Raw genomic sequence first — 274,817 nt, 5'->3', positions numbered from 1 at the left:
CATTTTTTGTGCTGTTTCTATTTTTTTATTAGCACCATGTGTCAGCTAGCCCAACAACAAGCTTGCTTAACATCACCTTTGTGTTTGTACTTTAAATGCCCCAAAAATGCACATGTCAGCCAATGTGTGTTTGCCAGCATTTCAGCTACATCAATTTGTTTTCTAACTAACACTGCCATCTACGTGCCTCCTAATGTTACCGCTATCATTAATCTAAGGGCTAGAACAGTTTCAAAAACAATCTTTTTCTCAGTTAGTTATCTTCACTTTTCCGTATCAGGTGTGTGTTTCTAGCCTCTTTCATTGGCCGATCCCAGAGATAGTGCAGTCTGAAAATGTGGACCATTCCCATGGGATCGTGCACTCTAAAATGTGGGCCAATCCTCAAGATATCGCAGTAAAAAAAAAATTCACCGACCATTCTCCCTAGCGTAAAATTTTAGCTCAGCTGTATACATGTTTTCATTTCGCAATATACTGGTTGGTGCGAACGATCTCCCTCGCTAATCGGGAGATCATGAGAGGCAGTGCATGGGTGACGCATGGGTGCAATTCACAGCAGCCGCCACAGACAGACTTCCGCTCATGCAGCGCTTTGTTTTTATACAGACGACACCCGCTGCTCTGGCGTAATCTTGTAACCATTGTCGCCACAAAGCACGCCTTGCGCGGCACTATGCTTTTCTTCTCACACTTTCGCCGTACCCTGCTCCTCCGCTTTCCTCTTCACGCTCTCTATGCTGTCGCCGTCTTTCATCTCCCGCTGCACTCCACGTTCGCTTCCAACCTTCACTGTGTTCATTCGCTCAATTACGAAAGCAAATGCCAATGCTTGCCACAGGAACGGCCACCAAAAAGCTGCGCTCTAAAAATTTGGGCAGTCCATTGCTCTTGCTACTCCCCTCACACAAGGGGCGACAAGATAGAGTGCTGTACTTAATGACTCCACCCTATTCTCACTCCTAACTCACTCGGGAACATATTTTCTTTGACCAACGTCGGCTAGACATTAAATCACCTTCCAACTTTTTCCTGTGTTGCATTTTCTGTTTTCGTTTTTGTCTCTTGAGATGCAGGGTCCCACACCACGGCAGCCGATTCCACGCTCCAAGAAGCAACCCTGGCTCCGCAGCCCTCCACAGTTCTGCTACCGGTCACTGCTCGGCGGCTCGCCCGAGATACTGCTCTGCCCACAGCGCCTAGACCCAGAGCGAGCCATTGGCAGCCTTCGTGTGCCACCCCAGCCGCGTGAAGTCCGGTGGACCCAAAGGCCATTCACATTCCGCGAGAGCAATTCGAGTGATGGTGACGTGGACTCGGCTGACGAGGATGCCTCCGCGCGGTTCCGCACTTGCCGAACATTTCTGGGCCGTCCACATGGACCAGAGACTCAGCTTTGACACCTGTCACTGGTGGTGAGAGCAACCACGTTGAACTCCAGTGCCTCATGTGCTTTTTGTACATGGAACGTTATGTGAATATTTATTGCCCAAGAAAAATTCCTGTGGAAATACTCCGTAGACACTGTGCTGCGAGAAGTAGACGTTATTGCTGTCACACTGTGCAGTTATCCCGCATCGAAACATTGTGCCTTTTTTTTTTCTGTTTCATACAATGTTATACTTGCTAAAATTAGAACTTCAGCAGTTTATGGGCAGCCTCTGAGTTGTGCCAATGTCTTACATCTTGGGTCCACCTATGCATGACCTTGCCACAAGCACAGTTTGTGTTAATTGACTACAGCTGTATAAATCAAATGACATCAAGGTTCGAGTAGATGTGATTCTGGCTAACTTTACAGTTTTCTTTTCTTGTAAGAGCAATGCAATGTCACAGTCACTAAGCAGAGCCTTGTAATTCACACTGATTATACACAAACTTGGCACTAGCTATATCCTGCGATCATTTTAGAATTGAGATTTTATGTTAACCTAGTGCCAGAAATACAGACGAATACGGGTCACCTTGTAACTACTGAAGCAAGGTTTGGGTACAGGCTAGCTGGTTTTGCATTGTTTCAAACATCACTTACAGTGCGTACAGGGACAAGGGACCAAAAGAACAACGAACAGCACTTGTCTTTGGCGTTGTTTTGGTCCCTTGTCCCTGTGAGTGATGTTTATGCGCTGTAAGTGATGTTTGTAACCACTGTCAGTGACAATTGCAAGCTTGCTGGAGAGGCTCCTCTCGCAAATGTGTGCTGTGTCGTCTTTCCATGCTTCCATGCTGCTGGATATTTCTCTTATGCATCGAACAGGTATTGAGAGAGTGCCCCCGGGACAGTAGCAGCAAAAGCACCACGGTCACAAACCATGTGCACAAATAGCAAAGACTGGCTGTTGTAGGGATGAAGGAGACAGCTTACAGAACAAACACTCGTAAACATTAATACCACTCGGTGCTTCAAAGTTCTTGAGAGGGACCATCCTGACCACTTGTGCAAGGAAGCTCTTCACCCATCCTCAAAGACCTGAAGAGCTTGTTGTTACGACGAGCTTCACTACAGGTACAAGATGTAGATGCTTTTGCATCACATACGATAACTCTGTGCACCTTCCGAATTAACGCATTTAAGAACTTGAATGCATTCAGTTTTCTGTAGTTCAATGTAGTATAAGGCCGCTGTTCCTAAGATGTCAACACCAACACCAAGGACTTTTAACATTACGACATGCTTAGTTCTTTTTGATATCTAAACCTAGGCTGGTTGTATAACGTAATCAGTTAGTCGTGTGCCACACCATGTGCAGTTCCATACCATGATTGCTGAACTATGCCTGAACTATGTGCGTACTTGATGAACCTTTAACTGATCGATCCAGCTGTGGCACCTTTCATGCATCAGTTTGCTGTTTGCAGAGGTAAATGGTCACTCCTGGACACCCGCTTCTGGTGGCATGACAGACGGATAAAGATCTTGCAGCGCCCCTGCGTGTTGCCTTTCGTGTATTGTCCTTTATCATTCTCACTCTGCAAACTCATTTCACCATCACCCACAAGTAACTAGCCCACCGACAAGCCATTAAAAGGGATAAACCTGGCAGCTGGGCTCATCCTCTAATTTTCCTGCTACCCTACACAAAGGATTGAAGTTGGTGTAGCCGTCAGATTTGAAGAATAGCTACAAAGTGTGTTTGCACTGTCAATACCTGTACTACACCCAACGATCTGATTTATAAAAACTTTGTCTTGTTCTGCAGACCTGACTGGCGTGCGATCATGTTGTTCTAACTCTGAAGAGCTACAGTAAATCAGTTTACAGTAGCAAAATATTTCGAAACCAGAATTTTATTCATTTGGCTAAAATGGGTCAATTACTACTGGAGAAAGTGAAGGTAGTATACTTCGTTTTCAATTTTGCACTGGTAATCAATTTGTGATCACAAATAGGAAACCATTTCTTTATTTTAGTCATTCCCATGTAGAAAATGTTACTGAAACTTGCTAGGTTGAATTTTTGGTTCCTTTAAAATGAAGCATAATGCTACTTTAATCACAAGCAGTTATCTAGACCCAAACAGACACTGCCAATATTCACGATACATACCTGTGAACTTTTTGATTTTATAGTAAAAAGTAGAACGTTATCTAGTGAGGCCAGTCTAGCAGTGCTATTGGAGGAATTAGAGGGCAGTAAATGGTATATAATAGGGCTCAGTGAAGTTAGGAGGACAAGAAGCATATAACGTGGGCATATAAAAGCGGGCACGTCCTGTGCTACAGGTGCTTAGCGGAGAAACGAAAACTAGGAGTCGGATTCCTGAATAATAAGAATATAGCTGGTGACATACAGGAATTCTATAGCATTAATGAGACGGTGGCAGGTCTTGTTGTGAAACTTAATAAGAGGTACAAATTGAAGGTCGTACAGGTATACGCCCCTACATTCAGTCATGATGACCAGGAAGTCGAAAGCTTCTATGAAGACGTGGAATCGGCGATGGGTAAAGTCAAAACAAAATACACTATACTGATGGGCGACTTCAATGCCAGGGTAGGCAAGAAGCAGGCTGGATGCAAGTCAGTGGGTGAATATGGCATAGGCTCTAGGAATAGCAGGGGAGAGTTATTAGTAGAGTTTGCAGAACAGAATAATATGCGGATAATGAATACATTCTTCCGCAAGCGGGATAGCCGAAAGTGGACGTGGAGGAGCCCGAATGGCGAGACTAGACATGAAATAGACATTATACTCTGCGTTAACCTTGGCATCATACAAGATGTGGACGTGCTCGGCAAGGTGCTCTGCAGTGACCATAGTATGGTAAGAACTCGAATTCGCCTAGGATTGAGGAGGGAACGGAAGAAACTGGTACATAACAAGCCGATCAATGAGTTAGCGGTAAAAGGGAAAATAGAGGAATTCCGGATCAAGCTACAGAACAGGTATTCGTCTTTAATGCAGGAAGAGGACCTTAGCGTTCAAGCAATGAACGACAATCTTATGGGCATCATTAAGGAGTGTGCATTAGAAGTCAGTGGTAACTCCGTTAGGCAGGATACCAGTAAGCTATCGCAGGAGACGAAAGATCTCATTAAGAAACGCGAATGTATGAAAGCCTCTAACCCTACAACTAGAATAGAACTGGCAGAACTTTCGAAGTTAATCAACAAGCGTAAGACAGCTGACATAAGGAAGTATATGGATAGAATTGAACATGCTCTCAGGAATGGAGGAAGCCTAAAAGCAGTGAAGAAGAAACTAGGAATTGACAAGAATCAGATGTGTGCGTTACGAGACAAAGCCAGCAATATCATTAGTAATATCGATGAGATAGTTCTAGTGGCAGAGGAGTTATATAGAGATTTATACAGTACCAGTGGCACCCACGACGATAATGGAAGAGAGAATAGTCTAGAGGAATTCGAAATCCCACAAGTAATGCCTGAAGAAGTAAGGAAAGCCTTGGGAGCTATGCAAAGGGGGAAGGCAGCTGGGGAGGATCAGGTAACAGCAGATTTGTTGAAGGATGGTGGGCAGATTGTTCTAGAGAAATTGGCCACCCTGTATACGCAATGCCTCATGACTACGAGCGTACCGGTATCTTGGAAGAACGCTAACATAATTCATAAGAAACGGGACGCCAACGACTTGATAAATTATAGACCGATCAGCTTACTGTCTGTTGCCTACAAAGTATTTACTAAGGTAACCGCAAATAGAATCACGAACACCTTAGACTTCTGTCAACCAAAGGACCAGGCAGGATCCCGTAAAGGCTACTCAACAATAGACCATATTCACACTATCAATCAGGTGATAGAGAAATGTGCGGAATATAACGAAGCATTATATATAGCTTTCATTGATTACGTGTAAGTGTTTGATTCAGTCGAAACCTCAGCCGTCATGGAGGCATTACAGAATCAGGGTGTAGACGAACCGTATGTAAAAATACTGAAAGATATCTAAAGCGGCTCCACAGCCACCGTAGTCCTCCATAAAGAAAGCAACAAAATCCCAATAAAGAAAGGAGTCAGGCAGGGAGATACGATCTCTCTAATGCTATTTAAAGCGTGTTTACTGGAGGTATTCAGAGACCTGGATTGGCAGGAATTGGGGATAAGAGTTAATGGATAATACCTTAGTAACTTACAATTCGCTGATGATATTGCCTTGCTTAGTAACTCAGGGTACCAATTGCAATGCATGCTCACTGACCTGGAGAGGCAAAGCAGAAGGGTGGGTCGAAAAATTAATCTGCACAAACTAAAGTAATGTTTAACAGTCTCGGAAGAGAACATCAGTTTACGATACGTAGCGAGGAACTGGAAGTGGTAAGGGAATATATCTACTTAGGACAGGTAGAGGCTGCGGATCCGGATCATGAGACAAATAATCAGAAGAATAGGAATGGGCTGGGGTGTGTTTGGCAAGCATTCTCAGATAATAAACAGCAGGTTGCCATTATCCCTCAAAAGAAAAGTGTATAACAGCTGTGCCTTACCAGTACTCACGTACAGGGCAGAAACCTGTAGGCTTACGAAAAGGGTTCTATTTAAATTGAGGACGACGCAACAAGGTATGGAAAGAAGAATGATGGGTGTAACATTAAGAGATAAGAAAAGATCAGATTGGGTGAGGGAACAAACGCGAGTTAATGACGTCTTAGTTGAAGTCAATAAAAATAGATGGGCATGGGCAGGACATGTAATGAGGAGGGCAGATAACCGATGGTGTTTAAGGGTTACAGACTGGATTCTAAGGGAAGGGAAGTGTAGCAGGGGGCGGCAGAAAGTTAGGCGGGCGGATGAGATTAAGAAGTTTGCAGGGACGACATGGCCACAATTAGTACATGACTGGGGTTGTTGGAGAAGCATGGGAGAGGCGTTTGCCCTGCAGTGGGCGTAACAAGGCTGATGATGATGAGTAAAATGGCTGATATTTAGAGCTTGCTTAAATTTGTCATATTGGCACCCGCAACCTTAGCATTTTTCATTTGCGTCTAGTTTAGAGCAAAACTTATCGTAAAAAATTTTAATAGCTGGAATACTGGACCTGTTGATTATATGCAGACACCTGGGGTGTGATCAGAGATGGTTGTTCGGCGCATTCGTTCGGTTACCGGCGCGCGCGATTGGCATACTCTGCGCCGACGTCGCCAGCCGCGGGGCGCGGCCACGTTTTTGGTGACGTCACAATGACGACACGCTTCTGTCAATCATCCTCCCACCGAGCATTACGTCTGCTAGGCGCCGAACCCGACGGGAGCTGGGAAGTTTGGAGCGATCCTACGGCTTCACATGGCTCGTCTGGTGGATTGGATCCAACCGGCGGCTGTGGCATGGCACGTTTGGATCCAATTCATAGTTTAATTCGAGAAAGTGGTGCTTCCGTTGGCAACTTAGGTTGTTGCGCTGGCGTTTCTAGAGGAAGGAGGAGAGCGGGTGGCGGTGCGAAACGCATTTGAAGAAATGGCAGAAAGTTAATTCCGGCGTCATTTTTGTTTCTCGAAACAAATAATTCATTGGTTGTACAGCGAAATCGACTCCATCATCGGTGCCAGCGAGCGACTGGAATGTTGTCACTGCCTCTTGAAAAGTGCACTACTCTTCCCGTCGTTTCTTTTTCTTTTTTCTTCTCGCTGTGCGCGACACCACCTAGGGACGACGCAAAGAAACTAATGGTTATAAATCGCAGTAGTCACACGTACTACTATTTGAAAACGTGTTTGGGCTTGAGAAGAAAAAATACATTTTTTTAGATAAAGATTTCATTCATTTGGAAGACGAGAAACATTTCGTTTCGTAGTATACTGTCTGCAAGCAGACGACAAACAACGGATGTAAACTTCCGGGGAGGTCACCGCTTCCTGATTGGCTGCTCTCTCCACCCAATTGTCATAAATTTTGCATACTGCCACTTAGTGACGTTGCAGCAACCGAACAGAACGCGTATCGAACAAAATATCTCCGATCGCACCCCTGTGCTGCACTGACACCAATTTATAGAACCAGTGTATCACTGAAGCGGAAATTCATCCTCTGCTTCACAACTGCAGTCAATGTCTGATTTTTCGGACTCATTAGGATTCCCAAACTGTCGAAAAATTGGGCAGGCCCAAGAAATGAATACATGCATGAAACTGCACCATTTAATAGGTATTTCTTGAATGGAGAGGCTCAAGGACAGAGTACCAGACTTGTGCAACTCTTCCAATGCATCGATGAGATGGATCCGAAAATAGCCGATAATTTATAAAGAAATTGCAGTTTCACTCAAGATATGCAGCATTGATAGCGATAGCGAAGTGCTAGAATTTGTTATAGAGAACTACACATAGTAAGGGTCATAGTTTTATCGGCCGAATGCAGACTCTCACTGTCATAATGCTAGCGTGATGAAGAGCAGAAGCAGTGGCGAGTGAACACTTCGTGCTGCCTCTTGCTTGATTACGCCACCTCCAACACTAGGCCCACGGGAGCACAGTACACAAAGCCACCAGCCATCTCTCCTAAACTTTGCACCCACCACAGATTACCTCCAAGGTTGGGCACACGCAGCCACACCATGTGTAAAAGTCAGGCTAAAAAAGGATGTGCGAACTTGCCAGCACCCTCCTCTCCTTTAGCATTTGCTAGAGCACATTACTGCACACACGGCACGCATCAAGTCGCCATACTTCTCTGCTCACCCGAAAAATATATCTTACAGGTACCGTAGAGCATGTAACCTAGATCAGGTATCCAATCCAGATCACATGCGAGGCGACACATCGCCAGGTTGAAGAGCAGAGGCAATATTATCGCTCCTTGAGGTGTTCCTTTGCTAGGCATTTTAAATGTCTCCAATGTGATTTGGCCACTACGGATGCGTGCCTCCCGGTTATCGTGCTGTGGGCATGCAGAGGTTCCCTAGGGGATAAAGAATATACGCTCCAAAGCGCAGTACTAGCGGCTGAAAAATTTTCCAGAAGAAGCGGGCTGAAGTGTGCACCCGAAAAATTTGAGGTCATCCGGATACACGCGAAAGGCTATAAATCCAGAGGGTCGATTAACATTGTGGTTGAGGGCCACATGGTCCGAGAGGTACCCAGGATGCGAAGCCTGGTCTGTGGTGTCAGCGACGGGAGAGCAGCACAGACGCTCAAAACCCTCAAATCCGCAACCGACAACATAGGCCAAATGATACGTCGAGTGACATACCGAAAGGTGGGCATGCGAGAAGACGATACCCTGAGGCTCATACAGGCCTTAGTAATTAGTCGAATCATGTATGACTTACCTTACCAAATCCTGAACAGAGAAGAGGAAAGGCACGGCAACACGATAATTTGAACCGCTTTGAAGGCAGCTCTGGGCCTGCCTAAATGTACCTCCACGGAGCACATTGGGAGTATGTAATACTTTCGGTAAACTCAGGCAGGTGACTCTCGTGCAACAGGGGGAACGCCTCCGCCTCACAAAAACTGATAGGGCAATATTGGCTCAACTCAATATTCCAGCATACTCCATTTATTTCACTGAACAGGCCGTGCTTCTCCCGCCTTCGGTGAGATCCAAAATTACAGTAGCTCCAATTCCCAAGAATATGCATCCCTTGTACAACAAGGAAAGGCACAAGGCACATGCACAACATACTCAATCTATGTACTCTAATAACCCTAGGTACTATGCGTGCTACACGGACGCAGCTGCGTATGGAGAGGCGGCCGGGCAGCGCTACCAAAAGAGGTACGCCCTGGCAGTCGTGAATGCGATCTGCCAGCAGCAAATAACCGTGTCGGCCATGGCGGGATCACCCAACTTGGCCGAAATGTTAGCAGTGGCGATCACCCTCGCTCACGCAGAGCGCTTGCAAAGAGACTCGGTTGTGGTTATGGACTCCTGGAAGACATGTCACATGTTTCTCAAGGAGCACGTGACTGCGGCTAGCATCGCGATAATTTCCAAATCTTTCAATCACCATCATCGCCCACTCTGGTGCCCGGGACACACGGGGGCACAAAGGAATGAACGCATTAGCTCTAGGGTGTACCAACCGAGTGACGGCAGCCTCTTCTAACCCAAACCACTCACACTATCCCTCTCAATATCTCATCAATTTAATTGCCAAAAACATCCTTGCTCATCAGTGCGAAGTCTGCAGAAAATACCTGCTGCCTCACTCACAACTTAGCGGAGAAACGGCTGTCAATTGGCGCAAAATACAGACTGGAGTATTCACCCATCTAAAATTGCTAAACGCCATGTATCCCACTCGCTATAGGGCCAACTGCCCTTGGTGCGGTGGCATACCTGCCCTAATACATGTAACGTGGAAGGGCGCTAAGCATCCTCATAGGCCAAATAGCAATGACGCAATAGAACAGTGGGAGGCGCAACTCGCCCGTTCAGACTTGGCAGGACAAAAGTCCTTAATTAGCCAGGTCAGGCAGGCGGCAGAGGTTAGTGGGGCCCTGGACTGGGGGGCTCCAACCACCTCTCCTTCAAATCTCTGCCTGACAAATAAAGTGTTTATATATATATATATATATATATATATACACAGGCACTGTGCAGTCATTGTACAGCACCACCGGTGATTCCCCATCAATGCGGAATTCATGGCATGTAAAGCAGCATGCAAGATAAATGCAGGGTGCATTGCACATTCAGAATCTTGTGCTGTTCTCATAAAAAAGCTTAGAGTTCTTAGTGAATTTTCCTAACGTGAAACATTAAAAGGCTGCTATCTACACGGTCAATTCATTTACAGTTTGCATAGCACACATGGAGAAATTGCAAGTAACGGTCACTTTCTAGCATAGGTCGGCAGAATAAGTGGATGCTCACTTGGCAATATTTTGGCACTCGCTCACTTACCTTCATGCTCATGAATACTCGCTCAAGTTCATAGTTGCTTCCATTCATACTTGCCAGCACTCCACCAACAGTCACTCACGTTGGTACTTGCTTCTTCTAAAACTCACATTAACCAACGCTCACTCCCGTTTATACTCAGTTTCACAAGCGCACCGGCACTCAGTCCCGTTCATACCCCTGTCCACTCACACCCTTTGTCATTCGCTAATGCTTTATCTCACGCCTGCTAAATGAGCGTGGTGTGAGCACGGCTCAACACACTCTTCAGTGAGCATGTCACCCTATGCGTTCTAATGATAGTGAAGAACCATACACTGCCAAACCTGTGACTTAAAAACGAGCAACACTCGTATGACAATGATAGTGATAAGCACAGTTATTGGCCATTAAATCTAATCACCAGAGTGACTGCTGGTGCTCACATGCATCCAATGCACTACAACACTATTTATGACCTGCAGAATCTGATCAGACATGCCTCCTCTGCTTTAAAATTTGCAATGTTTGCAAACATTTAAACAATAGGTACAATTGCACCTAGTGAGAACTTGACAGCAATGATAGTGTGGTGAAAACAAATACCGACAAAATATAGAACGATGCGTGGCAGTATAGCGCACTGCTGCCAGCGGTTTTTCCTTACTGCTAGATGTCTGTTGCAAGAACACTGTGAAGTATACTTAATCTCGTCCGAGCACTGGACTAAGAAGTTTTTAAAATATACACGAACCTACTTTTACCAGCAAGTGATGCTTATCCGAGGGAAAGACACAGCTGTGAAACTGCTCCTGAAAAATGCAGCTTCTTTAGCAAGAAATGGTTAGCATAGCAGTTAGCACATTGGAAATTAGTGAAACTCAGCACTACCATTCTTCTTCCTGTGTTTCCATAGTAGCTCTTGCATCCCATGATGCAAGAAATTGGCTGAGACCTAGTACAGGAAAGGTCCAAAAGTATATAGGACGCGGTATTTGAATACTGACACTGACACTTTCACTCTTTCCACTCTTTCATGGAACCAGCATCTTGTAAACTTTTTACCGTGCTTGTACATAAATATGTACAGGTGAGACACAAGAGATTGCAGCCTCACCAGAACATGGCAGGCCTACCATCTGCTGAAGGTGTTGTGAGTACGCAACTTTGATCATCACGAACTTGGGATTGTGCTTCGTGTTTTTCACTGACAGTGTCCTATAATTTTAATCTTATAAACAGACACTGAATTATGCCCACTTGAGCCTTTTTTTTGTTTAAGAGCTCAGAAAGTCAATAAGTGCGAACGAACACTTATTGACATTCTGATAGTAGCCAACTCAAATTTGGAAACCTAGGTGTCATGCCATTGTACAAGGGCCATACCTAAAGTAATAGTTAATTTGTTTTTGCACACAAGTCTGAGAGTGCACAGGAATGAATGTTTGGTAGCATGTGACACTGATCATATCTGCATTCATGAATGGCCATTTGGCATCAATACGTGGCACTGTGTATCCACCAGTACACTAAACAAGATGGCAGCACATGATGCCACAACATGAAAGTATTACCCAGATCGAAATCTCATGTTGCGGTACTGTTGTATGCATGGGAATACCAGGATGTGGTTTCAAGTTCGCATCCTTCGTGGGTGTAGAGAACACCTTGGAGATTCGCCTGGCTAGCACTGTACTGTCCTTCACAATAGTTCTGTGCTAAAACAGCATGTAAAATTCAGTTTCTTTCTTTAATATTAGGCAAAAATATTTTTTGTTCTGTCTTGAAAACTTGCGCTGGGACATCGGTGGCCATGCTAAGTGAGCTCTGAGGGGCCAGATGCAGTCACCATGTATCACAATGGCTCTCGCTTGACTTGTAAACAGTAATGCATCCACTCAGCATCCCTAGCACCCACTGGTTTCACAAAAAGTGCCGACAGCCATTTGCCCAGAGCGTTGCATTTCAATTGCTGTGCACTGTGCAATTATACCAAATGTAAACAGTATCAATGGGCTACTGAAATTGAAGGACAAACGGCAAGGTCTGCACTTGCTGTGCAATAGTTTCAGTTGTCTGTTTTTGTTTCTCTCACGTGCTTACGTGCTATACATAAGTAAACATTATTGAAAGATGTAGTGCAGTCAAATCTACACTTTGTTATGAGTATTTTCTTTAGGGCTTTGTCTGTTCAGCCATGACCATGTTGTATACCAAGCCACATTCAGAACAAAGCCCCGCACACCCACATCTAGGCATTCCCAAGGCAACTCAGTGAAAATTGGTAAACTTGCATAGACAGTGGGGCCAAATTTCCCTCCAAGTAATATTATAAGGAGCTCTCTACATGACGCCTTATTTGGCCAACTTGTGGTGGCATGATTTCTGTTTAAGAACAAAATTCAGCCCCAAAAATTAATCATTGATGTATGGCAATTCGTGATGAACCTGGAGTGGTGTGTGGAGCTAGGTCAGGCATTATAAAAATGACCAGAAAGCATTAATATCAGCCTCGGAGTAGTCACTCTGAGACAACCACGACTGAAGCCAGTAATGAGGCCATTGATGCACTTAATACAGAAGACAGGAAAGTAACAATAGATGAAATAATGAGAACGATTGAAATAGGAATAGCGCAGTTGAAAAGACAATTGAACACTTAGGTTACCAGAAAATAAATGCTGCTGGATATTTTGAGAAACTGTAGAAGCTCCATTGCTCATTGCACAATAAGCAACTTAAAAGCAAAGTGACCATACAGCACAAAAATGTGTGCCTTCACACTTCTAACTTAATAGTGAAGACAATTGTCAGAATGAGAAGGGAAATGCTTCCCTACCCACTTCAAATATGATTAAATGCAAAGCCCGTGATACAAGACACCAGAAGCAATGCTCACCCCAGTGCATCACTGTCTGTACCAAACTAGAATGGAGTTCTATTGGAGGAGTATCTTCAAGCTTCCCGATTGATGGGCCACATGCTTGCAGAGAATGATGACTCAGTGAAGAAAGGAACAAAAGTCTTTAAAGTAATGTTGCAAAGTTTCACTTTCAATAATGCAACATAATCATTTGTGAAAGGTTGTTGCTTTTTACTTTCACTATGATCCTTTTAACTAATGCACATGCAGGTTCAGTAGTGGGCTAGTATGAACACGTTGCATGTGGCTTGCCCCTAATGTCACAGCTCCAATAGTGTAGCCACAAGTTTGATGGAAAACTATTTGGCCAGGTAAAGCCATTGTACAGCAATTACAAATCTTGTCACCAACAAGTAAAGCGACAAAACTGATGTTTCAGTGCTCGTCCGGGAACCTTCACAAAACAAGTAGAAAATGGTCGTCGCTGGAACAGTTTATGTATGCTTAAATATGTAACAAAGTGACTTCGCATAAATGGGATGAAAATTACAGTCCATTCTGTTATAAGGGTGCTGTCAGTAGGTTGAATGGCGAGTGATTCTAGATGAAGCCATGACGACACATTTCGGTCTGTCACCAAGATGCTTGCACCGTCCCTAGTCGGTGGCTGCAATGCAAAAACATCTTTGTGCTGTGCATTAGATGCGCGTTAAAGAACCCCAGGTTGTCAAAATTAACCCGGAGTCCCCCACTATGGTATGCCTCGTGATTGGATTGTGGTTTTGGCACGTAAAACCACAGAATTTAGTTTTAATTTATGCTTGGGTAGTAATTATGTCAGCATAATGTTGCAACTCTTGAGACATGTAAGACTGACAAGAATGACTAAATGTGCAGTGACGCCACCAAGAGCTCGCTTTCACAGTTTCTGATTAAACTGGTGATTTTTAATAGTGAAAGCCACTGTTTTACACCGAGAAAGCCATCAAAATAACAATAATAAAGAGCTTTTACTGCAACTGCAATAAGGGACTCATCAAACTTGCTTGTCAATGGCGTTTGGATAGCAGTGTGGCTGCCATCACCTTTCTGTTTCCATGTGAGATAAATATGTGTTCTGCAAGATGGCAAACTGTACAAGTTGTGGTTTCATGATTAGTAAAGCTCAAAGGGACAAGGAAGAACACAGGATGAGCATTTACTGTCAAGCTAAAGGGTTTTAAGTTTTGTCAGAGACTGACATGCTTGTATGGACCTCAATGTGTGTACGTGCTGAAATAGAAGCTTGTTAGTGCACTCAATAAGATGAGGTTGCATCCTCAATTTATTCTCCACTGTACAGAACAGGCCTCAGGAATTAATCTCACTGTGGTGCAAGCTCACGAAAGCTTGGCTCACACACGTGCATTTGTCATCTTCAATAAAACATGCTTCAACAATTTCACGTGCTAGCGCATACGCGCATAGAAGAATCTGGGTCTTTGGGGCTGAGCAATGTTGTGGCTGTACCGAAGCCGTCGGGCATTGTTGATGTGTTCACATTATAATTTTGAGCCATCCATATCACATCTAACTTGCATAAACCTGTGCTGTGCATGAACCCAAAATGCCATCCATGGTGTAGAACCAAATTTGAGAATCACTACACTGCATGGTTTGTACTATTACAGTGGGTTGCTAACGTCATGCAGAATGCACCAAAAAATCCAGTGAGGTGGTGTAAGTAGCAGGTCCCAGGAGCTTTACAAACAGCCTTAAATGGGATCGAAATACTGCGCTATATGACTGTCCAAGGGTGTGGCCATTTTTATTGCTGATGTCCAGCCACACCTGTTTCAGAGGTTGATAAGCAGCCCATGTTTTTCATCACTTACTTTGGCAAAGTACTGTTGCATATTTCTGTGGCGTCAGGTGGGTGTAAATGCTGCGATGCGTGGTGGGACTCTGGAGAGGAGGGTAGCAGGCGATAAGGTGGGGAACGTTGGTGCATCGCTAAGCGGAGGGAGAAGTAATGGCCCATGCCCTGATTAGTTCGTGCAAGTGATGACATCTTTGGGGGATGGGAGGCCACTGCGCCAGTTGGCTCAAGTGATGGCTCTTGTATTGAGGTCATTGCAATAGAGTGGAAACAGCGTGTGCATCTACCATGGCCGTGGCGGCTGCAGGATCTGATTTTTTTCTAGTAGCTTAGGATAATATTGTTGCACTGTTGAATGGTGAAGGAGCCAGGCAAACCACAAACAAGCAATGAAATGCCCTAGAGCAGCCTGTCTGTGACCAGGAAAAAGAACGCACCTAAATGGCTGACGCAGTTGTGTGCCAGCTGAAGCATGAGATTCAAGCTAACGAGGCTGTTGGGATCGGGGCTATAGTGCATGTAGACTTTAAAAACAGTTTACACCCTCTCATGTGTTTCCTGCGACCTTCTGAGGTGTGCCCTGTCACAATATAATCATTATCTGTCTTGCTTGTGTTTCGTTTCTTAAAAAACACTTGCTACTATCCTGTCAAGAATGCTACGTTGCACTGATAATGCACACGCCATGCATGACCTGAAAGTATCAGGCATGCCGTGTTAAAGAAAGGAGAGACACACAGTATAGATGATGATTATTGTTGTGAGACAAAGATGCACCCCTAATGGCATAAACTGCTTTTAAAGTGCATCTAAAATGCCCATAGAGCTTGGTGACACAATTGGGTTAGAATAAAGCAAAGTGCAGGGTTGAAGAGCAGCTCCATGGATGTGTAACCAAGGTTTTGCTTGATTGTAGCCAATATTCTGACATGGACAAAGGGCAAAAAGAAGACTCATTCAGTGGGTGATGTCACATTGACCTCTCAGTGACATGTTTCAGGAGCCATGAAGATGCTCAGCCATGTCATTTTTGATAGAATGGTGTGCTATGATATGAAAATTATTTATTTTAGAGTACTGCAGGCCAGGAAGTGGCCGAAGCAGGAGTAGTTATGTTACATTAGAAACTTGTTAAAAGTAATTCACACAGAGGAATCAGTAGCAACCCAGTGAAAACATCTTGTGGGACATCCGAATCACGTCCCAATGTCCATGCATCATTTCCCATTTTGGAGCCGAATAGGACACCCACATACCGTTAGGCTTCAAATATCCTACCGCAGATGTCCCAAAGATATCGCACGTGGACGTGTTTCGAATATCCTACCACGGATGTCCCAAGGTTAACCCATATGAACCTTTTTTCGGCACAGATGTGAATATTTGTCCTCCAATTGAGGCTTTGTCTTTCGGTTTCCTCATAACAAAATTATGTTTCTCGCACGTTCGAATTACAATTTGAAGCGGTCGTGTCTGCAGCTCGTGTGTACATCGTACATTACGAATTTTATGACGCAATTTTGAAAACTTCAGTTAGTTGAATAAGCGACTTGCACTTGGCGGAAGGCCTAGAAGAATGAGGAGTATGCTGCCCTTCTGCACACGTCGTTGTGCGCGTATCTCTTGATGCGTGGGCGCTATGGCCATTACATATATCATACAGCATGTGCTGCAAATGTAAATGGCAAACACTGTGCAAAAAGCTTACTGTGTTTTTCCGCTTACTTCAGATGCTTGCGAGAGAGAGAGGACTAAACTTTTATTTTCTGAAACGGCAGTCCGAGTCAGAACCCGTTTCACCTTAGGCGGGAGGATTCGTTATTCTAAGAACCCTCTGGCTTGGGCTGCCTCCTTGGCCCAGGCGATGAGACTTCATTGGTCGTCTAGGTCACCAGAGGAAAGCTTGGCCTCCCATGTTTCAGTTGTATGGATCTGCGGTGAGTTGGGGCGCTCTTCTTGTGCTTCTATGGGGCGGCCTTCTTTGGAGTCGTCTTGTGGAGCTTGTGAGTTAGGGTCTGCGGATGTGTCACGCAGTGGGCAATCCTGTACCATGTGTTGCAGGGTGTCTGGAACATCGCAATGGGGGCATGTGTACGAGTACTGCATGGGATACAGTCTGTGCATGATTATTCCGTGTACATAGGTGTTGGTCTGTAGGTGGCGCAGGATGACTTCTTCCTCTTTGCTCAGGTTCTTGTGTGGCGAAGCGTACATTCTTCTGCTGAGTCGGTGGTGTTGCAGAAGCTCCAAGTACTTTAGGGCAATGTCATCAACGTTGGTGGCCGGCCTAGTGTGGGATGGCAGGAAAGCCGAGCTCGCGGTATGCTCGCGGGCAGCGGCATGTGCCGCCTCATTTTCTGTCATGCCCTGATGGCCTTGGAACCCAGTTGATGTGGGTGTCAGGGAGCGGGCTGCATGCGATGTGATTTCTCAGTATGTTGAGTGCGGTTTCTGATATGCATCCTTTTTGATAGTTGCGAGCTGCTGCTTGGGAGTCTGTTAGGATTACTGCTACTTCGGGGCAAGTTATTGCCAGAGCGATTGCCGTTTCCGCTGCAGTCTCGGGGGCTCTTGCTCGGATGGTGACAGCTGTAAGTTCTTTGCCTTGGTTATCCGTGATGCTTAGGGCAAAGGCATTTCGTTTACAGAGCCTTTGCGTTTACAGAGCCTAAGGTTACGGGGCAGCGCCGACATTTTTGTGTTGGTGCACTCGAGCGGCAATCTACCTGGCTGGGCGTCCTTTTCTTCTTTTCGTCATGTCGCCAAGGCCATGGATATACGTGGGTAGGTTGCTCTTCACGCGATTTGTGTTACCCCCCCCCCCTCCCCGTATTCTGAATGTGCCATGAGTCCAGTAGTGGTCTTTTTCGCGAGTTCGTCTCTGTTTGAAGAATTTGAGTTTCCTGGAAAGCAATTTTGTGGTCGGCGTCTTCAGAGTGTTCGGCGACGACGCTGCGTATATGGTTGAATGTTCTGACGTCGTTCTCGTGCTGCCTGATCCTTTCTTTTAGATTTTAGCGGCACTCTCGCGGGTCAAGCTCCCCAGCACCGGTCATCCCTGCCGCCCAACGCCACGGCAGTCGTCTCACCCTTTCGTTCGCCCGCGCGCCCCCTTCCCGTCTCCCCACCTTCCGTTCTCTCCCCTCCTTTCTATACAAAAGACCCTTCAAAAGCTGTACACCGCCATCCGCGAAGGACAACCCCTGAAGAAGGAGCCGGATGGGCTCCGAAACGTCGGGCTAATAAAATTGAATTATTTCGTTGGAGTAAGTTTGAAAGTCCTAATCAATTTCCCAACCAGACAGGCAATTCTGTCGAAATGTTTAGCTTCAAAGACCACAAGGCATCGAATTTAGGGCGCGCTATTAACATGTCGTTTAATTTCAACAGATCGAAAAGGGCAGACAAGCTCTCGAAACAAAGAAACACAGCCTTACGTGCTCTTCCATATGAATGCTAGAAAAGATAGGCTCCAATACCATAAATAATACGTGCGATTTACGTGTAAATGTGTCCGTAGAACACGAAAATCTGCACGCGGGAAATGTCCGTTTCTTGGGAACAAGAAGTGCAGCGCCACAGAAACAGTGCGCAGCACGAACAGCCACCACCTACGCGACCGCCTCATGCCGTTCCTTTCCTGTGAACGCTGCCTGACACGACTGCCACAGACGGTTGAGGCAATCGAGTCTTTATACCCTCCGCCCACTCCAGTGCGCACATCGGCACCGGCAGGCGCCGACTAGGCGGCGGCGGCACCCCACATGATCGGCAAGCGGTGTCGGGCCAGCGTGAAGCCGACGTCTGTGTCCAGCCAAAACATTCCCGCTCGGCATTGTGCAGCCCTACGCGTCCGTGCCGGCATCCGTGACCGAGCCAGCGCCGACGGGGCCGGCAACATAAGTCCCCACGAAACACAGAACCTCTTAAAAACTTCTTGAAACGGCTACAAACGGCTATAGACGTCTTGGTCTACGATAAGACTGAAAATAGAATTTCTTCTAAACATAACCTCAGCACTTGGAATATGCTAGTATATATTCTATCTGCGGCAAAACCCACTACTGGTGTCACTAGAGTCTATTTTGGTAAACACATTCAGAATGTCTAACTCAAGAACTTTTCTAGATCTTTTTGTCTAAAAGTGCATAAAATGCCAAACGACGTGTTAAAGTGCGGTTACCGTCGGCCGTCGGCGTTAGCGAATAAAAAACGCCACAGACACATCGAACTCGTTGGAAGCAACATAAGTTAATTGGCTTTAATGTTAAATAATTTCACACCAGAACTTCAACAATCAAGGGCGTGTTATTGTTTTCCATACGGGGCGAGCACACGACGCCTGGAAACCATTCTATGCTCGCGCAGCAGGTATACTGACAGCAGCAGGAGCGAAACGCCGGCGTTGCACAGCGGTGTCGCAGAGCCACCGCGCTGCGATCACTTCGGCGGCATAATCCAAATTGGTCGGATATCTCATTCTGTGCTGAAAACACTGGGAGGCAGGAAGTTTGAAAAAACGGCCACTGCCGCCCGCAATGTCTCGTACGTGGGTTCGTTATGCCAGTTGTGCGTCATTCTAAGCCGTTCTGTACATTTATACTGGATATTAACTGGAGTCATTTAGCTGTGCTGATGCTGTTTGCCGTGTGTTTTACATCAGTGCTTCGTGACATCGGCTGTATTGCCTGTTTTCGCCGACGGCTTACTACCACAATGGCGGGATCTGCGTTCGCCGCCTTCGTGTCTCGGTGTGTCTTTGTACGTACGTCGCACGTTCGGATAACACTTTTTCCGGTAAGTGAAATACATTGCACTTCGTTTTTCGTCAAAATGTGAATATTTTTAGATGTTACCCGCGACAATTCTTGATAGATGGGCTCTTCTGCCCTGCGAGTTTTCGTCATCACTTTTATACGAGGGTTCTGCTTGTGTTCAGCCGTTCAGCACTACCGCGCTCCACGACTTCCTCAACACCAGTCAGAACTTTGCCCTGCTTGTTAGTCTTTGTGGTTAACGTAGCACGAACCTACCGAAGGAGTGCATTCGAAGACGACGCGCTGGCTGTAATGCTGAATCAGACTGAACTCGCCCTATTTTGTGTTCTTTTGTTCTTGCGTGTGCGCGCGTGTGTGTCAGTGACTATGCAGTTTGTAGCGTTCCCACTTTATAGCAAAACAAAAATATAACTGCAGTGTTTACTTCATCTATACAATTCCAAATTAAATCGTCTGCTGATGTACAAATTTCACGTGTGTTTTGTTCTAAATAAGCAGCAAAACCTTTAACCTAGTAGGTGCTTCATCTGGGAGTGAAATCACGACAGCTTGGCATTTGTTAATGAATGATTGTGACTGGGTCACCTTATTTGTAATTGTAAATCTGCCTTTCAACTGACTTGATGCTCTCTTATTTTGTTCCTTTCACTCTATAGATGGCTGGACATCCTTCTTGTACCTTGGCGCTAGCTGGATGACGGGACCTCATCGTGATCAGTGTAAGCCAATGTACTGTACCCTCTCTGGTCCTCCCAGTGCATTTTATATGGGTTAAGGCCAGGGAGCGCTTCGTGGTAAAATAGCTAGTTGGTGTCTCAAAACAGGCATTTTTTGCACTGGTCCTTTATAAGCTGCCACTATTATAACCAATTTCTCAGTGCCAGTGTACATACACAGTTCTACTATTAAGTATTTTCCCCCTAAGCCTTACAAAATTTAACTGTAGGTAGTCAGTCCTATGTAAGAACTCGCAAATTAACTCTATTGTGTCATATGAGTATTCCATACATGAGTAAAAATTTGCTACGACAGTGTACATTACACCTTGCTTCCCGAATGCACAAATGTATTCAAGCCAATATTTGATTAGTTTGGTATTCTAAATGCTTTCTGTGTGATTTAGTTTCTTCGCAGGAATTTACTGTACATCATCAGCAAGCAGTCTAATTTAGGATTTACGTGTGCTGTAAAAGGTGTGCTTTGCCGCTAGAATTGATAAAACATGGGCCGAGGCTTCCATACAAGGACAAACTTCAATTTCGCTCTACCACCGTCAGCACTTGGCTGGCGCTTGCAAAATGAATCACATCAGGTAGCTTGTGCCAGACTGTTTTTTAACTTTATTGTGAGGAGATCACAAAGTGATGTGTGGAGGCGCCTGCGTCTGAGATGTAGATTGTGCTGCAACAGATGTGCGTGTAGAACAGGCATGATGCTGAGGGTTCCAGCAGTTTGCAGAGGTGCCTTTAAAATTTTCTCATAACTGCAATTGTACCTGTGCTGTTTTTTGTCACCTGTTTCAATGATATAATTGGAGGTGTTGTCAGAATTCAGCAATTTATTTGCCCTGGCCCAATAGCCTGCCACATTTGACTTTTTACTAGGTGGGCAATTATTCAGCATGGACCATTACTTGAATACACCTTTTTGTGTGCAGTCGCTTCTCAATTGCGGGTCAACGTAGATGCTCAGAATTACCTCAGGCTATAGATGCACTGATGAATTTGCTACCTATACGTATCACTTTGCGCTTTCTCGCGCAAACAGCATGTTAACACTTCCAAGACAGTGGACAATGTTATCGTTTGATCACATCATGAGATACTTTCAATTTTGTATGACGCATCATTTGTCTGAGGTATTGCCGTAAGCCAATTAGGGTCACATGAAAATATATCAACAAAAATGATTGATCCAGCTAGGAGTGTTGCTTTGGAACACTACTTTATCACCAGTCCTCCTTTGCATGCTACCTGCTTACTCTGTACTGCGTCATGTTTAAGTTTGAAAGAAAGGCAACAGCTAGGCACTGCAAAATGCCAAACTTGCTTTTAGTTCAACAATATAAAACGCTGTTTAACTTTTTAATTAAGCTAGTACATCATTTACCTGCAGAGTGGATTACTGTTTTAATCTGATTATATTGTGCAGGAAGCTTCTCAGACTTGTTTGACAGGTTGATAAGTGGCTTTTCAGCCATGAAACACCATATATTAATTTAAAGGCTGACTTTGACTCTGCTATGCAATTTAATGACTATATGCCAGGAAATATATTTGTCATTTTAAACATCATCGCGTACATACCTTAAGATACCCGTAATTTAAGAGAAAGGAGTGCTTAAACTTATTTTTAATGTGAGGCAAACTTCTTACTTAGCAGATATTTCTAATTGAAGTTCCAATTTCAATATTCCCATTTCCTCGCTCGCCTTTTTTTACCCTCTTCTGTGCAGGTATTCCTTGCCTATGTCTACAAGAACCATCACGTGTGGCCTGTGACAGCAAGCTTTTGTGGGCAGCAAGTGCTCTCCTACAAAGGCTGGCCTGCTCCGGCAGTGGCGGCAATCATCTTCAAGATTTATCTATGATCACCTTTGCTGCTATTTGTCACTCTTGTTAGTTACACTTTCTGCATCTTTTCTCATTTATTAGGTAATAAAGTATGAGTATGTGACGTGGTGTGAAGTTGATGTCTTGCTGCATTTTCGCTTGCAATCATCTTTTATGCATGAAGAGCTCATCGTACACTTTATGAAAAAAAATAACAGCATATTATGATTTATCTTTCAGTTCTGGTAACGTGCAATGTACAAGGAATTCACTAATGGACGATATGCCGAAGAACTGGCCATTATTTCTGCGTGATGCTGTGCAAGCATGTGGCATTGCCTTACAAGAGGCACCCACAAAGTAAGTTACAATTTACTTTTAAATGAAGCGTGGACATCAGAAAAAATATATTTATACTGCTAGTTAGAGTGGTTCACAGAGTTTTTCCAGATGTGTACTATCCTTTATTTCTTAACTCATTGCAGCACAGCGTTTTGTTTCATATACTGGTGTAAGGCTATTGTGCCCCCTGTAGCTGAAAACAGGATGTAATTTTTGCCTGAACTGCAGCATCACTCACAAAATTTTTCTTTGCTAGAAACTATTTCAATTTGGTGGAGACCCAGCAGGGCAAAGTTTTGTCAATAATGACGTGTTTCATGCAGAGGTGTTCCTATTTATGTCAGTGGGTGAACATTGGAATGATATCAGCATACAATACAGATCTTTTATTTGCAAAATAATTCTGACAGGCGGCATGCAATTGATTGGTTTAATTAAAAAGCACTGATTGACCAATGAGGCTGTACTACACTATTCCCATGGTTCATATCTGGAAAAACTACCTGTGTCCTATCCTCTATCCGACAATATAAATTTTTTTTTCTGATGTCCATGCCTCGTTTAAAATAAATTGTAACTGTGGGCAAACGTCGGGTTACTGTAACAGCTGCCGCAAAAATTTGAGGGAATGTCTAATAAAAGTCTTCAGTTGTTCTTGTCAAGCTGTCCATTAGCCAACTTTTAGCGTAACGTTAGCAGGGCTTACTGAAGTACTTCTAGACGTCCATGGCTACAAAATGTCTTGATCAAGACAGCTACTAGGCTTTTGAATTAGCCGTTCAAGACATCTTTTAGACATCAAATAGCTGCTTGCGTGTTTCGTGGGTCGGCCTTTTTACGGTGGAAGCTCTTTATGGCAGCATGATTGGCTCCCAGCGTTCCGCCGAAGAACGCCTGATGGTCGGCCCTCGGCCAGTTTTGCTTGGGAGTGGCCAAAGCTTACTTCTCACCCGGTGGCATAGCCACACTTTTTCATCTCTTTTAGGGGGGGGGGGGGGGGGCACCACTTGACCAGGGACGGGATAGGATGAGAGAGGAGGGGGGCCACGTGCCGGCGTTCCCCCCCCCCCCTGGCTATATGTTCCTTCCGCACCAGCCGATGAGTGGCCATTTCAAGGCAATACAGTTGTTTGTGACCTGGGTGGATCCTTCATTATTCAATACCACTCCAGTAAAAGCACTTCGTCTGTAGGAAGTCTGAATCATGTCCCCATCTCCATGCACCGTTTCGAATACAAATGGAACATCCACCGGAGCGTCCAGTTTAAGATAACGCACCGTGGATGCCGCAAAGGTATCGCACGTGGACCTTTTCTGACATACACGTCAATATCTGTCTTGCAATGGCTTCGTCTTTCAATTTCCTCGCAATAGAATTATGTTTTCTCGCATGTTTGAATTACACTTTTAAGTTATGGCTGCAGCTCGTGTGCACGTCGTAGTTTGCGAATTCTTTCCCGTAATTTATTTTGAAAAGTTTAGTTATAGTTCGATGCGCCACTTGCGCGGGGTGGAAATCCTAGAAGAATTAGAAGAATACTGCGCTTCCACTCCCGTGCGTGCGCGCGTAACGTGCGCACGTGATCAACCTGTTTTGACGCGTTGGTGCTCTGCCCGTTGCATCTGTCACGCAGCGTGTGCTGCGAACGTCCGGTGGCAGAACATCCGGATGTAGGATATCCGAAACAGGTCCACGAGCAATATCTTTGAAGCTTGCGTTGTAAGATATTCGAAACTTGACGTCCGGCGGATGTCCTATTTGCCTCAGAAATAGCGCATGGGCAGTGGGACAGGATTCAGATGCCCTACGGACGAAGTTATTTAAGTGAGGCTTTAAAAATATCTGCACGGCACCCTCAGTAAATTTTTTTGTGTGTGTGTGAACAGCGCCGTCGCACGTTGCCTGGTTATTGCTTCAGACGTCAGCAAATTTTACTGTGTGTCACGACATCATATATGACAATGATGTGAGGTCCACAATATCGAAACATCAAAGTGGAATATTTTTTGTGTTTCTCAACCTTCATACTTTCTAAATAACATCCTTTCATGTCATCATTTCAAAATAGATTTGACCAATCGTTGAGCTTTAATGTATAAGCATTTTTTGGCGAGTACCCCTGCAAAATCTGTCCATCATACAAAAAGTACAATCTGCTGTATCTGCGCAAGAATGCGTAATTTGCAAAGACATTTAGTCGTTATAATAGTGTAAATTTAGGTTATTGGTCGCTTTATCAGTGATAATGGAGAATTGAAACCCTCCAAAAAATGATCAGCGAGAATACGCGTATGATCAGATTTACGCATACCCATAGGGATACATAGGGTTCTATAGGGTTCCATAGAAAATGCATGGGGAAGCCTATATAGTAAGGGTGGGCCAGCTGAAATTTGAGCTTGGGTCAACTTAAATTTGGAGTTTGACCAACTGAAATTTGGGGGTGGGCCAACTGAAATTTGGCAGTCGGCTGGGAGGGCCGACTTAAAATTTTGGGTTGGGAACTTGAAACTTGGGGTATGCATCTAATTATGTGTAAGCATACGTTAGGCAACTCCGGTGGAGTTACTGCATACTAATAGTGGTAAACTTGTCAGAAGCTTTTTTACGTATCCACAGTAAGTTGTAGTCATGATCGATAGATGTATATGTTAAAAAAAATCAAGAAAAGATAAGGTTGTTTTGATATCTTCAAAGGAAGTTGCAAACTAATCTGCTTTGCTTTCCAACCTAACATAATTCCTGTTCCTTCATCATCATGAAATTAAAAGTATGCTCCGCATTTTCACGCACGTGTCTTGTTTTGCTGCCTTCTCTTATGAACATCGGAAGTTCACTTCAGGGTACAGGAGAGAAGTGCCTTATGTTTAGAAAGGGTGGCATACACAGCTTGCTGTCTGTGTCAACATAATCTGTTCTTCCGGTGTTCTTTTTATTGCGACAGCAACTATATTGACACTTGAGGCGCATCACCGTCGGCGTAGCCGTGATGTTCCGTATAAAGTCCAAGGGCGATAACATCGTCGCCATTCGCCGTATGCTGCATGTGTGAGGGAAAGCGTGCGAGGATGAGCCGGCGATGATGGCTGTCTCGTGCGCGCAAGGGAGGAAGCGCGCCGTCTTCCGTCGCGCGCAAGGCACCGGATGAAGGAGAGGTAGCAGAGCGTTCTACACTGGCAGCAACTGCGTACGGCGCGGTCACTATCTTGAAAGCGATCTGCGACGTGGGGCAGAGTCTAGGTGCGCCGACGGCTCATAGCTTTGTAGGTGCTGTGTTCTCGCCGCTCAGTTTGCGTTCAAGCGATGGACAGCACGAAGGTCGCTTTGCTCAGTGCTGCTGCCGCGCTTCATCACGCCAGCGTTTTGAGAGCGAGTGTCCGCGGTCATCGAGTGTTATGTGCTCACGTGAGCACGCTGACACCATGCTTATTAAAGTAGTTTGTAAGCGAATGCTCACGAGTTTATACGGCCGGTAAAACTACTATCCTTACTTTGTATAGCTGTCTAGTAATTTGCTATCGCAATCGATGCTTCGTCTTTCGGGCGAAACTGCTATTTTTTTATGGCGAATAGCTTTCTTTGTCTGTTTCGCCCGTTTTCGTGATTGTCGGTGGTGGGAGTTGCGATACAAAGGCGTCGAGGGAAAGGGAGCATGCTCTCGCACAACCGAGTTGCGGGTAGGTTAAGACCCAAGAGAAAGGGATGATTGTGAAGACGAAGAGGCGCTATTTTCTGCAACGGTGCCTTTAGGGAGCACGACTCAGCATCTTGAGGAAATGAAGGGGGTATGAAGAAGAAAAAGAGAGAGAGAAGGTCAAGGCGTTTACAGAGCCTTTGGCTGTCAGCGGTAGCCAGGCGACGTATTCACAAGTTGCACGACAGCCCCGTGTCCTCCAGGAACGTGAGAAGGTGCCTGAAGGCGGAGCTGTGGTACTGGCCGGAGAACAGTAGTTGCGATGCCGAGATCGCAGGGGATCCCAGGCGTTGCAATGACGCGTAAAGAGAAGCCCTCTCTTTGGAGAAAGCGGGGCACAAACAAAGATGCTCGATTGTTTCAGCCTCGCCGCATGCTGAGAAAGTCAGGCCTTTGCTGTACCTTCGGGATGCCGCCCCAGGAGCAGCCAATCCGGAGGCGTAGCAGGAGAGGCTAAGTTACTGTACAGACTTCCTCTCCCGAAAGGGAGAGAGAAAACTTCATTAAATGTCCTTGGTAGGGTCAAGGGGGGCGGGAGACGGGAGCTCCTGCTTTGTGAGGCCGCTATCATGAAGGGGACGGTAGGTCGAGGGCAGGACCAAATTTATAGTAGACTGCCTCGCTACCAAGCTGCGAGGAGGAAATAGGACTGTCTCATGAGCTTTGTGGAGCCCAAGAATGCTCCATCAAGTGGGCCCTGCGCCTGAACAAGGCTGCCGCAACATCGTCCCTGTTGTATGCACTGCCGCTGGTTTCCCTGACGCATGCCAGGAAAGGACAACTAGAGGTCCTGCACAGGACGGCCATAAGAAATGTCCTGAGGTTTCCAAGGCACTCCAAGATCGGCGCAACCTTGGCAGAGGCCGGTGAATGGCCACTGTCACTGCTCATGTTGCAGCGGGGACTGGGGCATACTGACAGGCTACACCGCGCACCAGATGGCCAAGATCTCCTAGCCCGATTCCGGAACCTGCTGGCTTCACGCATGGGCAGCCTGTGCCGCCTCTATGAGGAGGCAGTTCCCCATATATATAGCAGTGGCTCTTCCTCCTCCCCATCACCGACCTTCGTACGTGCACCTCTCCCTCAAGGGGATAGCCAAGCGGAGTGCACCAGCCGACCTACCGAACCCGTATGTCTTATAATTCCATCGTGCACCTTTGTTTTTTTATATATTTTGCTTTTCGTTGAACAGCTTGGCTAACGTTAGCTCGGACACACCGTATATATAACATATATGTGAATGCGCTCAAACTGTTCAGTCAGTCATTCTTATTAAGTCGTCGCATATATACTGGGTGTCTCAGTTCACTTGGACCAAGATTTAAAAAAAGAACCCAAGAGCTCTAGAGAAATTGTACCTACTGCATAGTAGCGGCAGTTATGTGTACTTACAGTCAGTATTTTTTTTTCACCACGAAGTGGTAATTAATTGTATTTAATTAGTGAACTTCTTTATTATTGCTTGAATCGCAAACATGTCAATTACAACGATGTAAGGCACCTTAAATAACCTCTGAACCAAGCATTTATTTCGTGCTGAAGTGTGCCTGGTTGTTTTTTCCAAGGAAAAACAAAAGCCCGCGAAATAAATGCGCGCTCGCACGCCGCTACTCAAGCGCCTCAAGCAACATTCGAAAGATATAATGCTGCATTTGTTTATCCCCGCGTAGAGGACGCTACCGGGTTCGCTTGGCGACAGGTCCATTTGATAACAGTGCGGTAATTGTCGAGGTCTTCAACCCTGTGCACCAGAATTGAATCGTCCATTCGAGCGTATAGGTTATCCTAGCATTCTTCTGCTGCAGGAGACCAAGGAAACGTCTCCGGGTCTTCATCACTCCTAGCATAACGCATGCTCATTATGGACAGGAGAAAATACAAGTCGCCATTTTTGTACACAAAGACACCGCATGCGCAGCTGGACACCGCCACCTTTTGCACGCCACATCAAGAAATTGTAACAGTGAGAATACGTTACAATAACAAGCACATAGTCATCGCTAGTGCATACTACAGACCATCGGCAAAATCACAGGACACAAATTATGATTGGTTATGGCAGCTGAAACACGCCTACCCAAGAGATACCACTCTGGTAGGTGGGGACTTCAATGCGCCGCATGAATCATGGGGATACCGAAACTCAAGCTCAAAACGAACAAGACAATGCAGCCAGCGAAAAAGCGGGGCTTTTGTTTGCCAGTGATCTCGACTATCCCACGCGACGCGGTTTGCAACCTGGACAACGTGACACGATTCCAGAACTGACTTGGTACTCTGGCAACATCATTAAGGATTAGCGTTGCGGCCGTGAGACGATGGGTAGTGATCATTACGCAATTTGGATTGAGCTGAACTCAACTCTGAGAAAAGTTCAGAGAGGCGCTCGATGAACATCTAGAACTTCCTCTTGAGGACCTCCTGCGAAGGGCCAAAGAACAAGTCACCACTACCGCACTGGTTACAACAGATGTCCTCACACCAGATACCCACCTCCTCAGCCTCTGGGAGAGCAGGAAGCAGGCAGAGCAAGAATACCTATTATCAAGAAAGGATTATAAGAAATTGTTGACTTTGCGCAAAAAAAAAAAAAACAGCGGAGGCGAGAAGATGCGCTAAGCAGCTCAGCCGGGAGAGATGGCTAGACTTCTGTAGCACTCTGTCACACCGTTCCTGTCCAGGGCGCTCGTGGCGCACTTTCCGAGCTATGAATGGTCAAAAGAGGACTAGGTATAACATAGACAACATACTGATCCACACCTACCACCAGTCAGACCGTCGAGGAAGTAGAACATAAGGCAGCATGCATCTTTTTCCCGCAGCCAGTTTATTTGCCACCATCCGATATCTACGCCCCTCCGCCCTCTGAGAACGTAGATGGCATCAGTGCACCATTCAGCCTGCTTGAGTTAGAGCTAGCACTTTCGAAAGCGAAGCGGAACAGTGCCCAAGGACAAGACAGGATCTACTGGAGCACGCTCCGCAACGCAAACACAAGCTCCTAGAGTTGATCAACAAGCTCACAGGATAACCCCTATCTTCTGCATACCACCATCAACCGCGAGAGGAAATTTTGCAGAGGACGACCAGACATTCTAGTAGCAGTTGACTTGAAGAACTCTTTTGATACCATTGGCCGCCCTGCTATTATCAAAGCAGTCGAAAGCACCCAAGCAGGTACCAGAATTGTAAACTTCGTGAAGGCATTCTTAAGAGACAGGACATACGAATTTAAGCTATCTCCCGGTCATTTAGCCAGGCACTTCACCAACTCTGTAGAGTCCCACACTATTTAATGTCGCCATGGCCAAGATGGCGCAGCTGAAAACCTTTGGTTTACAATGTACGCTGATAATATCACCCTGAGGACGACCTATAGGCTGAGTTCAGCTGAACAAGTAATAATGCTACAAAATGCACTGGACATAATTGATCAGGCGCTGAAGCCAACAGGCATGAGGCCCTCGCTGGAGAAGACGCACTACATAGCAATGCATGACAAACATGGAAGGTCCGACATAACCCTTTACTTAGAGGGATACCTCAGAATACTGGGCATCCCTATCAACAAAGACGGCACGGCAAGCACAAGGCTGCAACATTTGAAGCAGCAGTGGCGCACCTTATCAAGAGGCTAACCCACCACAATAGAGGGGCAGGAACAGAGGTTGCAAGACGACTTACGGTAGCTGTTCTCATCGCCAAGATAAGGTACGGAGCTCCACATTACGACCTGACGGCTGCAAACTATAAGCAACTTGACAAGCTACATAACATGGCTACGAGGACAATCACGGCCTACCGATACACGCAAAAACAGAATAGCTGTACAGATATTCCTGCCTCCCGACGGTGAAAGCACTGGTTAAAACCCACAAGCATAACCACGAAACGAGGCTGAAGAACACGCGGAATGGTCAGCGACTGCTATCTACATTGCATGGCACGAACCTGCACCTTCAAGAGCTGGATCACCTCCTTGCGCCCTGGGGTGAAATAAAGGTTACGGAACACAGACGAATAACCACGAAAACCAAAAATGAAGGCAGGGCATACCGACAACAAAAAGTATTAGAGGCGCAAGAAAATCACAAAGGAACAAAAATATATACTGATGCTGCCTCACAATACGATGAACATTCACGCAAAATGTATGCCGCTACCGCTTCTTACAGAGAAAGCGGGCAAGTACAAGCCGTGAGCCACAGCGGCTATGCTCACTGGACAGCCACCAATCTTGAACTACCAGCCATCGAAGAAGCCATTCAACTCTGTGATGGGCGCACAGAAGACACGGTTCACATCTACACTGACAGTTAAGAGGCCCTCAAGCCACTTAACTCCCGATCCTACACAACCATCATAACGCACCGCATAAAACAAGCCTGCCGCCACCTGCGTGATAATAGACATGCACGCATCTTCCTACACTGGACACCAGGTCACAACATGAGGGGAGCGGGGAACAAGGTGGCCCATGGGGCTGCAGGCAGAGAAGACTGCCATTGCAGCCCTGAAGTGAGCCCATCACTGTTGGCCCACACCTATAGCTCCCCGCCATTCGTGGTTGTACCAGATCACCAGATTGCTCGGCTGAGACACGAAAGGAAGGCTCTACTACGGGAGTCCATTCCTAGCATCCTTCCTCCCATTCTCGCCTTCCCAGAACAGCCAAGTTCTCATCCACAAGGCAACAGCTAAGGCATCCATTACATCGGATGTTCTGAGCAAGTGGAGAGGAACACAAGTGGAATGCCCCAACTGCCCTTCGATCAACGTCGATCTCAAACATCTGATGTGGTCCTGTTCTGCCACAGCCAGCCTCAGGGACAAGCACACCCGACTTCTAAAGGTGGCATCGTACGAAAGCTGGCTCACACCGCAAGCAGATGCCACCAGAAGAATTCTGTCCTTTGTTAAGGAGGCAGGCGTCCTTCCTTTCACCTGATCTCTTAGGCCAAATGCCATCCTTTCTAATAAAAGCGTTAATCAATATATCTAGCACCGCTTAGTATAAGGATTCGTCATGTAGGATTGCTCGAGAGGTTTCGCGACCTAACTGGCGTGGTGCGATAAACGTCAGCATCTGCGGAAGCAAGAATGTTGTGCTCGATCATGAGGTACTCGGGATAGCTTTAACCTTCGCGTATCGTGAAGCAAAGCTACAAAAGAAATTCACCCAATGTTATAAAAAACAGGGCGCGGAAGAGCACGAAAAAAGAAAAAGAAATGCAGCTCTCGGAAGAACAGAAAATACCTACTCAGGAGTTTATTTCAATAAAAAATGAACCAAGAGCACGTAAGGCTTCTCAGTCGTCCACAAAGAAACATCCAAAGGTGCAACTGGTTTAGCCGTTTACCCTTTCTGTCTCATGAACTCCGGTAAAGAGGCAAAACAAAGCGAGTTTTTACCTAATTCTATCTTTGTCGCAAGCTTTTTTTTATGTAAGGATAAGGTGACATCATGAAGGTGCGTTAAAGAGTGACGTTTTGCACAAGCTTTGAGCGGTTATTTTCCACTGGCACGTAAAGCACGTGCTCAAACAGGTCACCGTCTGAACCAATACAGTAATTGCTTCTTTTCAACACTTGTGCTGTTGCAGCTTTTTGACCAACTACGTTGGAATCTCGCGGCGTACTCTGCTTGGCTTTGCCTTTGGGGCGTTCCGTGCGGCAGTTTCGCTGCTATACACGCGATCTTTCACGTAGCCCCACAAGGAGAAGTCCAGCAGTGCCATGTCCGGCGAGCTTGCAGGCCATGGTACAGGTCCGTGCCGGCCAATCCTCTGTCCAGGAAAAAGCTTGTTGAGCCACGCTCGAGACTTACTACTACTATGCGCAGGAGCACCGTCGTGTTGAAACCAGATGTTCGGAAGATGCACAAGTGGAACGTTGCAACAGAGGTCGTTCACGGAACCCTCGAGGGTGTCGTTGATGTAGCGTTGCGTCGTTGTGTTGTCAAAAAATATGGGTCCGATGATGTTGCCATAAAAAAATACCGCACTACACATCAGGCACGTACCCAAGGGGGGGCCCGGGGGGGCCCGGCCCCCCCCCCCCCCGAAATCAAGTGGCATACCCTCCCCCCCCTCCCCACCCACGCCACCACTCCTCAAACATTCCTAAAACGCCGCCAGGTCAATGTTGGGACTTGGCAGCTGTTCATCGGTCAGCATTATGCTGCCTTTTTCACTCCTTTTAGATGGCGGTAGTTATCGGCATCTCTTGTAATGTGAAGGACGGTTTTCTCATAGATTCCGCACCCGCGCGATTAACTCGAGATGCGTTCAGTTGTCACCATCTATTTAACCGTCACGCGCATAGCTGTTGCTTTTGTTAGTTCAACCTTCTTTGTTTAGGCTGATCCTGGGACCAGGAGAGGGATGCGGCTGTTACTCAGCTGGTCTGTACTCTCATGGAACGAATTGCGCCCGGAGAAAACGCCAGTTGCGTTTAACTTATCCCTTTGCTTCATTATTTCCTCGAGTTACGGCTCGCCGCGACGCTGGCAGATGCGCCGGAAGCGCTGCCCGGAACCATATACACGTGATATGGGTTAGATATGGTGGGAAATAAAATAATGTGAAAGAGCGTCCATCATGAAACCCTGCAATAACCCTTAAACCCATAAGCAAGATGACTGTCGCCCGTTACCTCGTCTGTTTTTCCCTAATTGTATAGCACTTTTCGTGCAAAATTGGCAACTGGAAACAAAAATCGCAAGGAGTTGAGAAATTAAGCGATCTACTAAAGGAGAGAGCCAAGGCAACAACCAAACTGCGAGCAAAAGCGAATAATAAAAAAGTTAACCGTTGTTTATGAGAATATTTATGGATCAACATCTTTTTATTTAAAAAGGAAATAGAGAAAACGCCGCCGGAAGTAGAGAACAATTGCTTGTTTTGAATGACGCTTCTACAGTTATCGGTCGAACCGCCTCACATAGCCGCTTCTCTGCTGTGCTTATGTGGGTGTTTTTCTAACCTTTCGCGGTGAGCGCAGTACGTCTAGAATCGCAGAGTCCTGCGCTCTACGCGGTTGTATGGGAGTGGCGGCCGCACAGCGTTACGCAATTCGCGGAACTGTCAAAACTGATCAACAAGGCGAAAATAACTGATATTCGAAACTATAACATGAGAAAGACTGAAGAAGCCGTAAAAAATGAACGCAGCCTGAAATCAGTAAAAAAAGAAACCTGGCATAGGACAAACCATGATGTATGCACTAAAAGATAAGAAGGATAATATCATCAGCAATCTCGAAGATATAGTAAAAGCAGCGGAAAAATTCTAAGCTGACCTGTATACAGTACCCTGAGGAGTCACGATACCTCACTTAGGCACAGTAATGAACAGGATACAGAAACTCTCCTACAACTAGCGATGAGGTCAGAAGGGCCCTGCAAGACATGAAACGATGAAGAGCGGGAGGATAAGGTGGAATAACAGTCGATTTAATCAAAGATGGAGGAGACATAATGATCGGAAAACTGGCGGCTCTTTATACGAAGTGTCTATCGACTGCAAGAGTCCCAGAAAATTGGAAGAATGCAGACATTATACTAATCTACAAAAAAGCAGACGTTAAAGAATTGAAAAATTATAGGACCATTAGCTTGCTCCCAGTATTATATAAGATATTTACCAAAATAATCTCCAATAGAATTAGGGCAACACTGGATTTTGTCAACCAAGGGAACAGGCTGGCTTCAGGAAGAGATACTTTACAATGGATCACATCCATGTCATCAATCAGGTTATCGCGAAATCTGCAGAGTACAATAAGCCTCTCTATGTGGCTTATATAGATTACGAAAAGGCATTTGATTCAGTAGAGATACCAGCAATCGTAGAGGCACTACGTAATCAAGGAGTACAGAACGCTTACGTAAAAAGCTTGGAAAATATTGCTACATGCGTGTGGTATTTGTTTGTTTGAACGAGGCGCATAGGCGCCATCACTCCAGAAAAGAGGAGGAAGAACGAACTGGGCTCGCGCTGTGAATCTAACCGGTCAGCGCTGCAACCGTTGTTGTAAATATAATCTGTAAATAGTTTCTCGTCTTACTGACTCGTCCTTCGCGTAAGAATATCTACAGAGGTTCTACAGCTACCTTAATTCTACACAAGAAAAGCAGGGAGATACCTATAGAGATAGGGGTCAGACAGGGAGACACAATTTCTCCAAAGCTATTCGCTGCGTGCTTAGAATTCAAGCTATGAAACTGGGAAGGCTTAGGAGTGAAGATCGACGGCGAATATCTCAGCAACCTTCGGTTTGCCGATGACATTGTTCTATTCAACAACAATGCAGACGAGTTACAACAAATGATTGGCGACCTTAACAAAGAGAGTGTAAGAGTGGGGTTGAATATTAATATGCAGAAGATTAAGATAATGATAAATAGCCGGGCAAAGGAACAAGAGATCAGGATCGCCAGTCAGCCACTAGAGACTGTGAAGGAGTACGTTTACCTAGGTCACTTAATCACAGGGAACCCTGATCATGAGAAGGAAATTCACAGAAGAATAGAAATAGGTTGGATCGCATACGGCAGACATTGCCAGCTGTTGACTGGAAGCTTACCATTATCATTGAAAAGGAAGGTGTACAATCAGTGCATTTTGCCAGTGCTGACATATGGGACAGAGACTTCACAGCAAGTTAAGGACCGCGCAAAGAGCGATCGAACGAAGATTGCTAGGCATAACGTTGAGAGAGAAAGAGAGCGGTTTGGATCAGAGAGCGAACGGGTATAGACGATATTCTAATTGACATCAAGAGGAAAAAATGTAGCTGGGCAGCTCATGTAATGCGCCGGTTAGATAACCGTTGGACCATTAGGGTTACAGAATGGGTACCAAGAGAAGGGAAACGCAATCGAGGACGACAAAACACTAGGTGGAGCGATGAAATCAGGAAATTCGCGGGCGCTAGTTGGAATCGGTTGGCGCAGGACAGGGGTAATTGGAGATCGCAGGGAGAGGCCTTCGTCCTGCAGTGGACAAAGAACAGGCTGATGATGATGATGATGATGATGATGATGATGGAGGTGGTGGGCCCCCCCCCCCCCCCCCCCGAAAAAAAATCCTGGGTACGTGCCTGCTACACATTAAACGTCCACTGGCATTGGCGTCGAGTTTGTGCTAGCCAGTGGGGATTCCTATCACTCAAGTATTGTGCGTTGTGAAGATTAACCTGTGCGTTTCTGAAGAAATTAGCCTCATCCGTCCAAACACGATAGTGAGAAAGTCCGGCTCTTCTTCCCATTTCGTGAAAATCCAATTGGCAAAGTCAAGCCCGTTTCCAAAATCTCGGTCTTCCAAGTTTTTGATGAAGATGTACATGGTACGGGTGTATACATATGACCTTTTTTTAACATCCTCCACACTGATTACCTTGAGGTTCCGGCCTCCGCACTGGCGTCGCGCACACTAGGGCTAGCAGCAAAGAATGCCAAAACATCCGTTTCCGCTTTTTGAACTGCTGCCGCAGTCCTGTGTCGCTTTCTTGTGAAGCTACACGCCTCGCAAAGGACTTCGTACGTCCTAAGTATTGTTGACGGCCTAGGGCGTTCTCTACAATGTCACATCCGGAATAGTTTAATTGGCTGTCTCATCTTGTCGCCGTGCGCTGCCCCCAGAGGTAGGATAATTTTAGCCTTCTGATCATTTGTGAAGGACATGACTGTCTTCTTGAAGAGCAGGTCACTGGCGCGGTACCGTTGGGATCTCCAGTTATTATCTACGCACTGACACGTCAAGCAAAAATGATTTATGTGATCGACAACAGCATATGCTAGCCGTGCAGATCCTCCAAAACGCATTATATCGACATAGCCTGCGCAAGGTTTGTTTCTATTGCTAAAGGTAACAAAAGGAACATACGTTCAGGGCATGCCTATCTACAGAACAAGGTGGGTGCGCAAAATTACATTCCCAAGTTCGCCGTCACGGTTTCCCGGCTTCGAAATCCCCCCTGCTGATCCCAGCAGAGTGCAGGATGTATAAGTGATCAGTAGGGTAAAAATCAGTTATCATAGGTTAGTGAGGACTAGGATTCACCTCAATTTGAAGAGAGAAAGAGTAAAATTGGACAAGAAGAAACAGGTCAACCTAGAGGCAGTAAGGGTAGAAGCAGACAAATTCCGGCTGGTACTTGCAAACAAATATGCAGCCTTAGACCAGAGAGATGAAGATGACATAGAGGTAGTGAATGAAACCGTAACAAGGCCGGCTTCAGAGGCAGCACTTGAAGTAGGAGGCAAGGCACCAAGGCAACCAGTAGGCAACTTTCCCAAGTTACAAGGGACCTAACAAAGAAACGACAAACAATGAAAGTGCATAACTGAAAAAGATAAGATAGAATAGACGGAACTGTCAAAACTGATCAACAAGGCGAAAATAAGTGATATTAGAAATTATAACGTGAGAAATACTGAAGAAGCCGTAAAATATGGACGCAGCCTGAAATCAGTGAGAACGAAACTTGGCATAGGACAAACCAAGATGTATGCACTGAAAGATAAGCAGGGTAATATCATCAGCAATCTCGAAGATATAGTAAAAGAAGCAGAAGAATTCTATACTGACTTGTACAGTACACAGAGGAGCCAGGATACCTCCATTAGAAAGAGTAATGAACAGGATACAGAAACTCCTCCTATAACTAGCGATGAGGTCAGAAGGGCCCTGCAAGACATGAAACGAGGAAGAGCGGCAAGAGAAGATGTAATAACAGTCGATTTAATCAAAGATGGAGGAGACATAATGCTTGAAAAATTGGCGGCTCTTTATACGAAGGGTCTATCGACTGCAAGGGTCCCAGAAAACTGGAAGAATGCAAACATTATACTAATCCACAAAAAAGGGAGACGTTAGAGAATTAAAAAATTATAGGCCCATTAGCTTATTCCCAGTATTATATAAAATATTTACCAAAATAATCTGCAATTGGATAAGGGCAACACTGGACTTTAGTCAGCCAAGGGAACAGGCTGGCTTCAGGAAGGGATACTGTACAATCGATCACATCCATGTGATTAATCAGGTAATCGACAAATCCGCAGAGTACAATAAGCCTTTCTATGTGGATTTCATAGATTACGAAAAGGCATTTGATTGAGCAGAGATGCCAGCAGTCATAAGGGCATTACGTAATCGAGGAGTACAGAACGCTTGCGTAAATACCTTGGAAAATATCTACAGAGGTTCTACAGCTACCTTAATTCTACACAAGAAAAACGGAAAGATACTTATAAAGAAAAGATTCAGACAGGGAGACACAATCTCTCCAATGCTATTCACTGCGTGCTTGGAAGAAGTATTCGAGCTATTAAACTGGGAAGGCTTAGGAGTAATGATCTACGGCGAATATCTCAGCAACCTTCGGTTTGCCGATGACATTGTTCTATTCAGCAACAATGCAAACGAGAGACAACAAATGATTGAGGACCTTAACAGAGAGAGTGTAAGAGTGGGGTTGAAGATTGATATGCATAAGACAAAGATAATGATAAATAGCCGGACAAAGGAACAAGAGTTCAAGATCGCCAGTCATCCCGTAGCGTCTTTGAAGGAGTACGTTTACCTATAGGTCAATTAATCACAGGGAACCCTGATCATGAGAAGGAAACTTATAGAATAAAAATGGGTTGGATCGCATACGGCAGACTTTGTCAGCTTCTGACTGGAAGCTTAACATTATAATTGAAAAGGAGGGTGTACAATCAGTGAATTTTACCAGTGCTGACATATGGGGCAGATACTTGGAGACTGACAAAGAAACTTCAGAACAAGTTAAGGACCGCGCAAAAAGCAATGGAACGAATATTACTAGGCATAACGTTAAGAAACAGAAAGAGAGCGGTTTGTATCACAGACCAAACGGACCGGTACAGACGATATTCTAATTGACATCAATAGAAAAAAATATGGAGCTGGGCAAGTCATGTAATGCGGCGGTTAGATAACCGTTGGACCATTAGGGTTACAGAATGGGTACCAAGAGAAGGGAAACGCAGTCGAGAACGGGAGAAGACTAGGTGGAGCGGTGAAATTAGGAAATTCGCAGGTGCTAGTTGGAATCGCTTGGCGCAGGACAGGGGTAATTGGAGATCGTAGGGAGAGGTTTTCGTCCTGCAGTGGATATAAAACAGGCTGATGGCGATTAGATTAGATTAGATTATGGGGTTTTACGTGCCAAAACCACTTTCTGATTATGAGGCACGCCGTAGTGGGATAGCAGCGATGAAGCTGTTTCAGAAAGATCCCAAAGCCGCGCTTGTTGCCAGACTGTAGAGCATGCTAGGCTAAATCCGCAGCATTCGACCCCCAAAATCCGGATGCGAAAAATAGCTCGGCATTTTCCGTCCGTGGGGGTCGCGGACGACGCGCGGACGGCACAAATCCGTGACGCGTAGTCACGTGATGCGCAGTCCGTCGCGAAAAAGGCGGATTTCGTCCGTCGTGTGGATCCACCATTAACGTGCACCTAAATCTAAGTACACGGGTGTTTTCGCATTTCGCCCTCATCGAAATGCGGCCGCCGTGGCCGGGATTCGATCCCGTGACCTCGTGCTCAGCAGCCCAACACCATAGCCACTGAGCAACCACGGCGGGTGCTGATGGCGATGATGGTGCTGGTGGTGTGCTTGTCCTGTGCTTTTGTGTCTATCTTCTCTCCCGTCTTGGAATTGCGCTTACCAGTATTCAGTTGTTAAGCATGAACCAACTAGCCCAGCAACAAATTTTGTTAATTGACAAAAGCCTCCATCTCTGTACCTGTCTAATGATGTCATGTAGCAAATGTGTATTATTTATCTGTTTTGTCAATTTGTATGCCTACCGCCATGCATGTCTTATGAACTGTTGCCAGAGATGAATTGTTATTTTAGTTTAAATTGCATAGTTGCAGCAAAATATTTGAGTGATGCGCACTTAAGTGCTTAGCTGGGAGGTCAGTCGTCGAGTAGCAGGATAATTTTAATACTTCTTGCTCAAGCATATGACGTACGTGCAAACATTTACGCAGTATTGCTTCTTACCTCAAGTAAATTAACGGTTCCCTTATTTTGAATGTATGCTGCAAGGTAACTTCTATCTCTTGAATTTTGTCGGCAGCGAGCTCTATGTAAAACTATGGCATCTGTAATAACCTTTAAGCTTACTTTGATCATTTTTGTGATAACCTGCCGTGATGGTGTATTGGCTATGGCGTTTTGCTGCCAAGTCCGAGGGCACTGGATCAGATCCCAGTCACGGCGGCCACATCTCGATGGGGGTGAAATCCAAAAACGCGTAACTTGCATTGGGTTCACGTTAAAGAACATCAGGCGGTCAAAATTTATTCCGGTGCCCCCGCGCTGCAGTGTGCGTCATAATCGTATAATGGTGTCGGCCCGTGAAAACCTCAGAATAGCGGTCATTTTCACATATTCGTGTTATTTAGTCAAGGTGTCGAAAATATATTATGCTACTCGCGTTTATTATCTAATTTATACCGTGTTTGCTGTCCAGTGATCGTCCTCGAGTAAGATATATTGTGCCACGTCGTACTATTCATGCTGGTATCCTATTTTGTCCTCTTAATTCACTACTTGCTGCGAATTCATTTATACTATACATGTTTATTTCTGTGGTGTAGTTTGTAATCACTTTTTCACCATTTGCCTTTCTTGTTGCGAAACTATACCATATGTTCAGTCACTCATGTTTGTAGTTTGTGCAGTCAAGAGTTGAGCCACTGCTCATCTAGTCGCCATACACCATGTATTCAATATTTTATGTCTTTATGAAGTTAGGTCTTATTGTGTGGCAGTTCACCATTTGCTGTTGCTGCTTTTACTAATAAAAGGATGTGTACCTGTTTCAGCCTGCTGATGCCTTAACTCACGATATGCAGCAAACTCTCACTTGAGTGAACTTCAAGGGATTACGTTCATTTACCTGAAAATTCACTAAACTGAATATTCACTATAATATAGAACAGTGTAGGACAAAGTAAATAAGTCAAAAGGGCGAAATGCAATTTATAAAGTTGTGTACATCAATATATACGGTGTGCGTAACAGTTTCGTTTTTAAATCTAATTTTCATTTGCATTGGTGCTCTTAAAGCACAAGAAGTAAGTCTATCATGAAAGCATAAAGGGCTGTTCTTCGGCACTTTCAGAAAAGAAATAAATGAAATTAAATGAACACGGCTGTCCAGAGAGTCTATGTTTTTGTGCACTTCCTCTGGCACGGCTTGTTGCTGGGACACGGAAGTCTCGCAACTTTCCAAGGTATCATACAGCCTCGACTAGAGTTACAGTATTTGAATCTGCCTCTGCCATTGCATCTTCGTCGTTGCTCTCTTCTTCGGGACGAACACCGGAAAAAATTTCCAGATCTAGTAGTTCAGCACAGGTAACGAGCTCTTTGTCACTGCACATAGACTTCAAAGGAAGTGTTGTCAGCATCTAGTTGTCGACAGGCCTCTGTCCACATCCCGAGGTCAATCACCTCGTCGCGCTGTTCCTCTTGCTCACTTTCGCCGCACAGGGGGGAAGGCCGGATTTATGCCTGCACTTTCTAATTGTAGCTGGTGTTACTGTGCACCAGGAGCCTCAAGTTCATTCAACTGAAATATTCGCAATTCAGAATTTTGTTTAACTGAAAGACTTTCGCATAGAATGCATAGGAAACCCGCCGGGGATAACCTAAAGGTTCGTTATTCTGAAATATAAGTTAAACCGACGTTCGTACAGCTGACAGTTTGCTGTAAATGGTTTTTGACATGTGCACATACTCTTAATGGCACATGCGGAACTCAAGTTTGAACACGCCAGCAGTGCCCACATATATACCTGAAATGGGACAAGAGCTCTAGTGACACAGTAAGCTGCACTATATGCAGTAAATGCTCAATAAAGATTGAAGCTGACTGTTGCCAAGTAGGAAAATTATTTTCGTTTTTGAAATGCAAATAATGCATACGCTAGAATAGTAGCGGTATATAGAACAGTACGTGTGCCACTCTCTTCATGCGAATTCTTGCCCTTGTGCAGTGCCTTTCTCTGTTTATATATATATATATATATATATATATATATATATATATATATATATATATATATATATATATATATGCGAAGATTGCGGGGGTTGCGATTGCGAAGAGGGCGAAGATTGTGGGTTGGGTTCCCACCTGCGGCAAGTTGTTTTTTCATCCACTTTAACTTCCATTAATTTATCGTTTCTTCATTCCATTTAATAAGCACAAGTAATTTCCCCTATGTTGTCCTTGGTGTCAGTGTTTGTTGGCTTCTTATGATATGACTAATAAATATCGGGCCCCTCGGTTAACCCCCCTTCTTCTCGTTTGTTACATAACGAGGGTCTCGAATCCGGCAACATTAATGCCTTCAGGTAGCATATGTGGGTTTATTGACCAGTTGCCTTCACCCCCAAAAAAAAAAAATATCACCTTCTCGTGACGCCTGCGGCAACAAGGACGTTGCACGTCCGCCGCCAAGGTCTGTGAGTGGTGGTGCTGGCTAACACTCCCAGGGTTTACTAGTACACATAAATACCCAAGAAAGTGGATGGGGAAACAGCGCCGCGGTAGCTCAATTGGTAGAGCACCGCACGCGAAATGCGAAGATTGTGGGTTCGGTTCCCACCTGCGGGAAGTTGTTTTTTCATCCACTTTAACTTCTATTAATTTATCGTTTCTTCATTCCATTTATTAAGCACAAGTAATTTCCCCTATGTTGTCCTTGGTGTCAGTGTTTGTTGGCTTCTCATGATATGACTATATATATATATATATATATATATATATATATATATATATATATATATATATATATATATATACTAGTGAGCCAGTGCCTGTTCTATACTTCATTCACGCTTTGTGTAATCCATAGGATATAACTTGCAAGAGTGTGCTTAAAATCACTGCAACAGTGTTAACTAAATGATACACAATCTATTCACACGAGTGAAAATTCCAGAAACACTGAAATGTTGCCTGTGGCACATTTTGTCGGTGACTTAATTGTACAAATATTCCTAGTGATTATACTCGTGAAATAAATGACACAACACAAGCAGTGAAAGAAGGGGCAAAACAGGCTCTGACAGAGCGTACAGCCTGTACAGTAAGACAGTGATGTCCAAAAATAAAAGAAAGCTGGTGTAGTGGACAAATTTACATGAAAATTCAAGAAATAGTGACCACTATTTAGATTACGGCCGTAGTTCTGATGTGTGCATATTTTTTTAAGAAAATCAATTTCCCAGTTGGCAGCTTTCTTGTCCATTTGTTGCTCGTCATATAGGGTGCTTTTTTTAGCACACGGATGTTTTATAAAAAGAAGCTCTGAGCGTAGGAAGCTTGGCATTTCTGTAGAGGAGCTTCCTACGCGAGGCGGACATACTTTGCCGCTAATAGCGTGAGTTTCAGAGCAGTTGACAAATTCTTTCTAATTTACTATTTTATTAGTGCGCTGAGGGTAGTTTAAATTCCAAACTTGGAGCCAGTCAAATTTGAATGCACCCCCTAATTAAAAAAAATCTTGAAAATTGCGCCTCATTCAAGATATTCATCAACGACATTCCATGCTCAATCCAGGCAATATCGAAAACGAGCGCACCGGGAGCACAGAAAACGCAGCCCCGATATCATATCAGATAGAAACGCCCCGTAACGAAATGTGCGACGAAGTTTAAAACTGAACATCGCGCCAAATACTGATATGGCACGTTTTGCTTGGCAAACCTATGCCGCAACGTGCAGTATCATTATTTGCCTCGACATGCCATCATTCAAACTTAGTCACAGGACGTTTCCGTGTGACGTAGCGGCGAGGCTTGCTCGCTTTCGATATTGCTTGGATTGAACTTGACATTCGATGAAGAAATTCCACGAATTCGTCGCAATTTTCAAGATTAAAAAAAAAAAGGAACTGCATTCAAATTGAACTGCGTCCAAGTTTTCTATATAACCTGTCCCCGGGGGCACTATAAAACAACTATTACTAATTTCGGTTAATTGTTCTGATATTCACGTTATTAGCGGCAAAGTGTCTTCTAGCGTTATTAGCGGCAAATAAAGAACTTGTCGTTCCTTATTTCATTTATTAAGCACATGTAATTTCCCCTATGTTGTCCTTGGTGTCAGTGTTTGTTGGCTTCTTATGATATTCCAAAAGTTTGTACTTTAGGCATGCATTGTAGGCCCCCAAAACTTTCGCATTGTATACGCCCTTCTATGATTTTGACGTGGACGATGCTACGCATTTGGTGCCTGTAGTTGGCGCAACGCGCAGTATCGTCAGTTCACATGTAATGGATGTCCGTAAGTGTTGGCTTGTATTGTATACTGGTCACTTTCTCCTTGTTTGTGCGCGCTTGGCCGTGACCTGCTATGTACATAAGACGTCCCATTCTTTCGCTTGACATCGATCGATCGTTGCTACTTCATAAAATGGATGTTTGCGCATGAAACGTACATTATTTCAGTAGAACAAAATGCACAAGCAGTGGGCGAAGCGAAAGAAGAATCTACATGCGCCCAAAACTTCCGTGTTGTAGATTCTGAGTTTTTGTAGACTTCTTTGTTTCCAACTTTGCAAAAGTAATAAAAAAACAAGGTACAGTATATTCAGCAATTAACTAATATATAGCAGAAAAAAGCGCATGGAAATTATATGAAGGGTCTCTACTTTTATGAAGCACCACCAAACGTTTGAAAACGGCGACAAACGTCACGTGCGCAAGTTATTGCGTGGCCTCCGATACTTGACACTCAGTCTCGGAGGCCATGTGTGTCGAACGCAAAGAGCGGGAATCACGCCGTAAATGTCGTACTCAATGAAAACTGATGTTTAAAGGCATTAGAAAAGTCAAATGATTTGAAGAGATCTTACGTGGCATTATTGTCGAATTATTCTCACAGCCGCATGCCTGTCATACATCACGATAAGCGCAGCCATCAAGCAAGCGTATGCGGGCATGTGGCAACTTGTGTTTCGGTGCTGGCGCTGAGCCGTTCTCCTCTATGCCGTGCTCCATGCTCCCTGAAGGGCTGCAGCGATAGCAAGAAAACGCCAACCTTTCCGTTCTCACAACGCACCACATTTAGGTTGTGGTGCTGACGCTGTGACACTTCATTCTTCATTTCTTATTCTCGCCATGTCTGCAGTGGTGTCCGGTCGTCAGCAGGCACATGATTCTCAGGGTATATCGGCGGCTTGTTTTTGTACTTTCTGTTCTTTTGTGCCGATAATTAGTGCTTAGCATGGGCCGGAAGAGCTGATGTACAACGCCAAAGTACGTACAACGGTTTCGGCAGTACCCTTCAAGGCATGTCGGCAGTGTTTCTTCACGGAATAGTATTAAACCGAGCCAATTGGTGCATAGCTAAGACTAGTTTGAACAGCTGAACTGCAACCCGAAACAAATGGCGATAGACAAGCGACGTTCTTGTCTGTCTCCCTTTGTCCCTTGTTTCAGTTCAGCTTCTCATACTCGTCTTAGTCTTTCTTGTACTGTGCTTCTCCTTCGCAGGTTTTGTGCACAACGGCACAATAGTTTCAGTGGTTCTGGCACACGTTTTCGATAGTGGTGCTCGATGTTGTGAGGCAGTCACGGTTCATGCATTGCTTTTGTTATGCCTGCCGGTGCAAGTCTTGTAATAAGGGCTATCTGTAGAGCTACGTGATATTTTGCGCGCTTTGTTGCTCCTCTGTACGTTTACATAGCTTCTGTATATAGCGTGCATTATTACGTGCTTGTATCATTTGTAGGCACAAGCATGTGTTCTTGAACAGTCAATCTTTTTGCGCATTATGTAAAGCTTCGCTGTGCTCTAACTGCCATTGCAAGGACAAATGTTATTGTCAGTGGTACTATTTAAGCACATGCCTTTGATCTGCCTCCATGATAAAGATGCTATAGGTGGGGATTTCTACTCTGGGATTTTAACCTAATCACTGAATTTAGAGAAGCTGAAAACCGGTTACTTTAGGCGTCTTATGCTACTTTGTATGTCTTACCCCCTCATTCAGAAATGTGCCCTAATTTGAAGCCCACGCTTGATTTGGTCAAGATAAAGCCCGACGCGAACGTGCCCAAGGAAAGGCAATGAGTGTCTTGGACACTTTCACGCCTGTCGTTGTAATGACAGTTAAGCATGGGCTTCAAGTTAGGGTGAATATGTGAATGCGGGGTAAGTAATAAGCGATGTGTTTGCATAGTTGTAAAGATTCTGTCCTCTTTTTCATGTTTAGGATGCTCAAGCCAACCAGCAAGAAAGTGATCTTCCAAGTACGATTCGCCCTCCAGCCCCACATAGCATCGTACCGTGTGCCTTTAGGAGTGCTCAGAAATATTCTTCTCTTTTGAAACTGGTAGCTGTCTAACTTGTAAGAACGGTACTAACTACAAGGCTAAACATCACTATCTTCAGCGCATAAAAATAACGTTTTCATGGAAGTGGCAGCCTTAAGAGGAAGCTTTAGATCGGGTGCTCCTGTCTAAATAGACGTGAAAGGAGAATTCGTTTTTCTAGGCAACCACAGCACCAAATTTGACGAGGTTGGTTGCATTTAAAAGAAAAACTTAAAATCTAGTGGCTGTTCGTGTCGAATTTTTTATTTAGGTCGTCAACTTCTTGTTAAATATTGGCAAAAATCGCAAATTTTCAGAAAACGAAACTATGAAGCTTACAACTGTAATTCAGCAATGAAAAAGGTATCAAAATTCTGTGAATTGCACATAATACTATATCTAAAGCGGACAAAATTGACATGTTACACATGAATCTGAAAAAAAAATGTTGAATTAGAGCTTTTGCAGAACCCTCGTACACAAAGTAACACATTCACATGAGAGATAAATTGACATATCGAATTTGTCCGCTTCAAATGATCTAATGGATGCCGTTTACAGAACCGCGATATCTGTTCTTGATGCAGAGCTATTAATTTGTAAACTTCGTCCTTCTATATTTTTCGAATTTTTGAAAATTCTTAACAAAACTCAGGCCCTAAGTCGAAATTCCGCTTCCAACAGTCACTAGAATTTAACTTTCTCAGATGCCACAAATTTCATTCAAATTGGTCCAGCGGTTATCTCAGAAAAGCGTTTCCACGTTTTACATGTATTTGAATAGGCCGCATTGGAGTTGGCCCTTAGCTAACGCTTCCTCTTAAGATAGCGCTCACTGCAACATGTTTCCTTGGTAGTACTGCTGCGGGTGCCAATACAATTAACCACTGCTGCTACGTTGAACCCAGTGTATGAACACCAACCAGATAACGCTACGGAGATGCAGATAATAGTAGCTAGTCTCCAGCATCAGCTGAAACAATGCTTTGTCCTTTCGTGGCACCTGATTGCATTATAAGTAGTGCTGTATGTATTCAAAGATGTGACAAATGTAGAATCCTGTTTCCTGGTGATAGGCTGAGTTTCCGGAAAGCATTGAGACTGTTGAAAAGGAAAGGGCTGATTTGATACTGCTATAAGTGGCTCAGCACTCTCAGCAGCATGGTATGGCCTGGTACCACAGCACACTTGGTTGACTAGTGCATGCCAAGTGTGCTGTGGCACCAGGTAACCACTAACTGCAAATACATTGGCATTCGTAGTGATTCATGAGTCTACGCAAATTGGTTGTAGCCTCACTCGCATGGAGATGTGGTATAGTTAATCTACTCGGATAATTTATACATCATACGATGGTTGTACTTGGACTGCATGCTTACTTATTCGAGGAAAATGAGGCAAAAATATACTTCCTCCTTATAACAGTATTCATTTCTAAGAGCGAGAACAACTGTCAAAAAAAAAAATTTTATGCAACAGCTGTGTTCCGAATTTTTCACCTTTATGAAGAAGCTAATTTGGAACTTTTTTGCTGCAGGGGGTTGCCTGCTTCTCTTACACAGCTTACCATTGTGCTAATGTATTGGTGGTTTTCATATTGTTCTACCTATAGGATATATTGCTATTTTGGGCCTTCAGCTGTTGCTCTCCTTTGTTTCACTACGTTCTATCTATTTCTTTTTTTTTTCCTGAATACAAAGCTAGTCAAATAGTGTTTTCGTGTTTCCATATGTGAATTCTGCTTTTGTTTTTGTTGATGAGAATTAAGTCTCATAATGTGCGCTCTGTGTTTTATTTTAACGGAGTATGCAGCTAACACTGCGCTGTTGCTCACCTAAGAACTCGTTTTTTATGAGAGAAATGTTCCTTTTCAAGTGTTGCTTTTAGTGTATTATTTAATTTATCCTTTAGTATGTTTATGCTTAGCTGTTATGCAAAAGTACTGCCCGATATTATTGTATTGGTTTGTGCATTGAGTGCTCATTGTGTCTTTCAGAAAGCAAGAGATGGCATTATGTTGTATTTTTAATGTTCACTTTAGTTTCATGAGACAGCTGCAGTCTGCCATGGTATTTCACTGCAAATATTGTGTACATCATTACGTATTTTGTTCATGTGGTTGATACCAATAAAAGGTTTCGCAATAAAAATGCTGGTGGTACCAACTTGAGTTTTTCTTTGCTTAGTAATAGTGGCACTTTGATTTGTTGTCCCAAACAGACCAGGGCTGTCCGAGAAGCTGCGTACACCAATGATCACTGACTATAATAGCGTCTCAAGCAGTCTAGGGCAGTCTGGGACAACAAATTGAAAAGGCGCAGTGCATATATGCGTGACGAATAAAATAAACATCTAAAAATAGTACAAGGCACATCCAATGCATGTCAATGTGGATATCAGATGTTGCGGATACAGTCATACGTAGTACAATGGATGTCCTACGGCCGTAAGTGTGGTCAATACGGATATCGATTAGATGTAATAAATATCGGATTTTGTGGATATCAGATGTAATATATCTACAGCATGTTGTGGACGTGTATTAAATGTTGCATATATCCAGCCCTGACATCCCCACAACGTACCACTTACATGCTCTGGATGCATTTGCGTTGATCTATAGTACATCCATACAACGTTTTCAGGATAAATTTGTATATCTAATGAACGTACTGAATGTCCAATATTATGCACATCTAATGGATGTATCTGGCTAGCTGGGAAAGTCCCGCCCCTGGCGTGCACTGGACATTCAGATATCCCGCGGACGCCCTTTGGACGTGGTGAAAAGCGGTAAAAAAAATTGCTAAACGTCCGAACATCCGTTTTTGACGTCCGACGGACGAGCCCAGGATGTCCAGCATGTACAATTTCTTCGCGCCTTATAGTCCTCCGGACGTCCATTAGTACGTCCCGCGAATTTTTTTCGTACGTCCTGCCCACGTTCTTAATGTGCGGCAACGTGGTCGTCCGGACGATGTCCGAGGGTTGTTTGTTGTCTATTGGGTTGGTATTAATGGGATTAACATCGTAGCAATGTGGCGACACACTGTGATTGCCACCGCCGAAGCGATTCATGTACGAGCGGGTACTGCAGCCAGGCATCGCGCTTCCCTCGGGACACGGTGTATATATATATAATATATATATATATATATATATATATATTTCTTGCACTAGAGGAAACTTGGTGTGACCTCGAAGAATTGAGCGCTGAATTGACGGCGTTATATAAGTTTATACAAGACCTCATAGTAGGAGACAGTTCGATTTCACAGCCCGAGTCCTCACGGTGGTGTAATCTTCCTTCGTGTAATTGTCACATACTTGGCTATCACTAATATTGCTTCACCTTTCCGGCGAAACTGCAGTCTCTCTTTCTCTCTTTCTGTGAGTCCAAGTATAAGCGCTGCAGCGCATGGCTGCTGTTGATTCTGATTTCTAGTTTCGGTTACTGAGTGAAATATACAGTGTTCCCCAATTATCATGCACCAAGACTAAAAAAAAATAGCAGTTGCGTTACTCGAAGAAAACCTAGTGCACATTGTTTCCAGTACAGTGGTGTAGCCGCCAGCAATGCTTTCGTTATTGAGATTTAGTTCAGTAACTGCAATTAAGTATCTAACACGAGAAGTACTGTCTTAATTACAAATGTGTCAATGAGGCATTCGTAGGCACCCCAAAATGACATCTAAATGCAGTGTTTTCAGCGACGTACTAATTGCGTACAATTTTTTCTTCCGACTGGCAAAGAAACCTCACGAAGTATGAAAAATACCACGTGAGTGCGCTCCCACCCGCATCATAAACGTCTTAAGGCCGACTGATCACATTGATAACAAAAGCATTGATATCAGAGCGGCCGAAGCGCCGCTCTGACCACGCACGGAATGCGACAAGCAAAGTAATAGGCAAAGAATGTTTCAAAATCCGGGCATTGCTCGCACCGCATCAAAAGAGCGTGCGCGAAGCTATATTTCGTGCCAGAAACTTACTTCGGACCAAAGTCAAATTAAAATGACCGTGTTATTTTTCATGAAAGTGTATGCGTGCTGCAAAATCGCGTCAAAAAATAAGAGCGAAATAAACATACCGGGAAGCGACCAACGTGTAGAGAAAAGGCAAAACTGATACGTTCAAGAAAGCAAATATACCACTTCTAAATGAGCCGAATCGGCAATCAGGATGTCTGCACAAAAAAAAGAAAGAAAATGAGCATCAGATTTCAGTGCCCCGTTATTATCTATGAATTCGTAAGCTCTGTTCAACAACAGCCTAAAGGAAGTGTTCGAATAGGTCTCCTTTTGCAGTTATTGTTTCGAGACCAACTAAGGGCAGTCCAGAGGGCCCATGATGACGCTGAAAGGCTTGGCCTGACAGTGCCAACGTGGGAGCGGCCCGCCTTGGCTTAAGAAGTCGAGCCTCCGGACATCATTCCAATAAAAGTTTTCACACACACACACGCAGTACTGAGTCCGTTTTATAACATCTTCAGTGGCTTTCTTGACGACCAACGCCGGGATTCTACGGCAGACATTCGTTATCCTTGCCTTGAACTTATCTGACGTCCATCTCGATTAGGTAAGAACGATCTTTCACATAATCCCAAAGAAAGAAATCGAGCAGAGAGAGGTCAGGGGACCTTGGCCAATTTCGTGCTCGGCTGCTGCTGTGTGCTACCGCCCCATCTTGCTGATACCACAGCAGTGGAAGACGTGACCCCCGGATTTAACTGAAGAAGAAAGAAAACATTTATTGTAGAAAACTTGGAGGACGCTTAAGCTTCGCCTTCAATAGTGGAACGCAATAGCTTTATCGCACCCCGTTCGCACCACCCACTCATTCGCCCGGCATGCTCTTGAGTCACACAAAGACGAAACATGCGCCTGAGTAAGCGGAACGAAAGAAAGAACTCGGTGTCTCGGAGGGAGAAACGATCTACGCGAGCCAAACGTCGTGATCGGCACGGACAGCCGGGCCGCGACGCGCCATGAAGGCGGACGCGATCATGGGGCTGACGCCTCGATGGGATCGTCTTCTATAGACCTCACACTCTGCCCAGGCGGCGCTGCGGCAAAACCCATCACCAGCGCCCCCATCGCAGCCTTGGCGCGAACTGAGCAGTGCAAGGCATATAGTTTCCTACAAAAAAGTGCAAGGAGAGCTGTCCGCAAGGAGAGCTGTCCGCAAGCGAAGGTGCATAGGCCACAATGGGCCATTCTCTTTCGTTTGTGTTGAGGCACGGTTTCCTAAAAATCAAGGACCTAGAAAGCTTCTTCCGCCCATCCACGCTTCGGAAAGGAAGCTCATCAGGGCGAAGTACGTGTACAATATAAGATAAAGCCTCAAGTGTTATTTCGGCGTGCTGCAACTCGCAAGTACAGAGAACATCAGGTTTGTCTATAGGCATATCAGCATAAAAATCTAAGCATTTCAAATTGGTTCTTATTGAATATGTCATGAACACAAGACTTAAGTATCTCCTATATTTTTATGTATTTTATCGTAATGTTGTGTCTCGCAATTATTTACAAAGAGTAAGTACTTTCATAGCCTTTTCCAGGGCAGCAAACAGAAAACGTTTTCCAAGGCAGCAAACAGCTTGCGGTCATAACGAAAGTAAGCTTCCTACAGTGCCTACGCGCTGCATCTTTCTTTCTCGCAGGAGCTACAGCCTCGCTCAGTAGCTTTGAACTTTTCGCAGACGCTTCAAGCAACAAGCGCGCACAAATAAATGTAAATAAACGCGACATTTCTTTCTTTACACACGTGCGTTACTTCGCAATTACTCATCCAGTGCTCCTACAGCAACTTTATTGCTCACAATTGAAAAACGCAGTCGAGCAGGCTCAGCATATTGCGAAGCGTGCTTATTGTATCGGCGCAGGACAAACAAAATACCGAAAGTAGAAATGAGCTCGCGATACAACGATGCTCTAGAACATGATTTTGAATTCATAAACGAACCAAAATGTTTGGTTAAGCTGACCTGCGAAATCTCTCCGTTCCACTTGCTGAGTCAAGCGGAGGCGGACATCTGTTAAAAGGTGGAGATATCAATGGCACATACGCAGGATGGTTCGCAACGTTGTTTTTTCTGTTACTAACGAAGTGGCGGCTGCAGATTCTTGAGTTTTCGCTTGGTTACCACGGTCCTCCGTCAGGGCTACGCAACACAATCACAGAACAAAATTGTCGCACTTTCTCATGCGAGCCGCTGTGTTGTGGGGAATGCAAATAATCCGATTACCCAACAGGTTGAACGGCCCGTATCCAGCGCTCTCGCCTTTCCCCTTCATACGATCGCGATGGAAATCGGTAAAACTGAACGTTGTTATTCTGTCCTTCACGTTCATGGCAATTTACAACACAACAGTATCGTCGATCGCGGCGTTTCTTCGTAGCGCGCGGAGCTATCACGGTTGCCGTCGTTTCCGCCATCAGTCTGCCAGCAAGCGCTTTATGGCAGTTCGGCGGCGCATAGCGTAGAAATTCATAGCTCTCCGTCTGGGTGTTATATGCGCAAAACACTCGCAATATGGACCAAAATCTAGTTAAATCGGTGTTTCGCAGTCGCTAGCTGCATAGGCAACTTAGCAAGGGAGTCGGGCTTCGCACTACTCAATTACTGCCTCTTCGCACCGGCAGGTGGCGCTACGCGTCTTGCAAAACTAGTGTTCCTATATATGCTCCCGCAGGGAGCAGAGTTGCGCATAGTTCCGCCGCCGTGATCCAGCTCTGCAGCGAAGCCACTCCTCGCGCGCGCAGGAGCCAAATGCCGCGCGGTGTTCCGCCTTTTTCTCTGGTGGTCGCGAGCTACAAGCGCCAATTGTTCGCAGGCGCTTAGCAAAGGGCACTTGTTAATACAGGCTACGCTCGAACGAGTCATTCGTGCAGCCGGAGGGGGTGGGCTTCCAACCAACCGAAACTTTGTATGTACCTATGTAAACACGCATAAACAAACACACACACGAACGTACAAATATGGGGTGGGACCGCCTTCGATTCCCCAAAATAATATACTCCCGTGGCTCGAACAGCTCCAAAGTTCGCTCGCAAACGCGCAGTACGTTGCCTCAAACAGCGGTGCAATGATTTTCAGCATGCATATGAAGTTGTCTTATCATGGCCAGAAAGCAAGAAATGTTTTAAAGAGTGTTTAAAACTTCACACACGTAAGGTGGACACTTAGCGCATTTTGGCTGCCGAAACCAGCCGATTAATGACCGTCGCCAAGAGAGCTATCGTGCCTGCAGTTATGTCAGTGACCGTTAACAGAGCGCCATTTATCACTAACCATCGTTCACAACAGCTGCACGTTTTCGATACATGCGGTGCAGACACAGATTTAAGCGCATTTCAAATGTTGACATGTGCACATTTTAAGCAAAGCTTACTTTTATTTACTATTACTATTTAGTAGTACTTACTATTTAGTAGCAGCAAATCTGCAAATAGAAAAAGATTCAAAATGCAAGAGCTTCTAGCTGCTCCTCTGAACGCACGATCGACGGTCCACTGATTGCAATGGCGATGGTACTGACGGAAACGACGAGTTCGCATGAGTCGGCGATGCGCCCGTAAAGTTGGCTTCGCAGCGGCGCGGATCATTTGACGTCATTTTTCGCGCTCGGCCAATAGCGGTGCGAGCGGCGCCGGAAAAGGTATGCGCAACTCTGCTCCCTGCGGGAGCATATACAGGAACACTATGCAAAACTCCAGAGTCTGACGTCCATCTCGCTTGGGAGCACCACGGAGACGCACGACTCCTCGCCAGCAGCACAGCACACATCGCAAGGGGACGCTTTCCCACCAGACGCTCACGCGTCTGGTGGGAAAGAGGAGCGCGATTCTGCACGTAGGAATCGCGCTGTGAGCGGAAAGAGGAGCCGCGTCGCTTAAAGACGAGGGTTCGATTTACGCACGCTGGAAGGGGAGAGAGCGAGAAAACTTATTAAACGCAAGGGTATTGGGGCATCCTCGCACCGGTCCCCGCACGACCCCAATGCGCTCAAACGATACGAAGGGGAGAAGCGGGCGAGTGGCGCGCCACCTTTCGGGGCAGCGCCGTACATTGCGCGGAGGGGGTCTTCTATGTTTGCCGCAATATGGCTCTGCGTGTGCGCCAAACGCAGAAGAAATGTAGCGGAAGCGTACTTCGCTACGCGTTTAACCACGACTTCTGTAATTTACATGCTCGTAATTACCGATATACACCGCAGTATAACTTTCTACGGCACGTTTCTAAGGCAACACCGCATTTACTAGAGGTGTTTTTGTCGCCCTTTGAGCCATCGAACTCATGGCTGAGTGGTAGCGTGTCCTTCTCACACTCCGGAGACACTGGTTCTATTCCCACCCAGCCCACCTGGCAAGTTGTTTTTATTTATGAATTGCCTTCCGACATTTTTCGCTCACAGCCAACGCCGCCGACGACACCGGCTTTTCTGCGACACGAGCTCCTTAACGCTGTCGCGTTAAAGTAGGACGAGCGGTCTTCAGGCTGGTCGGGGCCCCTATTCTAGGGATCCGCTGGCTCGAGCTCTGCGGCTTGCCTGGAGTGTGGCAGCCCTCTGGGCTGCCTCCTCCGAGCTGGAGAGCAAGGCCTCTCATCACTCTCGCGTTGCGGTTTCGTGAGTGTTGTCTTGAGGAACCTGGCACATTTCCACGTGATGTGGTCCAGCGTGGCCTCGCCCCCACACCACGGGCACTCAGCTGGATATCGCTCTTTATCTATCTTGTGTAGATGTAGGTGCGGGTAAGTTTTGGTTGGAAACTTCCTCCAAGTGACTTGTTCCGCTTTGCTTAATTTCTGGTGGGGCGGGGCGAATTCGAGCCCTTTTATAATATTCAAGGATTGCCGATCGGCTCCAGCCTACGGTTCGATGCTCGCCTTACTGTCGGGGCGCCACTAGTACGTTGCGTGCGCAGTGGCCACCACATGGGCGCGTTCATTTACCTCGATGCCAGTATGACCTGGTATCCAGACGAGTTTGATTGCGCCAAGGTCCTTGATTTTATTTATTATCTTCGCGGCTGCCATGCAGATCCTACCGTTTCGGTAGTTTCTACACGCCTGCATGGAGTCTGTCAGGATGTGGGCTCCCTCACTTGTGTTGGCGTGCTCCACAATTGCCGTAGCGATGGCTATCTCCCCGGCCTTGCAGATGTTGTAGGCCCGCGCTGTGGTGCTCGTTACTTCTCTTTAAATGTCATCTATCACTGTGGTTGTAAACTATGGTGTACGTGTTCTGTGTACGGTGACGTCAGTGTAGTATGTGTTACTCCTGCACTCGTGTTTTCTTGTAGTGTCTAGCCCTAGCCTCTCTGCGTCCCGGGTTTAGGACGGGGTTCATCCCTTTTGGGATTGGACCAATGGTGATTTTGTCCCTCTGGGCCGTTGTGAAGTCCACCTGCCTGTGCTGGAGTTCTGCGCAGCCTCGGAAACCCAGTCTGCGTAAAATGTCTCGTCCCGTTGTTGACTGGGTGAGCCTTAGCTATTGCACATTGAGCTGTGCGTCCATGAGTTCGTCGAATGTATTCGAGACCCCAAGGGCCAAAAGGAGCTCCGTTGAGGTCGTTTGGGGGAGCTGCAGGGCCGTTTTGTAAGCTCCCCACAGACATGTTTCAATGGAGTCTGTGTCCGTCTTTAGCAAGTTGTAGTAGGGAAGACTGTATAGTCTACTTTCGACCACACTTTTGACAAGCGGAACTGTGTCATTTTCTCTCATGCCAATCTTTGTACTGGCGACGCTTCTGATCATTCTAGACGCCTGTCTCACGGACGTCTGAATGCGGTTAAGGTTTAAGGCATTGCATCTTTTTGGTTTGACTGAAGCCACATGCCCAGGATGCGGATAGTGCTCTTCCTCTCCATCTTTTTCCCAGCCATGTAGACGCCTAATTTGTGTTGCACGTCCGTCGGGACCGATCGGCTGCCCATGCCTTTCCATATCCTCATTAGTTCTGATTCCTCTGGTGAGCACTGCATGCCGCGTTCGGTTACGTATGCCCTCGATGAGGCTTGCGGCTTCCTGCAGTCTCTCCTCCTGTTGCCCCAGCGAGCCTGTGGTCGTCCAGACCGTGATGTCGTGCGCATACATGGCGGGCCGTATACGCGGCTGGTTTGGAGTGTCCTAGCTGGGCCTAGCATGGATACGTTGAATAGGGTCGGAGAGATTACTGCCCCATGAGGTGTTCCGCGGTGTGGCACTTGTATTAACCGTGACTCTAGAGTGTCGATCTTGGTTTCAGCCGTGCGATGATTCAGGAAGGCCCTAACGTATTTGTAGATTCTTTCCCTGTATTTTGTGTCGGTGAGGCCGTCCAGGATCCCCTGATGACTCACGTTGTCAAAGGCGCCTTTTATGTCGACTGCCATGACGTGCTCGCATTCTGCTGCGGGTTGTATCAGCACGTACTCTTTCAGCTGGAGGAGGAGCTGAGAGGTGGGGGCTGAAGCCAAAGGTGTTATGCGGCATTAGGTCATTGTTTTCAAGATGGTTCTGCAGCCGTTTGTTTACCACCCTCTCGTATAATTTGCCTAGACAAGACGTGAGTGAGATGGGCCGCAGGTTTGCTACCTCCAATTTCTTGCCGGCCTTCGGGATTAGGATTACCTGGGCATGTTTCCCCTGTTGTGGGTAGTGTCTCGTGCCCAGTGCTCGTTAATGAATTTTGTAAAGGTCGTGATTGAGCAGTCGCTCATATTTCTGATCATTGCGTTGGTGATTTTGCCCGCTCCTCCTGCCGTATTCTGTCATGCACCCGATGGCTGCGCGGACCTCGAATTCGCTAATGTGGGCGTCCAACGTACAGTTGGGTTTCCCTTGATATTTTGCGTCGTAGGGAGGAGGTGATATGCCTCCTCCAAAGCATTTCGCCTCCACCTTGGCCAGGAATTCCTCCGCGCCTGCATACGTATGAAGCAGGCGTTCTAGCGCCTTATTGTTTTCGCCCTTAGTTTTGGTCGGGTCTGTGATAGCTCCGAGTATTCGCCAGGTTTTGAGCGACCATTCGCCAGACATTGAGCGACCACTGGTACTGGTGCCGATCGCGCTTTACCCAGTGTTTTTACCCAGTCCCTCCAATAGCGTGCATTATTCGCAAATTTACCTGGGCGTTTCTGCGAAACTTGGCTTCATCTGTGCACATGATTTGCTCACAAAATCCGGTGACTCACCGGCTTTTGTGAGGACTCAATTCGAGAAATCTAGACGATTCTACAGGTCAAGGCCCCTATCTTCCAAGCATTGGTGCTGGGTAAGGTGGTACGGGTGAGAGGCCCTCGTTTAGAATCCCCCAAACTGATAACTTGGAAATTGGTACCTGGGCGCGCCCACGTCCCCGCACGCTAGTATGAGGGTTTGAGGCCATAAATGCTGGGACATCCATGCGTAGGCTCGGACTTAAAGATGGAGTCATCCGCGGCTGTTTTTTGAAGCTGCCGGTTTGTCTTAGGTTTTCATAATTTCCGATGATAGTCGATGCGTTTGGTGTACCGCCACACTTCCATGACTGATATATATATATTTGTGGCCTTCCTCTTGTTGCCATTTGCAGATTCAAGGCAAGGATCATGTTTACCTTCTGCTCATTAGAGTAGCACATGGCGACTGGGACGAAACAAAACGCACCTTCAAACCTTTGCGCTGACGTTGTCAATTCGATTTTGTGGCAATATATTTTGTGACAAAAAGAAAAAAAAAACATCCGTGCACTTTATCTACGCTAGGACAACAGCTATCACAGCTTGTTTCCAGCTAACACAAAACGCGACGTGTTACTTCGGCCGGGGCGCGGCAGATAAGGCACCAGCTCGGTCACGATATTTCCCTTTATTTTGTTCTGGATAACTCGGAGGGAGCCTGTTCGTGGGCGCTGCTTTATTATCCGGGTTAGAGTTACTCATACACAGTAACTCTAATCCGGGTGGGAGCGCAATCACGTGGTATTCTCCATATTACGCGGGGTTTATCAGTCGGAAAAAAAATTTTGTACGCAATTAGTACGTCGCTGAAAATACCACATTTAGATGTCCGTTGGCTGTGCCTTCAGATGCCTCATTGACTCTTTGGTAATTAGGATTATACATCTCGAGTTAGATAATTAATTACAATTAGATAATTAAATCATAGTAACGAAAAAAATTACCGGTAGCTACTCCACTGTACTGTAAACAATATGCACTAGGTTTTCTTCGAGTAACGTATTCCTCTATTTTTTAATCTTGGCGCAAGTTAATTGGGACACCCTGAATATATTTACGACCTCTACATGCTATTGACGATGTTTCGGATCATGCCTAATAAATGTTGTAAATTATTAGAAATGCCTTTTTTTCCTTAAGTCATTACCATTGACTGCAAAGAGAAGCAATACTGAGACACACAACATTCACGTACATTTCAGGCACCATTGATAAAAGACTGCTGAAGGGGTCACTGAAGTCTGGGTTTTTATGCGTTGCATATTGCAATCACTCAGTTCAGCCCTTGGGCGCGGCCGGGCAGCCACCATTGACCTTTAGCGCAACACCCCAACACAATATGCAACGCATTCTTGGCTTAACCAAGCTAAGCCTGGCCATTTTTTCATGGTCAAAAAAGCACGCAAAGCAATTTGAAGCGTGGTGAACATACAGTAATATACTCATTCTCTAAACACAGGCTATCCATACCTTTAAAAATAATTTTTAATTGGCTACCTCCATCTCTTTAAAAAATGTAATAAGCTTTGTCCTGTGTGTATATTTAAATAGATTTTGTGTGTGCATGCTGTTTGCAGTGGAAATTTAAAACAGTGTTGAAGTGAGAAGATACGGATGAGGCAGCCGCCGCTAGTGCTTCTAATGCGCGTCCTCCTATTGTCAGGATTTGAAGAAATAAAGCGAAGCAATGAATTAAATGCCGTGCATGTTCGCGCCAACAATAATGCAGAAAGTTATTAGTCTCATTAAATTTCAAGTGAAAAGGTCGAGGAAAGTACAAAAGAAACCTCGAATGATGTGGGTGACAAAACTCCGGTAATGGCACGTTAGGTGTTTATGTGTCTAGTGGGGTGCTCAGCCCCCCCCCCCCCCCCCCCCTCCCGGAAAACTCCGGAAGGGGCTCGGGCCCCGGAGCCCCCCCCCTGTAATTGTCGCCTATGGCGACATATACTCTTTTTGGACACGCATGCCATTTGGGACTCTTATGGGTTACATGCGATCTGCCAACTCCTAACCTGAATAGGTTTGCTTTTTTAACAAATTTAGGTGCGTGTTTATGTTCAGATTTACTCCTTCATTTTAATTTATATGTACTCACCCAGCTCTCATTTTGTTGTTTCTATTGTATTTTACGTATTCTACTATTTCGAGCTAGACTCAATTCTTCCCATCCCCTAGACCAAGCACGTGCCATTTTAGATAAATAGCTCGACATTTACAAAGAATGGGACCTCCTTCCAGTTCACAGCCGACACACCTGGCCTACGCCTTCAAGTTGCGAGTCACGAGAAGCAGGTGCAGGTCATAGCACAAAGGCCATGTTGATATAATGTATCCAGCTGTGTGTGCTCCAGATGGTGTTATTCACTAGCAGCATGTTTTCTCACTGGGCAAGTGCAAATACCTAAAAAGAAATGAGTCTTCAATACATTGTCTGAATATGAGGTAGCTAATAGTTAGAGGTATCATAGTTGCTGGGGGCAGCACTAAAGGCCCGTACATGCAAGGAATGACAAGAACTAATTAGGGACTCGATTTTTGTTTATAAAGCATAAGGAGAAGCATCTCAAATGTGTAGAAATGAAAAGACAAACTGAAAAGCAGTGCTCTTCATTGCTCCCGAATGTCCAGTCCTTTAGTGCTGTCCGCTTTAACTACCTTCATTGTCTTCGAAAACATGCCAGTTGAATTTTGACTTTCTTGAGTCTCGTTTAGGTCTGTACGAATGGCAATGAAAGGAGAATTACAGAGGCTCTTCAGCAAAATGTGGTTCCTGCGACATCACATTTCAGTGGAGATTATTTCCTTAAACACTTCAACAGAGGGAGAGTTTTTTGCAACACAATAACCTATCTGTGCATATGAGAAATAGTGGCACTGATGAACAAGAGCTCTCTACAGTTGGCCTCTTAATTAGTTGCTGAATAACACATTGCAATTGCACAAACTCAAGCCCAGCAGCGCTCACGACATATCTCCACTTATTTGGAACCCTTACATTGCCACCCCGTTTCAATGATGCTTATGCCGAAATTCAATTCTGGCCCAGTTTGAAAGAAAGGCTTTCAGAGGAAATCATTTAAAGTGCATTTTGCACCACATTTGCACACTGTCTCTAAACTGGTGCTGGTCTTTGGATACCTGAAAGCTAGCGCAAGCTTTGAGCACATTGCCAACTAGCCTTCGAATTAACAATTGTAGCACATTTCTCGAAGCAAAGCATTAGTGAATTAACTCATCAATGATTGTTGCACTGATTGTTCAGACATCTGCCAGCACAAACTGCGTCACCAAAAATAAATTAATGCTCTCTCTACTGTACAGTATTACACCACCTGTAAATAAAAGTTCACCTTTGATTTATAGTGCTTCTGAACATTCCTTCACTCTGCTGTCCATTTTCACTGCTCTCGATAATGTTTCTGGAATTTAATTGTTCTCATTTGCTTCAAACAGATTTAATTGAACTTCCAAACTATTTTACTTTCTGATGCAGTTTACATTTCCAGCACTTTCAAAGTCCAGTGTCGACAGCCTCTACAGAAGCTGTGCATACTATGCATAGGCAATGGCAAATGTAACATGTTTAACAGATACATTCTGTAGCCACCAGCCTGAAAAAAAACAGCACTCAACGGGAACATCTTTCCCTATCAGTGTTTTTCTTGTGTACAATGACCAATGTACCAAACACACATACAGTCGCAGCTCTAAAGCCTTCAGCAATATTGCCCCACTATGTAGTTGCAAAAGCATATCCCGAGAGGCAGTTTTAAAACAATAGCTAATGAATGCCTGTGAAAAGAGCTGAAACAAATCACAACCACCAACTTATTCATTCATGTTTTTCAACTAAGTAATGTACAATGACCACCAAATGATGAAGATTGATGAACTTGTCAGCCTCGCTGCTTTGTGGCATGGCTTACCTTCGGCCCATATTGAAGGAATAGTGTTGTGCTTGCAATGGAACACAAAGGGAGACCAGCACCCTTTGGCATTTATTTATAAATTATATATCTATATATATCTTGTCAAAATGTCTTTGTACAAGTATATATACACAATGAACAGTGCTGCCTCAGCCACCTGGGCTAAAAGCAGCAGGAGCACATCAGCATTAAAAGCTTGCTTCCTTAAGCTGGAAACACTTCATCACCTTCTCATGCCTCGTCTTGAGGTTCCTCAAAGTTTGTGCCAGAATTTTGCGCATTTTTGGCACACTGTGTGTTCATACTCCAGGTTCGGTCTGGAGATGGTCCTGAGGTCTGCTTCTCTCTTGTGCAACTGCCTTCATTGGCAACTTGCATGTGGTGCTCTGGCATCACTCATCACAAGCCAGGCAACTCACAAGCACAGTCTGGCTGTCCTGGCTCAAAACTGGCACATTAGTTTTTGTGAAGAATCCCACAATGTGGTGGGAACAGGAGGTGCAATCGCCATCATCCATCTCAAACCGATCGTACTGGTGGCCACAATGCCACACGCCTGCTGCTGCCATGTCGCTTGACGTGCTTGGCCAAGTGATCACTGCGCATAAAGCGCCGATCACACAGCTGACAGCAGAAGCGCTTCTCACCCGTGTGCGTTCGGCGATGTCGTGACAGCTCGTCAGAACGTGAGAATCGCCGCCCACAGCCAGCCCACTGACACCCAAATGGCCGCTCGCCTGTGTGTGTGCGGACGTGCGCCTTCAGGTGGGAGCTCTTGAAGTATGTCTTGCCACAGCCAGCATAGCTGCACACATAAGAGCGCCTGCGCTCTTCGGGCACTGGAGCCGGGGCAGCATTGACAAGCAATGCGGCTTGCACGGGGCGGGCAACGAGAAGTTGCACGGCCCCGACAGGAACGAGTGCAGTTTGCATGAGTGCTTCGTCAGCAGTGGTGTGCATCACGGGGAGAAGAGTCGTGGTGGGAGGCTTGGGGGCGATGGCTACCACAGGCCTTGCCGGCTCTTGACGTATGGTGGCAGGCGGTGCGATGACTGGTGGTGGTGGGCTGGTACGAGGTGGAGCACGGACGATCACCGAAACAGGAGTGCAGGTTCGCTGAGTGATTGTCGCTGTTGTCGAAGTGACTGGGTTGTCTGACAGAAGGAGCTGTTGGTAGGGGAGGAGAAAAAAGTGGCAGACTGCACTCTCACTGCACAGAAACTCAAAATACAAGCACACACTAGAAGGATGAGCTGAAACGGATGAACGTCATGCGAGAAACAAGTGTAGCAGTGCGAGGTTGGTGACAGAGGAAAAATTGAGTGCACTGCTGCCAGAAGGCTTGTCTTGCCTGTTGAGCAAAGCACAATGTTTTTTTCGTGTCTGTGGCCATTTTTATGCTAGAAATATTCACAACCATGTGACATCAAATTGTGAGATGTACGAACCACCGGCTCTTTCAATGGTAAAGCAATTCTTTAGTACTGATGAGTTATGCAACATATTGTAGACAACCCTTTTTCACGTGATGACTTAGTGGCACAGGAACAGCACCTATATTATGTCACCAGCTCATTGCACATATTCAAAGCCAGCAGTGGCTCGTTATCCCAGCAGCACGATTGTGGCCCTTGCTGTACCCATTACCACTGAAAAGTTTCATTTTACCAGCACTTTCCAAACATGGCAAAATTCTACAAAAAGCCTCCAAATGAGATTAGCTTTAGTAGTGAACATGTGCGCATCTGCAACTGCAGTGCAGTATGACAATCGCAGCACAGAGTGGTGGCACTGTGCTGCAACTCAAACGTCAACATACAACTCTGAAAAGGGCCATTACCATGGCACTCCTTTTAAGATGTCCACACCATCATCATCTGCCTATTTTATGTCCACTTCAGGATGAAGGCCCCTCTCAGCTGACACCATCTTATGCAAGCAAATATTTTGATGCATCACACCTTTCAGTTCTGTGCCATCCTCTACTGTGCTTCCCTTCCCTTGACATCCATCCTGCAACTCAGACAACCGGTTATCTACCCTATGCATTGCATGTCCTGCCCAGCTCCATTTTTTTGGCTCGCGATGACAACTAAAATATTGACAACCCCTGTTTTCTCTTTAATCCACACTGCTGTTTTGCAGTCTCTTAACATTATGCCTAACATTGTTCATTTCACTGCTCGTTGCACAGTTCTTGACTTCTCAAACATCTTTGTTAACCTGCAAGTTTTTGCCCCTATGTCTGTACATACAGCTGACATCCATAAGTTGGATGTCCACATATTGCTTGCAAACTCTGGGCAGGAGGTGGGTGTGTGAAATTTAGGCAACCTGACAAGTGCAAACTAATCAGTAGCATATGTGAGCCCAGCGTGTGAGATGGCCTGCATGTGATACCACTAACAAGGTGCACAGACAGCCTGCAGATGGTGGGCTAGCAATACCAGGGAGGTGCTTCTTCCCAGCACCACATCCACTTCTGAGGACCAGTTGGCCCCAATACACTGGCAAATTTTTTATGGAGGCTATTCGTTGAGCATCTGTAGCCATTTCTGGAATACTGGACTTAGTCTATAATAAGCGTTACCTATTTTCGCCTATTATTAAATAACCAAATGTGCTGAACAAAAACTGTACTTTATATATAGCACAATGTTTTGTACTCGCACTACTAGAAGGAAATTTGGCTACGAGTAAAGTGCTTCATCTAGCCTGAGAATGATGCATAGTTACATGAATTTGTGCAAACTTCATCCTTTCAAGCTTCACCAACGTCTCGTTTCTTATTTTAACCCATTCTGTTATGGCCGATTTGTAGTACAGCAATGATTAGAAATAAAATTTGAAATAAAGAAACAGTTCAAATACAAAAATTACTAATCCATTCCGCATAGCACTGTTATACAAGTGTCATCTAAAGTTAGCAACACGCACTCTGAAAGTGCAGAGACAAACGCTACAGATTGTACAATAAGAGATAACTAGCTACTGCTTTAAAAAAAGCTTTGCACTACAAATACAATACAGAAGTTGCAGCGTGCTTTGAAGTCGTGCCAAATTGTTGAAAAATCAATGTAATCTGTATCAGTCTGGCTGGATGTCAGCTCGCCACTTTTCCCTCCAATAAGCTGCAATAGGGCATCATGCTGATAGAGGAGCAGGGTAGTCATATATGCTGTAGCACTGCTGGCAAGATGTGGCCTCACATGTTTCACGGCTGGTATGTGCAATCAATTGAAAGAAAAGGTTGTTTTTGGCTACACATAACTGAAGTGCCTCTGAAAAAATTAAGCTACGAGTGAAAAAATTACTAGTTCTTTAAACATGTGCTATAAAATTTATACAAACGATTCGTGTTGTGTTTGCATGTGGTTCGGTACTCATACCATCAACTGCCTATGGATGGTTCTTCAATGATGGCCACCTGCAAAACAGCAGCGATGGCTTCACACGCTGCTACTACTGTGCAATGCAGCTGAGGTTGCGCAGAATAGCTACAAGCTTTATGTTTCGTCTGGCCATCACATTGTTAAAATATGAACCAGCTGCTGCATGCAACGTGTTCAGTGTCATTCCAACCTCCCAGATGTGACAGAAAATACACGCTATTAGATTACAGCACTCGTAAGCTTCACAACTTCACACATGAAAGGGGTGCCATAGAAATAGGCAGTAAATTATGTTGCAGAATACCATGTGCGTTGAGTATGTTAGCATTCGAGAGCTTGCTTAATTAAAAGTGAAGGCATTGGCAGTGCCTGGACCTAACTCACACCTACAGCATCAATGTCAGTTCTCATTCTTTTGCTAGGAGATTAACTTCGATTTTAAAGTAGCTTTGTCAGTGCATGCTGCTTTTTTTCTTTTTTTGGCTAGGTGGAAGCAATGTTTTGGGTGTGATGACCTGAGCAGCCTTGTGTGCTAATAGCATTAAGTGGTCAAACAGTATTTTTCTCAGAAAATAAAGTTGTAGCTCATGAATTCCTGCAAGGAATTCATACAATAACAGAAGCTTTCATTCCCATTTGACAGGCCGCCATCAAAGCTCATTTCTAGCCACAATAGATTTTGTGTAATGCTGCAGTTCTGTGAAGCACAGCTTTCAGTATTGGTGCAAGTGATAAGGCATATAAAATAAAGAGTAAGCAAGCATCAAAAGCTTTGGGACTAGATACATGGTGGTCACTATAGCAATGGCCACCTGTGTGCAGTGAGCCACATGGGGGAGCTACCAGTCTCGTATGTAGTCGGCAATGGCCAAAAGTGCATCAACCATTTCTAGGCCTGGCAGGTGGCCTAGTGCATCGACGCAGTATGCAAGTGATATTGCTTCTAGGAACGGTCCTGGTATAGGTAGCTCTCATATCTGGGCTGTCGCAGAGCTCCCCAAGGCACTAGATACCGAGTGAATCTTTTTTCTCCCTCTCTCCCTCGATAAAATCTCTCATTTGTACTAAAACTTCTCAGTAGATCTTGATTACCAACACGCCTGTGATGCAGGACTTTCTTGTTTCATGCAGAATAAATCTAATTTCAGTTACGTATGATGATGTGAAAAAAAGATATGTAGGCTTTCTGCAGTGAAAGAGGTGGAGCCACCTGTCCTAGTGCAGCAGTTATACTCCCACACATGCCAGCACACCTTTTGCAAAGAAAAAAATATAGGTATTGCTACTGATGACATGTTTGCCCAATAAAATATTTTATCAATGAAACAGGCAATTGCAGCATCCAAGCATAGTCAAACAAAACCTACCATGCAACTGAACTTCTGCATAATGTATCATTTCCAGTCTTTTTCAGACTTCATCAAAAGTCCAGGCGAAGCTGCACCTACATTATCATTAAGATTGGCCAGTCATGAGTGGCGCATGACAAGAATTAGAATTTAGCAAAAGGAGGACATCAATTACATTAACACTGTACAGGTCACAGTGCAAAAGCACCAGATGATTTGCTGGAAAAGACGTTTATATCAGCCTTCCTCATTGACACTCTTATCAGTAAGCTGTACACTCTTATCAGCTGGCCGACCATGTCCCCAGCCACTGCAATGTAACGCAAGGCCGCCTGTTGCATAACTGCTACACAAGCTGCACTCGCTCTTTCATGTCACGGCAAACTGAAGCACCCGAAAAAAAAAAGTAAATTGGGTGATATGGCGTGATCAGAATGAAAATTTAGAAGCCAATTTTACTATAATCACATTTTTGCTTTTGCAATAATTAAGCGCTACAAGTTTCTTTATCCGAGAAGGACCTTGCGACCACATTGTACTGTGCCTCATCAGTTCTGTGCTGCCCGCAAGCACATGAAAAACAAATACATATTGCCAATGCATTCTAGCTAAGGCAACGAACTCCCACAGCTTGCAAATGGCAGTTCTTGTCTTTAGAAGCTTGCTCTTATTAGAAAGACAGTAACGAAATCATTTGACAGATGCATGCATGTATGCAAACGTGAAACTCGAAGTTATGTCTAAACAGGTCACTGTGCGAAACTAGGGTTCACTATTAAAATTCTGTTGCCACTTTGCATGCATTAGCAGAAGATAGGAAATGTGCAGGGAAGTTCTGCAATGCAAGAACTCCTTATTGTTGGCTGTAGTCCATTAAAAATATGCCATTATGTAGACAGAGCAGCTCCTACGTTTGACACACAATGAACAAACTGCAGTGCCTGGCATCACACGCAGCAGAGCTGTCATCACATTCCACAAATGCAAAAGAAAAATTAAACTGACACAACTGATCTCCAAAGGTGATTAAGAGATGAAGCAAAATTTTCAAAGGTTACTTAGCAAAAAGCATTGTTCAAAGCAGTGAAGAAAAGTGTAAATGTAGCTGTCTGCTCTTTTTTGCCTATACTGTGATCCTTTGTTTACACGCATGCCGCCTGCCTATACACAGCTCGTGTCAGATTCACTACAATTGCAGCTTCAGTGGGAATGCACAGAACTAGTGAGGCAAAGTACTCTAGCAGGTGTCTTTTGTGACGGATGAGTGCATTTGTGATATGGCGTTTGCTGCTCTGCCTCCCGTCGTGCCGCAGCAGCAGAATGGTGCATCTGATGAAGAGGAGGGGTTGTGTGTGGCGTACCCTGGCCAGCTCCGATGAGCCGGGCATGGTTTGCTGGCGATGAATGGGTGTGGTCGTCTCTTCCTGCTCGTCTTCGGAGTTTGGCGGCGTGAGGTCGCTAGCTGGTGGCGGAGGAGGAGGCATCCCGGAAGCCTCCTTGCTTCGACCACTCATGGAGAGCAGTGTCTCCACTGCGAAATAGTCGGCGCGTGCCAGGTGCGCAACGACGTTGCCGCCGCTGCTGCCATCTGCTGTGCTGTCCATCTGAAAGACACCCATGGTCGCTCACTCTCTGAGCACCATGCCGTACCTGGAATGCCCGCGCCCCCTACACATACACACTGCCTGCCCACCACGAACACTCCCATCCAACTTTTGCCTTTTTTTTTTGTGGCATTGTCTTTAATCAGAAAGCCTGCCCAATGCCAAAGCAAAGGAGTCACTCACAGAACTTTGTGTTTTTAGAGTTGCGACCACAAGATTTATGCATTAACGACACACGTCAGAGAACAAAGAATGGTGTCAACACGGGTATTTCACTCAAGCACTTGTGTCCAAATGTTGGTTGGTCCTGGCTTGCAACCTTGATTTAGTCACATTGACCAACAACAACTTATCCAGAATAGACCAAGAGTTTCTTAAAGACATATTGTGCAGCAGAGAGTTTAATGGGAAGTATACTTGATCACAACAATGCCAACCAATCTAGAAATACTGCAGAAACACAGCTTGCCTACTCTGAAGGTCTTGAAGTGATCAAATGTAGGTCCCCAACCTCTGAAAGCCAGCCAAGAACTGTTTTGAAGGATTTATGATGCAATATGACGTACGGTAATGGTGTAATTCTTCCAGTTATGAGCAACTAGCATAAAGCACAGATAACATGGAAAACTGTCAACCTTCTTGTTAGATACTTAATCATTTATGCCTTCAAAAGTGGGAATACACTGTGGTGTACACTACACAAGAGGCCTTGCTTTGCCACTGAATACACAAGTTGTCAACAGTAACTATTCCCGACGGCAAGAACTGTTTGAAATTGATGGTATCTCAATTGAATCAGCCATAAGTGCAGAGAACAAGGCTGATGTAATGTTTAGGGTATCCAGGAATTGAGTCTCTCCATAGAGATTTCAAGATAATGGCACAATCTTTCAACAAATAGCATGTACTGCACTTCGGCAGCCCCAAATTGACACACCGAATCTACCTTTCGCTTCGAACGTACATAGAGACCTGGAACGCTAGAAATCGCTCCAACGCAGCTTTCATTACTTAGTATGCATTTTTTTAGCCCTTACACTTTTGAGTTTCGCTATATTACGGCTGGCAGAGTGTGTGGAAGCCCTAACCACAACCAAAACAACTCTCAAACAAGCTCGAAACGCTTCCAGCACGGAATTCCTAAACAATGTTTTTGGTGCACGGTGTGTGCGTACTCCGCTAGGAGGATCTCGTGCACGTAGTGTTAGCAAAATTGCCTAGAACTCCGCCGCTTTGCGCGGACAGCTTATCTCAGCCCCTATCTGCACTTTGCGAGCTATCGCGCGAGGCACACGTCGTCTGCTCCGGCGCAGCATGGCCGCTCCCGCTGAAAAGCAAACACGGACAGTTGCGCTCTTATCACACAGGAACGAGGGAGGGCGCTCTTGGCTTCAGTTATCATTGTGGCGGCCCAAACGAGGCGAGCAGCTAGCAAAGCACACTGTGAGAACGAAATAACACACATAATGCGCACACCATCGGGTTATATATGCGGGCGACGTGCAACGCGGAAGTGGTTCCTGCAGTGGCATTTCCGGGAGTGTCTGATCATCAGCTGACTGGCTCGGTCGGTGGCTGAGACGATGATCGGCGCCTTGTGGCCTCTTACCTTTCGGGCGGTCCGAATAAGACTGGGGACAAGACGGACACGGGACAGCAAAAACGGATAATATATACGCCAGAGGGGATGGAAGACACGCCGAGAGCCAGTGTTTCACGAGATTGGCGCGCCCCAGCTAGGGGGCGGCTTTTTATTTGCACCAGTCAGCGCGCGCGCAAGTATTTCGCTTTTCCAAAGAAAAGACCCGCAAAAGTGTAAAAAAAAAGAAAAAGCTTAAGCCACCGGAGGAACACAGAGAGCACAAGTTCGGGTGTGCGCAGGACAGATAAAACAGCCCCAAAAAATGACGGGACGGCTGGCAGTCGCCGTGGGTTGCAGTCTGTACTTACAGAGTCTTCTTCTTCGTGCGGAGGAGGCGTTTGCACGAAACGTGTCATGGAAAGCTTCTGCCCAGTCACCACAATAGTACAAAAAATTGTTCTCGGCCAACGCAACGCACTATTCCGTCTGGGAACGTCTCGAACGCAGGGGGTACCGCAGCGGGAAAAAGCGGCCGGCGCGTCGAGAAGCCCTTTTGTAAGGTCGAGCTTGGGGGGCCGCGCCCTGTGCCGACCAATCGACCGCCGAGGGCTCGGCGGAGCCGTCCAATGGTAGGCCGCCGTGCACGTGATCGCGGCGTGTCTGGGGTGTATTTGAGCACGTGCGCGGCGGCTGCTGAACTGCGTGCTCCCCGGCTGACCGACCGGAGGGGAGGCTCCTTGGAATAAACAGCGCAAAACAGCGGCGCTTGGTCTCTCCGCTGTTGCTGGGGGCGCGCTTTTGGGCAGCCCGACGTGAACGCGGTGAAAAATCTCCCCGTTCTGGCCCCTCATCGTGCTAGGAATGCGATGCGATGTTCTCAGGATATACACTCTAGCATTTGCTCGGCAATATTCATACACTCTATGCTGCTGAAGGAATCTGAAACAATCGTGAATACAGTGGCATCGTCCTGCGAGAAACGACCTATTCGTGTTGTCCAAAAACACGCATTCAACAAGTATGCGAAAGCTTGTGAAATTTTGTATGAATTTGAAGTATTATTGCGTGATTGCATTGCGAAATAATATCGTTTTCAGTAATAAAGCTAGCCATTGCGCTTAACGACGTCTTTGTGAAATGAATAACGCGGGCAATAGCTCCCAAAAACGTGCGTTCAATGTGTTTTCGTGTTCTCGCCTATCTTCCATTTTTGTTTTGGTAGCCAGCATTGTGCGCAGCCAAACAAGAACGAAGGAAACTTTCCGCGAAACGCCCACGATTGCGTACCAGACAAGGCGTGTTTACTCATACGACGCCACAAACTTACGGCAGCGCTACACTGACGTCATGCAAGTCACGTGAACGGCGCACCCCTCGATGTCGTCACCACGACCTCGGGGCGTCTGTTGTCGTGTGGTGGCTGGTCCAACGACACTCTAAGAGCACGACCTACTGGAACTCCAGACCTGCACAGATATCCGGCTTCTATGGGAGCAGCTTGCGCCCACTTTCGTTCAACCGACTGCCGTAGGTGGCGCTTTTATAACCTGTTCGTCTGCTAGGCGGTGGGCGGCTGTACGGCGTCGTAATTAGTACGGCAGCTGTTGTGTTGTGACGAACTGTTTCTCTAGTTGATGATTTTTGCTAACACAGTGACAGTGATGATCGGTCACTTGGCTCCAAAAGTTGACTGCCGGAACCTAAAAAATGTATGAGCGTGTAGTCCGCTGCTCTCTAAAATAGCGTTAAATAGCCGCTCCTATTGCCTTTTTCAAGCAGATTATTATAAATCCCATTGTGTATAGAGTTCGCAACGTACACAACAGTTTCATTGTAGACGTCGTAAAATTCGCTTCTGCGCTCTTTAGAAACTTGAAGCCTCCGTAATGTTCAACAACAGAACGATTACCACTCATTTTAACTCTGAAAAGTTGTCGTGAATGCGTCGCGAGTTCAAAAAGTGAACTATGCACACAGCTTCATTGCGTACGTATCTTAAGCACCACCGTTATGCTGCCGCCGTACCACGCAGAAAAGCTAGCTTTACAGTTTAAAAAGAGTTCCGTACGTGACACGATTTAAGGCCTGCAGTGCAGCACGTTTTAAAGCACTGGGATCGCTTAATTTTTTGCAAGCTTTCTACTGAGCTAGACATCCAACGATATTAAAAACAAGATATGCTCACCCTTCCCTTGAAACAGAATCGATCAGCCTATTGCACATATCGGGCGGAGGACTTACTCGTGAATACTTTTACTATACTTTTACCAGATCATCTGCCTTTCACTACGGCACACAGCAGTAAATCCTAATGTCATCTACGACATTAGGCTGTCTGTAATCAACTAAAAAAAGCTAGATTTGAATTTTTTAAAACAATTTTTCCAGTCTCTTAAGGAGGCTAGGAAGGGGAAAATTATGCCGTCGATCTAGCATTGCAGGGGCCACCTATGCTCGTTGTTTACATTTCTTGCACCGCTCCTCCTCTTCTAGTTTCACTATTCAAACTCAAAGCATTCGTAAATATGTCTTCTTTTGTATATTTGTGGATTTATTGATTTACCGCCAATACAAGCGCTTTGTGCCTGCCGAAATGGCAAGACAAGCGCTGAACAGATTGCAGAAGCAGACGACAGCGATTAGGTTATAACTAGCGCCACTCTGCTCGTACGTTCTTTCCCTAGCGGCAAAAGAGGCGAACTAGACCAGGCGTGCTGGAGGAGGGAGATCTGTGCAGGTCTGGAATTCAGTAGGTCGTGCTCTAGAGTATGCCAGACTATGGTCGAGCGGGCCGAACGGCGCTGTCTCACTGCGTGTGGAAAAATTTTGCGAGGGCGCTGCGAGCGAACTGGATTTAGGGTACCAACGCTGACATCGAGGCACCCTCAAGTGCGTCGTCTGCTAGCGAACACGCGGACGCTGGCGGACGTCCAGTTTTCTCGCAGAAAGTCTCTGCAGTAAGATTTTTTTTGGTTTTGCTTGCATTGGTGCGCCCGCGACTCTTGTCGGCCGGTATCCATCGTAGTTTTTGCCAGGTGAACTGCCGTTTTCAACATTGTTTTCTAAATGTAACACGTAATTCTTGCGACAGGGGCCGCCTATCTGCAATATGAAGCTACGAAAGAAACTGTTATTGATATCGCGTCATTTGACGCGCGCGTCTTGTTGGTGGAATATTGATCAGGGCCAATGATCAAAGAAAACAATATTACAGTGAAATAAACAAGGTTTATTAAATGCATGGCGTGAAAAGATGCAGATGACCAGTGCACTTCTAGGTAAATCTAAGGGTACGCAGGCATATATATCCACGACATATGCGCAAGAGAGAAATGATCAAATATTCTAAATGCACTGATTGAAAAAATGAAAACTCCCGACTAGAAAGAGCGTGTTTCTTCTAAAAGCTGCACGAGCCCCCGGTGAACCAACCGACTTTCCGAGTAAAGGAATCAAGACAATTATTGGACGTTAATATGAACAACAGTGTTAGGGACAATATATTGCCTACGTACTCGCACTGAATCGGGGAGACCGGGAAGTCTTTACCAAAGTAATCTCCATGGTTTGTCTGGCGATCTCCTTCAACGTGCCAACAGGCGAAATGAAGTACAAACATATAGTCTAATCGAATGATATTTGCTAATCAGATGGTATTCGACTTCAGAATTACCTATTAAAAATTATAGAATAACCGCTTGCGTTCTAATGTAACGAATAACAGCACTTTTGAAATCTCGAAGGTGAGGGGCCGATGCAAGTGAGGACTAGTTCTTATTCCGAATGATTGTGCTGCAGGAGAATGGCGGCTGTTGCGCAGAGGCGCACCAGTTCTTGGGAGAATTAACGCTCGAGTGCTAATCGGTTCTGCTGAACCAGTTCCTACCTGTTATTCAATATAAACGCCCCGTTTTGGGACAGCCTGTAAATCTGCAAGCTTGATATGTTTCTTACAGTCTCACCATGTCTGCAAGACAGCAACCCATTAAAACTGGGTGCGCAATGCGGTACCATACTTCAACGAACAGAGCAGACCTAGAACTATCTCTACGTGTACGTGAAGCATACCGTTCCTTTAATTGCTTCATTGTTGTTCTTATGATAGTGCACCGGATAACTAAATATAGCCGTTTATAACAACACAGAAGCTGCTTAGTTGAGCGGAAGTACAGTCGGGAACGGCATTACGTACATTTAGGTATGAAATATAAGATAAGCGTAACATGTTCTTTCAGAAATTAGACTCGAGAATAATTTCTTTCGTTTACACCCCTACAAAAAACAAAAAAAAAAAGCCGATAGACGCTGCTACCTTTTTGTTTTTAATTAAACAAACTCTAGCGTTTTACGTCTGGCGTATGCTTATGAGACACCCTGTTCAGCTCTCATCACCTGGGGTTCGTTAACGCGCACCTAAACAGAATAAGCTTATGAATATGCTTATATACACGAGTGTTTTTCCATTTCGTTCCCATCGAATTCTGCGACCTGGTGTGGACCCATGAGCTCGAGTTTAGCAGTGCAACGTCATATCCACTTAACAGAGAAGCTGCTAAGCGCTACTTTCTCTACTATCGCATCCGCGTGTAGAAAAAAAATCCCGAAGAGAGCGCAATGCCAGGCCGACCCGCGGCAGAGGTGACGCAGGCGTTAAGCGCTCCCCCTACGTGGGCCGATCCCGAGGATAGTACAATATCGGGTCGACCCGCAGCGGAGGTGCAGTTCGCCATTAAGGGGCCCACATATACAGCTTCAATGGTCGTCTTTCTTCACAAAGTGGAAGGGCACCGAGTTTTGCTGTTGTTGTTAAGCATAGACTCCACAAAAAAATTTCACATCGCTTACGGGCCTAAGATTAGCAAATATAATAGCTGCCGAAAACTGTTTTTGGCGTCCAGGTGCCGACCGCAATAAAAGAACCCGTGCCAGTTACTCTGCGTTCTGTTACGCGAGGAAGACGGAAACATGAATGGAATATTGCACTGCAGTTTTTTTGTCGATAAGAATATTTCCCGTAAATCTGAGTCCAGGGCGCCGCATGGGGTCGATATGTTTTATTTGTTTGAACCGGCCATCAGGAAGTTTACATGTCTTTTTTTTTTTTTTCGTCTGCGTTCCGCAAGACCTACTGATGAAAAACCATATGCGGAAAAATACACACGAGGGATACATACTGCTTGAAGAACGAGAAACAATATTTGTTCTTGTATCAAATAAAGTTGTTTCTCTCTCTCTCTCTCTCCAAAGGAATCCGCACAATAACTTAGTAGAATGAAAGCTGACACTGCGGCCGCAATGCACGCGCAGTCACCGAGCGGCATTAAAATTAATGAAGTGCACCACATAAGCAGGCTTGAAGTGACGCCTGACACCGGAAAAAGATGCCAAGAGCGAGTGGGACTTGTGCTAATCCAGGTACAACCAAATTAGGAAGGCCAACTAAGCTTCTACAAAGACACTCCCTCACCAGAACAGGAATTGGCCTCCCTGGTGCAGTATTCGGCCACTCCCTCCCTCAGGATTCCTACAATTAACATATGACCCTCACTCCCCAGCAGCTGCGGAGCACCTGACAGAGCTTTTACAGGTCTGTCAGGTGAGAAAAGGTGAGAAAAGGTGTCAGGTGAGCGATGAGAAAAGTGCAAACTCAGTATACTGTGTGGGCGACTTCAATGCAAAAGTGGAAAAAAAAGCAAGCTGGTGAACAAGCAATTCGCAACTACGGCGTCGATTCTAGGAACGCTAGAGGAGAGATGCGGGTAGAATTCGCAGAAATAAATAAGCTAAGAACAATGAACACCTTTTTCAGGAAGCGTAGCAACAGAAAGTGGACATGTAAAAGCCCTAATGGAGAAACAAGAAATGAAATTGATTTCCTACTTTCTGCAGATCCCAGCATACTGCAGGATGTAGAAGTGATAGGCAGGGTAAAGTGCAGTGATCATAGGTTAGTGAGGGCTAGGATTGACCTTAACTCAAGGAGAGAAAGGGTAAGATTGGTCAAGAAGACACAGGTCAGCCTAGAGGCAGTAGGGGTAAAAGCAGACAAATTCAGACTGGTACTTGTAAACAAATATGTAGCCTTAGAACAGGGCGATGAAGATGACAGACGTAATGAATGAAACCGTAACTAGGCTGGCTTTAGAGGCAGCAATTGAAGTGGGAAGCAAGGCACCAAGGCAACCAGTTGGCAAGCTCACCCAAGTAACAAAGGACCTAATAAAAACGTGACAAAAAATGAAAGTGTCCAACTCAAGAGATAACATAGAATTTGCGGAACTATGAAAACTGAACAACAAGGCGAAAGTAAGTGATATTCGAAATTAAAACATGAGAAACAATGAAGAAGCCTTAACAAATGGACGCAGCCTGAAATCAGTAAGAAGGGAACTAGGCATCGGACAAACCAAGATGTATGCACTGAAAGACAGACAGGGTAATACCATAAGGAATCTCGAAGATATAGTAAAAGCAGAGGAAGAATTCTATACTGACCTGTACAGTACCCAGAGTAGTCAAGATACCTCCATTACAGTAATGAACAGGATACAGAAGCTCCTCCTATAACTAGTGATGAAGTTAGAAGGGCCTTGCAAGACATCAAACGAGGAAGAGCAGCAGGAGAAGACAGAATAATAGTCGATTTAATCAAAGATGGAGGAGACATAATGCTTGGAAAACTGGCGGCTCTCTGTACGAAGTGTCTATCGACTGCAAGGGTCCGAGAAAACTGGAAGAATGCCAACATTATATTAATCCACAAAAAAAGGAGACGTAAAAGAATTGAAAAATAATATGCTCATTACCTTACTCCCAGTTTATATAAAATATTCACCAAGATAATCTCCGATAGAATAAGGGCAACATTGTACTTTAGTCAACCAAAGAAACAGGCAGGTTTCAGGAAAGGATACTCTACAATGGATCGCATCCATGTCATTAATCAGGTTATCGAGAAATCCGCACAGTACAATAAGCCTCTCTATGTGGCTTTAATAGATTACGAAAAGGCATTTGATTCAGTAAAGATACCAGCAGTCATAGCGGCATTACGTAATCAAGGAGTACAGAACGCTTACGTAAATACCGTTGAAAATATCTAGAGGTTCTACAGCTACCTTAATCCTACTCAAGAAAAGCAGGAAGATACCTATAAAGAAAGGGGTCAGACAGGGAGACGCAATCTCTCAAATGCTATTCACTGCGTGCTTGCAAGAAGTATTCAAGCTATTAAACTGGAAAGGCTTAGGAGTAAAAATCGACGGCGAATATATCAGCAACCTTCGATTTGCCGATGACATTGTTCTATTCAGGAATAATGAAGACGAGCTACAACAAATGATTGAGGACCTTAAAAGAGAGAGTGTAAGAGTGTGGTTGAAGATTAATATGCAGAAGACAAAGATAATGATAAATAGCCGGGCAAAGGAACAAGAGTTCAGGATCGCCAGTCGGCCTCCAGAGTGTGTCAAGGAGTACATTTACTTAGGTAAATTAATCACAGGGAACCCTGATCATGAGAAGGAAATTCACAGAAGAATAAAAATGGGTTGGATCGCATACGGCAGACATTGTCAGCTCCTTATTGGAAGCTTACCATTATCAGTGAAAAGGAAGGATCAAATGCACAATCGGTGCATTTTACCGGTGCTGACATATGGGGCAGAGACTTAGAGACCGACAAAGAAGCCTGAGAACAAGTTAAGGACCGCGCAAAGAGCGATGAAACGAAGAATGCTAGGTATAAAGTTAAGAGACTGAAAGAGAGCGGCTTGGATCTGAGAGCTTACGGGCATAGCCGATATCCTAACTGACATTAAGAGAAAAAAATGGCGCTGGGCAGATCATGTAATGCGCAGGTTAGATAACTGTTGGACCATTAGGGTTACAGAATGGGTACCAAAAGAAAGGAAGCGCAGTAGAAGACTAGGTGGGGCGATGAAAGTAGGAAATTCACGGGTGCTAGCTGGAATTGGTTGGCGCAGGACAGGGGTAAATGGAGATCGCAGGGAGAGGCCTTCGTCCTGCAGTGGACATAAAATAGGCTGTTGATGATGATGAAAATTATATAAAGTAATGAAAGAAAGGCATCTATTCCTAAGGCATAAATGAAAGCCATGTCCAATTATAGACGCGATTTGAACGGTCTGATCACCAACAGCAGCGCACGAAGCAGTACGAACGACCCCGCCGAGCAGAATCGCCAGCAGTTTCCAACGGAGCGACGCTGATGCGGCTCAATCCCCTTAAAGACCTTAAATCCACTTCGATCGCAGCGCCGCCACATTATTTTTCGTCGTCACGCGCCTCACTGCAAAGCATGCGGCCGCCCCAGCCGCTCGTCTCACTCAACCGTATTCTAGTACACTCTGGCACTCCAAACCATAGAGTTTCATACAATAATTTGTTGTAGGAAACTTTATGCTCCAAACGACTGCTGGGAATTATGGGTAGTACATCATCATCATCAGCCTGGTTATGCCCACTGCAGGGCAAAGGCCTCTCCTATACTTCTCCAACTACCCCGGTCATGTAATAATTGTGGCCATGTCCCTGCAAACTTCTTAATCTCATCCGCCCACCTAAGTTTCTGCCGCCCTCTGCTACACTTTCCTTCCCTTGGAATCCATTCCGTAACTCTTAATGACCATCGGTTATCTTCCCTCCTCATTACGTGTCCTGCCCATGCCCATTTCTTTTTCTTGATTTCCACTAAGATGTCATTACCTCGCGTTTGTTCCCTCACCAAATCTGCTCTTTTCTTATCCCTTAACGTTACACCCATCACTCTTCTTTCCATAGCTCCTTGCGTCGTCCTCAATTTAAGTAGAACCCTTTTCGTAAGCCTCCAGGTTTCTGCCCCGTAGGCGAGTACTGGTAAGACACAGCTACTACATACTTTTCTCTTGAGGGATAGTGGCAACCTGCTGTTCATGACTTGAGAATGCCTGCCGATTGCACCCCAGCCCATTCTTATTCTTCCGATCATTTCAGTCTCATGATCCGGATCCGCGGTCACTATCTGCCCTAAGTAGATGTATTCTATTACCACTTCCAGTGCCTCGCTACCTATCGTAAACTGCCGTTCTCTACCGAGACTGTTAAACATTACTTTAGTTTTCTGCAGATTAATTTTTAGACCCACTCTTCTGCTTTCCCTCTCCAGGTCAGTGAGCACGCATTGCAACTGGTCCCCCGAGTTACTAAGCAAGGCAATATCATCAGCGAAGCGCAAGTTACTAAGGTATTCTCCATTAACTCTTATCCCCAATTCTTCCCAATCCAGGTCTCTGAATACCTCCTGTAAACACACTGTGAATAGCACTGAAGAGATCATATCTCCCTGCCCGACGCCTTTCTTTATTGGGATTTTGTTGCTTTCTTTATGGAGGGCCACGGTGGCTGTGGAGCCGCCATAGATATCTCGGTATTTTTACATGTAACATACGGCTCGTCTACAGCCTGATTCCGTAATGCCTCCATGACTGCTGAGGTTTCGACAGAATCAAACGCTTTCTCGTAATCAATGAAAGCTATATATAAGGGTTGGTTATATTCTGCACATTTCTCTATCACCTGATTGATAGTGTGAATATGGTCTATTGTTGAGTAGCCTTTACGGAATCCTACCTGGTCCGTAATTACCTGGATGTAAACATCAGAACCACTAGCTCCGACGCTGTATTGGAGTTGGTGCATCGAAATAAAGTCCACGTAGTAGTTGGGGGCTGCGGTATGTGTACTAATGTGTGGCCCCCTTTAAATACACAAACACAAATTTGGCACTGTACACTTTTATTTGAACATGCCGATATTCTCGGACACTGAATTTTTTTATTTGTCCTCAAGCCCAAGAGCACGGCTTAGGAGACTAATTTTTTCTGAATGTTGTTTTGCTTTCTCTTGCCGAATACGTTCCTTGTATTCTTGCCTTTCTCGGTGGCGCCTCTCTTTTTCCTGTTCCCGTGTAGCTCGTTTTTTTTCTTTTCCTTCTTGAATTTTGCTCATTTGATCTAAGAAAACCTTAATCTCCAGCATTCTGGAACCTGAGGGCTTAGGCTTTTTGGGCATAGGCTCCTTTGTCAATGCTTGGCTCGGCGCTAGGCTTGCAGACTCCTGGCTGGCCGACACCTGGCTGGCTGGCCTCTTGACAGCAACAATGCCAAAGCTGTCCCTCAGCTCTTCGGGCTCAAGGCTCTCGTCTGGCCAGCATATTCTGGCTACTTCATCTTCAAAAGGCACTTCACACGGGGAATACCCGGATTTGTTATTGTGTGCTGTAGCACTTCTTTTTCTACGCATGACAGTTTTATAGTGGCTGCAGCACTGCTCACCGGTTTTTGGAATTCCGAGTGCCTCTGTAATATTGGCTGCAATTCGGCTGAACATTAGCTTTTTATTTTTGAATTTTTTCAACGGTCCAATCTCAGGAAAGTACTGCTCATAATAATCAAATAGCAGCTTTGTTTCCCCAGCTGTCCATTCACAGCCTGTACCTGCAAACAAAAAGTGCATGAGGTATTCGTAGAGGTTTTACAGCTGCATTAAGCAGTGGTATTTTCTGGTTTGATTTGTGTAGTGCCCATGTTTGCAGCGATCTTTTGAAGCTTATTTTATGATTTCTCCATCCTGTATTGGCCTTTGGACTAACAGCATCAATAAATAAATAAATAATATGGCATCATAAACAGACTCACTGGGCTGCAATTCGGCTGAACATTATCTTATTATTTTTTTATTTTTTCAACAGTCCAATCTCAGCAAAGTACTGCTCATAATAATCAAATAGCAGCTTTGTTTCCCCAGCTGTCCATTCACAGCCTGTACCTGCAAACAAAAAGTGCATGAGGTATTCGTAGAGGTTTTACAGCTGCATTAAGCAGTGGTATTTTCTGGTTTGATTTGTGTAGTGCCCATGTTTGCAGCGATCTTTTGAAGCTTATTTTATGATTTCTCCATCCTGTATTGGCCTTTGGACTAACAGCATCAATAAATAAATAAATAATATGGCATCATAAACAGACTCACTGGGCTGCAATTCGGCTGAACATTATCTTATTATTTTTTTATTTTTTCAACAGTCCAATCTCAGCAAAGTACTGCTCATAATAATCAAATAGCAGCTTTGTTTCCCCAGCTGTCCATTCACAGACTGTACCTGCAAACAAAAAGTGCATGAGGTATTCGTAGAGGTTTTACAGCTGCATTAAGCAGTGGTATTTTCTGGTTTGATTTGTGTAGTGCCCATGTTTGCAGCGATCTTTTGAAGCTTATTTTATGATTTCTCCATCCTGTATCGTTTTTTGGGCTAACAGTATCAATAAATAAATGAATAATATGTCACCATAAATGGACTCACTGCGTTGCTCATTCTTTCGGCTCTGTTCCGGCACTGTTGATGGAAAAACCAAATGCAACATTATTCATTGCCCTGGATTCATAAAGGTGACATATATGAAGCGACATAACCATTATGAAGTTGTGCTCTGTGACATGTTGCAGTACATTGAACCACCACGTGCATTTCATGCAACTACGTAAGCAATTAATTAAGCCATGTCAGACTTCCTAACACAGCTTAACAAAACAATAACTCAATGTTTGCTGCGCTACTTCATCTCAACACGAAATTTCGAATAATCACTTAATATAAACTTGCACGGTGCCACGCAAGTTCAATATTTGCTCAACACATGGTGCACATTCTTGATTACATTACACACGCTTAGCATGATGCAACATTCGTGATCAGGTGGCTGTTAATCAAAATTACAGTACGGTCTTTCTGGCCTGAAATGGACAGTGACTCTTCAGGAAAAGCAATTTGTAGATTTCTGTGGCACTGAGAGTGATTCAAAAATTGTATGCACTTACCGTCCTGACCTACATAACAGCACAACTCCATTCGGCAGCAGAATATGCACTCGCACTGATACCTCTGCTAAAATTTTGTGGGAGACAAATTCTCAGGCACGTGACACTGCTTCATTGCTTCTTCGCGACATATAAAGCTAGACAACTACTTCTGCACCACGACGGACACACAGGAAAATGCACAATACAATGACGGATGCAATGTGTTTGAGTGAAACGAACGCATCAGCAGTAAGGCAACTACACAATTGAAATATAGCGTCAACAGACAATTGCTCCACGCAACACGTGTGTTGCTTTGAACTTACAGCACAGTGTTCAAGTTTCGAAGACACCTACCATGTTTGTCCGCATCCTGTGTGCTCACCATAGGAAGCAAAAGCAGCTGCATGCTTGGCGAGATATCCGTCCCGCACTTTTGAAAAAAAACAACAGGTGAACGGCGCTGAAGAGACAAGTGACCGGCGCAGCGGTGCTGGGAGCAAACAGCGGAAGGAAATGAAAACACGCAAGGTATCCTGGCTAACTCGGCGATACAAATTCCGTTTCCGCCTTGCTTTGGTGGCGGAGGTTGTGTTCCACTCACAGATTTGGAGGCGTCACTCTAGGCCAGAGTCGAGTGCTCGCTCGCGGAGTCCGTCGGCTGCTCCGACTCCGCCATTGGAATTCAACATGATGCTGCACTTTTTAAAGGCGTGCACGATCAAAGTACCTGGGATGTCATCCCACGCTGCAGCTACCCAGCCCGCCAGCTGCGATAGCGATGCACGTTTGATGCGGCCCTTTGCCGTTAGCATCTGGTCTTCGTCAGTCAACCAGTCCGTGTAATATTTCCGCAGACGATCCTTGAAAGGTTTGTTGATGCAGGCATCAAGTGGCTGCAACTGGCCCGTCATGCCGCCCGGTATGACAGCAAGGTCCGTGTTCGCTTGGGCGAGCGCAGCCTTTGCGTTGTTGGTCAAGTGCCCACGGTAAGAGTCGGCGACAAGGAGCGACTTCTTTGTCAGAAGGGCTCCTGGACACCGTCGCCACACAATCTTAGCATCTCAACCCGCTCTTCCACCATCGTACCCGTCATCCACTTGCAGCGGCGTAGCCAGAAATTTCGTACGGCGGGGGGGGGCTCACGTTGCAGCTCGACCTCCTCCTTAAGAGGAAGCTTTAGCTCAGGTGCTGCGATCTAAATACATGTAGAAGAGGAGAGCGTTTTTATCGGCAACCACTGCACCAAATTTGAAGAGCTTTGTTGCATTTAAAAGAAAAACTTAAATTCTATTCACTGCTGGGTTTCGAATTTTTCATTGACGTTGTCAATTATTAAAAATTGGCCATAATCGCACATTTTAAGAAAATGAAACTATCAAGTTTAGAACTCTATCTCAACAATGAAATATGATATCATAATTCTGTGAGTTTCATCTAGTAGTACATCTACAGCAGATGAAATTGATATGTTACACATGAATCTCAAAAGAATTTAGAATTATGGAAATACGGCATTTGCAGTACACTTGTACACAAGTAACCAATTCACATAAGATACAAATTGACATACCAAATTTTTCTATTTTGCTGTTTACAGAACCGCAATATCTGTTCTTGATGCAGAGCTATTGGATTGCAAACGTTGTGCTTCTATTTGTTTCAAACTTTCGAATTTTTTTAAATATTTTAAACAAATTCAGGCCCTAAATCGAAATTCCGCTTCCAACAGACACCAGAATTTACCTTCCTCTCTTCAATGCAACAAATTTCATTCAAACCGATCCAGGGGTTATCTCAGAAAAGCGTTTCTGCGTTTTACATGTATTTCAATAGGCCGCATTGGAGTTGGGCCCGAGCTAAAGCTTCCTCTTAAACAATTTGTCGAGGGATCAAATACATGCATGATAATTGCATTGCTATTGCCAAAGATGCTGCAAACAAATTCTTGAACGCTACGCACTGTCAAAACAACCAAGATGTGTATTTTTTCATAAAAGAATATACTTGTATGTGCCAAAAATTTTGCCCAACATAACTGATATCAATGCTTCCACGTTCTTTGTCTATTTAATAAGTAACGAATACATCACACAAACTTTAGAACTATATCAGTTCGAAACTAGCAAAGCAGTGCATACCGTTGATATGAAAAATGTAAAGGCCATGAAATCAACAAGTTGAGGACAAATATGTTAATCTCATTCATTGCCATATATCTTTTTCTTTGTCATTCAAGAACCGTGTTTACATTCTTGTACATATGCAACGGCCAGTGAAAAATCTCAATGATGCTGGCATTTGTTCCAATGTATTACGCAGTAGCAGCTGTCACCGGTCATGTATCGCGAGTAATTGCACCGAAATTATAGTCGCAGCAGAGAGCCCGTATAGAAAGAAGGAGTTCTGCAAAATGTACGAGGGCGAGTCAAACGAAAGTGAGCCAATGCGAATATATGACAAACGGGGTACTTTATTTAAAAGTAGTCGCCATGAGCATTTAGACGGTTGTCCCATTGACTAATGAGTCGCGTGATTCCCGTCTCGTAAAACTCCTTGGGTTGTGCTTCAAAAAGTCTGTAGCTGACTCACGTCATTGTCCTACACGAATCTGGTTTCCTTGAGCTGTTTTTTCGGTTGCCCCAAAATGTGAAAGTCGCAGGGCGACAGGTCTGACCTGCATGGCGGATGTTACAGCGTTTCCCACTTGAACTTTACCAGTTGAGTATTAACCACATCAGCGAGGAGGGGACGGGCATTGTCGTGGAGCAATATGACACGATTACTCCAATTTCCATGTTGTGTGTTCTTGATTGTGACACACAGCCGTTCCGGCGTTTCACCATATCGGAAACAATTGATAGTCTCTCAATATTTAGCAAATTCTATCAGTAATGGCCCCTGACGTCCGCAAAAAAAAGTCAGCACCTTTCCAGCAGAAATGACGGCCTTTGCTTTCTTTGGGCGTGGTGAATTCGAATGTTTCCACTGTAAGCTTTGCCGTCGTGTGTCACGCTCGTAGTAGTGGCAGCATGGTTCGTCCCCAATCACAATTGCAGAAAAGAAGTCGTCACCCTCATTGTGATACCAGATCATATAAGTCAAGGCAGCGTTGAACTTCTCCGTCTTCTGGCGGTGGTTCAAAATCTTGGACATTCATTGCGCACACAAGAGACGGTAACAGAGATTTTCATAATTATGACGTGAACCGAACCGTGATTGATGTTCACACGCTCTGCAAGTTCATCCATGCTTATCCTTCGTTCTTGTCTGTTCAGCTCATCAACCTTTGCAATTTTGTTGGGGAGGGATTGCACGATGGCTTTGGCCCGGTCTTGGATCGTCTTTGCAACTTTCACGTTCTTCTTTGAACCGTTTGCTCCAAGACTTCACAGTGGACAATGAAATGCAATGTTCAACATACACGGTAGCCATAGGGCGACTAATTTCTTTTTGGGAAATACCTTCAGCTGTCAAAAACTGCACGTCAACACGCTGTTCAACTTTTGGAGTGTCAGTTATGTCACGCAACCATGCTCAACCCAGTGTATGAGAGCATTAAAGAAGCTTTATCCTCACACCTGCGTGTCACTTTTGTAAATGAGAGATGCCTCTCTGCTTCGCACATGCCTCGCAGATAACGAACCGAACCATTATTGCATGGGGTGGGTAGGCTCACTTTCATTTGATTCGCCCTCGTACATTAGAAATGCGAAGATACGATGGGATATACAAATGCGAAGATACAGCTTGATAAAGGGCAAAAAAGTGTCAGTGTAAACAAGGTTCAATGCACGTATACACAAAACCTCTCAACAAGATACTTAAATACATGTATAAGTCTCCAATAAATCTACGTATCTAAGAAAAAGTCAGTGTATATAATGTGTCAAACGAGGAAAATAAACATGTTGCGCAATCACAGATTCACAGAATCCTAAATCCTGCCCCCATTCCATCCACTCCCCCCGATGTATCGCACGTGACGCGCTTGCTCCCTGCTTTTCTCCTTTGCACACACAAGACTGAGTCACCATCGTCGGCTCACCGATTCAACACCCCTCCCCCCCTTCCTTACGCTTTCACTCGTACATACAGCATGCGGCGCTTGGTCACGATGTTATCGCCCTTGGACTTTATATGAAACATGAGGGCGACGGAAGGCATGCGCCTGGCGTGTCCATATAATTGGTATCGGAATAATACAGTAAGAGTATCCGGCAACGCTGCGCCGCAACAATGTATTTCTTTTTCCTTTTTGTGGGGCGGGGGCACTGAAATGAAGAAACGCAAAGGAAAGTATGTTGGCTGCCATTGAATGCCTACTCTGGGCCCCTAATGTGGCTACCGAAGGAATATCGAAGAAAACGTGAGACGCTTGGGCTACCGGGAACCATACGCATACTGCTCCGTATCCTACACTGGCGAGACAAGAGTTAACGGAGAGGCTGTGCTCAAGTGAACGCGGTGCAATCTGTCGAGTCCCCGCAGTGATGGCGGCGAGCGACCATTGTTTCTTTTTCTCATTTGCTAGCCACTAAGCGTCCAAAACTCTTGCCAGGTGAAAATCCACTCGGCCATAGCAAACCGAACGCGCACCGAAGTGCGCCGCGCGGTGGTCAGGACAACACAAGAAAAACGTATGCGCTCTGGCGGGCTCTGGCAGCTCGAGGGTAGGGTAACGAGAGCAAAAAAATTGAAGAGGCTCAATGTGCCCGCGCGAATAAATGTTAAAGCAGAAAAATAAATAAGAACGTAGTTACCTTAGCTGGCTTTAGTGTCTTGACATGGTTGCTTTGGCATAGGTCAAAAATAATGTTGGTATTTTTTATGTGATATGATGGCACAACTGATCCACCACAACGCTTCGTCTCATCGGACCTCACTGCGTGCTTTGTCAACTTGTGTGATAGTGTGGTGATTTGACTTGTCTCGTTGTATGTTCCGATGTAAGACTTTAAAAAAGTCAATGCCCCTTTGTCGTCAAATGTATATAACAGCATTAAACCAACAAAGTTCCGCAATTGAAAATCTAAAGCACAACTTTGAAAATGTCAATGAACTTTTCACATCAAAAGTTTGAGATTTATACCCATAAAGTTTTGGAATTGACATACATGCGCTCCGTAGATTCCGCGAGGTGCTGTGTGAGCCTGTTCGCCTTCAAAACGCCCTTAAAGCTTTGTGCTTGGATGGGGCTGATTGCGTTATGCGACTCCCGGTACATTGGCATAGCCGCGAAATCCAGCCCGACTTCGCAATGTTTGCGGTGAAATGTCTTTTCAAGCGTGAAAACGACATTCTAGACAAAATGCAGAATGATTTCTGGTGCAGGGGGTTGCTTTGGTCGGCGGTGCATGGACAGCATTAAAAAATTTCTGGGGGGGGGGGGGGCGCTGAAGACCCATAAGCCCCCCCCCCCCCCCCCCCAGGCTACGCCCCTGTCCACTTGTTCTCATTTGTCCGCACAATGACATTTCTTGGGAAAGTTTCTTGAGCAGGCAGTGTCTTCCTTTTAAATATCATATAAGGAGGGAGTTTATGTCCATCAGCTGTGCAGCACAGCCTCACAGTTGCGCGCTGCTTCTCATAGCCTGCAGAGCGCACCTTCACCTCCTTGGCACTTTTTTCATTCACGGTGTACACCATTGGCATATCAAAATACACGGCCGTCTGGTCGGCGTTGCCGATTTGCCTAAGGCTGTAGCCTGCCGCTTTTCTCTTTCGCAGCACGTAGCATTGAAAAGCTATCAGCTTTTCTTCGAAATCGCTTGGCAGCTTCGGGTGATTGAAGTGCGACGTCGGAGGCTGAAGCCAAAGCGCTTCATGAATTTCTGAAGCCAGCCCCGGCTGGCTTTGAAATCCTTTGGCGTTAGGCCTCGCTCCCTCGAAAGTTCCCTAGCTTTCGCTTGGAGCACTTCTGTTGTCACTGAAAGGGCAGCTGCTCTCTGCGTCCGAACAAAGTCGGCCAAAACTGTTTCCACTTCCTGGTGACGGCCTTTCTTTGGTCCGCTAAATGCCATCCTCGTTGCGGCAAATGCAAAAAGCTGCTGTCGTTGTCCCCTCCAACGACGGACGTTTTTCTCGTCGACGCCGAATTCCCGCCCGGCTTGAAAGTTCGATGATGCCTCTGCGACTATCACAACTTTTTGCTTGAAAGCTGCACTGTAGTGGCATCTCCTGCTTGGTGCCATCGCGATAACACCACGCCACACACCAATACGGCCGACACGACACAGGTCAAAATGGCGACCTCGCTTGTGTACGGTTGGCTACTGGCACGGCGAGTAGCGGCTGCGATACTGACTTTTCTAGATGGTGCTGGCTATGCGCCATATTTAGCAGTTTCAATGAAAAACTGGCGCGCTTCTTAAAATCCTCAAATCTAAGCTGACCCTAGAGTTTGGAATATGATTATACGAAAAAAACGATCGGCCTAATTCAAATAAATATGGTAACACACACTTACCCAACAATTACAGACCAATCTCACTAACAAGCATTTCATGTAAAATTCTCTGGCATATAATATATTCGCATTTGGCTGAGTTTTTCTAATCCAACTCCTTTTTTACCCCGTCAGCATGGTTTTCGTAAGTTCTTCTCGTGAGAAATGCAGCTCTTATCATTTACTAATGATCTTTTTGCAATTTCTGATCTAGGTATCGATATCTACTGCATATTTCTTGACATTGCCAAAGCCAATGACTATGTGAGCTTCCGCTTGACTTTTGCAGATGTGATTTACTTCTGCTTGACTGAATTTAACTTGGATGTAAAGGTGCTCGAGTGGATAAAAAATCTGATCTGTCTAACAGGGTGCAGTTTGTAAACGCTAATACAGTTGAACCTCGCAACAACGAAATCAGGGGGAACGTGAACAAATTCGCTTTCGTGAGAATTTCGTTGCTGCGAAATGAGACAGCCCAGATAGGTAATGTGTCACAGAACAAAACTTTACGGTCAAAATTTCATTAGCCTACTTTGGCAAGTTTTGCTTGAGGACATAGAACTGCAATGCCGACAGTACAAAGCGTACATGTACATGTGTCGATCCGCAGTGGCAGCAACGCCGTGAAGTAGTAATCTTTGTCAACTGCTCTCGGGCATACAATCACTTCTGCGAGATTTTGCGTAACTTGGCACTGGACACAGAGCAACAGCGCTTGATGCGAGCCGGAGCATTTCTCCAGCATACGCTGTTGCCCGTAGACGCTGACGCGTCCAGTGCCGAGTGCAAAAGTGATCGTATCTCGTATACCCGAAGGCAATCGATCAAGATTACGGCGGCTTAGCAAACCTACATCCAGTACTGAATCCACACACAATGCCTGTTGGGTGGCACCGAAACCAGCATTCTTGAAGCAAGGGATGCATATTCCTGGACGACTACTTAATCATGGCCCCATGCGTGGCACTCCATGCTGCGACTGCTGTATCAAGTGCCATAAATAATGCCACGTCGGTGGGACATGGATTTCCTTTTAAAGAAGAAACAAAGCTGCAGGGTCCAGGAGACCCTACGGAAGCGGCCGACCGTGAAATCAACACTTCTGTGCCAACCGCATTAGCTTTGCGGCTATGACATTGCTAGAGGTCATGGATTTGATCACAATCGCAGCAGCCGCATTTCAATGGGGCAAAATAGAAAATGCACATGCACTTAGATTTTGGGACACGTTAAAGAATGTCATGGTGTCAAAATTAATCCGTCGTCTGCCACTAGGCTTGCCTCATAATCCGAGTGTGGTTTTGGCATGTACAGCCCCATAATCAATTTCAAGCTTAATACTTCTGCCACAATGTGATGTGCCATGTGAGGAAATGATAATGCTCAACCCTCTCAGAGGTTATAAAATATGGCTTACAACAACGCCTCAAGCAAACACCTCTTCCTGTGTGTTCTGTGTACTATGAAGACTAACAGCAGTGGTGCACGCAAGGTAATGTTTAACATCAACTCACCACTCTCGTGTTAGCCTAAGCGTTGAAGAAAATAAGCTTTAGCTGTCAGTCTCACTGCTAATTAGCATCAATCAAAGCATCCAGCATGGACAACTTCGCTTTCATCAATTCCCACAGTGCGTGGGATCTGCATAATTTTTTTGCTGCATTTTGCTCACCAAGGCACACATTAACCACTGCAGAAGGTACGCAAAAACCGTCGTCACATGTCGGTAGCAATATGCATGCCGCTTCAAAAGGGTGACGAGATGGCAGCCATGACACGTTTCTGGCGCATGTAATCGCTCCAGGCGCTTGGTTGTTTTTGCAAACAAAAATAGTGGCGCCCACGCAAGTGTAATGCAGTGGTATTCTATGCAATTTTAGTGCAAGGAAATCGCATTTGAGCATATTTTTGAGCCTGCTAGCCTTGCGCGAGTGAGTTATATGCAGGGTTACGTTCAAGTGAATTTTGGTGATGCAGGATTGTAGTACAGCGACATTGCGTTGTCAAGAAGTACGAAATCCATTGAATCTTATGGGCGTTTGCCAGGGTTATGAAAATATTTCGTTGTGAGGTTTTGTTATTGAGATTTTCGACTGCAACTGTACTTCTCGATTTTCTAATATACCAGCAGGTGTTCCTCAAGGTTCACTCTTGGGCCCACTTCTCTTTTTAATCTACATTAGCGATCTTCCGAACTGCATTTTTTTTTTCTTCCGTAAAGCTTTTCACAGATGACTCTGTTCTCTATCGTGAAATTACTAATCCTTCCGATTCCCAAGAACTGCAGGACGATCTTAACCACATAACTAAATTGTGTACTAATTGCTGCATGCAACTTAGTTCAAATAAATGTAAGGCCATGCAAACATCTTGTAACGCTGCCATGCACTCATACTTTATTAATGGTGCTCCTGTGACATCGGTTGCCTCTTACAAGTATCTACAACTTCAAATATCAAATAACCTTTCTTGGCATTCGCATATTAACTATGTTAATAATAACACTAACCTCATGCTTGGGTACTTACGCTGCAACTTTAGTTCCAAGCCCCTCGTCCCTTAAGTTAACTCTTTACAAAACATTAGTTTGTGCCAAATTGGAGAATGCTTAAGCCATTTGGGATACCAACTCAACATTCATTAGTTTTTACTCTACAAATTATTCAAAACTGAGGTGCACGCTTTATGTTGTCTAATTGTTCTTGCCATGCAAGCGTGGCAAGAACAAAGGAAACAAGCTCTTGACTTACCTGATGTTTCGTCATGCCGTAAATGTTCCCATCTCTCCCTTTTTCATAAAGTGTTTCATTTGAACCCCTTTTTAAAAGCACCGTTTTTGCTCCTCCGTCTTATATTCCAGCCCGCACTGACCACAAACTTAGTCAGGATGCCATTGTGCCACACAAACTGTTACAATGACTCATTCATCCCTAGGACGAGCACAGAGTGGAATAGCCTTTCGACATCAGTCACACTCATCACCGACTCTACCAACTTCAAGACCGCCATTAGAATGCCTTCTGTTAATACCTTTTTTGTTTTTACTGCATTATTATTTTTGTTTTTGGCTCCACTCTTTTCTGCAATGCCTGCAGGCCTTGAAAGTATGTGAAATAAATCAATAAAATGAATAAATAAACCACGACATTTCTCATGCACTTTTCACCTCCCTCAATGAATTAGCATGTTCATAAAACAAAGTATGTTTTGTAGTTAACTGCATTAAAGGATTTTAATTAAATTTTATTTACCTTAAACCCAGGGGTCAACTAGCATTCTGCATTGATCTATATTCACATTCTTACGCTAATACACCGATGTAGACATAACTAATAGACTCACTGGGTGCAACATTATCAAAGAGCAATGTAGGGCTACACCAACACCAGGACAAGATGGCTCTGAACTAGGCTCTGCAATCTAAGATGCTTCAATGTGCTCAATAGAGCATTACTTTTGCATTTTGCCCCAATCAGTATGCAGACAAGAAGAAAAAAAACTTACTAACTTGTCCTTGGCAGCAAAACGTCATATACACTTGAGCAAGTCGTACCACGCTAGGCAGACTTGGTCATTTACCACAATCACACAAGCAAGCAAATGTAAGAGAAGTGCTGGTCACTGCCCACCTGAGGTGGAGCTTAACTTTTCCACAGCCTCCGTGGTCTGCACACTCCTAGACTCGCTTCGTGGTTTCAACGAGCCGCCAACAGACTTGTCAACCAGAGACAAGCTGCACTGCATCCCAACCTCAACCTGACGAACGACCTTGGAAGGGGCGTTGCATGCCATTTTGGCAGTGATGCTTTCAGCTAAGCTCATCGCACTTGTGAGGCCTGCAGAAAATAAGTGGAGTGATCGCAGTCCTGTTACACCATCAAGAAAAAGAGGTAAACACATCAATAAAAAACATGCAGAGGCAGATTACAAAGCACAACTGTGGAACACAAGCCAACCCTTTCAATTCAGTATATCCTTAAAGGGCTACAAGGGACAATCCACACTGAATACTAGAAAGCAGGGCAACCTCTTTTCTGTGGAATGCCTTTGACAGTAGAACATATCTCAGACACCTCTTCATCTCATGCATTTTAATGCTATTGGTGTAGCCCAACTAACGAAAGTAATATCAAGATCCTAACGTCATTGCCATTAGCCTACTTAATGTCCCCTGTAGCGTCCCCAATTGTCCCACGTCTTGTGCCAGCTGGTACCATCCTGTGCTTGTAAAAAAAGATAGATGAAGAGGAAAGGCAGGGAGGTTAACCAGATATCTTGTGCTTGCAAATTTTCTATTTCATCAAACACTACCTAGTCTGCTGTCCACAATGGCATGTCAGTTCCATTGGTACCTATTCTGTAACCCTGACAGACTATCAGTTATCTGCCTTAAATATTACATTGCTTGTAAAAAGTTCATTTTTAATGTAATAACATTTTTTAAGAACTCCACCCAGTTAGCAGTATGTATGTATGTATGTATGTATGCATGTACGTATGTCCATACCTAACCTCTTTCCCGCTAATTTGGGTCACTGTGTAGTCAATGGTCAAATGGGTAGAGCCTCTGGCTGCTGTGCTGAAGGAACTGTGTTCAATACCGTCAGCCCAACTTGTGTCACTGAGAATGCAACACTGTTTATATCATGCTCTTTACCAAACTTTTTTTGACGCCAAGATGTGTCACTAAGTATGCAGTCTTCAATGACTCTAGGCAGCCTCTCCCAGTGACCGCCGATTACCCCTGTCTTGTCATCTACTTTTACCCTGACTGTGTCTAAGTTGGCTGGCCTGTTTCCTCTTGACTAATTTGGTCTTTTTCTTTTCAAATTAAGAAGAATACTAGACCTCTCTAATCTTTTATCACTGCCATTTACCCTACCCAGCACTTCTACGTACCGCACTATGTTAGGGTCAGCACAGAGTATGAAATTATTTTCTTTCCTGTTTCTCCATAAGGCTTCTCCCGGTCCACTTCTTGCTATTCTGCTCCAGGTAGAAGGCATTCATAATCTGAAAGTGGTTCTACACTGTGAACTCTACAAACAACCTTTGTCTACTATTTTATAGTTGATTTCATAATTGCCAGTCACTCGTTTTCCAGGCCAATTACCTTCTACTTTTGCATTAAAGTCACCCATGACTACAGTACACTGAGTTTGCACCTTTCTCTGATAATTCAACATCCCCATAAAACTGTTATATTTCTCCATAATAATCACTGGAGGTTGGAGAGTAGGCTTGTCGATCCTTGCTATTAAGTTTTATTAAGACTACTACCCTTTTATTAATACTGTCGCATTGAAGTGATGGTGAAGAACCAAAGTGGCATAAAGCATTGGGCAAACCTGTGACCAGCAAAACAAGTAACACTCAACACAATCATAGAGGCGAGCCCAATCATCGACTGTCGAAATATCATCTGTGGATTAAGCGCATCAGCGTTCATACATGACTCGTCAAAGCTTTGAGTTGTATCGCTGGTGCCTTCATGCCTTCCAGAAAGTACTACACAGTTTGTGTCGCGCATACAATCTGAGTACACAAGGTTCAGTAACAAACGACACAACCAGCGACAATATTTGAGAAACTTCCGATACAGAAAGGTGTGCCTTAATCTGAATAACAATATTGTAACAGAGATTGGCCTGTGAAAAACAATCCCCGAAAACAAACTATTTACAAGCATGCCAATACTGTATTAAATCAATGTTGCCCGCTATGTCCTTATGAATTAGAAGCCTTGCCCTATATTCAAAATGACTATTCAAAATGACTGTACTTCCTGTACTGACTTATGCAAGCCATGTTTGGGAGCCGTACACTCAACAGAACGCACTAAAATGTGAGTACGTACAAAACAGGGCCTTGAGGTTTATTTTTAACACATACGCTAGAACCCAGTCCGTCACCGAACTTAGAAATAGAGCTGGCCTCATGACTGTCAAGCAAAAAATGCAGCTTAACAGGCTGACATTCTTTTTTCACGTATTAAGCGGAAGACTATAAAGTAGACTTAGAAAAACACATCACATTAGAGCGACCTGCTAACCCCAGAACAAAGCATCCAAAACATATTAAACCACTTAAATATAGAACAGAATCCTTCAAAAATTCGTTCCTGGTTCGAAGCATAGACGATTGGAACAACTTGCCACATGATATAGTAGAATGTACTGATTTACAATCCTTTGTAAAGGCTGTTACCAATTATTTGTAAACGGTTGAGAATACGTTTTATTGTTAGCTGTTTGTCGGTTGCAGTTGTTCGGGCGCGTTACTTTTTGTTGACCCATATAGTGCTATAACTTACTCATTGTAACTCATGTTGTTTGTTGCTTCATATTTGTTTATATGCTGTGCTTTCCTAGCCTGATTGCTTTGTATTGAGTTGTTTAAACATCTACTATGTCTAGTTCGATGACAGCAATGTAACCGCAACTCCTGTCTTGGCTTGTGCTGACAGTATGAATAAATAAATAAAATAAATATTCCCTCTTATCTGGAAGACCTCTGTAGCAGAAGACGTGGTCGTTAGCCAGCTCTGCATATGCTTCCTGTTTTTCAAACCTCATTACGGCCAACGATATCTCTGGCAAGGCCTGATAATACCTCAAAAAGCCCCACTAAGCTAGCCTCATTTGAGAGGATTCATATGTTAAATGTTTCCAGGTTCAATTTGCTGTGGCAACCTGTGCACATCCAGAGATTCTTAACACCCTCTGCCACTTTGCAGGTCTGACCGCTGCATTGGTCAGGTGCTCCGCAGCCACGCTGGTTACACGCTGCTTTTCGCCAACCTGGGTCACTGTGCATGTGCGACTGTTGAATTAACCTCTTTGACACCTACTTGGGTCACAGGGCATGTACCAATAGGGATGTGCACTTTTCATATTTACGTATTCACTTGCATAATGATCGCACCCCTGAATTTTGTCGTCAAAATTCAATTTTTTTCTTTCCCGCGTAATGATCGCACCCTGTACTTTCCGCAGCAGTATGTCATGTGCCAAGTCTAGCTAATGATGATCGCGCTTACCATCTGTCGAATGCTATCAAATGCTACGCGAACGACTCTTCAAGACATACCAAGCGGTCTGCATGCACCAAACAGATTCTTAACCAGGTGCCCCATTTCATTCCTTTCATCACTTTCTGCACTTCCCCGAAAAAAGAAAAAGCTACAGCAAAACTTGCCTTGGCTTTATTATTTCTAGCCTTTATAATGGTTGTGGTCAACAACAAGAACAAAAATGGCGCCTTCCAATTCCTCTCGTCTGCACTCATGGGCACGCAACAAATCATGAGCGTGGATAGTAGCCACATTTACATTGATATGTTAGAAGTGTACCCTATTCATACGCTGACGCTTGTAACACAGCTAAGATATTTGCCCACCCTTACGGGAAACATGCCGTATTAGGATAGTAGTGAACACAAATGCCGCAGTTTTTGCAGCATGCCCGCCATGTGTTCCCATGTCACTAGCAGCTAAGCGCACCCATCTCCGTTTCTGTTCCTTCAAAGAGGACATGGCTATGTTACTGCTTCAAACTCGCCGATATTAATGACATTATTCATTACAGATATGGAAGAAACTGTTTCAATGCACGTAATGTACTCAGAGAAAAAAAGAAATTGCGCTTGGCTTGTTCCACCGGCCGAAATTTTTGTTTTGGTGTCCTGCACTGTTTTACAATGGCAGCCAGCCGCCTGTTTGTTGACCTGTTGTGCTTGCGCAGCAAATGCGGGATGAAAAGAATTTTTTTCTTTTCTCGGAAAATTTAACTCGTGTGATGATCACACTCCTGAATTTGTGTCAAGACAAAAGAGTGCGATCATTATGCGAGTAAATACGGTATTCCTCATACGAAAAATATACAATTGTGTGTCAACTTTGTTAATAAGATTGCTAATGACATTAAAGTCACCAATCATCTCTAAAGAATGCATCCACCACCTTCTTCCTCTTAACCTTTTTAGGGGCTTTTTTTTTTGCCAAATGTGAACCCCAGAGTCGAGATTTCTTTATTGAAGATTTACAATTTTCAGACTGACCTATTTTGCAAAATATTGCCGCAACTTTTTTAGAATGATAACCAAAAAATATTTTCATTAGGTAAACATGCATTGTTCATTCATGAATACAGATGGGCTTGCATAAATATTTACAAAACTAAATAAGTGGATATACTGAACTAGATATGTCCCAATTCGGCACTTGGAGGAATCACCGTTTGACTCAATCACAGCAGAGCAACAAGCATGCAGGCCCATAGGGTAATCAAACCATGTATATGAGCACACGCAAGAAACTCCGATGTTTGTCTGCCACTAAATTCTTTTCAAGGAAAATTTTAAGTAGCCCAATACTCAAAAGAATTATTAATAAATTCAGATATTTACAGGACATTATTGACAAAAAAAGTTAAAGTAAAAATTGATCCGTGCACCCCCTCTACAAAAGAAGGCAATCAGGCAGCATTGCAAATTAGCTTAGAGTCATAAAGATATTAAAATTTCCGTAGCTGCGCCTGCCATCCACCACAGAGAAAAACAAGGGGACACAACAACATTCTGTACACATGAAGGCTGCCAGTACCAGCAGTACACAGCCACTATCACCTGATGTGATACAGTGTAACCTAGGTGAGCTATTTCACACAGGGTTGACCCTCACTGCCAGGTCGATCGAAAGTAAACAGAAGTGAGTAGAAAACAGGAAAGAATTAAAGGTAAGAGAGACAGAAAGAAAATTGGAGAGGAGGACGGTAAGCAAAGCTGCCCATTCCACCACTCTTTTTCTCCATTACTTGTTTTAAGTGCTGTTCAAGCTAATCGAAAATGTCTCGTATACCTAGCCGCGTTCATGGTCGCATGCATATGAGAGATTCCAGAACCACGATGTTAGAACCATTGAGAACTAATGCTGTTCTACAGCAAAGCTGTTTACGGCTAGGTTCTGGTGGATCTCATCTAAGGACATAGACCAATAAATTTTCATACGTGGGCTGATCCCCAAGATAGTACAATGCCGGGCCGACCCGCGACTGAGGTGAAGCAGGTGCTAAGCACGTTTCATGAACGCCACAGGGAACTCGCTTAAGAAAGGGCGCGTCGTCGACGTGCCAACCTCGCCGTGAGGGAGCGCGAAGCAGAGGTGTTACGACAATGATGAGCCACAGATCCCGAGGCTCGCTTGCACCCCTCTTCACAGTAGTGGAAGGGTGAGCAATTTTTTTAATCGTAAGGTGGTACGCTCCAATTCACCTCCAGTACACTACATATCTCGACAGGCTTGATGTGCCTCCTGACACTGGCAAAAAATGCTGAGAGCCAGTGGTGCTATACTAATCCAGGTAAAACCAAATTAGGAAGACCCACTAAGCTTCAACAAAAGACACTCCCTCACCAGAAAGAGAATTGGCCTCCCTGGTGCAGTATTCAGCCACCTCCCTTATGACTTACTTAATCAACCAATGACCCTCTGTCCCCAGCAGCTGCATAGCACCTGACCAAGGTGGCAGCCAGACCTGTAACGCTGCAGAGGGTGCTAAGAATCTCTGGGCTTGAACAGGCCACCACTGGAAGCTGACTCTGGCAACGTACAATACATGAACGCTCTTCAGTGAAGCTAGCTAAGCAGGTCTCTGATCAACTAATAGGTGTTGTTTCAGGATATTATTGGCCTTAGTGAGGTTAGAAGAACTGGCGAGGCTTATACAGTGCTAATGGCCACATCCTCTGCTATAGAGGACTCCCAAAAAAAGAAGCAATACAGGGTAAGATTCCTAATCCATAAAGACATAGCGGGCAACATTGACAAATTCAAAAGCATTAATGAGAGGGTAGCTGTAATAATAAAACTAATTAGGAGGTATAGAATAAAGGTAGCAGAAGCCTACGCTCCAAACTCCAGTCACAGTGGTGATGAAATGAACATTTTTATGAAGGTGTTCAATTAGCGATGAGGGAAGTACAAACCCCATATACTGTAGTCATGGGTGACTTCAATGCAAAAGTGGGGAAAAGGCAGCCTGGAGAACAAGGAGTTGGCGACTACGGCACCAATTCTAGGAACACTAGAGGAGAGATGCTGGTAGAATTTGCGGAAAGGAAAAAGCTGTGAATGATGAACGCCTTCTTCAGGAAGTGTAGCAACATAAAGTGGACCTGGAAAAGCCCTAATGGTGAAACAAGAAATGAAATAGCTTTCATACTTTCTGCCCGCTACCCCTGCCGACCACTAAACCAAGAGTGGGTGGGAAGGGGTTCCTCAGGACCCAATAAAGTTCTTTCCTCCTCCTCCTCTGCCGATCCTAGCATAGTGCAGGATCTAGAAGTGTCAGGCAGGATAAAGTGCAGTGATCACAGACTAGTGACGTCTGGGATTCGCCTTAATAGTGTTACATAAAACGACACAAGGCATGACTATTTACAATGTATTTGCACTGAGGTATACAGCGTCAACCAAGATTGTGGACAGCCTGCACACCAGACAGACCCGTCTTCTTCGTCTGCTCCAGGGACGCCTTCGTGACATTACTCCTGGCGGTAGGAGCACTGACTCAGTGCACTTTAAACAATGATGTTAGAAGGAGGGCGGTATGCTTTCAGTCTGCTGACGTGAACTATTTCACTGGGAGTGATCATAAGTGGCACAGTCGGCGAGACGGGAACAATCTCGTAGGTGACGTTTGTACCTGGCAGACGATCCGGTAAGGGCTCATGTACCAAAATAACTTTTCCGACAATTGCCATTTGTTGGGCGTGTTGGTAAACTGAAAGCATATTTAGCGCCAGGAAACAAGGACGGAAGGGAGACGACGAGCGCATTGTGGTGTCGTCTCCCTTCCGTCCTTGTTTCCTGGCGCTAAATATGTTTTCCGACAAGCCAACACGATAGAATGGACACCACAGAAGAACTAAGGCACTGGGTGAGAAACGAATGCCGTGATGCCGGCTGTCATAAAGGCGCTTCTGGGTTGCTTGCGAGGCCAACAGTCTAGTGCGGGTGATCTGATGTGTGTTATTGGCACAAGTCATGGAATCACGTGCATATTTGTTTGGCGGCACTGCAGCAGCCAGAAGTAAGGTATCCAGCGGTAACGTTGGCTCATGGCCAAAGAGCATATAAAAAGATGAATAACCGGTGGTGTCGTGAGACTGCGAATTGTAGGTGAAGGTCATGTAAGGTAGCACCAGGTCCTAGTTACGGTGGTCAGCTGAAACATACATGGAGAGCATGTCCGTGAGGGTGCGAGTTGGCGCTCAGTGAGGCCATTTGTTTGGGGATGGCAAGAAATGGTCAACTTGTGCTGCGTTGAGAAGCACAAAAGATGGTCAATTACATGACACAAAAATGCGCAGCCTCAATCTGTGAGCTATTGGTGAGAGGCGCCGTGGTGTAGAATAACACTGTGGAAAAAAATTGGCAACGTCAGTAGCAGTGCTGGTGGGGAGCACTCGAGTGATCGCATACCTGGCCACATCTACAGCGACTCACTCGTTGGATTTTGACTCAAAAAGAGCACCGAGCTCTAAACACGCAAAAACCATTCGGTCAAGGTGGAGAGCTGTTGAAGCAATACAACAGGGAGTGCGACAAGTCATTTCTGACGTTGGCATATATAGCAGGAAACCACGTAACGTCGGACAGACCGGGCGAGACCGCACCAAAAGAAGTGTCGCCGAACATGGTCGTACGTCTGCGATATGCCAAGGTGACCAGCAGTTGGTTCATCGTAAACTGCATGCAGGATCGTGGAATGCGGACGTTTAGGTACAAGAAGCAGCTCAGGGCCATCTGGCTGGACATTACGACGGCGTACCAGTCAAGAGGACAAACATGCACAGTGACGCGTAGTTAGGCGTACGTTCGAAACAGTCAATGAGCGATTGCAAGGAAGCATCACGACGTTGTTTGTCACCAATATGGAGAAACTTACACATAGACATGATGCAGGAGCTAGATTCGATGTATGATATGTCTGGTGGATGAACGGGGTAGCGAGACAAGCAGTGCGCATCCAGATGGAGGCGGCCAGACTTGTAGGCGACTGAGTAAGAGTACTCCTGAAGGCGCAGCACCCATCGACCAAGACGTCCAGTAGGGTTCTTCAGTGAAGAAAGCCAAAAGAGGGTCAGTAACAACACAAAAAGGTCGGCCATACAAGCAAAGACGGAATTTCAAAACCGCCCAAACAAGGGCAAGGTATTCTTATTATGTATTAGAGTAGTTGCGTTCAGATTTCAAAAGGAGACAACTGGCATATGCAATAACACAATCAATGCCTAGTTGGTATTGGGCCAAAAGTGCACCGATTCCATGACCACTAGCATCAGCGAGCACTTCGTTGGGGCAGTTGAGTCAAAATGGGCAAGAATAGATGTAGTTAGAGCGGAGATTAGCTGAGAGAAGGCGTCAGCTTGTCGAGGAGCATCTGTGCGCACTTCGTTGGGGCAGCCAAGTCAAAATGGGCAACAATAGGTGTAGTTAGAGTGGTGATTAGCTGAGAGAAGGTGACAGCTTGTCGAGGACCCCAAGAAAACGGGACGTCTTGTTTGAGGTCAGTGAGTGGACGTGCTGCAAAGCATCTCACAAAATGGCAAAAGTAGGAGCACAGCCCCCCGAAACTATGAACAACATGAACACAGCATGGAATGGGGAAGTTCGTGACAGCACATACTGGCTCTGGTCGGGCACCAGAAGTGTCAACAAGGTGGCCCAACACAGTAATTTGACGAAGAGCGAAGCAGCACTTCAAGGAATTTATCTGGAGGCACACTCGTTGGAATATTGCTCAAATGGTCGAAAGCCACTCAAGGTGTGTTTTCAAAGTCGGTGAGAAGATTATCACGTCACCTAGGTTACAAACACGGCGACCATTTAAATTCGTGAAGCAGTGTGTCCATCATTCTCTCAAAGGTAGCTGGCGCATTGCAGACTGAAAGGCATGACCTTGAATTGGTAAAGGCTGTGAGGGGTAACAAGGGTGGTTTTCTCGCTATCCGCATCATCTACAGCAATTCGCCAGTAGCCTGAGCGAAGGTCCAGTGATGAAAAGTAGGTGGCACCTTGGAGGCAGCTGAGGGTGTCGTCAATACGAGGAACAGGGTACACACACTTCTTGGTGATTTTGTAGAGGTGCTGGAAATCTATGCAGAAACGCCAGAAGACACCTTTCTCCTTTACTAAGACGACGGGAGAGGCCCAAGACTAGATGATGGTTCGATGATGTCCTTTGCAAGCATTTTGTCCACTTCTTTGTGAATCACATCACACTCCGATGCGTACACACGGTAAAGCCGATGGTGAATCGGCAGAGTCACCAGTGCTGATGCAGTGGGTGACAGACAATCTTAGTCTGGGCCAGGGGCCGATCACAGATGTCGAAAATGTCACTACACTCTAAAACAAGATTACACTCTTTGTGTTGTATCTTGCCACCCAACAATAAACGTCATCTGACTTGTCCGCATTTCATTTCTTTAATGCTGCGAGCCCGCCACTTCCCAGTAACGAACGGCATGCACGTTATCAGCATGACATAGCATTCCCGACAGAAAAGTGCGGCGTTTTCAAGGGAGGAAACGCAACCAAGGCAGATGATAATTATCATTGTGTGGCAGATATACACCCCAAAGTGTGTACCTTTGTCTAAGAGTGTACATGAGGCCAAAACCCAGCAGAGAGCGTTGGTCTGGTCAGGAGAAAGGTTTGATCCGATCATTTGTCAACAAATCGTTGGAAAAAGAGAGGAACAGTAAAATTCGTCAAGAAGAAACAGGCCAACGTAGATGCAATAAAAGCAAAAGCAGACCAATTTAGGCTGGTGCTTGCAAACAAATATTCAGCCTTAGAACAGAGGGATGAAGATCACATAGAGATAATGAATGAAAGCATAACTAGAAGGCCTTCAGAAGCAGCAATTGAAGTAGGAGGTAAAGCACCAAGGCAACCAGTAAATAAGCCCTCCCAAGTAACGAAAGACCTCATTAAGAAATGAAAAAAGATTGAGAGTGTCCAACTCAAGAGATCAGATCGAATTCGCAGAACTGTCAAAAATGATCACCAAGGAGAAAGAAATTATAACTTAAGAAAGACCGAGAAAGCAGTAAAAGAAATGGATGCAGCATGAAATCAGTAAGAATAAAACTTTACATAGGACAAGCAAAGATTTATGCACTGAAAGATAAGCAGGGTAATATTATCAGCAATTTCGAAGATATAGTAGAAGCACTGGAAGAATTCTATAATGACCTGATCAGTACCCAGAGCAGCCACGATACCTCCATTTGAAGTAGTAATGAGCAGGTTGCAGAGGCTCCTTCTATAACTAGCAATAAAGTTAGAAGGGCCTTGCAAGACATGAAACGAGAAAAAGCAGCAGCAGAAGGTGGAATAACAGTCGATTTAATCAGACATCATGCTTGGAAAGCTTGCAGTCCTTTATACGAAATGTCTTACGACTTTAAGGGTCAAAGAGAACTGGAAGAATGCCAACTTTATACTAATCCACAAAAAGAGACACAGTAAAGAATTGAAAAATTATAGGCCCATTAGCTTACTTCCAGTATTACATAAAATATTCACCAAGATAATCTCACATAGAATAAGGGCAACACTGGACTTCAGTCAACCAAGGGAACAGGCTGGTGTCAGGAAGGGATGCTCTACAAAGGATCACATCCGTGTCATCAATCAGATAATTTAGAAATCTGCAGAGTATAATCAGCCTCTTTATATTATGGCTTTCATAAATTATGAAAAGGCATTTGATTCAGTAGAGCTACCAGCAGTCATAGAGGCATTACATAATCAAGGAGTACAGGAGGCTTACGTAAGTATCTACAAAGATTCCACAGATACCTTGATTCCCCACAAGTAGAAAGATACCTATAAAGAAAGGGGTCAGGCAAGGAGACAATCTCTCCAATGGTATTCACTGCATCCTTGCAAGAAGTATTCAAGCTATTAAACTGGGAATGCTTAGGAGTGAGGATCAATGGTGAATAGCAATGGCAATAGCGAACACCACGATACGACATGCACAGTGTCTAATACGAAGGGCGCGCAACTTAAATGTGACCAAGGTGCCGCGGCAATATAATCAACTGTGCACGAATCACAATATTGCTATGAGATTAAGGTGGCCAATCACTTCTAATGAGTTGATGCACCACTAATTTTCTTCCTCTTAAATCTCTGAAAGTCTATTTTTTCTCCAAATGCGAATCCCCAGGGTCGAATATATTTATTGTCGATGTAAAATATTCAGACTCGCCAATTTTCCAAAAATGTTACCCCAACTTACCAGAGTGATGATAAAGTTGAAAAACATATTTCATGCAGGTAAACATGCATTGTTTATTCATGAATACAGAATGGCTTGCATAAACACTTGTCAGATAAATAAATATACATGGAAGTAGATATTGTTACAGAAGGGTGAAAGAAGAGAGAGAGGAAGAAGATCGCGAGATGCTGGCAGCTACGTGTTGTTACTAGTCAGCCATTTTAACCCACTTGGATGTCCTTGTATACACATTGTAAATACAGTCTTATACTCCCAACATCCCCGTAACATAGTGGTGGAGGTGCGGGGTCCCACGGCTGGAAACGGAGCTCCGCAGTGGACGTGGCATCACCGTCCTCACCATGAATTGGCACTATCACTTACAAACTGTACTGCCCACAGCTTCGGGCCTGCTTCTGTGGAGAATTTCCCATATTACAGTTACATAAACTGCAGTTTCCGGGAAGTGTGAGAAGCAGTCAGATTTTTAATGCTATTGCGTTCCACTCAAAGGCAAAGCTTAAGCGGCTTGCAAGCTTTTCTTCTTCGTGTGCACAAATGTGCCGTTACAACATGAAGAACGAAAGCAATGGACGTGGGTACAATGAGCTGATCTGAGTCGTGCACTTACGCATGTTTGCCTTGGAAAGTATTCTTAAGCGACAGCAGCAGGGAAGTGAATTTATTCATCCGCTTGCTGACACAACTCCACAGCTCACACGTAAGAGCTGCTAACAAGCTTTAAGTGAAGGAAATGTGCTGTCACTACTTGACAGCAACAAACGGTAACTGCTGACACTTCAGCTGGAGTGGTCATCACTATTAAACAGTGAGTAAGGGAGTAAGAATTGAACAATTCGGCCGTGTGCGTGACCACTGCTGAGCACAATAGCACAACGATCCCGTGACAACCACTTAAGGTACGCACGAACTATAGGCACCAGATAAAGGTCGAGAAAGAAAGACCCGTGAGACAACATTCGCAGCACTGACAGTTCAGTGTATTGCAAGTGTTGGCGCGTGAGAGGTGGCACATCGCGACTAAGCACACGCATGTTGCACATTACCAACAGTGGCACTCTACTGTTGCAACTCGGGGCAGCGCATAGGAACTGCAGAAGTTCTCATCGAAGATACGAATAGATGATCCTGCGATCTCTGCGAGAGTGTAGCAACCGTTTCGCGCTAGCTGAAATTTCGAGATCACGTTACAGAGCACGAATTCGCAAACGCGGTTGCTCCTACAATAGCAAAATAATACGTAACCGCGCAAAACTCCGAGAAGTACTTACTCTCACCTTTGTTCCAGTTGTGTTGCGTTAGCACCGGCAGCTGGGCAACGGTGACCGTGGGGCCTGATAAAATGGAATAGGCCCCGAGAGGCCTTACGATGGTGTGCGGTTTCCTTCGAAAGCAGTTTATTCTATGAAAACACTGCGACTAAACTCACGCTCACGTTTGTGTGCAGACGCGAGTAAGAGCGGGCGCGTCAGAGAAAATCTCCACAGAGGAGGCTTCCTGGCGCGCGTTGTATGCGTTCGTCTCTCGCGCCTTCTCCGACTCATGCCTTGGCGATGCATGAACTCTACCACGACCTACTGAACTCCAGACCTGCACAAATCTCCCTCCTCCAGCACGCCTAGTCTAGTTCGCCCCTTTTGCCGCTAGGGAAAGAACGTACGAGCAGAGTGACGCTAGTATTAACCTGTTCGCTGTCGTCTGCTTCTGCGATCTGTTCAGCGCTTGTCTTGCCATTTCGGCAGGCACAAAGGGCTTGTATTGGCGGTAAATGAATAAATTCACAAATATACAAAAGAAGACATATTTGCGAATGCTCTGCGTTTGAATAGTGAAACTAGAAGAGGATGAGCGGTGCAAGAAATGTAAACAACGAGCATAGGTGGACGCTGCAATGCTAGATCGACGGCATAAATTTCCCTTCCCTAGCCTCCTTAAGAGACTGGAAAAATTGTTTAAGAAGATTCATAGGATAATCTAGCTTCTTTTAGCTGATTACAGACAGCCTATTGTCGTAGATGACATTAGGATTTACTGCTGTGTGCCGTAGTGAAAGGAAGATGATTGGTAAAAGTATAGTAAAAGTATTTACGAATAAGTCCTCCGCCCGATATGTGCAATAGGCTGATCGATTCTGTTTCAAGGGAAGGTGAGCATATCTTGTTTTTAATATCGTTGGATGTCTAGCTCAGTAGAAAGCTTGCAAAAAATTAAGCGATCCCAGTGCTTTAAAACGTGCTGCACTGCAGGCCTTAAAAATCGTGTCACGGAACTCTCTTCAAACTGTAAAGCTAGCTTTTCTGCGTGGAACGGCGGCAGCATAACGGTGGTGCTTAAGAGGTAGCTTTAGCTCCTCTAAAGCTTCCTCTTAAGCTTTAGCTCGGGCACAACTCCGACGCGGCCTATTCAAATACATGTAAAAACGCAAAAACGTTTTTATGAGATAACCCCTGGACCGATTTTGATGAAATTTGTTGCATTTGAAAGAGAAAGTTAAATTCTAGTGACTGTTGGAAGCGGAATTTCGATTTGGGGCTTGATTTTTCTTTAAACAATTTTCAAATATTTGACCGTTTGAAAAAAATAGAAGCACGAAGTTTACAAATTCATAGCTCTGCATCAAGAACTGATATCGCGGTTCTGTGAACGGCATCCATTAGATCAGTCAAAGCGGACAAATTCAATATGTCATTTTACATCTTACGTGAAGTTGTTGCGTTGGTTACAATGGTTTTGCAAAAGTTGTATTTCCCTATGATTAAATTTTTTTATATTCATGTGTAACATACCAATTTTGTCCGCTTTAGATGTACTATTAGATGCAATTCACAGAATTGTATTATCATTTTTAGTGCTTTAGTTACAGAGTTGTAAACTTGATAGTTTCGTTTTCTGGAAATTTTTAATTTTTGTCAGTTTTTATTAAACAATTGACGCCCCAGCTCAAAAATTCGAAACCAACAGTCACTAGATTTTAAGTTTTTCTTTTAAATGCAGCAAACCCCGTCAAATTTGGTGCAGTGGTTGCCGAGAAAAACGAATTCTCCTTTTACATGTATTTAGATAGGAGCACCCGAGCTAAAGCTTCCTCTTAAGATACGTACGCAGTGAAGATATGTACGCAGTGAAGATATGTACGCAGTGAAGAATTCACTTTTTGAACTCGCGATGCATTCACGGACAACTTTTAAGAGTTAAAATGAGTGGTAATCGTTCTGTCGTCGAATATTACGGTGGTTTCTAGTTTCTAAAGAGCGCAGAAGCGAATTTTACAACGTGTACAATGAAACTGTTGTGTACGTTGCGAACTCTATACACAATGTGATTTATAATAATCTGCTTGAAAAAGGCAATAGGAGCGGCTATTTAACGCTATTTTAGAGAGCAGCGGACTACACGCTCCGACATTTTTTTTTGGTTCGGGCAGTCAACTTTTGGAGCCAAGTGACCGATCAAAGACTTGTGACATCACTGTCACTGTGTTAGCAAAAATCATCAACTGGACAAGCAGTTCGTCAGAACACAACAGCTGCCGTACTAATTACAACGCCGCACAGCCGCCCACCGCGTAGCAGACAAACAGGTTATAAAAGCGCCACCTACGGCCGTCGGTTGAACGAAAGTGGGCGCAAGCTGCTCCCATAGAAGCCGGATATCTGTGCAGTTCTGGAGTTCCAGTAGGTCGTGAACTCTGGTGAACTCTACCTGGTCCAAAGCTGTATCACATGAACGCCTATATGGCTGTATGCGCGTATCATTGTGGCAACTAGCGGCGCCCTGCGGCTAACTGCAGTGTTGCACATATGTAGCATACTTGTGGCGCCATCTTCGTTGCAGTATATTTTTATTAAAGTTTGTGTCGATTCTCACATTTGAACTTGTTCACTTCCTTTTCCGGCGCAAGCGCCCAAGGTACTGTATGCATTTGCGATCCTTATGTTTCAAACTCTTCAATTTTAGCATAATTGGCCAAATAGTCGAGTAAATTTTCACTTGGTGAGACAGCATAAAAGTAGCTGTGTTGTATTTACAGCAGTAAGGCTGCACCCAAACCGTATTTCCTTTGATGACAGCAGATTGATCATTGAGGTGCGTGCATTGGCATACCGCGCCGTGTCGGTGGCCGGGTCAAACAATGAATTTGGGCTTCTTAAGATGCTGCCGGATATATTTGATTAGCTGCGTCTTGGCCGCGCCAATGTGCAGCCTACTCTTGTCGTTGACAGGCTGCAATGGTTGTGGCATTGCATTCGCGTGACATCGCTTCCAATCAGATTGGTGACTCCGTGATGACTGAACCCTGCTTTGCCTTGCTTACAGATGTATTCTCAAAACGTGAAGATTATAAAGCCTCAGGGCGAAAAGGTGGACCCGTTCGAGGCGGGTATTTCCCAGGTAAGACGCGGACGTTTTCGACCTTTTGTGGTGCAGTTTGATGTCGGTGCCTCAGCGCTCTTGTAACCTGTCTCACGCAGACCCTCCTCGAACTGGAAATGAACAGTGACCTAAAGGCTCAGCTCCGGGAGCTGCACATCGTCGAGGCCAAGCTTGTCGAAGTCAACGGCAAAAAGGTAAACTGACCCGATCTGATCGCTACTTCCGACTGCTCCGTAGCTGATAACTGACATCGTTTCAAACTTGAGAATGAAACCCTGCTATACAGCTTGCAGCCTAGTGATGAACCATGTGACAAGTGATGCAGTGCTGATCGCAAACACGTTATGCACTCTAATTTTTTTCTGAAGGCTGCGGTGGTATGCGGGGCGCATTTTGCATGAGTGCTCTGTTTGTTCTGCCAGCACTACGACGGTTGTTTCATTGTGAGCTGTACCACTCCTCTGCAGTTGTTACTCGCATGTGCAAAGGCACAGAAACCATTCAGTACGCTTTGCCTACTAACTTGCAGCATCTGTATAGACACTGTAGGTGGCCTGCCACAAAATTTTCCGTTCTAGAAATTGCAAGAGAAACTTGCATGGTGGTCACTGCCAGTGGGGACAATTTCCTGCTTTTAAATTGACACTGATGTTGGATATCAAGAGCCAGCAGAACTCTGAACACATTTGTGTTATATCAGTCCATGAACTTATCATTGTAATGTAAAACAGTGCAAAGGGTCTTAAGGGCTGGAATAAAATGGAATAACCAGTTCCGCAGCATCTGTCGCCACCGTGTCTTTATGTGGATGCTTGTACTCATAGGGCTCATACTGGTCATTTACTTGTGATGCATTATCCTAACAGTACCTACTAGCAGTTACACATCGGGTCATTTGTCGGTACTGGCACCAGTTGTAGGTCCCGCCTCCGGTCGCAATTACAGCATGTGTTGTGTGTTTCACAGCATGTCCTCAATGCATTCTGCCACTTGAGCTCTGGGGTTAAAACTGAAAAGACAGCAAGAAAATGTGAAATGCTGTGGACCAGGCAAGCAACGGGATGTATAGGCGCAACATTAAGACATTATGGTGGCAGTGTGGCTTGGAGATAAAATGTAAGTGGCAGATACTGTAGGTGAAGTTACAGGAAGGAACAACGTTGAGCAGGTCATGCAGAGATGTTGTTCAAATGGAGTAACAGAATGAGGTACTTGGGGAAGGAAACAGTCAAGGATAACACGTATCAAGGCTAGGAAATTGCAGGCTTATGCTTGCAGACAACTTTCTGTGGCAATCAAGGGAAAGCTGTGAGGGTGGAGCATTTCTTGCACATAACTGCACCAAGTATTGCGGCAGCATTTGACAGCCTTATCGGTTTCTTGGAACAGATAATGAAACATTGTAGCTTTCACACGCTACAGCTTTGAATTTGCCTATTGGGGGCGAGGAGTTAATGGAGTCGCCATCTATCGGAAGCGCCTCCCTTGCGTGGTATGAGGGATCACACGGCGTGCTCCTCATAGGTTTCGCTTACGGCGCTCAATAAAAACACCACAGGGCAGCCTTCCTGGACATTTATGTAAGTACTCTCAAAACGAGGGAAGTTTTTGACTGTCGATATAATAATCTAGGGCAAACTTAAAGCACGGAATCGTTTACAGACGCTATCTCTTTACCGAATACGTACAGCGAACGCCACCACGCGCGGTTGCCGCGATGGAGTCTCCCAAACCGGCTTCTTGCGTGAAAGGTAGCCAAGCGCTGAAAGTAAACTATGTGAAATATGTTCTTATAGTGGGCTGTCTGTATAACCACATGGGGCATAGCAGAATGAAGCCTTTATGCAGCGATCGCACGGGTTCCCAGCGACTGACTGTGCGTCTGCATGCATGTCCGCGCACAATGTTTTGCTTTCGTTGTGAGCGCGTTTTCGCACCGTGCTATGAGCATAGGCCGCAGCATATGAGCATCTGACAGTACACTAGCAACCATTGTTGCGTGGACGTTATCAGAACTGTTCAAAAATAATTTCGTTATAGAGACTTCGATGCCTACGGCGACTGTGATGTGCCGTCGCGACGATTCAATTTTTTTTTTTTTTTTTTTTGTCTTCTAATTTGGACATTTCAATATTATTTCTCAAGTTGCGTCGCACTGTATGTTTATTGGTCTTCCCAGCGTGCGATTTCCCTCTGCTTCTTTTTTGTAAGCCAGTGCATTAATTCTTAACACAGACATGACCATATGCCATGCCTCTCTTTAATGTGCGTCTTACCACTCCCTTTCCGTTCCGGTGAATTTGCCAGTATCTAGCATCAACATGTTCATAGACCAAACCGTCCTTACATTAGCTGGGCGCAGGCGAGCGTCTCAGTGTGCGTTTTCTGCTACTCACCGAACATTGCGCAGTCCCGGCGCCGTAGCAGAAATCTTCCTCATGCCTGTGCTTGCTGCATACCAGAGTTGTAGCCGATGGCTGTCTGCCAGTTCTAAGTTTCGCCAGCCAAGCTTCACGCAGCTCCTTGCCCTGTGGCTACGTGTGAATGAGGCTGACACCAGGCTCCGTTGCGTATGTCCGGCACTGTGGCACCAAGCAGTAGCCTACCATGCTGCACGCCTTCAAAGGCAGCCACTACGTATTACAGTAGTTTCAGATGTTGTCAAGTTGACACCCAAGGCGGCAAAGCCTCACCACTTAATCAGAACCGCGGCGCAGGTGAGACTTTAAACTTTAGTTTTCAGCTCGCTTCCGAAGCAGCCGACGCGGCCGCTGTGTCCACGTGATCCCTCATGCCACGTCACGCCGACGGTGGCGCCAGCTTTTCCAGTGGTGGAGCTCGCCGCTAATACACAGAAGACAAAAGCAGAAAGATGGGTCAAGTTTAACACCCAATGGCACGTTTTGTCCTATTTTGCTGTTGTGAATAATATGGTTAGGTTTTCGCTTGCCCAGCTTAAACTAACACGAATGAAGATGTGAGACTGTTTTCAGCAGCACTCTTGCTTGTGCACACTTTGCCCCTTTTCCCATAGCTTGAATGTTATCCGTGAGTATATAGATGGCTTGCAGTGACGTTCTGGGTGCCATGTTAGGGAACCAGCATGGTGAGCAGCTGCATCTGTTGTCATCTAGCACTGAACCAACACAGCCGGTAGGGCAGGGCCCTTTTACCTTCCTCCATGGAAGCGGGCTACCTGTGGCAATGGATATGATACAGATGTCACCCTAGGCACCATATTGGTGAACCATCGTGTGAGAAGCTGCATCTGTAACATTATGTGGAAGCTAGAGTTGCACAGTTACAGATAGTTGGCTGGTGGAAAATGGATAACTGAAGATTGCTGGATGAGGCTTTTGTTTGGCTACCTGTGGCAATGGATATGATACAGATGTCACCCTAGGCACCATATTGGTGAACCATCGTGTGAGAAGCTGCATCTGTAACATTATGTGGAAGCTAGAGTTGCACAGTTACAGATAGTTGGCTGGTGGAAAATGGATAACTGAAGATTGCTGGATGAGGCTTTTGTTTGACAGCGGACGTAACAAGCTGATGGTTGTGTTCCAACACTTGCCATAGACAGCTAGACGCCTAAGCAGGCTGACTATCTTATTCATATGATTTGAAAAAATCTTTGCGAAAATGGCATCAAAGTCGAAAGTGATGCAGGGATGTTTTCAGCGATTTCTTCACTCGTTGCCGCTGTTGAGGTCGGGGCTAGGCACACAATCTGGCAAAGTGAACGTATACTTGAAAAGTGGTTCACCAGGAGTGCAGCCTCAGGCTATTTTTCCTGTCCAAACAAGATGGTGGCTGAGTAGCCTGTCTGGAAGCCTGGCAGAAAGTTTACTTGCACACAAGAAAGCATTGTCTGGGTTTGTTTAGCACTTCAAATAAGTTTGGGGTCGCACGTGCAAGGTGTTAAAACATATGGTTTGCTTTTCCTGGCTTTTTGTCAACGCGAGGTGGCATCAAGTAGCAGAAGTGCCTTCCAGTACTTGGATTTAAAGCTGTCTTAGCCACCAAGGCTGCAGTGGCCGAGTTTATTGAAGTCATCTGCCAGGTGTTACTGACACAATCTGAACACTTTGTTCACATTGCTCCATAGCTATTAGGTAGTGACATTTCCAGTTGTTTCAAGCTTGAGGCATAAAACCTTGCAATGCCGTTTTCAGTCTAGTGATGAACAACGTGACGAGTGATGAAGCTCTGATCGCAAACACGTTATGCACTCTAATTTTTTTCTGAAGGCTGCGGTGGCATGCAAGGTGCATTTTTGCTCGAGTGCTCGGTTTAGTGTGACAGCAAGACGATGGTTGTTTCATTGTTGAGCTGTTCCACTCTGCAGTTGTTATCCATATGTGGAAAAGGTGCAGAAACCACTGAGTACACTTTGCTAACAAACTTTCAGCATCTGTTTTGGGATATATAAGATGTAGATAGCCTGCCCAAGATGTTTAGTTTAAAGATAAATTCCAAGTCCCCACTGGCAGCACCGCACCGCCAGTGGGGACAATTTCTAGCTTGCAAATCGTCTTTGATGAATTAGCCAGAGCCTGTGAAACTCTGAAGACATCTGTATTATATCGGTCCCTACACTTTTCATTAGAATGTAAAGCTTAAACCTCATTTGCATTAGTCACGCAGTCCCGCGCAAGCCGAAAGTGGTTGACCAGGAGGGCAGCCTCAGGCTGTTTTTCTTGCCAAACAAGATGGTAGCTGAGTAGTTTGCCTGGAAGGTCGATGAAACGTTCACCTGTGCACAAGAAAGTGTAGTCTGGGTTTGTTTAACACTTAAGAGTAACCCACGTCTTGACCCCGTGGGGTTTATAACCACAAAGTATTAAAATGTAACATTCATGTTGTCTTTGGTTAGTTTTCCGATGCTAGGTGGCATGAAGCTGTCATCTATTTACACCCTTCGCTCTTTTTTTTACCTTATTTTTTTTCTGCGCCCAGGCCATCCTGATCTACGTGCCAGTGCCTCAACTGAAGGCTTACCAGCGCATCCAGGCACGACTGGTACGTGAGCTGGAGAAGAAGTACAGTGGCCAGTACGTGGTCTTCCTGGCCAAGCGCAACATCCTGCCCAAGCCAACGCGCAAGACGCGCCAGCGCCAGAAGCGGCCACGCTCGCGCACCCTAACTGCCGTGCACGACGCCCTGCTTGAAGACCTGGTCTTCCCGGCTGAGATCGTCGGCAAGAGGGTGCGTGTGCGCCTAGACGGAAGCCGGCTCATCAAGGTGCACCTCGAACGCAGCCAGCAGACGAACATTGAACACAAGGTTTGTGTACTCGCTGCACACCTGATTGCAGTTGGCAACTGAGCTACAGTCGGACCTGTTCATAGTGAACTCGCAAAAAAAAGCCTGTTAGTTCAATATAGAGCATAATTCGATATAAGTCTGCAAAAGCATTAGACGTCATAAAAGCACATACCATTTATAAGAGTACTTTATTAGGAAAACTGCCTTAGTTTCGCTTGAATTAGTCCTGTATCTTGTTCTGCTTAAGCGACTTTGCAGCCTGGGACCGCATGCACTTCACATTGTTTAAAAATTATGCAGATCCCACGTACTCTGGGAATCGATGTAAGCAAAGCTTTCCGTACTGGATGCTTTAATTGACAATAATTAGTAGTGATGTTGATGGCAAAAGCTTAATTTCTTCAACGTTTAGGCTAACACGAGAGTGGTGAGTTGATGTTAACATTACCTTGCGTTCACCACTGCTTTTTGTCTGCGTAGTACAGTCGAACCTGGTTATATCGAAAAAAACGCCTATCAGTTCGATATAGAGCATAATTCGATATAAGCCTGCTAAATAATTGAATGTCAGAAAAGCACATACCATTTATAAAATCACCTTATTATGAAACTAGCTTAGTTTCGCATGAAATAGTCCTGCATTTTCTTCTGCTTGGGCAATTTCGCTTCCTGCGATGCACGCACTTCTCCACGTTGTCTAAGGAGTCGGAGCAGCTAAGCATCTTCTCGAGCACCTTCGTATGGTTGTACTGGTTTGTTGCCTTTGCCAAGCAGTACTTCCCTGTTCCTTTTCATTTGACTTAGTACATTTGCTTGTCGTTTAGGCAGCTAAATATTGCGCAAAACGCTATTCTGATGCCATCGACAGAAAATGCTGTTGTCTTAAAGCTTGCTCCTATGAGTGTCTCAACAGTTTGTTGTCTGCTGCATTGTGCTCGGTATTGCCAGCACCGTATCTCAAGGGCGCTGTGCAGTGACGTGCACGCAGCTTGCCGTAGTTTGATGCGACAGCGTTAAAGGCCTCATGTCGCATAAAATCTAATGTCTGCGTTTTGCGTCGTGACGTTTAGCGAAAAGTGATTCTGAACCACAACCATGCAGGCCCTCTACGTGGTGGTGAGGCGTTACTGAAATAATTGAATTCTTCAGAGTAAGATGAGTCAGAAAATCATAAAGTAGAACCTAAACACAACCTACAGCCATGATAGTGTCGGATAGTAATTTGAATATACCAGAAAATAATTCTGTTATGCAGAATTGCACATATAAACCTCTTTTCTAGCATTTCTACCATTCATTGAGTGGCACGCTGTGTTCGGTTCCTTGCAACAGCATCCAGATGGCGCTTGCCTCCGTGCTTCCATAGTGTCCCTGTATATGCTCCCACAGGGAGCAGAGTTCTGCATAGGTCCGCCCGTATGTTCCAGCTATGCAGTGAAGCCACTCCTCGCACACGTAGGAGGCAAATGCCACGCTGTGTTTCATTTGCTTTTTTGCCTAGTGGTCGCGAGCTACATTCGCCAATTGTTTGCAAGCGCTGAGCAAGGTGTAACTTTTTAATGTAGGCTATGCTTGAGCCATTGGCATAGCCAGAATGGGGCAGGGTTTGGACTTCCCGAAATTTTGTTTGTGTGTGCATATATACACACATATAGAAACACGCACGAATGTACACATTGTTACGCAAATGAAGGATTAAGAATTTGAGACTACAGTCGCCGACCGATTTTCCGGACTCCAAAAATTCGGACATGCCCGATTATTCGGTCAGCTTCGCGGCACCACCATTCTCCCCATAGACCATAATGTATAACAACTGCCGAAAGTTCGGACACCTTGCAACCTCTCGTCTGATTTTTCGGACACTCCTTTAGCCAGCTCGGTCGAGAGCACCATGCACCGACTCTGACCGGTGCATGGTTCGACTTGCTGAACGCCATTTTTGTTTTGAACGGAGCTTCCTTGCTGCCCCACGAAGTGGCGCTACTGAAAATTCCCGCTCATCATCATCGTTTCTCTCTGGTTAGATAGAGCAGCTCTGCAGCAGTTCCGGTTTCAGCTTAGTAAGCCACGTCAAGACAATCCAGCAGCCGGTTTGTTTCTTCGCGCAAGACGCTGCGAGCTCGCCGCGTTTTTCGTTTGTGCGACTGGTGTCGGCACGGTGGTGTTTGCTTTGTGTGCTGTGTCGAGGTTTCGGTGATCCAACGCGGCATACGTAAACATAGCGTCAAGGGTCTAATGGCGCCGACAGTGCCCGCGCAGACTGCGCTGGGAAATGCCGGCAAGCGGGTGCCGGGCGACCTAAGATTTGTCGCCTTCCGATGTGCTCCCTACTGACGCGGAAAATGTTCTGCCGAGACCTGCGCAGTGGTTGCATTGCGATTCCAGACACCGTCTCATTTGACAGTTTCATAGGTGCTGACACTGCTGTATTGACATGCGCAGAACTCGACGACGGCAAGATCATTCGTCTGCTGTATTCGTTTCAGCTGCACCGCCGGACGATGACTCTGAGTCGGAAGATGACGCACCATGTGCTACGCTGCCGTCGCATGCGGAGCGTGTACAAGCAATGACTGTGCTTTCAGCCGCCAATAGTGACCGTACGACCCTCTCCGAGATTCAGGCTTATCTGATTGCGCGTAAACGGAACAGCGTGCAACGGCGCATTCACAATTTCTTCCAAGCCTACTGCCGAGCCCGAATAAGTGCGTGGAAATAAGGGATTTAATTTTTTTTTTTTTTCTTAATCTGCTTTTTCGGACACCTGTTTATTCGGACATTTTCGCAGTCCCCGTGAGGTCCGAATAAACGGTCGGCGACTGTATTACAAAGCATATCTATAAAGGATAACCGCAGCGCTGGCCAGTTTAGCTGACAGCTCGAGAGCCAGAGAGCGTTCGTCCTCTTCATCGGGGCGCCCGCGTGCATCGTCCACAAGAAACATGCAATATGCATGTATCAATATAAAATGTAGGGCCCCCCTTGATCCCTCGAAATAAAATCCTGACTCCGCCCGTGGCCCGAACACCTCAAAAGTTTGCGTGCAACTGCGCTGTACCCTGCAACAAAAAGCGATGCAATGTTTTCCAGCATGCATATGAAGTTTTCTCACGGAGGCCGGAAGGCAAGAAATGTTTTAAAGGGTGTTCAAATAAAACTTCACACACATAAGATGGACAATTATGTGGGCGTATTTTGGTTGCCAAAACCAGCCCATTAATGGTCGTCGCCAAGAGAACTGTCGTGCCTGTAGTAATGTCAGGAACCGTTACCATAGCGTCATTTATCATTAACCCTCGTTCACAGCAGCTACACGTAGATTTAAAAGAATTACAAATGTTCACATGCACACACTTTGTGCACAGCTTATTTTTACGATTCATTCATAACGCAAACTTACCAGCTGCTTTGTAGCAGCAAATCTTGAAGGAGATAAATAACAAAGATGGACGAGCGTCAAGATCAAATTTATTTCGTACAAGGGAGTGGATGATCAATAGCTGCAGGCAGAAGGGCAAGAGTGCTGTTTCTTGGAGCCTTGTGAGGCAGAATTCAAAGCAACTGAAAGGCAAAAAAGCTATTCAGAGTAACAACAGGTTATTTTTATTGCACTAATCACGTCCAGGTGGCAAACATTCAAAGTAATTATTCACACATTGCAGACTGTAGTATGGTACATTTTTCGTGATCTTTTCACACTACTGGGGTTAATTTGCTATAACACAGCGCTTATTAAACATACAGGCATAATTTTACATTGCTCGCGCCGACTAAGGCTGATCTAACGAGCAAGATACTGCGGGCGGTAAATGCTGAAGCTATCATGCTGCTGTCTCGTAAGCAGGAGCGCTCGAGATTCTTGGTTGCTACAAAACAATGAACACTAGCATATCAATCAATATTACATGAAAAAATCGGAACGCCAACAAAAATTTAAACGCAGTAGGAAAAAACCAAGGTGCAGCAGGCAAATTGTATCCGCTGGTACTTACTCCATTTTGAAAACACTGCTCTAGAGATGCGTATGCGTATTCAGAACGATCGTACAAGCAAGACAGCGAATTGGGCTACTTGGTAAGTTAATATTCCTGGCGTAAATGTGCAGCGCGACACAGACATGTTCATTTTTTGTCTCGCGTCTGTGTCGCGCTTCACATATACGCCAAGAAGCATACAAGTGAACAACCTTTCCTGCCACCCATACGCATCTCAGCGTGACCAGGAGTGTTACTCAAGATAAATGTTGCTTTATTGTAAACAAGGCAAACTCGCCAATGTAAATAAGAATGCATCTCGCATATTCTGGTCCCTTGCGGAGCCGGCCAGTCCTGGCTGATGCGCAGTAGCCATAGTAGTCACAGGTGTAGTGTCTGTCTGTTCGCGCAGCACCGCGTAAAAAGCTTTGCCAGCGTCCGTGCAGTTTGGTTCTTTGCATCCTGTCATACTGGAATACAGGTGTCCATATGTTGTGTTCCGTAACACTTCACCAAGGTCCTTGACTTAATATCATTGAATAGCGTACCTACAGCCCGGAGCTGATGAATGCAACATACGCTCGATGGTCTGCTATTGCATTGTCGATGGCACTGACGAAAAAGACGAGTCAGCATCGCGCCCTTAAAGTTGGCTTCGCACGGTGCCGTTGAGCATTTGACATCATTTTGTAGCTCAGCGAATAGCGGTGCGAGCGGCGCCGGGAAAGGTATGCGCAACTCTGCTCCCTGCGGGAGCATATACAGGAACACTATGCTTCCGTGGTCCACGCAAGAGGCTGCATTACTACCAGAAAGCTCGCGCTCGCACCTTTGTGCATAATGTTCGCCGCCACTGTTTCCCGTAAACATTACAGATACATAAGCTGCAGTCGCCGGGCAGCGTGAGCAGCAGTCGGGGATCTTCAAATGCTATCACGTTCCACTCTTAAGGGGAGACACGGGTTGTGGCGACCAGAAATCGCGAAAAAACTGATTTTCTTATTGCATTTTTGGAACTTACAGATATTATTGCATCTACATTGTTAATTTCATACCGATAACATCAATATTTTAGCTGCAGTGACACCTTATACGACATGTACTAGCTGAATTTCAGGCGAAACTTACGCTGAAACAGCACATTTCCCGAAGCGCGTGCCTACTCTTCCCCTTGTGCTAGCGCGGACATCTTGGTCTCATTTGAAAGAGCTGACTTTTCCTTCAAATTCCCGCCAGAACGGGCCCCATTCAGCTATTGGCCACATAGAAAGTGCGCAGCAAAAAAAGGTACTTCAACGCCCTCCTATTCGTCACTTGCACTTGGTGCACGTGACTTTAGCTTGCGGAACTGCATGGCCATCGTCTGCTCCGTGCTTGGAGCCGCGCATTGAGGCGCGCCATCTTACCCCACCTGTGTCAGTGAGGAAGTGAGATGCAATGTCTGAAACGGAGCGCAAATTTCGGACGCAGCACAAGTTTGGTGCGGAAAAAGTGTGACGGACGCTCATCAAAAACTTCAAAAAACGGTGCTCGACACTGCAAAACGCCCGGGACGCCACAACCTCAGCATCCAGTGCTGAAATCGTAGATGCAGCAACGACGGGCCTAACGACCGCATCGGCTGCTGCTGATACTGTGACAAGTCAGTCCGTCATGAACCCTTCAACTAGTGGTCGCGAACAGCAAGATACGATCTACCGGCAATCCTACGAGCTGGAGGAGGAGGAAGCGAAAGCCAAGGCAAAACTATCGGAGTTGTCTTCCGCTGCAGCGACTGACGAAATTCGAGTTCGTGGGTGACAGTACCAACGATGCTCTTCGCCCGCCTGATGGGACTATGTTTACGATTGTGGATTTGAGTGCCGTGAACAGTTAATTAACATTTGCAAACTGCAATATTTGCCATGGTGCTTTAGAAATCGTCCGAGATGAGCGGAAATACAGACTCACTGTGAAGCTGTGTTATATGTGCGCTAACTGTGGAGAGATTGTGTCGTTGTGGAGCTCGCCGCGTGTTCACAGTGCTGAACGAATGAAACCCTTTGCTGTGAATGTTTTGGCTATGCGTGCCATGCAGGCAACGGGGAACAGACAGACCGCGTTCAATGACGTTTTCTCGTTTGTGGGCATCAGCCGTCGGGCTCTTCACAGGAAAACGTGGCAAAGCTACATGAAGACGAAGCTGACGCCAGCTGCCGATCGCGTGGCGCGTAATCTGACGAGTGACCGTGCGCGGTTGCGTTGCGAACTTTACGCTGAACTGAACATGGGTCATACCGGGATCATTGCGGTGTCGTATGACTGGTCATGGATGACCCGCGGTCATATATCCCATATTGGCGTGGGCACCGAGATCAAGTTGTTCAGCGGACTTGTGCTCGACTTTGTTGTATTGAGCAATTTCTGTGCCGGGTGCGAGCCAGGGCCTAAGGAGCGTGACCCTTCCTATGGAGCCTTGAAGAATGGCCACAAGTGTCAGAAGAACACTAATAAGAAAGCTGGGGAGGTGGAGGTGGAAGCTGCCCTCATCCTTTTCGGGCGATCATTGGAGCGGCGCAATCTGCTGTATACAACAGTACTTTGTGACGGGGACAGCCGCAGTTATCTTGCTTTATGAGATAATGAAGTGTATGGGTGTATCCCAATTGAAAAAGAGTACTGCATGAATCACGTGCAAAATCGCATGGGGGCGGCTTTGCGCAACTTGGTGGCAAAACAGAGGCTCTGGACATGAGAGTCTTGGTGGAAAGGGCCACTTGACAGCAGACTTGATCTGCAAGTTAACCTAATACTGTGGATGGGCTCAGAAGACCCAGAAAGGAGATGTAGATGCCACTCAAAATGCAGTGATGGCCACATATCACCACATAACATCAAACGATGATGTGGCTAATCACACTCTGTCCGTCAGGCCCAAACTCCTGGTGCAAGCAAAATGCTGCAGTGGCCAAGGGTGAGCAGGTTCCAAAACATCCTCGAAAGCTTCCTCCTCATGTGTGTCAGGCTTTACGTCCCACATATGAACATCTTTCAGACAAGAAACTGCTGCAACGTTGCCAGCATGGTAAAATGCAAAATAACAACGAAAGCCTGCATTCGATGATCTGGGCACTGGCGCCAAAAGATTGGCACGCTTCTTTGTTCACGGTGGAGGCTGCTGTGGCAGAGGCAGTATTACAGTTCAATGCAGGCAATGCAAGGGCCTCAAAGGACATAATGAAAGAACTATGTCTAAATCCAAGCCAGCAAAGCCGCAGCCGCATGGCCGAGAAAGATAGGCGTCGAGTGGCAGCATCAGCCAAGAAGCGCAAAGCATCAGAAAACTTGCGCCAGTCCCTCAAGAAGTGGCACACAGGGGCTAGGCTACAGCAAGTAGCTACATGCATAATGCTCATAGGGGTAGGAGCACATTTTAAATCCAGTTTTTTTTTTCTGTTCATTAAATGAGCTAGCAACATTTTTAACAAACACGTTAACGTGCTGTATAATTAATACTTGTTATACCAAAATACTATTCCTACCATTGTGAACCTCATGCTTCCCAATCGAACCCACTTATAACAATACCGGTTTTAACAATATGTCTGTTATTACAATGAGAAGCTACTGCACCGTCAACTTTTGTATGTTTTCCATAGTGAAATAACCTGCTTACTGCAATGCCCCGATGCCATATTGTCAGTTATAACGATGAAGTCTGGCTGCTGGGTGTCCGAGGCGAAAGGTAGTGAAGTGCGAAATCCTTGAAAAGATATTTTATTTTAAATTCGAGCCGCTGCACGATGAGTCGCTGCTCCAACAGGCCCACCCTCCAAAACAAATGGACCACACCAACTGTGCTGCTCGCAGATTGCTCGTGTGTTGCTCTGTTGCTCGCTGGTCAGTGCAGTTATGCAAACAGCTTAATCGCTCGCGTTCATCCTTGTTGATTGCGGCAAAATTGATCCTGGCCACATGGTTTCTCAGCCTCGCCACCGAAACGGGAGATTGGTGATCCGCCCGCTGATAATCGGCAATGCATAACGTTACCGGTGAAAAGAAAGCGCATGGCTATAGACTTGCAAACGTGCTTGCATCAGGTCGCGACAGCAATGACGCACTAGGGTAGGTTGCCTCAATGTTGTTCTCACAGGAGGCCTGGCAGATGATTCAGTCCCCCCAGGGCTTCGTTTTCGCGAGGAACCTTCCACTGCACTATGTCGAGCACCTGGATGCATTGGAGAAGGATGTCAGCAGGCTTTGCGTAAAGCATGCGAGGGTGATGGACATAGGCTTTTCTCGTGCAAGCCAGTGAGAAGTACACGGCGAAATGCTTGTGGTGATCCCTCCTCAACGTTTCTTCTGGATTTCTCAAGCTGACAGCTTGCCGCGGCAGTCTTCTCGCAATGTTTAAAATGCCCCTTTTGGGGCCACCAAAGCAATGCCTCGGCGGTGCTCGCATATTGCTTGCTCTCCGTGACACCCCTTTGCAGTTGTTAAGCAATGCCATCCTTTAACGCCACCAGCCGCGGCTTGTTACACACAATCGGAGTGCCCAAGAAGCAGTTAAACAATTAAATACAATCAGTAGTCGGATGGAGGAAGGTGGTGGGGAGGGGCACTGGCCTCCCCGCCATTATAGTTTTCTCGCATCAGCTCTGCCATCCCCTCTTTTGATTTTTTCATGCAACCCGGTTATAACAATGGAATTTTCGTGGCACTTGAATATTGTTGTAAGTTCAATTATATCTACCTATGTTACTCAAGCAATATTTTGGTGAGTGGTCATTTCTCCATTGTTCCTGGAAACAATAGTAATGTATTTCTGATTAACTTTAGAACTAGTTGGCCTATTATAAATATGATTACATATTTGTAATTAGCACAAATACTGAACCGTATTGTACAGTTTCACTAAATTTGGAAAGGAAGAAGGCTTTTAAACCTACTTTAATGTAACCACTTCAAAATGTGCAACAAGTGCCGCACAGCTTTGGCAGTGACCTACCACATTTGGTATGACATTCTGCATCTGATCATTAAAGACTGTCACCAAACTGCTACAAATAGAACAAGAAACTCTTCCAGTGCGACCACTGTTGCAAGTTTCAGAGGAGACGGGGCAGCTGGAATTACTGAATCGGTCAAAATTCTTTCTTTCCGAAGTCCTCAAACCTTTATCATGTGACGAAATATTACAGCAGGCCAAAGAAATGACGCTTCTTCAATTTGGTGTAGTCAGGCGTTGGGATAACGTTTGACTTCAGGCACTGATCTCGTATTGTTAATTGCTCGGCCTTCCTTAAGGGGGCCCCTTACCAGGCCACATAGAAAATTTTCGTTGTATGCTTGGAAATTGTGACGTGCCTTCAAGGGAGCATTCCAGCAATTTTTCAAATTGGTTCATTATGAGCAGAGATGCAAATGTGAACCCATAGGGATACCAGGAGGTGAGCTTCACTGCTAGCATAGACACTGAACATTTGCTTTATCTAGCCTCCTCCAACAAAATTCCTTCCCTGCGTTCTTCTATGCCAGAATCACATACATGTCAGTCCCCCCCCTTTCTTTTTAATCTTGCATCATTTAGTTGCTTGATCTTCAGTCTAAGAATACTGGAAAGGACACAAGGCAGACGAAGCTAGAGGAATGCACTGGTTGCCTGCTGTCCATTTACTGTAAATAGCAGAGGTCTGGAAGGGTTGAGTGGAAAGCAGAATGCTAATAACCTTGCTAGTGTGGTTCCTACATTTGTAAAGATGACCACATGTACTCTACTGTTTACCCTTCGCACACGCTAGTGTGTGCGAAGGGTTAACCTGTTTGGCAGAAATCACTATCGGAGGGCTTTAAGTATTGCCTCTCACTGCACTGCATCACATGCAGCAGTTCCCTGGGCTGCCTGATTGAGTTTCCTTGTGTGTGCATTCGGGTATTAATATACTTTGTAGTCTTGTTTTTCATGCAACCGGAGGCGCAGAAAAATCAATGTTTTTCCTGACATTGTAAAAACACTAGTTCTGGCTGTAGCACTTGACAAATTATGGGGAATGGAAATCCCGTGCATCTGAACGTTTCCATGTGCATGTCAAAGTGAGATGGCAGCCTGGCCATGATGGACATTGTACCAAACAAATTTATTTTCATTTGCCGCGGTGGCTTACAAGCACAAAGTTGCTGGTTGAATTCCCGGCTCTGGCGGCCACGTTTCCATAGGGGTGGCATGCAAAACACTTGTACTGTGCATTTGGTGCATGGTAAAGAACTGCAGGCGGTCCCTGGGGCTACCACCTGCCCCATAATTACATTGTGGTTTTGGCACGTAAAACCTCAAAATTTGGCCAAACATCTTACTCTTTTTAGTTCGAACTAACTATGTGCATCATCTCTAACATGCCACATCTTTTGCACACATGGCCCATTATGATGAAAGCCTTCTTGGAAAATGACTCTCTGTGATTCTTACTTCCAAAGTCACTCTAATTTTTTTCTGATGGCCATGCCTGTGCAAAGTGAAGTGTATTTCGCTCACAGTGCATGTGGTAACCTGCAACCTTCTTGTTCTTGCAGACGGACACCTTTGCAGCCGTGTACAAGAAGCTGACTGGCAAGGAAGTGACGTTCGAATTCCGTGAGCCCCCCTACTGAGGGCTTAGGACATGTGAATAAAGAGGGTGCGACAGCTGTTTGTATTGAGTTCGTTTATCTATGTGAAATTTTCAGGGTGTCTACCAAGTTGACATTTACAAATTCGCCGAGTTTTCCAAGTTTTCCCCGAGTGCCTTTGCAAAATTTCCTGAGTGACCAGCAATTTGATTTGTGTGAAAATGGGCTGACACTATGTCGCCCAATGCTGTCACTCTCTAGCAAGCATGTTAAAAACAACTTCATCCAGTTTTAATAGTAAGAAGCAGCGTTTATGTTGCTCCAAAAGAAAACAGAAGGCAGGTGTTAGTAAAGTGCACAGCAAATAAAATATCTTCGGAAAAAATGGTAAAACCCACTGCAAATTGAGTCAAGCATTCTGAAATACGAATAAAAAGGAGATGCATACAGAATGAAATATTTTCAAATATGAGCTATTTCTATCAACTTATAGTAAGCTCATTGGTATGAGGCCCGAACTTTGTAACAAGTGAGATTCTCTCAGCAGCTGTAAAGTCACCTCAACTGTCTTGACATACTCTCAGCCCGCGCACACCTCTGTGTTGCGTTTCACTGCTTCTAAGTGTTTATTTGGTTTGGATGATGTGTCAGTCACCACTTTGTTTTTTGAGCTCAAGCTCCTTGAAAGAAGCGATGGTGCGCTTCCTTTCCCCGTTCATTCCTCAATGTGTAGGTCCTTCGTATTCTTGTCCTCCTTCCGCCACGCGTTCACCCCACGGACCATTTGAAGCATCCTCTTGGTCAGTTGTACAGTCGACTGATTTTGCGAACTCCCTAGGGGCTGCGAAAACGTCAGAGAAATCGGGCAGTTCAAAAAAAAGAATGAGTCTTTTATTACCTTTATGGGTTTAAATTGCCACAGGCACATACAAAAAACTATCTGAACGCCTGCCAGTACACTTATTAGGTATATTGGTGCTCCTACTGTGACAGGAGATGACGGGTGCATGAGTGTATAATGAAGGAATACATTATGTGTCCAAAAGAACAGATTGGTGGACTGGCACTGCGTCTTCGTTTCCTTCTCTTGTCGCATTTCTTTTTCCCCCGCTTTGTCTCAACATGTGTACCGTAAGAACTGCCCCTTCCCACACTTGATATGCTTCACCACATGGCACAATTGTACTAAGGCAAAACTCTGAAACCGGTTTTATGCAACACATCGTGCTTCCCGAACGTCGAAGCCATGGAATCTCGATGACAGTGCCATTGCTGACAGCGGCAGTTCTTTCAATGAAAAACGTCGCATTGAATGGCAAGGAGCTTAATAGCGAACGTCGAAGCAGCTAGGCCTAGTGTTGCAGCAGTGGTGGCTACGGCTGTCATCGGATCTGTATGCAAGAGCGCCAGTTCGAGGCAGCGAGGCAATCAAAACGGCAGTGGTGGTGGCTTTGATTAATTGATTAATGCTATTTCGGACTTTCGGTCACGGCAAAAAATCCGAACATTGCGGCGAAGGGTTCTTGCGTCCAAAATTTCAGATAAGCTTTCAGAGAGGTTCTGTGGGGTACGTGGTGGTGCCGCGAAGCTGTTCGAATTATCGGGCATCGGGAAAGTCCGCCGTTGGCTTTACACTGGTAACTCCTCTAGCCGATGACACGGCGTCAAAGACAATTCGTTGCGATTCCTCTCTCTTACTCGAACCAGCATTACAGCGACTTTCGTTCCCTTTAAATAAAATTACAGCTAATTTTCCCTGATGGAAGCATAAATGCCTTGAGTATTTCCAGACAACTCAATATCCCTGGGAATACCCGGTTGGTAGACACCCTGATTTTACATCCTAATGTAGGCTCACTTAAACTGAGTACTAAGTTCCTACATTGCCTTGTGCATGGAGGGAGGCTGTGTACCTAAACAAAAAATTGTGCACTCAATCACTTTGTACGCGTGCCATGTTTAATGTTGTACAGGTTGTTTCTTCCCGTACTCTGTCTCGCCACATTCGTGCAGTGCATCACATCAGTCATTTGAATACTGGAACCTGCAGAAAAGCACACAAAAGTCTGCTGCTAATCACCTCATGTCTGACAGCAATAGTAACGTTGACAGATGGTTTAGTGGCACCGAATTCGGGGGGGGGGGGGGGGGGGGGAAGGAGGCCTTTATTCCCTGCTTCTCATTGCTGTCGGTGGAAGCAATCCACAGCTTTGACTTTGCCATGCATGGAGTTTGCGAGACTGAGTACAGTTCGTCTATGGTGAAAAAGATCATATTGAGCTGTGTTGCACATACGTGAATGGAATGATGTATTAGTAAAATAAGCTCGACTTACCATGGTGGCTCAGTGGGAAGGGTGGGCAAGTAATTTTCAGTAACAAATAGAATAATTGCTGCAATAGTAATGAAAATTCGATGAGTTGGTGGAAGTTCAGTGCTTGCTTGTGGTACAATCCACTTCGTCCTCATCTTTTTTAGTACTGCCGTTTGTTGAATAGTCACTATTGAATAATGCATATATTTTTCAAGTAGGTTTTAAATACGTGATGTCAACTGTATGAGATCCGAAATTCAAGCAAAATGCGACAACTTTCGTCCTATCCATGGCGGATATAACATACTTGAGCACGCTGCATTTCTGAGGCAGCCCTAGTTTTCCAGCTAAATAAGATCACTTGCAGCAAAATGTTTAGGCATGACATTCAGTAGTGAGATGGATGGATGGATGAATAACTGAGTTCCCTTCCGATACAAAAGCCTAAATTTACCCACCATGTCACCTGTAAATATTCGTATCAGGTCCACTCGGACATTTCATATTTATTTTTATCCTCTTTTTCTCCCACTCTCTTCTGGAATCTTTTAATTCCATTCGCCCCATCCCTATACAGAGTAGCATGCCAGCGGATATATACGCGCCGGCAAAATTCTGTTTTTCTAATAAAGAGCCCTCTCCCTCTCTGAGTTCCCTCGGTGCATGGGTATTGTTTGGTACTCGTTTTTATATGATGCAGCACCTGTGTCCTCTCATTGGATAAAATCTGAATGTTTCATTGCCGCGTGATACAATAGTGGCACCAGCTGCCACGAACGTTCGAACTGAGCAAAGCTTTTGCCCTGCCATTGTCGTAAATGGCACTCATTTCTGGTTTTCTTGCGAAGGTGTACACATTTTAATGAGCCCGCAAGACTACCTCTGAAATCTATAAAAATGCATACTGCATATGCTCTGAAGAGCCAGAGTTTGCCAACAAACTGCTTAGGGGTTCCTAATGTATTTGGCCTTATAATGAAGAATGTTATAACCTGCAGTGTAATGGCGCGAATTTCATATTGTTGCAAATATTAAGATGTGAAAATTGATAATGACGGGAGGGGGGAGAGCAGGACATATACTTTTTTTTAATTCTTGGCAAAAATCGCAATATCATAGTGAGGCACGCAGTAGCGGGGCACTTCGGATCAGTTTTGACCACCTGGGGTTGTTTATCATGCACCCAACGCTAGGTACCCGGGTGTTTTTGCATCCAGCTGCCGCGGCCGGGACTTGATCCCACTGCACGCTTAAAGTTTGCGCCCTTTGGTGCTTGTCCCACAACAATAATCGTCATCTACCTTAAAGGCTGCGAACCCTGTACTTCCAGGTCGCGAACGGCATGCGTGTTATCAGCGTGACATAGCATTCTGAACCGAAAAGTAGAGCAAGTGCAAAGTTCTTAAGAAAACTACAGCAAGGCAGGTGGCGATTATTGTGGGACAATATAAGCTCCAAAGGGTACAATATTTTTTAGGAGTGTACTTCGTGCTTAGCAGCACAAAGCCACTAACCAACCATGGCTGGTGGGCAGTACATTTAAATCATTAGCGAACTGTTTGAAAAGTATTCATTATTGAATTCGATTCGCTTCTGGCACTATTCGCACTCGGTCTCAAGAACTCATTTGCACACCACTTATCGATAGGTGGCTATGTCGTGCTGCTGACCAAAACGTACGATGACAAAAAGGCGCTCGTAGCAAGTATCAATAGAAGTGGGGTGGAGGGGTGATCGAGGCAAGAAGCTCGTGTTTTTTAAAGTGATGCGATTTGAAAGGAGGGTTGTAATAAATTTGTGGGCTCGTTACGTAGGAAATGAGTCCTTTAATTGGTGGACAGGATTACAGGGAGTCGAGAGGTACAACCTTCATTTCTAGAGGAGCGACAGCAGAGGATCGGGCCTGACCAGTGTCTGGTGCAGAACAAACTTTATTGGAGAAGGTTTAGGAGCTCGGACAAAAAGCCTTCAACAGGCTTTCTGGGTCCTTGCCCTCTAAAAATGGTATGCAGCAAGAGTGTGGTCTTAGGAGATGCAAATTTGTAGTACCGGTATGCTGACAAATATAGGCATAGGAAATGATCCTTGTCTAGCACAATAAGACAATATAGAAATATGTAAGCAGTGAATCAGTTTGCACAGAACACAAATTAAAAAAATAAGAGGGATGTTGAAAAATGGTGAACAATTCATATGTAAAGCAGTGGGGCTAACCAGACGGACTACTGCAGTTGGCTACCCTGCCTCGGGAAAAGGGCATGGAAAGGGGGATGAGGGATTGAAAAGAAGTCCATCATGCCCGCAATAGTAGATACTGGGTGTAAAATAGCGTCATCTGCTCAAGGGCACGTGCGAGGCTTTCTGGATGAGACCATGCATCAGTCGCCTAGCCAGATGTTCGTTTTTAAAGGGGGGGGGGGGGGGGCATTTCACCTGAGCTGGGGAGCATGAGCAAGGAGGGAGGTTGGACAGGGCGCATACTAAGAAATTTTAGCGGGTTGGCCATTGATATGCACGTACGGCTGGAACAAATATCGTGCTAGGGACGCCCTCAGTACGTCCCCTGTGGGACGAGGGTGTTCACCGTTTGAGGACATATGCTGAGGAGTTTTTCAACTCGGATGTGCCTCGGCAGGCCGATCGTAGGCATCCGGGAAGACGTTCCAGCCGTTTGGAAGCGAAGTATTTGTCATTTTTATGCTATAGATGTATGACAATAGAATGCCTACTAATAGTTCCATAGATACTCTTAAAATGTTTGCACCCTTTGGGGCTTTTCTTCTCCCACAACGATAATCGTCGCCTGTCGTGCGCGCCTTTCCTCTATTGGGGACGAGGACTTGCGCAGGCGCCATCTGTCCGAAGCGCCTCCCTTTGCGTAGTATGAGGGATCACGCGGCGCGCTCCTCACGGGTTTCGCTTACGACGCTCAATAAAAACACCACGCGGCAGCCCTCCTGGACATTTCTGCAAGTACTCTCAAAACGGAGGAAATTTTTACTGTCGAAATAATAATCTTTGGCAAACTGAATGCACAGAATCGTTTACAGGCTCTATCTGTTTACCGAATAGGTACAGTGAACGCCACTGCGCGCGATCGCCGCGATTGAGTCTCCCGAACCGGCTTCTTGCGTGAAAGGTAGGCAAACGCTGAGAGCAAACTATGTGAAATATGTTTTTATAGCGGGCTGTTTGTACAACCAAATGGGGCATAACAGACTGAAGCCTCAACGCGGCGATCGCACGGGTTCGCAGCGACCGCCTGCACGTCTGCATGCATGTCCGCACACAATGTTTTGCTTTCCCTGCGAGCGCGTTTTCGCACCATGCTGTGAGCTTTAGGCCGCAGAATATCAGCATTTGACAGTACACAAGCGACCATTGTTGAGTGCACGCTATTAGAGCTGTTCAAAAATAATTTCGTTATAAGAGACTTCGATGCCTACGGCGACTAGCTGTGATGGGCCGTCGCGACGATTCAATCTTTATTTTTTTTTTCTAAATTATTCGACATTTCAACATTATTTCTCAAGTTGCGTCGCACTGAATATTTACGGGTGCTCTGCAGCGTGCGATTTCCCGCTGCGTCTGTATCGTAATCCAGTGTGTTAATTCATTACACAAACATGACCATACGCCATGCTTCTTTTAATGTGCTTCTTACTGCACCTTTTCATTCCACTGAACTTGCCAGTATCTAGCATCAACAAGTTCATAGACAAAACTGTTATGACAGTAGTCGGGCGAGCGTCTCGGTGCGCGTTTTCTACTAGCAGAACAGTCCCGGCGCCGTAGCAGAAATCTTCCTCGCGTCTGTGCTTGCTGCATACCCGAGTTGTAGCCGATGGCTGTTTGCCGGTTCTAAGTTTTGTGAGCCAAGCTTCACGCAACTTCTTGTCCTGCGGCTATGTGTGAATAAGGCTGACACCGGGCTCGGTTACCCAAGTCCGGCAGGCATTGGTCCGGCACTACGGAACCGAAACTAGCCTACCATACTGCACGCTTCCAAAGGCAGCCACTACCTATTATGGTGCTTTCAAATGTTGTTAAGCGGACACCCAAAGCGGGAAAGTCTCACCACTTAATCAGAACCGCAGCGCAGGTGGGACATAAAACTTTTGTTTTCAGCTCGCTTCGGAACCTCCGAAGCAGCCGACGCGGCCGCTGTGCCCACATGCTCTATGCCCACGTGATCCCTCATTACACGTCACGCCCATGGTGGCGCCAGCTTTTGCAGTGGTGGAGCTAGCGGTTACAAAGGCAGTTGGCGATTATAGTTGTGGGACAGGATAGGCGCCCAAAGGGCGCAAACCTTTTTAAGAATTACTACCGAAGAGCTTCAACAATAAACTCGATGTTCACTATCATAGGCTTTTGTAACAGATGCTTGATTTCGAAACCGAAACAAAAAAAAATGTTTATTGGCTTGGATTGGATATTTTATTAGCTTCTCAATTAGACAAAATGGCGGCGCCGTTTCTGCACGTGTTAGCGTTGCGTACTTTGCGCAGCTTGTTTATTCAAACTTTCTCTCAGAGCACGACTAGGCTATGACCAAGCTGTTACAGAAATGACCCGAACACTGAGCTAGTGCCGAGCGCTTGTAGTATTTGAATCGTTTGACAATCACCATATTGCCGGCAGCTTCAAGCAGGCCTCGGAAGGTGATCGCCCGGATCCTAGCGTGCTCATGCAAAATGCCGGCGGGAATGGAAAACCCAGCAGAGTACTACAAGAATGTTGCTTTTTCACCAACCAGTGTCAACGGGGAAACGACGAAGCTTGCGGGTGGTGACAGTAAAGACACGGAACTTTCTTCTGGGAAGACCCTGACTGGAAAAGTAAGTACAGGCCTCACAAAAAAAAAAAAAAAAAAAAAGAAAAAAAAACTTCGCCCATCAGCCCTAAATTTATGTGAGCAATACACTGGTCGCACGGGGAGGCTTCACCTTCAAGTACTTATTGCGAGAACGTTATTTTTTTTTTCCAAATCGAGTGTTCGCGTAAAGTTTGCATCTGAATTCGCTGCTCAATAGGACAAAGTACTATATTCAGTCTACTGACCCGGCAATGAATGTCATTTCAGCGAGTAGCTGACGATGGCAAAGCGTGTGGTGAATCCAAGAAACCACGTCTAGAAGAGGCCACGGAGGTAGAAGACGTGAAGGTGCCACGAGGTATGTGTCAACCCTTTTCACTTCGAACTCTGCAATGGTTGTTCTTACGCGCAGAGTTGTAAAGTGTTCTTGTTGTTTCCAATAAACTAGATCAATGCTTTGGAAACTTAACTACGTCAGCAACACACTGACAAAGTCTATTTACATGCATGGCATGGTGCCTCGATTGTGTCCTTTCACTTCGTAAATGAAATGTGTCTTTAAATTTAGTTCGTATGCTTGTGTGAAACTGTTTTTTTTTCAGTTGTCTGTCTCACCTTTGCAAATGCATGCTGCTCCAAACCGAACCCGAAGTAAAATACATTGGGCTCTTTATAGAACATTTCGGTTAGGATAACCACGTAATGCGTACTTGTAAAAAGCTGAGAATTATGCGGCTATGATTTATACACTCCAAGTGAAATCTCTGATAAACTTGAGGCTCAACATGTGTAGATCATTAGTAGAACTTATTGCCTGTTTCAAGTTTTTACAGGTCCTACTCTGATAAGTAAGAATAATTGACAACACGATAACAAGAGCCTAAACAATTTTTACTTATGGAAGACATTTACGGTAGGTATCTACTAAGGAAAAATATTTTGTGTTGGGAATTCTTGATTTTAGTGTTTGTAAGATGCATTAAACTGAACATTTTCTCTACCTATGGTAAGAAAAATAAAAGTTAGGCATGTCTTAAAAGGTATCGCTGATGACGGCTTCAATTTACTCATTTGTAAGAACTGTACTTTGGTTAATGACATAATCACGGGAGTGCAAGCGTTTCGAGCAGGTGAAAAGCCGCTGTATTTATCAGTCATTTGTACGGCTTCCCAATACGGCTTCAACATTGTTTGTGAAGACCAACAGGACTCTCCTTCGCTGCAGGAGTAGCCTTCAGAGCAGCTGATGAAGATTGTGCATGGTAAGCTGGAAGCCATCTGTCCCGTGGCTCTGTACTGACCTGTCAACGATGCATGCGCTCATGTGGTTCCCCTTGTTTAGGCTATTGTGCACCAGGAATTCACCAATGTCGGCTTGCAATCAGTTTGCATCATGGCCAGTTCCCAGCCAACCGAACGTCCTTCGCTCGTGCATGCTCAAAATGAATAGATCCCTCAAAGTACTCGCAACATGGCAGAGTGGATGACCGGCACTGGATGACCGACCTATTTGCTTCAGTTGTCGCCGCGTTGGTCACGTCGCCCGATACTGTCGCAACCACTGGTCCTCGATTCTGTTCTCAAACAGCCCTCATCCAGACGGCGGTTTTCGCCATATCCAGGCGCAAGCCAAGCCACTGATTAACTACTGCCCTTTATATGCAGCCCTTTACAACGACTGCATGGCGCCGTTGTTCGCCGTTGCCAAGCAGTCTAGCATCCTCCAACTTGAGCTGCCTGTACGGTTGCCGCCCCTAGCCTGCATGTATATGCCTTTGACGTGCTGGGTTCCATCTGTTACTGACGGCGACTATGTGCTGTAGGAATCGCACCGCTGGCACGAGTTGTTGGGGTCTCGGTGCTGACGCCCGTTATTGCCAAAGGGTCGCAAGCCCCAAGGGTAGCGTTGGCCTGGCGGCCTGGGGCCCTGGAAGCATCCGAAGGTCCTGGCAAGACTGGTAACAGAACAACTTGTTTATTCTAACATAGCAAAAGAGCGGCCGGTCAGGTCGACCGAAGTGGAGAGACGGGAGAGCACGTAACTCAACAGTACAAATCGGAGCCTCTCTCCTGGCGTCCGGGGGCAGCTGCTCTTATACTCTCGGCGTCGCGGTCCAAAAGGGAAGGTCACGGGATGAAGGTCACGGGATGAAGGTCACGGGACGGCGGAGCATGAGCCCACGACGGCGCGCATGGTCGAGCCGAGAGACCTGCTGAACCGAGTGCAGTGACGCATCGCCAACCCGCCCACACGACGGCGCGAACGGTTGAGCCGAGAGACCTCCAGGCTCCTCATTCGGGGAACTCCGCTCCCCGGCTGCCGCGCTTTGACAAGCGAGGGCACACACACACACACGCACACACGAAGACACGTGGCACTGAAACACGCCTGGACACGCTTGGCGGGTAGGCGCTGCGGCGGCGTCGAATGGGCCAAAATGTCCGCCGCTTTGAACAAAGCCCCGGCGTCCGTTGCATCCGCGCCGGCATTACCGCGCGTTGTAGGCGAAACGTAACAGTGCTGACTTCTAATGTCAATGTCCTCCTGCTACTCACAGTTGCAGTTTCTCATACCATTGTGACTATCACCGATAACCGCGTATTTCTTCCGGTTTTACATGTTGGTTTAAGTACACAAGGTATGCCCAAAGGCAGGTCACATCGGCAACACTTCTCCCATCGAGGATACCGCCATCTCTGTATTAGATGTTCTGTGCTCATATGCAGCCACATGCTGTCTGATCAGTTCTGAAATGTCCGATCCCGGCATATTTTCGAAGGTGATCGCTCAACCTGAACAAGCTGCAAATCTTTGTTGCATCCTGGTGTCTTATTGTGACTTTTTTGAGGATCGCCCGCTGGGACAGATTTCCATTGCGAACCATAAGATTGACACCGATGCTGCTAGTCCTATCTGCCGACGACATTATTGCATGTCTCGCACGAACGCCACATTATCCAAGCTGAAGTAGACAAGATACTAACCAAAAGTCTAATTGAGCCCTTTTCAAGTCGTTGGGCGTTGCCGGTTGTCTTGGTCAAAGAGAAAGATGCCAGCTGGCGATTTTGTATTGAGTACTGTCAACTGAACCAGATAACGAAAAAGGATGTGCACCCTCTCCTGCGGATTGACGACGCTCTTGACTGCCTTCACAGATTGAAGTATTTCTCTTCAGTTGACCTCCGATCTGGTTATTGGCAGATTTCAATTGATCAATTCAACTGTGAAAAGAACGCTTTCGTTACACCAGACGGCCTTTACCATTTTAAGGTTATGCCTTTCGGGCTTTGCAATGCCCCAGCAACTTAAAAAAAAATCATGGACTCTTTCCTTCAGGGCTATAAGTGGTCCACCTGCTTATGTTACCTGGACGAAGTCATCGTATTTTCTCCTACATTTGACAGCCATCTGAGTCACTTGGCCGCTATTCTTGAAGTCTTTAGAGAAGCTGGCCTTCAACTTAACTCTTCTAAGTGCCATTTTGGACACTGCAAAGTCAACATTCTTGGCCGCCTTGTCAGTGCTGCCGGTATACATCCTGACCTCGATAAGATTCATGCAGTCAAGAACTTTCCTGTGCCCTGCTCAACAAAAGATGTGCACAGCTTCATGGGCTTATGCTCCTATTTTCACCGTTTTGCTAAAATTTTGCGTATATCACCCAGCCAGTAACTGACTTTCTCAAAAAGGACACTGTTCTTTTGGGGCTGTGAACAAACTGACTCCTTCTATACCCTCTTCTGCTTGTTGACAATGCCTCCGATATTAGGTCACTTTGATCCATCTGCACCAACTCAAGTTCGCACAGATGCCAGTGGCCATGGTATTGGTGCTGTCCTTGCCCAACAGCAAAATGGAGTCAAGTGCATTATTGCCTTTGCCATTCGCCTCTTGTCCTCTTCAGAGCGCAGTTTTTCTGTCACCGAGCGCGAGTGCCTTGCTCTGGTGTGGGCAGTGGCTAAATTTCGCCCTTACTTGTTTGGCCGCCCATTTTCTGTCATCACGGACCACCACGCCCTGTGCTGGCTATCGTCACTGAAAGACCCGACTGACCACCTTGGTGGCTGGGCACTAAGCCTTCAGGAGTATTCTTTCGTTTTGATGTACAAGTCTGGCCACTTACATCTGGATACCGACTGCTTGTCTCGTCATCCCGTCGATCCTCCTAACAACGATGAACAGGATGCCAACACTTGCCTTCTGGCCATTTCTCACTTTCACAACATTGTTACTGAGCAGCTAAAGGACAACTCTCTCCGGTCGATCATTGATCACTTGACTTCAGGACAATTAGATCGCTCAACCAGAATGTTTGTGCTCGATGTTCTTTATCGATGCAACATCAGCTCTGATGGACTAGATTTACTGCTAGTTGTTTCTTGTCATCTCCATTCTACTGTTCTTGTTGAGCTCCACGATGCACCCACTGCCGGACACCTTGGCATCTCCCGCGCTTACGGCAGAGTTCAACGTCACTTCTTCTGGCCAGACCTTTACTGCTCTGTGCAATGTTACATTGCGGCTTGCGGCCCCTGCTAGCATAGAAAGAGGCCATGTGCGCAACCTGTTGGCCACCGTCATCCAATCTTATGTTCCCATGGAGCCTTCCATGTCGGCATGGGCGGTCTTGGCCCCTTCCTCACATCCATAAAAGGGAACTAATGGATAGCCGTTGCCACAGACTATGCGACGCACTATGCTATTACATGTGCCCTGCCCACCAGTTGTGCTACAGATGTAGCAGACCTTTTACTTGAAGACGTGATTCTTCACCAAGGCAGATGCTGAGAGATCGTGGCCGCTACTTCCTGTCCTAAGTTGTTGAAGACATACTTCGTTCATGCTCCACCTAACACGAGCTCGCAACCGCATATCACACACAAACAAATGGACTGACTAAATAACTGAATCGCACCCTTACAGTACACTGTCTCCTAGAGCTGTGACCTTTGTACCAGCCTGCGCGATTACCACAAACTTTTCCCCATGTAAATAGTTGTATATACATTTGTGCATTGGGCTTCCTCTTCGTAACAATATTATAGAACGAATACAGTGGTTTGTTTTTGGTTTTGCAGAAATGAAAAAGTGACACGAATAATGACAAATGCTCTCTTGGTGTGGTCCTCACATTTTTTTCTCACAAAAGGAATGTTAAAAGGACCATGGCGAGATAGAAACGCGGAAACGTGCCAGTACGTTGGTGACGCTGAAAGGTTTAAGCCAATGTATTTGTCTGTCTTGGTTTTATTTCTGTTAGAAAAGAGCATCATCAATTTGGAAGAAACATTGAGTTTTTGATACATCCATGAGCATGCATTTTTATGTGCTTTTACATGTCTTCACTACTGGTTATGCTTCGCTAACTACAGGGTTCCCAAGGAAGTTCCTTGCGTTTAGGCTGACCAGGAAACTGATGTGCATGCCTGAAGGCAACATTAAAATTGTGTTGATTGTGTTTCTAGGCCATGACACTTGTTGATGTGGTGTTCTTTGCTTCTGTCCCTTTCATTTCAGAGGTGCAGCTGTTTCAATTCCTGGGAAGCCGAGCAGACGAGATCGCGTCACTGGTGAAAGATGTTGAGCGCAAGTACCCGAAGCTCATCTCGCAACAGGTGCCTCGGCACATGCGGAGGCGTACAGTCAGCCACGACAAGAGACGCCTGCCCAAGCGCCTCCAGGAAAAGCTTGCACACGAGGCATGTAACAAATACAAAGAAGACAAAAAAGAAAAAGAAAACTATGCTGTTTAATTTACGTTAAAACATGTTATGGATACAGTGGCATGACATTTTCGATTGGTCATTTTGTTGCGTTAAATGAAGGTAGGAACCCTTTAAGCCCCTTTTTTTTAAATATTGGCTAGTGTCTGAGCACTCTACATAATTTACTATACATTTTTTTTTACCATAAAGAGTTTCTTTAAAAATGCGTGTTGTAAATAACATCATAATTGTAGGTTGGGCTGGATTACTCGATACCGATGGCATTAGTTGCACAAGAAATTGAAATGCATGATTCCCTAATGAATAATTCACCAGATAACTTTTAAATTAATTACTAGATTTGAATTTTAAAAAATGTAGCCATTGAGCTTGCGAGGCATATCCATGTTTTTTGAAATATGCACTTTGACTGCACAAAAAGGCACAGGAGTAACTAACACCCTCATATTTCTTACGGTGAACTCCAATGGCAGATTCCAAGCACTTCGGTAGTAGGTAGCCTTTTCTGCTCCTTGCGGAGCAAGTCTATTCCATGGGGAGATTCAGAGTGCCTCCGGTATCTTTCATTGGTGGATTGGGAGCAGCTCTGCCGCTAGATCCACTCCATAGAGCAGCGCTCTTTACTCTGCAAGAACTGATGTAGTCGACCGTAAGTTGCTTGATGTCAGCCCACCCACAGGCAACGTACCGCTATGGCAGGCGCGCCCGTGAATGCGAATCGCAGTCTCTTGTAAAAAATGACCGGTGCTTTGCATTGTCAACTTGCGCTTTTACTGCTTGCGGGGAGCGATGATTCATCTGCTGTTACATTACGAATCGACCAGCGGTGACTCAAGCGACGAAAGAGCTTCGGTAGCTAGTGTATTCAAGAAAACTTTCGACATCGTGGTTTGGCTGCCGACCAAGAGACTGAAAGTTGTGCGTTTCGTCGACGACGACGTTCGCCAGTATTCGGATGAAGAGGTGACAATGGATCCTTTTTGGAAGTTCGCATTTTGACAGCCTTTACTTTTGTTGATGAAAGGTAGTTCCGAAGGCACTTCAGGCTGTCTCGATGTGTTGCCACAGAAATGATTGCAGGCTTCGCTGCGTCTCCGATGTTTCCGACACACAATGATGATGGACGAGAGAAGCAGACTTACATGTGGTGTGACTTCCATTAGAGCTCCTGGAGGCTGAAAAGACACAAACTTCTAAACACAACCCTTGTGTGAGGTTAAGCGGAAATAGACGAAAGAACGTGGGGAATGCTGGGCGCTTTTGGAAGCGGATGTGCGCTAGTGCCCCCTGCCAATTGCTCTGGCACGAGTGCCTGTCTTTCAGTCGCAGATTTCATTCTGCGGCCCTCCACCGTGGTGGAGTGCTTTGGCGCAGAGTTCGTCGGCCACTCCAAATCTGTCCTTCGAATTCACTATTACAGTTTGGGAATAGATATCGTGCAACTCATGTCATGAAAATTTGTTCCAAGTGGATACGCCTTGCAAACTCACTCGGTGCTATTTGTAGAATGCAATATGTGCCATAAAGTAATTAAATAAAAATGTTAATAAGATAATTATTTTAATGAGCCAGTTATGCATTTCGACTCCTCATGCATGTAATGTACACCTATAGTGTAATCTAGCTCAGTGACTGGAATTATGCTAACCTGCCACAGGCAATTTTAATAAATTGTTTCATTTAAAGAAAACACCCGGTATAATAAACAAGTTTCTAAAAACTAAGCTTGGTTTTGATACCAATGAGATGGATTTGTCATAATGTAACAATACGCAGACTTGTTCCATTGATACCGCTGCCGCACGAGAGCACAGCCTCTTGTTTATTATTTCCTCTTTTGAGCAGTGTTGTGATACCTTACTAAGCCTTATTGCTACACCATCGGAAAATTTTGCTCTATCATGTCGCATTACTGTCATTGATATCAGGTCCAGTATTTCGAGACCAACTTTAGTGTCAAATTGAGATATCTTATGTTTCACATTCTTCATGCTTGTCAAGAGGGCCCTGAAACGCTTTTTGAACATAGTAAAAACACGTTGCCAATTTGTTGATGAGGCTCCTGCGAGCCAAATATTGTAATAAATGCAACAGAATTACAATCTCGTGTCAAAAGCAATGAACAGACGCTTGCTTTTGCATTCGCAATGTCGTCATCGAAAGCTGATCAAAAGCAGTTCGCCGACCAATATTATTGATTGATTTCCTGGTTGCGAAAACATTTTCAGTAATACATAATTGTTAATTTTCAGTTAAATAAATGAAAAATGCGTATGTTTGCAATCTAAAAAAACAAACAAACACAAAATAATTATATCTTTGCTCTGTGTGTTGCTGTACATGGCCTCCGACATGGCGGCGGCATGCTGCATAGCACAGTTTACCGTGATCGCCATGGGGTGCCACGACAAGCCCTTTCACCACCACGACGCTCAACTTAAGGCCGGGGCTTTGCCCTCTTGGCTTCTCCACTGCGTAGATTCTAGTGCGCTAGCGAAGACGAAAAGAGAGGGAAACCCGGATATCGGTGCAATGAATGCACTAACAGTTGAAGGATTCAAAAAATTTTTGTGGCATGAGATTCGTGGCACGGTGTACTACCTATATAGTGAGGCCATTCTATGATTAGTTAGAAAAGCGTTTCAGGGCCCCTCATAACTGTTGACATAATTGCTTGTGGGAGAGTTTCTACAACTTTCTTTAGAAAGAAGCACCACAGTTTGCGCTTTACAGCAACATGTCCGATCTCGTAGCTGGCAACTTGTGATAGAACAGAAGCCATGTTCTGGTTGCCATCCTTCCAGAGACAATCTTTGACTACTAGTATGGCAGATGCACTGGAAGTAGCAGGGCTTCAAAGTGTGGTTGTGAGGGCTACACAGTGCTTAGAAAAAAAAGGGGGGGGAGGAGGGGGGCCAGGGTAAGTGGTTCAACTGAATATAGGACAAAAGGAAGCCTACATTGATTTCTTGTAAACAACAATTCAAAGTAAAAAATTCATCCTGGTCTGTTTCCTAGGCTTAGAAAGGTTTTTCGCTGAGCTGTGAAACCTTGCAAGAGACCTGTGTACTTTTGTGCTATGTTTGGTGGACAGCAACCCTTCATCTCACGAAACTCAGATGTGACCATTTGAATGTGCTGTTAGCCATTTGGGCTTTGTTGTTTTGCAGTGACATTTCATTAATAGTCGCATTGCCCCACTGCAGCCTGACCCCCCCAAGGGCAAGCGTCCCAGCCGTAAGCACCGCCGTCGGCCACGCAACCTGCTGGCAGAGTATGCGCGGCGTCAGCGGCGCCACGTCTGGCTCGAGACGCACATCTGGCACGCCAAACGTTTCAAGATGGCCGACCTGTGGGGCTACCGTGTGCCGCTCCACCCAACAGACAAGGGCATTCGAGCAGCGTATCGTGGCAGTGCCAAGCATGTCTTGCTCCATGTAAGCACGTATTCAGAGCTCGCATGTGGCATCTTTGTCATATTCAGTGCAGTCCACTTGTAGCGATACCACATACAGTTAAACCTCGATATAACAAACTTCCACATAACGATATTCTCAATATTATGAAGTATTTAACTTTTCATAACCTCTTGTCCATAGAACACCATGTGTTTAGAACCTCAATTTAACGAGGTATGTTTGTATGCTATTTCAATGTAATGAAATTTCGCTTCCACCACAAAGGAATGCTGAGACAATAAATGGAAACTTCCGTGGACGCAGATGGCCAAATGGTTGAATTACAAGCGGCTGCTTGCGAACACACCTCTCACATCACCAGCGGCTGCGCCACAAGAGCCACCACTGAAGTAGAGCCATATCACGTTCTGTATAAATTCCAAGTGCGATAAGCTCCTATTGCGCCCCATGCACTTTGTGCTTTAGGTGCGAGTGAAAGTGTGCCAGGGTGAGACAAGAGAGATGGTGGCTTCTCGAGTGCCACCTTCCCTTGTGAGCAGAGGGAAAGAAGGGGAGGTGAGTGAGCTCGCGTTGAAGGGGTAGGCGAGGAGTTAAGTTGGTGTCCGTTCGGGCCGTGGCTGCGTGGCCGTAAGCGCTGCTGAGCACATAGCATCCTGGCACCCCACTTTAGAGGTAATCTGCCTCTGTGCAATGAGTGGGCGTGGGGAGATGGTGTGGCATCAGTCAGGCAAGCTGTCTTACTGCGCCTCCACATTTAGTATTGGAGGCTGTGTATTCTTGAGTTTCGACTACGAGCTGTTGAGAGGCAGGCAGACGAAGCATTCACTCCCTACTGCAAGCAAAAGTGTGGCTGGCTTCACTTAATTCATACTGCCGATGTGAAGATATAATTGACAGGCAATAAACCATATCATTTGTTGCCGACTCCAAAATGCGTCAAAATTAATTGTTTTCTCATTCAAATTTGCTTTTTTCGACTGCCCGATAATTCAGAAAATTCTGCGGCCCCTTTCTGTGTAAGAAAAATAGATTGACGACTGTACTTATTTGCAAAAAGGTCGACGTTCAATACAATGTAATTTCGCTATATAGAGGTTTATCTCTGTAAGGATATATCATTTATAATGATGAGTCGACTTAAGAGTGTCAACTTATACATTAGGGCTATGAGAAAAAAACACACACAGCCGAACCCACTTATAACGATACCGTTTTAACAATATATCGGTTATAACAATGAGAAGCTGCTGCACCGTCAACTTTTGTATGTCTTGCATGGTGAAATAACCCACTTACTACAATGCACCGATGCCCATAATCGGTTATAACGATAAAGTCTGGCTGCTCAGTGTCCAAGCCGAAAGGTAGTGAAATGCGAAATCCTTGAAAAGAAAGAAAGAAAACGAGAAATTCGAGCCGCTCCACGATGGCCTGTTGCTCCAACGGCTGCCGAGCGCTCATTTTCCAGCCTTTTCCGCACGCCTCTCTCCTGTCGCACTTCCACCCCTCCAATCATGAATGGGCTGCGCCTGTAGCTCTACGCCGACCCACCCTCCGAAACACAAATGGACCGCGCCAACTGCGCTGCTTGCATCTTGCATGCTGGCTTCTCATTCAATGCAGTTCTGCAAACGGCTTAATCGCCCGTGTTCGTCTTTGTTGGTTACATCAAAATCGTTCCTGGCCATTTGGTTTCTCAGCCTCTTTTGACTTGCCGCCGAAATGGAAGATGGCTGATCCACCTGCTGATAATCGGCAATGCACAACGTTGCCGGTGAAAATAAAGCGCACGGCTATAGATTTGGAAACGAAGTGCTTTGGAAATTAAGTGCTAACCGATGAGGCGATCGTCGCAAACGTGCTTGCATTCGATAGCAACGACGGCAGCGATGATGCGTTAGGGCAGGCTGCCTCAACATTGTCCTCGCAGGAGGCCCGGCAGATGATTCAATCCCTCCGAGGCTTCGTTTTCACGAGGAACCTTCCGCTGCACTACGTGAAGCACCTGGATACCGTGAAGAAGGATGTCGGCAAGCTTCATGTAAAGCATGCAAGGCTGGTGGACATACGGTTTCTCGTGCAATGCATTGCGACGTATTGGCGAGACAGGCTGCCGCAGCAACCTCCTCGAATTTTTTAAAAGGCCCCTTTTGGGACCACCGAGGCGTTGCCTCGGCGGTGCTTGCATATCGCTTGCCACTTGTGACCCCTCTTTGCAGTTGTTATAGCAGTGCTATTCTTTAACGCCGGCAGCCGCGGCTTGTTACACGCAATCGGAGCACCCAGGAAGCAGTTAGAGTGATTACAATCAGCAGCCGGACGGAGGAAAGTGGTGGGGAGGGGCACTGGCCTCCCCATCATTATAGTTTTCCAAGATCAATCAAATGCTTTATTTCCAACAAAACTTGTTGGGAGTCCTCCAGACGAAAAGCTGCAACATACAGCTCGAATGTGCCTGAAGGCCCTCACATGGCAGCAAGCAGTAAGTCAACATATGAAACACTGACCTATTAGGGTATACAATTACAATGGGTCACATTTACATTAATTACAAAGATCAAATTTCAAAAATATGTTTACAGAAATACGCTGTAATTTGTTTTCGAGTCAAGGTACTTATGATAGCATTTTCTTTCCCAAATTTATTCAACAGTGAAGGTATGTATCTCAGCGACTGCATTAGGTATTTTGTATGCCTGTACGGTACTAACCACGTGTCTTCGCTGCGGGTACGCGCATCACTTCTTTCACATTCAAGTCCTGACGTATGTTTTAAAAATGTTGTAGACTTTTCGGAGACGAAGGAAAAAGAATACAGTAGCTGGTATTCATAAAGGATAGTTACTCGTACTATGTTATAACTTTCAAAAAGTTGCGCAGTAGAATGGAAATAAGATACATTCGCTACATGTCAAAGTGCTCGTTTTTGAAGTTGAAGAAGTGCATGAAGATTACGTTTCGTGGTGGTAGCCCATACAAGCACACAGTAATTCAGATGCGATTCAAACCAGGTATAATATATCAGCAACTTTGTCTGGAAAGAAATGACGGCAACGGGACAATACACATGCTGCAGATGACAAGATTTCATAACTCTGCCATCCCTCTATTTTGATTTTTTTCATGCAAGCTAGTTATAACAATTATCGGTTATAACAATGGAATTTTCGTGCCATTTAAATATGTTATTAGTCAGTTCGACTATATATAATGATACGTTATTCACCGTATATTGGATATAACAATCAAAATTTTGCCTTCTGGATGGTGTTTTCCAAGCAGAATATAATCATGAAATTTGCATTGCTAAGTTCCCCTTAAATGAACAATGCCGAGACGGGGCGATACATTTGCCTGCACGAGTTTATATCTGCTGCCGTTAACCACGCAGCGCGCCCTGCCCGTGTGCTGATTGCGAAAGCCACGGAGAACAACGCTAGTTGGCACAGTGCACTACAAGATGGTGCCAGCCGCTTCAACCACGATTGTGCTACGCGTGAGGAGAGGGGGAAAAACAAACGAAGCGCCACTTGCCCTTTGCCCCCTTCGCAGCGAGTGCGGAAATGCACCGCGGAAGCAGCAGCAGACAGCCTAGCTGATGATGACGCCGACAAAGCACAATGTTGTGTCACTTGAGATGAAGCGGCAAGTATTGAAAGACTCGGAGTATGAGCTTGCATAGGAGCGCTGTGATCATGACGGCTGCAACCAGAGGCCATGCCGACCGACAGAAAAGGCGGGCTTTGTGCGCCAGGGCGAAACCCCCCCCATGATGGTGGAACCAACACTGTAGAAGCCGCTGACATTGCTGAGCTCTGGGAGCATGTCGCTAGTGATGATGAAGCAGCTAAACCTTCGATGGAAGAGTTTCTGAGTGCAGATAGTGCTGCCTCATTGTGCATTATGTGCTGCCTCTGACAGGACAATCGTTGCCGTGCCAGACGGCAGTGTTATGCGACGGAAGCAACAAGATTGACAATGACCCGTACTTGACACTAACCTCGATGTTCATGCGAAGTGCGTTGTCGATCGAGTCACTCATTGATTTTATGCATGCTAAATTATTGGCGCTAGTGTTCACACAGCAGCTGGACGCGATGCAGACAGTGGTTGTGAACTTGAAAATCTCTCATTCATAAGTTCAATGTGTTTTCCCTCTTGAATTTCGGAGCTATCATGTATGCATTCTGCCAAATTTGATGTTTCTATGGCAGCTTTTATTCTTCCCTCTAAACTGCTGAAGTTAGTTTCAGGTAAACAGTGAGATGCGCACAAAAGAAAGAAAGGAAAGAAACACACACAAAGTGCTTGCGTCTGTCGTTTTTGTGCCTTCCTTTTGTCCATGTTTCATTGTACAGTTTTTACATTAAGGTCATATGCCCAACTGGCCCGATACATTTTATTACTGAGGTCTGCTGAGCAACTCCACTTTGTTTGTTTGCTTGCTTACGCAGGACTTGTCCTACTACAACTGCATCGAGCTGATTGGCAATTCAGAAGAGCTCATCTCCAAGCTGGCTCTTGTGACGAACACAGACGCAGGTTAGTGCAACAGCTCATGTATGGTTTGTGTGGTGCGAAGCTCTGGGAATGTTACACTGCACACCTGTGTCGGCAGATCAGTCGCGGTGGCTCAGTGATTGTTGTGTTATGTTGCTAATATAGTACATTTGACTGGTCGCTTTCGAGCGATCTCGGGGTTTAGCTTACATTTGGCTGGTCAAAATTGAGTGCTCGGGGCACATTTGTCTGGTTAATGCAGAACGCCATGCAGCTCGGAGTGCTTACAGGTGCTCTCACCTTCGAGCTGAGTACACAACCGAGATCTGACAAACTTGATGATACGGCTGCTCCAATTTGCTCTGGAAGCAGCTAGCACGTTCAGTCCCATGTTCAGTCCTCGGACGAGAATGATTTTGTCTCCAACTGTAAGTTTTTCCTTTCTGAGAAACCTGTATTGAGTTTTCTTTGCAGTGTTGTTCTACAGTAGAATGGAGGACAGTCTTTCCCTTTGTTCACTTGTGCTACCAGTTGTGTTGAAGTCAATATTGTTGGTACTAAAACGCTCCTCTGCTGCAGGTCTTACATTTGGAGCCAAGTCCTACCTCCCTGGAACGCGGGAAGGCACAGTTGTGTTGTACCACCGAGACTGTTACCCATTTGGTGCCATCGGACCAGTGAAGTTTCTGTGGCGTGCCCCTGCTAACCAGAGTGGCATTGGCAATGCGAAAGGTGATCGCCAACTGTGGTTGTGGGTGCACCCCACCATTCACGGCCAAGTATCTGAGGAACTGGTGGCATTGTTTGGTCTTCGAAGGGTGCAAGCAATGCCCGCACACACGGCGATAGTGAAAGTCCAAAGCAGTGGTGTTAGCGAAAAGTGTGAGAGTGACATTCAAGTGTCCAATGAAGGAGCTACAGCTGGTGACTCTCAACATGTGAAGTGTGGAGGCTTGGCGCCTGCGACAAACTATGAGTCAATGGAAGAAGCAGCGGATAGCCCGATTACAAAGGAGAGAACCAAACCTGACCAGCCATCGGCACAGTCAACAGTTTCTGCAGACAGGGCAGAGTCTGAAAAGAAGGCATCGATGACCAGTTCCCACGGAGCGCAGAAACGGGAAAAGGTGGCGACAAAGAACCGTGCGAAGTCACCGAAAAGAAGGAAAGCCAAAGAAAAGAAGGCAGCCTTCACTGTTGCTGCTGGCAATTCAGAGTTGGAGAAAGACGATGCATCATCGGTTGCCGAGGTGTTGCAATTGCCTGTGTACACAAACGGCTCGGTGACGATGGTGCAGCTCAAGGAACAGATGGTGAGGTTCTCATTGACGGGGCCGCTTGCGACGGGAGTTGTGCTCAACACGCTCGTGCCATCCCTGCAAGCTGCATCACCAGAGACGGACGTGTGGTGGAACAAGCGGGCGGAGGAGAAGGAGGCACAGGAGGCAGCCTGGGAGAGGCTACAAAGCGAAGGTGCCGAGTGCGAGTCGGCGCTGCTTCCCCGTGTCCTGGGGCGGACTGTGAGGGACCCCCGGATCCTTTTGCCGGCCTGCAAGACCAAGGTGACTGGCCACTGTGAGCACCCCATGACGCTGGCATCCGATTCTTTGATGGCGGATTTTGCATTATCTAGAGTTAGGACTGAAAGTTGGATCAATTCTTGTCTAACGAAGTGTGCACATGCCAGAGTGGAACTGAAAATTTGGGTAGATGTGTTGAATTGCATTTGGTACACGGCAGAAAATGACAAAATAAGAGCGCAGTACAGGCAACTTCTGTTATTTTGACCCTGAAAGTAACGACGAAGTTGGTCGAATTATCTGGCAAGTTAAATTCAACAACTGCAGCAAAAACGCCAAAACATACTGCTGATTCATCTGGCAGTATTTGCCTGATTCTGTGGCGTCCTCGCATCAAACGTGTGCCCACATTCTATGTGTCCAAAGTAGTAAACTAACATAGCAACGTTACAGTCCAAAACAGAGTAGAAATCCAGTACCCCTGTCACACTGGATGTTTTAATCGAGAAGAGGGGTGGTTAACCGGGGGGGCCCGATTTTTATTAGTCATATGGTAAGAAGCCAACAAACACTGACACCACGGATAACACGCAAAGGTTGTGGGATCATTCCCCACCTGCGGCAAGTTGTTTTTCATCCATTAATTTATCGTTTCTTTATTTAATTTAATAAGCAAGTGTAATTTCCCCTATGTTCTCCTTGGTGTCAGTGTTTGTTGGCTTCCTATGACATGGATGTTTTAATGTCATTCAAACTGAATGGCAGTAGCATCGAATGACATTATTCAGCTGTTACACAGCGATATTTAATGCCACTAGAATCGAATGACTTCTGCAATCGAATGAGTTTGAGAAACTCATTTGGCTTCACACTCGAAGCAAATGTGTAGTCTCCACCCCCGAGACAAGGTAAAATAGGATATTGAGTGTTTGTAATTTGAGAAACGTTCATGTAAAACGGTAATTATTTTGCATATTTGAAGGCATGTTATTTCAATGATAGAAAATATGTACGGTAGGTTGTCACAAAATGTTTTTACTCTCCACCTCAGTGACGTCTGGTTGCTGTTGCTTTACTAGTCGGCCATACAGCAAACAAATGGGCACCTGTGTGCATGTACAAAGCAAGGTATGCTGCAACTAACTGCTTCACCTGCCGCAATTGAATATCACCGTTCAGCAGTGTCATGTCAGTCATAGTGTTTGTGTTAAATTTGTCGGACATGACCAACTCTATGGCTATCACTACTAAGCTGGCTATGCCTTGTCCTGGCTTATTGTGACCAAAAATTCTGAAATAGAAGTTTTATATGCATGTTATTTCAGTGAACTGACACTCCATATTTATTTTAAAATATATAGATTGACTTTTCAGACACTCGCGCATACCTTCTACTTCTGAAATTTCTTGGCAGGATCGCTACATGTTGATATAATGACCGGATGGCATTAATTTTTTCTGTGTAGCACCACCACTGGTCGAATGGCATTCGTTGCACCGAATGTAATTTGAATCTAATGACATTAAAGCTCCCAGTGTGACAGGAGTACAACGTGCGCCTGGTTTTTCAGCAAAAAGGAAAAGTGTTGCACAATGGTGGCTGGTTCCTGAAGCCAGCTTCGCCTCACGATTTTTAAGTCAGCTTTGCCGCAATACGTTAGTGTTATGCGATAGAACATACAAACGCCGCGAAGGCGGTTTTAGTGCAATTGAACCGTGCAGGCAATTTTCAATCCAATTTATATTTTAAAAAAAATGAATCGGCGCGTTAGAATCGGATAAATACTGTAATCAGACATCGTGAGTTAACATTATTGCTTGAAAATGTTGTTGGGGCAGACCGAAAATAAGTGTTTTTGAAAGTCTTTTTTTTGTTTTTTTATTGTGCGTTGAACGCACTCGCTGTCCCCTAAGCTTTGCAGGTACAGACTCTGCCACTAAAGGTGTTGCTATTGGGATCACTTTGGGGTCAAGTGCATGCGTGCTGACTGGTCAAGTTCGAATTATTCAGTGAAGGCAAATTTTAGGATTGAAATAACAAAAGCTTGGGTTCCTTGAAATGCATGGCTGCCAGCTGGGACATTTGGTAGGGATCGAATTAACCGTAGCCAAATTTGTGGATATCGACTGTACTGCACAGGATGAGCGATGACTGGCAATATTTTATTCCAGAAGAAACACTACATATACGGCTAAACCATGATCTAATTAAGTCATTAAAATTGGGAATTTGCTTCCTTGTACAAAAATTTCGTGTAATGAAATTCGAGATTTTATGTGAATAAGTACAGTACCATTTTACAGTTTTCTCACACAGAAGGTGCCACAACATTTTCCGAATTGGGGAATCGGAAAAAGCAGTTTTGAATGAGAAACAAAAAATCACTTTGTTGGATTTGAGAGTCGGCAGTGAAAGATTTGGTTTCATGATTTGTCTTTGCATTGGCTGTAAAAAGCAAAGCCAGCCACACTTTCGTGTCCACTCTGCCCCCACAGCTTGCCCGCAGTCAGACTGATGCTCTCTCATGAAAAGAGCCAGCAGCGGGGAGCGTATGCTTTGTCTGCTTCTCGCTTCAATGCGTCTTCAAAACTCTAAATAAGCACTACCTCCTGTACTAAAGACCTGGGAAGTCAGCGCACATGATCCCATGCCATCTCTGTGTGGCACTTTTTGCACACGCAATAGATTACTTCTAAAACAGGGTACGAGGTCTGCAAATGCACTCAGCCACGCAGACAGCCATGCGCAGCCACGGCCGCATTGGAAATGAAGCTTGCGCCCCCCCCCCCCCCCCCTATGCCCGCCTGCTCCTCTCCTTCACGTGCACCTGATCATGTTACTGTGAGCTTGCTACCCTCCTACGTTTCCCCTTGCCCGTGTGGGAAGGCGGCACCCATCGAGCCACCATCCTTCTCTGCTCACCTAGCATGTGTTCAGTCACACCCGAATCATACAGCGTGCAGGGCACAGCAGGGTCTAATCGCACTTGTACTTTGTACGGAACATGACTCTGCAGTCATGGCGTGGTGCGCGATTTGAGGATGGCGTTCGCAAGCAGCCGCTTGTAATTAAGCCATGTGACCAGCTACATCCGCAGAAGTTTCTATTTATTGTGCGGTATTCCTTCCTGGTGGCAGTAAAATTTGTTGCATTGAAATAGTGTATAAACACACTTTGTTATATTGAGATTCTAAGTACATGGTGTTCTATGGATAAGAAGTTATAAAAAAGTAGAATGCTTTGTTATCTCAAGAATTTCATTATACTGGTCAAGGTCAAGGTTTAACTCCATTTGAATGCTGTATACCGTATTTACTCGCATAATAACTTTTTTGTCAGAAAAATTGATGCAAAATCAGGGGTGCGATCATTACGCGAGTTAAATTTCCCGCAAAAATTTAAAAAATTTTTTTCGTCCCACGCTTGATGCGGGACACCAAAACAAAAATGGCGGTCGGCGGACCAAGCCAAACGCGCTGAATGCAATTTTTTTCTTCTCATGAGTACATTACGTGCATTGAAGCAGTTTCTTTTGTATCAGTAATGAATAATATTGTTAATATCTGCAAGCTTGCGGCAATAACATAGCCATGTCTGCACTTTCTGGCATGGTGTGGAAACTGCGGCATCTGTCTTCGCTACTATCCTAATACGGCATGTTTCCGCTAAAGGTGGGTGAATATCTTAGCTGTGTTACAAGCGTCGGCCTATGAATAGAGTACACTTCTAACGTATCAGTGTAAACGTGGCTACTATCGTTGCGGCTCGCGATTTGTTGCGTGCCCACGAGTGCATATGAGAAGAATCGAAAGTCGCCTTTTTTGTTGTTGTTGACCACAACCATTATAAAGCCTACACATAATAAAGGCAAGTTTGGTTGCAGCTTTTCTTTAGTCATGGAAGTGATGAAAGCAATGAAATGAGGCATCTACTTAAGAATGTTTGGTGCGTGCAGACCGCTTAATTTGTCTTGAAGAGTCGTTCGCGTAGCATTCGACAGATGGTAAGCGCGATCAATATTAGCTAGACTTGGCACACGACGTATCGCTGCGGCAAGTTCGGGGTGCGATCATTACGCGAGTTCGATCATTATGCGAGTAAATACGGTAATTTGTATCAAACTTAGCAGGCAACACTGCGGAAGATATGCAAATAGCGCAGTCATAGAAGTCTCGCCCCATGTGGTTTGCAATGCAGTTGTTTTTGATTTGCGAAGCCATCTAGGGAGTAACTACTTCAAGCATTGCAAGTACAACTTGTGGACCTGATGTTGGTCAAATCGCATATTATTTGTGCACCGTCTTGTGTCCAGTATGCGGCAGGCTTTGTTTTGGACGCAAGTACAGGCATTGCGATGCGACTGACGATTGCAGAAACGTTTCACTTTGCTTGTTTATTGTTAAATATGTTTCAGATCTGGAATGCTTTCTATGTAACTGTGTCACATCTTGCAACGTAGAAGTGTGAGGCCTAATTTTTATATTGAATTACACAATGCGTGCTTATACAGTAAAAGCTCGTTAATTCGAAATCCGCAGGGACACTAAGAAAATTCAAATTATACAAAATTCGAAATAATGAAAGCCAGAGTTAAAAATTGCTCGGTTAAGGCGCATGTATAGTGAGTGCGCGCGCACACACACTACGTCACGTTGACGAGAACGACGTCTACCGTTTGAAACAATGGCGCAGCCAATGTAACCGGACACCGCCAACGCGGTCCGATGTCGAGATGGCTCTTGCTACATCTGCACACTCGCGCACATCCACGCACATTCGTGCAGTTGGTGCAGTTGTCGCACCAACTGCACCGACCCACAATGCATGGTGTAAAAAGGTGCCCACGCCATTTTGCCGACGATCGGAGACAGCCATTCAAAGCAGCACGCAGATTGGGGATTGTTCTGCGCATGCTCCGAAGAGATCAGCCAACGGCATGTTTGCGAAGTCTAGGGGGGACAGCATTTCGGCTGGCGCAGCGTTCTTTATTCTATGGGCGCAGCACAAGCGGCGCAACGTGACCGTCCACAAGTGACGCACGCTGAGAACGTCAGACTGTAAAAGTGCCTTTGCGCCGCCGATGCTTGCCGCAGGAACAAGAACTGAGCTCTAAAGGCCAGACCACATGTGCTTTGTGGATGCACGTAGGCTTGCATCCGCACGCCCACTGTCTGCGCCCACGCATGCGCAGACAGTGCGGCACGGCTTGTACACGTCGAAATGCGGCGCAATCTCGGAGAACCACTCCTCTTTGTTATCACGTGCTTGGGCCGCCTCGTGTCGGCACACCTGGCTATGCAGCTACCGTGCAGTACATGCAACTCTTAATGAAGATTTATATCATGCAATAAAGTGCTTAATCTTTCCTTTTTGTGCTGATCTAACAGCTATAGAAATATAACAATAACGTTTATAGATATCGAAGCCTTTTGAAACACTGTCAGTAACAAAGCACGAAGTGTCGTCTTCCAGGGCATCTATGAATGAACCCAGTGAGCGCACGCTGTCGTGCTTCTTTGTGGATGCAAACCACCATTTCCTGCAAGGCGTGGCAGGCGCAAGACATGTAGACGTGAGCTTGCATGCGTCTGAAAGCATACGTGTGGTCTGGGCTTAAAGTCTTGCTCTCACACCGCCAATGTCGCCATTGCTGGTTTGCAACAAGCATCAGCAGTGCAGCATTCTAGTGGCAGCAAGTTCTGCTCATGTCTGAGGACCCCACAATGCAGACACCACTGCTTAAGGGTCTGCTGGTGAGCGTCTTTCTCCTTGAATTTCTCTCAACAGCAATAATGTCATGAAACTTCCACTCGCGTTGCCGCCAGATTGGAATGCTTCAAAGATGCTGGCAGTAAATTTAAGTGTTGAGATGAGATTACAGTCAGCTGACACAATGGTGGTTGGAGATCACTGGTAGGGACCTTCATCCTACAGTGCACATAACCAAGTAAATGATGATGATGTTCATCTGGTGTTTTTCCATGGCAAGTGGTGAGAGAAATGACGTCAACCACTCCTTCTCTACTGGCCACCCCTCAAGGATGATTCATTCGATCAAAATTTAATATTTAGTTCTTTTTTTTTTTTGCAATCCTCAAGAGTTCTTTTTTTTAATGATGTGCAGAAGTATTTAAAAAGAAATGTGAAGTGGAAGCTGGGAAAATTGCAATTTTCTAGTGTCTGTCAACAAAAATGAGACAGGAAATCAGGTTTTAGCAGGTGCCATCGGATCGCAGATTGTGCAGTTTTCTGTTGACTCATCTTGGTACTGTCATAACGAGAAGAGATGGGAGCTTCGGATAGCCACAGTGCAGTATTTGGCTAGGCAAAAATGAAAGCAAAAGTAGCGAGTAAAAGAAAAAAAAAAAACAAGTGTTGTGGTGCGTTATTTCTGCCATGTGTGCACCGGACGCACCCCTTTGGGCTGATGCAGATTTTAATTGCAGGTGCACATTTAACGCTCATTTTGATGGCGGTGAGCCATACATTTATTTGTCCCTGTGACGTTTAGTGACCTCTGTAGGCTCGCTTGCATTTATTCTATTAATGCGTCCAAAATGCAAAATTGTTCGACGTTCGATTGAGGACAGTGTAGTGATATTGAAAAAAAAAATGAAAAAAGATTAGTTTCCTGCGTAGCCCTCCCTCTACTGTTGTGTGCATTATGGCCACAAAGTTATGCAATATAACATCTTGGCAATTATACTCAGTTCCAGTGTAACAAGATGTACTGGTGCATCCTTCTGGCTTAGTTTGGTTGTTGCAGCACTGAATGAAAGGAACTCCAGGGGTGCAGAATAGGGGTGCTCGTGTTGTTGAGAAGAATGGCGTTTTGCTCTTACTATGGTTATCTTTGTCACGATTTTACTTTAGTATTACTGTATGCATATCTTAACGAAACTCTAGGTAGATGTAAGCAGGGCATCATTGCTTCTAGTCCACTCTTTTTGTGTGTGTGTGTGTGTTAATTCCGCTGACCTTTTCAGACGTGGTGTATTGTAGTAATAATTGGAATACTAATGAATTGCTCATGCAGGTCCGCCAGACAAACTCAACGGACTGCCTCTGCTTCCACAGGCAAGTGATTCAGCATTGTGGGATCCACTACTGCGCAACGCTGTGTCATCCCAGAAAGTGTCCGAGGCTGAGCTCAACCGACTGAGATCGCAGAGCCCCAGGCCTGGTAAATGGGTACTTCATTCTCTTAATAAAAAAAGTGCTATGTATAATATTTTTTTATCAACACTAGAAACAGAATGCAAGTTTATTTTATATGACTACTTTTGGTAATTTATGGCAGTAGTTGGCACTGGGCACCTACTTCACTTATTTGGCAGTTTTGTTTGGAGAAGTTCAGTGTGAATATCCAGTGTTCTAGGAGTCTGCATTTTTGTCATTGCACTGTTTCCTTCGGTGTCTATGTGTCTGTTTCGGTACGAGGCTCAGCTCGAGAAAAATATGTAGTAAGCAATTATTGAAGACTTTGAAAATGTACAGGTCTGTGAATGTTATGAAATTTGGAATACCATTGAATTATTCATATTCAATTCTATAACTAGGTATTCGAAAGTTTTCAAATATTCAATTTGATAGGAATATTTCAAACAAATCGAATATATTGATGGCTGTGTGGTAGCATGGTTCTTAGCGTTCATTTCTATCTAATCTAAGAGTATGTGTTTGTTTTTGTGCTGTTGACGAAATTTCTTCTGTAAAGCACTCTCAGCCATTAGACAGCTAAGCCGTGCAGAAAAGACAGCGTCTCAGTAGCGAGCTGTAGAGAATTGCAGACAATGAAGGGCACTTATAGCGCAACGAATGGGGATAGGGGGGGGGGCTCTGTGCAAGAGAATCTAAATGCAATAAGGATGCTCCTTCTGGGAGTACAGATCCAATGGGCAGATTCTTAGCAGCAGTGCCTCAATCCTGAGGTTATTGCTTGACAGCAAATGCAATGAATAACAGCTAGCACAGGATCAACTGCCTCCAAGTGCATGGGCACTGCATGCTCAAAGGCACAGGTTGGCGAGAACAGACAGCTAGTGAGAATTACTCAATTAACATGAGTCAAAGGCACAGTCTGTTAGTGTAATGGCTTACTAGTCTAATATTTTCCATTGACAATGTGATTACAATGTTCCAACATGCTAAAATAATCAAACTTGCTAATAAGTGCATGTGGATATCATTATTCGATTTATTATTTGAAGCTAAGTATCCTTATTCAATTCGAATGAGTAAAATTTGATATTTGTGCACCCATATAAAAATGTAAGTTAGGGCTTGCCAAGCTGTTGCTCCCAGGAACGCAATTAAACTTCCAAATCGTAATAAATAAAATCACTGGTCCTGACGTAGATTTTGATATTGTTACGTTATTATTTCGCCTGTTGTGTTGGGAAATCGTAGCTGGTGATTCTGCGCTGTCTCTAGCTTCGGGATGATAGGCCCCTCCTCTGGCCGTCATCCCCACATGGACAGCTAAAGGAAACTGACCTGTGTTATTCAACCGTCTCGGTCCTTGTGTATGGACCTTGGTGGTCAAGCACACAGGAACAGAGATGATTTCTGTGAGAAGGAGACTGGTGGCAGTATACCCGTGTAGATGCAGATGTGGCAGCACCATACATGCCAACTGTCCCAAATTTTTCATAAAGTTGATGAATTTGTGCTTAGTACATGATTTTACGAATGCTGCCTAAAGGGATACTAAAGGCAGGTCTACTAAACAAGTCAAGCTAAAGGGATAGATGAGTGCTCGAGAATCTCTAAAGCATCAACATTATGGTGATCAGAGCCTTGGTAATCGAGAAGTTGAGGTAAATGCAGGACGCAATTAGAGGCTCCTCCGGGACATTCAAGTACTTGCCCGATGATGGAGGCACTCCTCATTGAAATTCAGTCACTAGTACTCAACCGCTCTTTATAAAAACATCATTGTATTGCCTTATTGGTTTTGTTTTCGCTTGACTCTGCACCTCCTGCACTTTCGCATTTCAGTGGTTTCGTTATTGCTTAGTGCTGTGGTGGTTTTGCTGGCTCACCAAACTCGCACTAACTGCAAGTAGCACAGAATTCCACTTGTGCCAGCTCCATGGTGGCCCACGCTGAACCGCCGGGTTTTGATGAAACGGAAGACAGTTGGAAAGCCTACCAGGTGCGTCTGGAGCCCTACTTTCAAGCTTATAGAATCAATGACAAAGAAACGACGAGCCCTGCTAACGGCAGCCTTAAGCACGGCAACAGTCGGCATGATAATGGGACGTAGCGCACCGGCCAAGATTCAAGAGCTCACCTGTGAGAAGCTGCTTGAGCTGCTTACAGAACACTTTGCGCCATAGGGCAATGAAATAGCAGAGTCCTACAAGTTCTTCACCAGTTGCCAGCATCCCGACGAGACGACAAAGGATTTAATTGTGGAAATTAGGAAGAAGGCCTGCAGGTGCAACTTTGACGCGGCACGGGACAGGATGCTACATGACAGACATGCTTGCAGTCTATGTGGTGCTGGAGTTTTTCGGAAGCTTTTGACAAAATCTTTGTGCTGAAGCTGATTGAAGCCGAGAATATAGCTTTAGCCGCCAAGATGGCAACCCTCAATGTTGATCATACGGAGAAGACACAGGATTGTGGCAATGTCCATGCTGTGAAGAGCAAGCTGCAGGATCAACTGTATTACCACAAGACTCACCCGCACGCTTCGTATCTGCCAAGTGAAGACGTTTGTCTGTGTTGCGGTAGCACTAGGTACAAGGCAGCAAAGTGCAAATTTCCCGGGGTGGAGTGTTTTCACTGCCAACGTAGCACCTATCTAGAATGTGTGTACGGAGACAGGGGATGGTCCATTCTCAGGAGAATTCTTCAGAGTGATGGCAATGAGCTTAGTCTACCAAATTTGTACACTGCATCTGTAAACTGGGTCAAGCCTGTGGTTCTCACCCTCTGCTAGAGCGGAATTCTGCTCACAGTGCAAGTAGACACCGATTATCTCCATCATTACGTATAAAATACTGAAAGCATCGGCATGTCTGGCCGGCGCTCCGCAAGATGTCTTTGCAGCTGTCCTGCATGCTGGGCAAGCTTTCCGTGAAGGGTCAGCTGAGGCTTCCGGTCTCGTATGTGGGAAATACCCTAGAAGCAACACTACTCATACTGCAATTCGACGGCCTGAACTTTTGCAAACATGCTGTCATCAGCGCATTTGAACATAGCAGAAGGCCTGTCTTCATCATTCTCAGTGAGGCAGCCTCTCATGAGCAAAACGTTCCTGACCATACCTTGAGCAATTTTTTTACACCAGGTCTAAGGCTCAGTGATGGTCCCGCAGTCCATTTGTGGTTGTGTGAAAATGCGGTGCCGTGGTTCTGCAAAGCGCATTATGTGTCATATATGATGCAGGAGCAAGTATCTAATGAAATAGACAGACTTGTTAAACATGGCATTCACTCGCCTGTCAACAGTGCAGACTGGGCCATGCCTTTTGTTCCTGTTATCAAGAAGAATGGTTCTATGCGGTTTTGTGGCGATCTTAAGGTGACTGCAAATGCTACATGTGTCGCAGAGCAGTACTCGTTGCCAAAAATATGGGTATCTTTGCTAACCTAAACGAATGTGAAGTACGCAGCAACACCGACTTGAAAGATGCTTACCGTCAGTTGCCGCCTGATGAGGAAACGAGGAACGTTTTGGTCATAAACACTCCAAAAGGCCTGTTTTGCCTTAATCGACTTCCTTTTGGTGTAGCCTCTGCTCCTGCAATTTTTCAGAGATGTACGAACGCCATCCTGCAAGGCATTCTGGGCATCCAAGTATGTTTGGATGACGTGGTAGTCGTGGAGAGACGTGTCGACTGTGAAATGCTGCGTGAAGTTTTCAGATGTTTCTGGCAACACGGTGTCAAGCTGAATCTGCAAAAATGCAAGTTCTAACAAGCAGAAGTTCAAATTCTGGGACGTCGTATAAGTACGAACTGTTTGTTACATAGGATGAAAAACATTGCTGCAAATAGCAAAAATGTCGAAGGCAACCTGTGTTGCGGAACTACGGGTGTTCTTGGGCTTCATGACCTACCACCATGCATTTCTGAGAAAGTTGGCTACTTTTCTAGAGCCACTGGTTGAACCGCTAAGAAAGAATGCACGCTGGCAGTGGGAAGTGAGACAAGATAACGCTTTCCGAACAACGAAGTGGCTGCTAGAGGAAGCTATTATTCGTCTGTTGTGTTGGGAAATTGTAGCTGGTGCTGGAAATTCTCTGCTGTCTCTAGCTTCGGGATGACAGGCCCCTCCTCTGGCCGTCATCCCCACATGGACAGCTAAAGGAAACTGTCCTGTGTTATTCAACCGTCTTGGTCCTTGTGTGTGGACCTTGGGGGTCAAGCACACAGGAACAGAAGTGATTGCTGTGAGAAGGGGACTGGTGGTAGTATACCCATGTGTGTGTGGATGTGGCATTACCATACATGCCAACCCTCCAAAATTATTCATAAAGTTTGTGAATTTTGGCTTGCTATATGATTTTGTGAATGCTGCTAAGTTTTATGGAAAATAAGATGTTGAAAGGTGGGATGGTGAAATATTTTAAAACAGTGTGCATAAAAGAGAAATTGTAATAATACATGCGCCATCCTCTTTGTGGCAGCCAAAGTCACCACATGCTGGTGAGGTAGTTGCCTTGAACAACTTTATACATACAAGTTCCTAAAGCAAGCCAAATTAGCAACAGCAAACTGATTGTTATCTAGAAAGAATGTGCTGCCCGTCACAGTGTTGTTCCAAGTTTGCTGCAGTTACTGTGCTACGTCTACATTTTGCATATTGTCACTTCATATTTTCACGTTGTAGTGACGGTAAAAAAAACTAAGTCACTAATTTAGCTCTTCATTAAGCGTATTTGTGCCCACAAAGACAACTGACATTCTGAGCACAACAAAGCTGTGAGCATGATCATTGATCACATAAACCTGACTCGTCCGAAGATTGCAGTGTTATCGCTGATACTTGTGTGCATTCTAGAATGTGCAACACCATTTGTGTCGTGCACTCAATTACACAAGGTTCAGTGACAATGCAGACAATAGATAGAATCGGCGACAACATGCGAAAAAGTTCTGGTACATGAATGCAAGTCTTGCATTGAGAAACAACATTGTAAGACTTGTTAGCTGGTGATAAACGATCACTGGAAAAAGACAAACAAGTACAGTAGAACCCCGATTATACGACTTTCTCGAGACCGCGAAAAAGCGTCGTAAAATGCGGGCGTCGTAAAATCCGAACATAAATTATGCCTATAAAAATACTACTTATTTCGCACGACGGACTTACGAGGAACTTCAATGTAAACTACTAACATACTCTGCAGGGCTTGGAAACCCAAATTACCAAAAAAGTAAATGCGATAAGAATTAATGCTGCAGTACAGGTGCCAATCATGCTTTATTCAAACAAACCTTTACGGTACTCCAGTGCCCACTGCCACGATTCCCGCCAGCCGGCGCGAACTTTTAAAAAAGTCAGTAAGTTTCTTTTGGATCTTGTTTTATCCGTGAACCAAGAGCTTTCGCTCGGGTTGGGTAACATCCAAAAGGAGGTCCTCTGCGGCGTCACGTGAACAGATGAAGTTCCGGATGCCATCTACGTGCTGTAGCACCTCAGCGAATGTGGTAGGCACAGGCACGGGATCTGTGGCGTTGTCCTTGTCCTTGTCCGATGTCGCAGCGGTGTCGGTACTAGGCAAAGCCTCCTCGATGGCGTCATCCAGCGACACCTCGTCGCAGATCACAACGTTGTCGTCGGCCTCCATGTACTTGGCGAAGGTCGCGGTGAGGTTTAAACCCTCGAAATCGTCGTCGGCGAAGCCTGCATCGGCCTCAACCGGCATCAAGGTTGTTGAGTCCCTAGCAGAGGAGGCAGTCTCTTGCTTAAAGCCACAGTGCTTGAACGAGTTAGCGATTGTACTTCGCGACACTGCATTCCACGAACTGGCAATAAAATGCATGGCGTTGAGCACAGTGATCTTTTTTTCCGACTCACTGTGCTCCATAGCCGCCAGCCGACGCTGCACTAACCGCTTCCGGTACCCTTGCTTGACGCACTTAATGATGCTGGGCTGCAGCTGGCTTGTGCAGTTGGGCGGGAGAAGAAAAAAAAAACTTTATGTTCGTCATGCTGGACGTATAGGGTGGGTGGCACGATGCATTGTCGACGAAAAGCAATATTTTCCTTGCCTTGGCACCCATTTTGTTATCCAGCTGCTGCAAAAAATTGCTGAAGAGCGAAGACATTATCCACGCCTTTTTGTTAAAGTTGTAGCTGCACAGCAGCATCTTCAAGTTCTTAAAGCACCGTGGCTTTGCAAACTTTCCAACATCGACCACAGGCAGCCTCTTGGAACCGTCCTCATTAGCACAGAATAGCACCATCACACGCTCTTTACTACGCTTGCTACCATAACAGCTGTCACCCTTTGCTCGGGCTGCATATGGTTAAAAATACCGTTCTCATCGGCATTGAAAACGTCGCAGGGCTTGTATGCAGCAGTGGCTGTACACAATCCTGTTTCGTTTTTTAAAGCGATCCAGCCATCCGTTCAATGCCTGAAAGTCGTCGATGCCCAGACGCAATGCCACAAGGTCCGCCTTTTCTTTTAGAATGGTGCCGTCAACGTTAATCGCAGAGCTCCGTGCTTGATGCAGCCATTTGACGAGAACTTTTTCTAACTTCTCATGCTGTCCTTCTTTTGCTGCTTTCCGCTTAAGCCCAAACTCGTTGGCATTCTGCAATATTGCCGCTTTGTTTGCCAGGATCATCTTGAGGGAAGATTCGGGTATCTTAAGGTCCAGGGCAATGCTGACTTTCGTGGCTCCTTGCCGCTTTTCCGCTTTCTCAATAATATTCAGCTTATTGCCGAGCGCCAGAACTGTCTGCTTTCAGGACATCGTCCGTCACGTTCCTCCACACAACTAATACTTGCACTGAACACTGGTCGCTAGGATTACAACGAAGAACACGTGCGATAAACCTAGGCCTTTCTGCGCTACCTTGTCGGCGATCTGCTGCTGGGAAACTGGAAGGAGAGAAACGCTTCCCCGACGCGACGCCGCCGAGAAGAGAGGGAGACGGGGCGAGGAAAGAGACCCGCGGCACTTTTCTTTCGTCCGCCGTTCCATCCCGCGCTTTGCGAGAGTCGTCATACAACGCGGGTCAGGCGTGAAATTGCATCGGATAACCAGGGTTCTTAATGCATTGCTTCTGTGGGAACTGCGCCGGGACTGCGCTGATCCGTCGTAAAACCTGAGTTGTCGCAAAACCGGGGCACGTATAACCGAGGTTCCACTGTACATACAGAATTTGCTTGTGATGAAGAACTAGCCATTGCTTGTCATTATAATTTAGAACCGCATTGCTAAATTGCAGCTTTCAAATTGAAACTGTTTTTCTTTTTCCCCTTTCTTTTTTCAAGTCTAAAAAGACAAAACCAGTGCAAAACAGGACATTTAGTTTTGGCACCATGCTTGCCCCCGTTCCTGTGATTATGTATCATTCAGTCAATATTGAAGTGCTCAGACAAAAGATTGGCTCTCAATCTGTGGTACGCCATTGTAGATAATTTCTAATTGAAGTCTGACAGTGCAGGGTGAAAGTCGAGGGTGGCGTTCTCGGTTGTTCACTTTTGGGGGTTGTACAGTGACTTTCGTGAGATTTCACTTCACTAACTCCGGTCAGCCATCTTAAATGTAACAGTGACCATGTAGTGTAGGCACTCACCAATGCAGTGGCTGTAGGAGGACTGAGAACTAAGGGTACACAAGGCGTCAGAGCGCCAAGCGGCATGTAAGAAGAGATGGGTGGATTTAGAGGGGCTAGGAATGAGGATGACTTGTTCTAGCACATATTCGGTACAGAAACTGAAACCCCGCACGAAAGCTTGGCTGGTTGACTCGCATGTATGACGATTGGTAGTTTAAACGGCATAGCGTAACAGATGGGTGCCATGGCACTTACCTATGCAGGCTGGTTTGCTTTTGTTCTGCCCCTTATCCTGAATAATAATGTGCAACAAGCACCTTGACGCGTACGACGCACACTCCTGTTTTGCATCCGGGCAGCATGAGCTTTTAAGGTTTGTCGTTGCAATCAGTTTATTGAAGACCTTTCTGCAGTGTGAGTGACTTGCAACATTAGTATGAAAAAAAAATATATCTCTAGGCCTTGGGAGAAGCACATCTATGAATTTCCACTTTTCACAATCTCTGAAAACTTTCCGAGATGTGAATATGTCCAAGATAAGGTTCTGATAGGCATATTTTATCATTCGAATCATCAATATATCGAACTATTTTGTGATCCTTGTTGAGTTTGATATGTCCGGTCACAACTGTATTACCAATTTATGAAAAGTAAAATTTTGTTGGTGTTGCTTTGTTGTGGCTGTTTTAGTATTTGTCTCAAGGACCTACACTTTTTTGGTGTCTGTGCCAGATGCAACTGCTGTGATTTTTGCAGGCATGCTACTTGAGCTGGGAGACGCTGAATCTAGGATACCCATCATGGCTATTCGGAAGGAAGGTTCCCGAACCAACTTAGGTTTGTCTCTCGGATTATCTTATCTCTTGATCTTGTAATGCCTTGTCACAAGCAGACATGCCTCCTTCTGATTTCCTTTTCGCCTTTCGTAGAGATATGATTGGGAATAACATTCTCGTCACACCTGGTGAATAGCACCAGGAGATCGAGGCACATATTTAGCAAACAGAACACTAGCTGAGATATTAGCTGAAGTTCTGGATGTACTATTCACACGGAATACACTCGAATCTTGATAAATGGAAATAGCTTAAACGGAACTGCTCCTTAAACAGAACACCAAGGTCATGTTTTGTTGGTTTTGTATTGATGAAGTTTCAAACGCTTTATCTCCTGATAACCAGAACTCTTGGTGAACAAAACCGATATCCCTCATGCCTTGAGGTTCCGTTTAAATTGTGTCCACTGCAAATCCTTCAGTTTAGGCCTAACTAATATGCATACTTTTTTTCCACCAACTTCAGTTTGTGTTAGATTGCTGTGGTTCGACACTATGCCTAGATCAGAGTTTATACCACCTTTAGCAACCAAATACGTAGCGGCATGACGTCACAGCCTCAAGTAAATGCGCGTACAGTATTGGGTGTTCTACCTTAAAATTTTCCTGTCATGTTTCATTCTGTGAGCATATCTGCAATGTGGTGTGGTAGCTCATATTTTCTTGCCTGGGTCAAAATGTTCTGCTGGTGTTGTGCCCTGGGCAGTTGCTGCCACGGCTTTTGTTGTTGATCCCTTACTTCATGGACCCAACGTTAGCCTGGACAGCTAAAGAAAACAGAGGAAGCCTGTGTTATTCAACCATTTCTGCACTTGCACATGTGCTCTAAGGGTCAAGCGCACAGGCACACTCTGGATTTGTTTGGTTTCTTTCTTTGCTTCTACAGCGAAGCTCTTCTTTCAACTACAGTCGCTGACCAATTTTTTGGAAACAGGCAGGGCTGCAAAAATGTCCATTTAAAGCTGAAAAAAAAGGCTGTCGTAAAAGCGAATTGCCGTTGTAAAAGCAATTTTGTTAGTTCTTAGAATGCCAGCACAGTGGAAAACTTCTTTACAGACTTTTGCTCAGTGTTGTGCATAAGTAAAATAATATCTATAGTTGAAATCTTGTGATGGTCGAGGCCACGGGTGTGTTTTGCATTCTTCCAACATGCAGCCCTGTGTGCTCTGCACACAGGGCTGCATGTTGTACAGATGCGACGTGGTGTAAATCTTGACACAAGCTTCTCTGGTCATCTTTCCTTTGTGCCACACTCCTGTCATGTACTAACGCAATAGCATTAAGGGCCCCGTGTCGTAGAAAATCTGGTGTCGACGCCGCCTGCAATAATCATTCTGAACCACAACCACGCAGGCCCTCCACGTGGTGCATACATTGTCTTAGATTCTTTACAGTTATTCCTCGGAATTTTGAGAATGACAGCTCATAAACAAATGTTATGGAACAAAACACCGACAGCACTTGCCTTTTATGTTTTTGTGACATGGCCACATCTCGATCACGTCCCGACGCCGCCACCGTTAGTGGCGTGTGTCTCAACTATGTCCTGACATAGCCGGCGTTGCAGCAGCAGTAAGAAAGCCGAAGGAAGAGGTAAAGAAAGCTTTGCTTTAAAAAAAAATGATCGAGCGCAGCAATGCACGGCCATTGTTCATGTTGTCATCTGGCTCCGCACCGCACCGCGCCTCCAACTCCCCCCCACCCACCCCCCTTCTACTTCCGAACGCGTGCCACCAGTTTTACGTCCGTCCTTTTTGCAGCACCAGCAACGCAAGTTGGCACACCTTAGTCCAGACTCATGGTGTCAAGCTTGCCTCTGCCTGTAGCTTGTATTGCCTCTGCTTTGCATTTTGGGGCCCTATTCGTGCCATGCAGAATGCGGGAGGCCGGTTTGGAAGGGAAGGGTGGGAAGGCTCGCTGTGAAGCGCAATACACTCCAGCACATGCGAGTAGTGTATGCTATGTGAACATTTCCTTTGACTTTTGTGGCCAAGGGCAGAGAAGGCTATATACAGTAAAAGCTTGTGAATTCGAATTCCGAAGGGATGCTATGAAAATTAGAATTATACAAAATTCGTACTAATGAAAGTCGGAGAAAAAAATAGCTCGGTTAAGGTGCATATATAGTCCGACATGGCATGAGCATGCACGCACACGCGCTACGTCACGTTGGCGTGAACAGCGTCTATACTTTGAATCACTGGCGCAGCCAACGTAACCGGACGCGGCCAACGTGGTCCGACATGCCCAACGTCGAGCTGGCTCTTGCTCCATCCGTGCGTTCGTCACGCTGACTGGCTTGGAGAAAAAAAATTTTCGCATTTTGCCTGAAAAGTGAAGCATCGATTGCAACAGCAAATTGGTAGATAGCTATATGAAGTAAAGGTAGTAGTTTTATCGGCTGTATAAACTTGTAAACATTCGCTTACTAACTAAATTAACAAGCACAGTGTCACATGCGCACGAGTAAGCACGAACACATCTCGCTCGATGACTGCGGAAACTCACTGAAGAACACTGTAGTGAGGAAACGCGGCAATAGCAGCGAGCAAATTGACCTTCATACAGCTTTCGCTTCAAAGCGAACGAAATGTAGAAAGCTCATCGCAAACGAAGCTACCGGCACTATGCGCACTGTGAAATCATCGCAGATCGCTTTGAAGAGGAGCCCCATGCGGGCGCGCACTTTGGCCATGTCGCCAATAGCTTTCAAGATACGGCGCCCGCATGGTCGCGCCATAAGCAGCAGCTGCCAGAGAAGGATGTCCCCCCCCTTCCTCCCTCCCTCGCCTCACCCCCGTGCCTCACTCGTGCATGCGAAATTGAGCCATGTTCGCAGGCTCACCCTCTCACACTTTTGCTCGTACACAAAAAACATGGCGTGCGGTGACGGTGTTATCGTCCTTGCTGCTGATGGGAAAAGCAAAGCTGCGCGGCCTGTACTGGATGGGGAGAGAGCTGTACTAGCACTCTCCCCATCCACGATGGTGCGGAGTTCGAATTAGTGGGGTGTGTTACATATTGCTTTCAGTGCAATGTTGGAGCGACCGCGGCGGCTACTTTGAATTATCTGAAATTTCAAATTAACGAGCTGTGAATTAACAAGCTTTTACTGTAGACGCTATGGTGCTGTGTGCTGCAGTATTGAAAGAAGTAAGCGATATCAAAGGAGTGTGAGTTTCTCGAGTTTTGGTGTTTGGTCAGCTGAGTTACCATTCCCGTTCAGTTTCGATTCCTTCCTTAATTTGTCTCGAATGAACATAGCACCGTAGGCACTTTTGCTTTCGTGCAAATGCAGGGATAGCTGGCATTCAGTGCAACTGACTGACATCATCATACTGCTCGTTTTCTGGTCTGGCAGTGAAATTTCTACAATGAGCGGTACTCCTGTTGCTTCTGCAGAGCAACTGGATTTTCCAAATGGTCAGTGTCCAGCTCAACCTTCGAGAGCAATGAGGTGAGCTGGACTTATAGCAGTGCTCTTGTGAATCGTGCTTCGGTTGAATGTTGGCCATGTGGCTTTCCTGTGGACAGTTCGGTACCTCGAAGCACGGAAAAAAACAACTACATATAGAAGGAAGCATGACATTAAGCAGCTAATCTCCTCAAGCTCTGCTACTTTCTCTCTGGGGCCTATTTGCACAGTGATTCTTCAGGGCTAGGCCTTTTCTGGTTGCCGGGTCTTTTTGAGACACTTTTTGGAACATTGTAACTCTTAGTGGTGCCCTCTTCGCAATCGATCCTCATCACATGCTCTATGGTCTATTCTTTTTGTGCACTCTGCTCGCGCTCAGCACCTAGAAATGACCACTTGCACATCACTTGCAAGGGCCTATTTCCCATAAGCTTTTCCTTTATATTTTTGTGATTAGGCTTCAGGATTGTTACAAGACGCTCCCTCCTAGTCCTTTTCTTTCCTTGGTGTTTTGCGGTCGCGTTCAGCTTGGTTGACAGTGAATATGGATGTTAGTAGTGTAGTGTCACTGCTGGAGCTGTACGTCTGCACTTATGGCATGTAGTATCAGCCAAAGATACTGTTGGTTTCGTGGACAGAGCAGGACTTGCAAAAGTCTCTGCATTTACCCTAAAAACCCGCATATACAGTCACCGACCGTTTATTCGGACCTCACGGGGACTGCGGAAATGTCCGAATAAACAGGTATCCAAAAAAGCAGAACAAGAAAAAAAAAAAAAAGGAAATCCTTTATTTCCACGCACTTCTTCGGGCTCGGCAGTAGGCTTGAAGAAATCGTGAATGCGCCGTTGAAAGCTGTTCCGTTTATGCGCAGTCAGATAAGTGAATCTCGGAGAGGGTCGTACGGTTACTATAGGTGGCTGCTTGTACACGCTCCGCATGCGACAGCAGCGTAGCACATGGTGCGTCATCTTCCGACTCGGAGTCGTCGTCCGGCGGCGCAGCAGAAACCTGATGAATGATCTCGCCGTCGTCGAGTTCTGCACATTTCAGTACAGCAGTGTCAGCACCTGTGAAACTGTCAAATGAGACGGTGTCCGGAATCGCAATGCAACCAGTGCGCAGGTCTCAGCAGAACATTTTCGCCATCAGTAGAGAGCACATCGGAAGGCGACAAATTGTAGGCCTCCCGGCACCCGCTTGCCGGCATTCCCAGCGCAGTCTGCGCGGGCACTGTCAGCACGGGCACTGTCAGCACCATTAGAAACACGATGCAATGTTTCCATATGCTGCGTTGCATCATCGCAACCATGACACAGCACACAAAGCAAACATCCCCACGTCGTCACGCCGACACCAGTCGCACAAATGAAAAACACGGCCTACTCGCAGCGTCGTGCACGAAGAAACAAACAAATCAGCTACTGGATTGTCTTGACATGGCTTACTAAGCTGAGACCGGAACCTGTGTAGCTACGAACCAGGCAAAAACGATGAGCGGGGATTTGCAGTAGAGCCACTTCGTGGGGCAACAAGGAGGCTCCGCTCAAAACAAAAATGGCGTTCAGCAAGTCGAACCATGCACTGGTCAGAGTCGGTGCATGGTGCTCTCGATCGAGTTGGCTCAAGGAGTGTCCGAAAAATCTGACGAGGGGGCAGTTGTTATACATTATGGCCTATGGGGAGAATAGCGGTGCCGCGGAGCAGACCAAATAATCGAGCATGTCTGAATTTTTGGAGTCCGAAAAATCAGTCTGCGACTGTAGTACGAGGTAAAATTTTTGTGACGCGAAATGGAAAAAAAAAAAGGAAGTTTTATCCGCGCATAATACAAGTTAGAAAAACTCGAGGAAGACATTTATTTAAATTGCACTCCGCACTTCAGTCGCTGTCTTCCCCAGCTGTGCTCTCTTCGGATAGTTCCTTGTCGGACATGTCTTCCCAGAGGTACTCAACCTCTGTGCCATTTGGCACGTTCGAGATGCTGCACTTCTTGAATGCGCGACGCACAAGGTACTCTGGTATGCTGGTCCATGCGTCCACAATCCACTTGCATAGCGTGGCTGGTGAAGCCCACTTCAGCAGTCCGGTCGGCGTCACTGCAGGCTCACTTGAGTGCATCCAATCTGCGTAACACCGCATGACCGCGTCCTTGAACGGCTTGTTCACGCAAATATCTAAAGGCTGCAGCTGAGAGTTGAGTGCCAGATTTGCGCAACAGCCTCTTCACTGAGTCAGCCAAATGAAAACAAATGCGTGCAGCACGAGGATGGACGGGAACAACAGTGCGCTGGGCCACTTACACCAGACGGACTTTGTCCAGTCTTCCGGTCGGGGTCTGCTTGCCGCTGCCACATGTTATTGTATTCGAGTACAGGCTTTGGAATTCAACCTTCATAGGCCGGTTTATGCTGATGTCCATTGGTTGCAACATACCTGTCAGGCCGCTCAAAATAACAGCCATCCTTGTGCGGATACGGTGCAGCTCTTCTTTAACACTATCTGTAAATTACTGCGGAAGCTGTCCGAGACAAGAATCTACCTGGGCAGTTCTGCCAAACGCTTTTTGGCCAGTTGAGAACAAGCTCATTGTCCATCCAGCCCTTTTCTTGGGCTCAAACTTTGATTCACTTGGGAAAAATTCACTGATGATTGTGTTTTTCTTCGTTTTTCTTCTCATGCTTTCGCCTTACCCTCCTCTGCCTTACCGCTGCACTCTCCTCTCCACTTTCCTCCTCGTGCCTTTCATCCCCCGCAGCACTCTGTGTTCACTTTCATCTTTCGCTGTGCTCGTTTGCTCGGTTACATTGCTGCTTGCTACACGAGTGGGCATCTAAGAGCTGCGCTCTAAAAGACACAAATGGCTCATGAAAAGCCAGACAATGAACAATGCACGCATGTATTCACCTGCAGTAAGCAGGTGAATGACACACCATTGACAACTGCAAAAGCCAGAACTGTTGATGCTGATGCCCATAGCCAATATGGAGAGTGCAAGTTCATGGCGAGAAAGAAGCCGAAGCCACATTCTCTCGTGCCATCTGTGGGCTGTGCGCTTAGAAGCTTGCGCGCACGCGTTTGAGGGCTATTCACACATGGGTCATTGAAAAGGTGGGTCCAACCCTCATGTGGATTTTTAAATTTGGTTTAATGTTTTATCTAGGAAAAGAGGATGTAGCTTTTACACATGGTTATACTATATTTGTTTCTTACAAGGCATAGTGATACACAGAAAATAGGCAACTTTCTTGTTTGTTTAAGCCTCTTGTGCGTACATTTTCCTACACATCTAGTGTTTGTAATCCCTCTGCGTGTGTTATATATCTCGTATGAAGTTCTTTTAATCATTGATGTGTTGAATTCACAAGAAAGCCTGAGTTTGTGAGTCTGTTGGCCAAGTAGACCTACCTGAGTCTGATTCTCGTGAGTGAGTCTGAGTGAGCCCGAGTAGAGTTTCAGCGAGTCTGAGTCCAGATAAACCCGGCTAAGTAAAATTCTGGCGAGTCTCAATGGACTCGGTTGAGTAGCATTCTGGAGAGTTTGAGTTGAGTGAGCGCTAAGCAAAAATATAATTTGTGAGTGGGTCTGAGTGAGTTCCGTTTATTTTGCTGACCTGTGCTCTTCGACACTGTCATTTTATGCTGTGCTGCGCAAAATCAGTTTGGAACTTTATTGGCTTTATGCCTATACACAAGCTTACGCCGTTTCATCCAGTAAGCACATGCAAACTTGTTAGGTGTTTGTGGTAGTTGCTGGCTGATCACCTGCAGACCTAAACTTTGCTTCACGTGTGTGGTTGTCATTCCAGCCCATGCTCGTGACCTCATGCCTCATCTCCGACGTAGTTTGCATGTGGGTAGGAACACATCAAAGGCAAGATTCAAGCAGCAGCTTGCCACTGGCCACCCCCGGTTGCACCCCTAACATAACTAGCGCCACTTTGTCGAGAATCCGCAGTAAAAGTTGCAGCTTGGTGTTGGAGTTGGCCAAACTCGGTTTATTTTATTTCTTTATTTTATTTATTTACAGTACACCCTGCAGCGCCGAAGCATTATAGCAGGGGAGTGGGTACAACATAAAGTGACTAGCACGAGAATATAATCACACAAAAGGGAGGGATGTCAAAGGAGCAATGCATCAAGGTAAAAATAAGTACATGAAAAAAGTAAATGAGAAACAGTACAAGAAAAACAGTATAAGAAAAAAGTTCATTCAGCCTGCAGTCATTGGTTTGGAAGACGATTGCAATTACAAATCATTGATTAGTCTTAAAAATGCCTCTCGGGGAGCACTCACAACTTCGACTGGCAACTTATTCCATTCAGAAATACTGCGGGGAAAGAAAGAAAACTTCATATAGTTTGTTTTGCAGGAAATTTCACGTATTTTGAAACTGTGGTCTCTTCTGTTTGAGATATAGTGTGGTGCTTTAAGGTATTTTAGCTTGTCAATGCCTGTCGCGTCAGTGTATATTGCGTGCAGAAGTTTCAGTCGGTGCTTCTGGCGTCTTATCTGTAGCGGCTCTAGTCCGATGTGTTTCTTTATTGCTCTTATGCTTGCGTGTCTGGAGTACTGCTTTGATATAAACCTGGCAGCGCGGTTTTGTATGCCTTCTAACTTACAATCAGGTACCGCTGGTGGGGATCCCACAAGGCGGTGGCATATTCTAATTGCGGCCTTACCAGTGACTTATATGCTATGGTTTTAAGAATCTCAGGGGCAGTTCTAAGGGTTCGTATAAGTAGGCTAAGCATTTTCCCGGCTTTCCTGACTTTCATATCAATATGGCTGGAAAAGGACAGATCAGCAGTTAGATGAACACCTAAGTATTTAATTTCGTTAACGTTCCTGAGCATGGAATCTCCCAGTTTCTAAGTAGGTTTATTAGTGATTTTAGATTTAGTGAATGTTACCTGGTAACATTTATCAGTATTCAGGCTAAGTTCCCAGTTTTGACACCAGGAGGCTATGCTGTTGAGGTCCTGCTGGAGTACGTCTATATCATGTTGATTGCGAATGGATCTGTAAACAACGCAGTCATCTGCGAAAAGTCTAATTTGTGAGGAAATGTATGAAGCGATGTCATTGATGTAAATTAAGAACAGCAGCGGCCCCAGCACCGAGCCTTGCGGCACTCCAGAAGTGACTTGGGCAAAACTAGAATTCTTGCCTCCTATAACTACGCATTGTATTCTGTCGTTCAGGTAGTCTTCAATAACCTTCATGACTTTCGCATCCAAATTAAGAGTGCTCATTTTATGTATTAACAGATCATGTGATACGGAGTCAAAGGCTTTGCGATAATCGAGAAAGACTGCATCTGTATGTATTCTTCTTTCAGCACTATCTGCAAGCTCATGAAATAGTTCTATCAGCTGAGTGGTACAGCTCACGCCTTTGCGAAAACCGTGCTGATTTGGAAAGAAAAAATTGTTTCCTTCTAAGTGCCTTATGATATTGCTATAAAGAATGTGCTCAAAGATTTTACATATGGAACAAAGTGAAATTGGCCTGTAGTTAGATACGGATGACTTGGAACCGCTTTTAAACACTGGAACTATATGGGCTTTTTTCCAATCTTTAGGGAGCACGCCACTTTCGAGGGTTTTGCAGAATATTATTTTTAAGTATTGAGATATAATGAATGAACAGGCTTTGAGTATCCTCGGAGAGATTCCGTCTGGTCCAATTGCTTTGGCTTCGTTAATGGAGTTGAGACAGTTCCTGATACCCTCCAATGTGATAGTAATTGGAAGTATTACGTTTGGCACACTGTATGTAGTGTTGGGAAAAGTATTTCTATGTTTCATTTTTAGAAATACTGATTTAAAGTAGTTGTTAAAACAGTCCGCTTTAGCGTTGCTTTCAGATATCTGGATTCCATTGTGAAGAATACTTGGAATACCTGTACTCTCCTTCCGCGTCTTTCTTAGATAACTCCAAAATGCTTTTGGATTTATCTTGATGGAATCAGCTAGTCCGGAGAAGTACATGTCCTTGGCGGTATCGATAGCCTCGATATATTCTGTGTGTAACTCTTGTAGACGGCGCTCATGTTCCTCTGATGGGTTCTTTTTATATTTTTGATAAGCATGAGTCCTTCGCTTTATCTTCCTTTTAACCTCATAAGTCATCCAGGGTTTGTCTACTTTTGCTTTGTCTGAGACGTATTTGAATGGTACATGTTTTTCAGTCAATGATGACAGCACGCATTTAAAAGAATTCCACTTAACGTTCACACCTTCGGATGAGTGTTGTGAAAAAGCCTGAAACGCTGCTTCCAAACCAAGACTGATTTCATTAAAATTTGCCCTAGAGTAGTCATACACTTTGCGAGTTTCATGGGTAGCAGGAATTATTTGTGGAAGAGTAAGCATTGCAGTGACAATTTTGTGATCACTAATACCAGGTGAAACACAGACGTCATGAACAACGCTCGGATCATTGCAGAATAGTAGGTCAAGAATGTTATTTCCACGTGTACCGTTCATCACGTATTGATCAAACCCATATTTGCAAACCATATCAAAAAATGCTGAACAGGTTTCGTTTGTACGCATGCTCTTATCCCAGTTTAAGTTTGGAAAATTGAAGTCACCTGCTAGCACAATTTGATTATCGGGAAGCGAGGCCAGTGTATCATCCAGTGATGTGATAACTTGTGGTCGTGCGCTGGGTGGACGATAAACTACGCCCAAAGCTATCGTTCCTTTATCAGGAGTGCAGAGCCTGCACCAAAGTGATTCATGATCGCTGGTTTCCACATCTATTGCGGTACACTGCAAGAATTCCTTAGCTAAGATAAATACTCCGCCGCCCCTAGAGTTCTTGTCTTTTCTAAAGACTTGATATGTTGAAGGAAACACTTCACTGTCTCTTATTGAGTCATCTAGCCACGATTCGGTAGCAAAAACGATATCTGGATTCGTCATCTGGAGTAGGGCATAGAACTCATCAACTTTGTTTTTAATGCTTTGGCAGTTTATTAAGAGAACAGAGCATTTCGAATTTTGGGGCTTTCTATTGCTTAAGACTGGTCATTTCTTATTTAGTTTTTTTACTGATTGGGTGTCTTCATCCCACACGAACGCCTCTCCATTTATAATTAGTTTATCGTATGCCAAGAACACCTTGTCTTTACCATTAAGTTTTCTTGGTTTACCAACAGCCCAGAGCTTCTGACGAATTTCTCTGACACGCCTAGAGTAGTCCCGTGAGATTACATAATCAGTCCCTTTTAGTTTATTGCCGTTGCTTAGGATCAGTTCAATATCCTTGTATAATGCAAAGTTTGTGATAATCGGTCGTTTACGCCCAAGAGTATGTTTGGGCCCTCTGGAGTATGTATGGGCCCTCTGGATCATCCCTACGGTTACCTTTAACGTGTCCTGGCAAAGATTCCTGACAAGGTTTTCCGAAGTTTTTGCCAGCTTTCACGTGGTTCATTGTCTTCGAAGCCGTAAACAATTAGGTTCATCCTTCTGCTGTTGTTTTCTAAGTGATCTATTTGTTTTTCTGTCGTATCTGCGTTTCCAAACCGTTTTGCCATACCGCTATTCGCACTAACAGTCTCGCGTTCTATGCCCTCGAGGATAGCTATCCTTGACTCTAGGGAATCTAACCTTGCTATGAAGTCACCCATTGTATTTTCTAGCTGATTTTGTCTTTCTAGAATATCACTTAGTCTACTAAGAATTGTTGTTTGACCCTCTTGCAAACTTTGAAGGATAGCAGCCGTACCAGACCCAGGACCGGGGTTTTCTTCAATGTCACCCGACAGCAACAACAATTTCGTGAAAAGCGCATTCAGCGACGTAACTAAATCGCACATCTTTTGTGGGAAAGGCAGCAGCAGCAAAAAGCGATCACAATGGTTCACAATGGTTACCATATTTACACGATTGTAAGTCGACCCCCGCCCCCATATCGCGTGACCGAAAAAAAAAAATTAATAGAGCATACCCGAGGGCGCATTCGATAACGAAAATTTATTAGTAGCTGACATGGTCACTGGACTACTCGTCTTCACTAGTGCTGCCATCGTCATCGTTGCTGTGGTCCCACAGCGCGTCGCGGTCCAGCGAAATTTCAAATTTGGCAAACGACCGCACCAGGACATCTTGCAGAACAGCAGCCCACGCCAAATGCACCCAACCACACGCAGCCGTCAGGGAGGCTCTTTTGATAGGTCCAGTTGGCGTAATTTCGCAGCCTTCTGCCGCCAGCCACTCGTTGTACTCACGGCGGAGCAGAACCTTAAAATTAAAGCAAAGGTCCGGGCTTGTTTCATGACCATGTCGCACTTCACTGGCAGGGACCGATCACGCATTTCAGCGGCGTACGCTGCAAGCTTAGCCTACAGCTACGGAAAGCGTCCAGACTTTGGCACGTGGGAAATTTCTCACTTGTCGTCACAGGTGAAAATTTCGCTTCGCTGCAGTCGCCACTCTCGCACCAACCGTTTAGAAACATCGAAATTGCGGCCCGCTGTGCAGTGATTTGTTTCTTCGGCGTAAAGAATGGCAGCCCTCTTGAACGCTGCTGTGAACGAGTGCCGAACGATTAGTGGGCCTGGAGCACTCATGACGACTGGGGAAGCATAGAAGTAGCACGTAGCCGGCAGTCAAGTGGAACGTGTCAAACCAATACCATGCCAATACCAATGCCTTCAAACAGAGAAAGAGAAACCAGCGAGCGGTGTCTGCTCTTCCATGAACTACCGATACTCCCCGCAAGCGCCGCCGTTCTGAGGGTGCCGCCGCAAATGCTAACAGCGGCGCTTCCATCAACTATCGACACCCCCCTCCCCCATGAATGTTGCATGCACTGTAAAACTCTCAAAAATGTTGAAAAACCCTTCCGAAAGTGAACAAACACACGGGATAGCGAAAACATACGGGTAGGGCCATAGAGAAACCAAAATTCTAACTACGTTGTAGCTCCCGTTGGTATCGCTTTTTATTTGGTGGGGCCATGTTTCAGTTTCGATTGTAAGTCGACCCCCCAACTTCAGACTTCCAAATTTAAAAAAAGGGGGTCGACTTACAACAGTGTAAATACGGTTATATGGCACTAGGAAAGCCGAAAAATAGCTTCACCGAAAGTGAGGTCACATGCAACAACCTGAATGGCAGCAACTGTGCTCTCGGCCACCATATTTGTAGTCATGTTGCTCCATTCCTGTCCCAGCATTACTAGCCATAAAGACTCAATCAATCAGTCAATCAATACTTGCCCTTCTCCATTTACTGACCTCACAGGTTTTGGCAGTGGCTGGGACTTGATCCTGCCAGCAGGCTGGGGTCGGCCATTTTGGATCGCTCTAGTTTATCGGGGAGCCCGTGCATCTGGCCTCAGGGAGCTGCGGAGCCTGTCGCTGGAAATGGGCCTGCCCTGCTTTCCCTTCGACCACCCAGACACGGCAGCCACCCAGCAATCTGAAGAGGATCACCGCCGGGAGCTCATGGCCAAGCACCTCAGGTAAGCAGCATAACTCGAGACTTGTGTATGCCCTCATCATTGACGTTGGTGTGGTCATCTTTCTCTCTGTTTCTTTTTCTTTCTTCCAAGTGCACTGCTTCACCAAAAATAACTCAGCGGTTGTTTGATGGAGCAAAATTGCACCATAAAAGTTGCGCTGGAGAAAAAAATGGAGCAATTCGTCACTGGGTTTTCTCCAACAAATTCTTTGGCATCCTTTGGGGTTTATCTGCTGCCTAACCTTACTTCAAAGCTGCAACTTCTCAGCCAAGGTATTATAAAAGCATTCAAGGTAGGACGCAGACGACTGCTGCAGAGGCTTTTAATGCACGTTTGGCTGGAAGTTGAATTTCTTCAGAGCGGGCTCTGTGGTGGCAGACGGTGGCTTTGCCTGCCTCAATGACAAGTTTCATGGGCTCCGTGCATTCCCAGCCACAGTCTTGGATAGGGCAACAGCGAGGGATTTTGTCAGTGCTGACAATGTTGTGGAAGCCATAGTGAATCGCAATAGTGCAGAGATTGCAGCTGACATCGCCAATGCTGAGGAAGCATCCACCATCTTTCGTTGCTGTTGTGGCGCAGTGGAAGGTACTGGCCTGCTTTCTTTAGATGGCATGAAGCAGCTTGAGAATGGTTTAATGAATTTTATGGTGGAGAAGAAAAAGCAAGGTAAGCTTACAGACTTCTTTTATGCCAGGTAAAGTGCGATGGTTATCGCGCTGCATCTTCGTATTTTGCAGGCTTTTGAAAAACAGATCTGTAAGTTCCTGAAGGAGGCAAACGCGTAGCACATCAGAAACAGGACAAAAGAACACAGACGACACACACATTTGGCAGCAAACGGGTGTGTTTCTGTCTTCTTTTTTTGTCCTGCTTCTGATGCGCTATGCTTTTTGCCTACTTCATGACATACCAACAAGCCCAACGTCCAACTTCTGTAAGTTCCTGCTTGTCAGAACCTCTGGAAACTGTCTGAGATGGGCATAGTTTTCATCTAAACTTCAGATAGGCAAATTTTATGTTTCGAACAATTGATAAATCGAAATATTTGGTGATTGTATTCAAGTTTGATATATGTATAGGGGATTGACTGTATGTGTCCTTCATATCGACATGGGTACTGCCAACTGAGCCACTTTTTAATTTTATTCACGTGCTGATAACAAAAAGAAATAATTTTTTTTTTTGGCATACACGCATCATGGAAAGTGCTGCCTGGCAATTTTATTACCGTATTTATTAGGCCGATAGTTTTTTTCTTCTTTTTTTCAAGTAATCATATACCAAACTCTAGGGTTCGCTTAGATTCCAGAATTTAAAAAAACATGCCAGTTTGTATTGAAGATGATAAATAGGGTGCATAGCTAGTGCCATGTAGGAATGTCAGTATCACAGTCGCGCCAGTAGCCAACTGAAGTACATGAACGTTGTTGTCATTTGGACCTGTGTCGTATCGGCATGTGGCATGGGGTTATCATAATGGCACCAAACAAGCGATGCCACAAACAAAAAGTTGTGCTAGCCGCAGAGGCATTGTCAAATGTTCAAGCCGGGTGAGAGTTCAGTATCAATGAGAAAAACGTCCGTCGTTGGAGGGGGCAACAGGAGGTGCTTTTTGCGTGTGCCGCAATGAGGAGGTTACAGCGACAAGGAAGATAAGCACGACATCACAGAGACGAGCTGTTCACAGAGATAACGCCGTGTTTCGACACATACGAGCCGTGCCGCACTGTCTGCACATGAGTGCGCGTGCGGACGCGAGCTTGCACGCGTATGGGGCTAGCAGCGATGATGATGTAGAGTGAGCTCGACATGTTCCTATTAAATAAATACTGTTTTCATTTTGTGCACGCTGTCTTCATCTTTTTGTTCTTCTTACATTTGAGATAAGTTTTTAACATTTTTTCTGACCTCGGACATTCAGGAGTTGGCTTAGAATTGGGGCCGGCCTAGATTCAAGTAAATATGGTACATCTTCCTGCAGAATAATTTCGATTTGCTACCTCTTTGCACTGCTCTCTAGGCACATTTTTATACTCCTGCTGGAGCCTGTGAGGCTTTTTACATAAATAAATGAATAAATATGTGTGGTGCCCTCTCTGTGTAGCCCTCTCACTCAAAGCAAGCTGTAGTGCCCAACAGAAATGGTTGGCCATATCACTGTTGCGGCTGTTTCAACAGGGGGTTCAAATCCACGCCATCCCGATGGCCATGTCTGGGTGACAGAAGCTGATCTCGAAGGCCATGCTTTTGCTCACTCCATGTGTCGGAAGTAATTGCGGAACCAGACACATGTCGTAGACACCTTGTTCGGGACAGCCACTATTGCAGATTAATTGTGTGGCCTTTCCACTTGCTATTTTATTACGACCTAGTTGGTGTTTGGCATAAAATAATCGTTGCTAACTTAAAAATATAGGTTGCAGTCTTGTTTGCATTTAGCATTCCTCTAATGGAACATTTCCCAGGTTCAGGCCTTGCAAAGAAACAGCTGCAGCGCAATTGCACAGTGACAATTGCTCCTGCAAAGTATTGATCCAATGTTTGCTGCGAGAGCATCTGAAAAATTCACACAAAACGCTGGCACGCTCTTCTCCACAAAGCAGTCACCCGGTCCCAAACAATATGACGTCACGCTACTCATCGCTGCCAAGTACGAGGTTGCGGGATCAAATTCGGGCCAATGTGGCTGTATTCCGATGGGGGCGAAATGCATACTTGCCAACCCTCCTGAATCGCTCGGGAGATTCCCGATTTTTTACTGAACTTTCCGATTGTACGATCACTGTCTTATATCTCCCGAAAAGTTGTCTCTATTCGCGCAATAATGGTTTTTGCGAAACCGGCACTGCGAAATCTAAAGCCACATCGTAATCGTCAGCATCACCAACAACTGCCGCACTAGCGCCATCGGTATCATCGACTAAGCAGCTGACTACGGTGCCTTGTAAGCCAACCAGAGCCAGAGCCAATGTAGCTCTTGACTTTCATGCAGGCCTTCCTCCATGGTGCATCTTGTTGCTGCTGCTTGTGTGTATGATTAGTGTTCGCTAGGCTGTTTGTATGTGGTGCACCATATAAAGTTACAATCCTCGTGTGCTTGATGCCATGGTGCTATCAAAGCCCAAGAAAAGGTATCTGCAAAAGTTTTTGCGATCTTATACTTCTGAATTTTCGTGCTTTTTGACATCAAGAAAAGGAGAATCTTATGCATTTTGTACAACGTGTGGATGTGACGTCAGCACACGGTGGCAAAGGCGACTTGAAACTGCAAATTTCCACGGCGCACCGCTGAGCAGCAAGATAACATAGTGAACTTTCTCCGGAACAACTGTGACGACAGTGTCATACATGGGGAGTGCCTGTTTACGGGACTCCTCGTCAAACACAACCTACCCTTAGTGTCAGCGACCACATTGGGCCTCTTCTATGGAAAATGTTTCCGAAATGCGGCGAGGCGAAGCGTTACGGATGTCGACGCAGCTCTGTAACACAACTCGGAAGAATGCGGAGGTGGCCAACCTGAAATTTATTTCAGAGGCATCGCTCTCGAGTCTTCGTTTTTTTATTCAGAGTTTCCCTCAGCTGCTGCCCCAAGATTCCAATGAATCTGCTGAAGACTTAAGATGCTCTCAAAGCTGAGTTTGCCACACTACAGGTGTACAGTCTTCAAGAGCACATTCTCAATGAAGAAAGGTGCAACGTGCAGTGGTCTATGGTTGGAAGAATGAAAAACACTGATGGAAAACATGTTTCACTGAGTTGCTAAGGTAATGCTCGATTTACTTGTAATACCGCATAGCAAGGCAGAGTGTGAGAGGATTTTAGCACAGCTTGAAAAACTAGGACCGAATTCTGCTCATCAATGTGCAACACAACCCTTCAACACCTGCTGCTAGTGAAGGGCCGTCAGTCTGGACCATGTTTTGAGCAAAACTACTCTGACAAATTTTGGAAGTGAGCAAAGCCTCCTACTGCAAGGTCCCTGCAAAAGAACTCATCGAACACTGCCCCCCCCCCCCCCCCCCCCCGTTGGCGTGAATAAAAAGTATCCTGACTTTTTATCTCGCCAGGTTGGCAGGTATGGAAATGCAAAAGCGCCCATGTACATTGGGTGGTCCAAATAAGCTCACAATTTAATTAATTTATTTATTTTGTTGCACACTAAACAACCTCTGGAGTTCCCCATTATGATATCATAGATCTGCCACGTAAAACTCTATCTTTTAATTTTGATGATGCAAGCTCATGGTGGTCTTGTGTCGCACACAACGCCACCTGCAGTGCAGCAATACCAGCAGCAGTGCTCATGTGAAATGCAGAAGGTGCAGAACTGTCTCTGAAAATGTACCATGCAACAAGAAGGTGGGTGCCACGGACCTGGGGGGCTTTTAGCACAAAGGAGAAAGAGTTGCCCTCGGCTTCGACATGGGTGAAGGCAGGTGAATAATTTTGCTTGCAGGAGGTAGTTGAGGCAATGGGGGAGAGCCTCTGCTCTGGCAAGGGTCTCAGCTGCTCTCGCCATTGCTTTATGACACTTTGCTTCTATCTCTGCTGCTGCTTTAAACATCATTGTGGTGTAATGCTTCGTGGATGGCCGTACTCCTATTGTATATAATTAAAATTTCTGACAAGGCCCGATGAGGGTCCTTTTAACCCTCACCGTGCCGTGCCTGAGTATACAATCAGTGACCGATTATTTGGACAACCTGTGGCACCGCCACTAGCCCTATAGATATAATGCATAAGGACAACCAAAGTTTCGAACACTTTACACCACATCGTGCAGTAATGTGGACTCTGACGGCATGACCGTGTGCTAATTTGGCCACCAAGTCAAGGAAAAAAGTATATTTTTGTTTTGCGATGTCTTTGGCATTATCATCGATGAGAGTTCAGCGCACACATTGACTGTACTTTTGTCTATTTGTAACGACAGCATGACAGTGATTCAGATACGGGCCACAATTTAGTAGTTATAATTTCCTTTCAATTCTGTGCCATTCTCTTATCATCCACTGTTCATGACTGGCTGATTCTGTAGATAAGGGGAGCGGAGATTTGCTCTGACCACTTATGACGTGCGAAAAGTGTGAAAAGGAATATGGCATAAGAGACACTGCTAGAAAATCGCAGTCACGGAATTCCTAGGCCTAGGGCAAGCATATGTGCATGCAGAAACACGCGTTGACAAACTTGGGATGTATTGGTGGAAATCACTTTAAAAAAGATACCTTCATTTTCGTGATAGTATGCATGACTAGCACTGGACACGTCGATGGGCTGGAGCGTTTCTGTCCTGTGATAAAACAGCGTGCTTTGCACTGTGCCAAGAATAACGTTGCTCTTAGGCGCTGACGTGTCTTGCACTAGCCATGCAAAAGGTAGCATGCTTAGCATTGTGCCAAGGAGACTGTCACATATTATAGTGACGATTTAAAACACTGCAGCAAAACTGTGAGTAACTTTACTCTTTATTGGGCAAACCTGTGCCTGCAAAAGCAAGTTACACTCAAACCACAACGGCAGCGGCGAACACAGTTGGCAATCGTCGAAATCTGATCTTGTGGTCGATTGCATCAGCTTTTATACATGAGTCATCAAAAGTTCCATAGTAATCACTGGTGCCTGCGTGTCTTTCAGAAAGTACAGTCAAACCCACTTATAAAAATATTGAAGTGCCACAAAAATTTCATTGTTGTAACCAATAATTGTTATAACCGGGTTGCATGAAAAAATCAAAATGGGGGGATGGCAGAGCTGATGTGAGAAAACTAATGGTGGGGAGGCCAGTGCCCCTCCCCACCACCTTCCTCCATCCGGCTTCTGATTGTGTTCACTTGTTGAACTGCTTCCCGGGCACTCCAATCACGTGAAACAAGCTGCGGCTGTCTGCGTTAAAGAATGGCACTGCTTAACAACTGCAAAGGGGTGTCACGGGTGGCAAGCGGTATGTGAGCACTGCCAAGGCATCATTTTGGTGGGCCCAAAGGGGGCATTTTAAACATTGCAAGAAGGCTGCTGTGGCAGCCTGTCAGCTTGAGAAATCCAGAAGAAATGCTGAGGAGAGATTGCCACAAGCATCTCGCCACGTACTTCCCACTGGCTTGCACAAGAAAACCCTACGTTCTTCAGCCTTGCATGCTTTATGTGAAGCTTTCCAACATCCTTCTTCAAGGCATCCACGTGCTCCACGTAGTGCAGCGGAAGGTTCCTCGCAAGAACGAGACTTTGGAGTGACTGAATCATCTGCCGGGTCTCCTGTGAGGGCAACATTCGGTGTAGGATTCGTCGGACGATCTCGCTGCTGCCACCATTTGTTAGAGTGGTCGGACGAACTACGAGCTGTAGGCCGATCTCACCGCTGCCATTCAGATGTAAAATTTGGCAGTTGTAGCTGTAGGAAAGAGCTTGACTCTTGGTCGGGACTTAGGAGAGCAGGATTTATTTACATGTTATTTGCAGTTGAACATGAGACACATCGACAGTCTGGCGTGACTCCCAAATGGAGCCCGCAGCGAGCATACAGCAAACAGCTTACGAGCACACAGCTCACGAGTACATTTCGAGCACGACGATGAGCACACTCTAGCAGCCGACAATCGCTGCTTATAAGCACTCCGCTAGACTTCATAGTTCGACGTCATTGTAGACCCACCTTTTTGGAGGAGACGGGCTCTCGACTTGGAGAAGGAGGAGGGCTCACACACACGCACACACACACACACACACATAGGTGCAATGGTCCGGAGCCGACGTCAGAGGGGCTTCGTAGAACTCTGAGCCGTCCCGGGTAGCGCGCCCGCGTAGCACATTGTCTTGCATCTTGGTCGGCGCGTGGGAAGGAGCCCTCGTTGGCGTTCCCGCGGCAACTCCTCCACTCATAACAGAACAGGGCGGCGTTGTCATGTTGCGCACAAAGCCTGCTTCGTCGAACTCGGAGCCGTCCCGGGTGGCGCGCCCGGGTAGCACATTGTCTGGTGTCTCGAAAAGCGCATGGGGAGGTTCCGCCAATTACCTCCCCTCGAGAACTCCCCTGAGCTGACCCCTCGCCACGTGGCTGCCGGTGATCCGCAGTTCTCTGAAGTGCGCCACCGTCCCGGTTGGATCGGAACACGTGTAGCAGGCTGAAATAGCTGCAGGCCGATCCTAACATCGGGCAGCCTGCCCTACCGCTTCATCGCTTCCGTCGTCGCCATCGCTATCTGGTGCAAGCATATTTGCAACGATCGCATTATCGGTTAGAAGCACTTAGTTTTCATGTCTATAGCCGTGCACTTTCTTTTCGTCAACATCATGCTTTGCTGATGATCAGCGGGCAGATCAACTATCTTCCCTTTTGGTGGCTAGTCAAACGAGGCTGAGAAACTGCATGGCCAGGAACGATTTCGACGCAACCAAGAAAGACGAATGCGAACGGTTAAGCTGTTTGTAGAACTGTGCTGAATGAGGAGCCAGCGAGCAACATGCGAGCAGTGCGGTTGGCATGGTCCATTTGTGTTTTGGAAGGTGGGGCAGCGTAGAGCTATGGGCGCAGCCCATTCGTGTTCGGAGGGGTGGAAGGGCGACGCGAGAGAGGCATGCAGAGATGGCTGGAAAATGAGCACACGGCGGCTGTTGGAGCAGTAGCCCAACGTGCAGCAACTTGAATTTCTCTTTCTATTTTTTCTTTTTGATGATACAGTCAAACCCGGCTATATCGAACTCGCAAAAAAACGCCTATCAGTTCGATATAGAGCATAATTCGATATAAGCCTGCTAAATAATTGGATGTCATAAAAGCACATGTCATTTATAAAATCACTTTATTAACGAAACTAGCTTAGTTTGGCATAAATTAGTCCTGCATTTTCTTCTGCTTGGGCAATTTCGCTGCCTGCGACGCACGCACTTCCCCACGATGTCTAAGGAGTCGGAGCAGCTGAGGCCGCAACCTTCCGCATTCGCGCAGAAGCGCCGGACTAATGCGAGTGCACCAATCACTTCGGAGGATGTGGGCAAAGGACCGTAGTTGCTTTCCTCAATGTGCCTACTTTCATTTGTGCTCGGTACGATGTCGGCGATGTAGTCTTCGTTTCCGGGCTCTACCGTGGTCGCGACACCATCATCTGCACTCACAAACTCGTCCACCGTTGATTCGAATGTCCCGAAAATTTTGACAGCTCGCTCCAAACTTCGGCAACACCGGCAACGGCTTCGTCGCATTCATCAGAATTTACAGTCCTCGCCGAGCACGCGGAAACCGGCACGTATGAAGAACCCCTCGTACACGGCCGTGCGTACGCGTCGGGCGCCATGGGCACCGGGTTGCGAGTCTGGCCACTTTAGCCCTAATCGTGCCGAGAGTGCTCCTCGGAATCTTGCACGCTGCGGGGACATCCAACTTTCATCGCGTTCGACGCGATTTATGATTTCGAGCTTCACGACGAAAGGCGAATTCTGCCGCTTCATCACGGCAACACTGCGGGAGAAGGCCCACAAGGCGCAAACACGATAAACCAGAGAAGCAGCCAGAGAACTCGCGCTTTCGCCATCTTGCACGAAGAGAGCACAAGAGCCTCTGATTGGCTGTCTGAGCAAGCGCTGTAGGCGGGCCAGGATCATTTTTTGCTGGGGAGTGTCGCTAGATAGTGATCTAAAGAAAGGAAGGACGCTTGATTCTGCAACCCGTGAGGGAGCACGGCGAAGCGTCGTCAGGGGAGAGGGGGTGGCAGGTGAAAGATGATAGAGAAAGAGGGAGGATGTGGCCTAATACACTCCACTATGCGCGACAGGGGGAGTGTCGACGGCTCCCCCGAACAGCCCGAGGCAGCGCGGTCACGGTAGGGAGAGCGGTTGGATGGAGCCGCGCCGCCGGGTTTCCCCGCTACCGCGAGGGAAAGCCAACTTCTGGGGGCACTTTTCCGCCGCTTGACGTTCGATATATCGGGAGTCACTGCAATATTTGTTCGATGTAAGCATACTTTTTGCTATATATACTCGTTGTAACTATACCGTGACCAGAAATTGTTCGATATATAGAATAATTCGATGTAAACGGGTTCGATATAGTCGGGTTCGACTGTATCGCATTTCACTACCTTTAGGCTCGGGCACCCAGCAGCCAGACTTCATCATTATAACTGATAATGCAGCATCGGGGCATTGTAGTAAACAGGCTGTTTCACCATGGAAAACATACAAAAGTTGACGGTGCAGCAGCTTATCATTGTTATAACCGATATATTGTTGAAACAGGTATCATTATAAGTATGTTTGACTATGCTACAAAATTCACGTCGCGCATAGATTACACAAAGTTTGGTGACAACAGACAACAGATAGAACCATCGATAACATTAGAGAAACTTGCATGCAGGTGTGTCCTGTGCCAAGCGATAACGTTCAACATTTGTTAGCTGGTGAAAAGCGGTCACTGGAGAACGATAAGCAAGTGCATGTGTCAGTACCATAGCTCCTAAACTCCAATGGTTTCTTGTGCTGGTCACGTAAAATTGAAGGTATCTCCGAAAGTAACAATCCGAGAATACGGTGCACCTTTCTTGGCCACTTGTGAAATAAGGTCACTTATTTTTGGGTGAATCTCGTATTTCGAACTCCCACTTATTAAGACATCTTGGCAGTGCCCCTGTCAAGTTGGAATTGTCAGTCAGTGGCTGCACTTGTTCGGGCACCACCGCACACCACTTGCCGTGCCTGATAGAACTGTCTGATAGTTTCTGAATGCTCCCTGCCTTTCTCAAGACAATTTGCAAATGGGAAACGTTCGTAATCTGGTTCCATCAGATTGAAATTGTAGATTGAATTTGCACCGCTGAAGTTGATTAAACTGACATTGTATGGCTTTCTTTTTTTTGTTTTTTTTTTTTTTTTTTTTTTTTTTTTATGACTGATGGTGTGAGGAAGCTGATCTGCCAGTGTTGCTTGCTTACCTTGTTTTCCGACGTGGCAGGTTGGTGCAAAAAGACTGCACGTTTCTTGAACAATGCAAAAATCCACTGGTTTCTTACAAACTATTTTGGTGGATCTTGGTGTGGACAGCAATGGATCTCCAAGTGAGAATGACAGCCACAAAGAGGCCGTGTTGCTTGCAGAACACTAATTATCCTAATTAAAATCTCCATTAAGTCTTAATTTTTCTTTTTAGAATTTTCAGGATAATGTAAAATGTTCAGCAACATATCACAAATAAATAGCATCTGGATTTAAAGCTTGGTAATATGTCACTTTGGCAGAAATGGAATTTGTTGCACTTTGCAAACACCTCTGGCACGGGCAGAAATGCCTCAAATGCCCAACGCCCGTTTCTGTGTTTCTGTATGGCGTACCCTCGTTCCTGAAGAGTATGCAGGCATTGTGCCCATTCCTGTTGTAGTTGCCGGCCTGCTCCTTGCTTTCCTTTCCTCTCTTTCAAGTATATTTACCAGAAGATACGCTGCACTTGGCCAAGAGGCAACAGCCCGCGCTAGCTTCTAATCGTCATCGTCGTCTTCACACTGCTCGCCTTTTCGTGATCGCATGTATTGTTTTGGAGCAATATTTTCAAACTAATTAATGACAATGATACTAATAATATAGGGATTGCATCAAGACTGCAAGCTGTGCTAGTTGGTGTGCATTCTTAATTTGAAAAACAGCACAAAAGGAGCAGACAAAAGACCAGAAGGTGATGACACAGGCGCTTAAGTCATTGTCCTCTCGTTCTTTGTCTGCATCTTTTGTGCGGTTCTGTACACGCCTCTTACTCATGCCGATTGTGCATTGCAAGTGGTGCTGGCAAGGCTTCATTTGTGGTGATCCTGATTTCTGGACACCACACTAGCCCGGACAGCTAAAGAAACAAGAGCGAATCTGTGTTATTCAACCTTTTTTGCACTTGCACATGTGCTCAAAGGGTCAAGCGCGCAGATACAGGCCCTGTACTTATCAGTGTACTTGCTTCTATCGGAAGAAACTCTTGGAAGACTAAACTAATCAAACTCAATTGTGACTGCAGATGTTTTCAAGCTGGCGCACTTCTGAAAACTGAAACACAAAAAGACATCTTTCTTTTTCTGTTTTGTGTGTTTAATGTACTACTTACTTACCTTTGCGTTTGCAAACTGTAATTGCAGAAATTTTCTTGCCATTGTTACATAATAGTACTTTGCTAGCCCCTACTGTTGTGTTTTTTTCATTGTAGTGCAGTAGCTTGCTCGTTGTGGGGGTTCCACTCTGCGTGCGGCTAGGGCTGAAGGCGAGCTCCGGATCTAGCCCCACGCAGTCGCTTCGTGGTACTCCCAACCCGTAGCGCGGAAATCGCGGCTACGCCGGGTTCGGACGAATAAGGCAACCAGCGGTGTCAACGGTAACAACGTTTATTGCTATTAGCAATCGCGAACACTCGCAGAGGGACGTCCTCTCCGTAATAGTAATAAATAGTCTCGCCTCGTTGCCCGGGATAGTCAGGCAACGTGGTCACTCACGGGTAGCAGCAGGTACTCCAGTCCGGCAGTCCAAGGGGTCGCGTCCCAAGAGAGGGAGTCTCCCCCGGTCGCGCGCTTTTATGCTTTTTTACCTTTTTGCGAGGGGAAGTCCTCCTCGCCCGCCGGATACGTTTCCCTTTCCCGTGAGCCGCGTGGGGGAAGAGGGGTACGCGCGTCATCGGAGCGACGGAGAAAGGGAGAGCGCGTAGTGCCTCTCTCCCATGTCTACGCCGGCCCGTCCCGTCGCCATGTGCGAACGGGGCGCCGCGGGCACGCGGGAGGAAATGGAGGCGGGTGCTCCCCACATCGTTTACATGTAGTTTGGTGTACAACCGACCTTGTGTAATGCCTATGAGCTTTTAAAGTGGAATAAATGAAAATGCATCTTTGCAACATTCAGTAGGATTAACCACTGCCACGCCATTTGTGATGACATTGTATAGATGTGATTGGCTTTTTTTAAAGGTTTTTCAATGTTTTTTTTTGTAAAGAGTATTGTAAGCAAAATAGTGCATCGCCACTCTATTTTGCTCTCACACTAAGTATCAACTTTGCATGACTGAAATTTATTGAACGCTACAAATTTGGTACACTTTTTGACGTCAGTTGCATAGTCCCAGGTTGGTTGTGTGAGAGCAGGAGGACAAACAATGTGCATTCATTTTTCTCGCGTCACCCAAACTGGTTCTACCAGCTGATAGGATAAGCACCAGCAGTAGGTGATCGTTGAGAAGATGTATCTGAGAGAAGCAAAGGAAGCGCTTGGACTTGGAAGAAGAAGAAATATAAGTGAAAGGATGGAGGGTCCTGGCTTGCCACACGATGGTGAAAAGTGAAAATTAAGAATGAACACGCTTGTGACAGTTCAGTTGTCTGACATGGATGGAAACTCAAGAGAGTGTTTGCAGTGTAGTTTATAGTGTGCCAATTTAGAAAGAACTGGAAAACTGGCACACAGCATGCCGGTTTAAGAGTCAAACTGGCAGCCAGCACTGTTAGAGAAAAACCGGCTGTGCTAGTGGAAAATCGACCAGGCGATTAGCAAAGTTCAAAAATAAAATTTATATATAGCACTGAGTTGCTTATTTTATATCTTACCTATAATATATGTGCTGTAGTGAATAAGAAATATTTCCTCTTCCCCAGCCCAAACAAATATGAATGAGACTGCAGGGCTGTTAGTGAGCGTGTCATGTCTTCTCACCCGTTCACCGTCAGCACGAAATCGCCGATGGGGTGTACAAGCCGGTTGGTCGTTCCGTACTCAAGTGAACACAGCCAAGGAGTCGGAGTAGGGAGAAAGGGAGAAAAAAAAAATTATCGACTGACAGCGATACACAAATTAAATGAATTAAAAGAAACAAGAACACTAACACACATGCACTTAATATAGATCAATGATGAAGGCAAAAGAAATACAATGAACAATTAACAGTGGATATAAAAACTAACACTACACAAGAATACATTTAACAGAGCTCCGCTAAAACAGAGTTCAAAAGAAAACAAATGATGGTATATGCATGTCCGGGCAGCCACAGCAAGTCCATAAAATGTGGAGTCGACGGCAGAGCTTTTCCGAAGAACGCTGGCGAGCTGATCTCGTTGCGGTGGATGCGATTGCTGTGCTGGGTTTCCCAGGAGTCTACGTCTGACGTCTTCCCTCGAGCAGGTTGAGCTAACTTGAGTGGAACTACCGTGAGCTTCGTCGCAGACGTTGGGTTGTCATCTCTTACGTCAACTAGTCACTCGCACTTCAGACGCGGCTAGGTGGCCCAGGCGATAATGGACGGCACTAGCTCCTCGACACTTAGCTGATTATAGGCTCAGCTTCCAGACTCCTTAGCTTAGTCTAAAACCTGCGTTTAAATGACTTCTGTTCCTACTTTCCTGGGTCGGGGAGCGGCAAATATTGGTGACAATCCAATCTAGTTCACTAAATTGTATCACGACTCGTCCCAAGGCCTTGGCTGTACCCCTTTTAATTAGGGGCGAGGGAACGGGTGATTCCCCCCTGCTGTGTGGCACTTGCATTGCGCCACACAGACACACACGCACACCCTTGAGTCCGTGGCGGACCTCTGTTGTCCGTTGACAAACACAGAAGAAATGACGGCAGCCGGCCATACGGTGCCAATCCCTCTGACACACATACACTGTCAGCAATTCGTGGACAAGGGGTTGCACAGAGACACCGCATATTTCTGGGTATTCTCACTCCTGCCGTCTTAGCAAGCTTCTCAATGCACGCATGGGGCAGAGAATACACAGTGGTTCCTGCAAGCAGCTGTCAGGGTGTCACGGTCGGCCAAAACGAAAAAAAAAAAAAAATCTCTTAACCTGCTTTCGACTTTCTTCAGCCGCCTGCCCGAGTGGCCGGCCATACCCATCTTGCTCACGGGTTCCTATTCACACAACCTTTTGGTGCCTGTTGATCGGTGCTTCGCCGACTTGAATAATGCCGCACCATGACAGAGTGTTTCACTTTTCTAACTTCTCATTGCCACGGAAAGTTGCTGTCTTTTCTTGCTACAGTACTTTTTTCTTGCTGGCATGTGCATTTAGCGCTAACAGTAAGTCAAGAAAAAAAAAATTGTACATGAGCCATTTGGAGCAAAACCATGAAAGGAGAGGTGGTGTGCAGTAGGAGAGTGCACTGTAGAAAACTGAATGTGTCGTGTCAGGAGTGCGTAGGTAGGACACTCCAAGTGCATTACAAAATAACCAAGTCAGCGCTTCTGCCTATTTTGCTCTGTGACAGCGACAGAGCCGTACCTGTCAAAAGGGCGGGAGGAGGCAGAGGGGTTAAAAAGGCAGACATTCAGATGACCATTCTGCAAATGAGTCAGAAGAACAGAATAGAGCAAGCAGTAGATGCATAAGTAAGGGGGGAAACATGGTGTGCATCTGTGGGAATCTTGCTACAGCTGTATGGTCACTCGTGTGCATTTTCATAATGTGACCTGCCTGGCGCTATCCAGCACTTAAAAAAAAAAAAACAGACAAACAAATCAAACAGGTTTCTGTGGTTTCTGCTAGTGTACCATTGTTACATAGTCTGTCTCATCGTTACAGGTACCCTCCAGACAAGCGGCCATCATTCCAGAAGCTGCGCATCTCCTGCCCTTTCTTCTTCCCATGGTCACAACTTGTTCAAGAGTGGCGCAGCACACTGGACCAGCCGAGTGCCGACATCAGCCGTGACGGGTCGACTTTCTACGTCCTTAGAAGCCGTAAAGTCCTCAGGAGGCTGGCAGCTCTGTTCGCAGATGTTAACAAGAAGCGGAAGAAAGGTGCGGTTTCACCGACAGCAGTGTCCAAGCAGTTAGACGAAATTCGTACCACGGCACGGGCAACGAACCTGGACCTCTCACACGCGCTTGTCTGCGTTGAACTTGTCAGCTGTTCAAGGGGAGTACCGAAACAGTTTGACTCCATCTCTCTACCCACAACGGAGGACATGCTGGCAATAACGCAAAGCAATTCTGCTGACTCAGCGGAAGCGCCATGCGAGCGCCTGAGGACGTTGAAGAAACAGAAAGATGCCAAACTGAAGAAGCGAAAAGCACCCAGACCAACTATAGAAGAGTTGTTAGCGAGGCCGGCAGTAAGTGGCGTGGTCAAGAGTTGCTCAAGACTTTTGTTGGGGGGTGTGGTGAGCGGGGACTACTGTTTCTCATCAGCGTGCGGCAGGGGACTTGGTTACTGCGCGTTTGAAGGACTCGCTCATCTTGTGCGAACTTCTGCTTCAGCCAGTGTTAGGCCACTTGTGTTGTTCAGGCATCAGCACTCTGTTCAATACAGGTATGCAACTTTACGTGTGCTAGAGGAATGCTAAAGCTCGAGTTGGTAGAGCTTTATGTAAAGACATGGTAGTTTCTTCCTCTAGGAATCACTAATTTCATAAAATCGCCTTTTCATCTGTTGGTTTGCCTGTAGAGTTAATGCATCAAGGTTTATATTGTAACACAGATGTTGAGTGTGTACACGTGTAATATATTTCGTAGCTTAAGCCGCCAGATGGATTGTGGTTGTATATTTTTTGTAAGAAAGGTCGTGTGCAGCAGTGGTGGGCAGTGATTGGTGCAGGCATTCCTCCTGGATGGCACGGCCACTCATCTTGTTACGAAACTGAAGTTTTAAAATAAATGTGCATACTCTGTTGCAGTGGACATATCATGAAGTTCTTTTCTGCTTCCTTATAGCAATTATTTAAAATGAGAACTTCGTGCTATTGCACATGCCGATTCTGAATCATTTGCTTGCTTCCTTTTCTGCAGCACTGGAGACATTGTATGAAATATAACATTTTGCTATATGTGTACCATCAGGATAAATCGAGACTCACATAAGAAATGACTGATCAGGATCACCATTTACATAATTACATGAAAGTGAGACATATAATTGCTCTGTAGCAGGTTCCCAAACATGGAGTAGTCCAAAGTGTATGTTTCAGAATCTGCATTAAGTCACTGTTGCAAGTGCTGGTGAACCTGGAGATGGAACAGTATATTGGAGTAGTTTTAGAGTTGTTCACGCATGAGTTTATGCCGATTCATGCTGAAGCTGAAAAAGCCGAGGAACCCTTAAGTTTTGGTTCAGCATCGAGCAAATAATCTGTTTTCCATGTCCAGAGTAAACATAATCTTTGGCTATACTTGTTGCATAAATTGAATTTGTGTTGGAGAATCTGAAAAACTTGTGAAGAAATTTCAGCACCAGTATGGTGCAAGCTCCAGAACCTTTATTCCATGTCCAAAGTTCTTGTGAGCATGGGAGAGTGTTACAGTGTCATCGCAGAAAGCTGAAACTTCACCTGTAGACACACCGATCTCGTCATGCATATTTGTTTTATGAACACCATCATTCCTGCAGTCATGGCCACTTGAGCACTGTGCTAATTTTAATGAAATCCTTGACTGTGGTGGAGAGGCCTGCCACAACTTAGTGAACGGTGCTTCGCACGTGTTCACTAAGTTGACTTTTTGGGCTCGCAATGTGAGCTTAAAGATGCTTGACGATTTTATTGCTAAAAATAATCCACCATGCCTGTTCGCTGTGCACGTTTGTGCACCAGCTCAATGGAAAAACACCACCCATGTCTTATATTGCCCCTTGACCCAGAATGCAGCAAAAAAGTCAACAAAACCTTGTTCCTCTAAGCCATGATGTTTAAATTTGTGTCTTCGTGTGAAACGGTGTTCAGTAAACTTTCTTACGCACTAGGCATTTGCTGTCTAAATAATTTAATCAAGGTGTTGAGAAGCCTGCTCAAACTCATTGTGTGTCATTTCCAACAATTCCATGCACTCAGCATCCAAATGTCAGGAAAATGTTCTATGGGAGTTTTGTCTTGTTGTGGCTCAGCATTTATACTTGCCCTGATTATACCAGCTAGATGTGACGAGGGAGATGGAATATAGAAGTAAAACCCCCACAGGCGTAAACTTGAACCGATCTGTTTTGATGGTTATAAGCATATAAACAAGTTTTGCTTTGCCAATGCTCTCGAGTTTCTGTGCTTGGCCTCCTGTGGTTTCAGGCAGCCCGAATGTGTTGGTGAGCTGCCTTGAACTACATTTTGGTTTTCGAGTTTTCCTCTAGTTTTACTCAAGTGACAGCTATACGGAGTTACCATTTCTAACTCTTATGTAATTTTTATAGATCACCTGAGGCTGATAGCATACATTTTGTCTTTGAGCTGGATTATTCAAACAAGCGGACATATAGCATGAGAAATCATAACATGTATTAAAAAATTAACAAGGATTTGCTAATTAATGGCATAATTACTTTACAGCGCATTTTGCAATTTATGAATTGCCCCTGAGATTGCAAGACATATCCACTTGAAATCGGGGAAAACCGGGAATTCTCTGGGATCTTAAACAGTCTGAAAATACTCCGGGAAAACTCTGGGAATGTGTGCTTCTATCAGGAAAAACTTCCCGTAATTTTATTGAAAGGGAACGAAAGTCGCGGTAATGCTGGCTCGAGTAACAGAGCTATCGTAGCGAATGGTCTTTGATGCCGTTATGCCGGCTGGAGGAGTTGCCAGTGTACAGTCAGCGACGCGACCGACTTTCCTGACACCATACCCATACCCTACATACCCCATAGAGTCAATGCATAAGAACATATGAAATTTCGGACGCAAGAACACTTCGCCGCCCGCATTTCCGAATGTTTTGCCGTGACCACAGATCTGAAACGGCATTAATCTAAGCCACCATCAGCGCCATTTTGATTACCTCGCCGCCTTGAGTAATAAGAAAGGTGCCTTACCTCACAAACAGCACTGTTCTTTGTTGGAATAAAGTTATTTCGGCCAATGTTGTACAGTCACTGCTTCTTGTGTAAGCCATCCCTTGTGCTTTCACATGGTTTAGCCAGAAGTTTCTTTCGGGGAGTTCACGTTGCAGCTCGGCTTCCTCCTTATAAAATTTGTCAGGGTATGAAATACATGAATAATAACTGCGTTGCCATTGCCAAAAATGCTGCAAACAAATTCTTAAATGCTGTGCATTGTAAAGACAAGTAAAATATGTATTTATTCATAAAAGAATGTATTCGTAAGTCCCAAAAATTGTGCTCGAAATAACTGATATCAATGCTTCCGTGTTCTTTCTTTTTGTCTATTTAATAAGTAAAGCAAATATAACACAAACTTTAGAACTGTATCAGTTCGAAACCAGCAAAGCATGTGCATGCCACCGATATGAAAAATGTAAAGGCCATGAAATGAACAAGTTGAGGACAAATATTTTAATGAAACATTGTCATTCAAGAACCTTGTTTACATTTTCATACATATGCAACCGCCATGGAAGTCTAAATGACGCTGTCCTTGGTTCCAATGTATTGCGCAGTAGCAGCTGTCACCGCGGTCTTGTATTGTAATTGCACCGAAATTATAGTCACAACCGAGAGCACACATAAAAAGCAGTTCTGCAAAAATATACGAGGGTGAGTCAAATGAAAGTGAGCAAATGCAAATATATGACAAACGAGGTGCTTTATTTAAAAGTGTTCTCCATGAGCATTTATACGTTTGTCCCACTAACTAACGAGTCGCGTGATTCCCGTCTCATAAAACTCCTTGGGTTGCTGCTCCAAAAAGTCTTTAACTGACTCTTTCACGTCATCATCCGACACGAATCTAGTTCCTTTGAACAGTTTTTTTTTTTTCAATTGCCACAAAATGTGGAAGTCGCAAGGCGACGGGTCTGGGCTGTATGGCCAATGTTGCAGCATTTCCCACTTGAAATTTGCCAATTTTGTGTTAACCACATCAACGACGTGGGGGCAGGCATTATCGTGGAGCAAGATGATGCCATTCGTCAATTTTCCACGTCATTTGTTCATGACTGCGACACGCAACCGATCCAGCTTTTCACAATACCGGAAACGATTGATACTCTCTCTGGGTTTAGCAAATTCGATTAGTAATGGCCCCCGACGATCGAAAAATGAAAAACGTCAACAGTGCCTTTCCGGCAGAAATGACGGCCTTTGCTTTCTTTGGGGGTGGTGAATTCAAATGTTTCCACTGTAAACTTTGCCGTCGTGTTTCAGGCTCTTAGTAGTGGCACCATGATTCGTCCCCGGTCACAATTTCAGGCAAGAAATCGTCACCTTCATTGTGATACCGGATCAGACGAGTCAAGGCAGCGCCGAACCTCTCCGTGTTCTGGCGGTGGTTCAATATCTTGGCCATCCATTGCGCACACAAGTGCCGATAACCGAGATGTTCATGAATTATGGTTTGAATCGAACCGTGACTGATGTTCACATGCTCTGGCAATTCATCGATGCTTATCCTCCGTTCTTGTCTAATCATTTGACTTAAAAATTGTAATAGCGCAAACACATGCATTCACAAAGTAACAAGGATGAGAGACAAGCGCTGTCTAATCAGCTCATTAACCTTTGCAATTGTGTTTCGCATGATTGCACGGTGGCTTTGGCCCGGTCATGGATCGTCTTTGCGACTTTCACATCCTTCTTTGAACAGTTTGCTCCAACACTTCACAGTGGCCAATGAAATGCAAAGTTCAGCGTACACGGCAGCCATACGGCAACTAATTTCTTTTTGGGAAACACCTTCAGCTGTCGAAAACCTAAAGACACCACACTGTTCAACTTTTGAAGGATCCATTATGTCAAGCAACCATGTTCAACCCAGTGTATGAGAGCATTAAAGTAAGCAAGTATTTTATTTACAGTAAGCAATATACAAAGCTCACTGCAGAGGCAGGGGCTAAAGGCAATCAAGCCTGACAAAGGTCCCTGTCCCTCCGCAGTTCGTGGCAGCTCACACGCTTAGAGTTGAACAGAGTAAAAAAAAAAAGGATTGCAGTACATCAGTTTCAGGAAAATGGACAACTAGCAACTTGCGAGAGTACACATAACAAATCACATATTTACATAACATCTTTAAATAATTGTACAGAAGAGGTCGCGCACGCCAAAATGTACAGCTACAGAAAATAACTTCCAAGAAATTGGAAACTTAGAATGCATGAGGATGCAATGAAATTACATTTTACATGGAAACACTCAGAATACTAATTTGTGAATGATTTAAGCTTTGGGCGAGCCATAAAAATCCACAAGTTAATGTTGATACTGCATACATGCGGTAATTAATAAGCTGTTTGCTTGCTTTTTAAATGCAGCACTACTAGCTTTAATGTTCAATCTATCTGCAAGGATATTCAAAACATGATGTGTCTGGTACGCAGCACTTTGTTTTTCATAATTAGTTCTTACTTCAGGTGCTCGTATCCTTTGTTCTCGTAAACAGTAGTATGGTTTTTCGATGTGGCTTTGTTCATATAATTTATTTTGTTGAATTACTTGGAGCAATTTAACATACAACTGGTCAACCCTGAGCATGGAATGTTTTATGAACAGTGGAGCAATTGGCAGGTCTTGTAATTTCCCCTGTACTTTTCGAAACAGCGCAATATTTTCTTCTGCATAGTAATAAGTCTATGGTAACTTCTTTGCGATGTTCTCCAGACTAATATCCCATAAGTTACCTTAGAATGAAAGGGTGCATAGTACATATTTATTTTTAACCTTAATGGGATTAAGTGTACTGTTTTGCGAAAACAACCAACTATTCGCGCTAATGTGGTAATCAGGTGATTTACATGTTGCGTACACCAGGATAGCATATCGTACTGCTGCCGAGTTATAGCGGCGCCTGCCTATCGAAGCTCGACCGACGATACTTATTGGGTAGCCTGGCGTTGTCGGAGGGCTGCAGGCATCCGGTAGACCATGGCGACCAAGCAAGGGCAAGACGATTTCTAGTGCGAAACTTGCACGGTTTATTCAAAAGTTGGTGAAAGAAAATGAGAAGAGAATGAAGTGTTCAAAAGTACATTTCGGAGCCCCTGTTAGAATCTGAGTGCTGACGCCCGTTGTTGCAAATGGGTCGCAAGCCCCAAGGGTAGCGTTGGCCTGGCGGCCTGGGGCACAACTGGAAGCATCCGAAGGTCCCGGCAAAGCATGAGTCGACTGGTAACAGAACAACTTGTTTATTCTAACATCGCAAAAGAGCGGGCGGTCAGGTCGACCGAAGTGGAGAGACGGGAGAGCACGTAACTCAACGGAAGAAATCGGAGCCTCTCTCTTGGCGTCCGGGGGCAGCTGCTCTTATACTTTCGCAGTTGAGGGCAAGAAGGAAGGCCTCGTGGCGAGGCCACGTGACGGCGGGCACGGACACGCTGAGAGACATGTTGAGACGAGTGTAGTGACGCATCCGCCAACCCGGCGCCTGTCAGACCTCCTCGCTTCACACTTGGGGAGCTCCTCTCCCCGGCTGCCGCGCTTTGACAAGCGTGGGCACACACACACACACGCACACACGAAGACACGTGGCACTGAAACACGCCTGGACGCGCTTGGCGGGGAGGCTTTGCGGGAGCTCCGAACGGGCCAAAATGTCCGCCGCTTTGAACGAAGCCCCGGCGCCCGTTGCATCCGCGCCGGCTATACCGCGCGTCGTAGGCGAAACGTAACAGACCGCCCCGCCGGGGGAAGGAGATCCCGATGGTCAGGGGACTGCATCCGCTGTCCGGAGGGATGTCGCTTGATGATGCTCATAACCGAAGTCGGTCGTCCTTCGGCGTTTCTTGAGCGCAGCGCACAGAGAAGGCCTCGTTCTCTCGTTCAGGTTCACACAGGACACTGCAAAGTGACTTCGGGAGAGTTGACATTTTTGTTCTCGTTCCCGGCAAGCGTTAGAACTACGCCGAAACTCAACCGCTCAGTCAGCAAGCACGGTACAACCCTCACTAAGCCCTGCCAGGCTCTTTCCCCTTTTATACTACTGCCTAGTTCCTTACAGTAGTTTAGCAGCACTCAGAACGCGTCCACAAATCGGAAAATTGCACTAGAAAGCACGTCATCACTTTGAAACACTACACAAAAGCAATATGTTAAAAATCCTGCCTCAGGAAGAAAAACATCAGTAACAAATAACTTTGAGGCTGATTCTTACGTTAGGGGCTTCGACTTAAGCCATCGGCGTTACCGTTGAGACTCCCCTTTTTGTAACGCACCTCAAAGGAATGTTGTTGCAAAGCGAGGCTCCAGCGCAGGAGGCGGCCATTTGTGGAAGAGATGGTCTGCAGCCATTGGAGAGGGCAGTGATCCGTCTCGAAGCATGCGAAGCGGAGAACGCAGCGAGCGACCGTACACTAGCTCAGCTGGCGAAAACCCCGTAGCCGCATGCGGCGCGGTCTTTAATGCCAACATCACCCCAGGCAGACACAGCTCCCAGTCAGTTTGATGTTCAAAACACAATGCTCTCAACACGCGCTTCATGACGGAGTGGAGCTTCTCAACGGAATTCGACTGGGGGTGGTGCACTGAGCTGTGTAACAGCTTTACCCCGCACCTTTCGAGAAAGGCTGTCGTCAAAGCGCTAGTAAACACTGTGCCCAGATCTGATTGGATTTCCGCAGGAAAACCAACTCGCGCAAATATGGACAGTAGTGCATTGACTATCTCAACCGAGCTGAGTTCTTTAAGCGGCACTGCTTCAGGGAACTTTGTCGCTGGGCAGATCACAGTCAAAATGTGTCTGTACCCCGTGGTTGTTACCGGCAGAGGTCCCACTGTATCAATAACGAGCCGTCTAAAAGGCTCCGTAATGATAGGTACCAACTTCAACGGCGCCCTCGATTTGTCCCCTGGTTTGCCCACCCGCTGACAGGTGTCACATGTCTTCACAAAGTGGTCTGCGTCCCGAAAACACCCTGGCCAATAGTACTCTTGCAAGAGACGGTCCTTAGTTTTCTTAACTCCTAGGTGTCCGGACCACGAACCCCCATGCGACAAGCGCAACAGATCCTGACGATAGCATTGAGGCACGATCAGCTGATCGAACTCCACTCCCCTGCGGTCTAGATACTTCCGGTACAGGACCCCACCTCTTTCCACAAAGCGAGCATTTTTCTTGGCGATACCTTCCTTGACAATGCAGCGTATGTTTTCTAGGCTGCCATCCTTCTTTTGCTCGGCTATCAAAGCCGACCGGCTGACTTTTAGCAACCTATTAAGTCCGTCTGACGTAGGCGCGATGAGCAAATCTGCAGATAGCTCTTCTAACTTTCCCGCATCGGGAATTTCCTCTCCAGTATCTGGTGCCTTTAACGCTACAGGCTCAATTTTATTCAGTTCGGGCGTGCTCTGAATATCAGCTTGCTGCGCCTCTGACCCTTTCTCATTGTTCAACAACGTCGGTCCCGCAACTACCGCCTTTGCAGCGAGCTCCCGAACCTTCGATCTGGTTAAGGCCTGAACGCTAGCCTCACCAAACAAAAGCCCCTTCTCGCGCAGGAGGTGATCGGACCTGTTCGAAAATAGGTACGGGTACTGGGGGGGGGGCAGCATAGATGACACTGCCGCCTCCGTCTCAAGTGCACCGAAAGGTCCTTGAATAAGCACTTTTGCTACGGGCAGACACACGCTATGAGCTTCCACGGCTTGCTTGATCCATGCACACTCGCCCGTGAACATATCGGGTTCTACGTAGGAGGGGTGAACTACATCCATTGTAGCTGCGGAATCGCGAAGCACTCGGCACTCTTTCCCGTTCACGAGGAGGTCTCGCATGTAAGGCTCGAGAAGCTTCATGTTCTCGTCAGTGCTGCATAATGACAGAAACGCGACTTTTGTTTTTGTTTCTGGACATTGCGCCGAAAAGTGACCCGGCTTCTGGCACGTATAACAAACGCGCGCTTGCCTCGTCTCGAACCGCTTTCTGCGTTCGGCTTCGGCTGCCGCCGTCTCCTTACGTTCGGTCGGACTGCTTTCACTCGCATCCGCACTACGTGTGTCCCCCTTTGCTCTCATGGGCGTGAACTTCGGCCTGTCAAACTTGGAGCCAAATTCACCCTTTTGACCGTCCTTAGCTCCACGAGCCCGACGCGTCACAAACTCTTCGGCTAGCTCAGCGGCTCTAGCCACCGTACTAACGTCTGGCCTATCCAAGACCCAGTACCGCACGTTCTCAGGTAACCGACTATAAAACTGTTCCAGCCCGAAACACTGCAGAACTTTCTCGTGGTCACCAAACGCTTTCTCTTCTTTGAGCCACTCCTGCATGTTTGACATAAGCCTGTAGGCAAACTCTGTATATGACTCACTTCTGCCTTTCTCATTTTCCCGAAACTTCCGACGGAACGCCTCCGCTGACAGCCTGTACTTTTTTAGCAGACTCGATTTCACTTGGTCGAAATCCTCTGCCTCCTCTCTCTTCAAGCGAGCGACTACGTCGGCCGCCTCGCCGGGTAACAAAGTGAGCAAGCGCTGTGGCCACGTTTCCCGAGAGAACCCCTGGTTCTCGCACGTTCGCTCAAAGTTAACCAGGAACAAACCAATGTCCTCTCCAAGCTTAAACGGCCGCATCAGGTCAGTCATTCTGAACGATACTCGTTCTCCTGCACCGTGTGCCTGACTTCCATTACGAGCGCGTTCCATCTCTACCTCGAGACGCTTCATTTCCAAAGCGTGTTCGCGCTCTTCTTTTTCTTTCTGCTCTTTAAGTTCGCGCTCCTGTTTCTCTTTTTGCTCTTTAAGTTCGAGCTCATGTATTTTTGCCGTCTCCCTCTCCTCAATAGTCTCAAGGCATTCCGACAGCTCGTCATCCTCAGCTTCTAACTCAAGAATAGCCCTTAGCAGTTCTGGTTTTCTGAGTTTGTCTGAGACATCCAGACCCAACTCTCTTGCAAGCTCCAGCAATTTCGGTTTGCGCAACGACTTCAAATCCATGGCTGCTCTGAATGCTGCTTTCTCTACTGCCTACTATTGTCTTGCCGCAAACTAACCCGGCAGCAACGACAACCACAATTACCAGTTCTGTTTCTGACACTAACAAAAGCCTGGCAAAACTCAGAAGAAGAAAGTCCCGCACTCACCAAACCTCGCAGCCAAGAATTCAGCGCAGTCGTTCCGCTGCAGGCAACCAGTCATCACACAGGGCTCGTTGCACTGCTCCCGGATGGTCGTTGTGCTAGCATACAGTCAACTGCATATCTTCGCTGCTAGCCTCCGTTGTCGCGATCTCACCGCTGGCAACCAGCTGTTGTAATCGCACCGCTGGCACGAGTTGTTGCAATCTCAGTGCTGACACCCGTTGTTGCAAATGGGTCGCAAGCCCCAAGGGTAGCGTTGGCCTGGCGGCCTGGGGCACAACTGGAAGCATCCGAAGGTCCCGGCAAAGCATGAGTCGACTGGTAACAGAACAACTTGTTTATTCTAACATCGCAAAAGAGCGGGCGGTCAGGTCGACCGAAGTGGAGAGACGGGAGAGCACGTAACTCAACGGAAGAAATCGGAGCCTCTCTCTTGGCGTCCGGGGGCAGCTGCTCTTATACTTTCGCAGTTGAGGGCAAGAAGGAAGGCCTCGGGACGAGGCCACGTGACGGCGGGCACGGACACGCTGAGAGACATGTTGAGACGAGTGTAGTGACGCATCCGCCAACCCGGCGCCTGTCAGACCTCCTCGCTTCACACTTGGGGAGCTCCTCTCCCCGGCTGCCGCGCTTTGACAAGCGTGGGCACACACACACACACGCACACACGAAGACACGTGGCACTGAAACACGCCTGGACGCGCTTGGCGGGGAGGCTTTGCGGGAGCTCCGAACGGGCCAAAATGTCCGCCGCTTTGAACGAAGCCCCGGCGTCCGTTGCATCCGCGCCGGCTATACCGCGCGTCGTAGGCGAAACGTAACACCCCTTAAATAGGCTCTCTACAGTCGTGGGAGGGGTCTTGCTTCCGTCGACGTCACGTGACCGGCACTGAAAGTCTGCTGCAAGGAGGGGGCCGTCCCGCCTCCTGGAATTGTAGACGCTTGTCCGTCTCCCTTGCGCGTTGCTGGTTCGTGGAAGTTCTCGTTTTGGCCGTTCCAGGAATGGGTCCCTCTAAAGTCGCAAACACACACACAGAAGAGGCCTGTACACTGCGGGGCTTCCGCCAGACCACCAGACACTCGAAATGGTCATGGCGAATTAGGAAGTCACACTTCATTTCGACGAGGCCTAGTGGAAGAAAGTTGGGTGAGAGAAAGTTCTTTCTGCATGAGGTGCGGGACGCCAACCATAGCAGGCGAAGTCACGCTTCATTTCGACGAGGCAGGGTGAGAGAAGATCGGTTGAGATTCCTTTCTGCAAGTGGTGCCAGACGCCAACCCTAGCAATGTGTGTTCCAGTTTAATTCCTCCTGAAACCACACACCAAGAAATTTTTGTTCCCTAACGTGTGTAATACAACTTCCTTCAAATGTGACACTTATTTTACTTATAGGCTTGTTTATAGGTCGGAATATCGTATAGGTTGTTTTTTTTTTGGCATTTAAGTGTAGCTTATTTTGCCTTAACCATTTTGAAAGATGCTTTAAATAGTTATTTACACTGACTTCAAGTGATATTAAATTGTCTGATGAAAAGAAAACGTTTGTATCATCAGCGTACATAATAAGTTCAGGGGAATCAGGAATTTCTACAATATCATTTATATAAGCAAGGAACAATAGTGGCCCCAATATGGACCCTTGGGCCATATTAAAGAGAATTTATCCTCACACCTGTGTGTCACTCTTGTAAACGAGAGGTGCCTGTATGCTACGCGCATGCCTCGCAGATAATGAACCGAACCATTATTGCGCGGGGTGGGTTGGCTCACTTTCATTTGACTCGCCCTCGTGCGTGAGAAATGCAAAGATACCGCTTGGGGCAAAAGAGTGTCACTGGAAACAAAGTTCACTGCACGTATACACAAAACACCGCAACGAGGTATTTAAATATACGTATAACTCTCCCATAAATCTACGTATCTAAAAAAAATTAACTGTCTATAATACGTCAAACAAGCAAATAAACATGTTGCGCAATCACAGATCACCGAATCCTAAGCCCCCCTGGCCCTCCACTCTCCCTGACGTGTCGCGTGCACGGTGTGGTCGCGTGTGACGGAAGGCGGCGCGCTTCCTCCCCGCCTTACTGCCTTGCGCGCACAAGACTGAGCCACCATCGTCGGCTCACCCATGCCAACCCCCCCCCCCTCTCTCACTACGCTTTCACTCGCACATACAGCATGTGGCGCACGGTCACGATGTTATCGCATAGGGCTTTATACGAAACATGAGGGCGACGGCGACGGCAGAAACGCGCCTAGAGTGTCCATATAATTGCTATCGCAATAATATAATAAGAGTATCCGGCAACTGAAACTTCCCTTGGCCCATTGCTTTCCGCAAAAGGAGGAGTAACGAAATCGAACCTTCACCATGGAACGATTCGCTGCGCCACAACAATGTCTTCTTTTCTTTTGTGGGGCGGGGGCACCGAAATGGAAAAAAAGGAACCCAAAGGAAAGCATGTTGGCCACAATCGAACGCCTACTTTGGGCACCTAATATGGCTACCGAAGGAATATCAAAGAATACGTGATACGCTTGGTACACAGAGAAGCATGCGCATGCTGCTCGGTATCCTGCACCGGCGATACAAGCCTTTCCGGAGAGGTTGCGCTCAAGCGAACGCATTGCAATCCGTCGAGTCCCGACAGTGATGCTGGCGAGCGACAATGCATCGTTTCTTTTTCTCGTCTGCTAGCCAGAAAGCGCCCAAAACTCTGCCAAGCGAAAATCCACTCGACCAGACAAAATAGAACGCGCACCAAAGTGCGCCGCGCGGTGGTCGGGACTACACGAGAAGAAGGATCTGGCTGGCTCTGGCAGCCCGCGGGTAGCGGGAACAAGAAAATTGAAGCGGCTCACTGTGTCCTCGCGAATAAAAGTCGAAGTAGAAAAATGAATAAGAACGTATACCTTTGCTGGCTTTAGTGTCTTGACATGGATGCTTTGGCGCGGGTGGCAAAAATGTTGATATTCTTTTCTATGACAGGACAGCAGAAATGAACCACCACAACGCTTCGCCTCATCGGACCTCGCTGCGTGCGTTGTCAACTTGTCTGATAGTGTGTTGATTTGGCTTGTGTCTTTGTATGGTCCGATGTACGAGTTTAGAAAAATCAGTGCACCTTTGGCATCAAATGTTTATAACCACATTAAACCCACAAAGTTCTGAAATTCAAAATCTAAAGCACGAGTTTGGAAATGTCAGTGCACTTTTCGCATCAAAAGTTTGAGAACTGTATACCCATAAAGTTTTGGAATTGAAATCCATGCGATCCCTAGATTCCGCGAGATGCCGCGATGAGACCGCTTGCCAGTGAATGTGCTCGCATGGGGCTCCGTGCGTCATGTGATTCCCGGTGCATGGGCGTTGCCGCGAAATCCAGTCCGAGTTCGCAATGTTCGCGCTGAAATGTCTTTTCGAGCGTGAAAAAGAAATTGTAGACAGAATCGAGAATTAATTCCGGCGCCGAGGGTTGTTTTGGTCGGCGGTGCATAACAGCACGAAAAAATTTGTGCAAACACACAATGCAACAAATTCCCGATTCCTAGAACTATCAAAATAAACACACAACATTTGAAGTCTGGCGAATCAAAAGGAAAAAAACCACGCGCTCACTTACGATTGCAGCACCCTGCCATCTGGTTCATTGGTCCGCTGTTCCCGGATCCTCAGGACTCCCTGGGTCGAAGGCTCGCTCTTCTTCGCTACTCCCAGTTCCTCGGGACTCCTTTTTGGACGAAGGCTCTTTCGCTGTTTCGGGTTCCTCAGGATTTCCCTCGACGAAGTTTGATCCGTAGCGCTGCCACCAGTTGTTGCATTCGGAGGCGATCCCACCGCTGGCAACCAGTTGTAAGAGTTGAGGAGGACGTCGGGATGAAAAACTTGGAGGTTTATTTACATTATTTACAGTGAGACGACCAAGAAATTAACATTTATAGAAGTCATTACGGGCCGGCAGCAACTCGGACGCTGCGGCCCGTGGCAAGAAGCTCGAAAGAGATGAATCAGACTGCTCCCGGTCTCTGGCTTTTAAGCCCTTCGGTGCCTCGAAGACACGTCACGTTCGGCCAATGGGCTAGCCCGCTCAGGTGACGCCATTTTCGGCCAATCGGCGAGCCCGCTCAGGTGTCGTCATTTTCGGCCAATGGTAGGCGCCCGTGCGAGTGTGTCACACCCGGCGGAGAGTGTCGCTCCTTGGAGTGCTTACTTCTCTCTGCGGTCTTGCCTTCCCGGTCTGCAACTACCGTGACAAAGGCGGACGGGGGGGATTGCTGCCAGGGCGTCACGGTGCATTACACCCGTCTTGCCTCTTGGACCCACGTTACCTGGAACAGTGCCAGGCTCTCGCTTCACTTTCGGGAAGAATCAAGCAGTGAATAGCTCCAGAAGCGGCGTACGAGGTGGGGGCCGCCAACTTGCTTGCACGTGCCGCGCCTCGGCAATGTGGTACGTGCTTCTGCGCTCCCTAATTAGCTGTGGCGCGATTCGATGTGGTCTGGTGAACTCGAAGGAGGCTCAGGAAAAGACCCGTATCTAACACCGCGGTCATCGAGTTACTCAATCCCCATGTAGGGGCCTTGTAAGGTATTTTACAAATAAAAAAAAATGATGTGTTCATGTTTGCCTGTGCGCGCCCACACCATGCTTGCTAATTCAGTTAGTAAGCGAATGTTTCCAAGTTTATAAGACCAATAAAATCCGTACTTCGCATATGGCTGTCGACTAATGGGAGCGAGGCATATGCTCGCACGCGACTCGCACTTTTACATTTTCCATTGTCGTGCTGTCGCTACAGGTGGACGAAAGTACGGTTAATGCATGCACCGGATCTTGCACTCTAGAGCTCTGTCAACTTGAACAGAGGTCGTCCCTGCGATGATAGCCGAATACCAGCTGGTTTTTTCGCAACTGACATTTACCGGTCCTTCCTTCGCTTCATTTCCGCTTTCGTTGGCGCTAACATCAAGGGTGGAATTATCGTCCTTTGAAGCTGCTTGATTCTGAGTTAGCCAACTGTACCTTCAAGGTGTCCTCATAGTGCCCTGGCTTTCTGAGAACAATGGCAATCTGAAGCCACCATATTCCGGCATTCCTATGTATACAAGAGTGCCGCAGCGCCCGTTTTCTCTTTAAGTAATATTATGAGAAACTCTATGCTTCGCAGAAGGCAGGTGTAAAGAAGAAAAAAAAATTCTGGTTCTCTGAAAAAAACATATCCTTTAATGATTGATTCTGTAGTTTCGTTGGGAACATTTTGATGCCGATTAACGAAAGCTTTTATTACGTTGTCCAAAAGAAAAACACCAACAACGAAGGGTTCGTACCGAACATTCTACTCAAGGAGGAAATGCAAACGTTATTCGTACGCACACTCTGGGAAAAAAGTGGAATCTCCTCAGCTGCAATTCCTTCCAGCTAAGCAGCTGTTGAGTTCGACACGTGCTTCAAGACCTGTCTTTTGAAAGTTCACTTCCGCATTGTGATGATGTCGGTCGCCTTCTAGCACGGAGGAAGGAAACTAAGGAGAGGCCCTGACGTCACTCTTTGTGAAGCAAAAGTGAAGCCGGAATTTGGCGTTGCTCATGGCGATGCTCCGCCTTTTGGGCAACCCTCCTCTCTTGTTTACATCTTTCGCGAAACCACGCCGCGCTGCGCGTGGTGTCGCGCGCGGAGCGCGCGCGCTCGCGCAACATCTGGCAGAGCACGGTGCAGGTAACACAGCGCAACAAGACACGGTGACTAACGCAAACCCGCCCACTCAGCGCCTTTGCCACGGCCCGAAACCTACCAGAGCAACACGTGTGAGCGCTCAAAACGATAACAACGCCGTCATTGTGGCCCAAAAGGCGTGGCCATACAACAAAAAAAAAAAGCAGCAAAAAAATGAGAACCTACTACGTCATTTCCGCCACACTTTTCTCCTAGCGCGCGGAGGGTAAAGCCCCTCAATCTCCCAAAGTAGCGCCATTCGCTTCCCTCCTCCTCCGCTCGGCGCGGCCTCGACGGTGGCGCCGCCGGTGGTGGGCCTGCCGTAGCAGACGACGACTAACACGCTACGGGAGGAAATCAGCAGAAAAGTTCGTTCGAGCCCTGCGGAGCAGTTTTTTCAATCGAGATCTTTCTTCGTCCGTCGGTAACTGGCCTTTAGAATTTAGTGTTCGAATTGCGGAAGAAATAGAGAAAACGACCATTATTCAAGGCGTATTTAAGGCGTAAAGCACGCGACTTTGAGAGTTCGTGTTGCTGAAACACGACGCAAGCACGCGGTGTACTCAAACACGCGCGTAATTACCAAAGTTTCAGGTGTTGACAGCGTGAAAGTATGTGTACGTGGTTTCGTAGGTTCGTTCACGTACCTGCAGGACACTTTTGTTCGGTCGGCGCGTGAGAGATTCCGGCTGTGTGCGGTCAGCAGTGCCTGGCAACAGGGCCGCTTTTTCATTGCGGACTGCTTTGGTAATCGTGACGATATATTGTTTTTTTTTTACAAGTACTGCTCCAGGAGGGCACATGTAATGGCTAACGGAGGACTCCGAAGAGCACGTAACATTACACTAATGCAGGCGTCGCAGGGAGAGTTCGCATACAAAATTGGCTGTCCACGATCTTATACCCCCTTGGCATGCACAGGCTTCGGCGAGCCCCATCCAGCCCTGGTTCTAGCTTTGGTGTTCCCGTTGCCGCTTTGGTGCCCTGGAGGCGCCGTCAATAATACGAAATAATGACAAGTTGTTACAACTAGTAAATCAAATTTATTGAAGAAATACACTCGCGCCGAGGCGCCAACTTCTAAAGCAGCGCTAGCGCGCGAGTATTATGAAACGCCAACGAGGAATTTACCGGCCCACGTACGACTCTGTAACGATCAAAGTGCACGTTAAACATCCCCAGGCGAGCTAGATAAAGTTATCCGGAGCCATCCACTACGACCTCCATCCTAGCTTTAGTCGCTTCGGAACGTTAAAAACGTTAATCACCACAAACCAAATCAATACATGCGGGCGTACATTCGAAGCTGAAAGACTGCATCGTAAGTCATAGTGAGCCTTGCAAAAGCGTCCAGAATGTGCTAACTTCTGGTGGAGCTCAAAACACACCCTGAATAATGTCGCTTTTATGTCACAGGCCAGCTGCAGATGCGTGTATTCTACCGCAAGACGAAACTACATGAAACAAAGAGAGCACATTCGAAAAAAAAAAAAGTCAGACAACGCGCACTTTTTCGAAGCGGAAGGCGTGAACTAGGCTCAAAATAAGAGGTTCTGAGTAGCCATGGCCCTTACTTCACTAAGCCGTGCGTTCTTTGCCACTTCCTCGAAGTCAGCCCACCCGATCCTGCGAATCCACACTTCTTTTTGCGTTGCGCCCGCCGGACGGCAAAGCAAAAAGCTTTTTGCCCTCGCTGTGTCTGTTGCGGCAACAGAACGCGCAGCAGCATGGCATCGCAATTCAGTTCTCGGCCCTGCACATTCTATTGCGCTAACGCACTCCGTCAGTCCGCCTGCCGTACTTTCGTCGCGCAGGCCCAACAATGGAGGTCGGCGCGGGCTGGAAACAAAAAATACACAAAAGCGCGGCGCCTGCTCCGCGCAGGAAAGAAAAAAATGTACAAAAGCGCGGCGCCTGCTTCCACGTGACATAGATTGGCCAATGGGGGAGCGGAGGAGACTGGGGCGACAGGAGATGTGGAGGAGGACGCGCCAGGGTGAGAGGGGTGTTGGAAAGATCTAAGAATGGCGCTACTTTTGAAAAATTGAGGGGCTTTAGCGGAGGGGGTAGGGCCTCTCCTTAGTTTCCTTCCTCCGTGCCTTCTAGCATGATGGTTAGTGTCCGGCTGCAGCCAAAGCTACTTGTCACGTTAAAGCGAAAGGGCTGAAACTTCTTGCCAGGCATTTCTAGAGTCTAGCGTTCGAAAATGGACCCATGGCCCATGGTGGCTACAGCGTGTGCCAACTATCAAAACAACAAAATGGTGGCACGGCCGGGTCACTTGATCTGGCTGTCTTTGACAACGTTTTTAGATTAGTAATCTAAAAACGTTGGTCTTGAAGGAGGAGCCGAAATTACTTCTTTATATCCATTATTGCCAGGGCGAGCTCCACCACTGGAAAAGCTGGCGCCACCGTCGGCGTGACGTGGCATGAGGGATCACGTGGACACAGCGGCCGCGTCGGCTGCTTGTGAAGCGCCGAAGCGAGCTGAAAATGAAAGTTTAAGTCCCACCTGCGCCGCGGTTCTGATTAAATGGTGAGGCTTTACCGCCTTGGGTGTCTGCTTGACAACATGTTAAAGTACTATAATAGGTAGTGGCTGCCTTTGGAAGCGTGCAGCATGGTAGGCTACTGGTCATGTAGTGCCGCAGTGCCGGACGTACGCAATGGAGCCCGGTGTCAGCCTTATTCACACGTAGCCGCAGGGCAAGGAGCTGCGTGAAGCTTGGCTGGCGAAACTTAGAACCGGCAGACAGCCATCGGCTACAACTTCGGTATGTAGCAAGCACAAACGCGAGAAAGATTTCTGCTACGGCGCCGGGACTGCTATGTTCTACGAGTAGTAGAAAACGCGCACTGAGACGCTCGCCCGCGCCCGCTACCCGGCTAATGTCATGACGCTTTATTAGGTCTATGAACTTGTTGATACTAGATTCTGGCGAGTGCGCTGGAATGGAAAGGGAGCGGTAAGAAGCGCATTAAAAAAAGGCATGGCATATGGTAATGTTTGTGTTATGAATTAATGCCCTGGATTACGAAAAAAAAAAAAAAGCAGAGGGAAATCGCACGCTGAGAAGACAGATAAAGATACAGTGCGACGCAACTTGAAATAATAATATTGAAATGTCAAAGAATTTAGAAGACAAAAAAAAAAAATTGAATCGTCGCGACGGCACACCACAGTCGCCGGAAGCGTCGAAGTCTCTATAACGAAATTATTTTTGAACAGTTCTGATAGCGTCCAGACAACAATGGTTGCTAGTGTGCTGTCAAATGCTCATATGCTGCGGCCTAAAGCTCACGGCACGGTGCGAAAACGCGCTTACAGCGAAAGCAAAAGATTGTGCGCGGACATGCATGCAGACGCGCAGTCGGTCGCTGCGAACCCGTGCGATCGCTGCATTGAGGCTTCATTCTATTACGCTCCATTTAGTTATACAAACACTATAAGAACGTATTTCACATAGTTTGCTCTCAGCGTTTACCTACCTTTCACGCAAGAAGCCGGTTCGGGAGACTCCATCGCGGCGACCGCGCGCAGTGGCGCTCACTGTACGTATACGGTAAAGAGATAGCGTCTGTAAACGATTCTGTTCTTTCAGTTTGCCCAAGACTATTATATCGGGAGTCAAAAACTTCCTTAGTTTTGAGAGACCTACATAAATGTCCAGGAGAGCTACCGCGTGGCGTTTTTATTGAGCGCCGTAAGCGAAACCTATGAGCAGCGCGCTGCGTGATCCCTCATATACGCAAGGGAGGCGCTTCCGACAGATGGCGACTCCGTAACTCCTCGTCCCCAGTATGCGCAATAAGGTGCACCATTAACATAGAAATAAGAATAAGGCTTTGCGGCCTGCCGAAGCGCAACACGGTCACGCATGTGATGAAATTTGAGTAATAACCCAAAAGAATCTTTGGCATGTACAACACGCGCCTTTTTAGCACCTGACGCGACAGCCTTTAGATTAGATGTATTTGGGATGGTCTTCCGCGTCCGCTTTCCACCTGGGATGTCGCGGTCGAGCGGTACGTTGCACAAAACACAGGGCTCTGCTGTATGAGCGAAGACGTAAGTGAATTTCGCTGCGTCGGATTGTGGCCTCCGAGATTGCACCGGTGGCAGTGCGATCTCGGAGGCTACACTCAGTTGCCCGCCCGCGCGGCGCGTCGCAGGGAGAGGGAGAAGCAGCGCGCCGCGTGATCCCTCATACTACGCAAGGGATGACACAAATCTCTTGCGCGTAGCGACGTGGCGCGGCTCACGTAGGCATATCCTGGGTGGACCGTGGAGATCTCAGAGGACACGCCCAGCTGCGCCAGCCTGCGCGGCGCGCAGTACAAGTGAATACATCTATCTTTCGCACCGCCGCGCAATGAGACACGCGCGAAGTACGATAGCCACTGCGTGTGCGCAGCTACAGTCTACTGTAGCGCATAGTTTCATACAATAATTACTATAATAGTAATTATTGTATGAAACTCTACGCTGTAGCGCAGCAGCGAGGAAGACAACTGTAGCTCAATGGCGTACTCGACGCGCGAGTTTTGAACTGCCTCGGCGAACAAGTGCCGAACCCCGGGGAAAGCGATGCACTCGTCGCGCAACGGTCGGAAATTATTTTGGTTTTGTGGACGAATCTAGTTCGTTATATCCATTGGCAGGACAATTTCACTTCGTTAAAACGAGGTTTTATTACACGGACCTCTGCGGGGGTATTAAGGCAAATTTTATTTACCTCGTTAAATCCGGTTTCCTTATAACGAGGTTTGAGTGAAGTTTTTTAAATAAGCCTGCATTGGTGGCTATGGACACGTGGCATTGCACTACTTAGCGACATACCAAAACATCTGTGGTCATTTTTCAATAGACAGTTTCTACAACATAACCCTGATGTGGAGTTTCTTACTTTGTATGTTCAAAGGGCGCTCCCTGGAACACCAGTTTCCAAGAAACTTAAGGAGCATATTAAGGCAAAGCTTTCTATGCCTCTTCCTTCGACTTTTCCACTGCTGCTGCTGCTGCTTTCTTGCAAGCTGCATTGGAGGGTGGTTGATAATGTGTACCATGTACTTGGCTGGGGCGCAGGAGAGGTGCCCGAGATCTTTCCAACATTAACTCCGTAAGCATTGCCACAGTGCCCTCTGGGGCTCCCTGGCCGTTGACACAATGCATGGCTGCAACTGTGCTCGTGGCCCCTGCAAAAGCATATCAAAAGCTGCAGCGCTTAGCCTTGTACCCACGCGCAACAGCCCAGAGGGGAAATATGATGACAGAAAGAGCAGAAAGACAATGCGTAAAGACAACGCTGTGCTGAAATAGGTGAAAAAAGATTTGCTACTCTTCGCTCGTGGCAGCGTGCATACAGGAGAGGATCGCGGGAGATGAGAAAGGCACCATTAGAAAACGTGCTTTGTATGGGGTCGCTTCAATTTTTAATAATAAAAAATAAATAAATAAATAGTAAACGCTACTCTATAGATATGGCAACAGTTGGGGAGAAAAAGTAAACATCTTAATTCAAGGTATGGTGCGGCATGTTTCTGCTATTTCCGAAAAATAAGCTCGGTACAAGGTTTGTCTATTCAAACAACTGATGCAGGGCGTGCAGGCGCAAAGCTGCATTAAAGCACTGCAGAGTCAGGATGACAATATGCAAGCGACCGTCCAGCAGCCATGATGCGATGCGCCGTGTAGGGAATATACTTCAGAAGGGCCGTCTGTTGGGATAGCTTGTCTAACATTGTAAATTACAAATACAGCGAAAAAAATACATACACAAAAACAAGACATGACAGACATGGACGAGCGCTCATCCGCATCTGCCGTGTCTTCTTTATGTGTATTTTTTGCACTGTATTTGGAATTTACAGTGTGAGGGAATGACAGAGCTAACGTTCTCGCATTCTACGAACAAAGGCACACAATGCCTCGAGCAAAGACAGCAAAGATGTACAGATGCTGTGTACTACGTAGACATTGAAGGTGGTGCATGCAGGGAAACATTTCACATCACATCACCATAACAGGCCGTCAGCATCACCACCAAATATCATCATATATATAAAACAAAGATACTGAAAGCTTTGCTTAATTGATTGCCACAGTGCATGGGATCTTCATATTTTTCAAGAAGCTTTAGGGGCCCTTGAATATCTTTTTCCAAATTTGAAAGTTTCAAAGAGGTGTATGAACCCTGCAATAATCATCGTAACATATAAAACATGTCACCAATTACACGCTGATCACAGTAAAAATTGGGGATTGCATTGTCACCAATCATCTCCAAAGAATCAATTAGCTGCCAATTTTTATTCTTGGAGGCATAGACCTCCCTCCACAATGCTTCTGAATTTGTACATCGATGCGAGGGACAGAAGACTATGCCCTTGACTGGCAGTTTCATGGCCAAAGAGACTTACTTCCAAGCAGACTGGTACCCATTGTTGAGAGAATAAACTTTACACAAAAGAGCCCACGAGTGTAGGTAGCTCTTTCGTTGTGCAGTGGGTGGTCCCCTCAGTCCAGGTGTCCAGCAGCCTTAGCTGCACTTCTCGCTCAGTTGACCAGGTTACGCTGGTTTATTGAGTCGGAGCTGGACAATGCTGCCTTCGATTGCTGTGTGGTGGTGTGCATTATGGGTGTGAGCTCTGGCGTGCTTGCACAAGCCCATACCATGTGGTAAAGTGTTGCGCGTTGACTGCAGTGTGGGCATTTATAGGAACACAGCACTCAGTGTATCGCATGGTAGACTCAAGTGTGGATATGTGTTTCCACCATATTACGGCTTCCTCTCGTGTCAGTGCATTATGAGGTGACGGAGGAGTTCTTTGTGAAAGGTGCCGCTGGATGTACGTGTAGATTAATGGTATCGGCTCGGGGTGGAACTGCTCGGTGTGTCCCCCTCGCGGCTCCCGGTGTGCATGCGCTCTGGCGTAGATGCATGCCTGCCGATTGCTGCCTAAAGACTCGTGCTCCAGAGTCCACACAATTTTCATGTATAATGTGAGCTGGTGTGCTCGACTCTGAATGCGATGTGCGGCCCAGGAAAAATGTCTGCACATGTCCAAGAGTCCGTCAGAACTATGACGCACTCTGCCCCCTCATGGACGTCAGACTCTGGAGTTTTGCAAGACGCGTAGCGCCACCTGCCGGTGCGAAGAGGCAGTAATTGAGTAGTGCGAAGCTAGACTCCCTTGCTAAGTTGCCTATGCAGCTAGCGACTGCGAAACAACGATTTAACTAGATTTTGGTTCATATTGTGAGTGTTTTGCGCATTTAATACCCTTACAGAGAGCTATGAAATTCTAGCTAGTCGGACGCGCCACCGAACAGCCATAAAGCGCTTGCTAGCTCACTTTTCAGACTGATGGCGTAAACGACGGCAACCGCGATAGCTCCGCGCGCTACGAAGAAACGCCGCAATCGACGCTACTGTTGTGTTGTAAATTGCCATGAACGTGAAGGACGGATTAACAACGCTCAGTTTTACCGATTTCCATCGCAATCGTATGAAGGGGAAAGGCGAGAGCGCTGGATACGGGCTGTTCAACCTGTTGGGCAATCGAATTCCTTGCATTCGATCCCCACAACACAGCGGCTCCTATGAGAAAGTGCGACAATTTTGTTCTTCTGTAATTGTGTTGCTTAGCCCTGACGGAGGACCGTGGTAACCAAGCGAAAACTCAAGAATTTGCAGCCGCCACTTCGTTGGTAACCGAAAAAACAACGTTGCGAACCATCCTTCTTATGTGCCACGGATATCTCCACCTTTTTACAGATGTCCGCCTCCGCTTGGCTCAACAAGTGGAACGGAGATTTGGCAGGTCAGCTTAACCAAACATTTTGGTTCGTTTATGAATTCAAAATTTTGTTCTAGAGCATCGTTGTATCGCGAGCTCATTTCTACTTTCGGTATTTTGTATGTCCTGCGCCGATACAACAAGCACGCTTCGCAATGTGCTGAGCCTGCTCGACTGCGTTTTTCAAATGTCAGCAGTGAAGTTGCTGTAGGATCACTGGACGAGTAATTTCGAAGTAACGCACGTGTGAAAAGAAAGAAATGTCGCGTTTATTTGCATTTATTTGTGCGCGCTTGTTGCTCGAAGCGTCTGCGAAAAGTTCAAATTAAGGTACGAGCGATGCTGTAGCTCCTGCGAGAAAGATGCAGCGCGTAGGCACTGTAGGAAGCTTTCTTTCATTATGATCGCACGCTGTTTGCTGCCTTGGAAAACGTTTTCTGTTTTCTGCCCTGGAAAAGGCTATGAAAGGATTTACTTTCTGTAAATAATTGCGAGACAAAACATTACGATAAGATACATAAAAATATAGGAGATACTTAAGTCTTGCGTTCAGGACATAATCAATATGAACCAATTTGAAATGCTTAGATTTTTATGCTGATATGCCTATAGACAAACCTGATACTCTCTGTACTTGCGAGTTGCAGCACGCCGAAATAAAACTTGGGACTTTATTTTATATTGTACACGTACTTCGTCCTGCTGAGCTTCCTTTCCGAAGCGTGGATGGGCGGAAGACGCTTTCTAGGTCCTTGATTTTTAGGAAACCGTGCCTCAGCACAAACGAAAGAGAAGGGTCCATTGTGGCCTATGCACCTTCGCTTGCGGACAGCTCTCCTTGCACTACCCAGTTCGCGCCAAGGCTCCGATGGGGGCGCTGGTGACGGGTTTTTCCGCAGCGCCGCCTGGGCAGAGTCTGAGGTCTATCGTGATGGCTAATGCTATAGCTAGTTCCTCTGCTTCCGCACAGAGTTCGCTCTGGAGACCGACGGCAGTTATTTCAGTCCCGTGACTGTCGACTACCATCGCGACGATTACGGTGCTGGCTACAACGCATAAGGATACACTTCACCCTAATGTCTTGTACGCATACATACAAGACATTGGGGCGAAGTGTATCCTTCTGCCTCCCTTTTAGTAACTGTTAACTGTAATAATTCTATTCTGAAGTGCATATTTGTGCTTGTAGACATGGCTATGGCTGTTTTGACCCCTATCTAAGTACCTTACGCATGTATGCTTTATATTTGTAATAAATACGATGAAAGATAAAATCAATTGTGGCTTAATGGTGCTCCAGCGTTGGGCTGTTGCGCCGAGGGGCCGAGGTTCAAATCCCGCTGTGGGACGCGCTTCATTTCTTAAAAAGTGAATGCAAATCTACTCTAGGAGAACCTGACCAGCTACCGACTGACTGAGGCGAACCATGCAATGATGGGCAAAGAAAGATTCGTTCTAAAATGACTACTGTGCAGTGTTTGCAGGCATCAACTCACCACAAGCCTAAAAATCATACAGTGGGAAGAAATCAAAGTGCTGTGCTGCAGCGATTGGCTGCGTTGCATGGCATGTCATGGAGGCACCCCTTCCTCAGCTTGTCAAGATGCCATCACACTACAATTCATTTTGTTAATCGTAGCCGAAGTTTGTTCATGACAACGTTTGCTCGGTTTCTTGTTGTTCTGCACCAGCAGCAACACTAACTGTGCATGCAGAGTCAAAACACTGACACCTTCCACATGAGTAACCCAGAAACGAAGCGTTGTAGTTGAAGAAAAAATTTTCCCAGTTAGAGGATCAAACCCAGGAGCAATGCCTTTCCAGGGCAGTCGCTCTACCATCTGAGTTAACCAAGAGGCTAGTAAATTGCAGCAGCAGAGCAAATTATTCGACAACTCAAAGCACTGGGACACTGAATACGGCAAATCAGTTCTCCGCCAAAGGCCACAAAGTGGAGGAAGTTTCATGAGCAGGGTGTCTAGGAAGTTGACATTTCTAAATTCCCTGAGTGGCGCAGAATTATGTTTTATGTCAAGACGGGCTGAAACCATGTCGCCCGATGATGCCACTCTCTAGTAAAGCATATGAAAAACAGATGAAAAAAACCCGACTTAATCCAGTATGAATATTAAGGAGTAGTGTTTATGTTATTCAAAAAGAGAATAGAAGGGAGGGGTTAGTAAAATGCACAGCAAATGAAATGTCTTCGAAAAAAAATCTTAGAAAATATCTTAGAATACGAGCTATTTCTATCAATTGATAGCAAGCTCGGTGGCATGAGGCCCGAACTTTGTCCCAATTGAGATTCTCTCTCAACAGCTTGTAAGTCAACCTCAACTGTCCCGATATACTCTCAGACCACGCACAACACCTCAGTGTTGTGTTTCATTGCTTTAAAGAGTTTGTTTCGGTTTGGATGAGGGACACCTGCATCTCGGCATCAGCCAACACTGTCTTTTCAGCTCAAGCTCCTTCAAAACAGCGGCAGCGCGCTTCCTTTCCTTTTCATTTATCAATGCGTAGGTCCTTTTTGTTCTTGTCCTCCATCCGCCACTCGTTCGCCCCACGGACCATTTGAAACATTTTCTTGGTCAGTTGCACGGTCCACGTCCGATTTTTCGAACTCCCTAGGGGCCGCGAAAACGTCAAAAAAATTGGCCAGCTGGAAAAAATAAATGCATGTCATTTACTACCCTTAAGGGCTCAAACCACCCCAGGCACATTCGAAAACGCTCTGACGGCCTGTCGGTACACGTATTAGGCATATCAGTGCTCGTACTGTGACAGGAGATTCCGGGGTAACGCGCGTATAATTAAGGAATACAGACTGTGTCCCGTGGCAATAGCCCCTTCCAATGTTTATGCCTCACTGCAATACTTTTGCATATGCTTCACCAAGTAACATTGATGTACAGAGGCGAAGCTGACTCTAGGGAACCGGCATTATGCCACGCACCGTGCTTTCCAAGCTTCTAAGTCAATCACGAGGACCACAAAGGCGGAGTCGGTGGGGTTGCTGACAGCAGCGAATCCTTTCAATGGAAAACACGGTAACCAACGTCAAGAAGCTTAATAACGAACGTCAAAGCAGCTAAGTCTAGCGTTGCCGCAGTGGTGGCTACGGGTGCCAGTGGATCTGCATGCGAGAGCGCCGGTTTGAGGCGGCGAGGTAATCAAAACGGCAGCGGTGGTGGCCTTGGTTAATGCCCTTTCGGACCTGCGGTCACGGCAAAAAGCGCCGGAAAATCATTCGACGAAGGGTTCTTGCGTCCGAAATTTAAGACGTTCTGATACACTGACTCTATGGGGTGCGTGGTGGTGCCGCGAAGCCGTGCAAATCATCGGGCATCCGGAAAGTTGGTTGACTGTACACTGGCAACTCTTCCAGCTGACGACAGGGCGTCAAAGCCGATTCATTACGATTCCTGTCTGTTACTCGAGCCAGCATTACCGCGACTTTCAACCCTTTCAATAAAATTACAGGCAATTTTCCCTGATTGAGGCACAAATTCCCCGACTTTTCTCTGAGTTTTTCCAGACTACTCAAAATCCCTGAAATCTCTGAGGTTTTTCTGGTTGGTAGACACCCTGATGAGGGAAAAGTTGTCATTGAGCCGCCTGTAGCAGAAAGCTACAAAGCACACCCACATGGACTTGATTGGTCTGAAGAGGATACTCAGCATTTATTTGTGCGCGACTGCAGATGTCTGCGATGGAGATGTCTCTTCAGGAGTGGCTGGTGAACCCTCAGATCCATGCAGACAATGGTTGTGCACCTGCTGGTAGGTCGGTTGGCGAGACTCCAGCAGCACAGGGCTGTGGCACATTTGCTCATCATGACATGATTCAAAGCATATGAAACATCACCCAGAAGGCCATCACAACGCCTCTTTCTTTTTTATTCTTCCTCTCACCAAGCCTATCTGGCAAAAAACTAGGTGCAGTGTACGCTTGAAAGCGCAATCTATACTTTTTTTTCTTTTTTCTCAAAGCACTCGTACCGGAAGAGAGAGAGAGAGCTTGGAATGAACAGAACTTATAAACAGGAAAAAGAAAGAAAGAAGAAAGAGAACTGTGCTCAGACACGAGGCAGATGTTGCGATGCAAGCCGGAAGCACTTCTTTTCGCAAACTCTGCCGTGCAGACACAGGTCTTCCTCACTCTGTGCTTTCAGACTTGGACCTACTAGATGGGCGGCAGCCTTGACTGTAAGTAAGCAGCAACGTCTTGCGTCTCCTGCAGCAAGGGGAAATAGAAGAGATGTAAGGGAACATGTTTTAGGGAAATGCGTACGTGTGGACTGATACCTGTGCCACACAGGCTCAGAAAATGACATTAAAGGGACTGATAAGCAGTTTTCATGGCAACCATTTGTTTCAGTACAATGGAAAGCTTACCAGTCAGAGTGTCTAATCATGAAGTGGTAACGTGGAATGCGCTGTGGAACGTTTTATCAGAATTTTTTTCGATCTGCAGTAAGGATGTAGTCTTTCATTGGAAGCATGCTGAAAACAGTGATAGGTTAGCGCGATGGCGATTATACGCTGGCAGTGGTGGGAGGAAGACAAGTACAGCCGTAGTTGTGAGAAAGTATTAGTTTGTTTGCCAAGCCAATGTACCTATGATTCATGCTTTCTGATGTGCTAAATAATTTCTACAATAATAGCTATGTGTTCTCGTGGTTCCCTGTCCAATTGCTTTAAGTCATTAACCAGTCAAGAGTGTTTTTTAGCCATGCCAAGTTCAGTTTCCGAAAGCAAAACAATGCTTATACATGTGATATGCAGTTCAGCATGCTGCCGTAACCACGTGTGTGCTAATATTGTAGTAATGGCAGCCATTTACGACAGAACAAACCAATGGCATTTTGTATCTCACAGGGAGATTACACAACTCTGGCTAGTTACTCACAAATCGTGCGCTTACAACAGCATGTGTGCCGCCATGCACTGTGGGACGTACGTGCCGCTCGTTAGCATGCGCTTTCTTTACGTTGTAATAGACATAGAATAAAGTGCAAGTGTCTAATAATATAAGAACTGCAATTTTAAGTGATAAGCATGCTGTACTTAATACCAGCCGACTCACGTACAGTAATTGCATATACAGTCGAACCCAGCTATATCGAACTCGCAAAAAAACGCCGATCAGTTCAATATAGAGCATAATTCGATATAAGCATGCTGAATAATTGGATGTCATAAAAGCACATACCATTTATAAAATCACTTTATTTGTGAAACTAGTTTAGTTTCGCATGACATAGTCCTGCATTTCTCTCTGCTTGGGCAATTTCGCTGCCTGCGGCGCATGCACTTCTCCACATTGTCTAAGGAGTCGGGAGCAGCTGAGGCCGCAACCTTTCGCATTCGCGCAGAAGCACCGGACTAGTGCGAGCGCACCAATCACTTCGGAGGACAGAGGCAAAGGACCGTCGTTGATTTCCTCATTGTGCCCACTTTCACTTGTGCTCGGTACGATGTTGGCAATGCAGTCTTCGTTTTCGGGCTCTCCCGTGGTCGCGACACTATCATTTGCACTCACAAACTCGTCCACTGTTGATTCGTCAACAGCTTCCGGAAATTCTGACAGCTCGCTCCAAGTTTCGGCAACACCTGCAACGGCTGCGTCGCATTCACCAGAATTTACAGTCATCACCAAGCACGCGGAAGCCGGCACGGCTGAAGCAATATCGGATGAACCACTCGTACACGGCCATGTGTACGCGCGGGCGCCACGAGCACTGGGGCGAGAGTTTGGCCGCTTTAGCCTAATTTCCCCCTCATTCTTCAAGATCGTCCTGAGAGTTCTTCGGAACCATTCACGCTGCGGGGACAGATCCGACTTCTCACCGCGTTCGACCCGATTTATGATTTCGAGCTTCACGACGAAAGGCAAATTCTGTCGCTTCATCACGGCAGCACTGCGGGAGAAGCCCCACAAGGCACACACACAATGGACCAGAAAAGCACCGAGACAACTCGCACTTTCGCCATGTTGCACGATGAGAGCACAAGAGCCTCTGATTGGCTGTCTGAGCAAGCGCTGCGGGTGGGCCAGGATCATTTCTTGCAGGGGGGTGTCGACGGCTTGTCCGAAGCAGCGCGGTCGCGGTAGGGAAAGCGGTTGGATGGAGCTGTGCCGTCGGGTTTCCCCGCAATCGCGAGGGAAAGCCAACTTCTGGGGGCACTTTTCCGCCGCTCGACGTTCGATTTATCGGGTGTCGCTGCTATTTTTGTTCGATGTAAACGTAATTTTTGCTCTATATACTCATTGTAACTATACCGTGTCCAGAAATTGTTCGATATATAGAATAATTCTATGTAAACGGGTTCGATATAGTCGGGTTCGACTGTACTAGTACATTCGGAACGCCAAGATTTCACCGCTAGGCTGCAACACTTACTGGTTTTTGAGACTTCGGCCAATTTAATATTATAACCTCTACTTAAATTGCGAACAGCGTGCTGGAGTCGATCACTATAGATCATGGTCATTTAATTTCCATCAACATCTCACAACACATTCTGGCCAGTTGTCAGTCCCTTTAACTTGCTAAAGCAGGTCCATAATGACGATTTTTTCGGCTGAGCTTCCACGCGATGATGACAGCAGCTTTTAAAATGAGCAATTTAGGGGTAGTAATTAAAACACAAAAATGCATTTATAAGCTTCATATACCTTCATAAACAGTGAAATATAAGAATAAGCATACGATGGTGCCGTTCACTTGAGTTTGTTGGTCTTTTCCAACGTTGCAACCGACATTGGCAACATCTGCCATTGCATGTCAAATCCAAAGCCTAAAATCAAAATGGCACTTGCCAAGTCAAAGCTGTCATCTAGGGACCATAGCCGCTACAACACTGACCCAAGGAAGTTTGCTGAGTACAACTCCTGACAAAAGCAATGTGGATGAAAGTTATTTACATTTTTTTTACATGACAGCGGCCGGTTGAAATATTTCAATGCTACTGCAGTGCACAAGCTATGGCAATGAGAGTATGCATTTATCAGTTCAATGAGTTCTGGTGAATGCATTATGCAACGAATGACATTAAGGTGAATGACAATAGGTTTGTCCGTGAGGCGTCATGCAAATGACATTAAAACAAGAAATTAGCAAGTTAATGTCATTTTCTGCGCCTGCATGGCACGGGTATGCGGCTGTTCAAATCAACGTCTAGGAACACAGCTTCTTCTATGCAACAGTCTCTGTCTTGGAACACGGATGCACCCAAGCACCATTTGCGACCAGGCAAGCCAATTTTCCAGATCTAGGCAAACAGGAAAGCTAATGTGAATAATAATTAAAGAGTCTTGGGAGAGACCACCTAGGCATGACTGTCAACATTAATGCGATTAGCAATTACCACTGAAGCAATGTAGCAATGCACTGTATTGCCACTGCTTAAATGCATCATGGCGTGTGTACTGCAGCCGGCCTTCTCTCTCGCCGGCTCGATGGATAGATGCATGCTAGGAGCGCCCCCTTTGAAACGGGCCAGTGGGTTGCGCCACCAAGCGCTTTTTCACATTTTGCCTAATTGTCTAACCTGTCTTATTTTTCTTTTTCTCCTTTTCTTTTTTTTTGCTACACAGAAAGAATTCCCAGCATCACATTTTCTGAACCACTATTGCGAATTTTGTTTTTTTACACCTCCATTGTTTGTGGTCTCTCTACTTTTCTACCACCAAACACCCAATTGGCTCTTACTAATTTCTGTTGCGGTCATGTTTACTTGCCCCTGCTATCCCTGAACCCAAGGGTTTGAATTCAAGGAGGCCAGAGGAGCCTAAACCGACAACAGGGTAGATATCTTCACATTCTAATAAAACACATTCTATTGTTTCCCTAGCTTTGCAGGAACATGTTTCTTCCTTGGTCTACCTTGTTTTATAACTACACATTCTAAGGCATCCTGATGTCGCTTCGAAAAACTTCTCCGACATGCTGCGCCATCTAGTGGCACCACAAATTCCACACGTGGCGCATATCTGAATGACAATGTAGACAACATTGTCTGAATATATATGACAAGTGTTCGACTTTATGCCAACAATTTTTGGCGGACTGTGAAATCAAAATACAAGATTTCCATCAGTTTGTCATTCGTATACGACAGGAAAAGTAGTTCCTTCTCCTTCTCTCGCAGAATGGGAACACCGATCAGACTGCTCTGAATTTCGACATGCCGCCAAGTAGTATGGTGAAACTGAAAGGTACGAAAAGCATGCACGTGAAGACAACGGGCGCCAAAAAAGAACGGTGCACGATGATGTTGGCACTGACAGCTGATGGCAGGAAGCTGCCACTGTCTGTCGTTTTCCAGAGGAAGATGCTTCCCAAGGACTCTATTCCTGCTGGCATCCAGCTTCGTGCTCAGGAGGAGGGCTGCATGTCGGCGGGGCTGATGGTGGACTGGTTGAAGACAGTTTGGAGACGGCGTCCGGCAGCTCTTCTTCTGCCGTCACTGCTCACTGTCGACAGTTTCTGCAGTTACCTGGAGGAGCGTGTTCGGCGCCGAATGACAGTAATGAGTACAGACATCACTGTGATCCTGGGTGGCCTGACGTCTTGTGCTGCATCCTCTTGATTTGTCAATAAATGAACCTTTCAAAGACAATGAGCGGTGGCTGTGCATGCGGCAGATGGCTGAGGGAAACCACGACCTTACTAGAGCAGGCAAAATAAGGAGGCCGTCCATCGACACGCTCTGCAGATGGATTCTGGAGGCATGGCACATAATTGCGAGCTATATTATCATCTGCAGCTTCAACAAACTGGAATTTCAAACTGCCTGGACAGCATAGAAGATGATGCACTGTGGGCCGACAACGATGAAGAAGTAGCAAGCGACGTCAATGAGGAGAGTGAGGACTGTTCTAGTTGCAAGTAGGAGCACCAACAAATAACTGGCTAGTGACACAAATAACATCGTGATATGAAATTTCAATTCTTATAAATCTGTCGTAACATTTTTTTTCTCCCACGTTATGTCCCCCCCCCCCCAATCGACGTTAACTTTTCTGAAAACAAATAAAGGTGGGTTTATTATGTGAGTAGATACGGTACTTTGTATTACTGACAATTTCATTATATCGAGGTTTACCTGTATTTCACTCGCACTTTGTTCGAGGCTATAATGCTATAAGCTATCTGCATCATTACATACACCTGTTAACATTGACCTCTGTTGTTTGAATAATTTCACATATTGCTTTTCTAAAGTCGATAACTTCAGCGGAAGAAAATTTGCTGTGAGGTGTTGACTGGAATGAGGGTGTCACTCACCTCCTCGCACGAGGAGTGACCCATCCCTTTGTACTGCCGGAAGGTGACGTCCCTGGCGAATGTCTTAAGGAGGTCGGCTGTCATCTGGCCCCAGCGCATGGGCACCAGGTCATCACAATCTCCATGGCACATCATGATTGGCGTGTCGTGGTTGCCAACCGCTGCCTGCAGCAAGAGAGTATGAAAGACGGTTCAATGAAAAGGTGTCCACATGAAAACCAAAATGTTTTTATCTTTTAAAGGGGTGCACTCACACGATGTCTTCATCTCTTTATGTCTCTGTGTTAAGAAGCTCTGGGACTTCTAAACGTAGCAAAATATACTAGCAAGCCTCAGAGCACCCTAAAAAATTCAATATAATAGCTTTCTACACCAGTTTTGGTTTCGTTGCTGCTGTGTCGTGATATCATAATGCAGGGGGTAGTCATGTGGAAGCATGACATAGCGAAATTTTAACACTGGCTCCAGTTTGCTTGGTCGCTTCCTATGCTGATACTCGTTGCGAAGGTTGATGGAGCAGCACAGCAGACAGCTTGGGAAGAAAGACACTTATAAAGAGGCTGCACAAGTGATTGAACGAGAAACATTGGGCATAACAATAACCTTATCAATGTCGAATTTTTTTTGAAGGTGATGCACTCCCAGCGTCATTTTCTTTTCTTCAGATATTATAACACGAACAGAACAATTTTGGTTATGCAGAGGGAAAAGAAAATTACATGGGTAATGGCAATGCACTTTTAGCATGGTTTCCACATTCCTATCTTCGTTGTACATCTCCTACCTAATTTCGTTGTGACATGCACGCTTCTGTGATGGTGCTGCCATGTCAAGGTAAAAAGAAAAATCTATTATGTAAAAGAACGCTTGTGCCCTTATGTATTCTGATTTTTGTGGGGTCTTCGAACATGGTGGAAAAATAAAAAATTTGAAGTCACAGGCGCATTTAACACCATGGGTGGCACAGAGAATATGCATCCACGAGTGCTGCTAACAGGCATGTGGTGTGTGATCTGCATTTGTGAACAAACAAGTGTGATATGAAAACAGTAGTGTTTGCTATTTTGCTACAAAGTGATCACAGGGATTATGCCTGGCCAGGGAAGGGGCAGGTAATTGTCTATCTATCACTATCACTATCTAGACTATCAGTTACAGACTGGGTGAAAAGGGAAGGGAACGAATGAATGAATAAAACTTTATTTGAAACGGCTCTTTACCCATGCCATCTGCTGTGTTGGTGCCGTGTGATCATGTAACAGTAACTCCTGGAGCGGGAGGTGTGGTGGCGCCCGGGACGTGCCTTATGTGGTGCACAAGGAGTGGCCAAAAAAGCGGCTTGGTGATGTTCAGGGGCAGTGGCCGAGCTCTCACACAGAGGGGAACAAACGAGTTTAAGGAAGAGGCGGAGAGACAGTAAGGCGAGGACTGTGCTGGGGCAAGCCCAGTGTAGGTGTGGAGAGTCGGGATAACCACTGCACACCGGGCAAGCCGTGTGGCTGCAGTGATGTTCAATAATGTGTTGTGTGGCGTAATTTGCCAGTGTTAGAGTTTGAGCATGATGAATTAGGGAGGCATCATGGCGGCTGAAGGAGGGATCGGGGGCCTGAAGGGCACATGCAGATGAGCATAGTTTGCGGAGCCTAGCATGGCTTCGCTTGCGGTGTTCAGGGTGGTGCATTTTGGCGCAATAGGCGTCAGGACATCGAATAGGAGTGCTCGGTATTTTAGGCTCACGAACGAGGAACTGAACATGCTCATTGCCCTTTATTCCCTTATGGCCCAACAGCCACTCCAAGAGTATGGGAGGTCAGGGGTGCTGTTGCATGCGTAGCACGAGAGGTGCCCAAAAATGACCGGAAAGGATATTGTTTGTGAAAGAATGAAGGGCTTCCTGGCTGTCTGAGCGAATGGTAAAGGTTGGTGTGGAGTAGAGGGGGGGGGGGGGGGGAATAGTAATGGCTTCCAATATGGCAAGGATCTCGGTGTCGGTTGGAAAGGGTACTTCGTCATGCCAAGTGATGTCACCCTCAAGGGCGATGACTGTCGTCTTGGATGCAGTTGGCAAGAAGGTGAAGTTGCCTGCCTGTGCCAGTCGGACTTCTATTTGTAGGTGGAAGGTACGAGGTGGAGGATTGGTGTAAAGAGGTGGTAGTGGTGAAGTGTCATATCCGAACATAGATAGGATGGTACATCCCTGCAAGGGGGCGCTCAGACAGAGATGCTGAGACTCTCGGTGGATTTGGACCTTCGCATCAAAGGCGTTGTGCAAGGGTGCTCATTCAACGTCGCAGCTGCGGGCGTGCCCAGGGACACACTTTTCAATGCAATGACACATCTGTTAAGAAGCCTCAAGCCACTTGGTCTGGGTGCATGTAAGTGCAATATATGCCAAGCCATAGAGGATTCGAGAGTAGATTACTGCCTCGGCAATATTGCAGAGTTCCGTGTTCATGCAGGCCTGTGTGGCACTTGTTGATATGTGTCATCATGTGCATAACTTGATTGGCCTGATGGCGAATGTGCCAAAGCCATTCCGCCTTACGCACTTCTTGCCACAGGAATCCGAGGATGCAGACGGATTTTCTGTGCGGGATAGGCCGGCCCGTCATAGCCAAAGCAATGTGGGCACGATCAGCAGCTGCCTTGATGAGGGAAGAGTTGAGTGGGACAACGTACGCAGGTTTTTATGGAGAGCGTTTGAGGCCTAGCTGGTGTATGTAGGCATCAACAATGTCTAAGCCAACTCGAAGTGTGGCTTCCCGTTCGCCTGGGTTTCTTGTGACACACCAAAGTGTGATGTTGTCGGTGTATATTGCATGGCGTAAACCTGCAATGGTGTTGAACCTTATGGGGAGGTTCTTCATTACCAAGCTGAAAAGAGTGAGTGACAGTATGGCGTGCCTCAGTTTATATGAAACACACGGATGGTCGATTGTCCAAACTCAGGAAATGGATTTGCCTGCCACAACAGAAGCCACAGACATAGCAAACCATGCATTCTCTGGGTTTGGTGGCTTCCTTTTGGAACTCCTGTTAAACAAAACTGGAACCAAATGTGCACCTACAGTACATCATCAGCAGTCATATTTCATATGAAACAGAAGTAGGCTGACAAACAGGTCAAATGGTGATGCCCAATAGTCCGGAAAATCCAATCCATCAGTCAGTTGCACTGCTGTGGCATTAGTGGCGGTTCTGCGGCGTTCATGTTGCCCATTTCTCGCGTTCCATTCTGCAGTGTGATGGCAACAGTCAGAAAGTGAGAGTGCATGAACAAATGCCTTGTGCGAAAGAAGCTGAGCCATTTCACACTCCATGCAGAGTACAATAACATATGTTTTTTTCCAGCACAGTGAAATTAAAGCACTCAAAGTTTCTGAAGTAAAATTATTTTTCTGCTATTTTTGCGACATTCACATAAACGAAACTTCTGATAAACATATAGGGACCGATGTTAGGTCCACACAACAATGTGTGAGTCAGCGAGTGAAAGACCTGAGAACCGTTCGGACCGATGACAGGAGCAGAGGCCTTTTCTTTATTCTTCTTGCCTTACCTCTAACCTCGCAGCTTGCGGCATGAGGCACAAGACACATGCGCCAGAGCATGCCTTATATAAAAGACGGCCAAGGAAGATGGCGACGGCTGCTACAAACAGAGCTACTTTTTCCTTCCCTCTTTGTTCTATTTAAGCGGAGTCTACTCTACATGGGAACGGAGAAATCATTTTTGTCAGCAATCATGGACCGATTTTGATGAGGTTTGTAGCATCTGAAAGGAAAGTTAAGATGTAGCAACTGCAGGAAGCACATTTTTTATTTAGGCCATCAACTGTTTTAGAAAATGTTACTGAAAAATGCAAAATAAAAAAAAAGCTCAGGTATTAAGTTCACAACTCCGTAATTCAGCAATGAAAAATGATATCACAATTCTGTAAACTGAAGCTGATAATACATCTAAGCAAGACAAATTTGATATTTTATACAAGCCTGAAATATAACACTAATTTGTGAGTAGGACATTTCCAAAACTTTCGTAGGTATTGTAGCAATTTTACGTAATCTGTAAATTCATATATCAAAAATGTCCACTTAGATGCCCTAATGGATGCAGTTTTATAAAACTATGATATGTCTTTCTGGTGCAGTGCTACGGATTCGTAAACTCCGTACTTCAATTTCTTCGAAACTTAGAAATTTTTTAGAATTGTAGAATATTCCAGGCCCTAAATAAAAGATACTGCTCCTTAGAGTCACTACAATTTAGCTAATGCCATAAAATGCCACAAATTTCATTCAGATTGTACCAGAAGTTGTCCAGAGTTTTAAATGTACATTTGAACAGGGAAATCTGTTTTAGCTTTGAGCCAAACTTACAGTTTAGTGAATTATCATTTGCAAGGGCTTTGTGGAAGTCCTACACATTAACTAGTAGTATATATCAGAATGTTGCACAATACACTAGCTTTGTCCACTTTAGCTGAACTACTAGGTACAGCTTACAGAACTGTGACATCATTTTTCATTGCTGAGTTAGAGGGTTGTAACCTTGCTAGCCTCATTTTCTAACATGCTACCATTTACAACAATTTTTACCAACAGTCTGATAACCTAAATCAAAATTCCGCTCACTACAGTCACTAGATATAAACCTTTTGTTTTATATTCAACCAACCTGATCAGAATCGGTGGGGTGTACTCATATAGGTGCCCTCGAAATATAGCTTCCTCTTAAGTGCAGCCTTGGAGGTGAGGCCTTGCTCCTCACCAGTCTCTCTTTCTGAGCATCCTCCCCATCTGACGGTGGGGCCGAGGATGAGGACGAGGTGGGAGGAGTGACCTCTGTGCCTTCTTCCTCGGAAGTATGCGACGAAGATGACTCCTCAGCCTTTTTGGTTGCGCCCTTTTTGTTTGCGCCCTTTTTAGGAGGCGCCCCTGCCTGCGGTAGTGGCTCACGTTGCTTCGAGCACTGCCCACGGTCTAGACGGTCACAGTTAACCTGAGAACCCACCGCTGAACGAGGCAGCTTGGCCCCGCGTCGCAGTGCCTCAGCAATCGCCCCTTTCTGCATAAACCAAAGCCCATGGCATTTCCCTTCAATACGAGTTTTGTACAGTTTTATTTAGAGAGTGCACGCATTCTGCAGTATAATTTTTCTATGCTTGAGAAATGGCCTCTCATAAGGGATCACAGTTTTCGCCATCGTTTCAGTGCGTTCTAGAGCAACTGAGGTCACTGCAGAGTGGGTGTGCACCTACCAGTTACAATACACGTTCACCTGCTACACATTGCTAATACTGTATATAAGGCCAGTGCAATTGCTGCGCGTAGAATTTTTTCCCCACTTGTTTCAAGCATGGCCAGTCTTGGAACATTTGTAGCCTGTATCTCAATAGCAAGGGTCAGTTAGGAGATGTCCAGTGCCTGCTTTGCAACCGTAACTCATCAAATCAGCACGAAGAATTGGAGAAATCGGGGGGCTTGATTTAATGGAACAACCAAGTGAAGCCAACAGACAATGAAGCCAAGTAAAACATTGAGGAAGTACCTGTTTTTAAAATTGAAATATAGAAATGATTATGAAAATAGAAATTGAAGTGAAAGAAAAGACAAACCACTGCCACTGCGACTGCGACCAACAGCCTCCCTATTGGTGTGCAATGCTCTGCCAACTGACTTACAGTGGAAGCCGAGTGCCCATCCGCCGATTCTTGGGCATTCGTGTGAGTGTATGTACTGACCCTAGCCAGTGCCCCTCATGGTGATAGCATTGGACGTGGGACATCCTCTCCATTGGAGGGGTCTTGTAGTACACGAACTTAAAAGAGCAGGCAAGTGGCCAATAAATCCTTGTGCGCTACCAAAGTCATTAAGGCTTCAAGAGCCAAGATCCTCACAGTGCAACGAAAGAGAAGAATCAGGGACTGGCAGGTGCTCTCTCTCTCTCTCTCTCTCTCTCTCTATATATATATATATATATATATATATATATATATATATGTAGAAAGGGGGTTAACCGAGGGGCCCGATTTTTATTAGTCATATCATAAGAAGCCAACAAACACTGACACCAAGGACAACATAGGGGAAATTACTTGTGCTTAATAAATGAAATAAAGAAACGATAAACTAGTGGAAATTAAAGTGGATGAAAAAACAACTTGCCGCAGGTGGGAACCGAACCCACAACCTTCGCATTTCGCGTGCGATGCTCTACCAATTAAGCTACCGCGGCGCCGTTTTCCCATCCACTTTCTTGGGTATTTATGTGTCCTAGTAGAACCCTGGGAGTGTTAGCCAGTGCCACCACTCAATTGGTAGAGCATCGCACGCGAAATGCGAAGGTTGTGGGTTCGGTTCCCACCTGCGGCAAGTTGTTTTTTCATCCACTTTAATTTCCATTAGTTTATCGTTTCTTTATTTCATTTATTAAGCACAAGTAATTTCCCCTATGTTGTCCTTGGTGTCAGTGTTTGTTGGCTTCTTATGATGTGACTACACACACACACATATATATATATATATGCAGTTGCAACGGATTTTTCGGACTCCGAGATTTTGGACTTGATGAATATTCCGGACTTCATAAATGCACCGTCAGGGTTCCCATATATGTAAAGCATTCTCGAGACCGATTATTTGGATTATTTAGGCCCCGAAGTTTGATTTTCTGGACTAAATCACCCATTTCGAGGTACACTACCCGCTTTTGGGGGCCACAATGTTGGATTTTCCCCTGGCCTGGCCTAGCTTGGCTTTCAGTAGCCCGCTTCATAGCCTCCAAGATTGGGAGGTGCACGCTTTTAGCATCCTCCAGTCTCGGAGACCATACCCGCTCTTCCTTGGCTGACCAAACGCTCGAGGGGACAGCACCTTTTCTGGTTTCTTTCTTCTTTCGGTTAGCCCTATTGTCATAATCACTTAATGCGAGATCCATTTTTGTTTTGTTTCGGTTGCTATTTACACGTGGTGTGTCTACAGAGAAGGTGTGTCTGAAGGACGGTGCATCTCAGTGCGTTTGTGCGACTTTGCATTTGTGTGATTGGCACTACCTCGTGTGCCTTCGCGAGAGCCAAGTGGTGACGCTCTTGTCAGACTGTACATGGAGACGACATCACTCTTGCACAAATCTAAGCAAATATGATTGCCTCCAAGCGTAGTAAGAGGCAGGGCATTATTAGAGATATTTTTTAAGCTGCTCTAAGCCTCATAAAATAAATAAAAATATTTTTTTGTGAATGAGTTTTTCGGACTGATTTTATGGACTATTTTTCAGTCCTCCAAGGTCCAGAAAATCAGTCGGCAACTGTATATGCATGCAGTGGGAAGTCATGAGAACAAAATTTCGAGGCAACATATTATTTTCGAATTCCTGGTAAACGCTCATAGAAGTCAATGCATTTCATATCTCGTGACAACTAAGCCTTTTCTTGACAGCAATCCCGTATTAACGAAATTTGCTGAAACGGCAGTCCTCATATTATCTACTAAGTAATGCTAAGTGTCCAAAAAGTGTACAAATTTATTGGTTACGCCTGTAAATCGCATAAGCTACCCCAGCATGGTTGCTGTTGTTTTTGTTTACAACAACAACAACAAAAAATAATCTGTGGAGCAGTTGCACCTGGCAACAGGTGGAAGTGATGATGGCCGTGGCTTATGCTTTACAATGGGTGAGTACTGCAGTGTCCCGATCAGAAATGTCACATAAATTAGGAAACGTCACATAAATTAAAAAAGAAAGAGAAAGAAGACAAAATAAAGCAGAGGTGGTATCGGAGCAGGAACATTTTTATCCTGTATGCAATTACGGCGCTGGCTAATGTAGAGCGTAACCGCCTGCATGGCTTGCTGATTCATACTTGCTGATTAGCTAAATCCACATCTACATGTGAAGATGCCGATGATTCTTTGTAGGGCTTTGTGAGCAGCACACATGATCATGTGTACGCAGTGTGTGCAGTTGGTGCTAGGGTGCATCAGCTGTGTGTATGTAGCGCTTGCCTGCTTTGCCAGCCTGCCAAGATGCTGCCTCCAGCCAAAAAGTGGAAATTTTTGATGCTACAGGGCTCCAATTATTGCTTATGTTGAAAAGGGCAGAAAGAAGACCAAAATACACTTCCGTGCTGCAGCCACTTGACCAAGGCGTCATTCGCGGCACCAAGTGCAGCAGCTGCTGCTGGACCTCCAGGTCAAGCATCTCACTGACGTGGACTTGGACTTGAGGCCACAGCAACCCATGCGGTAGCCTCCGCATGGGTCGTGACACGTCTGGCAGTGGCTGCAAACTGTTGTAAGCGTGCCGGCTTCATTGCCACTTGGCAAGCATCATGTGCTGATCCAGCGGGACCGGAGGAAGATTTGCCCCAAGGAGCACTCGATAACAGTGGTGCCGGCGCAGTGCTGCCATCACTGACCAACGCATGGGGTAAACTTCATGCCATGGAAAACAAAGCTCCAGATGGTCTCAGCATCAACGAGTTCGTTTGTGTGGATGATGAAGTTGCTGTGCACGAAGAAATGATCGACGAGGTCTTCATAAGTAATGTGTGCGATGCTCACCACGCCGAAGACCACCAAGGACCAAAACATCAAGATAAGAAGACAAACACGGAGGATGCGTTAAGCGTCGACACAATTAATTCACTTTTTGGTGAGCATGATGATGATGCAGCAATGGACTACTTATTGTAGTGTTAAGGCAAGAGCTGCCAAGTTGCTGCGAGGCAAGGCTCGGCAAAGTAAGCTTATTGACTTGTGGCAATAAATTTTTTTCTGGAAGCCATTTCTTTGTTTTTCCTGTCTCATATTCGCGCCAATGAAATTGACATGAAAGCTAAATTTTTCATGTTCCCCGGTGATTTTGTTATTGTGGGGTTTGACTGTACGTACGTGTGTATGTATGTGTGTGCACATGTGTGTGCACATGTGTGTGCACATGTGTGTGCACACATGTGCATGCACATTCAAACCTAATTATAATAAAATTGCATCTGACACTACGAAACCTTCATTACAGTAGGGGTGTGCAAATATCAAATTTCAATTTCAAAGCAAATTTGAATAATGAAAACCAAGCGGAAGAAGAATATTATATTTTTCGAATATTTTCACATATGAATACACAGTTGGAACCTGTGATAATGAAACACCGCAACAACGAAATTCTCGCGACAACGAAGCATTTTCTTTTCCTCGGCGAACCCCCATAGGATTCAATGAATTTCGTACCTCTCGGCAACGAAATGTTGCTGTACTGCATTCCCGCATCAACGAAATTTGCCATAACGTAACTTCGCATATTGCGTAAGGCTAGCAGGCTCCGAAATGTGCTCAAATGCGATTGTTTTGCACTAAAATTACGTAAAATACTACCACATTACACTTGTGCGGGCGCCGCTATTTTTGTTCACAAGAACAACCAAGCGCCGAAAGCAATCAATGCGCTGGAAACACGTCATGGCCGCCATCTTGTTTGTTGATCACCCGTTTGAAGCGGCCCCACGAGCGGCACGCACGTTGCTACTGACATGTGACGACGGTGTTTGCATGCCTACCAGGCAAGATCGTAGATAGTTGTTCGAAACGCGTGCTTAGTTTGCGTTCCCCGCAGTTGACGACTCGGTGAGGCCTAGGCCAATCGTGTGAGGCAAAACTGAACGCAAACTGGATGTGCGTTTCGAACAACAATCCCCAATCGCGGCAGTGCACTGCGTAATGTGCGCCTCGGTGAGGAAAATGCAGCAAAAACAATGAAGTCCACGTCCCACCTACATGGAATTGTTTATGGCGCTTGAGATGGCGGTCGCGGCATATGAAGTACGTATCAGGCATTGGGCCATGATTGAGCGACTGTCCGAGAATACGCATCCCATGCTTTAAGAACGCTGGTTTTGGTGCCACCCGACAGGCATCGCGTGCGGATTCGGTGCCTCGCAAAGTGATCGCATCTGCAAAAGCAGTTGACCGAGAATACTGTGCTACGGCAGTACTGCCGCTGTTGGTCGATGCACGCGGTACACTTTGTACTGTCGGCAATGCGGTTCTATATCCTTGAGCAAAGCTTGCAAAGTAGGCTAATGGAATTTGGACAGTAAAGTTTTGTTCTGCGATGCATTACCTAGCCGTGCTGTCTCTTTTAGCAACCACGAAATTCTCGCGAAAGCCAATTTTTTTTGTGTTCCCCACCGATTTTGTTATTGCGAGGTTCAAATGTACTATTCGTTTTGAGTTTTTTTTTCAACAACCAGAGCTACACAAAAATAAAAATTAAAAAAATGCAAGTTTGTTGCACAGGAAATAATGTACAGAAGAATTATGATGTGTTGTACACTGAATTCTCTACTACAGCACTCCTGCTTGACAGTACCATAACTGCAAATATTTAATGTCATCATGAAGGCAGGTAGTTGCTAGACGTTCGGAAAGCAGTAACCACTTCCTGCATGTCACAATTCTTTTAGACAGCAAAGAGAGCTGCTCAATGGACACAATATAGTGTCTGGTATCGGCAGGTACCTCTCTGCAGGCTGAACCAATAGTGGGCACCATGCTTACAGCGCCACTCACACAAATCTTCTTTTGGCCAAAAATTTCATTACGCACATACCTTTCAACCTGTGTTTGTGGCAGTGAAACCTGCAGCTGGTTGTTGAGCTTATCAAAGTCTTTCCGCTATGCTGATATGGAAAGAGCTTCTTCAGAAGCTTTCGTTGTTGAGGACATATCCAAGTTCCTTGGTGTTAGATTTTTCCTTGCTTCTTTTAGAGCGAAGTTTTTTTAAATGCACTTTGCCACTGAAGCATTCTGGTGGTACTCAGCTATTTAGAAGGAGGGTCTAAAAACAGTGCCAAGCTTGCTACTTTGTCAAATTTGTAGTTTGGAAAGCGTGTTTTTAGCTGCACAGACAGAGGTTTCCACCCGGATGCTGGTGTTGTGCAGGTGCATGAAAAGGCAGCACAGCGTGGCTACTTGAGCTGATAGTGTCGGGTAGCCATAAGCACCAGCAGTGGCCTCCATGACAGTGCCCCCTTCACACTTTTGATAAGCTCCACCACACTACATTCTGTATGCTTCGCCGCATAACATGTCTGTACTGAGGAGAAGCTGACTCAGAGAACCAACAACAGCAATTTTCAGGGGTTCGACAATCTTGAATAGTAAAAGCGCCCTTCGAATCGAATACCAACTGAGTCGAATAGAATATTCCAAGTTTCGAATGTTCGCACACCACTAGTCACATCCAGAATTCGTTAAAAGAATATACACTGATATCAGTAAGAAACAAAAATACTGCATTTATGTCTATGCAAAACAAATGCAAGCATGGTGTTTCTGATGGGCCAGCAAAAGGTCTCTGATGGATTTCGACGTCAGTGGCCAGCCATGCCAATAGATGACATGGGAATAATAAATTGCATAATGTGCTTTGCACCATCAGCCTGTTAGTTTGCTGGTTGCAATGCAACCAAGCCAAGCCACTGGCCAAAACATGCATGCCCATCCCGAATGTGCTGTTCGAAGTTGCTCTTGCCGAGTACAGTCACTGTCTGATTTTTTGGACACATGGGGAGTCGTACGCATACCCAAACTCTGCTGCTATGGCCCTCAGTCTAGCATGAGTGCATACGCTCTCACGATACCGCCAGTGTGGTCTGCGGGTACGAATAAATTGACAATGAATTTCCTGCAATGATTTGTTCCAAGGCTCCTTTGCCGGCAGACTGTAAATTTTTGCCACAGCTAAATATGGAGGTAGTTAGGCCAAGGCTGCTAGGCCTAACTACCTCAGCTTCATTGAGCATCGGCAACAGAAAGAATGAACTTTAACGAAAAAAATGGCACAGCAGCCTAAGCAGGGGCGAGGGTCGATGGAGGGGACATCACATAAAGAAAATAAGGAAATATAAAAGAAACAACATGTTCATAACCTGCTGGTCAAGCAGGCCTCACACACAATCTCCCTGCAACTTTTCCTTTTAGTGCCGAGTCGAAGCGGCGGCAAATTAGTTCACAAATGCCATGTTTGCAGCATCACCGGCACATATCATGTCCAGAAATTTAAGAGGCATACAGTGCGGTCTTTGGAATTTCAGGTGCCATAGGCGTGAAATAGGGTCGGCCCTTTCCCAATTATGATAATTTTTCATCTACTTTCATTGTTCTCAACTTGCTACTTCTAAATTTCAATTAACCATAATAATTAATTTGCCCTACATTTTCTCTGGCTTTATAATCTGTTTCTTGATAAGGTTGTCACTAACAAGTATCGAGCCACTTGAATTCCTTTATTCTTCTTGCTCTGAGAAAAATGAACAAGAGTGCTTCACGTGTACCTTTTGCCTGGGCTAGTGTGTGGAAGCCCCAGCAATCATATGAATGGAGCAAGCCAGTTTATCATAACGTCACGACGCATCTGCCTGGTTCGCAGAAACAATTATGTTACAGTAAATTATTTAAGGGGCTCTGATGCGTGGCACGCTTTTTCTTGGGTTTCGATGACCTGAAGCTTCATTTAGTGCCGAAAAAGAAAAGGTGTAGGAAATGTCACGTCAGTACACCTCTTTCCCAAAACATTCCCCTAAGTTCACTGGGAAAATCCACAACATTGCTCTCGGCATTCCTCTCCATGCTCTCTTGAACTGTCCAGTGCGAAAGTGACAAAAACAAAAACTACTTTTGTCAAGGCGTAAGCAAGGCTCTTACGTGTGTGCTCTGAACATGGCAAAATCCGGCAAAATCCGTCTACTCTGTTTGTCAACAAGAAGAGATGACGTCAGCGTAGTGCATCCTTCACTCTCCCGCCGGCTGAATCGCCACATGTGTAGCTCCCACAGGCACTTCTGCCACATTTCTCTCTATAATAACTTTTGTAAGAAACTTCACGGATGCCACAGTGACAGACACTGACCGCAGGAAAATGCTTGAAGAGCGGCAGCCAGCAGCTGAGGCCCAGGATGCCGGCCAGGGGCTTGGGGTAGCGCAGGCCGGAGTAAAGTGCCAGTGCTCCGCCCATGCTGAAGCCGCCCAGTACGATGCGGTCCGAGGGGATGCCCACCTTCTCCTCATCAGCTATGAGCCTGTGAACTGATGCACACACAGTGGAGACGAGTTGTGAGAAATTTGGGTGGCAGTACGATGAAAAAAAAAGTGAGATGTTTCCCTGCTGCCGCGAGGGAAAGACAATGTCTGGGGGCACTTTGCTGCTTGATGTTCGACATACAGAACACGATGTAAATGGGTTCAACATAGCTGGGTTTGACTGTAATGGATATAACAAAGTAATGGATATAATGAAGTACTGTATTTACTCGAATCTAGGCCGACCCCGATTCTAAGTCGACCTGCGAATGTCCAAAGCCACAAAAAAAATAAAAAACTTACCTCAAATGTAGGCTGAACAAAAAAGTGAGGGCAGCATTCACAGAATGAAAACAGCATTTATTTATTATGAACCATGCCGAGCTAACTCTACGTCATCATTGCTGCTAGCCTCATACTCTTGCGGACGCGCACCCACACATGTGCCGACAGTGCTGCATGGCTCGTACATGTTGAAATGCGGCGCAATCTCGGTGAACAACTCCTCTCTGTTATCGTGCACTTATCTTCCTTATCGCTGTCATCTCCTCATTGCGGTAAATGCAAAAAGCATCTCCTGTTGCACCCTCCAACGACGGACGTCTTTTTCATTGATGCTGAAGTCCTGCCTGGCTTGAACGTTTGACGATGCCTCTACGGCTACCACAAGTTTTCGACTGAAAGCGGCACTGCAGTGATATCGCCTATTTGGTGCAATTATGATACCACCGCGCTGCACACCGATACGACACAGGTCGAAATGGTGACTTCGCTCGTGTACTTCGGTTGGCTACTGGCGCGGCTAGTAGCGGCAGTGATATTGACTTTTCTAGATGGCACTAGCTATGCACCACATTTATTATTTTCGATTACAAACTGGTGGGTTTTTATAATCCTCGACTCTAAGCCGACCCTAGAATTAGGCATATGATTATTTGAAAAAAATAAAGAAAAAAACTATCAGCCTAGATTCGAATAAATACGGTAATTTCGGCTCCCCCTTCAACTTTGTTATAATGAGGTTTGAGCGCAGTAAATTATGTCCTATATGCACTGAATTATTAGTTAATGGAGATTATCAGCATATCATGTCTGCTGTACTTTGATCAGTAGCAGGACTGTGTAATGCTACACCATTTGAAAAGGTGGCAGTGCAAAAAGACACGGACAGAGACGAGATGACCAAGAATGAGCGCCGCACTTCCAAAAATTGCACCCAAACTGCAGGACTAGCCCGGCCACTAAGCTAGTACAGTTAAACCTGGATGTAACGAACCTATATGTAACGAATTCCTGGATTTAACGAAGTTTTTGAATTCCCCAACGCTGCCCCCATTGAAGCCCATGTATTTTCGACCTTGATGTAACGAACGCGTTGCGGCGGTTAGCCTTGATGTAACGAACTCCCAAAGCTGATCAGTCATTACTTTTAGCACTTTTAAGGAAAATTCGGCCGAAGAAATGCTCTAGATTATTGAATATTAATGCTGTAAGGAGCCAGCAGCTACGCGTACGCCAGGGATTGCCGCGACCGAGCAAAGTTAGCGATGATGATGATGATGGCGGCAACTAGCGCCGCTCCGTGCCTAACGTAGCAGTCTTTTCAGGCTTTGCTTGTCTAGCGTGGCACCAGGTGGCATTGGTATCGGCAGCTGATTTTTCTTGCAGAATTATTTTGTTTCGTATGGATTTGAGGACAAGCATTCTTATTTTGTGATTTTCATTTGTTTCAACGGCTTATACACACTTATGTGTAAGAATTCACTTGAAAAGCAACGCTGATAGCCGGTTCTTTCATTGCCAAGGCGCCGGAAGGGAGAGGGGGAGGGACGATGACGAACGATATCCGTCACTTTTTTTTCTTTCTCTATGGGTGCGTTGCATTCGCCATCTTGAGTGTTGTCCTGCGTTCTGCACGTGTGCGTGTGTCAACTGTGCTCTGGTACTGGTTTGTCCGACTTGTTTTGGAGGTGCTAGGCCTGCCTGTCGGCGTGTAGTCGTGCGTCTCCGCTTCTAACTGCGTCGTCGGTTGGTCGTGATGAGTTCTACTGCCAGAAAACGAAAAGTTCTGTCTTTTGAAGACAAACTCGCAATTTTAAATGCAGTCTCCGCGGGCGAGAAGAAGAAGGACGTTGCCACCCGTTTCAGCATTCCAGCGAGCACACTATCAACGATTTTCAGTGCGGAACACAGCATCAGAAACGCAGTGGAGTCGGGAACAAGCTCGAAGAAAAAAAGACTGAAGCTGTCCACATACACTGATGTGGACAAGGCAGTGTTCACGTGGTTTTTGGACACGCGAGCCAGAAATGTACCCATAAGCGGCGCGATCTTGCAACAGAAGGCAAAGGATTTTGCGTGTATCTTGGGTCATGACGATTTCAAGGCAAGCAACGGGTGGCTGCAGGGATTTAAGAGCCGGCACGGTGTCGTCGGAAGAGTAATCAGCGGCGAATCTGCCTCCGCAGACAGCGATGCTGCTGCTTCGTGGGTGGCTGACAAGCTGCCTGGAATCCTGAGTCGCTTCGAGGCGGCTGATGTCTACAATGCCGACGAGACAGCTCTATTTTATCAAATGCTTCCGGGCCGCACGCTAGCGTTAAAAGGCGATGACTGCCGCGGTGGAAAGCAGAGCAAGCTCCGCATAACGATTCTGCTGTGTGCCAACCTCGACGGCACAGACAAGCGAGTCCCGCTAGTTGTCGGCAAAAGTGCCCGTCCCAGGTGTTTTAAGGGAACGAAGCGTATGCCCGTGAAGTATGTGGCGAATTCCAAAGCGTGGATGACTCGGCCAATATTTTCTGAGTGGTTAAAGGAATTTAACCAGGACGTCAAGCGGCAAGGCCGTCAAGTTTGCCTACTGCTGGACAATTGCTCGGCGCACCACGTCGAGGGCCTGCAGCTGTCGAACATCGAACTGCATTACTTCCCGGCCAACTGCACGTCCCTAATACAACCCCTGGACAAAGGGGTCATTAACAGTTTTAAATGCTGTTACCGGCGCCGACTAATCCTGAAAATACTTCTCGACATCCGTCTGGAACGGGAGATGAAGATCGACATTTATCAAGCAGTCGAGATGCTTGCTGCCTCCTGGCAAGAGGTCAGGGCAGAAGTTATCGCGAATTACTTTTTAAAGGCCGGAATAGCCAAAAACGCACGGGCTGGTGCCGACGAGGAGGAGGAAGACCTTTCTACTCCGTCCAATGTGGCCGAAGCGTGGAACGAGCTGTGTACTAACGGTGGTGTACCCGACGACGTTGAACTGACTGACTTTTTGTTTGCCGACAACGCCGCCGTGACTACAGAAGAAATGTCTGATGCAGCAGTAGCTGAAAGCGTGCAAAATCCGGATGGCGGTGATGATGGTGCTTGTGAGGCAGATCCGTGTGACGTGCCTACTGCAAAGGAGGTGATGAACGCAATGGACGTTATGCGCCGTTTCGTCGGCTCGCTCGACGATGAAGGAGCTCTACACGATTTAGCCTCTTTGGAGCGGTGTGTTGTGCCTACACTCGTGCCGAAGAAGCAAGCGGAAATTACGCAGTTTTTTAGTGTAAAATAAATGATTGAAGGGTGAGTTCACCTTCACGGATATATTGAGCTATTTGGTTTCGTTTCTGCATCATTCGTACGAGCCTTCACGCGAAACCTGCATGTAACGAAAACCTGCATGTAACGAAAAATTGCGAGCTTTTGTCAACTTCGTTATATCCAGGTTTAACTGTATTTGCAATTTGTTGCGTGCGTTCTGTGTGTCCAGTGTTTCTTAATTTATGCCTTAAATTAAGCCCAGACACAGTCCCAGACGAGTTCAAGAAGTTTCAAGTGGCATCAACTCCGCCCTCAGTATCACACCACCGAGGACGGTGATTACTGATCAGTGACTGCTGTTAAAAAACCTACAATCATTTGGCTATCGAGGCATGATCTACTTTTGTTGTGTTGCCAGGGGATAAAGCTTCAGTGCATGTGCTACTGTAATTTTGTCTATCTGTGGAAACAGCATGACAATAGTTGAGATACGGATTGTCTAGGTCAAAGGCAAGCGTATGCGCATGCAGCAATGCATTCACAAACTTCGGCGACATACTCAGATGATCGTTCAGGAGATACTTTCATTCTTGCGATAATTTACATGGCTAGCACTTGACGTTTTTGAGAGGCAACCCAGGTATCCTGGCACTGCGATAAGAAGTGCGCTTGGCACCGTGCCAAGCATGCCGTCGCTTGTAGACACCTATCTGTCTTGTTCAAGTCACGTGAAATTCAAGGTATCCCTGGAAGTGGCAGTCCGATAATACGGCACACCTTCTTGTGGTCAATTGAAGAATAGAGTCTCTTACATTCTGGTGAATTTAACAATTAAGTGAATTCAATATTTTAGACTACTAATTATTTACACTTTGGCGGTCCTCGTCGAGTCCGAATTATTGGCCAAGAACTAAGAGGACACTCAGGGGCTTGTCACACTCTATATGCAGCTTTTCCCACGTACCTCATCACCTACAGTACTCACAGAATGAAATGCGACAGTTGGATAGTCAATACGACAGTCGGGTCTGTGGTGAACCACAGACCCCCTCGTCGGCGACTGGAACCAGTGATCCTACCCTAAAATTCTCTCGCCCTCACGGTACACCACAAAGCAACACCTTGCTTCCACGAGCATCCATGGACAGTGCTGCATGTATCGGCAGCCACGGTCTCCAATTGTTGTATTGTAATAGGCTACAAGATTTCAAAATTGCAAGAAACTGAAATTGCCCAACTGTGCAAACACATAGTAACAAAAAGTGCATTCAGTGCTATGCATCCTCTGTAACCAGTTGGCAGAGCAGTAAGAGACAGAAATATAAGAAAACAACAACAAAAAAAAGAACACTACAGTCTATGCTCGTTACAACGGACCCGCGCACAACAGACTTTTCAATATAACGGGCCATATTTCAGCCTTAGTTTGTTCTACCTATTTTATTAATGCAACGAAGTTCGCTTTTAATGGACCGCTCTGCAGCGAACTATCGACAATTTTTGTCAAAATGGAGCGTATAAAACGGACTTTTGCCGTGTTGACATGGGCTGGCAACTGACTTGCGAGGGTCAGCCGACAATCGCAGCTCAATATCTTGGGCGCGAGGGAGGGAGGAAAGTGGAGCGGATGCCCGCCGTCTTTTGCGTGCGAGGCGCAGGGAGGAGACGAGGGAAAGAGGGGGGGGGTCTACTTCGGGGCGCCATCTACTTCGGCACCGCAAGGCGCCGTATCTTGAAAGCTGTCTGCGACGTGGACAAAGTATGCGCCTGCGCGGGCACCGCATCTTGAAAGTGATTTGCAATGTGGACAAAGTCCGCCCAGTGCCGGTAGCTTCGTATGTACTGTGCTTTAGACGTTTAATTCACATTGAAGCAAGAGACAGCATCAAAGTCTATTCGCTTGCTGCTACTGCCACGCTTATCTTGCTTAATTTGCTATAGCAATCGATGCTTCGCCTTTCGGGCGAAACTGCGACTTTCCTTCGTTGTTTTTTTGCTTTGCACGTTCGTCATTCGCTCTTTGCGACAAAGTTGTTAAACATCGCGATGAAAGTTTAGGAACTGAGGCGTCTCGCATAATACGGACTTGGGATAAAATGGACATTTTTCGTCAGGTTATCAGGGTCCATTGTAATGAGAGTTGACTGTAGAGGCATTCTCGCACTAAACAGAAATTTCAAAGAATGGTGAAACATATTCTAGTTTTTATCTGAATGATCGGTATGGCTTAAATAGCAAACATGGATAGCTGATAAATTAAATGACATCGAAAAGCATAAGTGGCATTTGGCATATCAAGGGCCACAACTCCTTTGTCATCATCTGCGCTTGTCATCTGTACCTTATCATCACGAACTAGCCAGTAAAAAGCCAAGAAATACGCTTCATGAAAGGGCTTATGCACTTAGTGACAAGCTCAGGCACGAAATGTAACAAGTTGATTTCACCAAATTTTTTCGCTACACTTCTCTCGACTAGTGAAGGCCGACTGCAATGAAATTTTTGGCCACGTAAAAACCCCAGTTTCAGATAATTTAGACATGTAGTAGCCTCTGTGCAAAAATTTTACAGTTGGTCAATGCATCACAAAGAGCTTGCAAGAATCAATGTTTTTCACACCGAAACTGAAAAAAATGCCGCCATTATCGCCTGGCGGAAGTGACGTACAGAAAGAATGTGGAGAACCAGCACCCATGCTGTCTGCTTTCTTTGTATTCTGTTACAATGTATCAGTGAACAGGTTTTGCACGTCTGCTAGCCACAGAGAATGCGAAGTATTCTCCAAGTACAGTCTGTTTTCTCTAGCTGGTTGCCTATGTTCTACAGCAGGGCCTTGATTTGTTCTGCCTCCGCTCGAAGAACAGCGAACTGGGGTGGCTAAGCTAGTCTGGCTTAATGAGGATGCGATCCACACGTGGCACACCTACGCTACATCGGCAAAATTTGGACGCTCTACAGTCTAGTGTGGCAGCCGTGGGAATAGAACATGTCCTATCGCACGCCAGAGCAGCTGGAACAGGGTGCATCACGCACTAGCTTGGCTGACCAGCAGCATGCTGTTCAGGTTCACTGATGTGAGCATGTTGCATTTGCGCCTTCGACGAACAAGGAAGCGCTGGCTCGCCGTCTTGTCCACTAGCGCTGCTGCCACTGATCACCACGCTGCTGCAGGGTAAAATTTGAGTGATCTTAGCGTCTCTGGCATGACGTATCCAACTTCACCGGCCACTGCCTGGTACGCTGGAAGCACCGGACTCGTCGACTGATCAGACAACTGCTGCCATTCGTAGTAAAGGATGATAAGTAGCTGAGGCTTGTCACGACTGGGATAGAGGGGCTCGGTGCTAAGTGCACATAAACTCATGGCCAGACAGGCCAGAGTGCAGCCGTGATGAAGCTTGGCCCATTTCGCTCTGCCGGCATTGTCAGTTGGTTTTTTTTTCTAAGGCATTGCATTTCTGCATCGCTTGCCGCTGCATCTACACCATGGCCGCTGTGTTGCATCCTCCTTCACGACAAATGCAGCGTGTGGTTCCTACTCGTTTCTAGTGTTGTGTCAGAAAGGCTTTCATTCGTCTACATCGACGCATCCGACGTAGAGACGTGTGAAATGTCTTGAAGCTGATGCCCTACCGGAAATGATCGCTCGAGAATATCAACCCTGAATACAACTTTGGTTTTCGTGAGCCACCATAGCGGCTTATAGTCATCCCGAGAAAGCGTCCGCCAAGCAAATCTTGATGGGTAAGCAACTGTGGTGTTGAAATGTAGCTTGTGCAGTTTCTTCAACTGCAGTTTACATGCTTTGAGCACGTTGGCTGGTCCACGTTGCACTAGCCTGCTGTGCCGCAGTGCATGCTTGTGCTCTGAAAGCTGGGACAAAAAAATGTGTTTGGCCTTCCTCTACTTGACCTTGTGTACTCCACAGCCATCGCTTGTGTTCGAGTACGTATTCCGAGCAGTCGATGGCCACACAACGCATCAGCATTCTTGCAACAGCTGAAATCCTGAGCGCAACAGGAAGAATGCGCGCCCAGAGAAACGCCTGTCAACATGCAAATGATGAGCGAGCACTGCACCTGGCTGCCTAGGTGCAACATGGTGCAACTGAGAGATCAACAGTTGCACACGGTTCTTCAATACAGAGAAACCTCGTTACTACAAACCCCGCATTAACAAACTTTTAAGATTAACAAACTTTTCAGAAATCCCCTGCTGACTTCTTACAGTTTCAATGTAAGTATATTTCAGTACTATGAACTTCAGAATACCCAACTTTTTAGAATAATAATCATTATTCGGTTTCCCTGTGATGTTAAAATGCCTCAGTGCTACGAACTAATATTCAGAAACCTGGGGATTCTTAGATTTATGTGTACTGTTCATGGCAGCCGAAACAGTAGGCTAGCAGACGACAAGGCGTAGAGAGTGGACGTCGTGGCGCATGGATTTGGAAAACCTAAGACGGTGCCCAACAAAAAAGAATGCGGGCGAGCGGAGGCGATGACGCATCAGGTTTTGCGAGCGCAAGCTCTGCCCAGAAAAGTGTTGCTTAGCAATGGAGGCACGTCTCTTTCTTTTGCGCTTCTTTCTGCGGCCGTACTAGCTACGTGTGCGGTGAAATGTAACCTCCATATTCGCGGGGATGCCACACAGTCGCACTTTGCACTTTCCAGCCGGTTTCGCTTATGCGCGCTTGCGCTTTGACATGATTCAGGTGTCTGCTTCCAGCGAGACAGTTGCAGTGTCCACAGCAAGAAATGTGAAAAACAAACAAAATGCAAGAAACACTGTGTTTGCAGGCGACATGAAGCTACATTTTTGTCAAATCGGTGTCAGCATCTGTTTTGCATGCGTCATCCTTATTATGCAGAGCTTCAGTGTTGCGTGGTGGCAAAATCTATGAATCAGCAACAGCATGTCCCGATAGCCAACAGCGACTTTTTTGTGGGTAGCTCATATGGTGACGACTCATGAACTGATGAGTTGATGGGCGGAATGGTTAATTTTGGGACATTCACTATAACGATCTTTCAGAATAACGAACAATTTATCGCGGTCCCCTGAAGTCCGTTATTTTGAGATTTCACTGTATTTGCCACATCTGCATCACCACCACTTCGTCACCAGGTGCATGCGTCATCTGCATAGGCACTATGTAATAGCTGCTAATAACAAAATTGGGTAATTACCAGCCCTGCGGCTTTGCCAAGATTACTTTGAGAGTATACGCCAGGAATTTACAGTCAATTTTGCCCACGTGAAATTTTGTTGCAGTTGGCCTTTAAACCAGAACCCAACTGTAGAAGTAGAGAACACTCAGTTAAGCCGGCAACTTTTTTTTTAGATTCGTGCTGGCATGCAGTGTCTTCTGGCACCTCTTTTGCATTTCACTGATATGTTAAAACCTCATGTCACTACACCTGCAGCATTTGAAAAAGAAATACTATATATATATAAACACACATACATAGAATCCAGCTTAAGTGTGCCTCTGTCCCTGTCCTATGGGGTCTGAGTGCCTGTTTCATAACTGTGCCACCAGATGAAAACATCTAAGCGACATTCCATGCTACAGAAACATTACAGCTATGAAATGTAACTAGACTATGTTTTCCTACTCCACAACAAGCAAAGCATCTTCACCCCAACCTTTCACAATCTCACAAGTACTTGCTGCAACATGCAGTTTATGCATGCAAACTAACATACAACAGCAACTATTTCGTGCAAGATTCACACAATTCTCAAAGACAGAGCAGCAGGGGTCAACAGGTCTTTCTTTCAGTGACACTATGTTTTGTGCCTACAGGTATTAGAAATCGCCCAGTATCAATAAATAACTATTTAAAGCACATGTCGCACATGTGGAACTGAAGCCATGCAGTGCTCAAGACGAGTCCACCTAGTAAGAATTGAGACTATCATCAGTTTTTCTTGCTAATCACTTTCACGAAATATGTTGCTCTACACAGCTATGAGCCACAGTGCATCAAAAAGAATCCCTGGGGAAATAATAAGTGTAATGCCATACCATTTCACCAACTGAACTTTCCTGAAACTTTTGCTAATTTCAGGCTACCTATTAAAAGAAATGCCTTGGATACTAACTGGCTTCAATTCTGCAGCTGCAACATGTTCTTTACAGGGATTAAATAATTAATTTGCAAAATTAATTTTAATAGGCCTGAGAGTATCACAATTTCTAAGATAGAGAGTTTTAGCTTGTCCGCATACTTTTGGGTGTTTGCGGATTACCGGGTTGTGAGAGCCATGGATGGCAGCGGCAAAACTGGCAGCAACATTTGACGATTTGTCAAACTCAATGCACTTGAAAAATTATCGTGTCCTGTCAACAGTATCTTTAAAGGAAAATGATAAAGGTATGGCACGTTATGATTATGTCACTTTACATCAGCAATGAAGTAGAAAAGTTCAAGGGCACTTAAGTTATCCCTACGTGGATGAATGCGAAAGCAGACTACTGCACAATGCTTAGACATTATGCCACAACACAAAGTCATGGGTATGACTCCCAACAAAGGTTGTGGGTTCGAGTGCCTTAATTAATTCTAGCTTGACTATGCCTTAATTAACAAAAAAAGGTTGTGGGTTCGACTCCCACCAAAGGTCGAAGGTACAAGTGCCTAAATAACTCGATCTTAATGAACTATGCCTTAATTAATACCAAAGGTGGTGTGTTCGACTCATGCCAATGGTCGTGGCTTCGACTCCCACCATAGCTTGGGGGTTTGTGTGCCTTAATGAACTATATTTAACTGAGTCTTAATGAACCTCACCTTAATTATCACCTAATGTGGTGGGTTTGACTCCTAACAAACGTCGACGGATCACCATTGATGGTCACATTGACAATTACGCCAGATTTTCCGCCTCATGAGCCACATAATCCTTTCACTTTAATTAGCAGGTCAGGGCAGTACTAGCGTTACATGCTATGTGGTTAAACTCCGTGTCCCCAGATGTCACTACCAGTGCTGTTGCTGCCAAACACCTCTCCGGTAAAGCAGTCCTCCACAAATGCTAATACATTTACGGACAAGTTAAAACTCTCCAAGGTCTCCCGATACAAATAATCTGCTGCTAAAAAAAATAACCCATCTATGTTTCACTGTTTTCAAGTTTTACTTAGACAAGCATGATTGAAGCTCCCTTCCATCGACACCTACTTCCTTCAGCAGCAGCTTTGATGCCAGACTCATCTTCTCTGCCATTGGGGTCCAGAGAGCAGAGGTCGAACCATGCAGTCATTCGCATGCCTCCATTGAGAGTGACAGGGATGACTGGCCTGGAAAACGACAGGCCATACTCTTTATACTGCCACTATAGTACTACATGGTAATATACTACCAGCTATCTAAATTTAGCAGTACATTCCGAAAAGCCATAACGGTTATATATACATGCAACTCTAACTAACTGGAAAGTTGCCCCTTATTTAAAGGAGTACTGACACAAGAATCTTGGGTATCACTTTGTTTTCCATGAGGTGGTTGCCTCGCAGTTTGAGACAAAAGGGCTTGGACTGGTTGGTGAAACATTGTTTAGACAAGGAAAATCCGTTTTAGTGTGCAAATTGTAGGAAGGGAGGAAGAAGGTGACAGGACGGAGTGCTCACGAACAACTAAGTTTACTGCTCAGACAGCGGGAATATAAATACGATAGGAGAGGGTGAAATAACTGCGTAGGCACATGTACAAGAACAAGCATCATCACAAGCATCATCTCTGTATTCATTATCTAGTAAGTTAATATAGAAGGTGCACTCGGACATTTCTTTTCACCTGGACGGTAAATAAGAAAAGCCTCATGAATTTCATGCGCTTTTTTGTCACTACTATTTGCCACAACTTGGAAATCGTCAAAACTAGGGGTGCACTTGGAACAGTGACTTGCCAGGTGGCTGGCTACAGAGCCGTGCATAAATTAGTGTGCTATGCGAGGCAGTTGTTAAAACATCGCCTTGTCTGGCTGATGTGGCAGCAGCCATTTGATAAAGGAATGCGGTAGAGAATTCCCATGGTGCATTTCACATACTTTTTTGAATGTTTCTTACAGTCCAACCTCGAGGTGCAATCGAAGTGCTACAAAGGGACATTAGCTTATTTTGTGCCTTGACATCTGCTTTTTCAACGATTCTTTTTAGACAATGAGACACCTTGTGAAACACAAGGTATAGCAGAAATCTTCGCCTTGGGTTCATTCTCGAAGGTGGCTTGTCTGGCACTTCTTTCTTCCTTCTTCATATCGGCAAGAAGTGATTCTGCTATGCCCGAGAGCAGGTTGTCAGTGAAGCCTGCAGCTTTTAGTTTTTCAACTTGGCTTTGAAAGCTGGTTTTAACCTGGTGATGACAAGACCTTGAAAGCGATGCCTTCATGCATGCTTTTGCGATTCCCCCCTTAACAAGCTTCAAATGTGCAAAACTAAAAGGGAGCCGGCTTTTTCGAAAGCGAGGGACATATTTCCTGCAAGCACGTTGGGGAATGAGCAGAAGTTCTAAATCTAAAAACCTAACCTTGTTATTCATGGGAAACTCAGTTGTAAGCTCAAGGTCAGTTAAAGATTAAATTATGGGGCTTTCTGTGCTTTAACCACGACCTAATTATGAGGCACGCCGTAGAGGGGGACTCTGGAAATTTGGACTAACTGGGGTTCTTTAACGTGCGCCTAAATCTAAGTACACAGGTGTTTTCGCATTTCGCCCCCATCGAAATGCAGCTGCTGCGGCTGGGATTCGATCCTGTGACCGTGTGCTTAGCAGCCGAACACCATAGCCACTAAGCAATCACGGCGAGCCACCCAAGATTAGTCATGTTAAAGGACACACAAAAAAAATAATAAAAAAATCTAAGGACACCTAAGTACTTCTTATGAGTTGTGAATGCAAAAGCATTAATATCCAGTTGAATGCCGCTGAGCAGTCCTTTGAGTTACGAGCTCCTCACGGGCAAGCAAGTGCGTTGAGATCCTTGGAGCATTTTGATTTGGCTTTACCGAGACACAGAACGCAGGTGAGAGTTTGCACGTATAACACGAACATCCGAGAGTGAGGGTGACGTGGCAATGCCCTCTCCCCTCATGTAATGCTGCGACAGCAGGTGTTCCCTTTCGTCTGCTCTGCTCCTTCAAGGCCTGGGCCAGCAAGCGCGAGCCAGCACCACGAGTGTGCAAGGCGCGCTTGTGACGTGGTGTCACAGCCAACGGGAATGTGCTCATGGCGTGGTGTCGTAGCCAAGGGGAAGTTTCGCTGCTACAGATGTTACCGGCTTTTTCGCTCAATGGGCCATTTGACCCTTATGCATATGAAATGTTTTTTCGACATTCTGTCAGGAATCACACTGCTCCACACGAAATATGACTAAAAGATTGTCTGCATAGAAACATATCGTATTTACTCTCATAATGATCGCACGTATCTGTAAAAAAAATTGATGGAAATTCAGGGGTGCGATTATTACGCGGGTTAAATTTCCTATGAAAATAAAAATTTTCTTTGTTCATCCTGCATTTGCTGCGAGATGACAAGCAGGCGGCTGCCGCTGTCAGTGTGGGACACCAAAACAAAAATGGCGGCCGGCGGATCAAGCCGAACGTGCTGAACGAGATTTTTCTTTCTTTTCGTGAGTACATTACGCGCATTGAAAGTTTCTTCCATATCAGTAATGAATAATAGTATAGGTAATATCGGCAAGTTTGTGACAATAACGTAGCCATGTCCACTTTGAGGGGACAGGAACAGAGATGGGCACATTTAACTGCCAGTGACATAGAAACACATGGCGGGCATGCTGCGGAAACTGCGGCACTTGTCTTCACTGCTATCCTAATACGGCACGTTTCCACTAAGGGCGGGCGAATATCTTAGTTGCGTAACAAGCACTGGCGCATGAATAGGGTACACTTCTAACGTATCAGTGTAAATGTGGCCACTGTCATTGCCGCTCGCGATTTGTTGTGTGCCCACAAGTGCAGACGAGAAGAATCGAAAGGCGCCCTTTATGTTGTTGTTGTTGACCAAAACCATTATGAAGACTACAAATAATAAAGTCGAGGCAAGTGTGGTTGTTGCTTTTTTTTTTTTTTTATGGAAGTGCGGAAAGTGATGAAAGGAATGAAATGGGGCATCTGCTTAAGAATGTTGGGTGCTCGCAGATCGCTTGGTATGTCTTCAAGAGTCATTCACATAACATTCGACAGATGGTAAGCGCGATCATCATTAGCAAGACTTGGCACAGGACATATCGCTGCAACAAGTTCAGGATGCGATCATTACACGGGAAAGAAAAAATTCTAATTTTGATGACAAAATTCAGGGGTGCGATCATTACGCGAGTACGATCATTATGCGAGTAAATAGGGTACTTCAAGGGCAGTTGTCCCACCAAGGTTACGAAAAGGGTTCTACTTAAATTGAGGATGACGCAACGAGCTATGGAAAGAAGAATGATGGGTGTAACGTTAAGGGATAAGAAAAGAGCAGATTGGGTGAGGGAACAAACGCGAGTTATTGACATCTTAGTTGAAATCAAGAAAAAGAAATGGGCATGGGCAGGACATGTAATGAGGAGGGAAGATAACCGATGGTCATTAAGGGTTACGGACTGGATTCCAAGGGAAGGGAAGCGTAGCAGGGGGCGGCAGAATGTTAGGTGGGCGGATGAGATTAAGAAGTTTGCAGGGACAACATGGCCACAATTAGTATACATGACCGGGGTTGTTGGAGAAGTATGAGAGAGGCCTTTGCCCTGCAGTGGGCGTAACCAGGATGATGATGATGATGATGATGACTCTTCGGCCTTTGGTTTCCCCTTCTGGCCTCCTTCAAGCCCAGTCATACTACACTTGGTGTGCATTTTGAACTTTTTGAATTGAAATGTGCCATAAACAATAATTATTTTTCTGCTCTAAAAAAACTGAGGCTTCATAGCATAATTAACGATTCAACAGCAATCCATTAAAGAAAGATTGTGTCAGTACTCATTTAATAAACAAGAGCTGGACAAAGAGCGAGGTGCTAAAACTCACGCTGTAGGGCATATGTACTTGACATGTGGCTGACGTATTGCTTCAAATACTGATGACCAGCCCAACCTGCACCATTGAGAAGTAAATACATTCAGAGACATGCATAGCATCAAACGCATGTTTTTGCAGGACAGCCAATGTGCTATTAATAGCAGCTGTGGAGGAAGTATGGGTTCATTTTTACTGATGCTCCTGAGTTATATAAAGCCAATAGACAATGATGCCAATGAAAGCATAAGAGAAATTATTTGCTGTTTCTAACTGAAATGTAGAAATTATAAGATAAAGAAAAAGTAAGCGTACAAAAAAAAAAGAGCGAGAAAAGAAAGAAACTTGCCGCCAGTAAGAGCAGACGACCCTCAAGTGCCACCAGTGGCAAGTTGTTTTTTTGTCCACTTTCATTTCCCTAATGATTTCTACATTTCAAGTAAAAACTGCAAATAATTTCCCGTATGCTTTCTTTGACCTCATACTGTAGTGACTAAAAAACTTGATCTGCTGTTTCCTGCTTTCTTCATTGTTTGGCTGTTTGTCTAATATATACACACAAACAGACACACAAGCTGCAATAGACACACAAACTGCAAGGATGTTTTGGGTTCACTAACCATTGCAATTAAAATGATCAGACCACACAAGTATGCTGTTTGCTGTATTACGGTATGGAAGCTGGAAAATGTGGAGCTTCACAAATGAGAATTTTGAGTCGGGCCATCACTAAAGTATGGAAGTGTTGCATGGGACGTTCATGCAGCAGCCATTATAGATATTTGATTGCTAAGTGCCACTAAATATCAAGATGGGCACATCTTTTACTTTGCCTTTTGCTCTAGTGTCATGACAATCATGCAATGTCATGTATTATTAGAATCCAAATAAATAAAATTTTAAAACATCTTTAGTTTGCTGTTGAGATTCTCCTACCACAATTCTAATGAAAGCCAAACTTAAACCTTTAGCAAAGGAGAAAATTCACCAGACCCCACCCTCTATTAATATATATTTTTAAAAATTTGGCATTGATAACTAGGCTATGGGGACAACTTGGGGTTGATATTAAGCCTGTGCTCATGAGCATAGTCTTAGACATTTGTTTTCTCATAGCGCCAAAGGCCAACTGGAACAAAATTTAACTTTGAGTAAATATGCTACCATGAAAAGTATATGCTACAATCAAAACAATCTTGCTGCAGGGTTATAATTATCTTTCTCTACTAATTGCCTTAAACAGCACTTTGGCAGACAATGCAGGCACCTCGTGGATAGCAGCTGTGAAGCGAATCCCGCACTGTCGCCTCTCAAATCCTTTTTAGTGTGCCGCAGACGTTGCCCAATCGTAGAGATCAATCATGCTAAGTACTGTTGGTTCTCAACGTTCAGAATTCTGCATCAGTTTCAGCAAGTGCTAATGGCAGCCGTTCTTTAGTTTCAGCAACACAAAAATTAATTTCTTTTTCAAACGTATGCATGTATTGCGCAGAAAGCTTGCTTTGCATCCAAACTATCTGAAAGTGGGCAATTTAAGCAGTTCAAAAATTTGCTGCAGTTGGCCAGTAACAATGATATCCCCCCCCCCCCCAACACTCCCTTAGAGGTGATGGTATTTTTGCAGTTGCTGCCACATGTACGAATTGTCATTTTGTTTGATGGTGATGATGATAGATGTGCCTTGCAACAAACAAATTACAAATTCCTTGCTTCAAGATTATGAGCAAAACGAGAACAAGAACAAGGTAAAAGCAGAAGCCAACGTTTCGACAAGTGGACTTGTATTTTTTTAAGGATGCCTTGAAAAAGACAAGTCCACTCGTCGAAACGTTGGCTCTCGCTTTTACCTTGTTCTCGTTTTGCTCATCATCTTGAATTTTCATCTCCCGCCTTCCCCGTGTCTTCCCTGCTTCAAGATTGTTTCTTTATCAGTTGTGCTATGTAATATGGTTCCCCCCTTTTCTTCTGTTAGCTCTTCACTGTTCCATTGTGCATTTAACTATCTGCTCTTTCATGAAGTTATCTTGCTTGCTGTATGAGGACATATTTGATTTCTACATATTTCATATCATGCGAATAGCACATGCACAATAGTAGATACACGGAAGTTTCAACAAGCTTATACATGCCCGGTCCCACTTCAACCACACAATTCCCAGTACAGGATAAATTAGCGAATGTTAAATACTAGCATATTGCATTATATCTTCACAGTTGATCACCTCACTAACTTCTTACAAAAGGTACAGATGCGACTACTGGCACAAATTAAAAATTTTTTTCCTTTATATTTTTTACTATGGAGTTGATCCCTTTTTCAGTCTCTGCATAAAATGAAGCTTCCACAGCAGCTCCCATAGAGGGCTAACAGGAAATGCTGCACCTGCTGTGTTGGAGTCCTCCAAGTCACAGGTTCCACAGTGCTGTCAAAGATGACACAGAGATAAATGGACCAGAATAAAGTGCAAGCTATTTTCATGGAGCCGGCAGCCCCTCTGAATTGTGGCCAAAATTATTTATCCTAGTTTCAGTTAAGTTGCTACCGGTTGACGTGGACAATACCGACAAATACAACACATGCTAATGGCTGCTCCACAAGGATGCGAGAGAGATGATGCAAAAATTCCTTACGTCCCTGCAGAATTTTTTTTTTAGTATGTATTGTGAACGCCTCTACAGCAAAGACCACTGCAATGAATCTGTCTCTACAATGAAGAAACCTAGGTGTTCCTGATGGTTGGTTTGTGGCTTCGCAATAGTGGCTCTTGCCAACGCCCCATGTAGCCAGCGCCAAGATGAGAGTGGAGTTGCTGCTTCACACGCACAGGTTCAATCCGTATGGCACAAATGCCCATATGACACGGGTTTGTACATCTACTTGTCAGTGAAGCAAGCCCGATGCAGAGAAAGAAGATAATTTTTCGGCCTGTGAACTATTAAAAGGCAAACAAATAAGGCACGCCACAATTATAGATGTTTTACGGAAAGATGATGATAAAAAAAAAATGCAATCGTATTGCAAAATCTGAGAGAAAATAAAACAGCCCCAAGTCCAAGACTTCCTTTGGGAGTTATGAAGATGTAAAAAGTCACTGTGGGCTGCAAATAAATATACAAAACACACTGGCTAAGAGATATGCCATAACAGGGGCTCAGAATTAATTTTCAGGTACGTTAATATGCACGAAAAGCACAGTACACAAACGTTTATGCATTCCAATCCTATTGGAATGCAGCCACGGCAGAGAAGAATCAAGCCTGTCACTACTTACACAGCAGCAGAATGCCATAACCACTAGGTCACTGTGGTACACCTACTTGAAGGTATCGATGCAGATTCATTTCAATGAGAATTGGAAACAGCTGTGCAATACGGGCATGCGTTTCGTAATCATGCGTGCAGGTAAAAATATGTGCAGAGTTAAACGTGCCTCACCCTGTATCTCCCAGGCCATGAAGAAAGATAACCTGAAAGAGAGGAAAAAAATGTACAGTTCTGCAAAATGATTCGTTTGTGCCTTGTTAGCAGAATAGTAATCTAAAACTGCATTTCAGGTTTCTTTTTTCCTTTACACCTCGCAACATGTCCAAGCATTCATGCTCCAAAATTTTGCTCGCAATAAGACACTTTTCCACAATTCTCACTTCTGATTTTCAGTTCATTCATTAATAGGAAATCAGACTGCCGAATCACTCGTGTTTCAAAGTTTAGATTTGGATGAGCGTTGCTCATTTTCTGCCGACTGACTTCGCATAACTAGACTTCAAAAAAAAAAAAAAAAGAAAACGTAGAAGAAGGGGGGGGGGGGGGGGCAATACGCGCAGAGGTTCAATCAGTCTGTGCGCGCCGTTTCCCCACAGCTATCGACCATTCGCAGACTGAAAAACTGCTCGCCTTCCGGTTCTTAATTTTATTATGATTTTCTCCCCTGTTCGCATGGAGAGGCAATGGCTCTATGTGATTTCAAGGTTTCGCGTAATTACAAAGTGCCTACACTCAGTGTCAACTAGGAGGCTGCGAACAGAATTAAACTAAGCGACGTCGGCTCGTGCGATCGGTATCGCACAGCCTGAATTAGAAATGTGTGCCGACACGCAGCGCAGGCTTATGCGCTTACACGTTACTGCGCCTCCTAGCAGCACGCCAAGTGTGCTCCTCGTATCGATTTTGCCAGCTTTCCATTTCAGAGCGCGACCTTTCCGTATTTCAAGCACTTCACGTAACGCGTGAAAGCGTGACGGTTAAGTTGGCGATCGCTGCGTGCAGTACGTCTACACAGGAAGGGTGTTTTTAGCGAGCAACACGACAGCTTTCGGCGTACCGCACTGGTCTTACCTAACCGGAAGGTTCTAATCGGAATTACGATCGCAGCGGACGAACGGAACACTCGTTCCGTTTTCGCACTTTCACTGCAGCGTGAAATGATGACGGCCGAGCAGCGGAGAAACGGGCATGACACAATCGATACAACAAAACTCGGAGGTTTCATTGGTATAAGCCTAACTTACAGTGGCGGTGTGCTTGGCAGTGGCGGCTACGATCACGGGCGACGGCATGGCGGACGCCGTGTTTCCTCCCATAAACAGGAGAAGCCTCTGATGGTGAAGACCCAGGCGCGCTCAGTCAAGCCAGGTTCAACGACGCCGGCGGCAAACACATGTACGGCTTGCGGAACACACAGCCGACACGAGCACAGCTTCCTTACAACCTTGACAGCACTTCGGCGCTCCCAGCGCAGCTGGCGGAGGACGCGATAGAGCTCTACGTAGCCTCCGAGATTCGCAAGGCAAAAATTTCGGAGGCCACAATATAAACGGTGCACTGTGGCGGTGAACGCTGTGGCGGTAACGCAATGTAGCCGAGTTAGTTCGTTCGTTCTCAATATTCACGAAAATGCTGCAAATCCCTCTCGCCGCTTTTATATTTTCTCGTGTAGTTTCGTCCGCTCTTCAGGCAACACTGCGAAACGTGGCAAAGCACCGAAACATTTATGAAATGACGAAATGCTCTCATAGCAGAAACAATCAACCACCCTGAATAAAATTGTTGAGAGAAAACTAAACTGAAGAGACAGCTGGAATTGTAATGATACTTGGGCTAGTGGTAGAAATGCGTGGTTTGAACGGCAGCGCAAATCGCACACGCACACAGAGAAGGACCACGAAAAGACGACAGTTGGAAGCAGAATTTTCATACCAGGGGTTTCTACGAAGACCTTAAGCGATATTTAAAATAGCAGTCTTGAAATAAAAGGACGGTTTATTCGGAGACTTGCCGCCGTGGTGGCGACCATGTCGCGACAGGTGATAATTAGTAGCTAATTAACAAAAATAATTAATTTACTTCTGAGCTTTTAGTTTCAGCGGGCTTTGAAGCGAGCGCTCCGGATCCGTACAAGCCATTTCAATTTTTGGATCTAGAAAAATGCAGTTACTGCCCAGGTAGCAAACAAAGTCCTCAAAACGTCGCATTATTATGGATACAACGTATTAATGGATACAACGCCTCAAACAGATTTTTGACCGAACTCGACGCATTAAAAACGTCGCAAGCAGGATACCTTAAAAACGAGGGGTGAATTCGTTTCGAAAGCGTTTTCAATAGTCTGGCCGTATCTGTTCAGTTAGCGTGCTGGGTTTTCGACGGCGCTGTTCTTGGCGGGAGAATTCTCCATTTATCAAGCGGCACGTGTCAATTGCTGCTGTATTCGCCCTGAATTAGCATGAGTTCGGCTAGGAAAAAGAATCCTTTTGTGGTGTTGACCTCACGTCACAACAGACGAACGATTGCAAACGAAGTTGACACCGCAGCAGGTCACGAAGGAATGGTGCGCGAGTGCAGTAACATCGAAGCGGTTTTTTGTGACGCGGACAACGCAACGGCTCCACATCGACTTCGGAGGAGCGCTGCCAGTCAGTAGACCATGCGGTTGTTAGTGCTGATTCTGACAGCGCATCCTCTACTTCAATAGCTTTGGCTTTTTCCTAAACTTTATCATCATTCAATTCTTTCTGACGATTTCTTTCAGTACCCTGCAGTAATTTTCAACTATTAGATGATGATGATGCAATGCGGCTTCACCCTTTGCAACAGGCAGGCATATCAATTGCACGCCCTAGCCATGAAAAAAGAAAAACAAGGAAAGAAAACAAATAAATAAACAGAATAGTAAACGAACGACCCGCAAGTAAGAGGGGAGAGATATGAAGGGCCACAGTGGTGCACACAACTACACAACCCACAAGTACAACCCACACGTAAAGGGCGGAGGGAAACAAAGGCGCGGAGGGAAACCAAGGGGTACAGTGGGGCACACAGATATCAGCAATTGATTTCCTAGGTATACTTTGTGGCGTAAAATCCATTTATTGTAAAGGGACAGAAAAAAGAAAGACAGTGAAGCGCCAGTTGGCGCTTCTGTCCAGAACTTTTGGGGGTCGTCTTTTAACAAAGAAGGTAAAGTAGTGCCAAAGAAAGTGTGCATGGCGTCCTTAATAGCCTTTTTATATTTGTGGGCGATCTGTTGATATGCGGTACAGTCACTGTGACCATTTCTGAACTTTATATTAGTTCCTTATATTAACTTTTACTGAAGACGCACGCACCAGGGTTGACAAGGCAGTTTTCTATGAGTCGACCTCTCGCATCGCATCGCGAGTCTCCCCAAACATTCTTATGAGCATTAAAATCACCGGTGATCATGTGTGGTTCTGGGAGCTGGCCGATGAAGCTATAAAATGCCGTTTTACTGAGGTGATAGTTGGGCGGTATGTAAATGAAGCAAATTGTTATCAGCTTCTTGAATAAAATTGCTCGCACTCATACAGCCTCGAGGGGCGTCTGAAGGGTAAACTGCCGGAAAAAGCAACAGACTTAATTACAGCTATAGCTACACCTCCGGAAGAGGCAGAAGAGTTGTCACGGTCTTTACGGAAAATGGCATATTGGTTGAGAAAGTTCGACTATGTAGGCTTTAATAAGTGTACAGCATAAATGTATCGCTTGTTTACGTAAAATTATTGTCGAGGTTATAGGCAACGAAGTACCATCAACATAAATTGCTTGCAATCCTCACAAGAAAAGAAAGGCAGCAGATGCGTGCGATGTGTTTCTTGGACACTGAGCACCTTCGGATTAAATTTATGTGTGTATTCTGCGATGTGGTCGAGGTTACGAAGTTCTCTGATGTTCCACTGTAGAATCTTTCTATACATGTTGCAGACGATGTTTGTGCTATGCGTCTCGTGTAAGAATAACTTAGCTTACAGAGTCCCTTTGGGGTCCTGTAGTGGTGGCTTTCTTTTTTTTTTTTTTTTTTGAGCGATCGCAAGAACCTCGCCACTCCTTTGGCGCTGGACACGCGCTCTTGCGAGCGCTGCGTTTGACGCGAAAGCCTCGTCTCCAGCACCAGCCAGGATTCTACCTGTCGGTATAAATAGTATCAACTACAAAAAGGCGTAGAACGGAACGTAACAGCCGCAGACAGAAAATTTCTGCATAAATAAAATGGTTGGTTGAATTCAACGGGATTTTGGGCACTTCTACCACACCCCAGGCTAGGTGCAAGGAAATTTTGAAATCATTTTACTTTCATTGCTGAAGAATTCACCGTGCTTGGCTAATCTTGCTGTCACTGTGACCTTATGCTAACCCGCGAGGGCTTTAAAAGAAAAAAAAAATATCCTTATTGACGAATTGGCCTTGCCCAGCAACTACGACGAGTCGACAAGATCAACCATACCATCTTCGCCGACGACATCACCATCTGGGCGTACCGAGGCAGTGGTGGTCAAGTGGAGTTAGCCCTTCAAACGGCGATTGACACGGTTGAAGCCTCTCTCCAAGGAACCGGACTGCGCTGTTCGCAAGGCTAAATCGGAGCTTCTTCTCTACAAGCCCATTCTGCGGGGACGCCCTCCCAAACACCAATCTGATCACCGACCCTGTGACGCCATCACCCTACGCCTTCAAGATGGCAGTCCTATCCCACACGCCCCTAGCATCCAGGTCCTCGGTCTCACCATCTCTACCAACGGCTCCAACGCGTTGGCTCTCAACAAGATCTGCGCCCTATCTCAAAACACCCTACGCCTTCTTAAACGTATCTCCAACCGACGAGGTGACTAAAAAACGAAAGCCTTCTCCACCTCGTGCAGTCCTTTGTCATATGTCATGTTACCTACGTTACTGCGTACCTCAACTGGTACTGGGCTGAGCAAAATAAGCTCGACACCCTCATACGACGGGTCTACAAGCAAGCACTTGGCCTGCCGCAATACACCAGCACTGAACTCTTCAACCAACTGGGAGTTCACAACACCCTTGCCGAACTCAATGAAGCCCAACAACGCTCTCAGCTTGAACGGTTCACCCTTACTGAAACGGGACGCTTTATTCTATCCACGCTTGGCTTCACTTACCATCAGCTACAGGGCCCCAAACAATCGATCCCGACTGACATCCGTAGCTGGATCTACACAGACCCTATCCCTAGAAACATGCACCCTGAATATAACAGGGCCCGGCGCCAAGCTCGGGCCGGAGCTCGGGCTTGCTCGGGCCGACGCCAAGCTCGGGCGTCACATTTGTTGATGCAGCCCAATATTCACATAGCACACGATTTGTGGCCGTCGCCACACCACGCCACCAGCGCCCCTACCCCCAATGCCGAGACGGCTGAAGAAGTGGCCATCGCCCGGGCTACTCTAGATCTCACCAGTCACACCGTCGTGTGTGACTCTCGCTCAGCCGTCACTAACTTCAGCAAAGGTCGTATTTCTCCTCAAGCTCTTCGCATCCTCTGCCAGGCACCACACTCTAAAGACAGCACGATCTCCCTGACATGGATCCCGGCCCATACGGGCCCTGTCCACCCACACCTCCCGAACCTCAAGTTCACCCACTCCATTGCGCGGGGCCTAGTCAACCGCGCCGGAGTCACTGGAGACGAGCTGGACCCCAGGTGCAATCTGACCACTTATAACGATCTCGAGATCGTTATAAGTGGTCTTAACGATCGTTAAGACCTTTTACCTTAGTCGCCAAACCTTCCCCTCAACACAAGTTTAGCCGGGCGCAGGCTACCACCCTGCGTCTCCTATATACAAACACGTACCCTTCACCCGCCCGCCTCCACCTTATATTCCCAGAAGCTTACACTACGCCCAACTGCCGGTACTGTGGCACTCACCCGGCTACACTTCCGCATATGCTGTGGGAATGCCCAGCACAGAACACACACATTAACAGCACGACCCTCTGAGGTTGCGCGAGGCTCTGCGGAGCTCCACCCTCGGCGACCCAGCGCGTCCGTGAGGCGGCGGCGAGGCAGTCCCTCGACGTCCCCTCATGGGAGGCTTAGACCCCGACCGTCCTAAAGTGCTGGCTCTGTAATACAAGTTTATCCACCCCTCTTGTCGAAGTTAATTGCTCCGCACGTGGTACATTTACGATAACTTGAGGCGAATGGCATTTTGAAAGATATTGCAATCTGTGTTCCGTCCTGTCATTATATACTTCCGCAACCTCGTGTATTCGCGCAGCAGGTTATTTTTCACGTCTCGTGTGCTTCGCTAAGTTTAGCGGCCACTCATTGCCTTCGCAGGCGCACGCCATTACCTAAACGTAATCTTCTATCTGTCTTTTCCCCCTTGTTTAGCCATGCTGATGAGAGACGTAGCGCTATTTCTTGCAGTTAGTTACCCAACACGCGCAAGGGTGACACGTGGTCGATTCAGTTTTGCAGGTGTTAGCTGAATAGGCAAGCTGAATGGTAGCCCAGAGAGAGAGAGAGAGAACTTTAATGAGAACCAGCAGTTTAGTCGGCTGGGCCCAGGCCTTCCAAGATGGGACGTCGAGGTCTTGCCTCTTCGCCGCTTCGTAGGCCTGCTGGCTAGCCCAGAGTTGGTCGTCAAGATGGGAGCTGCGCAAGGCGGCGTGCCATCTCGACGAAAGGGTCACGGGATTAAGGTCTGGGTATGTTTGCACTCCCATAGAATGTGGAGGAGTGTTGCTGATTGAGTTTTACAGATCTTGCACCTGTGGCTTGGGTAGATGTCGGGGTATATGATGTGATAGCGTGTGAGGGAGGGGTATGTATTGGTCTGTAAAAGGCGAAAAGTGGTTGCCTGGCTTGCGGTGAGGGGTGGGGAAGGTTCTTCTTTCGAGGTAATATGACTTCACAAGGTCGTTGTATCTTGTAAGGCGGTCGCGTCCTGCGGGTGCACCTGCACCGTCTCCGGTACGGTTGACTAGTCCTCGTGCTACGGAGTCTGTAACCTCGTTGAGGTTGGTGAGGTGCGGGTGGACATCGCCGGCGTGTGCTGGGATTCAGACGAGGGTGATTTGATTTTCAGACGAATGCGGGGCTTGTAAGATACGGAGTGCTTGGTGAGAAATGCGACTCTTGATGTAGTTGTTGATTTCTGTGCGAGAATCGCTCAGTATGGTGTGACAGCCTGGGTCAAGAGTGGCCAGGGCGATGGCCACTTCCTCGGCCGTCTCGGCATTTTGGGTAACGATGCTGGTAGCATGTCGGAGCAAGCCACCTGCTGTGGTAACCGCCGCAAAGCGACGTCCATCTTGGTATTCAGCTGCGCCGACGAAGGTCACGCCCGCGGTGTTCGCATAAGCTTTGATGAGGGAGGTAGCTCTTAATTGTCCTGCGTTCTTTGTTGTGGTCTGGGCGCATTTTTTGGGAATAGGGTCGGCGTGTATCCATTGCTGAATGTCGCGTGGTATTGGGTGTTTGTCTCCATGTTGGCGGTGGTAGGTGATATCAAGCTTGGTAAGAATGCTGCGGCCCGTTTCCGTGAGGGCAAGCCGCTCCAGGTGGGATCGACGTTGCGCTTTGATTAACTCGTCTAGCGTGCTGTGGATACCTAATTGTCGTAGAAGTTCCTTGCTGGTGTGGTTGGGTAGTTTATAGGCTCCTCTGATGATGATGTCCAGGTTAGTCTTTTCAGCTTTGTACCAGTTGAGAAAGGGCGTAACGTAAGTAATGTGACAGATGATAAAAGATTGGACAAGGCTGATGAGGCTTTCTTCCTTCATACCTCCTCGTCGGTTGGTCACTCGTTTCCGCAATACTTACGGACTCGCAAGAAGCGTGCAGAAGGTACAGCAGTGGACGTATATCCACTGCGGCCATCCGCATACTCAAGACGAGAAAAATCACCGTTTCGAGATGCTTCATTACGTGGGCACCAGGTCATGAGACTGTGACAGGGAACCAGCGTGCCGACGCCAACGCCCGAGCATAAGCCAACCGGGGGGCTCACCGCGACGGGGAACAGGACACAGTCACCAGGCGCTATGGAGCAATTTTAGAAAACCAAAGAGCGCTAAGGAGGATCTACCCCCCTCCCCACAAAGACCTTAGTAGAGAGCAGTCGGTTGCCTGGAGACAACTGCAGACTAATACATACTTAGTCTGCTCAGCAAAATCTATACGTCAACATATGACAATAAATGCCCGCTATGCGGGGAACACGCAACGCTTTAACACGTTACATGGGCCTGCCAGAAACCAACGGTAGCGCCAGTACACAGAACACCAACACCGGAACAGTGGGAGGCTGCGCTGTCCTGCTCGAAGCCTGAAGAACAGCTCAAGCTGATCGACAGAGCTAGCAAGATGGCAAAGGCCACAGGGGCCCTGGACTGAGGGCTCCACCTTCGCCGGTATACCTCCTTTGTGAAAATAAAGTTTTCATTCATTCATTCATTCATTCATTCATTCATTCATTCATTCGTTTCAGCAGTCTGGATCTATTTACGGCCTGTCGAAGGATCTTGGAGAAAGCCGTAGAGTTGGCTCCATTGGCTTCTATGGTCGTACCAAGAACGCGGATGCTAGGAACCACGGATGCTGCCATCCCTCAGGTGGAGTTTGATTTCCTCGTATTGGCGTTTATTCGTGGAGCCCTGCGGGGGGCGTCCATAGAGTGTGGTACGGTATAGGAGAAGCTGCGACCTTTCAGTGGAACAGCGGAGTCCCGTGCCTTGAAGATAATTTTCTACGACGTCGATGGCGTCTTGTAGAGCAGTTTCGATTTGGCCATCACTGCCCTTTGCAGCCCAGATTGTAATGTCAGCATATATGGTGTGTTCAGTGCCGTCGAGTTCTTGTAGTTCTTGTGCTGATCCGAGCATAACCATGCAGATTAAACAGTATTGGGGAAATGAAAGAGCCTTGCGGTGTGCCCGTGCTGCCGAGGGAGAGTTCTTCCGATCGAATGTCTCCGACCAAGAGGAACACCTTCCGATTGGATAGAAAATCTCTTACGTAGTTGTAAGTGCGTTCTCCAAGGTTGAGCAAGGAGATACGTTCGATGATGGTGGAGTGCCTGATGTTATCGAAGGCGCGCTCGAGGTCGAGGCCCTAGATCGCCTTGTGTGACGGGATTCGCCATCTAGGATTTGATGTTGAAGTTGGAGCATAGCGTCTTGGGTGGAAAGATGCTGTCTAAAGCCAATTATTGAGTGGGGGCAAACAGATCTGTCTTCTAGGTGAATGTTTACACGGGTTAGGAGTGCGTGCTCCATGACCTTTCCTACAGATGAAGTTAGCGAGATGGACCGGAGATTGGCGAGGCTAGATAGCTTACCGGGTTTGGGGATGAGAATTACTTTGGCTGTTTTCAATGTCGGAGGAATGGATCCTTGGCGCCAGCAGTTGTTGATGTATTCGGTTAGTTGTTTCACCGAGGAATCATCTAGATTTCTTAGTGTTTTATTCGTAACAACATCTGGGCTTAGCACCGAACGGCTGTTCAGCTTGTGCAGGGCAGCATGAATCTCTGCCACGCTGAAATCTTTATCAAGGGCAGGGTTGGAGGTCCCCGTGTATGGTCCGTGAGGTTGAGTGGGCCCAGATGGGATGTACTTTTGACATAAGGTATTCTTAACATGGTCCTGGCCATGCGTCTTGCTTTTCATTTCATTTCATTTTTATTCCTTAAGGACCCCGTGACGGGGTGTTACATAAGGAGTGGGTTACACAGAAATAAGCAGAAACCATGTGTTAATCTATGGTGAAAGGTGGCTTTCTGTGAATAAAAGCTTCGTGGGGAGATCTTGTTGATGTGAGCGGGTGGTGGTGCTATCAAACAAATGTCTGAGGATTTTCCACGAGCGGGGGTGGTGGAGTTGCCCGTCTAGAGAGTTACAGAGCTGTGTCTATTGCTGTTGACTTAGAACACGGGAGTGCGCTTCAATTTCCTTAATGAGAAGTGCGACCTTGCGTCTGTCTTCCGTCCAGCCGTTGTCCCTTCCATGTAGAGAGGATGGATGTTTTGGCCTCGATAAGGTGGGCGAGTCTGCTGTCCATGGGCTCAGTCGGGGCATCGGTAGTGATAGTGCGGGTGGCCGATTTAGTATCAGACTGTAGATCGCATGACCATGATTCTATGTCGGTAATGGGAGTGTCCATTGTTGCTGTTACACGGCGTTTACGGAACGCATCCCAGTCCGTCCAAGTAAAGTCCCTTGTTCTTATCGTAACGGCTGTTAGGTGTGGGAGAGTAACTTCGATGACAGAGTGATCACTCGCGAAGTCGTGCTGGGTGTTGCGCCAATGGCCGTTGTCTGCGTTTTTGGTGAAAGTGAGGTCTGGTGTCGTGTCTCGTTCAGTGGAAGTGCCGAGGTGAGTGGAGAAGGCTGGGTCAGTAATGAGTGCAAGCCCGAGATCATGGGAGTCTTGCCATAAGTTACGACCTGTAGCAGAGCTGTGTCTGGAAGACGCCTCCGATGATGAGGGGGCTGCTGCCTGCGATGTTCAGGGCCTTTTTGAAGAGGGTTAGAAAGCGGCTGTGGCGTTGAGATGGAGTATTGTAGATATTGAGGATAAAAATTCCTTCTTTTCGTTTTCTATGCGGGATGAGCTCAATAAAGAGGTGTTCGATGCGCCGGTCGTGGAGATCGTGTTCGATTGCGGTAATTCTTTTTCGAACGAGTGTGGCACTCCGCATGGAGCGTTGTTCGCGGTGAAAGGTTGATGTTCAGGAAGGTTGACCGGAGTGTCGTGTCGACACTCCTGGAGTAAGATTACGCCGGGTTGACACGAAGTAGTACGGAGGTGTTGACAAAGAACGGGTTGTTTGTCGAGGTAGCCTCGGCAGTTCCACCGCCAGAACGTTGTGTCAGTGTTAGTGTGGACTATGAAGGATAGGGGATGCCACAGGTGACAGGCTGGCGGCAACGGTTCCTGTTGTGTCCACGGCTACGGCTTCAACGGTGGAAGCGGTTTGTGTGAACAGGGTTTGAATGTTAGCTTCCATGGCGGTGACTCTGTGCATAAGGGCGATTAGAGAATTATGTAAAGTTTCTACCGTACTTTGGAGTGTTACGAGCATGTCCTTCACTTCAGAGCGTACTTGGCCCTGAGCTCCTTCTTGGAGGGCTCGCTTTTTTGGGGGCTGGTCTTGAGAGTTCTTCGGTATGGCTGTTGCTAGCGGGTTCTGAGGTTTTGGGTGAGGATTGGGTTTTGGGTTATTTGAGGCTGTGAACCTCCTGGGTAAGCTTTTGGATTAAATCACGCATAATTGCGTTTCCTTTCTTAAGGTGTTCGACATCTGTGTTGTCTGTGTTGGGTTTAGGCCGTGGGGGGGGGGGGGGGATTTACGTGACCCTCTCTCAAGACGCCCGTCAGGGCCTCTGCGAAGCTCACCTTTTCTGAGGTACGTTTGGCTCCTGGAGTCGACGTGGATCTTGATCTAGAACGGCCCGCCCTCGATCTGGAGAGGGAGCAGGACCGGTGGTAGGCCCGAACAAATTTCTTTACCTATATTTCGCATGGAGTGGTCAAAGGTCTGTCAAATGGTAAACCTTTATGGAAATGGTCCGTAGATGGTAAAATTTTATGCAATAATTTTTGTCTTCCCTCCAACTTTGTACCTAAACATCGCATATGACTGGCACATAGATTATTTGTGTGTAGAAGCAACTGTGCCTTAGAACATTATTCATTATTGAGGTTTGTCCACAAGGCTACTGGTGTGCTGTACGGCTTGTGCTGCTCTCTGCGCAGCGGTCTGCTGAGCCCGACGTTGCCTGGTTGTAGCCGCGTGCGTAGCTCTAGGATTCGCTTCTTCAGCAGCGGTTCGTACCTTGCGAGGAGGCGCTATAACGTGTACAAAGAGTAAACACAGGTATGGAGAATACGCGGCGCACATGTCACAACCCTTGACCCGTGGCACGATACGATACTGTTGATGATGATAATTTATTGGCATCCCCTTTGAAACCGGGTGGTGACAAAAAGTCACCTAGCCCTGCTTGATTCAATCATGTACATCATACATGCTTTTCACCTACAGACTTGGACGCGAAGAGGATCTAGTGTGTGCTGCCGAAAATGGAGCTCCTATGGTGGCGCTCCTCCAGCTTACGCTGTGGCAGTGCTAGCGGCGTGGCTCCCAGGCCTGCAACTTTTAATTCAGGCATGGGCTATTCGGCGAGACAGCAGCGCCGGGCCGCGGTATGGAAAGTCCGGAAGAGTTTGCAAAGAAAGCCACGCGACGCGCTCACATGGAAGTCTGATGTCGCTCGAGTACAGTGCCTACATCGCGCAAAACGCCGAGTCAAACACAGTAGACTCGGGCACCAGCGCATCAATTTCGCCAAGCAATATGCTCTCAGGAAAGCGTTTACAGGTAATCTTGTGGTGTAAATCGGAGTGTGGGTGAGACGAAGCCACGAGGTTTTCCTATAGGAGGAAGCGGAAAGAGAACGTCAACGCTATGCACTGAACGTTAGGCACCAGCGTCAGGGGCAAACGCCTCGAAAACTTAGCCTTCTCACTATATGGACCTGCACAATGTCATAAGGGAAGTTTTCTTAGCCTTTTCCTGCGATATGGGGATACTTAAGCACTACCTTTTTCGCAAGCAAGCGCACGCTCACGTCTGAAAGGCTCCCACAACTCATGGAACTCGTTCCACACACACAAACACACACACACACACACACACACACACACACACACACACACACACACACACACACACACACACACACACACACACACACACACACACACACACACACACACACACACACACGTACGTAGTAGTGACGGTGAAGAAGGCAGCAAACCTGGGAATGACGATGCTAGCGCTCTATTGGGCGAACTTATGCCCTCAAAAACAGGCTGCACTCAAAGAACGGCGACAGCGGCGAACGCAGTCGGCGATCGGCGAAAATATGATCTGCCGGTCAAGCGTGTCGGCTTTTATACATGAACCATCGAAGGTTCCAGAATAATCACTGGTGCCTGCGTGTCTTACAGAAAGTTCTACACAATTCGCGTCTTCAGTCAGATTACGCAAGCTTCGGTGACAACAGACAGCAGAGAGAACCATCGATAACGTTCGAGAAACTTCCGATACATACGGGTGCGTCCCGCGCTGAGCGATAACATTTGGTAGACGGTAAAAAGCGGTCACTCGAAAAAGATAAACAAGTAAACGTGTCAATTATACATATATAAACGAGAAGAAAGGGGGTTAACCGAGGGGCCCGATTTTTATTAGTCATATCATAAGAAGCCAACAAACACTGACAAGCACAAGTAATTTCCCCTATGTTGTCCTTGGTGTCAGTGTTTGTTGGCTTCTTATGATATGACTATATATATATATATATATGTATGTATGTATGTATGTATGTATGTATGTATGTATGTATGTATGTATGTATGTATGTATGTATGTATGTATGTATGTATGTATGTATGTATGTATATCACAATTGTAAAGCTAACCGACAATCACACCAATGGAAACACAGGTCGAATAACCACACACACAATGGAATTGTTTTAATGTAGACATGATAAATAAAGGGAAATGAAGGTGCACGAAAAAACAAGTGGCCGCAAGATGGGTTACGAACTCACGCCTTCGTATTACGAGTGTGATGCCTATATACCAACCGATCTACCGCGGCGCTGTTTTCCCATCGACCTTCTTAAGTGTCGCATGGTGGCAGTCGTGGGTTTGCTGCATCAATGGAGACAAACCAAACAAAACGAAAGGCAAGCGCTGCGCATAGGATCGAAACAAACAAGTGGCCCTGCAGCCCTAAGACAGCGTTCGGGACGTGGCTGACGTGGCCTGGTGCCTGAGCTCCCGAGCACTGGTTCTGGTCAAGCATGCTGGCGGTTTTCTTTTAATCTGTCTCTTTTACGTAATTGTTTTTGACCTTTTGTTTCTATATCTGCTAACCTTCCAGAGTAATTACCTGTTTCGTTGCAATGTCACTCTCATCGCCAGGCCAGGAGGCTTCCTCCTGGTCGGCTTCTGTTCCTAACTCTCATTTGCCGGTGGAGCTTTTCTTACGTAGTGGGACGAACAGCGTTCCTGTGGCTTTGGTTCCGAGAGATGGCGGAGTGATTCGCATGAAGAATCCCAAAGCAATTCAAACCGAACTCCGGATGGCCTCGACCAATTTTCAACAAATCACCGAGGTTCGACAGTTTGGCCGAGGGGGCATTCTTTGCTGCTCGTCAGACCAGGCTTGTGTTCAAGATTTACTGACGTGCGATGTTTTCGCGACACATCCGGTGAACAGTTTCATTCCTCGTCATCTTGCATGTACCAAAGGCCTAGTTCGCGGTGTCGACATAAGTCTATCTCCGGCATAAATTTTGGAAATGTTTTCAGCGGCAGGCGTGATTTCTGTGTATCGTTGCAGCCGTGTCGTTGACAATAAGCGCATACCCACAGAAACAGTCATTGCTACTTTTGCTGGAATGAACCGCGCGCCCATCGGAAATCAAGACATGGCGGCTTAGATACCGAGTTGAGCCTCTATCACCTCGTGTCCTTCAGTGTCTAAAGTGCTGGCGGTTCGGACACACCATAAAAGGCTGCAGGTCAAACACACGATGCCGAATTCAAATGACTGTTCTTCCCGAAATGAGTCCTGCTGCCTTTGCAGTGGTCCCCACCCCGAAGATGAGCCTAATTGCCCTGCAAGGTCTAAAGAAGTACAAATCCTTGAAATAATTGATAGACGTCGATGCTCTCGTCGTGAGGCCACTGGAGAAATTCAGAGCACGACTCACGGGTATGCTGGTATAACGGCCCATCAAACGCTGTGTACGGAAAACTCAATCTCTGAAGCTGTGGCAGCTTCCGTGGAAAAGGCGCTGGAGAAAGCAATGGAGCGCATTATGACAAATCTCACCGACTCCCTTATTCAGGTGCTGTCCTCACAACCAGCTCCGTGGCTTCAACTAAATAATAAAGCCAATATTGAGGATCTGGCGTCGGGTCTACCGCGGACTCCACCAATTGAAATATAGTCGACGCAGACATTCACAAATAACGATTCATCAAAGCCATCAACTTCTGAGAGAGTCGACCAAATCTCTCGCTCCGACACAGATGGGATGGAAAATCAAGATGTAGATATGGACCCCTGATTTCTTAAACGAACAAGGTCACCGACAGAGAAAAAACCTAGCTCTCCCACCAACTCCACGGCAAAAAAGCACGTTAGAGAGATTCCGACTAAGAAGGACTTCTTAAGAGAGAGCGTCTTAGACCAAGCAGTCTCTGCTGCTCGGATTTATTCACAATAGGAACTTTAACAGTAATTCAGTGGAACTGTCGTTCCCTACTTTTCGCTGCAACAGATTTATTATATATTAATTTTAAATATTCTCCAGATATTATTATTTTAGAAGCGTACGGTGAGGGGCTAGTTGGTATGACATTATGAGAACAAAGAAAAACTGCGCAATAAAGAACAAGACAGAGAAAGAACCACACGACACGGGCGCAGACTAACAACTGGTTTAATGCTCCAACGCCTCTTTCCCACCAACAACAGAACGCATGCGCACCAGCCACAAAGACCAATGCCGCTATCATGTAGTCAAGCCTAGAAACGCCAACTCCTTGTGGTACAAATGTGTGGAAGCTTCGCTAACACATTTATCAGGCCCTAATCTCGCGATTTCTAAAGCTTCGATTACTTCACGCTCTTTCTTATCCCTTGCGCGTCCGACAATCTTAGTCCTGCCGAAAAGTGGGGTACAAGCATTGCCGTCATGCCTGCAGGTCTTGCAATGTTTAGGAAGATGCTGTCCTTTAGAATCATCTAGGGAATTGGCATGTTCTAACAATCTAATATTAATGCAGCGGCCTGTTTGTCCAACGTACACGTTGCCACAACTCAGCGGAATCTCATAGATGACATTCGCTCTACAGGGCACAAACTTGTTCCTGTGGTTAGTGCAGCACTCGATTTTCTTTTTCCTATCAGGTCTAACTAAATTGCACAGACTGGACAGCTTACAAGGTGCCGAAAAGAGAACCTGTATGCCGAATTTACCCGCGACCCTCTTCAGGCCGTGCAAGACCCTGCGGACATAGGGCATAACTTCATACTTCCTCCTCTCCTGTGGATCCGCCCCATGAGGCTTTGAACTTAATCGGTAGGACTTCAACGGGGACTCGGCAACAGCCCGAAGAAGGGCCAACGGAAAACCGGCCGACTGAAGGCGATCAGCTTGGGCATCAAAACTGGACTGAACCTTATGAGGGCAGGACTTCACTAACGAGGCCCTGAGGCACGTTGACGCAATCCCCCTCTTGACCAGCTTCGAATGGCTCGAGTTGAAGGGTAGAAGTGCTTTTTTCGACCTAGGCATGTAAGCCCAGCAGAGGTGGTCAGGGTCATTAAAAAATAATTTTAAGTCTAAGAATTGCAAGCAAGAATTTTCAGGAAGTTCAACAGTAAAATTAAAACTGGCAAAAGCAGACTTGAAGGATGCTAAAACCTCCGATGCCACCTGTGTCAAGTTGTCGTTGTGGTCTAAATTTAAAAGAACTAAAAAATCATCGACGTATCGGAACACACGAACGATGCGGTCGTCAGAAAGTACCCGCGATAGCGAGCGGTCAAGTTCGGCTAAAAGAATCTCAGACAAAACAGGGGCTACACACGACCCGATACAAATGCCGCGTTTTTGCACATAATATTTATCCTGAAAACTCACAATGGTTGAAGAAAGATATGCCTTAAGCAACTCTAGAAAACCTTCCACAGAAATACCACACGCATTCTGGAAAGACACAGCGCCAGATCGTTCAATACAGTTCCGGACTGCGCAGAACAGGTCTTCGTGGGGAAGGAAATAGAACAGCTCTTCAATGTCAACCGAGAAGCCCGAGTCAACAGCAGAAAGGTTATCCCCTAGCACTTGCGCCACACGGTCTGAGCTGCTGACCTTGTACGGATCGTCAGGTGCCAGACTTCCCAGATGGCGCAGAAGGTACTGACTGACCGCAGCTTGCCGCGGCAAGCTGCGGCAAGACTTCCAGACTTCTCAGATGGCGACTTCCAGATGGCGCAGGCTTCCCAGATGCCAGACGCCAGACTTCCCAGATGGCGCAGAAGGTACTGACTGACCGCAGCTTGCCGCGGGAAACTTGGGAAACTTGGCTTGTTGCTGGTCCGACTTTTCATCTAAAAAATTTCCGATGTTTTCGATTGGATCGCCTATCCCGAGGCGGTGGTTTAGTTTTGTTTGTCTCATCAAAAATCTGCCATAGAGCTACTATAGCATACCAGATAATGTCCCCAGACTGTGAACTCTTAGCACTGGATATAATACTTCCCGGTTGCGCACCTTTTTCTATAATTAACACGTACTTTCCCGCTGGAGTGCAAGATACCCGCTATCTAGACATCTCTATTGCTCGCAGTCAGAAGAACATCATACTGGTGGGAGATTTTAATTCTCATCATGTGTCGTGGGGTTTCCGAACGGACACTTGTGGCAAACGCTTGTGGGATTGGGTCTTAACGAATAATTTCTCTTGCCTAAATTCGAGAGCACATACTTTCGTACGGGGTCAGTCGCGATCTGCCCTAGATCTTACGTTCGCTACCTTGAACATGTTTGTCACCTCCTGGAAGACTGTAGACTCCGGAACTAACAGTGATCCCCTCCCTATAATTTTTGAATTGCTTACCCCGTTGACTAGTTTACATAGTAATGTGCGCACTTTTGTTAATTACGAAAAATTCAAAAATGCGTTAAAATCAGCTTTACACGCTCAGGAGGGCATGGAGAGGGGTATTAAAGCAATGAGCGTATGTTCAAGTCTAAAACAGTCATAAAAAGAAGCTCAGTTTATTGTGCAATCTACTAAGAGTGGATCATATTGTCCCTGGTGGAATTCGGATTGCGAGCGAGATTTTAGACGTAGAAAAGCTGCGTGGAAAAAGCTTTTATACAACCAAAGTACTGTTAATTGGGCTGATTATACATATATAGCTACTGCATTTAAACGACCAGTCTCAAAGGCTGAGGAGGATTACGATTCCAAGCACTACACATACCTTTCGAAATCTTGCAATAAAAATGCCCTGTTTAAATTTCTTCGATCTCGTAAAGTTATACCGGCGCCCATGAATATTGATTCTGTCGTTTTAACAACAAAAGAAGTATCGGAATCACTTGAGAAAATTGCTCAAGGACTTGCGCAGCGTTTCAAACATAAATTGCTGTTAGGCCTACAGAAACCTCCCTTGGGAGACGACTTTGAAACAGTAACAGCGACAGAGCTTCAATGCATTATTAGTTCGTTACCGACGTCAGCCCCCGGTCCAGATGGAATTACAACAGGAATGAATGCTAAAAGTTTTATTTGATTATGCGCCTCAGGACCTCCTAAACATAATAAATTTCTCTCTCAAAAACGCATGGGTTCCAAGAGAGTGGAGAATAGCTAAAATTATTCCACTATTAAAGAAAAAATCAGCTGGACTTGACTTAGACAACATAAGACCGATTTCTCTTACTTCCAATGTCGTCAAATTATAAGAAAGAGTTCTTCACGCCCGCATAACAAATTGTATGCAGGATGATAACCTTCTCAGTTTTTGCAAGATTGGATTTCGTCCCGGGCACTCCATATGGTGCGCCCATGTAGATTTAGAGAGCCGCATTAAACTTGCTCACCACAAACGAGAGTACGCAGCTTTGGTGACGCTAGATGTATCAAAAGCATACGACTCTGTAGAACATGGTATTCTATTCGATAAACTTCAGTCTACGAATTTCCCTAAATATATAACCGCTTGTATCTATGAATTTACAAAAGATAGAGAATTTTGTTGTTACCAACACGGTATTTCGACTTCCAAACACAAGCAGACAAGAGGTATACCACAGGGTTCCGTTCTTTCCCCTATATTATTTAACATTTTGCTAACCACAATTCCTTTGTCTCCGGAAGTACGTGTTTATGTTTATGCGGACGATATCGCATTTTTTACGTCCGCAAATAATATACATTCACTACAACAGTCGTTGCAGAATTACTTAAGAATGCTGGATACATGGCTAGAGGGGTTATGTATGTCGTTAAATATTAGCAAAAGTGCGGTATTAGTATTCCCATTAACTGCACAGGTACATATATCTTTACAATACCGACAGGAAATCATTCCCCAAGTTGACGAAGTCTAGTACCTTGGTGTCGTTTACGGTGGCAAACTCACCTGGCGCAGTCACATTGAATATATTAAAGCAAAGGCAGAACGAGCCGTAGCTATGCTCCGCCGGCTCAGCCACCGACGCTCTAGACTACGTAGGGATACCTTACTGATGATCTATAAAATGTATATTCGGCCCATATTAGAATTCGGCTGCGTAATATTTTCCTCTGATACTTTTAGAAAGAGAAGCTCTACGGTCATGCCTTGGCCTACCTCGATTTGTTGCCAACGTGGTTCTTTATCAGGAAGCTCATATACCCACCCTAGATTGCAGATTCCGCATACTTACGGTTCAGACATTTTTAAAAATTTATGACTATTTAAAAAGACGTACGCAATATATATTTATCACTGAACCATCTGAGTTTTTCCAAGTATTGTGGTCGAGATCCCACAGTCCTCAGGTAATATTCGTACAAGAACAGTTACAAAAATAGGATGTGTCCCTACGCCATGTTTATCATTCAAAGTCAAGGGAACGGCTGTAGCGGACAAGACGCTGCCTCACCGGGACACCAATAAGACAAGACTTATCTGGGCCGACGACGCCCGTACCGATCCGGTAAATGCCATGCTTTATGACCCACCCCCAGAGCAAAGTAAGGATCGTGAAATAGAAAGACTTAAGAAAGAGAATGCAGAACTAAAAGAAATGAATCAGAACATGATTAGAGAGATGACGGCAATAAGGAAACCCTTAAGCGAGGCTAAACAAGCAGAAAACAAAGAAAGCACTTATACATGCAAAGAAGCCCCAGTCCCCGCGCCTGCTGATGAGGGACCTATGTCAGCCAAGCGTAGGGCTGTTGAAAGTAAGCTCAAGAACACTGAAACACAGATGGAGGAAGTGAAACAAGCGCTGGCGTCTTTCAAAGACAACATGCAGCTGCTTATGGACAGTGTCTCACAGTTGACAATGAATGTAGGCCAAATACAGACGGCATTGAATGACCCTAAGGAGGGACTGAAGGCATTTGGCAAAAGAATCAAAACCCTGGAAATGATGACTATGTCAATGGACGTAAGGGAACAATGCGGGTCGTCATTCCTTAGAGCTACACTTACTCCTCAGGCAGGGGAGATGAATATGCAATATGGCTCACACTAGGAGGGAATTTAGAATATGGCAGTGGAATTGCGGGGGGTACAATAACAAACGTACCATCATCCAGCAATACCTTAGGTCACTTCAGTCTAAACCGGTAATTATCGCACTTCCAGAGACAGGAAATGGATATGTCACACTCACTGGATGCAGAGCCATAGAGTGTCAAACGTTTGGTAGGGGCCTGTACGTGCTTGTAAATAAGCAGCTTACACAAATTTCACATGAATTAGGCATCATAGGCAAAAACCTAGAGTACCTCATGGTTGAGGTTGTAGTTCCAACTTCACACAAAAATCAAAGGAACAATAGCTTATTCGTGCTCAACGTCTACAGCAATCCGAAACACCAGAAACAACATATCAAGAGATTGTTTGAAAAGGCTACTAATGTAGCTGGAAGTAGACCTCTGATTATATTAGGGGACTTCAATGCAGCCCACGAGCTATGGGGCTACGTTACGACGAATGTCAAGGGCAGGAATCTGTGGAACCACGCGGATGAGCTAGACCTGGTCTTAATCACGGATAAGACACATCCCACAAGGATCGGCAATTCGGTCTGCAGAGACACCACACCTGACCTTACGTTCATTAAGAACGCAGAGCATGTTTCATGGACTAACACAAAAATGTATTTTGGAAGCGATCATTACGTGATAGAAGTCAAACTGGAAGTTGAGAAAGGCCGAACTCGAGAATTCGAGGTAGTAGATTGGGACCTTTTTCGTAAGTTAAGAGCCCAAAGCGGAAAACAAACCACCAAACTCAATCTCAGAGAGTGGTGTGAGGGCATCAGAAGGGACATCAAAACAGCGTCCAAAAGGTTTGTTACAGACACTAATGTAGAGATAATGGGCTCGAAACTTGCCAACCTAATAGAAGCCAAGGAAGCCATAACCGAAGGTGGCGGGCCCAAAGGCTAAATCGTAGGCTGAGAAAAAGAATCGCAGAACTTAACAAACAAATCGAACAACACTGTAACACCCTCTGCCAGCAACAGTGGGACGAGTTTTGTGAGTCAATCGATGGGCAAATAAGGAACGGCAAGGCGTGGAAATTGATCAAGCATCTGCGGGATGAAGTAGGCACGAAAGCCAACCAGAGACACAGCCTTGCCCGAGCTATACACGTATACCTTAAGGATCAGCCCATCGAAACAGTTACCAAACAACTAGTTGACAAATACCTACCAGTTAGAAATGAGCAGGACCAACCACTTCCATCAGAATACAGGGGAGCCGCTCAACCTGAACTCGACCAATCCTTCACCACATCCGAAATCCACAGGGTGTTAGGTGTACTAAATCGAAAGTCAGCCCCCGGTCCAGATGGAGTAACAAACAGATCACTTAGCAATCTCGATGAGCCGTCAATTGAATCGCTGACAGACTTCATCAATGAAGCGTGGATTTCAGGCGAGGTCCCAGACGAATGGAAAACTTCCCAAGTTATACTAATACCGAAACCGGGTAAACCTCCAAGCTTGGACAACTTAAGGCCAATATCACTTACATCATGCGTGGGGAAGGTCGCTGAACACGCAATCCTTAGTAGGCTAAGAGACCACTTAGAGGAAAATAGTATATACAGTCACAACATGCTGGCTTTTAGGTCCGCAATTTCCACGCAGGATGCCATGAAGCAAATTAAACACCACATACTCGACGGATATTCTAGAAATACTAAGGCCATACTCGGATTAGACTTGGAAAAAGCGTTCGACAGCATCAAGCATGAGTACATCCTGAAAACGATAGAAGACATTGGACTGAGATTGAGGATGTTTAAATACATCAAATCCTTTCTCGAAGCACGCACAGCGAAGATAAAGGTCGGCGACACAAACTCGGAAGTGGTTCAGCTCGGAGATCGAGGAACCCCCCAAGAATCGGTGATCTCTCCCGTCCTTTTCAACCTGTGCATGATTGGTCTGTCCAGAAAGCTGCGCAACATTAAGAGCATTGACCATACCATATATGCTGATGATCTCACTGTATGGTGTGCTGGTGGCAGTGAAGGGCAGATACAGGACGCACTGACTGAAGCGATCAAGACGGTGGAGGAATACCTGAGACCTGCTGGACTGAGGTGCTCCCCACATAAATCGGAGTTGATACTTTATAAACGTGAAAAAGGGGGCAGGCCTAAGGGCTGGAAACCTCTATCGGAAAGCAATATACACCTACATACAGAAAATGGTGTCAATATACCCAGAGTCAACGTGATCAGGGTACTAGGCTTTTTCATTGATGCCAACGGTGGAAACCATACGGAAGTCAATAAAATCACCATTAAAACGGATAACGCGTGCAGGATGATCAGACGCCTGGCAGGGAGACACAAGGGCATGAAAGAAGATAACCTCATCAGGTTAATCAACTCTTTCGTACTCT

General features: G+C 45.9%; 6 protein-coding genes and 1 long non-coding RNA gene across 9 annotated transcripts in view; 4 read left to right on the top strand and 3 right to left on the bottom strand.

Moving 5' to 3' along the window:
• The window catches only part of LOC126528490 (XK-related protein 5-like), a 9,162-nt gene extending 5,963 nt beyond the window's left edge, over nt 1–3,199 (top strand). The window contains exon 3 of one of the 2 annotated variants that reach the window (XM_072284277.1): nt 1,077–3,199. In XM_072284277.1, the coding sequence (XP_072140378.1) occupies nt 1,077–1,400 (324 nt within the window). In that variant the 3' untranslated portion in view covers nt 1,401–3,199. Of the gene's footprint in view, nt 1–1,070 lie in introns of both variants that reach the window. The other variant, XM_072284276.1, reaches the window with a different exon arrangement.
• Nucleotides 3,200–19,055: 15,856 nt separating this feature from the next.
• On the top strand, nt 19,056–22,456 carry LOC140213253 (uncharacterized). The gene is made up of 3 exons (XR_011890203.1): nt 19,056–19,799; nt 20,437–20,499; nt 22,236–22,456. It is a non-coding gene; the product is annotated as an uncharacterized lncRNA (long non-coding RNA).
• Nucleotides 22,457–60,920: 38,464 nt separating this feature from the next.
• On the bottom strand, nt 60,921–69,379 carry LOC126528491 (uncharacterized). The gene is made up of 3 exons (XM_050176368.3): nt 69,187–69,379; nt 66,994–67,236; nt 60,921–62,058 (listed from the first exon to the last, which is right to left on the bottom strand). The coding sequence occupies exons 1-3, from the start codon at nt 69,232–69,234 to the stop codon at nt 61,411–61,413; spliced, it is 939 nt and encodes a 312-aa protein (XP_050032325.2). The 5' UTR covers nt 69,235–69,379; the 3' UTR covers nt 60,921–61,410.
• A 9,194-nt stretch (nt 69,380–78,573) lies between these two features.
• On the bottom strand, nt 78,574–104,008 carry LOC140213252 (uncharacterized). 2 transcript variants are annotated; one of them, XM_072284389.1, is made up of 5 exons: nt 103,881–104,008; nt 103,717–103,779; nt 90,755–90,961; nt 80,178–80,210; nt 78,574–79,645 (listed from the first exon to the last, which is right to left on the bottom strand). In XM_072284389.1, the coding sequence occupies exons 1-5, from the start codon at nt 104,002–104,004 to the stop codon at nt 79,554–79,556; spliced, it is 519 nt and encodes a 172-aa protein (XP_072140490.1). In that variant the 5' UTR covers nt 104,005–104,008; the 3' UTR covers nt 78,574–79,553. The 2 variants fall into 2 exon arrangements, with proteins under 2 accessions (XP_072140490.1, XP_072140491.1); XM_072284390.1 differs by having other exon boundaries at nt 103,723–103,779.
• Nucleotides 104,009–106,322: 2,314 nt separating this feature from the next.
• Nucleotides 106,323–122,734, top strand: RpS7 (ribosomal protein S7). The gene is made up of 5 exons (XM_055069369.2): nt 106,323–106,354; nt 106,763–106,837; nt 106,918–107,013; nt 111,782–112,108; nt 122,617–122,734. The coding sequence occupies exons 2-5, from the start codon at nt 106,763–106,765 to the stop codon at nt 122,692–122,694; spliced, it is 576 nt and encodes a 191-aa protein (XP_054925344.1). The 5' UTR covers nt 106,323–106,354; the 3' UTR covers nt 122,695–122,734.
• A 6,101-nt stretch (nt 122,735–128,835) lies between these two features.
• Pop1 (POP1 ribonuclease P/MRP subunit) lies at nt 128,836–189,069 on the top strand. Its single transcript, XM_050176365.3, has 10 exons — nt 128,836–129,807; nt 130,053–130,143; nt 135,304–135,485; nt 138,719–138,949; nt 143,386–143,473; nt 144,011–145,006; nt 151,989–152,135; nt 160,459–160,539; nt 173,213–173,432; nt 187,973–189,069. The coding sequence occupies exons 1-10, from the start codon at nt 129,664–129,666 to the stop codon at nt 188,733–188,735; spliced, it is 2,943 nt and encodes a 980-aa protein (XP_050032322.2). The 5' UTR covers nt 128,836–129,663; the 3' UTR covers nt 188,736–189,069.
• A 26,639-nt stretch (nt 189,070–215,708) lies between these two features.
• Apt1 (Acyl-protein thioesterase 1) lies at nt 215,709–253,525 on the bottom strand. The gene is made up of 7 exons (XM_050176372.3): nt 253,308–253,525; nt 252,235–252,266; nt 248,811–248,876; nt 244,954–245,072; nt 234,060–234,235; nt 221,148–221,312; nt 215,709–216,088 (listed from the first exon to the last, which is right to left on the bottom strand). Exons 1-7 carry the CDS (start codon nt 253,377–253,379, stop codon nt 216,038–216,040), a joined length of 681 nt encoding a protein of 226 aa, XP_050032329.1. The 5' UTR covers nt 253,380–253,525; the 3' UTR covers nt 215,709–216,037.
• Between the last annotated feature and the right edge of the window lie 21,292 nt (nt 253,526–274,817).

This window comes from Dermacentor andersoni, chromosome 9 (assembly GCF_023375885.2).
Source record: "Dermacentor andersoni chromosome 9, qqDerAnde1_hic_scaffold, whole genome shotgun sequence".
NCBI classification, from domain to species: domain Eukaryota; kingdom Metazoa; phylum Arthropoda; class Arachnida; order Ixodida; family Ixodidae; genus Dermacentor; species Dermacentor andersoni.
This window is presented reverse-complemented; position numbering and strand designations above follow the sequence as displayed.

What these genes read in the sequence shown, in the direction of transcription:
- LOC126528491 (XM_050176368.3), bottom strand. Translation starts at nt 69,234, where the DNA reads ATGACACGTTTCGTGCAAACGCCTCCTCCGCACGAAGAAGAAGACTCT. An exon ending in CGCACGAAGAAGAAGACTCT is followed by an intron (nt 67,237 to 69,186) that starts GTAAGTACAGAC and finishes GGTGTCTTTCAG; the next exon opens with ATGGACAGCACAGCAGATGG. An exon ending in GCTCATCGGAGCTGGCCAGG is followed by an intron (nt 62,059 to 66,993) that starts GTACGCCACACA and finishes CCCTACCAACAG; the next exon opens with CTCCTTCTGTCAGACAACCC.
- LOC140213252 (XM_072284389.1), bottom strand. Translation starts at nt 104,004, where the DNA reads ATGCATCGCCAAGGCATGAGTCGGAGAAGGCGCGAGAGACGAACGCAT. An exon ending in ACTCGCGTCTGCACACAAAC is followed by an intron (nt 103,780 to 103,880) that starts GTGAGCGTGAGT and finishes CCATTTTATCAG; the next exon opens with GCCCCACGGTCACCGTTGCC. An exon ending in CCGAAAGAATGAGCAACGCA is followed by an intron (nt 79,646 to 80,177) that starts GTGAGTCCATTT and finishes TTTTGTTTGCAG; the next exon opens with GTACAGGCTGTGAATGGACA.
- RpS7 (XM_055069369.2), top strand. Translation starts at nt 106,763, where the DNA reads ATGTATTCTCAAAACGTGAAGATTATAAAGCCTCAGGGCGAAAAGGTG. An exon ending in TCGAGGCGGGTATTTCCCAG is followed by an intron (nt 106,838 to 106,917) that starts GTAAGACGCGGA and finishes TGTCTCACGCAG; the next exon opens with ACCCTCCTCGAACTGGAAAT. An exon ending in TCGAAGTCAACGGCAAAAAG is followed by an intron (nt 107,014 to 111,781) that starts GTAAACTGACCC and finishes TTCTGCGCCCAG; the next exon opens with GCCATCCTGATCTACGTGCC.
- Pop1 (XM_050176365.3), top strand. Translation starts at nt 129,664, where the DNA reads ATGCCGGCGGGAATGGAAAACCCAGCAGAGTACTACAAGAATGTTGCT. An exon ending in GACCAAGGTGACTGGCCACT is followed by an intron (nt 145,007 to 151,988) that starts GTGAGCACCCCA and finishes TTGCTCATGCAG; the next exon opens with GTCCGCCAGACAAACTCAAC. An exon ending in AGGTTCCCGAACCAACTTAG is followed by an intron (nt 160,540 to 173,212) that starts GTTTGTCTCTCG and finishes CTGACCTCACAG; the next exon opens with GTTTTGGCAGTGGCTGGGAC.
- Apt1 (XM_050176372.3), bottom strand. Translation starts at nt 253,379, where the DNA reads ATGGGAGGAAACACGGCGTCCGCCATGCCGTCGCCCGTGATCGTAGCC. An exon ending in CAAAGCTGCTGCTGAAGGAA is followed by an intron (nt 234,236 to 244,953) that starts GTAGGTGTCGAT and finishes TGTGTGCATCAG; the next exon opens with TTCACAGGCTCATAGCTGAT. An exon ending in GTCACTCCTCGTGCGAGGAG is followed by an intron (nt 216,089 to 221,147) that starts GTGAGTGACACC and finishes CCCTTGCTGCAG; the next exon opens with GAGACGCAAGACGTTGCTGC.